Raw genomic sequence first — 263687 nt, 5'->3', positions numbered from 1 at the left:
AAAATTACAATCAACCAAAAAAAAAACCATGCCACTGTATAAACATAGAAAATCTTATTAAAATAAGCATTGGGGAAAAGTTTGGAGTGATAATGAAAAGTGCACTACTCAAAAGAAAATTAGGACTCTTGGATCGAGTGACAGGCAGTCACAACAGAAGTTATGTTGTAAGAAATCAATTTGTCATTTGTAAATTGTAATACATTTCGGTTTATATTTTGTTTTGGTTTTTTGTTGATTGTAATTTTCTTTTTTAAAATCAATAAAGCAAATTAAAAGATTTATTATATTTCTATGCCACTTTTCATTCACATGAACCGCAAAGCGGTTTGCAAACAATGTGACAGTAACAACAGAACAACAGAAATGCAACATAAATCGTATAGAATAACAAATCCTCAGTAAAGCAATTGCAATCTATAAAGCACTACTTGCAGAACTGAAAAGAAAAAGCTAAACAGTACAGTTACAACCAAAGGCATAGGATTCACAAAGTACTACAGCATTCATCTATAAAAACTATATTTAACAACACAGGCGCCAACTCTATGGGGCTGAGGACAGCCAAAATATACTGGGTCAGGGCTGAGGGGCCCAATCCTGAGGAGCCAGGAAGAAGCTGGAAGTAGGCAGTCCTAGCCAGTGAAGCCTGGTGAATCTTTAGTTACCAAAAGGAATCAGTATGTTAACCCCGGGCTATGAACCAGATTAGATGGAGAACTGCTGTATGATACTTAGCATTAACTGAGGCCTGCAGTTGTGAGAGAACTAAACTTGCAGACTCTTGGTGCAGTGCCTTGTCAGTTGTGGTGCTCACGGGACTGTACAGCAAACATCTAAATATTAGAACTTCCCCATGCTTTTTTTCTGAGGGTACTCAAGGGTACACAGTACCGGCACCTTTTCCCCTCAAAGAAAAACACTGGCTAAAAAGTGTGGCATTTACTGTAACAACTTCCTGGTGAGCAGTGGCGCCTTTTTTTCTAGAAGAAAAGCACTGGAACTTCCACAAGCTTATGGTCCAAAAATGGTTACATGAGAATCACCACATGAGGGAAGTGACTGCGACCCAGTCATATAAAATAATGTTGCAGAAGTGTCTGAAAATATAGTCTCATGCGCAGTGCTTTTTTCTGGGGAGATGCAGGGGTACGCATACCCCTAAACATTTTGTGAATCCAAGTTTGGATTGAGGGGAAGTATTTCAATATGAGTAGGAAAATGAGAGTACCCCTAAATTATTAATTTTTTTAGAAAAAAAGCACTGCTTGTGCGTAGTTTACTTGCTCCTAAAAGTAGGAAGCCGTCAACAGTAAAGGAGGTGTGGTATATAAGTTTTGGGGAACAAGTTGTGAGAGGAATAAAGGCCCAGAATTGATGTTTTATGTGCATAAGTAATGACCTGGGTGAAGACTCTTTAGCTTTTAGGTCTCAAACCAGTTTAGACTAAAAGTTACTGTTCTCATTTTAGTTGCAGTTCATTTTAAAAATGAATAAAAGCAGATCTATGAAGAGTATGGATACTAGTGTGTGCTGCTTTTTTATTCTGTTCCTTATTTGCTGATTCCAGGAGCCCTGATATTCAAATATGAGTTTTGCCTTGATGACTTTGGCTAGCATGTATTGACATTACATTACCTGATCATATGCATTGGGGTCCATTGGAACATGTTGCCAGATGAGCGTACATAGGATGGCATCTGTATTCTTCATGGATGTGTTTGATGTTCCTCCCATGACTAGCAGTGATCATACCGCATAGTGGGTAAGTCTGTAAGATCTTGTTGAGAATTTATTTCAACAGGCATGGTCTAACTGGACTCCCTGGCAGGTTTTGAATAAACATCCACAAATGTATTAGTTGAATACATGATAGATAAGGCAAGGATATGTACAATTTTATAACATGCAGAGAACAATATGTGCAAAGAAATCAGAGAGGGGAGCTGAGGGAAGTCCTTGGGGGGGGGAGGAATAATGTAATTGATTACTTGGACTGATAATTTGTTATGTTGAAATTGTTTAATAAAAATATTTTAAAAAACACACACAAAAAACAGGCATGGTCAATGCACTCTGTAATTGCATCAGTTTGACCCCTACTTAGCTTGCCTGCATTGTTTTAAGTCACTTCTGGAATCATACAGATAATTGTGTCAGTCTCAAATGCAAAGTATTAAAAGTGGCAGTAATAATTATTGCTCTTTTAAAAATTCATACGTGCTACTGTCACTTTCTTGCCTGTGTTCTTAATCCCAGCTAAGATGATCATGGTCAAAATTTTGAATATCTCTTCTGCAAATGTTTTTGGGTTACCTCTACCCTAATGTTTCTCATGAATTAGGAAATTGTGTAAATTGAATCATAAGACAAACCTTAAAACATAAAATGATACTCCATTTTGTCTAGGACAGAGTTCCCCTGCTTCTCTTAGTAAGAACCAAAACATTTAATTCTAGTGAGTCTTCTCATGAGCCTAGTAGCATCTGTGCCGTATTGCCATTTGCCTGTTCTGTTGATGACAAAAATATTGCTCAGCAGTGGAGCTAGATAAAGCAACCTACAGTCCACCTTAAAAACTGGGTTTATGAAGGCTTCTATAATACACTATATAGGAAGATGTGCCTCTGGTTCTATTGAATACAGAGCTGGGAGGAATCTGGTGTTTCTATTTGTATAGCCTACTCTGCATGCACCAAGCTATCACTCTCATAACTTGTTTTTAAAAATCCACAAAAAAACAGCAGGCAAGCAATTAGTCTCATGGTATGGAAAATAGATGTATTGTTATAAAATTACTATTTGATTGCTGTGACATTTTCCAGTTTATGTAAAAGAGGAGATTAAAGGGGCAGCAGAATGACCACTTTAACTTTAACTTTTGAATTTTAAACATTAAACTTAAACTTTAAAATCTCTCAACCATCAGTGGCCAAGCATGCCAGACACATCTATTGTTAGGGAAATGATAGGTGAATGGCTCAGAATGGCTAGAAAATAGCATGAGATACCTCTGGAAGGTGAGACTCAGTCCCCATCACCCCACCCTAAAGCAAGGAAACAACCTAGGGAGTGTGTATGTCAGAGAACTATGGGGGAACAAAAAAGAGGTACATACATAGAAAGGCGGGATGTGGGTGGCGCTGTGGGTTAAACCACAGAGCCTAGGACTTGCCGATCAGAAGGTTGGCGGTTCGAATCCCCGCAATGTGGTGAGCTCCCGTTGCTCGGTCCCTGCTCATGCCAACCTAGCAGTTCGGAAGCATGTCAAAGTGCAAGTAGATAAATAGGTACCGCTGTGGCGGGAAGGTAAACGGCGTTTCCGTGCACTGCTCTGGTTCGCCAGAAGCGGCTTAGTCATGCTGGCTACATGACCCGGAAGCTGTATGCCAGCTCCCTCGGCCATTAAAGCGAGATGAGCACCGCAACCACAGTCGGCCACGATTGGACCTGATGGTCAGGGGTCCCTTTACCCTTTACCTTTACACAGAAAGGCAAAAGCACAGAGCTGAGCTGTAAGCTGAAGGCATCTAGGGGTGCCTCTCTGTAGATCTGAAAGTGAGGAAACAGATCTGCTATACTGTCTGCCTTCAACTGTTCTCAATTGTAAATAACCCAAATATTACAAGTACACCATAACTTCCAGACTCTGCTATTGTTTTGCAGCAAAAACAATAGTTTCACAACACCTGAAAGACTAACAGATTTTTATGGTGTTAGCTTTCATGTACTACAGTCCACTTTATCAGAAATTGAGATTGCCCAAAGTCTCCGGTGATCTCTCCTTCCAAAGTAAGCTAAACCCAGCTAGCACTGTTTCATGAATGTCACACCATTCAGGGAAGTGGTGAACCCTGTTCGGTGTTTTGTTTCATTGGTTCCATGGTTATTCTTTTCGGAACATTGCTCTGTTCACCAGTCTCCACCACAGCTGGAACTTCATCTTACCGTCTTCCTCTTTTGAAAGAAGGAACTAATTGTGTGGTGTGGATTTTGGTTGTAAATTTCAAAGCTACATATGCAATGTTTGTTTTAAGGGTGTGGAGAATGAGCTGACAAGCGTCAAAGTGAATTTCCAGTGTGTAAATTTGTCAAAATTCCTAAGTTTAAGCAAAATAGGAAAGGGAGTTGATGAACCTGCATAAAACTTAACTGTCCCTTCTTCAACTGGGCATTGGTCTGGCAAAATTCTGGACCGTCCAAAGATTTTTCAACATATTTTGAGGTTGCCAGTTCTATACAGCATGCCTATCTTGTAAAATCACATCCTATCTTTAAGATAGTTTGGGAAATGCAGACATATTTGTTTTAATGTAGTTAACTCTCTTTCTACCTATTGCTGTGCAGTGGAGTGGACTTCTGCATAAAAATGCAATTATGCTTTATGGCTACTATTTACAGAAATAGCAAGGTGATATATAAATGTAAGATATAATCAGAATAAGAATAATTCAGTTGTATATTTCTTAATAAGTATGTTTACTTATTCAGTCTAAACCACTGAGCCTAGGGCTTGCCGATCAGAAGGTTGGCTGTTCGAATCCCTGCGACGGGGTGAGCTCCCGTTGCTCGGTCCCTGCTCCTGCCAACCTAGCAGTTCGAAAGCACATCAAAGTGCAAGTAGATAAATAGGTACTGCTCCAGCAGGAAGTGCAGTTTAGTAACGCTGGCCACATGACCCGGAAGCTGTCTGCAGACAAATGCCGGCTCCCTCGGCCAGTAAAACGAGATTAGCGCTGCAACCCCGGAGTCGTTTGCAACTGGGCTTAACGGTCAGGGGTCCCTTTACCTTTAATGTTTAGGATTGCAGCCTAAATATAACCCTACCCTCAGATATCTTGCAAAGATGCATGAAGTCCATACTATTAGTAAAGGTAAAATGTAAAGGACCCCCTGGACAGCTAACTCCAGTCAAAGGTGACTATTTTGATGCTGCGCTCATCTTGCTCCAGGCCGGGGGAGCCGGCATTTGTCCACAGACAGCTTTCCGGGTCATGGGGCCAGCATTATTAAACCGCTACTGGCACACGGCGGACCATGGTGAGTGCCAGAGCACATGGAAACACTGTTTATCTTCCTGCCACAGCAGTACATATTTATCTACTTGCACTGATATGCTCTCAAACTGCTAGGTTGCAGAAGCTGGGTCAGAGCAACGTGCACTCACCCCGTTGTGCGGATTCAAACCACCGACCTTCCGATCAGCAAGCCCAAGTGGCTCACTGTGGTAGCTCAAACTGAACAATACATCAGGACTGAGCTATGAATCTCACTTGAATCTCTTCTCTGCCCCGAACGTGCTAGGTGGCTCTTGGTAGCCTCTCATTCCCTCAGCCCCACCCCTTTAGCCTGCAATAAAGAGATAATAATAACTCTTCCTTGCAGAAAGATGCACGTTTTCTAACAATATAATGCATGTGAAATAACTGAACACTTGCAAGCTAAACACTATATAAACACTAGGCATTATTATGGGTTGTTGAAGTGTCTTGCTGATAAGATTGTTGGCTAAAATCATGAGTTTTGTGTGATCGCTGCCAGCTTGATAAAGTTTGGCCTCATCAAGCATAAACAGTGAGTCAATTTGGAATGTGCTCTTAGCTCCTACTGCTTTTGACACAAAGGCAGAGTATTTTGCAGGATTAAATTGTCATGATCCAAAGATCTGCTGAGCCACGCAAACAGAGGATATTGAATGACGTCACCATCCCTAGAAGGCTCCAGCCATGCCCCAGATCCTGTTAACCTTTTATCTACTCTGCACTTAGCACCAGACAATGTGTTTCAACCACCCTTCTTTCTGGTACAAGTTCATATATGTCTTTCAAAATAAATCTTTCCCTACTTAATTTATTGTAGTGCATGTTTGCCAGGTGTTAGAATGGCTAATAAGGTTGCTAGTGTTGTAACTATACTTGTCTTCCCTGCACCCCTGGCAGTTTAATTTATTAACTGTGAGAGACTCTGAAGGCAAGCGGCATCGTCTGCCTCGTGGAATACTTTCTTCATAAACGAAATCAATATGAGCCTTTGCTACTGCTGTTAATTCATAACGTAAGTTTTTCTGCACTGCTTTCTTTTTGGGTTTTTTGAAGCAGCTTATAAAACAATAAGTACTAAAATATGCACATTGACGCAGCAGGTAGGAGGAGTTCAATGGTGGGGAACTGCCAGCCCATGGCCTGAATTAGGCCCGACAGTGGTTCCAGTTTGGCCCTTGAAGCTGGTTCCCACAACCACATCTGTCTTGTATCATATGTGATGTCGGGTGTGGGGCAGGTAAGACTCGTCCAAAAAGGAACAATCAGAAACTTAAAAGTCAAAATAAAAAAATTCCTTCCAGTAGCACCTTAAAGACCAACTAAGTTAGTTCTTGGTATGAGCTTTCGTGTGCATGCACACTTCTTCAGATACACAGTGTATCTGCACTGTGTATATGCACACTTCTTCAGATATACAGTGTATCTGAAGAAGTGTGCATGCACACGAAAGCTCATACCAAGAACTAACTTAGTTGGTCTTTAAGGTGCTACTGGAAGGATTTTTTTTATTTTGACTATGGCAGACCAACACGGCTACCTATCTGCAACTGAAACTTAAAAGTGCGATCCAAATGGCTGAGGGAGGAGAGAAGGGAGGCTCCCTTCCTCTGAGGGAAAAGGACCAGAGGAGGCGTTGCTGAATGAAACTAAAAAGAGAGATAGAAGGTGCTTTTAAAAAAGAAAATGAAATGGATATAATGGAAGGAATGAGTGAAAGTGGTCGTTTGGGCAGAGGGGATAAGATACATTAAGTGTGAAAAGTGGAGGAGAAATCATAGCAGATGACTAAGAACAGTTTGAGAAGCATGGGGGGCATAAAATAAAAAACTCCCCAAGAGCTTCTGGATTAGTTACCCCCTCCCCCCAAAAAGGATTTGAGTCAGAATGCTTCCACAGCCATTGTCTGTATTTAACAGGAATTCTGTAAATCTACAGGCAGCTTCCCACAAGTAAACGGCGAAGAATTTCTGCATGGTGCATCCATAAAATGTACTGTGTTCCCTCACTACACCATACCACCTAAATAACACATCTCTTAGGCATGGTCTTTAACAGCCGCAATTTGGCAGCATTTTGGAGCTTGTGTGAACATGGAAATTCCTTAACGCAGCAAGTTAAATGGGAAGGGTTTTTTGTTAATTGAATTCACTTCTATGGGATGTGCTTTGGCAGAACAACTGAGTTTCACAGAAAGTGACTCATCAGGCATAACCTGTCACTTTTACTGCCTTTCTCAAAAAGGTTTACTTGAAATGCAATGTCAGTTGCGGAAGATCTTCTTGCTAAGATCTGTAACCTTTGCCTCTATTTTAAAAGAATCTCACTCCTTCTGAATAAAACCTACTACAGGTCACCCAGTGCCTGCCACTCCAGTGGGAGAGTTAACATGCTGAAATCTTTTGTCTTGTGATCATCACCATCCAACGTTTCTTTTTTCTTTTTTATGTGCAATGTTGGGTTTTGAAGGAGTGCAGATCATCCTTAAAAATTCCTCCCCCAGTGGTTCTCTCCCACTCCAGCACTTCATGCCTATTCACAACCACAATACACCGTTTTTGTGGTGCCACGTTTAGGACTGCATAATTACAGCCAAGTAAGGTCACATGGTGAATGGTGATATCATAGTATTACATAGTCAGTCAGATTTGGCTGTGTGATGTCACCAAGGAGGGAACTGCCCTTCCATTGCACTTACTTTGAGTGGGGGTGAGTGAGGCGGGTGGAATCTACCTGTGCTACCCTCATAACTGAGCAATGTCACCTGTTGTGCTGTACTTCTCACCAGCACAGCCTGGTAAGATCCCTCCCCACATTTCCATTCTCACAGGGCTCGGAACAATGGCAGACTTTGAGTGCTCAAATCAGTGGTGCCCAGGGCAATGCTAAAATCTGGCACCTTCCACCTCTCGCAGTCTGTTCCCCAGCATTGCAGTGGCGCCCCCTGCAGCTCGGCGCCCAGTGCGGCCAAACCGGTCATGCTACCCTAAAACCGCCTCTGCTCAGAATATTGATGGAAATGCATGTTCATTTAGGCATTCTGCTGGAAAAAAATGCACTCTGGATGGAAACGATTCATATTCAGACATGGATGTCGCCCATTCTCAGTGCACTACTTGCAATGGGTTTCGCATTCAGGTTCACTTTCGGCAGTACATTTACATTGCCCTGAACAGTAGTTCTTTTGGAGGTGCCATGAAATGCATGGCTCTCCCACCACGGTTCAGTGCTATTTAAGTGGTTCCCTTTGGCTGGATCATGCCCTAGCTTTGAAACAAATACAAAACAAGCTCGTGAATGGCATATCCAAATCTTGCTTACTAATTTCACAAGCAAAGCTTTGAAAGCATAATGTAATAATCAGAAAGTCTAAGTTTCCTTAGGCTTAACAAGGAGGAGAAAATTTGCGAAGTTGGAGGGGTTACCTCAGGCTGCAAAGCTGAGTAGTCCCTTATCTTGTGTCCCTTTAGGCTTCATTAACACAGTCCTCCTTGCGCTGTATCTCTTTCCCGCAGGAGTAGGCTCTTGGCATCAAAGTCACAAGTATTTTTCTTGTTTGGAGATAGTTTAACCCCCTTTCTGCCAGCTATGAGATATAGTGACACATTCCCCAACACACCCTTTGACTCTTACTAGATTTTAGAGAGAGAATATATTCGCCTTGAGATTGAAATTCAGTTCTGCCACAGATGCCACCAGTGAACACTGTAAATGGTTTATATAAATTCTACAGGCCAAATCTGTGTCTGTGCTAAGAAGAGCAGAAGCCACATCACAGTTGGGTTTGCCAGCTCAAATTGTCAAGGGTTTAGAGGTGTGTACATATGGTAATTTAAAGTGAATTCCAGGGGTGCCCTGTGAATATTTTCCGTGCTGTCCGCATGACACCTCTGTTACAGAAATGAGTTTAACATGCATTAAATGTAATGTTTGTATGCACTGAAGTTTAAAAACTTGGGTAAAGGTTTGCATTTGCAAAGTAGAGAGGTTTGAAAAGATTAGGCACGAAAGGTAAGGTTTCACTCTGACAAATGCAGAAAAACAGGATGGGTGTTCCATTTCAGGTTAATTGATTAGTCCTGCAATGATGATACAGTGGTGCCCCGCAAGACGAATGCCTCGCAAGACGGAAAACCCGCTAGGCGAAAGGGTTTTCCGTTTTTGAGCTGCTTCGCAAGACGATTTTCTCTATGGGCTTGCTTTGCAAGACGAAAACATCTTGCAAGTGTTCCGATTTTTTTCCGCCCCCCCCCCCTTTTTCTAAGCCGCTAAGCCACTAATAGCCTTTTAGCCACTAATCCGCTAAGCCTTTAATAGCCGCTAAGCCTTTAATAGCCGCTAAACCGCTAATAGCACTAATCCGCTAAGCCACTAATAGGGTTGCTTCGCAAGACGAAAAAACCGCTAGACGAAGAGACTCGCGGAACGGATTAATTTCGTCTTGCGAGGCACCACTGTACAAGCAAATTGCTTAGGATCTCTCTCTGGGACCAGAGAGAGGAATGTTTATTTAACTGTATTAAGGACTAAAAGAATACGGGATCACATTGCTTGCTTGTTTAAGAACAACGTGTTATGTTGTATCTTGCAATGTTTCTTTGTAACTGTTTTAAGTTTGAAACTCATTTTTGTGGTGGAGAGCATTCATATCTTCTCTGCACAAGGTCAAGTTCAGGGATTCTGTTGCAGCAACTCTTGCAACCTCCTCCTCATCCAAGTGGCAGACTCCACTTTGTTCCTCTTTAATTTGGATTTTCCTGATTCATTGAGAATGTGGCAATGGGGCTGGAATCCAACATAAAAGTGCATGCCAGCCAACTGTGGACACACTGAAATGCATTTTGTTTGTGGGTGGGCTTATCTCTCTTTCTTTGGATATGTGGCGACAAAGGTCAGGGGTAATCAGAACTGTAGTGCAGCGACATTTGAAGGGCACCACTCAGCTCCCCCTGTTGTCTATCAAGACTTGGGAAGCACTTCAATAGTTTCTAGCCGTAATCAGTGGCGTAGCGTGGGTTGTCAGCACCCGGGGCAAGGCAAGTAATTTGCGCCCCCTCTGCCCTAGGGGCAGAGAGCTGCGAGTGCGAGCGCGCGCCCCCCAGATGTTGCGCCCGGTGTAGCCGGCCCCCCTCCACCCCCCACGCTACGCCACTGGCCGTAATACCGAGGACATAATAAAATATTCACAAGGACAAGTCCTACTGCGTCACTGAGTAAAAACCTGAGGGTTGCTAACTAGGAATGGGAAAGAGAAATACTTGACTCTTCTATTGTGATTGAAACAGTTGTTGCTATGACTCGTCAGCTGCTTTTCTATTGACTTAGAAGAGCTTCTTGGAGCTGTTAGACTTTCTGTTTTTATGGTTTACAGCTTTCAAAATTGCCTGATCTCCAGGGTGCATATAAAGTTCAATAAATCCTTCTCCTCAGGAGGCAGCGTGGGGAGGCAACTGTGGATATTTGTATTGCTGTTCTGGTAGAAGACATAAGGGCAGAAATGGGTTGTGCCTGTTCTATTGTATAGCAGAACCAACAGTCATCAGCAAAGCTTTCCAGTGAACACTGAACCGGTTATTTGCATTCCTGCTAAAAGCAGATAGACAAGAACAGAAATATTAGATAACGTAGCCAGTTCACACACTGTCAGACTCTTGCATAACCAAAGAACCTTCCCCCTGGAATTGTCAGCTTTTGAAGGCTCACTTCTTTTCTTACATCCCAAATATATACATTTTTTCGTTCAACAATATCATGGTAAACCACCACAACTGCCTGTGGATTATGCTAAGGGAGCAGGGTGGGGAAGGAAAATAAGTGGGGTCTTATGTTAGGTCTGGAGTACAGTCAGCATCCGGTGTGAGTGTCACTAAAGGCGACCCAGATTTCCAGATACGCAGCAGAGGTTATTCCATTAGGGCACTGACTCACCAACCTTAGCCTCCTCTTAGCCAGCCCACACCTGCCTGCCTTCTTACTCAGACCCTCCAAGTGTCCTTATTTTACAGGGACAGTCCCAGATTTACAGAAGCCATCCCGGTTTCTGATTTGATCCTGGAATATCCCACTTTCCCCTATTTTCATCAGAGAAATGTTGGAGGGTATGGAATAGGATGTCCCTATTTCCACTGGAGAAATGTTGGAGGGTATGCTTACTTACAACAACTCAGGGCATGGCTGTGCCAGTCATTGGCTCTGGCTCATGATTGTGATACTGCTGTCTGCCATACTACTCCAAGTGGGCACCAGCCACCACTCCTCTGGCAAGACCCTGCCTCCCAGCCTTACTGATGTGGTCCAAAGGAAATCAGAACAATATGTTTGGCAGCAGGTTGGTTGGAGGAGTGGCTGGAAGGAGTCACACAAAGGCCCCATCCTACCATCTTAGGGACTCCACTTCTCATCTGTGTAGGGTTTACTCCTTGGCCTTTTCTTCTCCTGAAGATAGCCTGCAAGGCAGCGGAGGTTTAGGTTCAGTGTTTTCCATATCCTAGATCATGGGTAGGCAAACTAAGGCCCGGCCCAATCGCCTTCTAAATCCGGCCTGCGGACAGTCCGGGAATCAGTGTGTTTTTACATGAGTAGAACGTGTCATTTTATTTAAAATGCATCTCTGGGTTATTTGTGGGGCATAGGAATTCGTTCATTATTTTTTCTTTTTAAAAATATAGTCCTGCCCCCCACAAGGTCTGAGGGACAGTGGACCGACCCCCTGCTGAAAAAGTTTGCTAATCCTTGTCCTAGATGTCTGCCTTCCCATATTTTTTCCACTTTTATGGAAGAACACCACTATAGGCAGCAAAACAGAGCACTTTTATTTTTAATGAGACTAATTCCATAATTAAAGCACCCCTTCCACCACCAACCCCCTGCAGAAAGAGAAGCTGGCAGCAATTTGGAGAAGCTATTAATCAGATACTTTTTATCAGCCCAGATCAACAGGCGATAATAAAGCAGGCTAAGCCTGCAAAGCAGGAGACTTTCAATTAATGTTAAATGGGACTTTTGTTTGTTAAACAAAACTTGTGTGTGAACATTATAGAATGATTGTGGCCATGGGGAAGGGCATTGCTGGGTAATACTACAGTACATTGCTGTAAGTGCCACGTGGAACCTCTCTCTTAATGCTACTCCCAGCCAAATATGGAAAAGTGATGCCTCTGCACTAAAGGCCACTGCTGTGGAAACACCCCAAGCGATGTAAAGCCAGGATGATAACAAGGGCTGTTTTTCATTTATTCCCACTAAGTTGAAAGCTGCACTGTCTAACACAGCTGAGGGGGCTGAAAGTCACCCATTGCCCCCCAAACAGGGATAACTGGGGGCAGGTTTAGTTCCCAAGACGCAGGTGGCACTGTGGTCTAAACCACTGAGCCACTTGGGCTTGTCGGTCAGAAAGTCCGCGGTTCGAATCTGTGCGATGGAGTGAGCTCCCATTGCTCAGTCCCAGCACCTGCCAACCTAGCGGCTCAAAAGCGCACCAGTGCAAGTAGATAAATAGGTACTGCTATGGCAGGAAGGTAAACGGCGCTTCCATGAGCTCCGGTTTCCGTCACGGTGTTCCATTGCGCCAGAAGTGGTTTAGTCATGCTGGCCACATGATCTGGAAAGCTGTCTGTGGACAAGTGAGATGAGTGCCGTGCCCCGTAGTCACCTTTGACTGGACTTAACCATCCAGGGGGTCCTTTACCTTTTACATTTTAGTTCCCAAGCTAACTATGCACACTTTTACTGGGGGGGGGGGGGAAGCACAGTGCTTCATTGATTTCATTATATTTTCATGCAGACATTTCAGGTGCATTAGATTCATTGGGTATTGATTACATATAGTCTTTTCTGCAATTTCAGCGACATAATCAGATTCCTTACAGTCTTGTGGGATAGTTTGCACTGCTACAGAAACAACAGGGTGACCTTTCAAACTATTTAATTAAGCTGATGATAAACTTCGCTTTCCTTAAAATACATTTCCATGTTGCTTTTCATCAAGAAATAAACTTCACATCCGTGTTGTTGTGGAGAGGAGTAAAAATGCTTTGACAACAAAATGCAAATATCATTTAATTACTGTTGATATGTCAGATTCAATCCCCTGACCAGTTTTTCAGGTCTTCTAAAAGGTACTAGTTAACTGCTCTGCATTCTTGTGTCACTCCAGCCTTTGGCAATTCCCTCAAGGATGATTAGCAAGATTGGGAAGTAGGAACACAGTTACTGCTGTTATAGTCGAACATTCTTCTGTATCAAAAAAATTGTGAGCACTGCATTTTAAAGCCATCAATATAAAAATAGAATATAAGAAACGCAGGGTGCAAGTTGTTTCCCCCATGTAAATTAAATATTCGGAAGAACAAGAGCTGATTAAATCCAGATGTCCTCAAAATTGTTGATCTGGAACAGTCTTTTGTAAAAGTGCACCTTATATATTATGTAAGATGACAGGTACATCTAAGCACCTCCCAAGTCCTGTTGGCTCATTGCTCAGTGCCATGTGTTCCATCAGATGTGTGAAGGAGGAGCAGCTGGAGGACCACATCTGATGGCCATTGCATCTAACAGCATCCCCAATGTCCAAGCATTTGGCTGAGCATGTAAAAGGGCAGAGGTGTGCCTGCACATCCTGCCCCCAGTGTCCCCAGTCTGAAGAAAAGCCCCCACGGCCAGGGGAGTTGGAGGGTGGGATTTGCATGCATGGCCCTGCAGTTTAAGGGACGTGGGTGGTGCTGTGGGTTAAACCACAGAGCCTAGGACTTGCCGATCAGAAGGTTGGCGGTTCGAATCCCCGCGATGGGGTGAGCTCCCGTTGCTCGGTCCCTGCTCCTGCCAACCTAGCAGTTTGAAAGCACGTCAAAATGCAAGTAGATAAATAGGTACTGCTCCAGTCGGAAGGTAAACGGCGTTTCCGTGCGCTGCTCTGGTTCACCAGAAGTGGCTTAGTCATGCTGGCCACATGACCCGGATGTTATACGCCGGCTCCCTTGGCCAATAAAACGAGATGAGCGCCGCAACCCCAGAGTCGGCCACGGCTGGACCTAATGGTCAGGGGTCCCTTTACCTTTTTATCTTGCAGTTTAACCCTTTGTGTGTTCAGGGTAACACCTGTTTCCTCTCCATGCATTGAATGAAAGCGTGGAGGAGATTGTCTGAAGGAAGCTGACCTTTTTAATCCTACATTTCCACACATAATTTTGCAAACACCTCTTGTTGCCTTACCCCTTTACAAGTTTGGTGGTGTATATTTAAACCATTTTAGGCATACACGTAAAAAATAATTATTTGAGATGTGAGATGTGGCTTACAATTCTTCTTTAAATTATGACGGTTTTCTCAGATTCTATGGGCACATGGTACATAACTGTCTGCACCTAGCTGCGAAAAAAATCAGTATGGGGATGGGATCCAAATATGAATTCACGCCTTGATGTTTGCAAAAAGTTGTGATCTGATCCTCAGTATTCTTATAAAATTACCAATTTGCGTCTTGAGAGCTTCTTATTGATTGGTAGGCTTTTTAGCCCGTTGTACTAACACAATAGAAAATACATTGGAGTGTGTGTCACCTGGTTAGATAATATTATTACATTCGATGTAATTTCTGATATTACGGTGGATGCTTTGGTCTGGTGCTGTGAAGATATTTTAATGTACCCAGTGGGGAAAGAAATACAAAAGCCACAGAAAAGAGAAGCGTAGCTCTGATATGTGTGTTAACACATAATAGGGAACTCACAATGGTTACGCACCACTGTGTCCTTTCTGAATTAGAGTGGAGATGAGCATTTTAACAGGAGATAACTAGGAAGGCATCGCTGAAAGATTTATGGATGGCTTTGTTATTATGGGGATAATGGAAGACATTACAATATACCACCGAAAACAGGGTGAAATGGGGGTGACACATGTTGGAAATCAATCATTTTTAGTGTGCTTTGGCTCATGTGAAATGCAATTTTATAGCAACGGGTCATCTGACCTACCCAGTTTCTAGAGCAAGGTTACTGCTAGTAGGACACTTTCTGGTGTGTTGTCAGCTACTTATTTTTTCCCCATTCCAACCAATGGAGCAGATACTCACTTCCCCTGGGAGATTATTCTGCTGCCTAATAGATTTCTCTCAACTCAAACCCACTTGTTGATTCATAATCCTTTTGACGTCAGTGAGAGTATACACATGAGGAGGGCAAGAAGGCTTTGCCGCCTTTTTCCAAAGCAGACTGGTGGCCTGATCCTAACTCTGATGTGCCAGCACGCGTATGCTTCAGAAAAGATACAGACAGCTGTTCCTGCTACCTAGTCCATCGTGGCTTTACATCAAGCTGGTGTGTTGCTGGGATGCTACAGCAGCACTAAAAATGGTGCAATTGTTTTCATTGTTGTGTTTTGAATTGTTGCAACCTGCCCTGAGACATCAGGGTGCAACTAGGGTTGATGTCTGAAATATACTCGGAGTCCTGTAGTGATTTCATGCTCTTTACTACAGCTTGTAAAACAGTGATTGAATCTTCCCCCAAACCTCAGGCTTTTATATACACTATTTACACAATGAGTCCCGTCTGATTGGCTGATTCTGCTTCCCTCCTGGAGCCTGATTGGTCTTTTCCTGCAGGCCAATCAGTTGTTGCATTCTATGACCCTACCAGCCTAATAGGCTGATTAACTTCTTCCTGGAGCCTGATTGGTCTTTTCCTGCAAGCCAATCAGTTGTTTCATTCTAGGATCCTACTTGCCTATTGTTCTAGGATCCAAGCTTAGTACATAACAACATCCATCCGTAGAAAAACGTGATTGCCTTTTTTTTTGGAGAAAAGTGTTCCCTGTCCTGTTTGGGCTTTAAATGGGATGCCTTTTTTCACATATTTATCCTCCTCAAAACTATGCAGGCAGTGGAGACGGCTCAATTGACTAGCAAACTCAGAAGAAACTCAAAGCAAAAATTTGTGGAAAAATGGGATGGTTATAGAAGATATGTTCAAAAATATAATAATAGTTTTGACTCCGTGCTAGCATTCGAGTGATAGAGGAACTAAAAGGAGGTGGATAACAATTAAGGATTTATTATGTTTTCAGAACGTATTGGAAAAATTATATAGAAAGGTTTATTGTTTTGTGTGCATTCGATTGTAAGATAAAATACATGCAAAGGGACTTGACAGGAAGTCAAAGTTGAAGAAAAGATTTTGTAAGATAAAAGGTGAAAAATATTTATTTTCATTATTATTTTGTGTGTGGGTGTGGGTATATGGGTGCCTGCATATATGTGTGTTTTTGTATGGAATGTTTGGGAGGAAATAAGACGGTAAATAACAAATAAACTAAATATTGATGTATGTGATTTTTGTTTCTTAATTATATTTGGTGGTAGTGTGGTTGTGTTGTTTTTTGTGGCATAAAACCATTCAATAAAGATTAATTTTTTAAAAACAACTATGCAGGCAGAGGGTGGGTCAGGTGGGGGGGAAGAGAGCGAGGGTCTGAGCGGGAGTTTGTGCCAGCAAAGGCTGAGTCTATGAGGACGAGAGCAAGAGTTATTATGGGATGCAGGCAGAGGGTACAGTGGGGCCAGGAGGAGTTGTTCTTCGGTCTCTGAGTCCTCTTTGATTCCTCTTTCCATTTCATCCTTCTCTGCTCCGCTTTTATTCACCATTTCATCAATCTCAGCTCTGCTCACTTTTATTTGCTCATCAAACATTTGCTGAGGGATGCTAACAGCCACTGGAATGTCCAACAATGTATTTGCCATACTGTGTGTTCTTGCTATTATTAACAAGTCATTACAACTCCCGTCTCCACCTTAAGATCTTGACAGCATTATCTCTTATCAAAACACATTCCTTTTCCACAGAGAAGGCCTGGAGTGGCAAAATTACTTTTGATTCCAAGGCACAGTTTCGTCATGAAAACAGAGAATTATAAATAATAATTTTAAAAATTCTTAAGCACTCAGAACTCCCTTGATTGTTTAAAGCTTTTTTGGCTCAAACAATTAGAGCATGCTTTTTGGTCTGCCTTCAACCCTTTAATGACCGACTCTTCTTAAAGCCAGAAAGTAGCTCACACACCAGATGTAAATTTCCACCAGCAGAGAAACCTCTCTCAATCATAAAATATAACCATCTCAGACATAGTTAGAGAAAAGGAAGCTTTTGCAAACCCCATTAGGGCTTTTGGGGAGCAAGATATTGATTCCGCTACTCTTAAGTCTCTCACCCCGTCCAGGTTCCCAGGAGTTTACAGCTTCTCAGTCTAATTTTGAAAACTTCACTTGTGGGGGGTGTCAGGGTACAATAAACAAATATCATCCCCTCCACATAATCATATTTGTTTGCATAACAGAAGGGGGGGGGACTGAAGTAGTTGAAATCAATAGTCGTGCTTTGAAGGAACTTGTAAAGATATGTTTAGTGTGGAGTCCTACCAGAATCTTTTTATACACATACAGTATTTTAAAAGAATATGATGTTTAAAAAAGTTTTGCTTTTCAGTATTCCTTGATTACTGCATTACTTACTTTTCTTTCTTTTTTACTATTAGCAGAATATATTTTTCTTGATGATTGGATAAAGCAACATTGTTTTGCTTTCAACTTGCAATATAATGGGGAAAGGTTTTAGTGATCAAAGGACTAATTCATCATCATACCAATAATTTCTGAATTATTAAAGGATATTTTCTCTATGCCATGGAGATGCTACATGCCACAGTGCTCTCTAGGGCACAATCTATCAAATTTGTACCAGAAAGTCCATTTACTGATTCACTAGGCTGTGTTGACGAAGATGACCACAGTTGCCAGAAGGGTGCTGAAAGCTGCCCTCCAATTTCTCAAAAGTTTCTTCTTCTATGTTAGGGTCATGTGATGGGATGATGAGCTGCTTGTGCGTAAAATCCTGGTCCCTCAGAGTTTGGTTAAGTCCGCAAACCTCTGTCTGTAACGGAGCCCCTTAAACATGGCTCCGTCAGTCGCTGGCAGATTCCGACAGTGGTTGCTTTCGGAATCTCTTCCAACATAAAAGCTCCTTAACGGAAACGTGTCTTCTGGACTCCCGGCGTGACAGTTTCCGGCGAGGAGTGGGTGTCCCTATAGGAGGTCCTGAAACCTCCTTACTGTTTTCGCTGGAAGTGTCTCTGAGCCATCCCTCCTGCTCACTTTCCCTCGGAGCTCCTCCTCTCCCCCTGCTGGTTCCTTCTTCAGGTGCTGAGTCTCTCCCAACCTCTGTGAGCCCTTCCACCTCCCGTCCTTCCGATGGCAGTTCCCTGACAGGTCGCCACATTTCAAAAAGTAAAAACCAGGACACCCCAAAAGTTGTTGAGCTTTTTTTCAACAACAAAACGTCACATTTCGGATGTATGGCAGCCCTACCCTATGAAACAAGCTTCCATTTTTTCTGCCTCTTTCTCAAGGCATTCTGAAATTTCTTTAGAACTTTCAGCTTTCTGCTTGAGAGTTGGTCGAGAATGGTGTGTGCTTGTTTTCCTTTTCAGTAAACATTTATCCAGTGCACCGAAGTTTTATCAGCTACCTTTGCTTCCTAATCTGAAAATGTCTCATGGCGTGGGAGGGGTTACCTCCTGGTGTCTTTCCTTGGGCTTTACCTAAAATGTGGGAACCCAGGAATAATAATATTATAATAATTTATTATTTATTCCCCCCCATCTGTCGGGGTTTCCCCAGCCACTCTGGGCGGCTTCCAACAAATATTAAAATACAGTGGTCTGTTAAACATTAAAAGCTTCCATAAACAGGGCTGCCTTCAGATGTCTTCTAAAAGTCTGGTAGTGTGCAAACCATTGGTGTCATAGTTGACATAGTTTACAGAATGAAAAAAAGGGCACTCATTACCACCCCACAACTACCTCAAAAGTAAGCTAAGAGTGACAAAAACCTGTTCCCTACCCATAATAATTCCATGCAATATGTAGCCGGGGGGGGGGGCAGGAAAATGAACTTAAAACTCTTGTTTTAATTTTTAATTCAAGTCCTAAGCATACATTCTAGGAAACATGCTTCATTCAGATCAGTGAGATTGCTCTTGATGGTTGGGTGTATGGTGGATCAGCAGTTATAAATTTGAAGTTGCCTACTCAAGTCTTATTCACTTTATGCTGGTTAGTCTGGAATGAGAAAGGAGGATAAATACTATGTCCTAGCTTTCCTCCCTCTACACACAAGACAAGTTGGTTTTTACAGCTGTGTACTGTAGAAGGACAGATTCATAAATGTTTTCCTGACAGCCATCTTTCTAATTACAGTGGCACCTCGGGTTACAGACACTTCAGGTTACAGATCCTTCAGGTTACAGACTCCGCTAACCCAGAAATAGTACCTCAGGTTAAGAACTTGAAACAGAAATCGCACCATGGTGGCGCGGCAGCAGCAGAAGGCCCCATTAGCTAAAGTGGTACTTCAGGTTAAGAACAGTGTCAGGTTAAGAACGGACCTCCAGAACGAATTAAGTTCTTAACCCGAGGTACCACTGTACAGCATTCCATCTTACTCATACTGTGCTAAGTTACTTCTGTTTCTTCTTGATGTTTGTGACCTCCAAATTATCCGTGCTGTAATAATGGCAATAATTTTGGCATTCGGCTCCAGGCTTTTAATTGCATTAATAACTGTTCTGTGAATTCTCTTTACAACATGCCTACTTTCCTGGAAATTTTCGAGCCGAATAAGCACCACAGCAAGTGCTTGAGATTTTAATGCACTGTATTGCTGCAATGTAGACTAGCTGCCAAAGAACATTTCCTCATGCAACATTTTTATCTCAAAAAGGCCATGGGTACACGACCCCAAAGACAAAATGATGCAATGTGTTTTGTGACGGTTTCCAAGACACTTGCGGCTAATGCTGTAGCATAGCAGTAAACTAAAACTCCTGTTTCTTTTTTATTTGGGAGTAGCTTGCTATTTTGTGATGACCAGGTGAAATTAAACAATTCTCTCCAGCTTATTCCTCCTCTTTGGTGCTCTGGATAAAGAATTGCTTATTGAGAGAGTTTAGGGAGATCCTGAGATGATGATGTTGATGATGGTGATTAATTTCTCTACTGCCCTTCATCAGAGAAATTTTGGAGGGTATGGATGGAGCCTGACCTCACTGTGCCAGTCCATAAGCATAGAACAAGAATAGATAAGGTAAACCATCCTGGTGTAACTGCAAAACAGATAGTTCTGCATTTCTTTAGCAAGGATCATATGGTTGCTAATATTAAATATTAAAATTAAAATAAAGTGAGCTGTTGTAGCCTAGTACAGGTTAATCCAGGCTCTGAACTGTTTATGCTGGTTTTGATGTCAGGGTTTTATTTTATTTTTGCCGTCTTGTTGTTTGTTAGTCATAATTATTTTATATTTTAAAGATTGTTCTGTTTCTAAGTAATCCAGGGAATAGTTATTGATCTATAAATGTCCTCAATAACAATAATATTAAATGTTAACAGTTATACAATGCATCTTCACGGTGTAATGATAACAAAGAGAAATCCCCACATAGCTTTTTGTCCCTTCGAAATATACACATATTAATTTTAAAATACAGTTTCCCCCATCTTGGCTGTCGTCCTAAACACTGTCATCAAAATCATCCATCCGATGGTATCTCAAAAAGGTGTATGGTACAAAATGAGTGCAGTGACAGCCAGTTATTATTTATTGTTGCTATAATCTTATCTTTGTGATTGAAGACTGCTATTATAAAGGTCAAAAGAGTAAGGGGTATTGTTTTAAGTTCATATTTTTGACCAAAGTATTTTAGTTCCAATATACTTGTGCAGTTGCTCAAAGTAAAATGACATTTCAGTTGGGATGCAGTAAAATCAATACATATATACTGTACAGCCTTCATTTTAATTTTCTGGTTGCCCAGGCAACCTCAACAGAAAAGAATTCAGGTTGCCATGTTTATACTTCGAGCTCCCTTTAAAAGCCTAGCTCTTTTTGTGGGTTTCAGAAAATACAGGGTAATTTCCTGTTCTGTCTTTGGGTTCTACTATTCTCCGGTGTAGCAGAGTTGGCTAGTCGTCTTCCTGAAGGGCCCCCAATCCACAAATTCCTAGTTAAGCATGCACAAACAAGCAAGCAAGGTCTTTTTTCATATGCCTAGACGTACTTGTAAGATCTCTTCCATGACCTTAGGCAGGGTAGAATGGATCCATTCCTCTGCCATAATTTGGCTGAGCGTAACTAAGTGATTTCCTAGTCCATGTCCTCTAGAACTTGATAGTGCACAGGACTGAAGGTGGATACAGTGGTACCTCGGGTTAAGAACTTAATTTGTTCCGGAGGTCTGTTCTTAACCTGAAACTGTTCTTAACCTGAGGTACCACTTTAGCTCATGGGGCCTCCCACTGCCGCACGATTTCTGTTCTCATCCTGAAGCAAAGTTCTTAATCCGAGGTACTATTTCTGGGTTAGCGGAGTCTGTAACCTGAAGCATCTGTGACCCGAGGTACCACTGTAATTACATGCAGTTTTGGGTCTTGAAACAGATGCCCTTGGGACATGCAGCCAGCCTTATGTGAGCAGCTTATCAACCAGCAGGTCCTTCAAGCTTGGGGGAAACACAGAAATTTCCTATTGGTGTGGACACTTTCCCATACCACCCAACATTTTGGGAGAAAAAAGTCAAGGTACCACCACCCCACTGCCCCCGTTGCTCGCCCCGTTGCCACCCCCTTCCCTCACCCCCTTGCTTGCTCTCAGCCGCCTCCTCCCTCCTTTCCTCTTTTACCTTCATCTGCAGCCTCTGCCTCCTCCTTCTCCACAGCCTAAGCCTGCACCAGTCAGCGCAGCCTTGGGAGAAGCTGCGCCGGCCAGCCCATTTTTCAGTCCCGTGTTGTAGTGTTAGCCAACTGACTCACTCCACACGGCAGGATGGTAAAACACCTGTCTTGGGGCCCCATGCTCTGGTGTGGCCAGAGCATGGGAGCCAAAATGGGACACCCGGGATTGGGAACAGAAGCCAAGATGACTGTCAAGCCAAGATGGTGTGCGTGCAGGAGCCAGGCCCTGTGACCAATAGGACTCTGCCTTTCTAAGTTTGTTCTGAAGAGGCAAGGCGCGGCCACAAAGGTGAGGTTGATTGGTAACTCACAGCACCTGGTGGCAAGAGCCAGGAAGGGATGTAAGGTCAGCATTTTCCCTTCGGCTCTTTGCCACAGCAACACGTTCCCTGCCTTGCTGTGTTGGTTCCTTGGCTCATTGCTTCTTGATCCTCGGCTTCTTGACTCCCGGCTCTCTGACCCTCAGACTCTTGGCTTCCTGATTCCTGGCTTCTGGACTCCTGTTCCTGCTCCCACCCCACCATCTTGCCCCCAGTCCTGACGTCCCCAGCCGGGACTTTGATCGCCTGTGAATCGGACTGTGACAACGACTTTGTCAATCTGGGATGTCCCACTTAAAACGGGGCAGTTGAGCAGTATGCTTCCTTTCCCACCAGGGAGACTGACGGTGTCAAGTCTATGGCTGAAGACCCTTGCTCTACAGATCTTGTAGTCATGAGGGGCCTGCTCGTGGGCAAGTGGCTCCTCCAAGGTAATTGAGAGCGGGTTTTTTGTGTGGTCCAGGGAGCGCAAGGATACATAAAGGAGAAGAAAATATTCTGCACAGGAAATAAATAAATGTGCATTTCAATCTTCTTTGGGTTAAACGAGGCGAAGAAAGGGCAGCGGCGTAGCGTGGGTTATCAGCACCCGGGGCAAGGCAAGTAATTTGCGCCCCCTAACCCGGGGCAAGGCAATTAATTTGCGCCCCCTAACCCGGGGCAAGGCAAGTACAGTAATTTACTCTCCCAAGCAGCAGCAGCAGCGAGGCTTCTCTTTCCCCCCGCGCTCTCCTGGAGCTGCCTCTTTTCTTTCCTTTCGCTTTCTCTCCTTAATTGATTCCTCCTCCACACCGCAGCGTTTCCTGGCTGCTTCCCCCCCCTTCCCCTCTCTCTCCTCCTCGCTCTGCTTGCCTTGCCCTGCCTGAGGGCGCCCTGAGGAGACTCCGCTCTCCTTTTTGACCAGGCGAGGTGGAAAAGTCTCTTCCCGCCCCCTCGCCAGACTCCCTGCTCGGCTCGGCTCACTAGCCAGGCGGCCAGTGGAGAGAGAGCCACAATTACCATAAAGCTCCTCTCCCTCCGCTTCGCCAAGCTGTCAAAGCCCCGGCAGCAGCAGCAACGGCAGCAGCAGGCGCAGCCAGACCCCCGCCAGCCAGCCAGCCAGCCAGCCCGCCCGTCCGCCCGCCCGCCCGGCTTCCTCTCCTTTTTTTGCCCGGCAGAAGGCTTCGCTCTCCCCCTTCTGCGACCTCCTCGCCAAGCCGAGCGAGCGCAGGCTCCCTAACCCGTGGATTTTAGTAGGGGCAGAGAGCTGCTAGTGCGAGTGCGCCCCCCGTCCATGTTGCGCCCGGTGCGGCCGGCCCCCCTGGCACCCCCCACGCTACGCCACTGAGAAAGGGTGATAGCTGGCTTCTGTTTATTACTATGAAAAATCTTACATATTTGTTTAACCTACTAGACAAGACAGCAGGTGGAGTTGCTAGGAAACAGATAGCAAATCTATGCAGGAATGTGCTGCATGTAAAATCAAAGTAAAGTAAACCAACAGCACCTACGAACCAGTTCCTGACTTTTGGGAAGCACTGACAATGGGTGTGGCTACTCTTTTTAGGCAAAGTTTTAATTTTTTTGTTTTTCAAAGACAGAGCACCTCACACAGTTATTTTTTGTTCCTATCAACAAGCGTTTAATGCCAGATGCAAGTTTTCTGAATATTCAACTTTTTGCACACTAGTTTCTCTGAATAAAGATTTTGCTTCTTTTTTCTTAATTCTTACTTGCAGCCTTATACCTAGCATTGCTAGAGAGGTGTCCAGATGCAGAACAGACAACCTATATAGCCGATTCTGCATGATCAGTAAGACAAGTGTGACTCTGATCTGCTGTGGATTTTTAAGGCATTGATTAAAAATATGATATACAGTAGGTTGATGAATTTTACCAGTTTAAAACATGAGGTCATTCTTTTTCACAGTGTTTCAAACCGCATTTGCACATTAAAGGAATGTGCAGTCATTCATTCTGGGTGTTTCAAGTGGTTTTGCAATGCGCACCTTAATTTTGCAACATAATTTGGCCAAACATCTGGAGAAATAACATTGTTAGCCTTTTGCATCAAAATCAACAGAGTCTTGTGGTACCTTCTACTGCAGATTTATTATACCATAAGCTTTTGCAAGCTAGAGCCCACTAAGCCTTACAAATCTGCAAAGCCATTATTATCGACAGTTTTCATCAGTTTCATTGGCTACATTCATCTGGAAAGAAAAGAGAATAGTTGAGAACAACAAGGGGGGGGGACGATCTAGAGATAAGAAGCTCCCCAGACAGAAACCATCTCCATAGGATGTCAGCCAAAGCAGCCAATACATTGATGTCTATTCCTGTGCAGCCACCATGAGGGAGCTTTCAGCTAGACAGGGTGCTCTGAAATCCCCCATCATTTGGGAGACCGCTGGCAGGGTCATCCTTCAAACGATTTATTTTGTGCTGTGGAATTGGATCTGATAGCAGCTCTTTCACTTGCAAACAGATCAGATATATTTCTGACACCAAGAGCCGAGGTTGTTAACCTTACCTGTCAAGAGCAGCTCCCGAGACATAGCTGCCTCCTTTCCAGATCCATGTTCATTATCTTCCTGATAACAACTCTGATTTTTTAAACTAGCTGTTACTGGAGAATTGTTGCCCACAGCAGCAAAAACAAACACAGGCCAAATTTTAAAGAATTGTCTAAGAACTTGATGTATGCTCATTTTTTATTTTAATCTCACATGTTAGGTGATCAGATCCCAGAATGGACAGACTGAAGGACGAGAATCTGAGGAAGGACCTGGTGGCCTCTTTATTTATAGATTTATATATTGTAATCCATCATATTGCATGTCAGGGCAGTGTTTAATTAATTTTATTAAGGATGTCAGCTAAAGGGGAAGTCTGAATGAGCTCTTAGACTGCTAAAACAAAGAAAGCTTGGAGGAACCAGGAGTGAACTTCATGAAAGGACTGAAAACAATTTCCCAAGCTCCAAATGTGCTCAGGGACACTCAGTTATTCCATTCTAACCAGTATGTCTTTTGTATTTGGCTGTAGCTGGTAGATCATAGGAACATAGGAAGCTGCCTTATACAGAGTCAGACCATTGGCCACCAAGTGTTCTGCTTCCTTAATAAAGACTTTGTTGGATTCAATCTTCTCATGCTTGTTCATATTTTATTAGCAGAACTGCTTTCTCTTCTCACCTGGAACTTATTTGCATGGGGAGGGTGGCAAGGAGTGACACGAGCTCATGTCACACGTGTATGGTTTTTAAAACTTTCAGATTCACACTTTTCAAACTGGACTTAATCCATCAAAATTTAAATTTGAAGAGATTTGCTGCAAGAATTATCTATCTATCTTGTTGAAACCATTAACTGATTCTATTTTGCACTAATTCCACAAGAACATTGGTCCCTGGCACGTCCTTTGAGAATGACAGGCTGGGATTAATTTGTTGTTTGAGTTGTACCTATGGCTGGCTTCCTGTGCAAGAGTCAAGTCATCTTTTCAGAGAAGGGATGGTGTTAAGTAACAGAGTCCTGCTTGCATAAGCTGTAACTTAGAGGTGAAAGATCTTGCATAACCTTTGAAACATAAAACCAGTTATCATTGCATTAGGAAGAATTGGGACAAATGCGAAGACTTGGCTCATTTTCTAGACAGTCCTCCAATAGGAACTTGGCCAGATGATGTCAATGTGACTTTCCTAAATGAAAACTGAAGCTGTGGTTGGCTTGATTTTTATGCTCTCTCAATTCCAATGTCACTGGCAAAATTCGCACTGAAAACACCCTGCTGACAATCCAGCCAGAGTTAAGTGCTTCTAAGTCCCATCCATTTCACTAGAAGAGTTAAGTATGTGCCATGTTACATCTCTCCCAAAGAAATAAAAGGCAATGAAAAGTTATTCTTTTTGGCTGGATTGTCAGAACTTTAGGTTTGTGTTTAAATAGCTTCTAGCAATTAAATTCTAGGTACATAGTGGTTTCTGGTGCAGCAGTGCCTAAGAATTCACAGGCTGTTCTGACGTATACTACTACTACTACTAATAATAATTTATTATTTGTACCCCGCCCATCTGGCTGGGTTTCCCCAGCCACTCTGGGCGGCTTCCATAGAAACCAAAAATACAGTAAAATATCACAGATTAAAAACTTCCCTGAACAGGGCTGCCTTAAGATGTCTTCTAAATGTCAGGTAGTTATTTATCGCTTTGACATCTGATGGGAGGGCGTTCCACAGGGCGGGCGCCACTACCGAGAAGGCCCTCTGCCTGGTTCCCTGTAGCTTTGCTTCTCGCAATGAGGGAACCGCCAGAAGGCCCTCGGCGCTGGACCTCAGCGTCCGGGCAGAACGATGGGGGTGGAGACGCTCCTTCAGGTATACTGGGCCGAGGCCGTTTAGGGCTTTAAAGGTCAACACCAGCACTTTGAATTGTGCTCGGAAACGTACTGGGAGCCAATGTAGGTCTTTCAAGACCAGTGTTATGTAGTCTCGGCGGCCGCCCCCAGTCACCAGTCTAGCTGCCGCATTCTGGATTAGTTGTAGTTTCCGAGTCACCTTCAAAGGTAGCCCCACGTAGAGCGCATTGCAGTAGTCCAAGCGGGAGATAACCAGAGCATGCACCACTCTGGCGAGACAGTCCGCGGGCAGGTAGGGTCTCAGCCTGCGTACCAGGTGGAGTTGGTAGACAGCTGCCCTGGATACAGAATTGACCTGCGCCTCCATGGACAGCTGTGAGTCCAAAATGACTCCCAGGCTACGCACCTGGTCCTTCAGGGGCACAGTTACCCTATTCAGGACCAGGGAGTCCTCCACACCAGCCCGCCCCCTGTCCCCCAAAAACAGTACTTCTGTCTTGTCAGGATTCAACTTCAATCCATTAGCCGCCATCCATCCTCCAACCTGTGGTCTTAAACATCATAATGACCCGGTAGACAGCATAACAATGGCTTTTATGTTCTAGCCTATTCTTATGCCTGGCTCTCTCCTTCACCATAAAAAGTAGGATTCCCTGCTGTGCCAAACTGTGAAGATATTGCAGGTTGCAATCTGGCAACCCAATCCAGTGACACAAAGCAGCCCAACCTCCAGGGAAAGTGGTTGAGTGCCAACCAAAATATTCTTATTCTAACACATTCACATTTTGACCATAATGGGGTGTTCTTTTACCAGCAGTTAGGGTTGCCATATTTCAAACTTCTTGCGCTTTTTTTTTTTAGTTTTGCCCAAAGTTGTTCAGCTTTTTTGGCAAAATCTGATTTATTTATTTTTTGCTGTTTTAGAGCTATTTTTATGGGAAGACGGCACTGTTGACACGTTCCTGCACATTTTTGCCGATTGCCGCCCAGACACTGCTGCCGATATACGGCAACCCTACATATGGCTCCTGCCAACCTAGCAGTACTTTCTACTGAGAAATATAAGCATGGACAACGGTGTTCAGCCATGAAAACGTTACACATTCAAACTTCTTCAAACACACAGATCTACAAAACGTGTGTGCATGTGTTTTAATGGTAAAGGTAAAGGGACCCCTGACCATTAGGTCCAGTTGTGACCGACTCTGGGGTTGCGGCGCTCATCTCGCTCTATAGGCTGAGGGAGCTGGCGTTTGTCCACAGACAGCTTCTGGGTCATGTGGCCAGCATGACTAAGCTGCTTCTGGCGAACCAGAGCAGCAGACGGAAATGCCGTTTACCTTCCCGCCGGAGCGGTTCCTATTTATCTACTTGCACTTTGACGTGCTTTCGAACTGCTAGGTTGGCAGGAGCAGGGACCGAGCAACAGGAGCTCACCCTGTCACAGGGATTCGAACCGCCGACCTTCTGATCAGCAAGTCCTAGGCTCTGTGGTTTAACCCACAGCACCACCTGCGTCCCCCTAATTTTTTAATGGTAACTGGGATCTAATAAGAATTCGGGGGCTGTAACATACTGTCAAGGGCTGTCCAACCTTTATACCTACCACCAGTTGGCGAGTATACAATTGTATACTAATATATAGTGTAGCTGTATAATGCTGTATAATGCATGTGTGTGCATGCATTAAAGGGCATATTAAGAAAAAGCTAGCATTGAAAGTTAAATCCTTTTCTTTACATGCTCATAGGCCTCCATACAATTTATACTGTTAAATATATATGTCCTTTGTGGACTTGCTGGAAAGGTTGTAATAATTTACTTTCATTGATTCAGATTATTTCGTAGGAGAAGTTGCAAACCGTTCCCCCTGACACTCTTTTTAGTGTGATATATTAAACACAGGATGAAAGAGAACTACTAAATGCTTCCATTATAGTTGGAATGTGTATTTTTTGCTAGCAGTTCAGACAGATAAAAAATGCTGAATATATGCTTTCTGGGGATGCTTGATCTTAAACTGAAACAAATGTGGAAGGATCAAGCCTCAAATTATTGAATTATTAGCTTAGATTTATTATTTCTGTTAAGTTGTGGGTGAACATATCAGACGATACAGCGATTCTTCAAACAGCTCTTGTTTATTCAGAGGCCAGAACAGAACTGAGGAGCTCAGTCAGCCTGCTTATATAGAGCTCCAGAACAATTGTAACTGGCAACTTTCTAAAACTATCCAATCAGAGAACGTCACTTTTCAATCCTTCATTTGCATATAAACTATCCAATCACAGAACGTCACTTTCGATCCTTCATTTGCATAACTATCTACAGTATCCCCCTGCTGGCCCAGGGTGAGAACATCAGTACATAACAATGGACTACTCATTTGGCTTTCTGCATGATAATGGCTGCATACACACGAACCCGTATGCAGCACAGAAAAAGTAGTTTTGCTCAATCTGGGATTGTTTATACTCATCCTCAACCTGCTGCTTTCAATTTAGATTGATTCTAGATTCTGATGTGGGTGTAGTTACTTGATACACATTTGGAAAATCCTCCCCTTGTTTTGGTTTTGCTCTCTGCACATTCCCCAAGTGAGCTAATTCACATCTTTCCCCCCTTACCTCTTGGTGAAAGCATTTTCACATGGAGGCGTAATCTGGCAACCAGGAGAAAGATCGTTGAGCTGTCAAAAGCATGAAGCCAGAGGATTTGGCCCAAACCAGATGGTCCTTAGCGCCTATCAGCTTCTCCACCCCTCAAATATTTCAAAAGCAAAATGTTTTGAGCCAGCCATTCTGGCTTGGAAAGCAATCGGACCTCAACTTTCAAAGCTCTGCAGCTTTGTTTCAGTAAGACTTAGAAGGGGTGTCCAAAATTGCCCCTCATTTGCTCTCACAGTCTTTGCACAGCAATGGCATGCTTCACCTTTCAGTGGTTTGTAAAAATTTTAACAAAGAAATTGAAGCGGGGAGGATTCATCTTTCCTGAACCCCCTTCTGAGATGTCCCATCAAGTCACTTAGACACAGTGTGGTCCTCCACCATTTTTTCCCTTTACCACAAGGATGGATATAGCAGGCTGTTGCTGAAAAGCAGAAGAATGATGCCTCAGCAATGCTAAAGACTTCTAGTGTGGACACAGCCTCCGTCTGTCTGCATGGAGGGTGCTTGAAAGGCAATAGGAAGATTGCTGGGAAACAGGGAAGCTACACGGGATTGCGGGCCACTTCATCATCTGGGCCTCAAAGTGTATTTTGCTATAAAAATTGACTTTTTCATTCTCTGTAACAAAGTTTTTGCCATTTAGTAGTAAGGGCTTCACAGTTATGGAATAGAGGAGCCCAGGGATGACTAGGAGATGGCATACAAGAAGAAAAAGAAAGAAAGAAAGAAAGAAAGAAAGAAAGAAAGAAAGAAAGAAAGAAAGAACATTGAAGTTGTTAAGTCGTGGGTTGACATAGCAGCCGGCACAGCAATTTCTTCAAGTAGCTCTTTATTATGGTAAGCTGGAATAGAACTGAACTGCGAACAGCTCAGCCGGCCTGTATTTATAGGCAGCCGGCTGTCAACATTGTAACCACAACAGCCCAGAGTTCCCGCCTAAAATAACTGCCGCGGACCTGAGTGAAAACTATCTACAGACCTGAGTGAAAACTATATACAGTATCCCCCTGTTGGCCCAGGGTGAACTACACTACATAACACCCCTCCCCACCGAGATAAGGCGTTAGTTATAATCGTAATGGTTTCCTTATATACAGCACTACGCGTAATGGTTCCATTAAGCACAAAAGCATATCGGTTACATTTCCCATACTTAGACCAACAGTGATACCTGTCCAACAACATAGTCCTTTAAATAAGTTGGGCGCTTGGAAACTCTGCCAGACCGCCGGGGACTGGTAGCCAAGTCCGGAGGGCCACACAGTTCTCGCTGAGGCTGTGGTGCGACCCTAGGTGGCGTTGGAACCAACTCCCCTGGATCCGCTGCTGTGGGTGGAGCCTCCGCAAGTGGAGTGGTCTGAGTCTGTTCTGAAACGGCTTGGTTCGGCTCCACGCTGGCAGTTTGCGAGGGAGGTGTAGGTGGGGCCTCGCCATCTGTACGTGTCTCTTCTGGAGCCGCAAGCGCAGTTGGGGGCACCTCAGTAGTGTCCAAGTCCCCAACCCTGCGCCTAAGCTGGTCTATGTGCCGTCGCCACAAGCGTCCGTCTTCGAGTGCCACCTGGTACGAGCGAGGTCCAGTGACTCCCACTACTGTGGCTGGCACCCAAGGGATGTCCCCCACATAGTTCCGGGCAAAGACCTGGTTTCCTGGGACAAATGACCGTGGTGCGTTGGCACAGCCTGGGGGTTCAGCCACGGCAAAGTCTGGGTGTAGCCGGTCGAGCGGTGACCTGAGGCGGCGGCCCATAAGCAGTTCAGCAGGACTCCTCCCTGTGGCCGCATGAGGGGTGATGTGTTGCACGAACAAGTATTCGGCGACCCGCTCATGCCAGTCTCCCCGGTCCAGGCGCGCCAGTGCCTCTTTTGTCGAGCGCACCATTCTTTCCGCTTGCCCGTTGCTGGATGGATGAAAGGGTGCCGTTAGGGCATGGCGGATGCCCAGTCCCAAAAGATACCGCTCAAACGTGCCTGACGTGAACTGCGGTCCGTTGTCAGAGACAAGGACATCAGGACACCCATGTGTTGCAAACAGGCCTCGCAGCACCCGGATGACAGCTTCGGTAGTGGTGGAGGGCATCAGGGCGACCTCCAGCCATTTGGAATAGGCGTCCACCACTACCATAAAGGTCCGGCCGTGAAAGGGGCCAGCCAGATCGATGTGCACCCTCGACCAGGGTGTCTTTGGCGTCTCCCAGGTGTGTCCCTTAGCTGCCGGTGGTGCAGGCCTCGACTCCTGGCACGCTTGACAGGCGGACACCCAGGCAGTGATGGCATCGTCCATATTAGGCCACCAGACGTAACACCGAGCCAACGCCTTCATTTTGACAATTCCCGGGTGGCCAACGTGCAGAGCCTCCAGGACGCGCTGACGGAGTCCCTGGGGAATCACAACGCGGTCTCCCCACAGCAGGCAGCCACAATGAGCTGAGAGTTCATGTTGTCTGGTTGCGAAGGGCTGGAACTCCGATGCAAAAGGCCCTTGTGGCCACCCCCTCCACACCCAGTTGAGCACCCGGCTGATGGTGCGATCCTGGGCAGATGCGGAGGCCACAGTGGCAGCCGATACAGGCGCTGCCGGAAGATCCTCAATCAGAAGGAGCGATGAAGCTGGAGCCGGGTCTTCCACAAATGCTGGAAGAGGGCAACGGCTGAGGGCGTCGGCATGGCCCATCGATTTCCCCGGGCGATGGATGAGCTGGTAGTGGTAGGCAGCCAGGAAAACAGTCCATCGCAGCATGCGTGGTGAGAGGACCGGTGGAGTTGGACGATCACCGGCGAGGAGGCCCAGGAGTGGCTTGTGGTCAGTGATGAGGTCAAAAGTCCTGCCATAGAGGTATTCATGGAACCTCTTCACTCCAGCCACAAGTGCCAATGCCTCCTTGTCGAGCTGGCTGTAATTCCGTTCCGTCGGAGATAGTGTCCTGGAAAAGTAGGCGAGCGGTGCTTCTCTTCCATCTGGAAAACGGTGACTAAGGACAGCACCGATGCCAAAAGGTGAGGCGTCGCAGGCAAGGACCAGCGGCCTGGATTCACTGTACTGTACCAGCACACTGTCTGAAGAAAGGAGAGCCTTGACCGCGTTGAAGGCCGCCGTCTCCCGATGACCCCAGGCCCAAGGCGTCTTAGTGCTAAGGAGTCGGTGAAGAGGCTCAGCCACTGTGGCTTTGTGGGGCAGGAACATGTTATAAAAGTTCAGCAGCCCCAGGAATGCCTGCAACTCCGTTTTGTTCTTTGGGGTGGGGGCCTGCTGGATAGCGCGGATCTTGGATGTGGTTGGATGAAGACCGGAGGCATCGATAAGATAGCCCAGGAACTCTACCTGTGGAACGGCGATCTGGCACTTCTCCCTCTTTACCTTGAGCCCGGCCTCCTGGAACCTGGTCAGCACGGTACGGAGGCGCTCGAACAGCTGCTGGTGTGAGTCTGCAGACACCAAGACGTCATCAAAATATGGTACCACGCCCGGAAGCCCTTGCAGGAGACGCTCCATAAGGCTTTGGAAGATGCCAGGAGCCACACTCACCCCGAACTGCAACCGGCGGCAACGGAATGCCCCCCGGTGGGTGACGATCGTCTGGGCTTCAGCAGTGGCATCATCGACTGGCAGTTGTTGATAGGCTTGGGCAAGGTCCAGCTTAGCGAAGACCTTACCCTCACCCAGGGAATGCAGCAGGTGTTGGACAACAGGAACCAGATAAGCGTGCTGCTGAAGTGCCTTGTTGATCGTGCACTTGTAGTCAGCGCAGATTCTCACCGACCCATCTGGCTTGACAGGCGTGACGATGGGGGTTTCCCACTTTGCGTGGTCAACCGGCTCCAAAACTCCTTGGGCGATCAGTTTGTCCAGTTGTTCGTCCACCTTAGCCTTGAGAGCAAAGGGAACCCGGCGTGGCTTTAGCTTGATGGGGGCGACTTGTGGATCCAGGCTAAAGGAGATGGGCGTACCTGTATATTGGCCCAAGGTGCCGTCAAAAACCTCGGCAAAGTCTTTGACCAGACCCTCAGTCTCTGCGTTAGAGATGCAGTTGATGCCGGTGACTTCCAGGCCGAGGGCATCAAACCAGTCTAGCCCTAGGAGGCTTGGCCGCTGACCTTCGACCACCACCAACCGGAGCAGGCCCGAAAAATCCTTGAAAGCGATCCGGAACCGGCCAACGCCTACCACGGGAATGTCGTTTCCCTGGTAGTCTCTCAGGGGTACGCGGTGAGAGTCGAGTTGCCTTTTGGACACTCTGGGTACCAGTCTTTTGATGGTGCTCCATGACACGATGGACAGGGCAGACCCGGTGTCGATCTCCATGTCACATGGAGCTCCTTCAATGAGCACCGTGACGTTCAGCTTGCGTCGCGTAGGCGAGTCGGTTTGGCCAATCGTGGTTCCAGACGGGCAGCGGCAGTTGGTGAGAGCGAAACAACTTTCCTTGGCAGACTGGAGTGAAGACTTGGACTTGCGAGTCGATGAAGGGGGGGTGTCAGACGGAGCCGATCGGCAGACCTTAGCGATGTGGCCCCTTCTGGAACACTTCCTACAGATGGCGTCTCTGAATCGACACTTGGCACGGGAATGGTTGCCTCCGCAGCCAGCACATTCCGGTTGGCCCTTGGACTTCTGTTGGAACTTCCTGCACTCCCGCTTTGTCTGGTGCACGTCATCGTCTTCACTGGAGGATGCCTCATCACGGCTGGCCTCTTCATGATGCACCGGAACTGGCTCCCTAGCAAGACGCGGGCTGCTGGACTTGCGGATCTCCTGGGCGGAGCGTTCAGCAGCTTCTGAGGCCACAGCCTCCTCAATGGCTTTCTGTAGCGTGAGGTCTGGCTTGGCTAGGAGGCGCCGTTGCAGATGGATGTCCCGGACCCCGCAGACGATTCGATCCATCAGGGCATCGTCTAAGTCTCGGAACTCACAGTGCATTGCAGCCTGTTGCAGGGCGGTGGTGTAGTTGTTGATTGACTCCCCCTCTGCCTGGTTCCGGTGGTAGAACGCATGGCGGGCAGCAATCTTGGACGGCTTTGGTGCGTAGTGGTAGCGGAGCTTCTCTTGGATCGTGTCCCATGGTGTTGCCTGGACTGCTTCTGGCGCAACCAACGCTCGGGCCGTCTCAAACACCTCAGGCCCACAGAGGCTGAGGAATAGGCCCCGCTTCCGATCCTTTGATACTGCTGTCAGCTCGTTGGCTGGGAGGTAGCAGTCGAACCGAGCGAGGTAGGAGTCCCATGATTCAGAGGCTGGCGCAAACGGCGGTAGAGGCACAAGTGAAGCCATGATTCCGATGCCGGCGTGAAGGGCGATGGATGGAACACAGTGCTCTAGCCAGAACAGTCAGCTCTGAATTGGTTCTGCCCAGTGATTTCGCTCAGTGATTTCGCTCTGTGATTCAGCTCAGTGATTCAGCTCAGTTCAGAGGCTGGCCGCATCTGGCTGTGCTCTGATGTCCATCCATCCCATCCTCGTCGCCAGTGTTAAGTCGTGGGTTGACATAGCAGCCGGCACAGCAATTTCTTCAAGTAGCTCTTTATTATGGTAAGCTGGAATAGAACTGAACTGCGAACAGCTCAGCCGGCCTGTATTTATAGGCAGCCGGCTGTCAACATTGTAACCACAACAGCCCAGAGTTCCCGCCTAAAATAACTGCCGCGGACCTGAGTGAAAACTATCTACAGACCTGAGTGAAAACTATATACAGTATCCCCCTGTTGGCCCAGGGTGAACTACACTACATAACACACTACATAACAGAAGTGTGACTGGAATATTTATATATCTCTTTTTTAAAGAAGAAGAAGAAGAAGAAGAAGAAGAAGAAGAAGAAGAAGAAGAAGAAGAAATGTGAAAGTGCTGTTTTTAAATACAAATTAGTAGGGTAATGGGGATGCAGGTAAGATAAAACAGCTTCAGGCTGAACGCAGCCTGCAGGCCACCAGCTGCCTTTTATTCCCTCTATTTTTGGTAGCTAGGCACCAATGCTTACATAGCCAAAATGGTGCAACCTGTGTACAAGAGGTACTGTGCACAAGAGGTATCTCTTTCAATCTTTTTCAATCTGCTCTGCATTTTTGCAAGGTGTCAGTCAGTATGGCTGGTGTAATATTAAGTGCCTTTCAATCCAGCTGTGAAGGATGAGTCATAATTAATCAGCACCTGCCAGTGAAATTTCTCAGGGCGAGCTCCTTTCCCCTCGTGACAGCAAGCTAGTCTGAATGCAAAACAATCTCTTTCCTCTCTGGGCTCCAGGGCTTTTAGTCTGGATAAACTTGGCTTTTATTCAGCCAGAATCAATCTATTGATTGATTAACTGAAGTTTGACGTTATTTTTAATACTGTAATTTAAAGAAATTACATAGGTATTCTTTTCTTTTTCTGAGGGGGGCGGGAATCCTCTCCAATGCGTTTTGGGTCACAAGTCAGAGACATACATCTTATATTCTTCTCTTTTTTGAACAATAACAACATTAATACTTAGATGCATTTTAAGGGTTCAGATTCAGGCAGGAACAGACCAGGTATTTTGCCTTTGCCCTGTGCTCCTCCAGGTCAAGGTTCATAGACCTCAATGCAGCCAAATTAGTTGGCACCTGAGGCATAAACTCTCACATGCTCCTCTCACCCTCCCTGGCAGTCAACATATAACAGTGATAAATTAAATAGTGCATGGTGGTTTGAATCCTTCCAAATCCTCCTGTTGCTCTGTCCCAGCTCCTGCCAACCTAGCAGTTCGAAAGCACACTAGTGCAAGTAGATAAATAGATACCACTGTGGTGGGAAGGTAAACGGCGTCTCCATGCACTCTGGTTTCTCTCACAGTGTCCAGTTGTGCCTGAAGCAGTTTAGTCATGCTGGCCACATGACCCAGAAAGCTGTCTGTGGACAAACGGAGGCTCCCTCGGCCTGAAAGCGAGATGAGCGCTGCAACCCCAGAGTCTCCTTTGACTGGACTTAACCATCCAGGGGTCCTTTCCCTTTCCCTTACCTAGTAATCATACCAATCCTTTTTCTTCTCAGGTTCTCTGATTAGATGGGAAGATTTGTTTCGCAGTTTGGCAGGACGGAGAAGGTGATGGCCTTTCTGAGTGCTATTACGTACCGAGCTACCATTTGGTGAATGGCTGTCTCTATTCCCTTCCTATTTAAAAAGAAACGTGCATTTTAGATCCAACGACAGTGATTGGATTAGGTGCTTTTCCATTCACCGCTTCGTGACTGAAGCTGGATTTCCCTCTGCCCCAAATGTCAATTAGTCTGAGTGCATGATAGCACTTGCCAGTGAATGGTCTACGTCTTCTCTCCTCTCTGCTGCCTGCCGTTTGCTTTTGATCTTGAACTGCTGCCATTTTGCAGTAGGCATTTAAAGCATGGACGGGAGGGGGGGGAAGAGTGATGTCATCAAAATAGTGTGTTCTGAATCATTATGTTAGTGCTGCGCTCTCTCAAGAGACGGGGTCACTCTGTGGAGAAAGCGCCTCATTAGCTGGTAACGAGGAAGGGCCTGCAGCAGTCAGGCAGGTTATGCAGACCGCTGACTCCTACCAGCTATTAAAAATCTCGGGTGTTGCGCTATTGCTATTTTAAGAGAGAGGGAGGGTTTTTTTTAGGTCTTAGTCTTTAACCTTATTCAGCTGGAGAATCAGCCTAAAATGCTAGTTACCAAAACATTTGCTTTTCGTTTCATTTAAAAAGGGGGGGGGGGGCTCAACAGAAATGTGGAAGAAATTGGTGTGTGGGTGCACACAGAAAATAATAAATGCATAATATTGAATTAAATGTGTTTCTAAAATGACACTCCAAGCCTATGCTTGGATGACATTTGCTAATCTAGGAGTTCCTTTCTCCAAAGTTATTGCTGCTCTAGGCATTAAAACAAAAGCAAAAAAAATGTTCTGTACTTGGGTCTCTTATTATAGTCTAAATATCCTAACAATGGAACATTAAATGCTAAAGAGAATTTTTTAAAAATGACAACCATTCAATACAGAAGCACAAAAACTGAAAACATGGTACAGTTTTTGTGCTTCTATATTGAATGGTTGTCAATTTTTAAAATTTATCCCCTTTACAATTACTGTATTTTTCGCCCCATAGGACGCACCGGCCCATAGGATGCACCAAGTTTTTTTGGGGGGAAATAAAGAAAAAAAATTTTATTCCCCCCCCCCAGGCGCTTGTGGGGCCGGCAGCAGGGAGAAGTGCTCTTCTCCCCGCCGCCCGCCTTCAGACCAGGTCTGGGAACAGAGGGAAGACGCGCTGCGCCTCCCCGCTGTCCCCGGAGCTTGCGGGGCTGGCAGCGGGGAGAAGCACGCGTCTCACTGCCGTCAGCCTCCAAGCCACATCGGGATACAGCGGGATGGCGGCGTTCCGCCTCCCCGCTGTCCCCCGACCTTGTGGAGCTGGCGCTGGGGCTCTCCTGAAGCCTGGAGAGCGAGAGGGGTCGGTGTGCACCGACCCCTCTCGCTCTCCAGGCTTCAGCGAAAGCTTGCATTCGCCCCATAGGACGCACACACATTTCCCCTTCATTTTGGGAGGGGAAAAAGTGTGTCCTATAGGGCGAAAAATACGGTATGTCTATGCCTGTATATCCAATGGGGATCAAAAGGCTCTCAGCTGCGTCAGTGGTATGGATGCAAGGATTTGTCAGTTCCGCTTCTCTCATATTCCCAATGTTCACATTTCCTCCACATTTCTGCAGCAATTTGCAAATTTTCTTTTTCATATCCCCCATGAAATTTCTCCTGATAAAACACATTTTTGTACGCCATTTTGACACATGTACACATTTTTGCATGCAATTTCTCCAAACGCAAGGCATTTTGGCACATTATTTTTAACTCATATATTCATTGTTTATGTACACCTTTACCTAATATATGTGTTTTTGTAAACATTGTTCGGTTGGGGAACTGTACTGCAAAATTTGATAAGGGCGAATTTTGAAGGACAGATATGTTTTGGCTGTCATTATTTTAGAAAGTGCAAATATGATAGATTTGCCTTTAATGGGAAACGAACTGAATTTCTCCCATGGAGTTGCTACTCTGCCTCTGTGCTTCTCTTCCAAAGTGCAGGTGTGCCTCTCCAGCGCTTTTTTCCTAGAAAAAGAGGTGCTGGAACTTGTTGACCTTTTTTTTTTTTTTTTTTTTGAGAAAAAGCCTGGCTCTCTCTCTCATCCATCTGAGGCGGCTCCCGTTGAAACTTCAACAGAAGAAAGAACTTGATCTTGTGGATGTTTACATATTCACTGTACCTTTAAAGCACATTTTAAGCACCTTCTTTCCCTCAAAGAATTCTGGGCACTGTAGTTTAACCCTCACAGAGTTACAATTCCCAGTATCCCTTAACAAAACTGCAGTGCCCAGAATTCTTTGGAGGGGGAAATCTGCTTCCTATGTGTTATGTACTGAGTTGAATAGGATCCAAAATGCAGCAGTCTGATTGATCCTAGAACAATAGGATTCAGAATGCAGCAGTCTGATTGGTCCTAGAACAATGCAGCAGTATGATTGGTCTGCAGGAGCCACCCAATCCAGCTCTAGATGGAAGTGAATCCACAACCTGATTGGCCTACAGGAGAATTCCGGAATTAGCCAATCACGTGCAGCCCATTGTGTAAATAATGTATATAAAGCAGATACTTTGGGGGGACTTTGATTCCTCCTCACCACTATGAGCTGAATAAAGAGCATGAAATCCACTCTCGACTCCGAGTATATTTCATATGTGCTTCCAAGGTTTGGTGTGTATCATACAGATGATGAATTAATGCAACTGAAGGTCAACTTGAAAGCAGAAAGTTGCAGTTTGTCTTCTGCATCATTGGTGTAAGAGCATTGTTAGGTGTGGTTCTCATGATGATAATAATGACTCACCTTTGCAGATTGAATTGCAGCATTCCAGTTCTACCTGATGCACGTTCATCCAGGGCACAAAGAATACTTGATTCCTGGACAGGGAGCATATATAATTGAACTCCTTACATAATGAAAAGGAGAACGTGTTATCCTGCTAGCAACTCCCAGCATTAGCTATTGTAAGATAACAACCCACTTTCTCTCCTACTAGAGAATCTACACAGACCCACACCATACATTCAGCACACGACATGACTTCCCCCAAAGAACCTTGGGAACTGTAGTTTGTTCAGGATACTGGGGACTGTAGCTCTTGTGAGGAGGAAATGACAGTTTCCAGGATTCTTTGGGGAAAGTAATGTGTTTGAAACATGATTTGGAGGTGCTTTAAATGTATGGGGTAGCTCTGTCCACAACTTACTGACTTGGACACAGATCCAGCGCCGAGGGCCTTCTGGTGGTTCCCTCACTGCGAGAAGGCACGTTATAGGGAACCAGGCAGAGGGCCTTCTCGGTAGTGGCACCCGCCCTGTGGAATGTTCTCCCATCAGATGTCAAGGAAATAAACAACTATCTGACTTTTAGAAGACATATGAAGGCAGCCCTGTTTAGAGAAGTTTTAAATGACTGATGTTTTAATGTATTTTTAATCTTTGTTGGAAGCCACCCAGAGTGGCTGGAGAAACCCAGCCAGATGGGCGGGGTATAAACAAATTATTATTATTATTATTATTATTATTATTATTATTATTATTATTATTACAGTCATACCTCGGGTTATGAACTCTGCGGGTTGTGTGTTTTCGGGTTGCAGACTGCGCCAAACCTGGAAGTACCAGAACAGGTTACTTCCAGGTTTCAGCACTTGCACATGCGCAGAAACACAAAATGACGTCATGTGCAGAAGCACCGAATCACATCACACATGTGCGCAGATGCGATGCTTCAGGCTACGAACACTGCAGGTTGCGAACGTGCCTCCCGCATGGATCACATTCGCAAACGGAGGTATGACTGTATTATTATTACTGGTAGAACAGTTGTGTAGAAGAGGCCATTGTAGCTGATCGTCCATGGAGCTTTCCTTGCAGTGCTGCCAGGGAAGCCCCCAAATGCAGCAAGGCTGGCTGACCACCTTCCATAGAAAGTGAAATAACACATGTTTACTACGTAAAGAGGATGGCATCTCCATTAGACCATAGCTGTCAACTGTCCCTTATTTGAAGGGACAGTCCCTTATTCCAGCGCCATGTCCCGCTGCTGTCCCTTATTGACGGATGTCCCTTAAATGATGTCTCTTAAATTTCAAAGGAAGCAGCTCCTCTCCCTCCCTCCCTCCCTCCCTGCCGGCCAGGGAGGAGGGAGGCTCCAACTGTGTTGCTTGGCTGTGTTGCTCACCCAATAAGGAGTCTAAGAACGACTGGGGGGTGGAGCTTGCATGCCTTGTGTGTGGCTAGTTAATGCAAGCTGAGGGGGTTTTCGAATGCTGGACGCCATTTTGGTGCACGTGCTGCTGCAAACTTTGCAGTGCAAAGCCAGGCCGGGGAGCCATCTTAAGTTGAGGCTGCATAGGCCTTGTGGTGCATGAGATTCAGAGCATATTCAGTTGAACCTCTGGTTACAAAGTTGGTTGGACAGTGTTCTCAAAGCTACCAGCATGAGTTTGACCAGACTGCAGGAGGACAGGAAGACTGGAGTGCCTGGAACAGGTGGGGTTGCAGGTCCCTTATTTTGGCTGTTGTTCCCTTATTTTCAAGGCTGCTGGTCCCTTATGTTCAAATCTGTAAGTTGACAGCTATGCCATTAGACGATTAAGTCCAGAATCTAAAATTACCCATCACTGCCTGCAGCTGCTGCTTCTAAGTAAAAAAACAAGCTCTGAATAAACGATTGCATGGCAAACATATTGTCTGGTCCTGGTCTAAGTTTCTAGTCCTGTAGCAAAGGAAAACCTGAACTGTGGCAATTGAACATGAGTCTTTAACAGGCATGAGATGCAGGAATTAGCAGGTGACGCTTTCGCTGGCATGGAGATAAGCAATTTGTTGCAGATCACATGGCTATTGAAGGCATGGCTAAAAAGCCAATTAAAAAGATGGCAACGGTAGCTAGATACAAGGAAATAATTAAGAGTTGACTCATAGGATTGTGGAGTTGGAAGGGACCCTGAGGGTCATCTAGTCCCTCCTGCAACACAGGAATCTCAACAGGTGGGCCCCCATCCAATTTGAAACTCTTCTAAGCTTTGCAAATGTGCCAGCAGTTTTATTGCTTCGAAAGTAATCTTAAAGTCTACTCAGAAGTAAGTCCCATTGGATTCAGTGGAATTTACTCCCAAGTGATTGGGTACAGGAGTGCAGACTTGATTGATGATTAAGTTCTTGGACAGAGCTGTGTAATTATTCTTTTTGCTGAATTTATGGTAACCATTAACAGAATGAGATTATTTTTGCCGGTATACTTCTAACACCATGCATTTTTTATAATCGACTTGGGGAGTGTGGGGGAACAAGCCCCTCATTTTAAAGATCTAATTAATACTTTCCCACCTGCTAAATAAGATGAGGAAATACTGGGAAAATTTGGGCTTTTGTTTCCAGAAGCAGCTGAAGGCCATTTCCAAGGGTGGCGCTTACAAAAGATCTCATTTTCCCTTCTCTGCTTCCATCTAGCGTTCCAACAGCAAATTACATTAAGCTGTAGCTTTTTACAGCTTTTTGCATGAATCTGGTAAAAAGTGGCATTGCTGCTGTGTTATTTGAATTCTCAAGGCTAACTGCTGCTGTTCAGGCTTCACAAACTACATTCCATTTAATATTGAAGCATTAGCAGATCATGCCATCCAACTGGGGAAAGAAATATGCTAGCAGGATAATTTTGTTTAATGTATGATGGCAAGAAAGCCAAACTGCTCCTTTGCTATGGAAGGCTTAGAGGACATACACAGTCTATTTTGTGATATTTTGGTGGGGCTAAAAATATATTGCGCAGTATTCAACTTTTGCTCAGAGTATTGAAAATAATGAACCTAACTTAGTCACCTTCATTAATTTCAATGGGTGACAGCAATTTTTTAAAAAACAAAAAGTAAAAGAAAGTAATTCCCCTCAAAGTTGCAAGTGTGCCCCCTGAAACTTTCAGCAATGTTCATATCCCCCAATTGCTGAAATACCTTCTCTTCAGATTTCTCATGTCCTGCGTCATGGTGATTTACAGGTGCCAAAACTTTTTGGCACCTGAGACAAACCACAAAATAGCACTCCCCTCCCTGCCAGGGAAGGGGTGAGTGAAGACCTACATCAGGAACAGGGTATGAGTAAAGGGGATAAAGATCTACGTTGGAATCTGCTGCCCCTATGGATCCTATCATCTGAGGCAATCACCTCACCTTGCCTCATGGGTGGTGATTTTTGACTGAGCCATTACAGATCAAAACAAAGGTTGGAAGGCCATCTGTCATGGATGCCTTAGCTGAGATTGCTGAATCACAGGGGATTGGGCTAGATGACCCTTGAGTCCCTTTCATGTCTATAATTCTATGAAGATAACAGACTAGATTTGAGACAAAAGGTGGTGGTTGTTTTAAGTGGGAGAAGAGGACAGGGGGTGGGGGTGGTGAGAGAGGTTAGATGAGCTAAACATAGTAATCAAATAATGAAAAATCCATTTATTAGTCCCACTATCAACATATAAGAGGGACGCAGGTGGCGCTGTGGTCTAAACCACTGAGCCTAGGGCTTGCCAATCAGAAGGTCGGCAGTTCAAATCCCCACGACGGGGTGAGCTCCCATTGCTCGGTCCCTGCTCCTGCCAACCTAGCAGTTCGAAAGCACATCAAAGTGCAAGTCGATAAATAGGTACCGCTCCAGCGGGAAAGGTAAACGGCATTTCCATGCGCTGCTCTGGTTCGCCAGAAGCGGCTTAGTCATGCTGGCCACATGACCCAGAAGCTGTCTGCGGACAAACACCGGCTCCCTCGGCCTATAGAGCGAGATGAGCATGCAACCCCAGAGTCGTCTGTGACTGGACCTAATGGTCAAGGGTACCTTTACCTTTATCTATCAACATATATGTTAATGTGCAAATGGTCCTTATGAATAAACCTCTCAAGATATAACCACAGTACCTTGCAACACTGATACAGTGTCTACGTATACTTGTCTTACTGAATTTATAGGAAGTTGTCAGGGGAAGGACGCAGCTAGCCATCAGGCTCCTGATGCACACAGTTTGTGATGGGCATCAGTCAGCTAGTGGGCTCTTTCTATATGTTTGAGCTACGACCTGTAAAACTATGCAGCTGCGTCCCACTGATCAGCTTTTTGATAGGACAGCAGAATGATGGAAAACCAAGAGTACAATGGTACCTTGGTTCTCAAACGTAACCCATTCCGGAAGTCCATTCAACTTCCAAAATGTTTGACAACCAAGGCACGGCTTCCAATTGGTGCAGGCGCCCCAGCAACAATAGCTGACATCTGCATCAGATGTTCAGCTTCCAAAAAACATTTGAAAACCAGAACACTTACTTCCAGCTTTTTAGCATTCGGGAGCCAAAATGTTTGAGTACCAAGGCGTCCGAGAACCAAGGTTCCACTGTATTTCCAGAAGGGTCCTTATTGTGGGTTCAGTTGCTCCTCATAAAGGTAAAGGTAAATGGACCCCTGACCATTAGGTCCAGTCATGACCGACTCTGGGGTTGCGGTGCTCATCTCACTTTATTGGCCGAGGGAGCCAGCGTACAGCTTCTGGGTCATGTGGCCAGCATGACTAAGCCGCTTCTGGTGAACCAGAGCAGCACATGGAAATGCCGTTTACCTTCCTGCCGGAGCGGTACCTATTTATCTACTTGCACTTTGACATGCTTTTGAATTGCTAGGTTGGCAGGAGCAGGGACCGAGCAACGAGAGCTCACCCCGTCGCGGGGATTCGAACCACCGACCTTCATGATCGGCAAGTCCTAGGCTCTGTGGTTTAACCCACAGTGCCACCCGCATCCCAATAGTTGTTCCTCATACTTATCAGTTTTGCAGTGCTCACACAATATCATTGCCATCAAAATACCAACCTGCATTTTAATCCAGGTTTACACTTTCTGGGGGAAATCTGATAAGCAAAAAACAAAACAAGGGGGAAAAAACTAAGAAAAGCTTAAGAAGATCAGGCCAATGGCCCGTCTAGTCTCACAGTGGCCAACCAGAAGCATATGGGAAACCTGGAAGCAGGACCTGAGCACAACAGAACTCTCCCTTCAACGTCCATTTTGTGTCATGAGCCATGTGGAGGGGCCATGGAACGGGAGGTTGGATCTGGAGAAGGAAAGGAAAGGGAGGAGCTTAGAATTGGAGCTGGGTGATTCAGGAGAAGGTCTTAGTGGGAACAGGGGAAGATGAGCGTGGGACCCTGAGAAGGGTCTGAGTCTGGAGACGGGGACAGTGGTTCAGGAAATCCGACTCCAATGACATAGAAGCATCTGCCAGCACAAACAAAACTTGAAGGTTCAACCCGATTGCTTGCCCAATTCTGGGACTCTCTGGCTGCTTGCCACATGAATGCTGTGCCTGCTCTGTCCTTCCAAAGGAAGGTGAAAGGGGCGTGCCACTTGTTCGAACAACATCTTAGCTTGTGCTTAGCCATGTATTTGTACATCTTTTGCGCCTGTGGTTCTGTGTACACCAATCTGAGCCTACGTACCATTTTTATTTATGTGTTTGGTCTTTGTCCAAAAACAAGTCCATACGTGAATGACACCCTCTTTAGAGATAAGGAGATTCATATGAAGGCCCAAAAAACCTTAAAGGACTACTCTGAAATAAATTTAAGGGCCGAGGTAGAAAAAAGAGTGATCTGGGACGCAAGTAAAGCTGTGATGCGAGGTTTCTTAATTCAACAAAATTCAATAAAGAGGAAGAAACAGAATGAGAAAAAGGAAAAGATTTTGGAAAAGATAAAGGAAGGAGAGAAAAAATTAAGAGCAAAGCCAAAGTCCCAGGAGATTTTGAGAGAGATTAAGTTATACCAAACACAATACATGGAATTGATGAACCAAGAGATTGAATGGAAGATAAAGCAAATGAAACAAAAGACATTTGAATCGGCAGATAAATGTGGTAAACTTCTGGCATGGCAATTGAAGAAAAGACAGAAACTAAATATAGTTACAAGCCTAGAAGTGGATGGAAAAAACATATCTAAACCCAATGAGATTAGAAATTGCTTTTTGAGTTATTTCAAAAAACTTTATACTCAAGGACCGCAAAATGAAGAAGAAATAGACAAATTCCTTGACAAATATGGATTACAAAAAATCTCTCATCAAAGTAAGATGGATCTGAATCAGAGAATAACAGAGCAAGAGATAGAGGCTGCCATTCAGAATATGCAACTGGGCAAATCTCCAGGACCAGATGGACTGACCTCCAGATATTACAAATCTCTGAAGGAGTGGTTGATTCAACCATTAAAAGAAGTCTGTAACGAGATTTTAGAGGGAAAAAAGGCACCTGAATCGTGGAAAGAAGCGTTCATTTCACTCATACCAAAGACAGAGACTGAAAAGACTCAATTGAAGAACTACCGCCCAATATCACTGCTTAATGTGGATTACAAAATTTTTGCAGACATTTTGGCAAAAAGATTTTAAAAAGTGTTGATGGAAAAGATTCATAAGAACCAAGCAGGCTTTCTCCCAAAAAGGCACCTAGCAGACAATGTAAGGAACATAATAGATATTTTGGAAAAGTTAGAGGTGGATATAAACTCTAAAGCAGTATTGATCTTTGTGGACGCGGAGAAAGCCTTTGACAATATTTCTTGGAGTTTTATGAGAAAGAACCTTCATGGGATGGGGGTAGGGCAAGGTTTTGAGAATGGTATGGGTGCAATATACTCTGAGCAAAAAGCTAAGTTGATTGTAAATAATGTAATAACTGAGGAACTCAAGATAGAAAAAGGAACACGACAGGGGTGCCCAATTTCCCCATTGCTTTTCATTTCGGTTCTGGAGGTGTTGCTGAATATGATCAGAAATGACCAGCAGGTTAAAGGTGTACAGGTCGGAGCTAAACATTATAAGTTAAGAGCATTTGCAGATGACCTAGTATTGACTTTGCAAGAGCCAAACACTAGTACGAAAAAGGTTCTAGAAATAATCCAACAGTTTGGCCAGGTAGCCGGATTTAAGTTGAATAAACAAAAAACTAAAGTTTTAGGAAAAAATTTAACAGATATGGAGAAGGAGAAATTCCAAGAGGAGACAGGCTTGACGGTGGTTAAGAAGGTGAAATACCTGGGGGTTTATTTGACATCTAAAAATTTGAATTTGTATAAGGATAACTATGAAAAAAGTTGGTCAGAAATTAAAAAAGATCTAGAAATATGGTCAAATTTGAAACTGTCAATGTTAGGCCGAATTGCAGTGATTAAGATGAATGTATTGCCTAGAATGTTATTTTTGTTTCAAACCTTGCAGATTCTTGATAAGATGGAATGTTTTAAGAGGTGGCAGAAAGATATCTCGAAATTTGTTTGGCAGGGCAAAAAACCCAGAATCAAATTTAAAATATTAACAGATGCTAAAGAAAGAGGGGGTTTTGCCCTGCCGGACTTAAAATTGTACTATGAAGCAGCAGCGTTTTGCTGGCTGAAAGAGTGGATGCTCCTCGAGAACACAGACATTTTGGATTTGGAAGGTTTCAATAATGCATTTGGTTGACACACATATCTATGGTATGATAAAATTAAGCTGCACAGCGCCTTTAAAAATCATATTGTCAGAAAAGCACTGTTTAATGTTTGGATAAGATATAAAGATCTGTTGGAAAACAAAACCCCCAGATGGGTGTCACCAGTGGAGGCTAAGGCAGTGAAGAAACTCAATATGGAGGTCGGATGGCCGAAGTATTGGGAAATTTTGGAACAGGAGGGAGATAAATTGAAATTACAAAGTCATGAGAAAATGAAACATAAAGTACAAAATTGGTTTCAATATCACCAAATAATGGAGTTTTTCAAACAGGATAGGAAAATTGGCTTTCAGGTGGAAAAATCAAAATTAGAGACTGAATTGTTAGAACCCAATACTAAGAATTTATCAAGAATGTATAACTTGCTGCTGAAATGGAATACACAGGACGAAACAGTTAAATCGGCTATGATTAAGTGGGCACAGGACATTGGCCATAACATTATGTCTGCTGACTGGGAATGGTTGTGGAACACCGGTATAAAATTTACGGCATGCAATGCCTTAAAGGAAAACATTATGAAAATGGTTTACAGGTGGTACATGACCCCAGTCAAGCTGGCAAAAATTTATCATTTGCCTGATAATAAGTGTTGGAAATGTAAAGAGACTGAAGGTACCTTCTATCACCTTTGGTGGACATGCCCGAAGATTAAGGCCTTCTGGGAAATGATTTATAATGAAATGAAAAAGGTACTTAAATGTACTTTCCCTAAAAAACCAGAGGCCTTCCTCTTGGGCATCGTCGGTCAATTGGTGTCAAGGAAGGATAGAACTTTCTTTATGTATGCTACAACAGCAGCAAGAATACTCATCGCAAAGTATTGGAAGACACAAGATCTACCCACTCTGGAAGAATGGCAGATGAAGGTGATGGACTATATGACATTGGCTGAGATGACAAGCAGAATCCGTGATCAGGGAAAAGAGACGGCGGAAGAAGAATGGAGAAAATTTAAAAGTTACCTTAAGGACTATTATAAACTTGATGAATGTTAGAATGTTGAGATTTTCAGGAAGAAAGGGATACAGTGTTATGAGACAAGATTATAGAAAAGATTAAGACGACAGAGGTTGGAAAGGAATATTTAGAAGTTGCTAAAAAAAATATTTTGGACATTGGGATGCAGAAGGGGAGTCCCGGAAAAGAAGTTTATGAAAAAATGTTACGAAATTATACGTGTTTGTATGTCTTTTTACGTGTTTGTCTGTCTTTAAAAATTTTGTAAAACCAATAAAAATTTTATATATATATAAAAAAACAAGTCCATACGTAGTTCCAATGATTTGTCCAGCAGTGAGGACATTTTGCCCCTTTTCTCAATCCATTAGGAATTATGTTTTTGCCAAGGAAATTCTCTGACCCAACTAGAAAATTTTCAACACACCTGGTTTGGGATAGAAACACAGGAGTCTGCTTCAGCGTGTTATAGGCGTGAGTTGCAGAAAGGTAATTGCATCTTGAGCTGTGAGGAATTTCAAGTGTTTTGTACAGGGAACAGAATAGGTACACATAATGCAAAGAGAACATGTATCTTTCAAGCAGAGTTGTCCTCCCATAATTGCGTGAGTTCATGTTTGGCTGAATTGTTCCTCTTCTCTACACCTTACTGAACATTATAATTAACGTATCCCTGCTGCTAGTCCTGGCTTTGGTAAGCAGCCTTTGGTAAAACTAATTCTGGCCAAAAAAACACATAATTTAAGCATTTGAAAAGTGCTCATTATTTCTCCAGTAAAGAATGACGACAAAAAAGTGGATTTTCCCCTACGCAACAGGTGATTAGTTTTCTTGAAGGGAATGTAGATTTATGACTGCTTTTTTTATCTTAAGAACAACAAAAATACACTCCAGCTGTCTATTCTTCAAAGGAGAATCCAAGCAAAAACTAACATTGCTGATTTCTAAACCATTGCAGTATGGTGCACTAACCTCCACAGAACAGGAAACATTTCAAGAGGGGCAAGATTAACACATGAAGACAGTAGCTTTGAACACTTGTCTGCTGTTAGTAGTGCTGTATAAAGTGGTGTCTCACTCCAAGACAAAACACCAGTGTGGATAAGGCCCAGCCTATTACATTGGCATCCATCGTTTATTTTGTATGCTGGGAGTAGAAGAGAATGAATTAAATGCTGTGCTTCAGGCTTGACGACGAAATGTTATTGAACCTGTTTTACCCTGCCCTGTATTGGCCGCTCCCTGAGAACCACACACACTGAAAGCAAGTTGCAGATCAAGTAAAACCCAACTTGGTGATTTGTCATGCAACATGTTGTCAGTAACACACCCAAGTCAGTCATGTTATTTAAGTTTCATTACAGTTCACCGGCTGAGATTTTTCTCATCTTCCAATCTAAGCGCTTTCCAGTTAAGATTAAGAACTTTGGGATTTTCTTACTTAAAAAATGAAGGTTAAATATCTTTTCATATGGCCAATACCTCCTCCTTCAGGCTGGACCAAGACAAGAGCTCTCTTTGCAAGTGAGGTTCTGCAGGGAGACTGAATGCACCGTGTCGGAGCTGGAACCCTATTTGTGCAATGCTCCTGTTTGCATGGAAGCCTCATGTGTTCAGCTGAATGTGTGTGGGCTTTCTTTTCAGACGTTTGGAACAACCTGTGGGACTTATTGGGCAGGGACAATGGTGCATGAGCAGAACCATTAGGCCATGTGGCACAGTGCTCTGACACCCACCCCATATCTCGCCTATGCATGGAGGCTAACCTGTGAAGAGGGCTTTGACCTAGGCCCATCTTTGTAGCTTATGTATAAACGTATATATGGAAAGATGCCTACGGAGTGTGGAGAACTCTACAACAACCTGGGATGTTTGCCCAGACTTGTTCACTCCCCATGCGCTCTATGAAGGTTGACAGGTTATAGTCCATTGAGAACGTATATGTGGTTCTGCTCCATTTCAAGGCAATTCCAGGACATTTGCCCAGCATCCTTGAACTGGTGACCTGAAGAAAGTCAGGCAGGAATGCAATCTGTGTGCTGCCACCAAGTAGGCTTGACCAGGGACAGACTTTGGTAATCTTTTGCAATGTGGCACCCTGTGCAAGGCCAAGATTTGGTGCCCTCATATGGATCTTCTCCATATTGGATCTTCTCAATTTTACATCCCCTCGGCTCCATGCCCTGTGCAGGGGAACCACCTGCACCACCCTAAATCTGGTTATTCTTTGACTGAAGAGAACTACAGAGAGGCCAACCAGACTGCAGAGGCCAGTGCAGATGAGGTGGTATTCTCTTACCCATCTAAAAACTTCTGGGTTGCTAACTGACCTGGAACAATTAGACCTAACATATTAATTTTATGCACACTTTCCCCTAATATGTTATTTTGGAGAAAAGCATCACAAAATTCAGATAAGTGCCACATTTCAAAGTATAGCTGTTGTTGGTCTTTTTGGTTCTCATACTGTAGACTTGATAAGATTTGCCTTTAAATACAAACTGAATCAAATTTCTTCCTTATCCCTGCTCTGGATAATCTATCAGTGGTCTTTCAAGTCTCTTTCCTCAAGGAATTAAGCCAACACACAGGCTGGTTGAAGGTTGCAGATCAACGGCTGGCTCTGTAGTATCTGCAGTATCATCCCAGGGAGAGCTATAGCCATGATAAAAAAAGATTCAGTAGAAATAAAATACTTCAGATACTGTGGGCTTCAGCCTGGAAGTAGGTTTTGTTGATCTCAGTAGCACTTAAAGGTAAAGGTAAAGGGACCCCTGACCATTAGGTCCAGTCGTGACTGACTCTGGGGTTGCGGCACTCATCTCGCTTTATTGTCCGACAGCTTCTGGGTCATGTGGCCAGCATGACTAAGCCGCTTCTGGTGAACCAGAGCAGCGCACGGAAATGCCACTTACCTTCCCGCCGGAGCGGTACCTATTTATCTACTTGCACTTTGACGTGCTTTCAAACTGCTAGGTTGGCAGGAGCTGGAACCGAGCAACGGGAGCTCACCCTCTCGTGGGGATTCGAACCGCTGACCTTCTGATCGGCAAGTCCTAGGCTCTGTGGTTTAACTCACAGTGCCACCCGCATAAAATCAACCTAACAGGAATATTTTCACAGACATCATGTCACTTGATAAAATGCTTCCTGGACTGTCCCACTTCAAAATTTTAGGTAAGGAATTGTATTATAGAATGCTATCCCATGTAAAAATCTGCATGACCACAAACAGTTAGACATCATGCTATTTCCAGTCCAGCATGCTGGTCTTCAGTGAAAAGGAACTGAATTTTTGTGTGTGGTGTGAACAATTAATTCATGTGGCTTACCCCATCTGCAGTCTAAACTGGTGTAGAGCGGAAACAGTTGTAACACATGATCTACTGTTTATGTAGACTGGTTGCCTGCTGTCAGGAAACTGCCATCGGAGGCAAGAGTGGAGGTAAGGCTCCCCAATGATGCGGGAGAAGGGACCAGCAGAGGGAGAGAGAACACTTCCTTTGGGGAAGGAAATCAGCGTGACACCGGGGAGGAAGGGGAGCAGGGAAGGACTTCGGAGACAGGGCTCCAGGACTCTTCCACAGAGACCAGCGGGGAGAGTCCAGGACCTCCGCTGGCCACGGCCACTCTGCGCAGGAGACTTCCGCGCAGGGAGTCTAGGCGGAGACTTGGTGTCAAGGAGTTTTTATGTTGGAAGAAGTTCAGGAAACGCCCACTGACGGATTCTGCCAGCGACTGACACAGCCACGGAGAAAGGGCTGTCCAGCCAGGGAAAGGTTTAGCCAGGGAACGTTGCCTAGAGCAGTGTTCCCCAACCTTTTTTGGGCAAAGGCACACTTGTTTCATGAAAAAAATCTCGAGGCACACCACCATTACAGCCCCGTGACGTCAGCGCGCAGCGTCACGCCGGGAGGGATGCACGGAAGTGTAAGTTTCAATTTTTTCCCCTCCCCCTTGCCTTCCTTCTGTGCCAACCACCAAAAAGCCAAGAAAAAAGCCAAGACTTTAGGGCAGCAGGTCGACATGGAAGAAGCTCCTACCTAAGGACAGGTGCGACGGCCGTGTCCTCTTCTGCCACACTTGGCAGCCCTGCCTCACAGTCGTGACTCCCACCCTGATTTCTCCCCGCAGGTCAAGCGGCACAGGCAGCCCAATGTGTCCAGCCCAGACACAAGCCCCGCTTCCCCACTCTAGATCCTGAATGCGACCAAGTGCTCTGGACTCCCGAGCAGGGTGGGAAAGAGGACTCGCATCTGGTAGCCTCCGGGCTCCTCGCCTGCTCGAGGGATGGCATTGCAGGCAAGCTGCTGGCCGTCGCCATCGCCGCCCCCTCATGCGAGTGGACCTGCCCGGAGTGGTGGGCCGGGGGAGGCTCGCTCTCTGTGGGGATGTGGCCTGCACGCGCGGCCCCGCTTCCTCCTGCCCAGGGCTGAGCTCCTTACCCGCGATCTCGGTCTCGCGCACGCGGATCCCACTTATTCCGAAGCCCGCGCCACTAGCCGGGGCTCTCACACCGTACCAGGGCGAGGCGGCGCGGCCCACTGACGTCATCGCGGCTCGCCGCCGCCCTCGACTTCCCTGTTCCCTCCCCTCCCTCGGGTCGCCGTGGTTACCAAGGACTGCAAGCTGCTCGGGCGAGCGTGGGGCATTAAGTGGGAGAAGGAAAATTAAAATTAAAACTCGCCTGAACGCCGCCTCTCCGGATATGAAGCTATCTTTCGAATTTTTTAATTTTTCCCGCGGCACACCAGGCAACATCTCGCGGCACACTAGTGTGCCGCGGAACAGTGGTTGGGAAACACTGGCCTAGAGCATCAGCTACATCTACGCACAAGCAACCCCAATTCCCTTTACACCTGCACATTTTTGTTTGTTTTGTTTTGTAATATATGCTTTTCTACTGGGATGCGCTTGTGTTTGCCTGTGTGATAATAAGCGCCAGTGCAAACTAAGGATATGGGCCAACTTAGTTTAGGAATCCTGATTCAGTCCTGAAGTAAACTCCTCCTTTCAGAAGACATGCTGGTTGTCATTATATGCATTTTGGCAAAAATTGTGCAGTGGTACTTATTAATTAATCCCAGTTACTAATTGTCCATGGCAACACTGTGCACTATAAAATACATAAACATATGTTTGGGAAGTATAGTCACGCTTACTCATTTAACCTTTGTGCTCTGAGTAAAGACATAAATGTCAGCAAATGCATAAATGTGTAGCTGGTTTGTCTTTTTTACTCTTTGGAAAGCAAAGGCGGTGGTATTCTTTAAGGTCAATGTTCCTAGGCACCACCTTTGCTAATGTACCCACGAAGAAAGACCCTAATTCCTATATGGACCCAAAGACTCCTACCATCTCAGCCCCTACTAAGTCCAACAGTGTCTGAAACAAGAGCCACTGCAAAATTGCAGTGAATAGGCTGATGTTCAGGGTGCTGTGAGTATTCATGGCATTTCCAGCCAATCTCATTAATTCTCCTTCTGCCTTTGGCATGTGAACTTTGCTGAGACTTGTGGGAATAAAATGTATCGCCAGGAGCCTTTTCGCTGTCACTGAAGGCTCTCTTGGCATCTGAAGTATGTGTTTGCCAACCTGTGACCACTCTTTCAGTGTTCTCTCTTGTATGGATTAAGGTGTGGCTCAGTTCATGCTGTTGCTGCGTACCTGAAACTTAAAGACGAGCGTATTTCTCCTCAAGATAAGCACAAAGCCTTGGGAACAAGATATACACGTTCTAGGTTCATATAATTCACTCTTGCATTTGCAGTTCTATTAATAGCTTGCAGCCTCCCTTCCAGGAATAGGCTCAGAGAGTGTGTATCAATCACTTTTGTATCCTGCCATTCCTCCAAAGGGCAGCATAGCATAATCCCCCCCCCCCAATTAAACCTGCTTATAACCACCTTGTGAAGCAGGTTATGCTGCCAATGTGGCTTGCCCAGCTTTGAGTTTCATGGGTAAAAACAAATATTTCTCATATTGAAGTCCACTTTGTCCAATGCCCCCTGGTTGGACTTGGATTTGGATCTACTGATTGGTAGATCTCAGACTGATTTGCAGTAGATCGCCTAGAATTTCTGATTCATTTTGCTATATTCAGCACCTCATGCCACAACTTAGTTACAACATATACTAAGGCTACCAAAACAGAGATAAGGTAAAGGTAAAGGGACCCCTGACCATTATGTCCAGTTGTGACCGACTCTGGGGTTGTGGCGCTCATCTCACTTTATTAGCCGAGGGAGCCAGCGTACAGCTTCCGGGTCATGTGGCCAGCATGACTAAGTCGCTTCTGGCGAACCAGAGCAGCGCACGGAAACACTGTTTACCTTCCTGCCGGAGTGGTACCTATTGATCTACTTGCACTTTGACGTGCTTTCGAACTGCTAGGTTGGCAGGAGCAGGAGCAGGGACAGAGCAACGGGAGCTCACCCCGATGCGGGGATTTGAACAGCCAACCTTCTGATCGGCAAGCCCTAGGCTCTGTGGTTTAACCCACAGGGCCACCCGCGTTACCACTATTATTTGTAGATGCCAGAACAGGTCTCCAATGCAGAAGGAGAGTTAGATGCTAAAGCTATTTAACAGTCAAATTCCTTCTTCTTTTTCTTTTTCTTTTTCTCCTTTTTCCTTGCTTCTTTCCTGGGTGAGATATTTCTAACCTTGTGCATATATAGTTTTTGAATTGTTTTGTGTATAAACGCTGTAAATTTTGGGAGTTAGTGAGACATAGCTGGTGGGCTTGGAAGTGAAATTTTCCAGTACCGAGGGAAAGAAATAAGAGTTGGTAGCTCTGACCTTGAAGTTGGTTGAACTGAAGTAATTGTTTTGAGAACAGTCATGGCAGAAAAAAGTAAACAGGGGTTTTTCCTGTTGTTATTCTGTCTCTCACAGCTACAATAAACCTACCATTAAAATTATGGACTGGTCATTTCTTTCTCAGAGGGCAAACGGGAAAATTTAGCAGGGGGTCAAATACTTTCCCCCCTCACTGTAACCCCTTACTTATGTTAGGTTAACGGAAAACAATTAAAAAATCAGGAATTACAGTAACTTTGAGGATTTATTTTAATCAAATGAGATATATGCAACATTAAATACAGTGATCCGTGTGGGATGCACGTTCGCAACCCACAGCGTTCGCAACCCGCAGCAGCACATCTGCACATGCACGGGTTGCGATTCGGCACTTATGCGCAAAATGCGATTTAGCACTTCTGCCCATGCATGACTGCCGAAACCCGGAAGTAACCCGAAGCGCCTGTAACCTGAGGTATGACTGTACCTCACAGCAGGCTCCAGAATGCCTTATTTTGCTATATATTTGTTTGGCTCACCTCTTGGCATGGGTGTTTAATGCTGAATGATAGCGCATAATCTGACATCATATGTTGGTTGCCTCACATCCTCTATGAGGTGTCCACCTTCTTCATCAATTAGAATTACATCCTTGGAGAGCAAGTGCATAAATAAAAGTATCTGTTTCCATACAAACAGCAATTGTAGCCCTTTAATTTGGTTATACTTCAGATTGCTTAATAGCTAAACCTGATTTTCCAGAGCAGAGCAAGTTTTCTTCTGGAGTTCCTACAACGCCAGCTTCTATGAAGGCTTCAGCAAAACGACTGAAATTCTTCAGGCAATAGACATAGGACTGCAGTGTGTAAATTTCTCAGGTTACTGCCCTGAAGATTCCTCACATGCTTGGCAGGGTTTTTTGTTTTTTTTAAAAAAAATATATACATTCAACTTCCAACTAAAGTGATAGGTCTATTGCTCAGTGACAACTGGCTTGTTGTTTTTTATGGGATTAGGCACCTTGTAACAAAAATGTATTGTTATCGTTAGCAACCTGTATGTTTTTTGCTGTCTGTTGTGATCTGTCTCTGCATCACAGGAGAGAATTTAGCAGAGACTAGAGTACAAAAATATGCCAGTGGATTTTAACTGAACTGGTATTTGTGCAAGGTGAACTCCCTCTTCTGCACCTCCTTTCTCCTCCCTGAATGAGTCAGCCTCTGGTAGAGAAGCCTCCAAGCTGTTAAGACTTTCAGATGGAGGACGATCCTGCTCTTCTGTAAACTGAACTGCGTAACAGAGACCACTGGGTGCCGGGTTCTGGACCTTTTCATTCATGGTTTGAAGAGGTAAGCATGGATTTTAATACATACTGGGAATTGCTACAGGCCAAACTCTTCTAGTGAGTTTGGACTTACAGCAGCCAACTTCAGTTTTGAGGACTGGTTTTATTCTTCTTTTACCACATTCCTGCTTCACATACCTCTGTATAATCTGATGGAACCTCTGAAAGGCTACACAAAAGCTGGGGTGTCAAAATCGCTTTAGAGTTTTGAAAACTTGCTTGTTCAAACGATTCTCTAATTTGTAGTTGTTTGCTTAAATGATAACTCTAGTGTACACTCACCCTGGAAGGAAAACAGCTTAATCTTTTTATCTATTTTTACACGTGGAAGATGGTCGAAGGAGTAGAATTTTACGCATGTTAATCTTATGTGCATTGTGGTGGAAATGTACCAGTACATTCCTTTCATAGGAAGGAACATAGAAATCAGACATGTCTTCAAAAACAAAGTATGAAATAAATTGGGTGGATGGCAGGGATTAAAAGTTCTGCTTTATTGCAAGTATGTAGCAGATCTTTGAAGGAAGGTGTTTTGCTTTGTTTTGTTCAAAATAACAAAGAAATAAGTTTCAAGTTGTACAAAATGTTCCACCGTGCAGAAACAATTTACATTTGAAGCACAGGAGTGTTTGAAGGAAAACAAATTCACACAAATCAAAATTTTGTCATCTTTAACTAGCTGATTTCAGGCTATGTACAATTTTAAAGATTAATTTCTTTCAAGGCAGAATCCTCTCCACCCAGATCCTGTAAAACCAGTTCCAGAAGCTTGCTTTGCTATGAATAGACAAGTGATTTCAGCATTACACTTTTGTACTGGGTCGTTAAACCTTCTCTTTTGTATTTGTAATCTCCCATGACTGAGATAATGATGATCATATTTTACTAAATACGTCATTCCTTATGTGCAAAACAGAATACATGTCTGCCTGCAAAAATGCTATTTAGGGTGTGAAACCTGTGAGATGAGATTGAAGCCTGATGATCAGTTTGGTCTCTAAAACATGCATGTAGTTAGCTGCCATTTTGGCCTAATCTAATTAACTGTGTGCCCTGAAGACCTGTTCTCAGAGTCACTACAACCTGTCACTACACATGCCTCTGATTACTGTAGGTGGCCCAGATTCATTTAACCATAGAGTTGGAGGGTTCTTTTGTAGACTGTCTAGTACAACAGTCCGCTTGAGGAAGGAAGTCCAGAGATACAGCAGATGGTTATTTAGTTTCATGACTATTTGCCCACCACCATGATGAGCTGAATTCAGCTTTTAACACACCAATGCAAAGGAGACCCTAACTGTCTTTATGGTTACGCTGAGAAACTTTTGGCTGAGAAGGTTTTGTTTCTGTTCTCTCTACTTAACTGTTCTGCAAAAACAGTGTTTTGACTCCCATAGTATTAACTACTATGCACATTAAGCTACTACAGAACACGGTTGCTGGCAAACCAGAGCTCTTGAAGTGGTGTAAACCTTTCTGTGGTTGATTCTTCTATCTGCTGCATTGCAAGCTGGGGGCATTTACAGTAATGGATAAACCCGATTTAAGTGCTCCCCATAGACTTGGGTGCCACTGCCTAGTTGCTTTTGACCAGATCTTTATTGCTGGTTATCTAAAGATGTGCATACATCAGTGTGTTACATATTGTTTGCTGCATGAGGCATTGACATGGCTTAAATGATTGCCTCAGCAGTTGAAAGTGTGAAGATGCCCTTCTTAAAACACCAGTAGTTAGAATGGCTATTATTATGATTTCCTCTATGTAAAAGGATCAGAATATGCTTGCTTAGGGGATCCTGCTGCCAGTGACTTTCACCTGTTTTAAATCTGTTTTACAAAAGCTTTGACATTCTATATACTTTATAAAGTACTTTACAAAGTACTTTCAGCGTGCTATCCTAAAAACTGCATTAGCAACCCTCCATGTATCCCTGCTTTCCAGGGACAGTCCCAAATTTACAGAAAATGTACCAGTTTCTGATTTGATCCCAGAATGCCGTGCTTTTCCTTAGGACATCCCTATTTTCATTGGAGAAATGTTGGAGGGTATGAAGATATCTGAACCCTGAGTCATTTGAAGGCAGACCTGTCTAAGGAAGTTTAAAATGTTTATTTTTTTAAAAGTTTTGTTATATGTTGGGAGCTGCCCAGAGTGACTGGGGCAACCTAGTCAGATGGACGTGGTATTAATTATTATTATTATTATTATTATTATTATTATTATTATTATTATTATTGGAATAGGACATCCCTACATCCCTATTTTCATTGGAGAAATGTTGGAGGGTAGGCATTAGAGCAGGGGTGAGTAATCTTTTTGAAGTTAATGGATGCATTTCCTTGAGGGTGCAACCCCCCCTCTCTCTCTTCCTCCTCCTCTTCTTCTTCTTCTTCTTCTTCTTCTTCTTCTTCTTCTTCTTCTTCTTAATACATTCATTCTCCTTCTCCCACACAAACGTCTCCCACCCACCCACCCGCCCACATACACTCAACACCAGCATTATTCCCATTCATCCACCCATTGTCTTGTCCTCTCTCATCCATTTACACAAATGTCACACACATGCAGGCATGCAGCCAAGAGCGCACACCATTCACCCACAAGCCATTTGTTCTCTTTCTCACAGAGGGCAGCACATAGAGCATCACTGTGAAGGTTGTTCCAGCTCTGGTGGTCCATAACTGGGCTCTTCTCTTTGTCCTGGCACATGTGAAGCATGTCAGGGACTGGCTTGATGAAGAAGAGTGATGGGAGCCTTCCTCCCAAGAGCCCCCACCAGGGAGGGTCCTGAAGACTTCACCTTAGAGCCCAGAGCCTGGACACTGAGGAGCAGTCAGCAGAAGGGATGAGCTGGGAGCTGATAGAAGCAGGAGAATTGTGCCTGAGTGAACCAAAAGGACAGTATTTTTTCCTTACAACAGATCTGGGCTGAGCTGACTTATTGTGGGACAGTAGCAATTATTATTATTTTTTTGAATACTGAGAACTTAGAATCTCCACAAGTTTCAGCAGGGATAAAAGAAAAGCAGCTCTAATGCTGCTAATTGTCTACTCTATAGTAAACCTCTTTTTTGTTTGTTTTTAAATGTTGCCCCCTTCAATTAACCCCTATTTTTTGTGTGTGGTGATTTTGTCATCCACCACAATTTTGAAAGAAAAGTTCTTTTCTCAGTGCTACAGGAAACTATCCTTAATTTGTTAAGGCGTGGATTCTGGAGCCTGAGGCAAAGCGAGAAATTAAATCTTGTGGAGTCATAGGTAAAATAGAGATGGGAGAATTAGGCCAGGGTGAGATTGTTTGTAGACCTGCGATAAAGAACAAGGAGCACGAAGTTTACAACCCAGCATTAGCAACTGTTCACACGCCTCCCTCTCCCTCCCCAGGAGCCTGGCTATTTAGTTCACATAGACAGCTGAGGTACACTTTGGGAAATCAACTTGGTACAATGTGGTCCATCATGTATGGTAGCTGGACAGCAGCTGGAACTTGAGGATAGTGAAAGCCTTGTTGGCTAAAAGGAGAAGTCCTGTCCGGAGCTGTGAAGGGCCAGAGTAGGGCCCTTGCTCAGTCTAATCACATAGGAACAAGGGCATAAGGACAGGGGTGTGTTGTAGGAGCAGCAGAAACGATCTGAGGCACACTTGAGCTTACCTAGGAACTACAGTACTTATACAGTGTTAATATCTTTTCCACATTTGAGCATTATTTAGCTGTTGATTCATTTCCCCCCATTCAAATTAGACCGGAGTACTCCACCCCTCAATGCATTTGAATTTGTATATGAAGAGCAACTTTGATGTTGTCCGTTAATACGCATAGGAATTCCCTATTGTGATTGTTCCCACCTTCTAATTTGTTGATTATATTATGCTGAGTAAGACCAACAGGGCATGGAATAGACTGAAGCTATCCTGGAGCGGAAGAATGGCTGCAATTAAAATGAATATTTTACCGAGGATGTTGTTTCTCTTTCAAACGATTCCGGTGATTAAAGGACCATCTCAGTTTCAAGATTGGCAAAAAACTTTATCAAGATTTATTTGGCAAGGGAAAAGATCAAGGATCAAATTTAAATTATTAACTGATAGGAAGGAGAGAAGAGGTTTCTCAGTGCCAAATCTGAAATTATAGTATGAGGCACCCTGCTTGTGCTGGATAAAAGAATGGATAATTCTGAAAAACACTGATTTACTCGATCTTGAAGGGTATAATAACAGATACTGTTGGCACCCCTACCTATGGCATAACAAGGCGAAAATACATAAAGGTTTCACTAATTATATATTTAGAGGTCCTTTGTATGCGGTATGGGACAAGAATAGAAATTTATTAGAAAGATCCACACCCTGGTGGTTATCTCCGATAGATGTGATAACAATAAAAAAAATTAAACATGGAAGGTAAGAGATTAACATATGAAGAGTTATTGGTGAAAACTGAGAATGGGTGGAAAATTAAACCATACGAGGACTAATCACACAGGAACAAGGGCATAAGGACAGGGGTGTGTTGTAGGAGCAGCAAAAACGATCTGAGGCACACTTGAGCTTACATAGGAACTACAGTACTTATACAGTATAAATATCTTTTCCACATTTGAGCATTATTTAGCTGTTGATTCATTTCCCCCCATTCAAATTAGATCGGAGTACTCCACCCCTCAATGCATTTGAATTTGTATATGAAGAGCAACTTTGATGTTGTCCGTTAATGCGCATAGGAATTTCCTATTGTGTTTGTTCCCACCTTCTAATTTGTTGATTATATTATGCCGATTAAGACCAACAGGGCATGCATTCGGAAAAATAACCAAAAATTCTCCACCCAGGAAGTGTGAAACAAAATAATACACAGTCTCAGGCAATTGTGAACTCTCAGCACACACCTTTGAAGTTTTCTGGTTTTGTGCAAGGGGTCTCCTAGCAGCTCCCAGCACCCTTAAAGGATTATAGTTTCTTTGGGGAAAAGATATAACCAGCAAACTGGTATAAGACGGCTTAAAATGTACAGTGTGGGCGCAGCTAACACTGAGCTGTGGATGTGACAAGACTATATTTCTTTTAAAAATTACAAGAATTATGTCTGAGTTTGCTAATACGTACAAGCTAGCACATGTAATGTTTATGTGGTCAGTCACTGAGATCAGGATAGTGGACTAGATTGGCCTGATCCAGGAGGTTCTTCTTAAGTTCTTATGCGCAAATGTTATGCAAATCCTCATTTGCCCTCCTTTTTTAGGTGATGCATTTCCCTTTTTTATTATTATGCTTAAATAAAGGTAAAGGTAAAGGTAAAGGGACCCCTGACCATTAGGTCCAATTGCGGACGACTCTGGGGTTGCAGCGCTCATCTCGCTTTATTGGCCGAGGGAGCCGACGTACAGCTTCTGGGTCATGTGGCCAGCATGACTAAGCCACTTCTGGCAAACCAGAGCAGCACATGGAAATGTTGTTTACCTTCCCGCCGGAGCGGTACCTATTTATCTACTTGCACTTTGACGTGCTTTCGAACTGCTAGGTTGGAAGAAGCAGGGACTAAGCAACAAGAGCTCACCCCGTCACGGGGATTCGAACCGCCGACCTTCTGATCGGCAAGTCCTAGGCTCTGTGGTTTAGCCCACAGCGCCACCCGTGTCCCATGCTTAAGTAGTCACCCTATTAAATTTTCCTGTCAGACTACAGATTAGTTATTACAGAGAGGCCATTTCCAGCAGCATCTGCATGGTAAACATAGCTCTGCCAGGGTCCTTATTTCACCTGCGTGCCTTTTCCTTGTGAATCCGTGCCAATTTTGGAGCCAGACTTGCACTCTTCACATGTGAAATACCTTTTGCATCCCTCCTTGACGCCAGCTCATTTCCCTCCCCCCAAAGCCATCATTCCTTTAGTAATCACCACGCCCAATTACCACACTCCCTTGCCCAAACAGGATGGAGTTATCAAAACTAAAAATGTGTGGATTAAAACACACACACCCCATGACAGCAACACAAAAATGCAACTGCCCTTCATCATTTTTTCAGCCGTTGAGGACTGGTATTGTAAGCTTATTCACATCACGATGACTTGGAGATGGGAGTCCACCCAAGATTGTTTGCTATTTTGGGTTCATGTTTGTTTGTCAGCCGGATACAAGGGTGCCTGTCACGGAGCTGTCATATTGTGAGTACCCTGGGGCATGCTGAAACTATGACTCACCAGCGTACAACAAACAAGTGAAGTAGTGGCCAAGTAATTGGTGGTCACTGGTATACATGCCGTAGATCGATCAGACAGCGCATCTGCAGAAGATCTCTCAGCTTGGGATGAAGAGAAAGGGATAAATGAACTTGGGAGCTTAATCTTACAGAGAGCAAGGAGCTAAACCATTGCAGGAGACCATAGCCTCATAAATGACAGTTATCAAATGTGGATAAAACAAATCAAGATCTACTGCAGTGAAATCAAAACCTATCTTTAGCTAGCCAGACAACTCACAGTATTATCAAATACCATATTTTTTGCTCTATAAGACTCACTTTTCCCCTCCTAAAAAGTAAGGGGAAATGTATGTGCGTCTTATGGAGCGAATGCAGGCTGCGCAGCTATCCCAGAAGCCAGAACAGCAAGAGGGATTGCTGCTTTCACTGCGCAGCGATCCCTCTTGCTGTTCTGGCTTCTGGGATACAGAATATTTTTTTTCTTGTTTTCCTCCTCCAAAAACTAGGTGCGTCTTGTGGTCTGGTGCGTCTTATAGAGTGAAAAATACGGTAGATCTGTGCCAGTTTCTTTTGGTCTGTGATAAAGAACGGGTGGGTTTTGCCACCAGGTCAAATTACTTTTCTGACTTCTTGTAGCCAAATGTTTAAATTACGTAGTACATGAGAAAAAGGAGACCCCAGTGGTGGGAAAGTAGGTGGGGCAGGGGAGGCGCTTAACCCCTTCTATTTCAGCCTTTTTGTTTTACACTCCAAAATGTGCTCCAAGCTACTTTTTCCATTGTTTGAAGAAGCATTTGTTGCTTCTAGGGGTCTAAAAATTCAAATCAGCATATAAAATCCAGACCTTCCCATCCATTTACTTTCTTGCCCTCTCAGGGTTGCCAGGTCACAAGGTTGCAGTCACAATTTGTACTGTTCCCCCAGCCTTCCCAGAAGCCCCCCCCCCTTTTGGAAATTGCAATGTAAATTGAACATCCCAAAACATCTGGCAGATATGCATTGTTACATCTCAAATCATCCCACCATGAGCTAGAGCTCAGAGGAATATTAGCCTGAGGGGCTGTAACTACAGCATTTCCAAGCTGCATGCTGAAAAAATATTAGTTGGGTGTCCTTTGGGGAAATTAAAATAAGAGCAAGTGAGAAATAAATGGGTTTTTTGTTTGTTTCAACTTTAGTCACTAAAATTATCAAAGCAATTGGGGGGAGGGTGTCATTATTTTTGTTTCCCTCACCCCTCCCCATTTGTTTTAAAACACCCAGACAAGTCAAGGGGAATTATATACCAAACGCTGGCTTGAAAACTGAAATTGGTAGCATGCATTGTTTAAGATGTCCTGTATACTAGAAAGGTTTGAAAACAGGGCAAAAGTGAGTAAAATGCTTGCACTATGGTCCAGAGCAGTGTTTCCCAACCGGTGTTCCGCGGCACACTAGTGTGCCGTGAGACACCGGCTGGTGTGCCGTGGGAGGGAGGCGGGCGAGTCGGGCGGCGAGAGGCGGGGCGGCGGCGAGGATCCGCGTCGAGCCGGGGGCGGCTCCGCGGTGCTGGTGCCAAGCGGCGGGGCAGCGCGCGCAAAAGGGAGGCGCGCGAGACAGCGGAGGAGGAGGAGGCCGGCATGTCCGGGCAGCAGCAGCAGCAGCAGCAACTCCCGGCGACGGCTCCTCCTCCGCCCGCTATCGCCGCCACCACCACAACAGCCGCTGCCGCCGTCCCTCAATCCCTCGCTCTGCTGCCTCCTCCCACCCCGGCAAGGGGAAGGGAAAAAACTTTAACTTTTGTGCGTCCCTCCCGGCGTGACGCTGCGCGCTGACGTCACGGGGCGGGGCTTTAATGGTGGTGTGCCGCGAGATTTTTTCCCGGTAAACAGGTGTGCCGTTGCCCAAAAACGTTTGGGAAACACTGGTCCAGAGCAAGCAAAGCAATAACTTGGGAGGTAATTTGGGGTTGTGGGAGCTGATCGTTTGCCTCTTCACACACTTGATATAGCTTTGGGAGGTTTATAAAGTTGACAAGAATGTCCTTCCTTCCTTCCTTTAGAAAAGTATTTACATAATGAGACTTCATAAAATATCAGGGTAGTGTACCACAGCAATACCACATTGCAAACATTTAAAAGCAGCACAGAGTGATCATTTTTAAAGGACTGGTTCCCCAGGAAAAAAATATTAAACAACAGCACAGGCATGACAGCATTAACAATTCTGGAAGAGACTCCTAAACACCAAAAGCGAAATGCAAATGCAAAATGAAGTCCAAATTTGCAACATGGAGCCTTTAATTTATATGTTGGCACACCAAAGAGTGTCAACAGTCTGTGAAGGTGGAGTCTTGCAATGAAAGCTTTGCCAGGGTCGAATGCTTATAAAAACAAAATTCCTCTAATTCAGATAGCATGGAAAAAATAAAAAGCAGCCACAATGAGCATTGAGCACCTTTCTTGTTGCTTTTAAATTGATCAAGCACACTTTGGTATAGCCGTTCTTTGGAATGGCAGTAGCTACCGAAACAACATAAACCTGAAGCCAAAAATCAACTATCCCACCCCGTCCCCAACAAAGCTTATCTGATAGTATAAAAAGAGTGGTTACTAGGAAATACTCCGTGTTGGCTTAATGCCCAGTGAGCATTTCAAAACAATTTCTTACAGAAGGCTTGAACATTTTTGTTGTTGTTGGGTGAGAAGAAAAGCTTCCCGTCATATGTTCTGCCTGTTGCACTTTACCAATGAATTTGACATAAATTGAAAGGGCAAGGGTGTTGCTAACATTTTCATGATCAACAAGTAGAATTCTGAAGCTTATGCAGACAGGTGTGAATTAATAGGTGTGGCAGGACCAAGGTTTTTGGCCTCAGTCTGATACTGTTTTCAGAGTCCTTTATGAAATACTTGTTGGAAAGGGCCTGAACAATCTGTGATCCACCAAGCCAGTTGCTACCTACTGACTTGGGTGTGTTGCTGGATGCTCAGAAATAGCCTTGGTGTCACATTCTCCAGCAAGCATTAAAAACAGGAGATGTATTGTTCTCCCATAGGTTGATGATCTGCAGTCAGCTTGACGAGTCACAATTGTTCAGGCCTGTTGTTCAATGCCTAGGTTGTTACAATGCTCGTGATAGCAAACGATTTAAACTTTCTCCTTTCTTTTGAAAAAAAGGATCAACTAGAATCACTTGGAACTGGTGGAAGAGTCTGTCTCTCGTGCCCCTTTATCTTCCTGCAGGACACCCTGGGAATGGAGCGTAAAACATGGTGTTGTGTGGCACCTTCTGATCAGTGCACAGTGGTACCACAGGTTACATACGCTTCAGGTTACATATGCTTCAGGTTACAGACTCCGCTAACCCAGAAATAGTACCTCGGGTTAAGAACTTTGCTTCAGGATGAGAACAGAAATCGTGCTCTGGTGGCCCAGCAGCAGCGGGAGGCCCCATTAGCTAAAGTGGTGCTTCATGTTAAGAACAGTTTCAGGTTAAGTACAGACCTCTGGAACGAATTAGGTACTTAACCCGAGGTACCACTTTACTGGCATTTGCTTTGTTTCCTGTGGAGGACTTGGCACTATGCAACTGTCTTAGGGACTCCACTCCAGATTTGTGTAGGGTTTGCCCCTTAGCTGTTTCTTCTACCGAATATGTCCTGCAAGGCAGTACAGTCGTACCTTGGTTTAAGAACAGCTTAGTTTATGAACAACTTGGATTAAGAATGCTGCAAACTCGGAAGTAGGTGTTTTGGTTTGTGAACTTTGCCTTGGAAGCAGAACATGTTCCGCTTCCTGTTGAGTGTGTTCCATTTGTAAATTGAGTCCCCCGCTGCTATGGGAAAGCACGCCTTGGTTTAAGAACGCTTTGGTTTAAGAACGGACTTCCGGAACGGATTAAGTTCGTAAACCAAGGTACCACTGTAGAGGTTTAGGATCAGAGTTTGCCTTCTCCTAGGAGGGCTACCTGTTATGCACTGAAGTTCTCACCCTGGGCCAGCAGGGGGCTACTGTAGATAGTTTTCACTCAGGTCCTCATATTTAAATAAGGAATTGAAAGTGACATTCAGTGATTGGATAGTTTTACAAAATTGTTACAGTTACATTGTACTGGAGCTCTATATAAGCAGGCTGACTGAACCCTTCAGTTCCGTTCTGTCCTGGCCTGTGAATAAACAAGAGCTGTTTGAAGAATCGCTGTGTCGTCTGATATGTTCACCCACAACTTAACACTACCTTCCCAGGTTGATAAGCCTCATCTGCCCAAGTGGAAAGTAGCACTTGATTTTAAATTTAATAATGTTGCAGTCACAGTGTGAATGATTACGTTGAATATATTCTCTCTTCTCCTGTTTTTGTCCTTGTTCTATGGCACAGTCATTTACTGTATCTAAAAAACTGGTTTTGTTTTGTCATTAGTACCAAAACTTACATGTACCCAGCCAGTTGGAGAGACGTTGAAGCCAACCATTATTTACTTAATTTGATACTTTCGCTCGTTCCCTTCTTTCCCTTTCTAAAAATTGCCACCAGACTTTTAGTTAGCGGTGGTCATGCATAAGGCATAGAAGCTCCCGGGTGCTTGTATAGTTGTGTGGTCAGGAATCAGAAAGCAGAGGGTCTCTGCTGACTAGTGTAAAGCAGAGCAAATAAGGAATACCAGCTTTAAAAGACAACAGAAGCTGCTGAGGAGGGTGGACAGCCGTTCCTGCCTCCTGTCTGAAGAGGAAATGTCAGTAAGCCAATATCGAAACCTCTCTTTCAGCAGCTGACTTCTCTGTATGTTGTCGAAAAGGAGTCTCTCCCATTCCTCCACATCTCAGAGATGCAGTGAGCCCATTCATATTCTTGTATCTGAGGCCTGTGTGAACTGACAGCTTAAGTGAGGACTTGGGTCCTTGCTTGAGATGTATTGGGTTGTGGCTAGTCAAAATGTCTATGTGTAACTCCAGGTTTGAATCAGAGACAATATCCCACTGAATACCAGCTGCTTGGAGCAACAACAGGAAAGGGCTATTGGCCAATTGGCCGTTGTGGGGAACAGGATACTTGGCTAAATAGTCTGACCCATCAGGATTCTTCTTATGTTCAGTTATATGAAAGCTGGCATCTGGAAAGTGAGGCTGAGGAAGAGTTGTGGGCTCATTATTTTAGCCTGCCATTTATTTCTTTTGCCAGATTGGGTCTCCTCCCATCCTCCCACCACCCCATACTTAATCTCTCGTATTTTTACTTTCTTTCAGTGCACCGTAAAGAAAGCACCTCTGAACAAAATGACAACCTTCACTGTAGGAAAATCAGCCCCTAACAAAAGTGGTAATGTGCTAGCACTCTTTCTGTTCTGCTTCTGTTTAGTCAAGGGGTTGGGGGGGAATAACATAGCCCCCTCTTTTTAAAATGTCAAACCAACAGATTGGCAAAACGTCTTCCAGCCCTTTGCATTTTGTGTCAGCTGTACTTCAAATTTAACTACATGCTGATTAGCCCTTGTTGTTTGTCTGTTTTTTGGTTATGCTATGAGGTCCCAGTTTGAGTTTCAAACTGGTCTTGAGATCAGTTGAGATGGCTGCCGCTACTCCTCTACAAGGGATCTAGAAGTCCCACTGCACACATTTTTGAGCAAAAATGCATAAGATTGTGCTGTCAATATCTTCCATTCAGCCAGAAGCACCTCACAAATGCAATATAATCATTTTTAAAAGTTCTATCACGCAAAAGAATCTTTATTTGCCTCAGCCACTAGCCATAGCAATAAAATACAATAAAATGTACTGAATATCGAGCTTTTGCTGACAACAGTACATTTGTGCAGAGCTGCAAACTGGAAGAAAGCAAATGTTTCTACTCAGAGAGGTTTAGCTTTCATTACAGCTTTAATAAAATCTTATGGTGGGGCGGGGGAACTAGCTCAGAGAGGTTTCAAGGAATATGGCAAGTGTGTGAACAGACTTTGAGTAGAGTCCTTTTACACAGTTAACTGGAAATAAGCTCCATTGTACTCAGTGAGATTTACTTTTGAGTAGACCTGTAGTAAATAATAAGATGAATTTGGAGAGTTTTAGATATGTTGGCCTCTTATATTGGATGGGATGTGTTTATAGGGTTGTTTTTTTAAAGTTTTATATTGATTCTTATTTTTGTATTATGTTGTATGGAACTTTGGATGGGATTCGCCTAATGGGCCCCATAAGTGGAAGCCATGTGCAAGTACTTCCACTTGTGCCATGCGGCTTTCTTCTTCCTCTCCCCACACCCCCATGCTCCCCCAGTTGGTCCTAAGGGCGGGCTGGCAGAGCCCCCAGAACAGTGCAAGGGGGAGCAGGAGTAGGAAAAGTGCCACAGTCCCATTAGCCAAGTCAAAATGCTTGCACAGATACAGTATAACGTTTGTCATGGCTTGACATTGAATTCTGCCCTGTTTGGAAGCATTTATGGAGGAAGACAATGAAAAAAATTAGTTTACTGAAAATTTGGTTGTTTTTTTTAATTATGCATTGGAAAGATAACATCACGATGTTGATCAACATGCTAAGCCTATAGGACTTCATCCTTAGGGCGAACCCTGGTATAGTGTGGCAAGAGATTTCACATGCAGCAGGCTCTAATCCCATGCAAACCTGCCTGGTAGAAAATCTCACTGAACTCAATGGAGCTTGTGTCTCAGTAGAAATGTTCAGGGTTGCACTGTAGGTATTTCTAGCAAAATAGTTAATAGTTGTGTGACATGCAGGCAATAGTCTACCACCCTGATTTCAGCTTTGAGGTTTATCTGGGAACTTTCCAAGTCTCACACTCCTTCTCTTAATTACTGTTTTAAGATAGATATTTTATTAGAAACTATAGCACACATCAATGAAATCTGCAAAGTGAACAATGCAAATATTTGATCAAAAATTACATTTGGTATGTAATTTCTAATTTTCTTGCCTGTGCACTAATAGATACGAAGAATGCTTCCATTGCAATGAAGAGTAGACAACAAGTTATTAATGAGGTCAACAAGAAGAGGACTCTGTTACAAGATAACAGCTGGATAAAGAAAAGACCCGAGGAGGAAAAGTAAGGGGGGGGAGACACATTTTGGCTTTTATCTTGTTGTGATCTGCTAATCCAAACATGGCCCAGCAGCTTGGTATTGTGGCCTGCCAAGAGACTTGCCGTGGACAAACTTCATGTTTTGTAGTCCTCGAAAGGCACAGCAACTCTTCTTGGTAGGTCTTGTCACTATGAGGCAGTTGTGGAAACTGAAGGACTCTGCCTTCCCCCAGCTGCCTAAGTCTCCTCCTGTCCAGGGTTTTCCCCAAGCAATTTGAGACTGGCTTCTTCACCAGCCTGACTTCTTCACCAGCCTGACTCATCTCTGCCTCTTGACCTCCCTCCTCTCCTGTTTCTGCTTCTGCACTCCTCTCTGCCACAGATTCTCCCTGCTCACTAAAACCTGTTACCTCTTCGGCTTCCAACATCTCCTTCTCCCAAGCCTCTCTTCTCCCTCTGATCACTCACCATCATCCCACCCCCAATCTGAAGCCTTCTTCCCTTGTGTGCTGGTCCTGAGGGTTAACCATGCGGTGAGGTCCATCTCCAGTCCAAGGTCGAGGAGGCTGTCCATCAAAGCTGAAGCGGGGTCCAAGGCAGGGAGTCAGGTGAGGTCAGGAACTCTGGCAGAAGAGCAGGACAGGGTGCAGGCAGGAACGGGCTACCAACAATGTTGCTCCCGCAACCTGGGACTGGGGCTGGCTGGCTTTTATCTGCCCTAGGGCATAGGGTGGCCCCGGTCCACAGGTGACTCGCCTCTCCTGGCCTGGAGGCGAGCATTCCTCCTGCAGGAACTTAGTTCCCTCTGCCTTTCTTCCCTGAGCTTCTATAGCTCAGGAGAGGCTGAAGGGTTACCGGACCCAGAGGCAACCTCAGCTTCCCCTGACGAGGCTGAGAGTGGAGCACCTGCAGGCAATGAGTCCTCCATCACCTCAGGAGCCAGAGCAGACTCAGCTGGTGCCTGCCCCTGAGGATCCAGCACAGGTGAGGACCCTTCAGGCTCATGCCCCAGCCCCGGCTCAGCTGGTTCTGGAGGCGGGGACTCCTGTGCAGGCTGGGATCCCTCAGGTTCATCATCTGAGTCCGAATCCCAGGCCATCACACCTTGGCTGTTCCCCAGCCAGTGCCTCCCACCATTCCTCTGCTTCCAACCAGTCCATGTCATCCTGCCTCTGAAAAGGAGTTTCTAATGATCAATGATGTTTAATAACCACTACTGGATTGATGCTCCATGAATTTGTCTACCAGCCCACCTTTTCCTCGGTTGTATGGGCTCTTTGAATCTTGGCCCTAGACCAAGAATGGGGAACCTGTGGCCTGCCAGATGTTGTTGGACTGCAGTCCTCACTTTTCCTGAATGTTGGTCACTGGTTGCCCATCCCTGCCCCAAACCAACAAGTTCTTGCTAAATGACACAGAAAGGAGTTGGCTGCTACAGTAGTTGGGCAGCCAGTTTGCTTCTTCTGTGAGGCTTGCCTGTGCTTGCAGCTCTTGATGCAGCCATCAGCTTCAGAGAGAGGAGGGATGGAAGGCAGGCCACTAAGGCGTGTGTGTCTGTGGTTTTATGGGTTATCTTAATAAAACTTCTCCCAGGGCTAGGCGCTGCAGATCAAAGGATAAGATCAAAGTACTGCAGGAGATGTTTAAATTAAACACAGGTAGCACAAGAGATAGAAAGATTAAAAATGCTTTAGAGAAAGCTTGTAGTATGTAGCATATTGCCAAGGCATGCAGATGTCAGAGTTTCACTCCAAGTGGCAGGGCACTTAACACTTAAAACAAAACAGTAAAAGTAGGAGAGGCCTGGGATGCATCTGGAAAGTCTCCTTTGTCCAGTCAACATCTGTTACATCCAATCTATTGCATATCCAATGGTGAGTCTAACTCTGTGCATTTCAACTCTGTGTTCCGGGGAACCCTGGGGTGCTTCATAAATTCTCCAGGCATTCCTTAATGATAAGATCAGTACAGACAAACAAGCTTACCTGAAAGACGGCTGGCTCACAACTACCCATATTCGAAAGCACATTATCTGTAAACATAGTGTAATGGTGAGATCCAAATACAGTGGTGCCTCGCAAGACGAATGCCTCGGAAGACGAAAAACGCGCAAGACGAAAGAGTTTTTCGTTTTTTGAGTTGCTTCTCAAGACGAATTTCCCTATGGGTTTGCTTCGCAAGACGAAAAACGAAAAAAAACGAAAACGTCTTGCAAGTTTGATTCCTTTTTCTTAAAACCGTTAATACCCAGGGTGACTTCAAGGAGCAACTCATAGCGCGCGGTGTGGTAGCCTTTTTTGAGGTTTTTGAAGACTTTGGTGATTTTGAAGACTTTGGGAAACCATGCTTCGCAAGACGAAAAATTCGCAAGACGAAAAAACTCGCAGAACGAATTAATTTCGTCTTGCGAGGCACCACTGTATCCTGGTCAGTACCTTGCATGAACTGACTATGGACAGTATACACTTCCCAGAATTCTCTGCTCTGCACATATAGACTACAGCTACAATATTATAATCAACAACTGCTGAAATTCCTGCTTTGACACAACTGCTAAATTTAGTCAACAGAATCAAAATATTTTTTAAATATCTTGAAATTATCACCTTTGTTGTCTCTCAGATCTGCAACAGAATTTTGTTCCATACTCGTTTTTAAGCAAACTGACCTAATTCACACCTCCCAGGCAAATACATGGATTAGAGTTAATTATCCTTCAGATTTTGCACTTTTCCAAAGTTTCTTAGCTCAAAAAAAATTACCAAAAGGGGGGGGGATTGCACATGTATATGTTTAGTAATGCATTCATTGAAATAATACATATTTAAATGAGTATTTTGTGATAGCACAAATTTGCAAATTAATGTGAAAATGGGATGGAATAGATTTATAAATGACCACTCCTTTGACCAACAGATCTGACTGGAAGGGGTTCCCTCAAGTTTTGAAAGTTCAAAAATTACTGGTTTTGCTTTCATAATGGAAGCATAGGGTTTATGGCCATCTAGTTCAGGCATAGGCAAACTCGGCCCTCCAGATATTTTGGGACTACAACTCCCACCATCCCTAGCTAACAGGACCAGTGATGATGGGAGGTGCAGTCCCAAAACATCTGGAGGGCCGAGTTTTCCTCTGCCTGATCTAGTTTATAATAGCCAGAAGGTGAGAGCTGAAAGGAATCAAACAGTATTTTGCAGAAGAGTTATCTGTAGAGCAAGGGAAAAGTTCAGCAAACAAAGCCTGATGATTAAAGTATGTGAACTTTGTCACACATGTTGGCATTGGGCCCGTCCATATTTAACTCAAGATGAAGGCCTTAACTCCATTATAAGAATCAATCTTTTGTGCTCTGGCAACAGAATTCATTTATTTGTATTACATTAATAACTTGAAACTCAAGAAAGCTCGATAGCTCCATAATTTGTGCATTGTAGCTGCAGAATTATAACTTCCAAGAAGTCATATGGATAGCTATATAAAATCTGAGTGTATGTTCATATGCTGTAGCTTCAGTCTGTGTGTGTGTGTGTGTGTGTGTGTGCGCGCGCGCGCTCTTGGTGAAAGGTTTATAGCAATTTATGGACCAGAAAGGATCCACACTCGTTCATAAATCGTTGTGTAAAAATGAGGAGCTGCATCTGAACAGCTGCCCAGGGCTTTTATCTGATTACATTACCAATATATGCTACATTTAGAAGTAGAATCAGCAGAAAAGTGTACGGCCCTTGAGTATTTTCCCTTTGTCAGCCTCTTCCTACATTGACACACTTCCTTGAACTGGGCCTTCAGACAGCATCATTAGTTTATAGGCACCATATAAATGAAAATAATATGAAATATTTGGTTTATTGCAGCGCTGATGAAAACTATGGCAGAGTGGTCCTTAATCAATACAAATCACAAGATGGTTTACACAGGTACAGTAGCCTGTTAATCTCTATAAGTTTCCTCCACTTTTTCCCAACTATGGAAATATATGCAAGCTATGGTTGTTTGTTCCCATTAATAACCTATAGCAGGGCTGGGGAACTTGAGATCTTCTAGGTGTTGTTGTAACTCACATCAGTCCTGATCATTGGCAATGCTGCTTGGGACTGATAGGAGTTAGAGACTAACATCTGAAGAATTTGCTTTATTGGTTCAGCAAAGTCTATGTCTTTGATTGCAATGCAATATTACCCTTGCAAATTACATACCGGTATATTAGTGATAGAATTCTACATTTCAAGTTAAAAATGTGCTGCATCTACCCATCCACCTCCTCTCATCCACTGCTTTTAAAAATGAGAACAGAAGATGGAAAATGGATTTGTAATATGTGATAGGTATCATAATTAGACAGCTGTGAAAGGATACTGACTATTGAGGATATTGCCATGTATTCACATGATACTAGATTCTGTGGAAGTGTGAAGATAATTTCTCAACTTTTTTTTTGTTCAATTTAGTCAAGAGAATCGAAATATTTATTAAGTATCTTGAAATGATCACCTCAACTGCGATATTGGAATATTTCAATTTATTTCTTATCTTAAAAGATCATTTGTTAAATTGCTATCCCTCAGTTACTATAATTAATTAATCTTTCTTAATGTCAGGAGCACCGATGAAAAGGATGATCAAAAAGCTTTGCTTAGCCGATATAGATCTGATACAACTTTAGACAGGTGAGAGTTTTATATAGATGGCTTTATTGTTTTGTATTATAAAGTTTGGATGCTCTCGGGCTTTTGTACCTGGCTACAAAATCCTGCTACGCTTATAATGTGATTCAGATGTTATTACTGTGTTGTGGGGAGACTGTGGTTTGGTGTAACAAATAGTGTTGTGGATAGATGAGACCTGGGTTCAGACTTCCCCATTCAGCCATGAAACTCATCAAGTTGCCTTTTCAAAGTTGCTGTCACATAGCCTAACCTACCTCACAAGAATAAAATGATATCATTTTATGTATCCAGAGCTCTCTTGAAGAAGGGTGGGGTACACATTTGATAATTAAATTGAATATCTGCCTTAAGACAGTGAAGGGGAACCTGTGGCCTTTCAGATGTTTCTGGCTACAACTCCCATCACCCCTGACTACTGGCCTGGCTAGCTGAGGCTGATGGGAGTTGGAGTTCTGCAGCGTCTGCAGAGCCACAGGTTTCCCATTCTTGTCTCAAGAGATGCTTTGGCTTGGATCCTAACATCTGTTCTCTTCTTGGAATGGGACTTTCCCACCTAGCAATGCTAGTGGAATTCAATCTTTGTGAATTTTTATTCAGCAGAGGTGGCTAACCTGTGGGTTGCATATGGCCCCCTAAGTGAGTTTCCCCAAAGTTGTCATAAATTGACTGTTCTTATGGGTCCCCCACTATGAGTCATAACGCTAAAATGTATTTTTTTGGGGGGCTCCCCCAATTTTATTTGTTAACTAATTTAATTTTAAAACTAATTTGAAAAAATACTGACTGCTCCCATAGGTCTCCTACAAAGCTGTTGCGGCCCTCCGATTAATAAATTGATGATATTAATAATAACAATAAATATACAGTATCGTAAAATACTCCAGACACAGAGCAGTATATAATACAGTCGTACCTTGGACCTCGAATGCCTTGAGAGTCAAACGTTTTGGCTCCTGAACGCCACAAACCTGGAAGTGATTGTTCTGCTTTGTGAACGTTCTTTGGAACCCAAATGTCCGCCAGGGCTTCCGATTGGCTGCAGGAGCTTCCTGCAGCCAATCGGAAGCCGCGCTTTGGTTTCTGAACATTTTGGAAGTTGAACAAATTTCCGGAATGGATTCTGTTCGACTTCTGAGGTACGGCTGTACATATTAGCAGAGAACCTGGCATGGGGCTGCCTTTTTTAGTAATATCTCTATACTTATTGTAACACAGGGCCATTCTGCCTGAGGTGTGTAGCAGGAGCCACCTCCTCTCGTCCACTGTTGCCATTGCACTTCCCCTTCCCCTTCCTGTACTCCCTGCCTCGCTCTGCAAAAGCGCCAAGAGGGTCCTTCCTCCGAGTGAGGCATTCGGCTGGGCGAGAGCCATCTTTTGACTTTAGATTTTCACCTCAGCAGAACTTCTAGCTACCACAGCAAGGCCCAGCATGCCTTGCTCTGAAGATGGACCCCCCTCAAAGCCCGTTCTCAGACTGAGGCAGGTTGGAGGAGATTAGCCTCACATAGTTTTCACAGAGATCCATTTTGCCGTGAGGGAAGGGGGGAGCAGGAAGACACCGTGCTGCTGTTCTCCCATGTCATCGTCTCATTTTGCTTCAGTGGGATGGCCCTGTGGTAACACGGAGCTCAGCCTTTAATAAAAGTCTGTTTGAAAAGAGAAAGTTGAATGAGTTGGATACCCTTGGTTGGTTCGTTATAGACAGTGAAATTTCAGCATATAGTCATAATAAGACATCGAGTGAGTCAATTGATAACCACTAGTTTCTGCAGCGAATTCTACCCTGGATACAGTAAAATCATATTACAAAGACCAGCTCAGATTGCCCTTTAGTTTATTGCTTACACACTGTCTCTGGGCACATCAGATATAACTAGATGATGGGCAAGATGGTAAATTACAGAGCTCTTGTGAATTCCAGAGATCTTTGAGATTCCTGTGTGTCTTGTAACAACCGCCTGGACTTTTCTTAAGGATATTCCTCCTCAAAACCAGCCTGCTGCCTTCACAGCAAGCATTTTCTCACAGGAGAGATGTGGTCATTTGTTGATGATGAAACATCAACTAGGTTTCCTCAGCTAGGTGCAGCAACCTCCTCTACCTTACAAAACTGTAGGAAGAAGTGACATAGAGAAAACCATGGGATATTGCCTACGTATAGAAGTACAAGGAATCATAACTGCCCCCAGTCTACCACATTATTATAACAGCATGCCTCCCTTTCGCTGGAGTTGTATTTCTGAAATTCCTCAAACCCATATGGGGGCATAACAGTCAAATAAAAGGCCTTTTTGAGTAAAATCCTGCTTCCTAGGTCCAACGCTCATAGGATTCAAAATGCTCACTCAGCTTACGCTTTTGTAGCACAACAATTGTTTTGTGAGCCCCAATATGTCCCCAGATCTGTTGCATTGCCTCCATGTTGCTCAGTCTTCAGCATGAGATCATTCAGAAGCACCATTTTGTGGCAGATACAAATGGCATTGCTACCTTAAATGGTTAATTCAGCTCCGACAGCAGGAGCCTTCCATTTAAGTGGAAGTCAGGAAAAGGTTTTCCAGCAGTGACTTTGAAATCCATAAAGGCCAGGAAAGGGCTTGTGCTTTTTCTTTAATGTAAATCTAATGGCTTAATGAAATCAATGGTAAGCACAGCTACCCTGGTTTGATGCAATGGCTGCGCTCCACAAGGAATTATACACAATGGGCAACTTCAAACCATATTGCTCTCCGGAAACACTTGATGGTGGGGGGTGAGCAGCAATATATAGGGAGTGACAAGGAACTGTTTCGACTGAAGATGCATTTTAGTTCTTTATTAAGGGGCTTCTCAAAGGATTTGCTGTTTTTCACTACTCGTTTAAAAAAGAGCGTGTAATAATCTCTGGACATTTAATAATTCATTGGTTTTCTAAGACTTAATTAAAATACTCTTTCAGCAAGCAGAAAAACTTTTTAAAACTAATAAGCACGAACGTTATATTGAGTCAGCTAGTATGCTGGTCTCATTATCACTGTAGACGTGTGTGCAGAAGCTACGGGAAGCTTTTTCTGCCTTGCTAGGAAATATTAGATGTTGACATTTTAATTCAGGCAATCTTTTTCTTTTTTTAAGAAAAGCTAATTTCTACTGTTGGTGAAAGCTCGTTTTGCTATTTTTTTAGGATTCCTGGCAACAGTGATGCTGACAAAGCAAATAAGCTTTCCACCTTGGATGGCAAGCCAAGTAGCAGGTATGTGTAAGCCGTGCTTCATAGTCATCCGTTTAGGGTTCACCTCAGGTTTAGTACAAATCAAGTGGGTGGATCTCTATAGGAATCCTTCCTTCCTGGGAGCCACTGGTGCTGGTGTGGGACCTAGCAGATCATGTACTTTACTGTAGATCTAGGATACAGATCTTCAGAAGTTATTGATATACTATTGGAGCTGGTCACATGGAGGAAGCCTTAAGGGTGAATCACACCTTGTGTAAGAGCAACAACTCTTGATTCTAAGCATCACTTGTCAGTGCTTTGTACACAAACCACAGTGGCCTCATTCAGATCAAATGGTTTATTGTTAGAAGCCCAAGCAAGCAGTCCACCCCCTCTCCTCTTTTAGTGCAGATGTGAGGAGTAAAAAGTGAAAAACAACAACCTTTACAGTACTTCTGTTTTTGATTAAACACAGTTTGTCGTCCCTAACCATTGAAAAAGTAGTTATCCTTATGTATGGTTAACTGAAACGACAAAACTTTAAACTTTGGTTGATATTTTTTCCAGGAAGGAGCTTGATGCATCTATCAACACTGGCAACGCCACATCGCCTGTGAAGAAGAAAAGGTATTCAAGACCTTCGTCATTTTTACTGTAGATATCAACGTTTTCGCAAAAGCTATCCATCTAATATAGAAATTGATTCTAATAGTTACTCCAACTGAGAGTGGAGCCCTCATAATCCCCTGATGTTGATGTCTTGGGGAAGGGTTTAGGATGGTGTACTGCTGCCGGTTTGCCAACCTTCACCAACACAGTAGAAAATCGCTGTGGGAGACCTGTGTTATGGCAGAAGTCCCATGCTTCCACCAGCGGTTCTCCCATTGAGGATAACCAGCAGAAAGGATATTAGGGGCAGCAGCAGGGCACCAGAGGCTTTGGATCAGCTGGATTTGAAGACCCACATATCCCATGAAGGGTCTAGTCCTCAGGCCTTTCAGCTGCACCAGTCTGGAGCTAAAGTAGTAGGAAAAGAAATGGCTTCTCCACCCACCTTTCAGCAGGAACTGGCAGGACTTTGGGTGCTGTGGCAAATCTATGCCTCCCCAACCCCTCATTAGGACTGCTCTGCTCATCCTTCAAAAGAGAAATTTAAGTGAAACATACAAGTAAAAGATGGATTTGAAGAGCACTTACATTGAGGAAACCTCAGTAAGACTAAGTACAGTGGTACCTCGGGTTGCATATGCTTCAGGTTACATACACTTCAGGTTACAGACTCCGCTAACCCAGAAATAGTGCTTCAGGTTAAGAACTTTGCTTCAGGATGAGAACAGAAATTGTGCTCTGGCGGCACGGCGGCAGCAGGGGGCCCCATTAGCTAAAGTGGTGCTTCAGGTTAAGAACAGTTTCAGGTTAAGTACGGACCTCCGGAACGAATTAAGTACTTAACCTGAGGTACCACTGTAGTAGTGACTCAATAGTGTTGCTCCCTATGCTACTCTATACTTGGCAAATGTTTTTACGGATCTTGTAAAACATGGGGGATGGGAGAGAATGGGACCCTCTTACCGCCAAGGATAGTTCCAGGCTGATCTGAGTTAGTAACACAATTTTTTTTTCATATGTCAGGCATAGGGTAGATAGTCTTTTAGGTATTTAATAGTTTGAAAGGTGGTTTTTTTCCCCCCTCCTGGAGGTGAGAATGTGATTAGTAGCTGCTTCCATTTGCAGGAAAATTATAGATACGGTATGTTCTTTCCCACTCTTGCCATCTGAAGTTATCCAGGATTGAACCTAAAATCTTCTGCAAGCAAAGGATGGGAAAGTCATTCTAGGAATCTCTGCATACACAAACAAGCAATAGCTACGGGGTTTCCTCTGTTCTTAAGAGAAGTGGCAGCCTTATTCCTGGGATAGGAAACATTAGACACATCAAAAAATAAATTTATTCCCAGCAATTCTCAGTGGGGAGACAAAAATGCGGAATTATACAGTGACAGCTTTGCAGTTCATATTAAGGAACATCACTATAAGCAAGATCAAGCCACAGTTGAGTGCTTAATTTTAATTAGGATTTAAACAATGGGATTTAAGTTGATAACAGGCAGCATAAACTTCTTAGACTTTGGGTCCAAATACAAAAGGCCTGTAAAATGAACTATATGCTTGTGCATTATTAGGCAGTCATGGATGCCTCCCCCAGTCTCCAGTCAGAAGGTCACCATAGACGATGAACAACACAAAAGGTAAGAATTTGAATTTTATCCAAGTTATGTTCAGCTCTCAAATGTTAGGAAATGCTTCAAAAGAATTTCTCTTTGGTTGTTATGTTGACAGCTTTGATTGAGTTTTTGAGGAATATCTAGCCCACATCATTGTTCTAATTTTAGATACAAACTTGAAGAAATCTGTGACAGTGTAATCCTATACATCTTTGCTCAAAAGAAAGACCCATTATATTCATGGAGGTTTACTTCCTATTAATTCTGTTCAGAATTGCATCCTGAAATATTCTAAGCTTGTCTGCCATGATGAGAGCCTCTGGGTAGCTAAACACTGTGGGATAAAAATGTCAAATTAAATAAAATACATATCTTGAGTAAGATCCAGGCAAAGTAACCCTGGTTGAAGCACGTGAAAGTTAGTGGGTACTTGCTAGGTGCAAATAAGGATCAGGCAGACTCAGCAATGGAGAATAAGAAGGTGAGGTTTATTGCCAGGCAATAAGGACCCAGTTTGGAACCTCTTCCAAAAGGAACTGGGACCCCGATTGACAGAAATCCAGAGGTCTTTATACCTGAGCAAATCACAGCAAATCATAGATCATGAGACAACCATGAGAGATTCACAATATTGTCAGCGAGAATCAGCCAATCAGCAAGCTCTTGTCACGCTACCAGCTCCTGGTCAAGCACTGGTCAAGCACAGGGTTCAAGTTCTGCTTTCCATTGCTTGCAGTGACGCTCAGTCTAACCTCTCCCCTAGTTATGACAGGACAGGGAGTTTGGAGATTTTGTGGTTTTGCTCTTCCTGTTCTGTGGATTAATTTAGCCTGTATCTGAGGGGATTTTGTACCAGAATCTCTGATTCACGCCTTCCCCTTGTCCAGGGTACACGGATGTTTGTAGGGGAAAGGTCGGTTCCTAACTTTGCTGTTCCAAGCAGTTTGCAGTTAGCTAAGGCACAGTTTCCCTTTGATTCAAAATGGATTATAAAATACTGTAAGCCAACCCAGACTGCATGTGCAGCTAAGTCAAACCATAGCTGGGTGCAAACAAGTCAGCTTGCAGATTCCTGGAATGAAGACAATGGCTGCTATGTTCCTCCCCTGGTTGTGCTGCTTGGAGTTAAACTATGGTTTGTTTTAGCATTATGTCCAAACTTGGGCTCATGGTTTATCTCACTCTAAACAAACCACAAGCTGTAACCAAGGTTTGTTTTTACTACTCATGGTTTATTTGGGGATTCTAAACCACAAGTCTGGGTAATATGAAGCCAAACAATGGTTTGGCCAAATTAGCATGTTGGCAGCAAAAGCTATTATCTTTGCTGTGGGAACCCACACATTTGCTAAGCCATGATTTGGCTGACGGTTATGTGTGATTTCAAGAGAGCTCATGTTTTCCTTTCCCATTGAAATCAGTTAGACGTTGGAATTTTAAACCTCTGTGCATTTACTTGGGAGTAACCTTATTGAAAATTTGAGTAGAAATGTTTATGACTGTGGTGTAAAGTGGTTTGGGCTTTGCTTTGGCTGGTTTTGAATGCTATCCTGACGTTGACTCAATGTGTATTACACCCTTATGGACGGATATAAGGAGCTGTGTTACATGGAGTCAGTCCAATGGCTCATCTAGGCAAGCACTTTCTCCTTTGACAGTAAGTTGCTGTGCAGGATTTTAGCTTGCACACAGAGAAACTGAATCACACAACCTTGAAAGTAAAGTCTTCAATGTGAATTGTTGGTGTGTGGACTTGAGGTGTTGTGGTTTGTTCACCACATAGCCATGTCATGGTTTTTCACGTGGGTAAACATTTTCCTGCACATCAGCAGAATAATTCTTGTAAACCTTGGCAGTGCATGGTAAAATATCTCCCTCTATTGAAAAAACTGAGCTCTTCACCATCTGCCCAGGGACAGACCACATTCACTCAACCATTGCTTCTGTCCTCTTTCTCATGGAAGTTTAGTGCTCATTTCCATGTTTTTTCGCTTCCAGAAAAATAAACCAGTTTGTATGATTTGCAAAAGTAGGGACGCGGGTGGCGCTGTGGGTAAAACCTCAGCGCCTAAGACTTGGCGATCGTATGGTCGGCGGTTCGAATCCCCGCGGCGGAGTGAGCTCCCGTCGTTTGGTCCCAGCTCCTGCCCACCTAGCAGTTCGAAAGCACCCTTAAGTGCAAGTAGATAAATAGGTACCGCTTTATAGCAGGAAGGTAAACGGCGTTTCCGTGTGCTGCGCTGGTGCAGGCTCGCCAGAGCAGCTTCGTCACACTGGCCACATTAACCGGAAGTGTCTTCGGACAGCGCTGGCCCCTGGCCTCTTAAGCGAGATGCGTGCGCAACCCCAGAGTCGGTCACGACTGGCCCGTACGGGCAGGGGTACCTTTACCTTTACCTTTATGATTTGCAAAAATCATGGGAGTTTTGCATTTTAATTTCATCGGGGCATACAGATCTTTCCTGTAATTTTAAATGTAGTATGACGCGGGTGGTGCTGTGGGTTAAACCACAGAGCCTAGGGCTTGCTGATCAGAAGGTCGGCGGTTCGAATCCCCACGACAGGGTGAGCTCGGTCCCTGCTCCTGCCAACCTAGCAGTTTGAAAGCACCTCAAAGTGCAAGTAGATAAATAGGTACTGCTCCGGCGGGAAGGTAAACAGTGTTTCCGTGTGCTGCTCTGGTTTTCCAGAAAGTGGCTTAGTCATTCTGCCCACATGACCCGGAAGCTGTACGCCAGCTCCTTTGGCCAGTAAAGCAAGATGAGCGCCGCAACCCCAGAGTCGTAAGCTACTGGACCTAACGGTCAGGGGTCCCTTTACCTTTACCTTTAAAATAGGCCCTTTAAAGTGAATTCCAACGTTTCTCTCTTCCCATGACATAGAAAAAAGACCACAGGTTTGGTAAGTTAAACAGGGTTACAAACTGCCCCAAAATAAGATTCATGTGCTTCAAAAAGCTACACAAGCAGCAGTGCTTTTTTCTGGGGGTACATATTTTAAATACGCATGATCAGTACACAAATTAATTCAGCATTTTTGTTCCACCACACAGGCATTCCTGGGCCTCACAAAATACAACTACAGCTGTAGCCACCAATAACAAACCGTAAGTATACAGTTACAAATAGGTACCCGTGTTGGTCTGCCATAGTCAAAATAAAAAAATTCCTTCCAGTAGCACCTTAAAGACCAACTAAGTTAGTTCTTGGTATGAGCTTTCGTGTGCATGCACACGAAAGCTCATACCAAGAACTAACTTAGTTGGTCTTTAAGGTGCTACTGAACATAAGTATACAGTGCTTATTGGATTATTCTTTTTTTAAAGAACATAATGTGGGACTTCTTCTTATGTTACATTTTCATGTGTCTCATTTTTTAAATGTGTGCATCTAGGTGGCGCTGTGGGTTAAACCACAGAGCCTAGGACTTGCCGATCAGAAGGTCGGTGGTTTAAATCCCCGCGATGGGGTGAGCTCCCGTTGCTCGGTCCCTGCTCCTGCCAACCTAGCAGTTTGAAAGCACGTCAAAGTGCAAGTAGATAAATAGGTACCGCTCCGGCGGGAAGGTAAATAGCGTTTCCGTGCACTGCTCTGGTTCGCCAGAAGTGGCTTAGTCATGCTGGCCACATGACCCGGAAGCTGTACGCCGGCTCCCTCGGCCAATAAAGCGAGATGAGTGCCGCAACCCCAGAGTCGGTCACAACTGGACCTAGTGGTCAAGGGTCCCTTTACCTTTACCTTTATCTAATAATGTAAGGTGTGAATGAGTCTCAGTCAGAGCATGGGACTCTTAATCTCAGAGATGTGGATTAGAGCCCCATGTAGGGCAAAAGATTCCTGCCCTGCAGGGGGTTGGACTAGATGACCCTTGTGGTCCCTTCCGACTCTTCAATTTGAAAATTCCATGAAATGTTCGTTTGCAAACATGTACCGTATTTTTCGTCCCATAGGACGCACCTAGTTTTTTTGGGGGGAAATAAAGGGGAAAAAATTCCCTTTATTTCCCCCCAAAAGCAGGTCGGGGAAACAGAACCAGGTCGAGGAACAGTGGGATGGCGGCGCTGCGCCTCCCTGCTGTCCCCCGAGCTTGTGGGGCTGGCAGATGTCTGCCCCGCGCGAGGGGCGCTCTGCATCAGGGCGCCCCGCCCGCCGGGTGGCAGGCTGCTATCCCCAGCGTGGGGAGCCCTGCGGGGAACTCCTGCAAGGCTCCCCATGCTGCGGTTGTCTGCCTGGCACGGGGGGCGCTCTGCTTCTGGGCGCCCCTCGCGCTGGGCAGCAGGCTGCTATCCGCAGCGTGGGGAGCCTTGCGGGGAACTCCTGCAAGGCTCCCCATGCTGTGGATGTCTGCCTGGCGCGGGGGGTGCTCTGCTTCAGGGCGCCCCTCACGCTGGGCAGCAGGCTGCTATCCGCAGCCTAGACATCCCTGCGGGACCTCCCGTAGGGCTGCCTAGGCTGCGGATGTGTTCCTGAAGCGCCGGGCACTCTGCTTTCAGGGCGCCCGACGCTCCGGGAAGCAGGCTGCTATCCGCAGCCTAGACATCCCTGCGGGACCTCCCGCAGGGCTGCCTAGGCTGCGGATGTGTCTTCCTGAAGCCTGGAGAGCGAGAGGGGTCGGTGCGCACTGACCCCTCTCGCTCTCCAAGCTTCAGCAAAAGCCTGCATTCGCCCCATAGGACGCACCCAGATTTCCCCTTCATTTTTGGAGGGGAAAAAGTGCGTCCTATAGGGCGAAAAATACGGTAGATCATTCAAGCATATTTAGGGAGACTGAGTGGTTTTCATTCCCTCGTTGAGTGCACACTTGGTGGCAAACCTGGCTTTGCTGCCGTGTCATCTATGAAATAGATGGACTTTGAATGACTTTGAGCATTAATGATATGTGCAAATAGAGAAGGCTTGAATGAGAGTGAGTCAAGACTAAGAAAGCTCATCACGTAAGGTCATTCAAAGGAGAGAGGCACAGATCCTCCTTACCTGTAAGCTAGGTGGATGCTGAGGCTCTTTGAGCCTAACACTGTCTACAGAATATAATAATACAATCTATTGCCTTTTAAAATTAGGGGCGCATTGTTTTTGTTTGTTATTATGTTATATGTTTTTTGTGCTTTTATATTGTAAACTGCCCCGTGATCCTTGGGTGAATGGTGGTATAGAAATCTTTGTCTTAGTAAACTGACTACTGTTTTCATACCATCCCATCTCCCCTTGATGCTTTGTAAATGGATGTTATAAATAACCCATAAGACTCCAGCCATCCCTAACTCTGAAAAAGATTTCCCTGAACTTATTCTCCACCAGGCAAAATGGAGAAGAGTAGCGTCTACTTTCTGATACCCTCAAATATAATTTCTTTTACTACTATTTCCATTATCTTCCTTTCTTTCCCGGCTTTCGCCATAAGATTCCAACACTTTAAAAAATAATAATATTAAAATCATTTAAAAACAACCTACAGTGAAGAGAATGTAGTGGATCCTAAAAAAAAACTCTATCTCAGGTGTCAACTGCCTGTGTAAATAGGTGTGTTCTTTTGCTTCCCTCTGTGGGGAGGAAATCTCACAATTTAGGGGGCTAACCCAGAGAATGCCCTGGCTCCCCCACCCAAATTTCTGAGAGCGGTGGAAACTACCAAGACGGCCATGGTATAGGCATGCCTTTTCCTCCCCATAGGAGTGTTCAAAGTGCTCAAAGCTTGGGTTTTATTCCTGAGATTTTCGTTCTGTGTTAAATTTGCTTACATTCTTCCACAGACGATCAGCAGGGGGAACCAGCAGGGATGCAATTAAAAAAACACACTTATTTTCTGAGGGATGTCAGAGATATGACTCATAATTTCTGTGCATTGCAACCATATGGGTATGAGATACTACCCCACATAGGCGCCGACTCCATGGGGCCTGAGGGGGCCCGAGCCCCCTCAAAAATTCGTTTGGGGGGGCTCTGCCCCCCCAATAATCTCGGGCGCCCCTCCAGCAGAGCGCCGCCGCCGCGGTTACTTTAAAAACAAAGCAAAGCAAAGCAGTACCACTCGTAGAAACATGGGCGGTTGATCTAATGCTGCTGAGGAGAGCGGGGGGTGGGGTGGGCCTGAAACTGCTCTCGCTCGCAAGAAGATCCGTTTCATTCCCCACTTGCTTTGTAGGGGGCTCAGGGTCACTCTCTTAGGGAGCAGTGCGCTGCCACTCGAGGACTCCATTTTTGGAGGAATCCTTCCCAGTCTTTGGTGCTCTGGAGTTTGACGACTGAGCCATCCTTCCTCGAAAGCTTGGGGTTGGTCCGGTCGGGCGTGAAGCGGAGCGAAGCACCCACCCCGCGCCCAAACTGGCTCCCTCCGCCGGTTACCCGGGAGGAAGAGGTCCTAGACCACTAGGGAGTTAGTTCGGAGCAGCCAGAGGCCAATGCCTTTCCCCTTCGCCCCTCGCGTCCAGGCCGCGGCTCTTATGGTGCAAGCCTCGACTCTTTCCCTCCATGCCATTCCACAGGATCTTGGGATCTTTTTATTGCAAGAGACCCCCGCCTCCTCCCCACCTGCTCCCTCGCCAGCCAGCCAGCCAGCCAGCCGCGCGCCCTAGCCGGAGAGACCCGGCCGTCCCTGTCGCACAATCGGCTGGATCTCCCTTCAGCAGGCCGTGCTCACAACTCGGCCCAGGGACCCCCCAGCAGCGGATCTCCGGCCCAGCTGAAGAATCCGGCAACAAGCCCCCTCCTCCCCAATCGCTCCGCCGAAATACGCTCCAAAACTCCCCAGATAGGCCGCCGGCCACCAAGTCTCGTGGCGCCCTGAGCGAGGGTCTCTCCCCAACACCGCCACCTCGAACTGCGTTCTCCCGAGCGAACCAGCGGCAGGACCCCGGTATGGCCCCCCCCCAATATTTTTTATAAGTCGGCGCCCCTGCTACCCCATAGTAGAAAAGGTAGGGCTTCCTTGGTATCAGTTTCTGGGTTGCATCTATTGATTGACTGCACCACAAGAAGAAATCAAGATTCCCATTGCTGTTCAGTTCAGTCCTGGAATTACTCCATGTTGTGATGATCCCTGCCTGAAAAGGGAATTTGGAAAGTATCCATTATATAATCATAGAAATCATAACGTATATATGATTTCTAACCAGAGGTTTGTCTGTCTGTCTGTCTGTTTGTTGCTTCAGAGTTTCAACTACTTCAAACAAAGGAGGAGGACCAAAGATGTATGTATTTTCGTTTCTAGTATTTAGACTTTAAACTTGGAAATAGTGTACAGGCCAGCACCTGTTATTTATAGTTTATTTCATAGTTATCCAAAGAAAGAGAAAAGAAAAGAAAGACAGCCATTACTTTGCAAGTGTTTTGAGAAGACTGGTCATCTTTTGGCTTCACTGATCAAATTGCGCATCACAGCAAAAGTAGCAGCAATGTTTGAGTTTGGGACGGCAATTACTGCCATTACCATGTTGACATTTTTGTGTGTGTTCTTCTAAAAGCTTTGGCCTTCCAGATGTTGTTGGATTCCAACTCCTATCAGCCCCAACCAGCCAAGGTTGGTGGGAATTATAGCCCAACAATATCTGGAGGAGCACAGGTTCCTCACACCTTTCAGTGTGGGGTCCTGGGAAAAAATGAATTTTCCTTTTCATTCTGCAGGACTATCTATTCATCAGAACCAATTACATCTCCAAAGTCAAATGCTGCCGTGAGCGATCCAGCCAGAACTAGGTAACATAAAGTGGTGTGATTAATGATTGGTGTTTTATGTGATGACACAGTAACCAATGATGGGTGCTACTGGGTGCAAAGCAAAACACTTATAAGCCCCGCTGATTTCAGTGGAAGAGATGTAAGCAGGAAAGTAGCAGTAACAGCATTGAAAAGTTTTATACATCCCCTGTGACCTGTGTGCCCCCAAAATCCAGGGCAAACTTCATGTAAGAAAATTGCATCAAAACCTTATTCTGCTTCTTCTAGGCCAGGAATGGGCAAACTTGGTCCTCCAGATGTTTTGGGACTACAATTCCCATCATCCCTGACCACTGGTCCTGTTAGCTAGGGGTGATGGGAGTTGTGGTCCCAAAACATCTGGAGGGCCGAGTTTGCCTATGCCTGTTCTAGGCAAAGAAGCTTTTGGAGGGGAGATTTGGCAAAAGAAAACAGTGGGAGGGAGAAAGTGCGTAACCCTTAGCCTGTCCAGTTATAACTCATGTTCTGGGGATACCTTGCAAACATGCAGCTGGAACACCATGTGGGAAGGGGTCGATTGGGGACATTTCCAGTGTGAAAGTGGCAGTGGGGAAAAGGGTGAAGTTCCCCCTTTCTTTCTTTTTTTAAAGAATATTTATTGAGATTATACAAAAGATTACACATAAAGAAAAAACAAACAAAAACTAACAAACACAAGCTAACAAGAAAGTTGACAAAAAGGCAACCTAGAAAGAAGGAAAAAAGGAAAGAGGAACAAGAAGGGAAAAAAATATTTTAAAAAAGGATAAATCCATTTTTCAGCATCTTTGATCTCATTTGCTTATTTCCTTGACCTCCTCACACCTCCCCTTTTGTATTCCCGTTTTCCAAGTCTTTTCAGCAAATACTTACCCTCTTTCATTTGACTTTGCTGTATACTTAACCTATTATAACTATACATTTTCATCCATATAAGAGAAGAAGAAGAGAAGAGTTTGGATTTGATATCCCGCCTTTCACTCCCCTTCAGGAGTCTCAAAGCGGCTAACATTCTCCTTTCCCTTCCTCCCCCACAGCAAACACCCTGTGAGGTGAGTGGGGCTGAGAGACTTCAAAGAAGTGTGACTAGCCCAAGGTCACCCAGCAGCTGCATGTGGAGGAGCGGAGATGCGAACCCGGTTCCCCAGATTACGAGACTACCGCTCTTAACCACTACACCACACTGGCTCTCCAGTTATATAGATAACTATCTATATTTACCTATTCTTATTAACCTTATTACCAAAACCACTTCTTTTCAGTCCAACATCATTTTAACATTCATTAATTTTACAGTATTTCTGCAAATAGTCTTTAAATTTCTTCCATTCTTCCTCCACCATTTCTTCTCCCTGGTCTCGGATTCTGCCAGTCATTTCTGCCAATTCCATATAGTCCATCAGCTTCATCTGCCATTCTTCCAGAGTGGGTAAATCTTGTGTCTTCCAGTACTTTGCAATAAGTATTCTTGCTGCTGTTGTAGCATACATAAAGAAAGTTTCCCCTTTCTCCAGTACTTCACCCGTGAAGGTGGTTTGCTTCTGAAGGTGCTTTCTCTGCAAGGAACCTTTGGGATTTGATTATGCCCCTTTCAGTGTAATTTGTAGTTCAATATTCGGCTTTGATGGTAAAGTTATATTATTCACTTTGGCCCTGGTCCTGCAAAGACAATCCACAGAAGTGCTTGTTCGTCACAGTAGAAAAGCCATCCACTTCATTAGACATATGCATCGATACACAGTTTTGCTGCAATATACATTCATGTGATTTCTTACAAAGCAGCCCAGAGTAGCTACAGCCCAGCCCAGATGGACAAGAACAGATTCCCAGCAGATCTGAGCTCTGCCTTCTTTTTAGAAATTAGCCATGAAATGTAAGGAAGTTGGGGAAAGGGGAGGGATGCCAAGAGAAAGAACTGTAGATACGTATGAAGATTGACATTAAGACTGACATTTTGAAAGAGAAAAAGTCAAAGTTGAGAGAGATGATGTTTAGAGAAAGAATACCATACAAACATATGAAGCAGCTGAAATACAGTAGGCAAATACAGATCCCATAGATCATCATAATGCAACTTAGTTTATTTATACCATCCTTCCACAATCCACTGCTCTCCAGATGTTGTGGGACTCCAACTCCCATGTGCCCAGCCAGCATGGCCACTGGTTAAGGATGATGGGAGTTGTAGTCCAACAATATTGTACAAGATACCAGGTTGGCAGAGGCTGATTTATACTGCAGAAGCGTCTGACCAAAAACAACTGTGTCTGAGGAAAACATTCAACTGACAGCTTATCCCAGCATCAGACTTAAAGTCTGTTTACAGTGGTAATCTCTGGGTTTCAACCTAGCAACTCTAGTCTTAATTTACCTGGGTCACATCTTAAAGATTATTTCTGGCATCGTGTGCATTCCTAGTCTAAAGTGCATAGCCAGACGTCTTTAATAAATCCCACCCCACGTACTGGAATACAATGGGAACTCCCCTCTTGAAAGAGTTTGAGTCATGAAATATTTCCAGGAAGGACACAATATGTTGATTAAAGATTTCTGCTGTCAGATCTGGAGATCTTAGAGAATAAAACATCGGCAAATTAACTAGGAAAAGCTGCTGTCGCTACCCACTTACAAAGGCTTGTTCAAGCCTTTTCCTAATCCCCTTCCTCACTCATTTCATATTCACTCTCCTCCGTGGTTTTTATTAGCATATCAAGCGTTCTGCTCCGGTTTCACCATTGGTAGAGAGCTGCGGTAACAGTATTTGACTGAGCTACAAGTTGCTATAGTAACCGTGCTATATGGCTATTTTGTGTCAGTATCTAAACCATAAGCAGCTTGAGAAGCTTAATTGGGAGACATGATTCTGGTGCAACATCCTTGAATTTGGCCCCCAGGCAGCGGGGGAGGGGAGCAAATCTGACACCTGGCAAGGTGGGGCTCAAAAATCCAGTTGATGACACCGGAAAGATGCATCCATATTAATTGTTGTCAAGAGAAACAACTTCTTCTTTTTGTTTTGCTTTAAACCCACTAAGTTCATTTACTTATTTTAAAGGGTTTTTATTAAAACCCAACTTAGTGTAGTAATATTAGGAGAGAAAGTATTATCCATTTGCACGGGGGAAATGCAAAAACCGAAGTTTTGTCCTTGCTGTGAAATTAGTGCTAACTCTACCTTCCTTTCGCTCACACCAGCACCAATGAACGATTTGCACAACCTGATTGTTAAATGGGTCAGTTGTCCCTCTGATAACCTGCAGTATTTTATGGAAATACTTTGGTTATCAGTCTGAACTTGCTATCAAAGATAGAGTCCATCCCAGCCTACCTATCCTATTCATCCAACAAGATGAACGCTAGGAAAAATTATCAGGGTGGGCAGAGCGGAGTGGGATTCAGTGATGCAAGCTCTTAGGGAAATGGCGCTGTGTGTAATTTGGAGCAGTGGAGGGAAACACGCGGTCCTATTTCAAGCCAGTTAGTGCATTCAGCACTGAGCAAGATGGGCAAATGTTCTGACTCAGTATATGGCAGCTTCCTTTGTTCCTACGATTCCCTCCCTGCCTTTTGATCCTGCAAATAAATGGTTCTTGGCCTGTGGGTTGCATTCTAACGCAAGGGGAAAGAGTTCTTTGAATTAACTTGAAACCAGCACGCCACCTGGTTCACCTTTGCAGCCAAATGTTCCATCTTTAAGGACTTCTCTGTATGAATAATCTAATTGTTTTGCGTTTTATGGAATTGCTGCGGAGTGCTCAGATGTGTGCTTTTTATAGTTGTGAAGTCAATAGAGAGCCTGGTAGGCTGTGTTTATTCTGAAAGCATAACTGAGCAAGTTGGCGTTCCTTTCTCAGTAATTGTTTGCTCATGCTACTTCTCAAAACATCCTGAAAGACAGCTTCTTCCCATCCGTTTAATTCTGAAAATTACTGTACTCAGCAGCTCGGGGTATTTTTGGCAGGCTGTAAATGTGCTCTCATGGTTTGCTACAGTGCTCTTTAGTTTCTTAATTCTTGGCAACTCTTTGTGGTCCAGCCTTCAGTGAGGTGAATTTAAATCAGCCTGGCACTGTCTGGTCAATGTCTTGGCAGAGATGAAAACAGCGTCCTGAATCGGAACAAATGCTATTCCTGTATCAGCCTCATTTGCTGGCTAGCTTACAAATTGCCCTGTGAGTGAGGGCCGTCCTGGACACAAATAGCCCTGGCCTATCAAACCCAGACATTACCGATGCACTCTTGACACCGTGTTCGAAGGCAATCCTCTTTTGCTGAGGCCACAGATTTCTATTATGACAGATTACCCTTTTCATTGCCAACTCCCGCACAGGAATAGATACTTATTGCTGGTTCTTTTATAGCTTAAGCTAATTCCTCCATACAAATTGTCTGGCATTTAGTATGGGCTAACTGCAGCTTCAGGGAAGTTGTGTGGGCATGTTGGAGTAAATTGGAGAGCCTTGTGTGTGCAGACATAAGCTCAGCAGGTGCAAAGGTGTGTGGCCTTGCACAGAAGGGTCAGGTTGAATATTAATTGTGGCCAGTGACCCTAGACCAGGGGTCTGCAACCTTTAAGACAAAAAGAGCCACTTGGACCCGTTTCCGAAGAAGAAAAAACTGGGAGCCGCAAAACCAGTGCGACATTTAAAACAAATATAACACTGCATATATTGTTTCTTACCTTAACGTCCGATCTGACAGCGGGCGGGAAGGTGACATCGGGACGGTGCGTGACTAACGCACGCACCGCCCCCATGCGACGTCACAGCCAGTACAGCGCCAGCCACAGTGGGGAGTGTCGGGGTGCACAATGCGCCTCCTCCGCTCGCTAGTATCCGCCCCGGAGCTGCGGCAAAGGTGTAAAAGAGCCACATGTGGCTCCGGAGCCACGGGTTGCAGACCCCTGGCCTAGACGTTTGGAATTGGGTTGTTGTTATCTATAAAAGGAACATGCAGGAAGAGGAAAGGATTTGCCCAGGTTCTTCATTTCAGGTTCTTCATTTTTTCAAAGCCCTGGCAGTAGTGTTGTGCTGCAAGTTATCACCCTGTCCCCATTGGTGCTTGCTCCATGGTAAATATGTTTTATACTTACCTGCTGGGAGTAAATCCAATTGAACAATGAGAATTCCTTCTGAGGAGATATGTATAGGATGCTCCACTAGGTCTCCTCAATTTATGGGCTGCTATCAAAGCCAGCAGTATTTGAGTACACTGGTGGTTTTGAAAGTAAACATGCCTCTCCCCTAAATCACATTTTGTAACCATGGTTCATGTACTTCCTGCTCCAATGATACTGGTGTCAAAGTCTCAAATGTTCATCTGTCATACCTGTAGATGATGGGGTTTTGTTCCTGAAATTCCAGTGTAATATCATTTTTTGGCATGCAGCTGCAACTGTTCATATCCTATGCACTTACTATTAGTTCTCTTAGCCATTGGACTCCTGTGAGATGTTCCTGTGTCTGAAATCCTATTTAAATATTCTTGGCATCTTGCGTTGCAGTTTCTGGATGGGGATCTGACTTGTAGCCAACTCAATCAGCATTAAGTTTTATCCACGAGGAAAAGAGGGGCAGTGATTTATTAGACAAATCAGAAAAGCCTGGAAAGTGGCAGTGTTTCATCCTGAGTTGGCTGGGTTAGATGTTGAGATGGCTGGAGTGCACATTCACATATATCACTTAGTGATTCATCCTGCAGAAATGGTAAACGGCTTCCATGAAAAATCTGATCTTGCTTGATCTTGCTTGCGGTTTGAGATCTTCACTAGATGTTTCAGTCACTGAGCCGATTGACACATAGTTCTAATGCAAAGGGGACATACATGTTACAAGATGAGAAAGCAAGTCTTGAGCTCTATACTGTCTCTCACCCTTCTAAACTTTTATGGGAACTCAGCCTTTCTGTGCAAATGCTATATACAGTGTGGAGTCTACAGGGGTCAGCAAACGTTTTCAGCAGGAGGCCAGTCCACTGTCCCTCAGACCTTGTGGGGGGCCGGACTATATTTTGAAGAAAAAAATGAACGAATTCCTATGCCCCACAAATACTCCAGAGATGCATTTGAAATAAAAGGACACATTCTACTCATGTAAATACACGCTGATTCCCGGACCATCCACGGGCCGGATTAAGAAGGCGATTGGGCCACATCCAGCCCCCAGGCCTTAGTTTGCCTACCCATGGTCTACACAAACCCTGTTCATGCAACCCACCCAATACTTTTTAATGGTGGGCAGATCACAACACATATTGCACAAATTTATGTACACAGGCCCTTGTTTACATTTAGGGTTCTATAGAAGCCTGGAGGTTTTTTGTGTGTTATTTCCTCACTGTATGAAACTAAACATCTCTACATTTTTGTCTCCCCTGCTTCTGCCTGTTCCTAATGGGTGGGGTTCCGTGTAGCGCTAAGCAGATTCTTCTTGCTTGATGGAATGATCTGCTCTCTTCTCCCCCTGTGTGCTGTTCCGGGGGGGGGCATCTTCTGACACCCCCAGAGCCAGTTTCATGGAGGAGGGAGGGAAGCTTTATTGTGCTTGTGTAGGTTTCTTCTGGCAGGCCTGGGACTACTTACTTGAATGCATCTCATTATATTAAATGTCTCAAAGTGCTTTTCCATGAAGTAGCTTGAGAGTGCAATGTGCATTGCTTATGCAGTCTTTGTCAAAAGAGTTTGGGGAAAATGTTTTCCTTTTATATCTAACATCTCCCTGAACCCACCAAACAAAGCTGGCAATATCTCATTTAGATGTTTGCTACTGACCTGGTGTGATCAGAACTCAGTATAGCCTTATCTTGGAGAGAGCAGCCTGATCTGTCCCTTACAATGCCTTTTCTAAAAATATTCTCTTGAGACACAACAGCCAATGATGTAACCTCCTCTTTCAAAGTATTAGCTTTTGGGTTAACTCTTATAAGCAGTTATATAAATAAAACTGCAAGACAGGCATGGGAGAATGGCAGGGATCACTTGTAGTTTTTTGCATTCCTTTCTGGTCCCTGTTAGGGGTTCTTGTTTTTATTTTGATTATGTATTTTGTTATTTTATATTCTGATTTTATCCTGTGAACCACTCTGAGCCCTGAAGGGTGGTATACAAATTTAATAATAAAAAATAATCATGTGTGCATGTGTGTGTTTAACTTGTGATAAATGCTTCTTAGTATTTCTGTAGAAGCTATGGTGGATTATTATAATAGGTATCTGCAGAAGAAGATGGTATTCAGTTCTCTCTCATAATCACTTCGTTTTGACCTGGTTAAGTCACTACAATACAGTGGTACCTCGGGTTAAGTACTTAATTCGTTCCAGAGGTCCGTTCTTAACCTGAAACTGTTCTTAACCTGAATTACCACTTTAGCTAATGGGGCCTCCTGCTGCTGCTGCGCCACCAGAGCACGATTTCTGTTCTCATCCTGAAGCAAAGTTCTTAACCCGAGGTACTATTTCTGGGTTAGCGGAGTCTGTAACCTGAAGCGTATGTAACCTGAAGTGTATATGTAACCCGATGTACCACTGTAATTTTTTTTAGCTATTCCTTTGATAGCCAACCTTCATTGCACAGTCCAAACTTACTGCAATGCGAGAACCACTAGACAACTAGCAACTCTCAGAGTGACCCATTTGTGCTGCACATATCCAAGCAGTTGCTAGACTTTGTATTGTCAGAGTTTGAACTGTGTCAAGATGAATCTTTCTAACTTCTCTGGAATATCATTTTGGTTTCTCTCCTTAATCTGGGCGAGCTGAATAACTGAACATGCACAACCCAACTTTCAAATTTATTTAGATGAACCTATTTTCTCTGTTTTTTAGGCAGACAGGCCCAGCAAAACCCAGTGAATCAGATGCTAACAAAACCATGACAAAAGAGAGAGCTGGGAGGTAGGCCCTACTGTGTTTGATGTGTCATTTTCAGAATGAGAGCTAACTGTGTGAACTACATCCTAAGCACCTCATGTAGGCTTGTTCTGAGGATAAAGTGGGATAACCATGTTTGCTGTTCTGAGCTTCTTTGAAGGAGGATAGGATGCATTTTATTTACAACTGTCAGTGGCAACTGGGTCAGAACAGGCCTGTACAACGTCTGACCCGTCAAGCTAAATGCAGCTCACTGGCCATGTATAACAGCTCACTAGGGACCACCTGAGAAGTCTTTGTTTATATGTTTGGCAGTCTGTGACTTCAAAAGCCAGCAAGAAGGATGTGTGATGTTAAAGAGTGATGTTTGAAGTTGTGTTCAGCCTAGTTGTTCCACGTTGTGCAGACTGTGGAACGTGAACATGAAGTAGGGAGACGTGAGTTCAAGGAACCAGGGTTCAAATTCCCAGTTGGCTAGGCAGCTCATTGATTGGACTCAGTGAATATCTCACCATAACTAACCTTACAAGACTGTTGTCAAGAAAGGAGCCTGTATATGCTGTCCTGAGCTCTGTGGAGGGAAGCTGGGCTACAGATATAGTAAATATGCTAACATGACATGATGCACAGTGCTTATTTATACAGGACAGCATGAAGCAGAAGGCTTAGCCTCATTTCACGTGGTTTATTTGCTTTGAATGTCAAATTCTAGCTGACTATTGAAATATCTCTGTACTTTCTTCCACTGATTTTGCTTAATCTCTGAAGAGGCCAAGAACTGGATGATCTCATTGATGTCAAAGCCAAAGTCAATAAGAGTAACCAGGGGTAAGTCTTGAAAGACTCTATGGCTTCAATAAAGCGATGGAGTGGGCATGGATTGTGACCATAGCAGGGAAGGCATGGGAATGAGAACAAGAAAGATAAATAATGCATGGATATCATAAGGCCCAGCTCATGTGCTTAGTCTGTGACACTGAAACAATGAAAGACACTAAGTTTGCTTGTTTTCCAGTATAGCTTCAAAGTTCTCTCCTCCAGCAATAAGACCTGGTCCTGCAAAAATGTCCAGAAAGGCTTCCAGATGGCTCCTCTGGTAGTTTATTAGCAAACCATGAGACTCTAGGCAAGGCAGTGTGAATCCTGCAAGGCTTGTGGGCTCAGGACAAAGAGAAAGACCCAATCAGCTGGCCAGCTAAGTGCAAACATGAAAAACCCTGTAGGTACTAATGTGTCACTAGGGTTACCTGGGTTGCTGGCTGACGCAAAGCTGAAGGTCAGGGTTCGGAATGGCAGAAGGCATCTCTTTCATGCAAACCTGAGAAAAATTGGTTTAATCAGGCTACATGAATTTTGGTACACATGGTCAGGGAGGAACTTCCAGCCCATCGGCTGACAGAAGAGCTACCTCCTGAGGTACCTGAGTGGAAAGGATGTCCAAGAGAGCTAATTACCTTGACCATCTGTGAGCACCTACAATGCTCACCTGGGAGTGGGGTATAGTTGTTAAGCTAGCTGCTGGGAATGAGTTGACATGCAATCTCCAACCCTCAATGACCCATAGGTGGCACCTGAGAATTGGACTCCAGCCATCCCTTGACCTAAGATCTCTGCCCACTACACAGTAGATCCATCACCCCATCTTGGATCTCCCTTAGTGAAATGCCATTGCCCTAGTCTTAAAGTTGGATGTCATCAGACCTGTAGAAGTTGAGGACCTTGTTGTCTCAAATTCTGTGGAGGAAGGACGAGATACAAATGTGATAAATAGTCTATTAAGGAACAAGACATAGTATTTATTTATGCAGGACATTATGAAGCAAAAGGTTCCAGTTGAGAGACTTTTTTGTTGTTGTTGCCTAAAATCAAATCTATCTTAATTATAAATTGCCATGGATATACTCCAGCTGTAAGATATTTTGTGTGGTTTATTTAGTTTCAATATCAAAATCATCGTTAAGAAATGAAATATCTCTGAACTTGTTCCCACTGATTTTGTTTAAAGAAGTCAAGAGCTGGACAATCTTATCCAAGTCAAAACTAAAAGCGATAAAGGTGATAAAGGGTAAGTCTTGGAAGTTTCTTTACCACTTAATTTATTTCCGAAGTTTAAGCTGTGGAGAGGGCACGGGATAAATGCCAAGAACGATTTCATAAAGCAATTTAATCAATTAGAAGGAAAACACTGGATTCCAAGCAAAGGAGGAATGATCTAATGCTATGAAATTCTCTTCCAACAATCCTCCCCCTACCCTGCCAATCTGCTCCCAGAATCTGTAACATGCTGAGGTTAGTAACTGCCCAGTCCCATCCAGACGTTGAACCTGAAGTCTCCTCAGAGGAGGTCCAAGAAAAAGCAGGAACCTCTGGCATATATCCCAGACCCTGGAAAGCCATTGGATCAATACTACATTCATATAAATCTCCCTGCCCCTGTCATACAAACTCTTGTTTCAAGTCTGTGGTTCAAAGCAAGTCCATGGTTTGTGGGGCAGTCTAATTCTAAGGGAGGCTTGCACTGCAAGAAGCAAAGTTGAAGATTCTGCAAGGCCAAGTGGGACAGAGCATTTTTTGAGAAATCACTACCGGTCCCCTTCTGTTGCGCTTTCTTACTCATGCAAAGTTGCGTGGTGTCAGGTGGCTGTGGTTGAATCCATGGCATTTAGGTCCTAAAGTTTTGGATGTGATGCAAGGGACTTGTGGTGGTTTCTCCCCTTCCTCCCTGGTCCCTATGCTACCTAAAAGGTCCATTGACCATAACCTTCCTTTGTGTTTCTTTCCTCTTTAAGACACCAAGATCTTGATGATTTCATCAAAGTGAACCGTACATCTAATGGACATGCCAAGGGGTGAGTCTTGTCATCGAGATGCACATCTACATGCATTGAAGGCTTAATCTGGTTTTGGTTTTTGGTTTTAACAGTGTGGCTTCTAATGTTTCCTTACCCCACCCAACTTTGCAAATGTTGGTTTTGTAAGAGACTTAAGGCAATTGATAGCTCCTTAATTGAACTAGAATTTCCATGATTTCTTAGTTGGGAACTGAAACAGTTAAGTGATTGTTTAAATTTGTTGGCGAGACATGCCTGTAGTTAACTCCCCCACCTCCCAGCTCAAGTGCTGTGTAACTGCACAAATTCAAAGGAAGGCAACAGAGTTTTCTCCTTATATCAGCAAGATCTCCTTTTCACAGGTGTAAGGAGTTGACAATAAAAGAGAAAAGGCATCCAAAGATTAGTTTTCCAAGGTAGGATTAGATGGTATGCCTCTTTTAAAAAAAATCCACATGTGAAAATAGCCTGTATGGTCATAAAACCACAGAATAGTAGGAAAACATAAAAAGCCAGTGAATCTAACTCCCTATCAAAAACGTGGGTGGTATCTTCCCACAAAACTATTTGGGCTGGTCTATGTTGCCAGTTTTGACCCTGTAGATAGAGAATTTCTCATATGAACCACAGATACCACCATTGTTTCTCAGGGACAATTCTCACGACCCAGAGAATTAAAGAAATTGAAACAAGAATGGTAGTTGTACTCATGAAAATCCCTGTTTATGCTAGACATTTCCCACATAGATGCATCATTGTGCATCATTTAATCCAGTGTGCATCATTTAATCCAGTGTGCATCATTTAATCCAGATTTAGTCATGCACAGAGTAGATTGAAATCAATAGGACTTGTAGTCATGACTAACTTAAAAGGTGTACCATGGTGTTTCCTCCGTCTGCACTGTTCCCAAAGGTCATTCCTCCTCTGGTCACTGCTGTGGATACACAACCTGACTGATTGTCTCCAAGTGGGAGTAAGCCCCACTGAATTCAGCAGAGCTTACTGAATAAACATGATAAAAAAATTCCTTCCAGTAGCACCTTAAAGACCAACTAAGTTAGTTCTTGGTATGAGCTTTCGTGTGCATGCACACTTCTTCAAATACACTGTGTATCTGAAGAAGTGTGCATGCACACGAAAGCTCATACCAAGAACTAACTTAGTTGGTCTTTAAGGTGCTACTGGAAGGAATTTTTTTTTTTTGACTATGGCAGACCAACACGGCTACCTATCTGTAACTGAATAAACATGGTGAGGGTTGCAACCTTAAGTATGGAACCAACCTACTGTGTGAACCAGTTCTTTATGAGATGGATGGGCAGAAAAGGACACTTCAGGCCTGAGTCAGCGCCAGGCTGTCTCAGCTACCCGCTTACCCCCACCAATGGTAGACTTTGGGCTCTCAAATTTCAGCGGCGCCCTGTGCACCACTAAAAATTTGTGCCCTCCACCTCTCGTGCTCCATTCTGGAACATTGCTGCAGCGCTTCCTGAATAAACATGACCAAACTGGTTGCGCTACCCTAAGATTACCAGACTTTTTTCAAAGAATCTGGGGACACTTTTTTTTTTGAAAAGAGAAAAAAAAGTTATTAAAATTATTTATTTATTTTTTTAAAAAGAAGTAATATCTTCTCTTCTGTGGTCTCCTCTGTTGCGTGGCCTTCCTCTGGGCCCTGGCCTGCTCTCTTGGAGTGTTAGCCACCGTGGAGTAGGCATGGGTTAGGCCTGGGCTCGGCCATGTGCCGTTGCCTTCCTGGTGCTCACCTACCTCTCTTCCTCAGCGGCGGCAGCGGCGTAGCAAGCACGGGCCCCCCTCTTTTGTCTCCTTCCTCTTTCTCTTCCTTCTCTTCCTCCTCTCCTCCTTCTCCCTGCGTTGGCTCCAGGGTTTTTACTGGCCCCAGAGTGCCGCTGGGCAGTCAGCCAGGCGCTCTCACTCCCAGCTCCATTTGGGTCACGGGGGTGTGTGTGTGTGTCAGTGGTTCCCCCTGTTGACGTGCCAGGCGTCCTCGGTTCCCCCTCAGCAGTGGTAGCAGCAGCAGCAGTCTCAGCGGCCCGGAGCCAGCCTGGTAGCGCAGTTGGTTCTGGCTGGCTTCAGGAGCTGCTCACTGCTGTGGCGCTCGCCATTTTGCCTCACCAGAAGTCCCCATATGATGTGTCTTGTGCCGTTGAACCAATCACACAACATTCATTCCCTACTCATAAATCTACAACACTTAAAATATAAATTAAATGAAAATTTATTAAAATAAAATATAAATTAAATGACATTAAATGAAATCCAGGGAAATCCAGAGAAGCGGACACAGAGCAATGGATCCAAACTACAAGAAAGAAGATTCCACCTAAACATTAGGAAGAACTTCCTGACAGTAAGAGCTGTTCGACAGTGGAATTTGCTGCCAAGGAGTGTGGTGGAGTCTCCTACTTTGGAGGTCTTTAAGCAGAGGCTTGACAACCATATGTCAGGAGTGCTCTGATGGTGTTTCCTGCTTGGCAGGGGGTTGGACTCGATGGCCCTTGTGGTCTCTTCCAACTCTATGATTCTATGATTCTATGACATTCCGGGGAAGGATTTTGTCCAGGGACAGATTTGTAAATCCGGGGACTGTCCCCGGGAAACGGGGTAACCATACGCTACCCTAAAACTGCCTCTGTCCCCACCTTCTGGCATGATGACCCTGCCCTGCTGGGCTGGGGGAAAGTTAGAATTGCATTCTTAAAAGACCGGACCAGAGAAGGTGGCATTTAATGGAAAGCTTTTGGAGGTATTAGAAGCAGGGAAAATAACACACGTTACCAAGGAATGGTCAAAACAATGTTTAGGCGAGGACTTAGCAGGATTTTCCAGTTGTAAGACTATATCTGCACGTGTTCCGAATGGCTGTAAACATGTTTGGTACAAAAGGGCTGGGCTCTTATCTGTAGCAACAGAGCCAGCTGTTGTGCTTGGGCTACCCAGAACGTTTGGTGGGTGTGATGGGCTTGGCACTTACTGCAGAAATCCCCAAAGACCGGTGAGAATTCCACCCCTTTCCTCATTTTGTTAGCTACCAGTTTGGCACTCTTTGTACCATGATTTTAGATGTATGTATTCATTTATGTTACATTTTGAGAGCATAGAGATATTAATTTAATAAGCAGTTCCTGGGGTGGGGGTTTCCATGGGAGATCCATTTGGACCTCTCTCTCTTACTGTTTCCCACCAACTGATTAAAATGTTCCTGTTCTATCAACCATTTGACTTACTGATGGCAGGCAGGTTATGTCTGATCCTCATTTTAGGATGTTTCCTGAATTTGTTTAGAATGTTTGCAAATTTTCTGTTTCTGTTTTCATGCTGTTGTCTTTCATTTTTTCCATACGCCAGCTTTTGATGCAAATTCATTTGAAGGGAAGCATATCTATATCGAGATCGAGATAGATATATATATAGATGATATATATAGATATAGATAGATATGTAGATAGATATGATATAGATGATATAGATATAGACATAGACATACTGTGTGTGTGTGTGTATATATATATGTGTGTGTGTGTGTGTGTGTATGTGTGTATATATATATATATATGTGTGTGTGTGTATATATATATATATATATATGCAGGTTTTGGTGTCTTCGGGTGTCTTCCCGTGTAAGAGTTGGGGTGTCTAGGCGACGTTTCGACGAGGTCTCACTCGTCATCTTCAGGCTGGTGCTTTCGGCTTCTTGTTACTGGAACAGAGCAGGATCTCTGTTCCAGTAACAAGAAGCCGAAAGCACCAGCCTGAAGATGACGAGTGAGACCTCGTCGAAACGTCGCCTAGACACCCCAACTCTTACACGGGAAGACACCCGAAGACACCAAAACCTGCATTCCTGTACGCGTGAAAATCTACGAAAGCAAATATATATATATATATATATATATATATATATATATATATATATATATATGTATAAAATAAATAAATCAGAGCTTTTGCCCTCACAGCAACCCCTTGAAAGGTAAAGGCTGCTCAGAAGCGGTACATTATTATTACTAAATTTATTGGTCGCTTTTTCTTGCCAAAGGCAGCTCAAGGCAACTTACATCTAACTGAGCCCAGGCCATTCAGTAAGCTTTGTAGCCAAATAGAGAATTGAGTTCGGAGTCCAGTGCCCTAACCACTAGGCAACCACATTGATTCTGTTGACATTAGAAGTCTAGTTTGGTCTGTTTTTATTAATGAGCAAGTCTTCAGAGATGTTCATCTCCCTAGAATGTCCCAGGGTATGGTCTGAAGTTATAGGAGGCCACCACGTTGGTGAAACTAAGCAGGTATAGGTCTGGTCAATAGTTGGGTAGGAAACTGCTTAGGAACCTCTTATGGTACAAAAAAGGCAGAATGTACCTGTAAGAAAATAGATAAAATAAAACTCCCCCTAAGATATATGACTCATAACTCTGCTCCAGAAAAAAAATAATCCTCTGCTCAAATAGAATTCCCGAACTAATGTTAGATTTATTGCACTGCAGTTTGTTTATGGTTTGGCTATAAGCATAATTCTTGAACAACAGGAAGGTTATGAAATGCTTATATTAATAGCTGTATTAAGAAGACAGCGCATTGGATTTTTATGTCTTGAGACATGGTGCGCTAATGCAAGCTGCTTAGCATCGGAAGTATCTACGCTTATCCTCAAGTCAACGTTCCGGTGGCTGCATAGAGATTCAAAATACTTCGCACCAAAGTGTCAGTTACTTGAGCAAACAGCAAGAGCTCCTGAAGCTACATTTTATGGTAGCATGCTCCAATGGTCAAACCTGAATCGGCTGCAGTCAGGTAGAAGAAAGTAGGTCCGGTGTGGATAAGGAGTCTGATTTTTAAGAGCAAAAGGGTTGTGTGAGTGAGCACAGGATCTTGCCGGCACTTCCCTGCTACTTCCTTCCCTTCACTTTCCCTGCTGACATAATTCGTCCCTCAACTGAGCTCCCAATTCCAATAGTGAGCCCTACCGGGATAAAAGCACCTGTGGGAGAGTAGCTGAGGGGAGATAAATACTGGACAGGAAAGGGCCAACCTGCGTTATGGCATGTGGTTAGCCTGGATAATAATAATAATAATAATAATAATAATAATAATAATAATAATAATAATAATAAAAATAATAATTTTATTTATACCCTGCCCTCCCCAGCCAGGGCGGCTAACAACCAATAATAAAAACAAGTTGATTAAAATACAATTTAAAAGATTAAGATACAACATTAAAACATTAGGATGCAGCCTCTTCACAGGAGGAGAAAGGAAAAAGAAAGAGGGGGCGGGAATCAAACTGATTCTAAGCCAAAGGCCAGGTGGAACAACTCTGTCTTACAGGCCCTGCGGAAAGAAATCAGATGCTGCAGGGCTCTGGTCTCATGAGACAGAGTGTTCCACCAAGCCGGAGCCAGTGTTGAAAAGACCCTGGCTCTGGTTGAGGCTAATCTAACTTATCATGACCCGTGAACAAGGCCAGTTTGTGCAGAGAATTCCAATGAAAACGGGAACAGGAGTAGAAATAGCTTCTTTGTCCTAGGTCTGGAAACAAAATCAATTCAGTGATTGCCATCGATATTCACTGTTGTTGCTGTTTTCCGTCCGCAAATGACATGAAACTTAGTGATGTTTCCCTCCCTCCAATTCAGACTGCATTTCCTTTACATTGACATAAATGGGATTTCGTGCATTATAGCAGGGTAGGTTTATGTGCTGGCATTAGAGTTCTTCAGGAAGCTTAGTTTTGATCATGTCGCTTAATCAGGAAAAGAGAAACAAATCTCAGGATAATTTTAGTATCTTTAAATCTTGGAAGGAAAACATTTTGGTGGAATTATTAGCTGCAATGAATATCCCTATGAGTTGACAATTACCTAATGCATTAAGTTCTTCCCCTCGCTCTTGCCTGAAAGTATTTGTGATCAGCGGTCCGTTTCTTGCAAAAGTAACTAGTCCAATTTTTTTGTTTCTTTGCTTTTCTCACAGAGGAAGAGACCTAGATGACCTCATCGCTGTAAATAACACTGCACAGGAAAACAAAAGGCAATCCTTTTAAATTTTATATCTCCTGCACTTTAGAAAATCTGTTACCTGTGGCTTGAGTTAAAAATGCAGGGAGGGTTTGTAGCCAACTAAGTTCTCCTAGAGTATGAGTGGAATGAACAGACCTAAGTTAGTCGTGGCCATTAATTTCAGTGGGTCTACCCTTGAGTAGAACATTGGCTACATCCCACATATGTGTAGCTGTGAGCACATGGTTTCCATGCCCATGCAGCACTACTTCTGTATCAAATGCATGTCCAGAATTTTCCCTCCCTCCATGAGAGGGAACCTGGAAAAGGATAGCCTAGGAGGGGCAGGAAATGGGGCCTAGAAGATGGCAGTGATTGGAGACCAGGAGGATAGAAGCATGTGGGGTCCTGCAGGTCAGGAAAGAGTTCTGTGTGCATCATTGTGAATACGAAGCTCTGGAGTGGAGCACTCCTTCCTGTGAAGTCTGCAGGATGAGGGCAGTAGGCTGCTATGCTCCAAACGTTTAACTAAGCAAGCCTCTTCAAAAATGAATAAATGACTGATACATGGAATTAGGGCTTGGTGAGCTGTAGGCGTGATTAGTGGGATGGTCGTAAGCACACTTACTTTCTAAGAAGTTACTGCAATAATGTGTAAGGACTTGGGACCAAGTCCTATTAGATACAGTAGGCTTTATGTCTTGATAAATAAACACAGGATCAGGCTATGGGACATGAAGTCAAATGCCTTGATTTGTAATGAAGGGGGCATATTTCTTCATAGCAGATAATGCTTCATACTTTTTGTCTGGTGCTTGAATCTGATATAAAAATTAAAACAGATTCTGCCTCACAGAAATCATTGATGACTTGATAAAGTGACATTCGTGTTTGCATTTTTTTAAAACGTCCAGTAAAACATCCAGTATTTTGTGGTCATCAGGCTCTGCTCTTTATCTTTGACAGCAGCCAAGAACTAGATGATCTCATTGTAGTAAAATCCTCTCCTGAGGATCAAAACAAAAAGAGGTGAGTCTTAAATCTTAGTTCTTATAACCATGGCAGTCCTGTAGAGGTTAATTCATGTCACTTGTTTATTAACTGAGAGGACTTGTTTATTGTGCATTTGTTCTGATTTGTTTGTGGGGAGGTCAGATGAAGCTTCAAGCCAATGTCATCCCACACTTTCCATTTCCTCGCCAGTATGACTTGGTATGAGTATACAATGTTGCCTTTTCCCCTTCCTTTTTCCTTTCTCCATTCACCACTGCAGATGCTTCTCCGGGGTCTGATAAACCCCTTAGGCTGCTGGCTGTTGTTGTTTTTTAATTAAATGAAGCCTTTGGTGGAATGGTGGCAAGGGTGAAACCTCTCTAACTTCAGAGTCAGCTCAAGCAAGAGTAGGACTGCAGCCAAAGATTGTATGTGAAGAATGAGCTCCATTCTCTGCTCTCAGATCAGCCTCATTGCTTTAGATTGGAAGAACAGCGGAGAGGCCCTCTCGCAGGCTACATGTTCTGCATATAAAACAGTGCTTGGCACTGATGGCTATTCATTTAGCAGAGCTTAAGGCTCTGACACAAAAACAACAGGCATTCAAAATAAAGGCAGAGTAGCCAGTGTTTGATGAATGCATTCCCTCTGAGAGTTTTCCCTCTTAAGTTCCCACCCTCCTCTTTCCCCTTTTAATATTTTAAATCCCGCTCCTTTGCTACATGCATAGTAGAAGAATAGAGAAATGGTGGTGAAGATAAATCATGGCTAGACTTCTTTTTCTTACTCCAACCTTGTCCTCCACAGGGCACCAGAGCAGGACCATGAATCTGCCAGTATTCCAGGTGGTCCGTCAGAAATGAACCATTTATACCAGGACACAAGAGGATCCAGGTACAGTATTCTTAAGCCAATAAATGGAGTGTTTTTCCTTTTTCCCCAGCTGCAAAAGGCTATCTCTCCCATAAACCCCTACCAAGGAAAATGTGTTAGAAGAAATTCAGCTTCCCCAGGCCAGCAACTCTTTCTGAGTACAGGTGGGGAAGTTCAATGTGGGTAACACACACACATAGCTTTGCCTGTCTGTAAATCTCAGGGAAGAGAAGCGTTCTTTCTGCATGTACAAACCACCCCATTTATTTAAAAGAACAGCTTGGGCAGGCATCGGAGAACAAACTGCTTCTCTCAGAAGCTCCCTTTTCCATAGTTCTTTCTGGCCACAGTATGAAGTGTTACCGTCCATTCTACCACCTTGGAACTCTGTATTCTTGCTTTGTTCCATTGAGTTTAGGATTGTATTCACCCGTGATCCTACACAGAATTGTGATTAAAAAAAACAACAACAACTTCTCTCCATCAGGTAAAACCTGAAACAGGAACAGCTTTCTAAACAAATATGTGTGCCCTGTGTAAAGTTACCATTTGTTAAACATCTGTCCGTATCAATCCAGTGTTTCAAAAATGTGGTCAAGACCAGGGCCTAAACAGTGAACAATGGAACCTGTAGTATTTTGCAGGTGGCATCATGAAGGTGGCTGGAGGAAAGCTTCCCTTCCTTTCTCTTAATAAACCTGGGGCCATCCACTGAAATGGAATAGCAGGAGATTTGGGCCAGACAAATGGAATTGCAGTTCTTTACACCATGCAGTGTTAATTATGGAATTTGCTACCCAAGCTATGGTGATGTCCAGCAAGTTTAAAGGCTGAGGCAATGGCAAGTAGTCACAGTGGTTATAAGCTACCCCCCAGCAACAGGGGCAGCCTGCCTCCAAACCCCAGTTGCTGAAAATAATACCAGGAGAGAGCTATTGTGTCCCTGTCCAACTAAATCAGGTTGGGCACTCTGAACCAGGGTGCTGGAACAAGGCAGGCCTCTGGCTTGATGCATCAGGGATCTCTTGCTCTGTTCTTATGACATTGCTTTTTCTTACCGCTTTTGTATGTTTATTTTTAGAGAATGAAATTCTCCTCATTTTTTGTATGTGTTTCAGCTGTATTGCCTCAAGCAGTTACTCAAGTCCAAAGGACACAATTGTGTACACAAGGACATATGAGAATAGGTACCTGAAAAATACACGTCGTATTTTTCCAGAAATACTTCCTCGTGTACTAATTCCAAAAATAACAGTTTAAACATGATTTGTTTAAACACAAGCAATGTTATTTCCCCCCACCCCCAGCTATGGCATGGCTAATATTCTGGTTTCTTGAATGCATAGAATGAGTGATAATCTAATACAATATATGGTTTTATGTCATCCCAGAATAAAATGTGAAATTAAATGCAAGTGATAAGGGATTAAAACAAAATGGCTGGAAAGGGCTATTGATATTACCAGACTACAGCCACAGTATAATACACAGCTCAGCTCACTGATTCCAATAGAGGTTTAGCATGCCTGATGCTGGGATCTATGTGGAGATAAAGAGAGAAGGTATACATGCATGTAAACACCAGATAATAGTTAGGATTTATGGAGGAAGACATGCATTGACCTACAAAGATGAATGCAGTCATGTTTGTTGAACCCATCAGGGGTATCATAAATCTCCTGGTTTTGCTGGCCTGGCTGGGACTGCAAACATGTAAACAATGATTGCAGCATTTCTATTCACTCTTTTCTGGCCCTGCAATAAATTTCCGAGAGTCATAAATGAACAGTGTTGCAAAACATAAAATAGCACATTTTTATGTTTTCTTATTTCACCTTGTGCCTTATCTGTCTTCATTCTGCTGAATGGTTTCACATATGACATCTCTGACACTATTGTGTGCTTTTCTGTTATTTTAGAAATCCATTACTTCTAAAATATCAAGTGCTTAAGCATGTTCTTAAGATATAAGCCCCTTGGGGGCAAAATCCTCATTCTGCATGAGCCCTGCTGAATAATGGGAGCCATGCAAAAGCAAGTTTTGTGCCCTTTTCATATAATGCAATACAAGTCTCATCTTGCTCTCCTCCCCCAACTGTTCTTTTAAAACGGTTTCTTGTATATCTGTATATTTTTGAAGTCTGCCCTCAAGTCTCTGTGGATGGCTTTGATGTTGATTGATGATACACTCTCTTTGTCAGAGTGCAAACTTGAAAAGTATTTTTTTTAAAAAAACAACAACCCTATTGTTCATCACTTGGTACATGTTCCTTGTATCACAGCAGATTTCCCCATGATGCTTATGAAGACAACATCCCTGGAAAATCTATCAAAACTGTTTACTCTACTTCCGATAGGTGGGTATATATACTGAACACTGTAGAATGAAGAAATATAGAGGAAGAAAGCAAAGAGAGAAACATCTATCTATCTATCTATCTTTTATCTATCATCTATTATTTGCTTTTCTGCTGCAGTTCTTCATTAGTAGATCCACATTAGTACAACTGTTGTGTTCAAAAAAGAATAAGAAAGAAAACTTCTTTTCATATATGGTACTTCCCTTTCACTCCTTCCCAAGTTTCCTCTCTGTTCCCAAACTATCCACATTGTCTTGTTCTAAATTTTCCTCTCTCCTTCTCTTTATCTCATGTTATAACTTACGCTGCTGAATTATACTCATCCCACTAGGTTCATTATATTACTATAATACTTTTTCATATATTCTATAGATAACATCCAATCCTCTAAGTTCTTTTAAATCTCTGTTTCTTATTCTATTAGTCATATCCGCTAGTTCCACATATTCCAGCAGTTTATGATGCTACTGCTCCTTGGAACTGCGTCTGTTCTCCATTTTTGTGCAAGTAAAATCCACATGGCCGCAGCTGCAATAGACTCACTTGCTTCTTCTTCTTTTGAGACTTCTATCGATATTATACCCAGAAGATAAGCTTCTGGGTTTTTCGTAAAGGATCTTTTAAACATTTTTTCCAGTTCGTTGTGGATTAATTCCCAGTAGTCTTTAATAACCCTACAAGGCCACCACATGTGGTAGAATGTTCCTACTGTCTCTTTACATCAAAGTGAGAAACATCTTGTCCGTTTTGCCCCATACCCAAGTTTTTACACTTATTACTTTAAAATGTTGTCTTATTTTATTGTTGTTAGCCACCCTGAGCCCAGCTTCGGCTGGGGATGGCGGGATATAAATAAAATTTTATTATTATTATTATTATTATTATTATTATTATTATTATTACCTGAAAGCTTTTCCCGTTCACATGCCCACATTCTTCACTCGATTTCTCTACACTGTATGCTAGATTGCTAGCAGTAGAGTGGGTGAATTGATTTCACTGAAAAGGTATGACTACTAAGATGATGTCAGTGAATATGAAAAATTGTCTGTAGTGTTAGATTTGTGTCAGTCCATTTATACATTTAAGTTGCCACTTGATGTTACTGCACCACAGCTACCGTTATCCCTAAACCATGGACCATGCTAGCTGGGGCTGATGGGTCAGATTCCATCAATATCTGGAGGTCCATAGCTTCTCCATACCTGCCTTGGGAGATTCACTGTTTAGCAACAGCTCTTCCAAGTGATCTGTTTATCTGTGCTTTGGCTACCTTCCTGAATGAATGAGAGCTGTGCAAGAGCTTAGCAGTGCAGTTATGCAGCTCCCCTTCACGGGCTTGCCCAGGTGACTTGCGCCTTATGCCTTCAGACAACCCAATCTTGAAACCGGTTCTAGCCTGCTCTTTGCACATCGAGCCACGGTGAGAAGGTCACAACTTCACGCAGGCATGGAAAAGTGAGAATATTTGCACAGTGAAACCTTCCAGTACTGTAGTATTCACTCAATGAATCCTGTTCTTATACAGGGCCGTTATTGAAAAAGAAATGTGCACTTACTGCCGGAAGCCCTTGGGCACAGACACAAAGATGATTCTTGATGCCTTGCAGATTTGCTGTCATGCAACTTGCTTCAAGGTAGGAACATGTCTTTCACCCAACTGTCGTTAAATATGCATGGATTTATAGTATGACGATTGTGAATTTTGATCAAAGCACCGGGTTTTAAATCAAATTAGAGAGCAACCCTAAGGTCCCTGGAAGGGCATCCCAAGGATGATAGGATAGGGCAGATCTCCCTCTTTGTCTCATGGAAAGGGAGGTCCACGGGTGGAAATATTCACTGCTCTTGCTGCTCTGCTATTGGTACTCTTATGGAGATGACAATGGAGTCATCATGGGACAGACTGGAGGAAGCACCCATAACAGCGGAGGGAGTATACTAGCCCTGAAGCTGCTTTACTGATTTTCCTTCTGTAGAACCAAGTTATAAGAAAATGTAGCATTGGTGTGCAGTGAGGAAGGGGAAAAAACATGGGGATATGGCATTTAAACAGATCCTGCATTCTCCACATGACAGCCAAAGAATAAAGAAAACTATATTTGTACAGGGCGAAAACCCTGAGGCTGAATTTCTCTGAGATCTTAAGTTCAGTTGTACTGAAATGTTAGTGAGTCTTCCATGTTTTGCACACCATAACATATATTAAAGATGACTCGCTATCAGGCATTTTCATAACACGGCTGCTGATTAGCTACTGGACTGGATTCAAGGTCTTGGTGTACAAAGCCTTGCAAAGCTTTGGGAACAAGATGCCTAAAAGATTGCATCATTTCCTGCATGCCCAGCTGGTCACTGTGCTCCGCAGGCAAACACATCCTGCAGATGCCACCTTGTCAGGAGGTGTGTCCTGCACAATGCTGAAGCTGGGCAGCACCTGCCCTTTGGAACTCCCTCCCACTTCATATCAGGCAGGCACCTTCTCTGTTGTCTTTTTGGCACCAGCTAAAGGCGCTCACACTTTTTCAACAAGCTTTCTAAAGCTTTTATCCCGGTTGGTATCTGACTCAGAATTGATGAAATAAATTGTTTAACTCTGTGTGTTCCTAGTGCGAAATCTGCAAAGCACCTTTGGAAAACGTGAAGGCGGGAGATAGCATTTGGATTTACAAGAACACGGTGCATTGTGAACCATGCTATTCCAGAGTTAAATGTAAGTTGTAGTGGAGGGCACCTGCTTGAAGGTTTAGTTGTTAACAACAACCAGGGAGGCATGGGGTTCAAAGTACCTCTGAAACACTTCAGTTCAGTTCCTGTTTATGGTGCTGTAGATTGCAGGATTCGGTGAATGCAGAAGTCCAACATACATTTATTGAATGTCCAAATATATGTTTCCCTGCTTGATATTCACAACACCGGTAGGGAGAAAATTCAGTTCAGTTTGCGTGTAAAGAGAAATATATCAAACTCATGCTTTCTGAAACAACACGCAACCCGAGACACAGTTACCCTTCTAAATTCACACTTATCCAAATTTTGTGATACCGTTCTCTAACCAAACAATGTTTACAAAATGCATATATTAGGTAAAAATGCACATTAAAATGAATGCATTAGTTAAGATAATATAGTAGCATGCATTATTTTAGGGGGAATGGCTTGCAAAATTTGGGTACATTAGTCACAACTGTGCAAAAATGTGTGGATTAGGAGAAATTCCCAGTAAAATGCTGGTAGTAAAATGTCATGATAATTTTAAAGTGCAAACTGCTGAACTGAATTTAAGATTGGAAAAATGATAAACTGAGAGATCTGAAACTGAGAGATCCTTCCATCCCTGAACACCAGTGAATGTTAAGAATCACATTTAAAAGACAATCAGTATCTGGAATACCTCAAATAATATGGAACTGAAATAGCTCTGTGTTTAGAGAAACTTAACACATTGGTCTGAAATGGTTGACTTGATAAGGCTGTGCACATTTTCAGTTTCTAATGGGCATTTTCTTTCCCTTACAGCATCATGGGCCTACTAATTTTGACTGAAGACAGTTCAGGTTGATGGATCAGCTGCATGCGTTTATCTTTGAAAATCATATGCTTTTTTAGGATGAGTAAAGAACTCCAAGAATAATAGTAAATGGTAGACATTTGAAGATGTGAAAAATGAAACTATAACACTACTTCTAAAAAGAAGGAAGAATATGTGTGTGTGCATTATCAGTAAGTAAACAACGTCTAAGACTGCAGTCCTCTGTCTGCTTACTTAGGAATGAGTCTCACTGAAAACAGTACAGCTTATTTTTCTGAGTAAACACTCATAGGATTGTAGTGAAAGTGTATCTTGGCTATTCTTGACTGTGGTTCCACTGGTTCCTGTTCATTCTGAAACAATTCACACACCCGTGCTTATAATCCGAATACTTGTGTCTGTAAATGAGTCATTATAGATCTAAGACAACATCTCAGCTCAGTGGGTCCAGTCCAGATAACTTGAGTTGTGTTTTAAGTCCCATGGGAATCAGTGGGTCAGAACCGAAATCATGAGACAGTTACCACATAAGGGCTTCCTCCCTTTCATCATTTTACTGCTATACTGGAAGTAATAGGAGCAGCACTAGGTAAGGCAGAAGGTACAATATTGTTTGGGTATCTGTGTGTGAGTGGCACTCTTTCAATTGTGTCCAAAGCCTGCTGCCAAAACCAACCATCTTATTCGGCCTAATGGCCACATGGACAGGTCTGCATGTTGACCTTCTGCAGTTCCCAGGAAATTAAAAGAAAAGTAAATAAAGCAATGATGGATTGATCATGGGACAGATTGGGCAGAATTCTACCATGCAACCACATCCTCTCCCCAGATACACAGAGGAGGAGACAGTGGTCATGGCAACACAGTCTGCAGCATCACAAGCTAGATCAGGGGTTAGTAAACTATTTTCTTTCCAGGGCCACAATTGCTCAGAGGTAATCTGTCAGGGGGCGGGGGAGGCCACATTACTGCAGGGAGCATGGACAGAACCAACGATGGGCAGAGAGAGACAAAAATGTCCTGGGTTAACTAATCAAGAATAAAGACTGCTCTGCTTCTATGGCTGTCTCAGAATTCCCAATCCTATTCCGCTCTACTAAGAAGTAAGCTCCACTGAGTTTGAGGGGGTTACTTTCAAATGAGTACAGAATTATTATTATTATTATTATTATTCAACACAGTAATTGATACAGCTCCTATTCTGGAAAGCAAGTGAAAGTAATTCCTTTTTGACATGGGTGCCCTATGCAAACCCATGGCAGCAGGGAAGGGGAGGTCTTTTCCTTAAGCCACACAACCAGGACAAACATTTTTTTAAGGCATCAATTTGTTCTTATCAAATTATTTCCCCCTTCCAATTGTACTGAACCTGCAATGAAAGGAAGCAGGAGGAAACACTTTTTTTAAAAAATCAGGGAAACAAACAGGAAGGCGGTCTAATGGGATGGCAGAAAGGGGTCGATTTCAGGAAGTGATGGAGTGCACAAAATGAGGTTGAGGGTTGTAGGTTGCTCACCCGTGGGATAGAGGTCTTCCGGTAATCACTGGGCTGAGTAGGCAATGAATGAGTTATGCTTTAGGCAGGACCTCTGCATGGAGTAGTATGGCAGCTGAAATAAATGCTAATGTGAGCTAAGGTGGTGATTGTGAGAGAAGCAGCAGCAGGGACTGGACACCCTGGTGGATACATACATATATTTGGCTTGGAAAGTTTCAGCCCATCTCCATTAAAATCTACTGCAGGTACAATGATCATGCAAACACTCATCTTCCACATATGAGAGATAAATAGTCTAAGGATTGGGACTCAGCTTGCACTGTGTTTTATTTAAAACTCATGGATTTACAATTGTATAGAATTGTAAACATGAATTCTTTTCTCTCTTTTGTCAGTCTTAGTGCATGCAAACAGCTTAACTTCACTAGTGATAAAGAGTAGAGAAAGTTCGCTGTTATGTAGAACTTATTAAACTAAAGATATAAAAGATTTTTAAAAATAAGATCCTGGTTGAATCCAGACATTCTGAGATAAACCATGGTTGTGATTAGAACAAAGGAGACTGTATGCTCTTGCTTCCATTTTTGATTAAGTGCAGCTTGTTTCATGAGAATCAGACAAATTGCCATGAACCCTAACTATTGTTTGTTTGAAACAAGCCAAATTAATAGCATGGGCTATGGAACTGGCTTTCCTTCACAGGCCATAGTTAAAATTAACCAAAGTTTAGGGTTTGGACAGAATGCTAAACTCTGGTGGTTCCAAAAATGGAAGTAAAGTTTTCCAGTTTCTCCATGATTGTGCTGGGGATGGAAGTGTGTGAGCTTGAGGTTTATTGCGATGCAGCCATTAAAATTACCATTTAGTGCATAGTAAAGCCTATTTGTTCATATACAATCCTAAAAATAATCCACATAGAATAGTGTTTCAGTGACATTGGAAAAAGAAGTGGTTGTACAGTTATTTTATCTGTTACTTGTCTCTCATATCAATGTTGTTTGAAATTGATTTTCCCTCGCCCGAATCTTTCCAATAAAGATTACTAAAGATCAAGTGTGACTAGGGAATAATACATTTTTCAAAGGAAGCGCCGAATTTCAAAGTATGTACATAACAGACTGCTCTGGGGAGATTTATCAGCAGTGGGGAAGGAGGAAAGCCAATTAGAAGCTCTTTTCAAAGTGAAATATAATTCTACAAGGATGGGTAAAAATAGTCAGAATACCGAAAACCACATCAGAAGGTGATATTTTATTATATGTACTTTTCTGAACACAGTCTACCAGGCATGCGTTGTGTTCTGTCAGGCAGAGATACCTTTTCAGAGATTTCCCTGCCTCTCTATTTAAGAAATGTTGTCATTCCTCAGGACCACAGCCATTTCTGGACAACTTAGGCCACAGCAGGGCTGCATTGCTGGGCTGTTCCCAGCACTTCACTGAACTCAAACACTGATGTCCACAGACAATGTATGGAAACCCCATGCATTCAAATCTCAATGCCTGTAGACTTTCCATGCAAGCTGGAAATCTGTGCCACTGGAGTTCTAGTTATTGTGGAAGACTATGCATGCTCCCAGCCCAGTGTGTGGATGTCAGGGAGAGCAGCCCCTTCAATGTGTGTAGCCTCTTACATGCAATTTACACAAGCACCTTTCCTAACTGATTCTACGTTGAACGGCTTCTAAGCATGGCTAATTGGTTACGTCAAAATCACATACTGTGTAGGACCTAACACACTGTAAGCCTTTCTCCCACTAGCAATAAAAATCTCTCTCTAAAGCCTGATCTCAACTGGATGACATTTTATTTTGGCATCCTTGGTGAATGTAGGCTTTGGAGGAGAGCTGCATCCAGTGTTTTCACTAGGCCATTGAGAAAGAACGTGAGCTCTTTTGCCCTTCGAGTGCTTCAAAAATTAAAGATGTTTGGGAGCATCTGTTCTGCAAGGTTTTGATCAAAGACCATCGACACCATAAGCCGGCTATGGCTTGTTTTTCCACAAGAACACAGCAAGAACACATGAACAATAAGGGCTGGTTCACACTTACGAATCCTTGCTAAGCAGCTGTGGTAACTGCACCATGTTGTGTTTTATTGCTCTTATTATAGGTTATCTAATAACTGAGCCATGAAATAAAGGATGCTTTAATGGATTCTGGAATGTATAACATTATAGGATGGGATAGAGATACACAATCTCTTATTTAAAACAAAACAAAAAAAATGGGGGGGGGTATCATTTCAATGCTGATGTAAAAAAAACCCCACAACCCAGGAGTTCTTTTTACATCTGTTTTACATATCACTTGCCTTGAGGCTTTCATTTTTCTTTGGATGTTTTTATGATGGAGTCCTCAAAGGAATGGTTTGCTGGCAGCTGTTTTAACGAATGGTTTTTCTTCAATAACAGATTAAATTAGCCACATTGAAGAATGCTCTCATAAATTATAGGGATATCTGTGACTCATCAAGTCCATTTTCCCATTCACATAATGAAACTACTTCTTTATTTTACTAATCAAGGCACAATTCCTAAAGGAAAGGAATCAATCAGAACAGAAAAAAGGCCATTCATTTTGCCACTCTCTCCCCTGCCTGAGTTTTTCCTGTGTGGAGAAAGGATGGTCCTAACTTTTAAAAAGCAGAGCATGGTTCTACACTACTCAAGCATTCATTTGTGAAGCTGGTGTTGGTGATGAAGTTATTCTATATGCTAGGTTTTATGTGTTGCATGTTTGGCCCATTGTGGCATTTTGTGTTTCATATGGTGTGTCTGTCTTTATTCCATTTGCTTTTTGGAAGAGCTCAGGCTGGTATATGTCAGACTAAACCAAATTCTGTCCTCTCACAAATCCAGTGATGCAGTAGATGCTGAGAAACAGTGACTAGCTAAGGTGACCCAGTGAGCTTCACAACCTGACTGAGGCCAAGAGACCTGAGGCAGAACAAGATGTTGTTTTGCCAAATGCAATAGTTCTTTTGGATTTGGGGCAATAACACACGCCTCTAGCGGAAAGAAGTTCAGTGCTTTTATTAAGTAGCAGGCTTGAATACATAATAAAAAGCAGTGGAGCAGTCGTTAAGCAGAATAACATAGCACAAGCAAGATAGATTACTTCCCCCTCCTGTTATGTCAAAAGGTCAGGCCCCATCAGGGAACTGTGTATACCTTAGACCAAATGCCTCACACCTGTTCCATAAGTTATTGGGAGGGTGTGAAGGGTGTTACATCACCTGCCAGGTGTAATAGGCTAATAGGGGCCAGCATGGTTAATAAATTCTGCAGCTGTGCTACTTCTGACAGGCATATCAGCCTTCAGCCCCCATACTGCCAGCACTTACTCCTGAAGCTCAAACAGCCAATCAAGACAATAAAGCAAACCAACTCACTGAGGAAGCAAACCGTCATTAAAGGGACATTATGGAGTTATATTGTCAAATCCCAAACTACCCATTAAGCAACACATAAGTGTCCATAATGATAGATACATTCGCAATAATTGAATAGCAAGAATGCAAGATTATGCATTATTTAAATATGGCGTAACATACGGGTTGGTTTTATTACGGACATGGTAATAATAAATAAATATTGAAATAATGAGAACATTTGAGTTCTCATTGCCACCACACCTCTCAGGATATGCTGAATAGATTCTTTTGCTCTATGAGAACTGATCCCAGATAGGATAGAAAAGGAAAAGACTAGACGGTGAATGCATACAAAGGTCCAGCTATGGGCAATCTGAACTCACTGGATAACTTTGGCTCATGGGTTGAAGGTTCCCCAACCATGAGGTAGATGTGAAATAGCACAGAAGCCAATATTTGGTCCTTCTGTATTGCATAGCATAAATGCCATGGCGCACAGCTCTTGCATGTCTTCTGGTATTTGCTACCACAAAAGTTGTGTGGGTATTTTCCTTCTGGGTTGAGCCAAAGTTATCCAGCAAGTTAGGATTGCCCATAGCTTCACATTTGTATGCTGCACGGGTGCTTTCTATACTCCCAGTCGCTAACCTAGACAGTCCAGAAAAATACCTTGGCCCATGATATCGAAAACCACTGAGATGCCCAGGGGAATTAGAAAGGTCACCATAGTTCTCCTTTTTCTCCCAGCGCAGGTTGTCCATCAGGACACCCAATGTAGTTTCAGGACTAAACCCAGGCCAGATGCCAGACTGAAATGGATCCACATAATGTGTCCTTCAAGAGTGTTTGGGAACTTTTAACCAAAATGTGCAGAGTTGAGACTAGCCAGCAATTAGAACAATTTTCAGGTTTTCAGAGAATTTCTTGGGGAGTGGTCCAAGCAGCTGGGACCATCTTATCTCTTAAAGAGGCATTAGTAACTTCCAGACCTATATGGACATCTTCCCCCAGCAAAGAATGACTAAACGTGCACTTTATGGACATGATTTGATTGATTGATTGATTTTTCCGCCCTTCACCGTAAGGTCCCAGGTTCTGTTACAGAATTAAAAACAGTATCTTGATCCACTGAACCCAAACAAGATGCCTTCTGAGTAGCAGCCAGCAACTTAGTTGCAACAAAACTGGCTTTCAGACTGAGGTGGAGGCGTGCAATTTTATCTGCAAAGTATTGTACTGTGAAAATAAATTACAACATGCTGTCCACTGAGTCTGGATGACCCTCATAACCCTCAGGACAACTCCAATGAACAGTTCTGAGTAAATTGCAACCGCGGTGCAAAACTATTCATTTATAAGAAAGATGCATTCTGTTGAGTTAGCTCTATAGAAATCAAATCCATTATTTGATTTATTGTACATTTTGTGTATTTTTAAACAAAAAAGCATTTTGTAAATGCAATTTAATTACCATCCTAACCATGTGCATTCTATTCCCAATGTTAGCATTTTGCTCATGAAAACACAGTCTTAGAATATGAAACTCTTATCTTTCCAGTGTTTCTTTGTCTACAGTGCATCTACAATGGAATCATTTCATGTTAATACATATGAATTAAAAGGACCTCTTCCCTCCAAATGATTGGGTATAGAAAGCACACGTGCAGCTTCCCTTTAGGTTATCAGTCATTTAAAACAATCAACCTATATTGGTGATTTGTGTTTCAGCAATGTTATATTTGCATAATTACAACACTGAAATTAGCAGTTTCAGCTTCTAATTATATGGTTTGTTATCTTTTCTCCCCCTTTTTGAAGGAACGTAATTCTGGGAGCTTCCTAATTCAGCAATGGATATAAGCCTAGATTTTTGTGGTGCATTTGGATCAATAGTTTTTAGTACTGTTTCTGAAGGCCATCCAGTCCAGGCATGGGGCACCTTAGGCCTTCATGACGTTGCTGAACAACAACTCCCTTCAGCCCCACCAAGCATGGCCAGGGGTGATGGGTACTGTAGTTTAGCAGCATATTGAGGGCCAAAGCTTCCATACGTCTAAGTCTTGTCCCAGAGACTAAGCAAAGAAAACACAACACCCCAGCTTTCCATAGTTTTATGCAAGTATACCTTGCTACCAAATGATTGTTAGAAACACTTGTGAATGGGATAATTTCTGAACTCTGGTTTTACTGTGGGTTGTATCCAGACTAAAGGCACAATCCTATAATGTCTACTCAGAAGTATGTGCCTTTGAGAGTAAGATGGCGCTTGTTCTCAGGTAAGGTTGTACAGGATTGCAGCCTAAGTAACACTTCATTCCAGCTGAAATCAGTGGGATGAGTTAGTCACAGCTATCATATTTCACCGGAAACGACGTGCACATCCTAGACACGGCTACTCAAAGTCATTGAGCTCAGCTGGGGCTTACTCCCAGGTGGCAAGTGGGCATAAGCTAGCCAAGCAGATTCACTGGAATCAATGAATTTCATTGGGTCCTGCTCTGTAGATAACTAGCACTGGATATCAACCAAAGTTGCAACCTAATCTAAACTTTTGGGTCACTTTGCTTTTGCAGAGACCTTGCTTCTGCACTTTCAGCATACAGACATTAAGCACAGGCTGCTTCCCCCATCACTTGATCTCCATGCTAGGAACCACTTTGCCTGTTCTCAACATCAGAATACCAGGCTGCGGTGAGCAGCACAAAGATTGCTGTTGGCAGCAAGGTGGCAGGGAGAGTTGCCAACCTTCCACATCAAGGGCACTTACTGTGTAGTAGGAAGCTGATCACGATGCACACCGAGCCCAGAGTTGCTGCTCCATCCGGTTGCCAGAGAGCATGGTGCGCTGCTTGGCTAGAGGTGCACAACCGACACCCCGTCCTGCTTTAATGCCATTTCCAAACAGTGGCTCAGCGTATGAGCAGCCTTCTTGCCTCACACGCATTCAGGAGGCTCACAGGTCCACTGAGAAGCAGGGACAATGCCAAGGGCAATGCCAGGGCTTGCAATCCCCACCGCACAAAATTTACTTCCACCCCATTTGTTTCCCTGAGATTTCAGCCACAGCCCATTACCCTCCAGCACAGCATGGGTTAAACAATCACTAATAATAACCAAGTGTTTTTAGATAATCCAGTTTGATTCAGTGTTGATATTTTATGAATGTATTAAAGCTCTTAGATGTTTCAATTATTTTATCGCTTAATGTGTTTGCCACCTTGGGCTCTTTTGGGTGGGGGCAGACTTTGGTAACATGGAACCTTGAGAGAGGACAAAATTTGTCCTCCCCCCTCAATATTATTATTTTTACTATTATTATTATTATTAATTTAATTTATATACTGCCCTATACCCTTGGTTTCACAATGATTCCTTTTGGCATTGCTTTTTTACTGGAACTTCTCAGTATTTATAAAGATAAATATAGGTATTATTATTATGCACCTCTTCAATCCAGCGCCCTCTGTGAGGGAACCACTCGCACTGCCCTAAATCCCGCACTGCTTTGGGTGGGATAGAAATGTAATTTAAAACTAACCGCTATTATATTTCCCCAACAAGCTGGCGCCTTAAAAAAAAAATACCTCAAAATAAATAACGGCTTTTCTTCCCTCAAAGTTTGTCCCTCCCCCACCCCCCTCGTCAGCCCGGCTAGGAAACGTCGCCATTAGCACTAATTCGCCCTCAGCACGTGCCCCTTCCCGCCCTTTCTTTCTTGGCCACGCCAGAACTGGACGTCTGAACGTGCTTCGGCACCCACCCCTCTCAACCGGACTTCCACGACGCCTTTCCTCACCGAGCGAACGTAGACGTGGGGGGAACCATTTCCCTGCACGGGGGGCGGCGTCTGGCCGTCCCCCCGCCCCCCTTCCCAGCTCCTCGCGCGCGCACTCCCCTTCCCTCCGCGCAGGCCCAGAGCCCCGCGCGCCGCTCATTAGCCTCTCCCCGCCCTGCTTTGTTCCCATTGTGCGCCTCGCTCGGCCCGGCGGAGGGCGGGCGGGGAGGCGAGCGAGCGAGCGCCGCTGCGCGCCAGGCGCGTCTCCGGCCAGGCGCGTCTTGGAGGTGGCAGGCGGGCAGGCGCCGCGTCTGCAGCCTCCTCGGCGGAGGGATGGAGGCTGCTGTGCTGAAGCCCCTCGTGGCCGAGGTGAAGCCGGGCGCCGTCAGCGCCGAGCTGGAGGTGAAGAAGCTGCAGGAGCTGGTGCGCAAGCTGGAGAAGCAGAACGAGCAGCTGCGCAGCCGGGCGGCCGCCACCTCGCCCGCCTCGCCGGGAAGCGCCGCCGCCGCCGGCGCGCTCCTGCTGCTCCCCGCCGCGACCCCCAGCACCTCCCCGACGGCCTGCATGCCCAGCCCGGTGCCCGCGCTCCTGTGCCAAGCCGAGCCCTTCGTCTACTTCAAGCCCTCGCCCCCCGGAGGAGGAGAGGGAGGAAGCTGCCGCCCCGGAGGCCACGAAGCCTCTCCCCCGACGGACACCGTCCTGGATGAAGTGGAGGTGCTGGATCTGCAGGGGGTCGAGTGCTGCGATCCGGAGGACGACGGCGACGACGAGACGTGGTGGGTGCCCCGCTTGGGTGCATTTCTAGGCAGGCTCCAGATCCAGTCCTCCCCCCCCCCCCAACCAGAATGGGACAACCCAGTCAGATGGGCGGCATATAAATAATAATATTAATAATAATAATATTACTTGCATCCTCATCGAAGGAAAGGGTTCCCCCGCCCCTGCTCATCGCCTGGGGCCCTTCCAAGGAAAGCCCCCTCCTCTCTCTGCTCTCCCCAGCTGGCGCTTTTCAAGGCTGCCTTATTAGCATTAGCTCCGCAATCCCCCTTGATCCTGTTTCGCAGCGATTTAAATCAGCCTTTTTCACCCCCTTAACGTCTCCTCGGTCATCATTATTAACTCCTTCCCCCGCCAAGGGGGACTCGCTTAGGGGACTCGTATTGTCGCTTCCTGCTTCCCCCAAGCCCAGGATTTGCCTCCTTGATCCTGCTTGTTTAGGAATATCCTGCCCTTGCTGCATGCTTAAATTTATGGGGTCCCGTCCCACCCCGAATCCTTCAGAAACGCTTCGGCCTAATGACTATGGTGTTAAGAATGGAGTTGTCGTCTTATTGCATTGGGCTGATCAAGTAGATCACGCTCAAAGGCAATGGCATGTTCTCATTTAGTGTGATTTCCAGAGGGGTAAGCCATTGGTTGCAGCAAAACCAAACAGAGGTCTTCTGACACCTGAGCAAATTTTAGAATGGTTATAAGCTTTCATTGCACCCACAGAAAATCCTTTCCCACCACTAGCCTTTTTGATGTTCATTTAATATAAAATTCCAGGAATATCGCTGAAAATGGGTGGGGGGCAGCAGCCAAGTAATAGTTTATATTCTGAAAAGGAAGTCAGAATGGAGTTAATGGCTTGAACGGAACATGTTTTTCATTCTTTGCTCCTTTTTTTCTTGGTTGAGCACCTTAACGTTTGTTGAGCAGTGCTGCTGAGATACTACATTTAAACGCCGCTCTGCCAGTTTGGAGGAGGAGGGAAACCTGACATGCAAAAAAATGTGGTTTTGTTCAAAGCTTGCATCCAATTAGTGAACCCCCAAAGGCAATCAGTGGGGCTTATTTGATGCATCTTATGAATTAGCATTTTATGCATGTCATAAATGGCAATGAAGATAATGGGGAATGCCTTGAAAACGACGCCTCGTTAGTACTGATGCCTCTGTGGAAGCTTGAGATCCCATTGCTTTGAAAAAGATCACAAGGGATTTCAGGACTGTGGTCAGCAACCCTTATCCGCCAGGGCTGCTGCTTGCTCCTGAATGGATGCTTTGTGAAGCAAAGCTGCGAGTAGCTCTGGAAGCAGAATGAAAATGGAGGTAGCACCAGTGATTTATACAGCTGCAGCAAACTGTGTAAAGTGTGACAGTCGAAGTAGCCTGCAAACCGCCCCCTCTCATTGTTAAAAAAATACTGCAGAGATGGTAGCAGCAACCTCCAGTCTTTTCAGACCCTTGTTTTAATTCTTGTCTGCAACAGAAATCCACTCTCATTTTATTTCTTGTTGTTGATTCTTCTTTATCTGTGCTTCTCATTTCTCTCTGGGGCAAGCTATATATTAAACAAAAATGTTTGTATATTCAAATCTTGATGGCTGCTTCTTCCAGGGAAGCGTGGGGGGAGGAATGCTTGAGTATTCCTTCCTTCGCCAGTTTCCTACCACCACAATTTCCCCTCACCCCAAGATGCCACCTCCCCAGTGGGTTCTGTAATGCATGCTTGCATCTCAAAAATGCATCTGGAACCCTTGCAGGAGTGGGGTGGGGAGAGCTGCAAACAAAGTGTCAGGTGGAAGAAGGGCTAAGTGTGAACATGCATGCTCAATCACAGGCGCAAAACAGCTTATTCACTCAAAATTGCCTCCTTCCAAATCCTCTTTTCTGCTAGAAGAAGCAGCTGTTAGGGTTTAAATACATTCACGTATAATATAGTCCTTTCTGGTAATCTGTCTTTCTCTTCTACTCTGGTCATTCTGCGCTCTCCCTATCAGTTTCCTGCTCCTTTTCTTAAAAATTAAAAAAACCCCAAAATGTTAGTCACTTTGGTGCAACACACCTTGACTCTAGTTGTGACATAGCTGTACATCACAGTTCAACCCACCAGCTGAAGATTGATGCATTGTAGGATGGAATTGTGTTAATGTTACCTTTTCTTTTAAAAATAAATAAATTCTATACCACTTTTTCAAAGTACGGAGAATAATGCTTCAAATTGTCCCAAGCTTGATGTGCCTCATTTTTTCAAAGTATATAGTATAGAATATATGTCAATGCAAATGATTTCTGTTTGCACACGCACAAAACACACATCTGCTCTTGTGAATGGATGTCAGTCCGCATGAAGCTGAACACATTTAAATCCTACTGATTTTGATAGGAGTGAATGAGGCAGCAGTTGCCTCATTCTCTCTCTGCCCCATTATAATCAGTGGCATTTACATGTATTTAATTCTAACTGGCTCACATCCAGTGTGGTTAATAGATGCATTCATGATTTTTAATTCCAGGGGGCTACATACAATTTTGTAGAGTATGTATCACTGTAACTGGCAAGAGGACTGGTGGAAATCAACTAGGTGCAGTTATATATGAAGACAGAAAGGAGCATTTCCCAAAATTCAATGGTGTAACGTGCCTTGATTTAAGGCTGCATTTCTAAGGTAACTGACCTGCAAATGGACTTGAGTTAGTGGTAACTAAGGAGAGCTCAGATGCACATAAAAATAAAAATCAAGGCTCAGTCATGGAAAATGTGAAGCACATCTGAACATACACAGAGTGTATTTTTCTCACCACCAAGTAATCATAGTTTACTCTTTGTAAATAGGCATGTGGAGCTGTGCCCCTGGTTGCCTGCAGTAAGTAATAATCACCCCTGGCGAGCAGGCAGCAAATATTTTGAAATTTGAAGGTAATTGGTGGTTCTTCCTCACCCCCTGGTGGTTTTCCAGAGATGACTTTCAGGTGGCTGACACATTGCATGCGGAAGGCACCGGGATCAATCATTCCGGTTAACAATTTTCAGATAACAGGACTGGCAAAGACCCTGCAGGACTGCTGCTGGTCAGGAATTAAATGGAGCAATGATCCAAGTTCCAGAGGAGAAAGAACAAAGATAACATTCTTCTTGCTGGTGGGCTTCCCTGGTGTTTTGGTGGCAGGATGGGAAGGGATTGAGCTATCCTGGGATCTGCTGGATCCTGAACTGCCCCCTCTGACATCAGTTGATGACATGGGCTCGATTCCAGTCTGATATGCCAGCTCCAAGTTGCCTTTTCTTTTTTTTATAAAAATTTTATTAAGTTTTCCACAATTATAACAAATATCGCCTAACAAACTAACAAACAAAAACAGAAACAAAAAAACAACAAAATACATCGAAGAAGAAAACAATACACAAATAAAGAATAAGAACAAACTTAGTTCTTTAAAGATCCAACCTTATAAACATATTATTGACTTCCCCTACCTAGTCCCTCCCTTCTGAGTTTCCTTGTATCTGGATGTAACAGCTTTCCAATATCATTATTAAGCAAAAATATTTCCCAAGTTGCCTTTTCTGCTGCCTCTTCACCTTTTGTCCTAGCCAGGATGAGAGAGGGTTGTAACAGCTGAAGTCAAAGGGCATTCCTTATTAATACACATACCCTGGATTGGGCTGTAACTGTGGTTACATAGTCAGTTTTTACTTTTACTTTATGGAGGAAAAGAAGAGTACAGTGACAATTAAAGGTCAGCAGCTGGGGTCCTGCAACAAGATGTTTCCTTGTGGAGTGCTTCTGTTCGGGAACTTTTTCTCGGTTCGCACTCCCTCTCCTAGTTTTTCTTCCATCTTTCTCTCACTCTCCTCCATACCACCATAACATAAGGTTACCAGACGCCCCCGTTTCGTGGGGACAGTCCCCGGATTTACAAATCAGCCCCCATACAAAATCCATTGAAGTTGAAAAGTGTCCCCGGATTCATTGGAAAAAATCTGGTAACCTTACCGTAACAGGCATTCAGTTCTCTCTCTTCCCCCTCTTCTGATCGGACCAGAGCTGGCCTGGGACTTTTTGCTTCCTGTCATCTCTGACCCACTTCCACCAGACAAAGTGCATTGTGTCACAGGCCAGCCGAGTTGTTTTGGCACTGAAGGCAGAAAAATCCTGCAGGTACCCCTTCCCAAGAGTAAAGATGGAATAATAGTTGTTTGCTTAAACAATTAACAGTTTGCTTCCCTTTTGTGGCACTCAAAGCCAGCTAATTGAGATTGCTGACATATCCTGCCTAATATTAAGACCAGCCCCTGGCTCAGTCCTCAGGTGGGCTATTTGTAGATTCACAACTCTGCATTCTGGTTCATGGATGGCAGAGCGGCGAGGTGCTGCACTTGTTCTCTATTAATTTTTTCTTCTGATGTGTACGGACAGCTCTCCCCTCAGCCCCTGGGGACATTGGGGGGAAAACAGCTCCTAAGTATGCACAAGGATGTGATCTATCCAGATCATGAACTGGTTCTTTCTGAACTTGCATATCTATTTTTCTCCGACCTCCTGTTCCTCAGTCCCTTGTTGGCTCCATGCCATTGAGTATTGGTGGAATGTGTTCTTAAGGGGTATTTTAATCCTAAAGTCTGCCTGTATCTCTAATGCATCAGTAAAGTGGTAAGTGCACAGAAAGACTCAAATCAGTATTGGTATATAGATGTCCTTTATTTCTAGCTTAATTAGCAGTGAAGTCTATTAACTTCTATGAGATTCTGGAAATAACTGTGCAAACACCAGCTCATACTTAATAGTAGGCATATTTCAAGGTGATGCGTTATTACAAATAATAACTTGTAACCACCACGCGTTCCCTCTCATGGAGCTGGAGGATGAACAGGTGTTAATTGCAAATTGTTCTAAAGTCGGGAAAGTGTTGAATAAGGAGAAGGATTCTCTGCCACAGCAGAGCTGTCTTTGCTATATTGCTAGGCTAGACCTTGGCTAGGTAATAAGTCCCATTGAACTAAATAAGACTTGCTTCTCAGTAGTCATGCATAGGCTCACACTGTGAAACTCCTGTTTTGATTAAAACTAGTCTCCAAGGGCTGCTATTCTGAATTCTGGTCGGGTTCTGCATTTAGCTCTTGGCATTAAAACTTTGATCTTGAAGACATGTTGGCAGTTGCATATTGCTAACTGTTTGTCCAGAAAACATATCTGTATTTCTTCATTTGAAAACTGAAGCACGGAGATGTCTACAGAGGACTCTAGACTGTACTGGCAACTGGCCTGTAGATTTCAGTGAGGCTTGCAGTAGAATAGATCAGGGTTTTTTCTGAGAATAAATCAAAGGCTGCGTTGTTTAGAGAGCAGTCCTGTAGCAAACTCCGCTGGGGTGAGTGGATTAGGATCCAATGGATCTCCAGCTAAGCCAGGAGGTTCCTGGTACAGCCAGGCCAGCTTAACTCCCACATCCTTGGCTTTGCTGGAGATATGGTCGTCTATCTCTCCCAATCTGGCTCAGCCCAGGACCCACCTTACTGAGCCTGGTGGATGCTAAGTTGGTGCAAGCCATTATTATTATTATTATTATTAGCCGCTCAACTGACTTGGTTGCCCTAGACACTCAGGGCAGCTTCCAGCAAAATATAGAAACACAATAGAACATCAGGCATTCAAACCTATGGACTTCTATCCTGTGGCTGCAGCTGGAGTTTACTATTAATCTCCTAAGGTAGCCTGCCCCTTCCTTTCCCTCCCACATAATGACCTTCTCAATGTGGGGCATTTGTTTGGGGAGAAGGGGACGACAGAGGACGAGATGGTGGGGCAGTGTTCTTGAAGCTACCAGCATGAGTTTGACCAAACTGCGGGAGGCAGTGGAAGACAGGAGTGCCTGGCGTACTCTGGTCCATGGGGTCACGAAGAGTCGGACACGACTAAACAACAACAATTTCTGATTTCTTTGGGCTTTGTGCATTCATCTTAAAAAAGAAAAGCCAAGCTGTGTATGTGGTTGATTTCTTAAAAATGATTTATGTAAAATAGGATAATATGGTTAGTTTTGCATCACTTCTTCTGTTTAACATTTGGCCTTTCAAATTGCTGTGGGGGATGGGCAGTGTCTGTGGGGAGTGGAGGGATAGCCATGGGGGAATGAACCTTGGGGTTAATGGTTGACATCCGTTTGCCTCAGGAGACAGTGGAAGAGTGTGGCTTCAGGGGTGAAGTCAAACCATTGTTGAGTTTCAGCACCAGCTGTGGCTGTAGAGACTGCTACGGGAGAGACATGTTTTGTTGCATCTGGGGCAGATGAAAATGTCTAGTTTTGCTGCTACAGGTGTACCATGACATTCATTCTTGCTGTGCTCCTCCCAACAGTCATTCCTCCTCTGGTCACTGATACATAACCTATTTTTCGCCCTATAGGACACACTTTTCCCCCTCCAAAAATGAAGGGGAAATGTGTGTGCATCCTATGGGGCGAATGCAGGCTTTCGCTAAATCCTGGAGAGCGAGAGGGGTCGGTGCGCACTGACCCCTCTCGCTCTCCAGGCTTCAGGAAGCTATCCGCAAGCCTTGCGAGCCCGGCGGGAGTTCCCGCCGGGCTCTCCAGGCTTGCGGATAGCAGCCTGTTCTGGGGTCAGGGGAAGCTCGGGCTTCCCCCGCCCCAGCCCCACGGCTGGAGGGGGGGGGATATATTTTTTTATTCATCCCCCCCCCAAATGAGGTGCGTCCTATGGGCCGGTGCACCCTAAAGGGCGAAAAATACGGTAACTGATTGTCTCCAGGCACTACAGTAATTGGCAAAGGATTCCCACATATACAGTGGTGCCCCTCAAGACGAATGCCTCACAAGACGAAAAACCCGCTAGACGAAAGGGTTTTCCGTTTTTGCGTTGCTTCGCTAGACGAATTTCCCTATGGGCTTGCTTCGCAAGATGAAAAAGTCTTGCGAGTCTTGCCATTTTTTTCCGCTCCCCCCCTTTTTCTAAGCCGCTAATAGCCTTTTAGCCGCTAAGCCTTTAATAGCCGCTAAACCGCTAATAGCGCTAAGCTGCTAATAGGGTTGCTTTGCAAGACGAAAAAACCGCTAGACGAAGAGACTCGCGGAACGGATTATTTTCGTCTTGCGAGGCACCACTGTAATATTAATGTTGCCAGCCTTCATGTCGTGTTTGCAGACGACTCTGCAACACAGAGTTGGTCTGCCAATGAACCTGGTTCCTGAAGTCAGCTCCCTGTAGAGTACGTCCTTGGGGGTCCAATTGCATTGCAATAGTCCAGTCTGTAGATTATCAGAGCATGGAGAACAGTGACAATCTCTGTAGCTGGCAAACCAGAGATGGAAACAGGTGTGCTTAGCCACTGAGCCTGCCTAGTCTCCAGTAAAAGTGTTGGATCCAGTAGCACCCCAAGCTATGAACCTGCTCCATCCAGGGGAGTGTAACCTGCCCAGGAGAAGACATCTTCCTCCTGGACTCAAGAACTTGGAATGCATAACCCCTCTGCCTCTTCAAGATTCCCCTTCAGTTCATTGGCCTGTACCCGGCCCATTACTGCCTCCAAGGAGCAGTCTAGCACTTCAACCTCCTCTCCTTATTCCAATGGATTGGAGAGACAGCTGGGTGTCATCCACATATTACTGATGCCTCATTCCAAATATCCTTATGACAGCTGCCAGTGGAGTTCCAACGTGCGTTCTAGCCTGGCAAGAACGCTCAAGGAGTGTGCAAAACAGCGCCAGGCAGGAGTTAGGACAGAGATTCCTGGAGGGCCACATTTGACCTTCATTCTTAAAGCGTTTGTGTCGATAGAGTTCACAGTTTTCTTGACTGAAGCCCTTTCCTTCATTTTTTGTAACACCCAGTTGTATGGTTCATGGAAAAGGGGAATCTTCCTCTGAACCCACCCACCTACCCCAAAACCACCCTACAACAAGATGGCAGGATAGAGTTGACTTTAATCTAGGGTGGCAAAATCACAATTCGATTGAGAGATGATGTGATATTTGATGGGCTTTCACATGGATGGAGCAAATTTGTGTGTGTGTGTGTATGTGTGTATATATATATATATATATATATATATATATATATATATATATATGCAGGTTTTGGTGTCCTCGGGTGTCTTCCCGTGTAAAAGTTGGGGTGTCTAGGCGACGTTTCGACGAGGTCTCACTCGTCATCTTCAGGCTGGTGCTTTCGGCTTCTTGTTACTGGAACAGAGCGGGATCTCAGTGTTTGAGTTCCTATAAATACTGTAGAGGGGTGTGGTGTATTGCCTCAAAAGTTCTGGGCAGAGGGGAAGTTCCCAGGCTAGTGTTCTTTTCTTCTTTTGTTCCTTAATTACTTGAGGGATATCTTGAGTGATTTCTTGAGTGATATTCTGAGTACCACTTAGGTGGGTCATTAGGTGTGGATTAGTTGCTAAAGCCTTCGTGTCTTGACCTCTTGAATTTGTGAAGAGTTTTTCTGGGAAGATGGCTGTACTGCACTTAGTTGTGCTTTGGCTTGGCTTCGTGTATAGGGGCGAGCTGTGGTTTTGTGCCCTGTGCCAGCCAGATCTGTGTAGGGATTGCAGGGGGGTGCAGCATCCGGAGTTGCCACTATGGTTTGGTTACTGGATGGTGTCTGTAATTTATCTGTGGAGAGGGTCTGGGTTTGGGTCTGGTGTGGTTGATTGGTGGTGGCGTTCTGTGTGCCTCTGGATCTGGTGTCGGTTTTTGTGGGGAGGGCTAATTTCCAGATGTCTGGCAGGCGGGACGTGTCGTCACGCTTGTTCATGTTGTGAGGGTGTTTCTCTATCTCGATGGCTTCCATGATTATTCTCTTGTGGTGATGTTCCATGTTAAAGAGCAATTTGGAATCTGCAAAATTAATTTCGTGTCCTGTTTCTTTCATGTGTTGGAAAAGAGAGGAAGATTTTTCTTCTTTTTTGACGGCATTCTTGTGTTCTGCGATACGTGCATTTATTCGTCTGTTTGTTTGTCCAATGTACGTGGCTGGGCAGACTTTGCAGGGTATTTCATAGACCCCTTGGTTTTCCAACTGGATTTTATCTTTGGGGTTTCTGAGGATATTGGCTATTTTTTGGTTGGTGCAAAAGGCTGTTTTGATATTGTGTTTATGGAGGATTTTGCTAATTTTATCTGTAGTGCCCTTGATATAAGGAAGGAGGGCCATGCCATTGTTTTCTTCCGTGTCTTGGTTTTTGGGGGGTGTTTCTTTTTGGATTAGCTTCTTAACCCTGTTTTGCTGGTATCCATTGGCGATTAACACATTTGAGAGATTCTGTAACTCAGTTGTCAAGTGGTCTTTGTCAGCCAGGCGTTTGGTTCTGGAGATGAGGGTCTTGGCTACGGAGTTTATTTGTGCAGGGTGGTGGTGTGATTGAGCATGTAAGTAGCGGTTGGTGTGTGTTTTTTTCCGGTAGATAGTGTGTCCTAGGGAGCCATCAGGTTTTTTGTAGATTAGGACGTCAAGGAAGGGAAGCTGGTTGTTGGCTTCTATTTCCATAGTGAATTGTATTTTGGGGTGTAGGCTGTTGAGATGTGTGAGGAAGCTATCTAGTTTTTCTTTCCCGTGTGGCCAAATTACAAAGGTGTCGTCAACATATCTGAGCCAAATATATATATATATATATATATATATATATATATATATATATATATAGCTTCAGAAAGTAGGACCCAAACCAACAGGTCCAGTTTACAAGGAAAGAGGATTTCCACCAAACGTTAGGAGAAACTTCCTGGGGTACAAGTTGTTCAACCATGCAATAGATTGTCTTCAGAAGATGGTAGACTCTTACGCATTAGAGGTTTTTGAAGTAGAGGCCTTGGCCTCTGACAGGGGTGCTGTAGAAGTGGAATTACCTGCATGGGGGTTAAATTAGATGACCTTTCCCTTCTAGCCATGTGATTCTTTAACCTCTCTGAGTTAAAATTGGCTGCAGCTCCCTGTCTAGTATATACTTGGACATGAACCTGGGCTTATGGCCATGTGGTAATCTGTACAAAGACTCTTGATGAGTTTTTAACTTGTTTTTGTCTGAGTTAAGAGTGCTTAACTTTCTCTGGATGGCACCCAAGGTATTAAAAAGCTTCTGTCTGCTTACCTATGCTGAAATCCTTAACAAGCAACTCTTCACTTCGAATAATATGACGAGAGGAGCTATTATTAGATGTTGAATATGCCCCTTCACACTCCAGATGCACTTCTCAGGCTTACTGTTCTTCAGTTAGCGAGACTCGCGATATGCACTCTGAAAAGGGTAGCAGTCGCAGATAGGGGACCAAAAGGTAAGTACAGAATTGTGTTTCCAGTAAATTGCACAAATAGGGAATTAACATCTAGAATGGAGTTCAGTATTCTAGAATTTTCTGAACTCTCAGATTATACCAACATGTTTTATGTGCTTAGCCGAAAACTGGATTTCACTGTGGCTCAACCATCCTTCCCAACCCTGGTGCCCTGTAGATGACATTGTACTCCACTCCCAGACAGCCTCAGACAGCATGGCCAATGGTTGGAGATGATGGGAGTTCTAACAACATCTGGAAGGTACCATGTTGGGGAAGGGTTGTTTAACTTTATGTACGTGACCACTAAATAGGACTGTGGTTTTTTCTGAAAGCTATTTACTTTAGATACAGTTCCGGACCTATTTGAGGTTTGCCTTCAAGGCTGTACACTCCAAACATAGTAATTATAAACCAATTAGAATGAGAGTACATTTTATTATTATTATTTATTATTAATCTCAATTTGAGATATGCCCCCGTCTCTGCTTTTGTAGTGCTGTACATCTTTCATTAGAAGCATCGAATTTATGTGTTGTGCTAAAGCTTTTCTTTGATTCTATTTAGGTTGTATGTTGCACCAACAAAGAGCATCGTACCCCAAGAAAAATCACTGACCCCTTTGCAGTGGTGTCGCCATGTCCTAGATAATCCAAGCCCTGAAATGGAAGCTGCAAAACGCTCTCTCTGCTTCAGGTTGGAACAAGGTAGCTTTGGGTTTTTTATTCATTGTGCTTCCATTGCTTTCTCAGAGAATCTGTTCCTACTGGTTTTAGGCTGGTCCAGTTGAGTTGTCTGTGTGCAAGGTGTTCTGTATTTCTGTGGCCTACACATTGAAAACCGCGGAAGTAGGGATGTTTGAAACCAAGTGCTGTTTTTCTTCAGGGCTTTCTGCCCCATGGTCTCAAATATTTATGGGAGCTCTGCAGTGTCCCAGATTTCCTTGTTTGAGGATTTATGTCCTAAAATCAGATGCACATCTAAATAAGGATGTGCTTCTTTGCTTTCAGTGTGATGTACATTTGCATGTACACCTCTGTTCTTATACCCTCAGTGAGCTTGTACATGAGTGTCTGGATTCAGACACCAGCTGCCCACCACCCAGACACCCCCGCCTTGCTGAAAGTAAATTGTGGAGAATGTGGGTTTATCATAAATGCACTGACAAAGCTACAACATTGTATTGATTTTTTTTACTGCTGACTTTGTATATGTTTTAATCCGATTCCCCTTGTTGAATTGGTATCTGTTTTTTAAAGACAGGGTTTCTTTGGTGGGGATGGCAAATTACCTAAAAAGTAGAATATAGATAATTTTAATAAAAATAAATAGAACATGCTGGACCATCAGAATATCCCTAGTGTCTCTCTCTCTCTCTCTCTCTCTCTCTCTCTCTCTCTGTGTGTGTGTGTGTGTGTGTGTGTGTGTGATCATGTGTCACCATCATGAGGAAATGCTGGTACCGAAAATGTCAGTGGGTTTATTAATAGTTTTGTGGTGGTGGTTTTAAAAATGAAAACTGCTAAACCCTATTCTTTACAGCCTATACATATCTGCTCAGAAGTAAGCCTCACCGAGTTAAGTAAGACTTATTCACAGGTAAGTGTATACAGGATTGCAACTGTAGTCGAGTGCAACACTAAAAGAGCTAAACAAATTTATAGCCATAACTCTTCATAAAACAAGAGTTCATTAAGTAAAACTGGCCAGATTTCCTGACAGAAAGAATCTTTATAATGAATAGGAGATCAGTTCACTTTCAAAATTCCCTGTGAAACTTGTCAATTGATCTCTCGTTTATCATTTCCTTTGTTTTTCTGGAGCATCTGAGAGAGTTGTTCCAAACCTATTACAGTGGTACCCCGCAAGACGAATGCCTCGCTAAACGAAAAACCCGCAAGACGAAAGGGTTTTCCGATTTTTAGAGGCTTCGCAAGACGAATTTCCCTATGGGCTTGCTTCGCAAGACGAAAGCCCATAGGGAAATCTCCTGGGACAGCGGGGAAGCGCAGCGCACCTTCTCCTCTGTTCCCAGACCTGTCCTGAAGGCTTGTGGTGGGAGGTCCGGGAACAGAGGAGAAGGCGCGCAGCGCTTCTCCTCTGTTCCCGGGGCTTGCGGTGGGAGGAGGGTTTTTCCTTCCCACCGCCAACATTCAGAACAGCATTCTGAATGTTGGCGGTGGGGAGGAAAGCCCTCCTCCCACCGCAAGCCTTCAGGACAGGTCCGGGAACAGAGGGGAAGGCGCGCCCCTCGTGCGGGGCAGCAGGCTGCTATCCGCAGCTTGGAGAGCCCTGCGGGGAAGTCCTGCAGGGCTCCCCAAGCTGCGAATGTCTGCCCCACGCGAGGGGCGTTCTGCTTAAGAGCGCCCCTCGGGCGGGGCAGCAGGCTGCTATCCGCAGCTTGGAGAGCCCTGCGGGGAAGTCCTGCAGGGCTCCCCAAGCTGCAGGTGTCTGCCCCGCGCGAGGGGCGCTCTGCTTAAGAGCGCCCCTCGTGCGGGGCAGCAGGCTGCTATTCGCAGCTTGGAGAGCCCTGCGGGGAAGTCCTGCAGGGCACCCCAAGCTGCAGATGTCTGCCTCGCACCGGGCAGCAGGCTGCTATCCGCAGCCAAGGCAGCCCTCCGGGAAGTCTTCTGAAGGCTGGCGGCGGGAGAAGGGCTTTTCTTCCCACTGCCAGCCTTCAGAAGGCTGTTCTGAAGGCTGGCGGTGGGGAGAAAAGTCCTTCTCCCCCCGCCAGCCTTCAGAAGAGGTCTGGGGACAGACTGTCCCTGGACCTGGTCTGAAGGCGGTCTCCATAGGAACGCATTAATTGATTTTCAATGCATTCCTATGGGAAACCGTGCTTCGCAAGACGAAAAACTCGCAAGAAGAAAAAACTTGCGGAACGAATTAATTTCGTCTTGCGAGGCACCACTGTATATGCGTTAATAACACTCAAGAGTTTCTGTTTCCCCATGTCATGTTTATTTCCACAGTCTGTGTTTTACTTTGGCCTCCGGATGCTGAGGTTTCAGAAGCAAATGAGGGATGAACACATGTTAATCTCTGGAGAACTTGTTTTTAAGAAAGGGGGAAATGCTCCATTCAAGTGCTTGCTTTTGTTACTGAAAGTATATTCTGGCATGAAACTTGCCAAATACTTGGCTTTGTGTGTGTGAGCATGATAGTATCTTAATTTTATTCTGCAATGGCCCAATGAACTGAGCACATGGAGGAGTCTGGGCTCCTTCAGGCTGGTGGCTTTTCTTTTTTTTGGCAAATATATTCTGCAGTGTGTCATTCATAAAATAATAGCGCATTCGTAGTGGATTTATACTGCATTCTCTTAGTTGTTCTACAGTGCTTCCCTAATGCACTTTTTTGCTATAATGTGCAATGAAAGGAGAACAATGCATACACCCCAGCCTAACCCTGGACATTAATAATAATAATAATAATAATAATAATAATAATAATAATAATAATAATAATAAATAAAAAAAATAAAATAAAATAAAAATAAATTTTATTTATATCCCCTCTCCCCATCCGAAGCCGGGCTCAGAGCGGCTAACAACAGTAAAATGATAAAACATTCTAAAATCATTTCATTATAAAATTAATTCCAATCAAATTAATGGCAACCATTTGGGATAGAAGTTTTGTGAGGATTGCCGAAGGAGGGAGTCAGGCTGTGCCCTGGCCAAAGGCCTGGTGGAACAGCTCTGTCTTGCAGGCCCTGCGGAAAGATGTCAAGTCCCGCAGGGCCCTAGTCTCTTGTGACAGAGCGTTCCACCAGATCGGAGCTACAGCTGAAAAGGCCCTGGCTCTGGTTGAGGCCAGCCTAACCTCTCTGTGGCCTGGGACCTACAAGATGTTTTTGTTTGAAGACCTCTGTGGGACATACCAGGAGAGGCGGTCCCGTAGGTACGAGGGTCCTAGGCCGTATAGGGCTTTGAAGGTTAAAACCAGCACCTTAAACCTGATCCTATACTCCACCGGGAGCCAGTGCAGCTGGTATAGCACCAGGTGAATGTGATCTCGCAGCAAGGACCCCGTAAGGAGTCTCGCTGCGGCATTCTGCACCTGCTGGAGTTTCTGGGTCAGTCTCAAGGGCAACCCCACATAGAGCAAGTTACAATAATCCAGTCTGGAGGTGACCGTCGCGTGGATCACAGTGGCTAGGTCAGGACGAGAGAGGTAAGGAGCCAACTGCTTAGCTTGGTGGAGATGAAAAAATGCCATCTTTGTTATAGCTGCAATCTGCGCCTCCATGGAAAGGGAAGTGTCGAAGATTACACCCAAACTCTTAACGGATGGTGCTGACACTAATTGTGCCCACATAAGAGATGGGAGTTGCCCCCCCCAAAAAAACCCATATCATTCCAACCCAGCCAAAGGACCTCTGTCTTCAAAGGATTTAACTTCAACCGGCTTCCACGTAACCATCCAGCCACAGCTTCAAAACATCTGATCAGTGGCTGGTCTGAAACAGTACAGAATATTAGCAGGAATCGACAGGATGTGCCCCTATTTGGAAACTAAGCCGTACGTCTGCCCCAAACCTGCAGCAGGCATGGAACAGAATTGAAAGCAGGATTGCACAGAACAGCTCCAACACCATCATGAGCACAAACGATAACGAATAAAAAGGAATGCCTGGTGCTTCTCATTGCACAAACCTAAATTTCTGTTATGTGATTGAATCCCTCTTGCAAAAATACTGACAGTCTGGAGGTGGCTATAAGCAACAAGCATGTACCACTACAGTGTTTGTGAGAGTGCCATTTTCCTTGTGATATCTGTCGCACACGGCAGTTTTTGAGCCATTTCAGGAACTCTTGGGTCACAGCTCCATGTCCTTTGAAAGCGCACCTTGTCCTTTGTGTATCTATCCGTAGCAAGGCAATATCTTGTCTGATACCTGCCAGCCACCCTTTCTTGCTAAGCAGTGACTGAGCTGACAGTATGCGTCTGCTGTGAGGGAAGCTATAGTGTGTAGGTTTAAAACCTCACACGGGGGTCTAGGTTGAATGCTATGTGCAGAAGGGTTTAAGTGGGGAGAAGGTCCCAGAGTTGGAGGTTTCAGGAATAAGGACCTCCAGGGCAGCTGCAGCAGAACAGATTGAGCAGTACTGAGAAATAAGGGCCCGTAGGAAGTAGATAACTGAGAAGCAGAATGGCAAGCTAGTGAGAAGAAACACTATGTACCGTCTGGGGGCGGGGGGAAGATTGAAGAGTCATGCAAGCTCTGGAGGTACGGAATTTCAACATATTGATTTGAGATAATCACCAAGACATTTGGCTGCAGGTCTCTGCTGCATTCGGTTCCTCTGACAAAAATGTTCTTTGGAAAAGGCAGCTATGAGGTTACATAACGCGGGCATTTTCGGCCACACTAAGCAAACGGCAAAAGTTGGTGGAGGAGAGTATCATGAAGGAACTTACCGGGCATATTTGGAAGTCCTCTCGGTCATCGTTAGTTGATGGTTTGCATCAGCCTACCTAGACTCTTCTTTCCGCACCTTCTGTCTGAAACTACAGTTTTTGGAGAACCAAATGCAATGCAGAAATAAATGGAGGTGCTGTAGCTCGGTGGTAGAACACATGCAAGGTCCAAATTCAGCCTCTGGTGTCTCCACGTAATGAGCAGGTAGTAGATGATGGAAGAGACTTCTGGACACCCTGAAGGACTTTTTCCTAGCCAAGTGGACAATAGTGGGTCAAGACAGACAAATAGGCGGACCTGGTGTGAGGCAGTAGTCTAATGTTCTTACAATTTTAAGGACATGTTTCCATCCTATTCTGTGACTTATTTTTACCGATCGATAGTTTATTTCATTATTTCTGCATAGCAGGGGTTGGACTGGGTGACCCTAGGGGGTCCGTTCCAACTTCTCAAATCTGTGATTCACATTCTTACTGTGTTTCACTGAGTTTTTGTGCAGAGGTTTCATAACCATGGCAATGGTTTCATCAGCTGTCTCGCTAGCAACAACAACAACAACAAGCCATCAGCACAAATCCATATTTCAGCTGCTTCACACGCATTTACAGTCTCTTTCTATATATCACTGTCTCTAATTGCTCTCGGGTATGGCTTGTTGTTTCTCCTCTTCTGCTTCCTCATTCAAAAGATGCGCCCAGGAAAGTGCCAGTAAGAAACAGCCCTCGGGACTAACATGCCCTTGACAAGTCAGTGCTAATTTTATCAGGAGGGGGAGGTGGAATAAATTCTGCAAGTCATGTTCCCCAGATTGAGCTTTCCGCACACCTTTTCCATCTGCTGGACTGGCAACCGAAGAAAAGGGTAGTCCTTCTCAGGAGGCCAGATTTCTGGCCCCTAATCATAGTAGAACGATGGGTCTGCCATATGGTAAACTCCAGCTGTTGTGAGGTTGCTTATTTGTGGGAAGTTGTTGCCCTGTCCTTTGTCGTCCCACCCTCTGGACTCTTGTTCAGAGGTGGTCCAGACACAGTTCATCCAAATATCATGATTGACTGCATGGAGAAAGTGGATGGGAGGGGATCTCTCTTGGAACACTAGAGCTTGTGAACATGCAGTGAAGCTGAGTGTTGGAAGATTCAGAACAGGTAAAATAAAACACTATGTTGCACCTAGTTGCACCTAGTTAAACTATGGAACTCACTCCTGCAGGAAGCAGCAACGGCCACCAACTTGGAAGACTTTAAAAGAGGATTCGGTCATGGAGGACGATGCTATCGGTCACTACTTGCCATGAAGGCTACGCTCTTCCTCCACAGTCGGAGGCAGTAATGCTTGTGGTGATGATGATAAGATTTATATACCACTCTTCATCAAAAGATCTCAGGGCATTTCACAAGAAAAAAATATATAATTTAGTTGATCAGTGAAGGGGTATAAAAAAAATAAAATTTGCCCAATTGCCTAACAATTTGAGCAACTTAGAGGAAAATTCTAGGACAAATGGAAAGAAAATAAATTATCCTTATATAGGTTTCCCTTTTCAAACAAGAACCCATAATTCGTTCTTTTTTAAAGGAAAGTATAGCACATACACACATACAAAAAGAGCACACAGTTGTTGGAGACTGTGGGTGCTTTTGTGCTTGCAGGCTTCCCATAGGCCACCATGTTTGGCCACCATGAAAACAGGACGTTGGACTATATGGGCCATTGGCCTGATACAGCAGGCTTTCCTTACGTTCTTATGTGACATGCATACGGGCTTTAGGGAATCATGTGACTTGTGCTTCCTTTGAGAAACGACTCTTCTATAAGAGCTAGATCATACCAGACACGGTAGGAAAGGCTCTTGATCTGTTTTCTCTTGTTTCTGTCGGGCCCAAGTGCCTCTGTAAGTTATATTTTCATTTTTTAAGCCTTCACGCTTGAGCTGCACCATCACTTCTCATCAAATGTTGACTTAGTAGAAGTTGGTGCAGCAAGTTTTTCTGTGCCTCTTGAACAGTGCTTACTCTTGGAGGGGAACGGTTGTTTTTGCATTTGCCCTTTTGCTGTATATGTGTGTGGGGGAGGACACATTGTGGAAATATGGTTTTGCCTTTAACGCTTATGGTTATATTTTGTTCTTGCAAGGAAGAAATTGTTCATATTCTGAAAGGTTTAGATCTTTACCTGGAACAAAGTTAACAGTGCAATGTAGTCCAGAGCACAACCTTTATTACTCAGTGCTTAGTTTCTCTGCACCCCACAAATGGGTCATCTTCATCTCAGCAACCCAGTGTTCTCTCTACCATGGGAAAAAACACTTGTGAATGTCCATCATTTCACCAGTAGCTGTTCTGGGCAACCCATTGATCAATCAGGTATAAAGCACATAGCTTGTTCACCCTGTCTGCCACACCTCTTTAGCCAATCAAGCCCTGCCCAAACGTGTGAAGCTACAATTTGCAGAGTGCTTAAACAGTTAATCCCTCTTCCCCAGGGTACTCTGGGAATTATAGTTCTGTGAGGGGAATAGGGGTCTCTCAAAAAGCTCCCAGCACCCTTAGCAAACTGCAGTGCCCAGGATTCTTAGGTGGTTAAAGTTGGGCTTAAGTGCTGAACTGAGTCTGAGATAGGTGCCTTCACTGACGTATGGGGCAGTGGGCATGTCTTGAGGGGCTGCAAAACACGTGCAGGGTCTGGCTGTAACTAACTTCACCATATAACAATCCCCAAGGAAGTTTCTAAGAACTTGAGTAGCATTGGTGAACAGAGGGATCCTTGTTATCAAAGCAGAGAGGTTGACACCTTTCGGCATGGATATCTAGTACATGGGCCAATCTAATTGTTTGGGGCTGCAAACTCCTTATCATGTAAAACTAGCGATCTGGCATGTGTGTGTCTCTGTGTTTCTGAGCTGACAGTCCGCCAAATCATTCCAGTTGCATTTATAAGGATGAGAATAGGTGAGCACTCTTTCCCCACTTTCTATGCCAAGGAGGGATTGGGTCTTGCCCCTCTCTGAAGAACAGCTGATGGCTCTAGAATATATTTTCACCTCTCATCCATTTCCTTAGTGGCAAACGTGGTGTTCTTGGTGTGGTTCTTAAGAGTCACAGCTGCAAAAACAGTAGCTTTGTTCAGGACAAGTCTTGTCACAGGAGCTATTGTGCAAAATAATGAATGCGGCTTACACTTGCGTTGTTGACTGCATCTGTGGGTGAGAGCATGCAGGCCATTAATTGGCCTTGGCAAATGACCACGCTGTTACAAAACTGTCTTGCATTTAAAAGGAGAATCACAAAGGCCTTTTAACGTCTGCCTCCTTTTGCTGGTTTATAATGAGAAGTACAAAACGTTGCCAGTGGTATTAAAATCACAGGTATACTGTAGCTTTTGCTTCCTTCGGGTTTTCTTCTAAGGTGGCAGCCGCCTGCTTGTTCCTAAAATATATTTTGCATTTGTGGAAAATTCATTTAGTCATTAAAGCTCATGATTTAATAGACCGGGCTTGATTTTGGCAAAGGAGGCCTCTGTAACTTGTGATCAAGTCCTTAAAACAGGAGTCCTGGCTGGGATGCCATTCATTGCTAATGTGCTTTGCTCAGCATGATGGGTCTTGACGTGCGTAGATTGTAGACCCAAGTGGCGCCCAATACTACAGTGATCATGTGTCTCATATACGGGATTGCTGCATCAAAGCTTAAAAAACAAGGAACTCCATAGAGCTGCGTTGTCTGTGGTTCATTGAGTGCAATGTATTGACAGTGGCAATGCCCAGTGTATTCTGGGATGTCTGCTGCCCTGGAATGAGGTGGGACTTAAAGGAAAGCGTGCCCATTTAAAATATTGGTACCCAAATGATATGAGATTGACACTCTTGGACATCACTTAACTTTCAGTGGCAAGTCCTAGGAGTCTTCTAGAGCATGTTAACATTAGATGCGTGGGGTTGACCCTATTGTTTTAATTAATAGGTGGTATTAATAGTACATTCAACTACTTTTAAATCTGAATTTTAAATTTTCAAATTTTGCTTGAAGTGCTATCAGGTTCGCTAATATGGAAGATACATTTTTTTTTAGTTAAAAAAAAGTTGTAAGACTCAGATTCTCACACCTGGGATGTTACATCTCTTTTTGGATTTCATATTAATTTTTTGTTGCTCAACAGCTGTAATGCAGTTAATGGCAGGTTGTGGTAATGCTGTCACAGAGCATGATATGTGAAGGGGTGTGTGATTTGTATGACATTTTGAACTTCTAGAAGTGTCTGGAGGAGTAGAGAATAGGGATGTTGCCCTGCTTTTCTTTCCTTTATTTTGTTACATTTTAATCTCGCTGTTCCTCCCCAGAGTAGTATACCTGGTTCTTGAACCCGTGTCTCCCTGGTCCTAGCCTGACGCTGTAACCATTATACCACACTAGTTAGCTTTCTTAGATACATAGAGAAATTTTATTCTACTTTTAAGAAGCCTATTCTGAATATCATTTTCTGTATATGTAAAAATTCCTTAAGCCTTGCCCTGGATGTGGCTGTGAGATTACTGAGGCTTTCTGATGTTGCATATTTGATAGATATGGGAGAGATGTCTACTTCAGAGTGTGCAGATATGCATTAAATATATTCATGCTTATGTAACTTGGAATTTCATGTTGTTAAAAGGAAGAAATATTTGTGTCTGATGGCTTAAAAGCTTATGAAGGGGATTAAGTTTGTTTTTAGCACTTGATGAGGGAGCCTGTACTTTACTGTGTGCCCTGTAGCTTAACTCTCAGTTCAGTTATGTCCCAATTAACCACACCCAGTAATGTTTTGTACGAATAAATGTCATATGTATTATCTGTTACACCGTATACTTAAAGAAAATCAAGACAATGATCCAGATTTATTAATTCAGTTTATTACTCTCCTTTCAGCCAGGGTGCCAGCGTGGGCTACAACAATTTAAAATGCAATATTAAAGCAATTTATTATTTTATGAAATATTGAGCTAAAATCTGTTCTACAACAATACCTTGTCAAGATACTAGAAACAAATACAGTAAGCTCATCATCTGTTCTGTAGCATTTACTATCTCAGTAAGGGAAAGAGCAGTTCCAATTTGTAATAAACTTAATTAATTGCGTGCCAATTTTGTCCATTTCCGGCTCTACTATGTACAATAACATGATTTTGTCCATTATCAAAATCTTTTCACAATCTCTTACTTTCTTTATGTGCAAACTTGCATTAGCATTTTTTAATGTTTGAAATACTTGAAATCTTGTCTCTTAAGCCTTGAGATAGCTGACATAATCAATAGTGCTGTGTACTGGGAGAGGCGAAAAATTAGAAATCTGTTTCTAATTTACACTCTAAATCTGTTTCTGAAGATTCACATCCTGCCTTTAATAACCTTTATTTATTTTGTCTTTGAACACCTGCTGTTTTTTCTCTCTCGTCTACTGCAGCTGAAACTGCAATCATATCTACACTTACCTGGGGCTAAGTTGTGTTTAATAGGACTTTGCTTCTGAGCAGATGTGTATAGATTTGTGCTGTTAAGCTTTTTATGCCTAACTTCCTAATGGATAAGAGTCTGCTCCAAATCTAACCTCATCTCTTCCTTTACCATGTCTGTTAACAGCTAGTCGATGGCGGAGTCTCTTCTCTACGTCTGTCTCCTTGGCTTTCCCCTATAGCCCTGTTGCAAGGCTCACTCCATATAGCAATGGCTTTAACACTCCTGCCTTCTCTAAAACATTCAATAAAGCAATATTAACACCTGAAAGAACAGGTAATGCTTGCTTTCTTACTAACATAGCACTGTAATAAGGCCTAACTAGTTCCTGTTGACTTTGGTTCAGTGTTGAGATATGTAGCTTTGAGAGGCCAAACTAAGCATGACGGGGGGAGCTATGGAATATACTTTTGCTGTCTTTCTTCTCTGTGCTCCACTGCTTGAAACAGGGCTGCTGGCAATACTAAGAATGGAGAGGCGACTACTGAAGGTTGAGAGCAGGTTTTTCCAAACTTGGGTCTCCAGCTGTTTTTGGACTACAACTCCCATCATCCCCAGCAGTGGTCAGGGATGATGAGGATTGTAGTCACACAACAGCTGGAGACCCAAGTTTGGGAAACACTAGTCAAGAGCCTCTGGAAAAGGCCTCTGAGTCCTTGAGCTGGTCCTCCCTACTTACCCTTATCTTGACTCAGATTCATGGAGCAACAGCAGTAGGTGGGTAGGAAGCTGCTATTTTGACATCCCCGCACTGCTTCACAGTGTCTCTTTGTTGAGGGAACCAAAATGGCAGGTGGCTTGCAAATACCTTGGCTAGCCTATGCCACTGATGGGTTGGGACACCGGATAGTACTCTGGGACCTCTCCACCTACAGCCTGCCTTGATTCGAAGCAGCTTTTTGCCCATCCCAGCTCTGAATGCAGACATTGGGGGACAGGTGGAAATATGGGGGGGGGGGGATGGAGAATATTCAAGTAAGTAAGAAGAGCCTTCGTGCCTGCACTGCTTTTCACATTCAGAAAAAAATTACCCATTCCTTCACGGTGTATGTGAATGAGGGAAACATGGGTATTGTCCCCATTGCATCTAGTTTGGTCCTACAGGACTGGGGCCAATGCCATGACCTAGACTTAAAATTCTGCTTCGTGGATACATTTCCTTTCATCCTCTTACTTTTGTCTTCATGTTGTTTCCCAAGGAACAGGGAAATTCTTACTATTCCTTCCTCCCACCCATCCACACAGGATGCACCCTGGAGAACATGGACAGCTTCTGCTTCCATGTTACATTGAACAATGGGGTCCCCCACTCTGCTGTTATTTAGAGTTAGTGTGATCTGCTCTAGCCCATGGCCTGTGGAAACATCAGGTTGTGACAGTAGGGCCAGCACCTACACTACTAAGCAATGGCAATAATGTGAGTCTGGCCTGTGTATGTTTGGGGCCATCAGAAGGAGAGACGTCAGTAAATTAAGGGTTGCATTTAAGGGATGTACGAAGATACTGATCTGTCTGGAAGAAAAGAAGAAAGGCAGACATTCATAGGTTCTCTTTCTTCAGATGCTGCATTTCAGATTTACCTACATAAGGGCTAAAAGCATTGGGAAAATAATAATCTGGGCCTTCCAGGAATTCCAAATTCACACCAGAATTTGCATTGAGACTTTTGTTTTTGTTTATTAATGTTTGAAATTGTACACTTGAACCCACTAGTCTTCCCTCTACTGTAGATTCATGCTGCAGAATTGCTTCTTTTCCGTACTAACGGGAACAACAAAGTACAGTACCATTTTAAATAGACTTAAAGATCTTCACAATGTAAAAGTAAATAACGGAATGTAGCATCATGCCGGTTGACGAAGCCTGTTCTGTTTATATATGCAGTGCTGAATATATAAACTTGAAACGTTGCTTGAAATGTAGATGCTTTTGCACGTCGCTTGAAGTTAAGGGGTTTGCTGTGTTGTTGTTGTTCTACAGGTTGTGTTTCTAGAAGTTCCCCTCTCAGCCCCCAGTCCTCCATAGACAGTGAACTGAGCACCTCAGAACTAGAAGACGATTCCATCTCCATGGGATATAAACTGCAAGACCTCACAGACGTCCAGATCATGGCTCGACTGCAAGAAGAGAGTAGGCCATTAACTGTCCTTCCGCTCCCTCTGCTCTGCCCCCCCCCCACTGCCACCACTTCTTTTAAAGCTGCATGTTAATGCCTCAGGGAAAATACTTGATTGTAGGCATGTCTAATCTATTGTATGGGATGTTTTTTTAAAACAACAACAACACCATGTTGGTGTTTTAGTTTGGCTTTCAAGTTATTATACTTGAATGTTCCCCCTCCAAAAAAAATCCTAGTATGAATAAGCCTTAAATGTAGTTGAGTAATGTATAATGTTTAGTACTGTGAAGAAAAGGAGCCAATTTTTTAAAAAAAATTATATTTTTTTGAGGGGGAGCTAAGTGGGCTATGGGGTAATTGTGTTCACAAAGAGAAAATGCCATCTTATTTTCTTTGAAAGGCTCTGAAAGCGCTGGTCTGATCTGTGTTAAGGAGTTGTCATTCAGAATCCCATGCCATACGGAGACACATGAAGGGGGTTAATTTGGCACAAGCTGTTAAAGGTCTTAGAATTCAAAGCTTTCCTGTTTCCCCCTCAGAATTCACCAACTTTGCTCAAGGCTGTCTAGGTCTTCTGTGACATTAGGGCATGTAAGGGGGTATGGTTACAGAGGGACCCTTCATACAATCCTATATCTGTAGAGTTGGAAGGGACCTCAGGGGTCTTCTAGCCCAGACCCCTCAATGCAGGAATCACACTTATACCCGTGTCTGTAAAGGCTTGCTGTGACATCACAGCAGATCAGCCAATGGCATTGTAGAGAGGGACCACAAGGGTCATTTAGTTAAACCCCCCTGCAATGCAGGAATCTTTTTGCTCAAACTCACAACCTTGAGATTAAGAGTCTCATGCTCTGTTGACTAACTAAGGTATCCTGCAGGCTTTAGATAGATAGAAGATACAAGGAGAATACCAGATCATCTGGAGAATTTCAAATGATGCTCTTTAGATTTATTTTCTGCAGCTTTGTCACTATGACATAGATTGCACATGGCTTCGAGTGAGCTGTTTGCACAGAATAGATATGTATGCTCTTTGCAACCATCTGCACTAGCCGGCATGGCTAATGGGTAGGGAAGATAGAAGCTATAGTCTAACACTTCGATGTCTGGAGATTCCCTGCTTCTGGAATATAGGATTTTCAGTGCAGGGAGTTCCATAGTCTGGGTGTCACAGCGGGGGAGCCTAGGAATGTCGGGTGTGTGAAGAATGTTTTTGGTCTATCCCTCATATTAATGCATTTCACAGGACTACGTTGAATTACGTTGTATGTTCACACAGATCTAGTTCTTTGCTTAATCAGCCTGCCTGAGGACCGCCTCTCTTCATAATGCTCTTCAAATATAGTTCTTCCTTCATTAAAAACTTCATAGTCATTCCCCTCTTCGGAATAGGATGTGAAAATCAGTCTATGTCTAGCTGGTGTTCCATAGTTTTCCTTCCCACTTGCATGCACTTACCGTATTTTTCGCTCTACAGTGGTACCTCGCAAGACGAATGCCTCGCAAGACGGAAAACTCGCAAAACGAAAGGGTTTTTGGTTTTTTGAGTTGCTTTGCAAGACGATTTTCCCTATGGGCTTGCTTCGCAAGACGGAAACGTCTTGCAAATTTGTTTCCTTTTTCTTAAAACCGTTAATACAGTTGCTACTTGACTTGGTAGCCTTTTTTGAGGTTTTTGAAGACTTTGGTGATTTTTGAAGCTGTTCCAAAACTTTTCCGACACCGTGCTTCGCAAGACGAAAAAAAACGGAAGTTGAAAAAACTCGCGGAACGAATTAATTTCATCTTGCGAGGCACCACTGTATAAGACGCACCAGACCACAAGACGCACCTAGTTTTTGGAGGAGGAAAACAAGAAAAAAAATATTCTGAATCTCAGAAGCCAGAACAGCAAGAGGGATCGCTGCGCAGTGAAAGCAGCAATCCCTCTTGCTGTTCTGGCTTCTGGGATAGCTGCGCAGCCTGCATTCGCTCCATAAGACGCACACACATTTCCCCTTACTTTTTAGGAGGGAAAAAGTGAGTCTTATAGAGCAAAAAATACGGTACATTTTGCCTTATGTTTTCATGCATCTTGTAGACATGGGAGTAAGTTGCAAAACCCATTCCTTCCATACGAATATGGACTCTTGCAGAAGGGCTGATGTTCCTTACAAATGTTGACCATTTGGGGCTCTCACCTCACCTTTTCCTTACACTTACCAGGTCTGAGACAAGATTATGCGTCTACTTCAGCATCTGTATCAAGAAACAGCTCCAGCGTGTCTCTCCATTCGAGCAAGAAAGGGACAAGCAGCGACCAGGAATTTGATCGCTACAGCCTTGAGGACGAAGAGGAAGAATTCGACCACCTGCCCCCTCCGCAGCCTCGGTTGACCCGCTGCTCCCCTTTCCAAAGAGGAATTCCCCATTCACAGACTTTTTCCAGTATACGGGACTGCAGGAGAAGCCCGACTTCCCCATATTTCCCCTCAAACAATTATCCGCAGCAACAGTGTTACTCTCCTCAAGCCCAGAATCCTCTTGAGACACAACCAAACAGGATTAATGGAGGTAAAGTTGGCTGGCTGTGTATTTTCTGATGAATGGATTTATTTTGCCCTTCTGGTGCCAAATCTTTAATTTTGAGGCAGGTTTCTTTTGGCCGAATTCTGTATTCCTGGAGGGCATTCACTTCTCTAGGCAGTGGCTGGAGGCTAGAAATATGAAGACCACAAACTGGTCTCCAATGAGTGGTCCACTATTATGGGACCCATGTCCCGAGTCATTATAACTTAGAGGTGAAATGTTAAAGTGTAGATCCTCAGTGTCCCTGTCTCTGTCTCTCTTGCTGGTCACATCACTCACTGTTTTAAACAGGGGTGGAAAACCTGTGATCTTCCCATTGTTGTGATACTACAGCTCTTATCATCCCAGTTGCTGAGGGGAGTTGGATTTCGTCAGCACCTGAGAGGCCAGAGCTTTCCCATCCCTGTATAATAAATCACTTTCATTTTTCTCACTAGGGAAATAGTCAGCTAAACTTTTACAACACCATTATTAGAAGACAGGAGGATGTAAAGTCAAGATTAAGTTTGCCAGTTGGGCATCTTTGGTTTAGTTTATGAATCCCCTTTTGAAGAAACCAGTACTGAATGCTATTCATAAAGATCTAAAATGTTTATATATATATATATATATATATTTGTTTTCGTAGATTTTCACGGGTACAGGAATGCAGGTTTTGGTGTCCTCGGGTGTCTTCCCGTGTAAAAGTTGGGGTGTCTAGGCGACGTTTCGACGAGGTCTCACTCGTCATCTTCAGGCTGGTGCTTTCGGCTTCTTGTTACTGGAACAGAGCGGGATCTCAGTGTTTGAGTTCCTATAAATACTGTAGAGGGGTGTGGTGTATTGCCTCAAAAGTTCTGGGCAGAGGGGAAGTTCCCAGGCTAGTGTTCTTTTCTTCTTTTGTTCCTTATGTTGGTGAGTGCTTTCTGTTCTTCTTTGTGTAAATTGCTTCTGGGTGGTTTGCTGGAGCAGAGGATGTTGGTGACTTCAAGTCTGATTTTATTGGCTTCATCTGGGTTGATTTTGGTTAGGCTAGCTTCGACTCCGCATATGATGTTTTCCGTGGGGATGCGTCTCGGGGTAACTGCAAAGTTGAAACCTTTGGAGAGTACTTTGGTTTCAGTTGAGGTGAGGATCCTGTCTGATATCCCTCAAGTAATTAAGGAACAAAAGAAGAAAAGAACACTAGCCTGGGAACTTCCCCTCTGCCCAGAACTTTTGAGGCAATACACCACACCCCTCTACAGTATTTATAGGAACTCAAACACTGAGATCCCGCTCTGTTCCAGTAACAAGAAGCCGAAAGCACCAGCCTGAAGATGACGAGTGAGACCTCGTCGAAACGTCGCCTAGACACCCCAACTTTTACACGGGAAGACACCCGAGGACACCAAAACCTGCATATATATATATATATATATATATATCAGAGTCAGTGTGTGGTCTCCAGTATCCATTGCTTTCAATCAACTTAGTTGTATGTCACCCATTAAGCAGTGCACACTGGAAACTGTCTCAGCGCAATCTTGCCTTCCTTAATACTGGTTGCCAAACAAAAGAGAATGCTTTCTGAAGTAAAATAGTTTTTTGTTAGCCAGTTGTTTTTATTGCTTTTCAAAAATTTTAACAAATCAACATCAAATTAATTCAAATTTAATACAAATTTAAAAGTTGACTTCCCACCTTGCTTCCATGACGTCTCTCGTCCCTCCTTTACTTGCTGCTCAATGTAACATACTTTTCCCAATTCCATTTCAGTACTTAAAATATTTTAGCATTTTATCATTCATATTTAATTCCCCCCTTTTCATTTAACAGTTTTTTAACAGCTAGTGAAAATGGGGGCAGTGTAGAGCCCTGATTACATATGGATGCAGTAGTGTAACACTCATCTAGTTGTAATCAAGAACCTGTTGGAAGATTTTGGGTATGATTCCTGAGAAGGGAAGGTTCAGTATCTTATGGACATGCCTTTCATTTGTGGATCTCCCCAAAGATGGCACATGCCAGAATTCTGTTATGTTGAATCTTAATGAGTACAGTAGGCTGGTCAGGATGAACTTTTGAGACTCTTCTGAGTGAGTTTTTAGAGGAAGTGCTGCTGTGCAATCTCTGCCTGTGAACACATATCAGACTTTCATCTGCTTCATCAACACTTACATATGCAGCCCAGAGGCTGAGCATTGAAACAGCACCCCCACCCCCAATATAGTTTTACCTCTGCCGTTAACGGAGTAGGCAGGCTTAAGCTGCTATATCTCCCCTCTGCAATCGGAGAATAATAATAATAATATATGCTTTGTAAGATTTCCTGTGATTATGGATGGAGGACTCTTTTTTTTGAACACCCTAAAGCGCTAAGTAAACGTTAAACATTATTCTTATTTCTCAATCATTTTACATTAATTATACAGGCTGAATATCTAGCTGTAGAAGCAGGTCCCTGAACCTATATTATTAATTAGAAGTTAATAGCTATGTAAAATAAGCATGAATAATAAATACATCATAAGTGATCACAGTGATCGGTGCCCAGAAGCTGTTTAAATATGTTGCAAATGTAGTCCTAAGAAAATAAGTTTTTCTCCCTTTTCTATCTGATCATCTGTCATGGAGTTTTGCTGTTCTTTTTGTCATAATATCCCACATTAATCTAGTATAGTGGCATCATTCTGGAAGCAGTTTTTCCTATCTCCTTACCCTGGTTCTCTCTCTCTCTCTTTTTCTTATCCCACCTGTTTCCTTCCATAAGAACTTATGAAGACATCTGTTAAATTGGACTGTATATTCATTTGGTCCAGCATTCTGCTCTATGTGGTTGGTGTCAGGCCAAAACATTTCACTGCCTGAATTGGCCCCCTCCAGGTGCATCACCAGGTACATGCAGCATCATTCAGATACCAGTCCCTGCCTTCAACAATTTCCTCCCACAACGTTCATGGTGCTGCCTGAAGCAGATGGCTTCACCTGGATTCACCACAGGACCATCCCTGCCATCAGTAGCCAGGCAGGTCCTTCTGGAAATGGACGAACAAGACATGGAGGCAGTTTTTTTGTTCCCCTCCAGCATCTAATACTCTGTGGTATACTGCCTCTAGCATGGACGCTTTACTTAGCTTATCATGGCTTCCCTTTACTTCATCATCTTCCTTCTCACCCTGTTGGTGGTCTTGAATAACGCATGCTAATGCCTTTGCACTCTACTAATTGTTACTACGACTGGTGTCAACTGTAGCAAACATCTCTATGGAAAGTTAACATATTGGGTTGCTTCCAGTGCTGCACAAGCAGTGTTCTCTGCAAGCAGTGAGCCTTCCCTCTCCCTGGGCACCCTCCAAATCTACTCTTGAGGTTCCCCCAGACCGCGGGAAAAGATTCTGAGGGTGTGCAGAAGGCTGAATCGGGGAGAAAAGGAGAAGGAAGTCCCATTATGTAAGTGGAAGTCTTGTCACACAGCAGCATATTGGGTTCAAGCAGCCATGCGTAAACTAGTTACTATTGTTCTCAGTGTGCAGTTTTGCATTCTTGGCAAATAGTTTCTGGCAGGGCCGTAACACAAGCGCATGCTGTTAAATCTAGCTGCAGTATGGCAAATAGAGGTAAGAGGAGGATTGGGCAGGAGATGGGCATTTCATAGAATCCTAGAGTTTGACAGGACCTCTTAGACCGTTAAACTCTGTGCTTGCTTCCCCACTGCCACCACTTTTGTGGCGATCACACAGGGTCCCCAGACGTTTAACGGTCTGTTGATCCCTGTGCCACCACTGTGCTCGCTCCCCCCCTGCCACCAACCCGTTACTCTCGGGTAAAACACTGAGTCCAGGCAGTTGTTAAAAGTGAACCAAATAAACAAGTTTATTTTATAAATATTAACAAGTTTATGGTTTCTCAGATAATCTTCCTGTCAGTGTCTTAACTTTAGTTTTGCTACCGGCCTATACCTTCCTAATACCTTCTGACTGATTATCTCAACTGTTTGGCTGACTCCCCTTAACAAATTCTCTCCCTCTCTCACACCAGACTAGCCCAACCCACAGACTTCTCTTCTCTGTCTCTTCTAACTCCAGACTGTCTTCTCAACCACCCTAACTCTAACTCCTCCCCTTGGGTTCCCATTGGTTAGTCATTTTACAATTAGTTAACCCTTTCCTTATGAACCCAGTATGATGTCACACACCTAGGAGGGCAAACGCCACACTCATGTTCTGTTGGTTGGCTGGGGCTGGAACAACAGAATGATTGTGTAGCCCATGTCCATGAGCATATTCTAAAGGAAAAGCTATCCTTCACCCAAGGGGGTTTCTTGCCTTCCATGTTAGTGCATAGCACTTCTACTGTTGACAGTACTTTGCCCAATAATTTTTATGGTTTTTCATGTAAATGCAAAAACAACATATAACTAGGTACTTCGACTTTTCAATGTTGAAATATTTTTGCCCTAACTTAATTTATTGCAGCTCTTAAGATGGCGGATCTACAGATATCAGATACTGGGAACAAAGAGTTGGAGCAGCTGTTGCCTTTAGTACCTTACATGGCCAGCAAGTTAACTTCTGGGAAGTTCTTCCAACAAAATATTAAAATACAAAATGCTCGGGTTGCAAACGTGATCCATGCGGGATGCATGTTCGCAACCCGCAGTGTCTGCGCACGCATGGGTTGCAATTTGGCGCTTCTGCGCATGTGCGACTGCCAAAACCCGGAAGAAACCCGTTCCAGTACTTCCGGGTTTCGGCGGGTCCATAACCTGAAAAAACGCAACCTCAAGCATCTGTAACCCGAGGTATGACTGTACAGTAGTCCAAACATTAAAAGCTTCCCTAAACACTGGCATCATACCAGGCTGTGGAAGATATTAGGTGGTGGTGGTATCATAGCTCCTCCTGGAGGTGGCACAGACAATGGAGTAGGTGGAATTTTGCCTTGCTGAAATTCAGCCGTTGTTGCCATTGCGGAGGACAGAATGTCACGTTAAGTTCTCCTTGGGCCCAGTCAAGGAGAGTTTCTTTTTATGTTATGAGACATTTGGTGAGAGGTGACTTGACCACAAGCGGTTCCTAATGCTGACAATGATTTTCCTTTGTTGCAGACAAGCTCCGAAGGAGCATGCCAAACTTGGCTCGGATGCCCAGCACCCCAACCCTCAGTACCAATGTTGGCCCTGCCATCACTGTGAGGAACAGCCTAAGCTTTGATTCTAATCTGCATGGAGCTGGTAACGGGATATCAAGAATACAGTCCTGCAGTAAGTGTGAAATCTTTATATTTCATTGTGGGATGGGAAGCTGTCAGGGTACAGCGCTTTACAGTGGTACCCCAGGTTACAGACACTTCAGGTTACAGACTCCACTAACCCAGAAATAGTACCTTCAGGATAAGAAAAGAAATCGCGTGGCAGGAGGCCCCATTAGCTAATGTGGTACCTCAGGTTAAGAACAGTTTCAGATTAAGAACAGACCTCCAGAACAAATTAAGTACTTAACCCGAGGTACCACTATATTTTAAATCACCAGTATTCTGGGATGAATCATGGGCAGTGATCCTTTAATACCAGGCATGTCTGGGTTTTCTTAGCATGCATTTGTGTATGGCTTAGAAAAGCTGTAGCCATTTTAATGGGTTTTTTCCCCTTCCTAAAATTGTTTGTGTGCTTAAAAAAACCATTTTACACATTCAACAGGAACAAGTTACTAAGCTTTATAAAGGATTGGGGGTGGCGAGGTTCAAGTGTGGTTCTGTTTAACATACAAGGAATGTATACATTAGTCCAAACCGATTAGCCTGTTAAAATGTCCTGGCACTGAAAGAGAAAAAAAATCAATATATAGAGAGGGTAAATGTGCTTTGGTGCTATTTTGCCCCTTTCTTGGTTTTTTTAAAGGTACAGTGGTGCCTCGCAAGACGAAAAGAATCCGTTCTGTGATTCTCTTCGTCTAGCGGTTTTTTTCATCTTGCGAAGCAAGCCCATTGAAGGATTAGCGGATTAGCGCTATTAGCGGCTTTTAGAGGCTTTCAGTGGCTTATCTGCTGATCGGATCAGCTGATTAGCGGCTTAGAAAAAGGGGGGGGAGGGAAAAACCCCAGCAGGAACTCGCAAGACATTGTCGTCTTGCGAAGCAAGCCCATAGGAAATTCATTTTGCGAAGCACCTCCAAAACGGAAAACTCTTTCGTCTAGCGAGGTTTCCGTCTTGTGAGGCATCCGTCTTGCGGGGCACCACTGTACCTGAATGCTGTGTAATTTGGGGTTTCACTTTTTTGTCACTCTTCCTCTGCCTTTTGGAAGGTGACTTTCCAACAGCTTCCCCTCAGCCAAACAACCAAACAAGGCAGTTCAAGGTCTTGAAGCTGCCGTATGACTTTCCCATCAAGTTGGTGCAATAAAACAGCAGCTGATTCCACCAGAGAGCAGGGTTGCATAATGTCTTGGGTCCTTTAGCGCTGATTCCTAGTGACAATTCGTACCAAGCCAAATTTAGATTGTGCTGCTAAATCTGTACTGTCACTTTTTAGCTGTGAAACATGAAGCTGAGGGGATGTGGTTTTTTGAAGTAACAGATACTGAGTAGCAGTGTTCTACCTTGACAATATTTTTGAAGGGTGTCAGATATTTACATCAGTCTGGCTTAAAATTCTAGCTGAGTAAGAATTGGACTCGCTGGAACTGGCCAGAATGAATTCAGAATTCTTTAGGGAACCAGTGATAGGATTAAGATAGATGCACAGAACTGATGTGGACCGGTTTTCAACAGTTGCTTCCCCTGGGAATTGCAGCAAAGGCAGTGCACTGCCTTGCGGTACCTTAAAAATCTAACACAATATTTTGCTGCATAATTTTCCATGGACTTGAGTTCACTCTGCGAGATGCATGAAGTGAGTTGTAGTTCTGGAAGGTACACAAGGGATCTGAAGCACTTTCGCCAAGCTACAGTTCCCGGGGTTTTCTAGGGGATAGGCACCCATGGCTCCTACTGAAGTGGAAAGAAATGGTTCTGAATTCATGTACTGTAGTACAATACAGTGGCACCTCGGATTAAGTACTTAATTCGTTCCGGAGGTCCGTTCTTAACCTGAAACTGCTCTTAACCAGAAGCACCACTTTAGCTAATGGGGCCTCCCGCTGCTGCCGCGCCGCCGGAGCACGATTTCTGTTCTCATCCTGAAGCAAAGTTCTTAACCCGAGGTAATATTTCTGGGTTCGCGGAGTCTGTAACCTGAAGCGTATGTAACCCGAGGTACCACTGTACTTTTATTGGTGCACGTTTAAGTCTGCGTGACACAAGTGTTATATAAAATAAAACAAAATGACAGAGAAAACTTGGCATATAACAATATAACCTAGTAATTGGCTATCTGCAATCTCTCGGCCTATCCTGCTCCACTGGAGGTTTGTGAGGGCGAAATGCTGCTCTGAGCAAAACACAGCAAGGAAATATTAACAACATACATGGAACAAAGCCTTGTCTCTTTCTAGGTTACTGCATCCTGAAGCCATCTTTTGGGCTGTCTTTATTGTCTTACGTACTTGACCTATAAATGCATTTGACGAGTCTAGGGTTGCCTTCAGGAGTGTGTGGATCTTTGTGGCACACAGACCGGTAAACCCTTGGGTTTTTTGTGGTTATTTATTTATTTATTTGCACTCCCTTTCTCTAGTTCCTTCTCCAGGGCAACTTCAACACAGAGTTCACAGTGTGGGACACTTTCCAATATCGGTTCGGCAGCCTCTCAAAGCCACAGCCTATGTCAGCCCAACCGTTCAAGGGAGCAGCAGCAGCAGCGGCGGTGGTGGTGTTCCGTTGTCCGGCAACTTACAGCTACACTCCAACACAGGCATCCCGATGCCAAACAAGACTGCAAACGCCAGCATTGCAGCTCGCAGTGGCCTCCCAAGGCCTTCCCTGGCTATAGGGGGGAGCAGCATACCCAGGAGCAAAATTGCACAGCCAATCCGAAGGTAGGAGTTGACTTGCTAAAGGGAAAAATTGGAGTGTTTTTATGCAGCAACTGGAGAACTGGTTGAGCAATCAGCCCTCTCTGGAGAGCTGTAAGGCTGTCAGGAGGGGGCTGGACGTCTCTCGAGTGAGAATTTGCAGCCCTGGAATAGCTCGGATTCTCTGGGAGAGTCATGAGAGCTAAACTGGTATCAAATGGATAAAGGTTGAACAGTGCAGATTTGAATATAATGCCTTAGCTTAACAAGTCTGTTGTAGATCAATACTTTTTCTTGAAGTTATAGTCAGGTGTGGTGTAGTAGTTAAGAGCGGTAGTCTCGTAATCTGGTGAACCGGGTTCGCGTCTACGCTCCTCCACATGCAGCTGCTGGGTGACCTTGGGCTAGTCACACTTCTCTGAAGTCTCTCAGCCCCACTCACCTCACAGAGTGTTTGTTGTGGGGGAGGAAGGGAAAAGGAGAATGTTAGCCGCTTTGAGACTCCTTAGGGTAGTGATAAAGTGGGATGTCAAATCCCAAACTCTCTTACCGGAGACGGAGGGTGATTAAAGAAAAGCAAGTTGCAACTTACTTCTGAGTAATCAAGCATAGGGCTGCCTTTATGGACTACCTAAAAAGGATGCACTTGTCCACCACCTGAGCCCATAATAGAAGCCTCACATGACCACTTTTTCTAGGGCTGAGTATAGACTTTAGTTTAGAGGATTCACTCCCCACAAATTTAGCCGTTGTTGGAAACCTCAGCAAAGGAGAATGCTCTTGTGCTCAGGTCCCACCTGTGCCTTTCCCCACAGGTATTTGGTTGGCCCAGGTGAGAACAGGATGTTGTAGTCTTTAAATAAGCACCTGCCGCGGACAAAAAAGGAGTGAGAAACTGCCTTTAATAATATGCAAGAAGTCCCTTTCATGCAACACTTTCTATATCCTTCAGAAATAAATTACCCTGCGCCATGTGTAATTTATGAGGGAAATAGACTTTTTCCCCTCTTTTTTGCTGCCTGACTGCAGCTGAACCAACTGGAGATAAGATTTTGAGAGTTGCCCAAACAAAGCTGCAGTTGACTTGGAGAGTTGCGTGTTGTGCCAGGCCTACTCTTGTTCTGCTCTTCTGTTCTCCTGCAGGGTTGATCAGACTTTTCCAAGAAGAATCAGGAAAGTGCTTTCCAACTCCCTCCTTTTAAGAATATTTTAAAGTAAAAGGAAGCCAGCGATCGTATAAACTTAGCTTGCGACCCACTAAACAGAATGCTGCCTGCTAAAACGTAAAGGGACCCCTGACCATTAGGTCCAGTCATGACCGACTCTGGGGTTGCGGCGCTCATCTCGCTTTATTGGCAGAGGGAGCTGGCGTACAGCTTCCGGGTCATGTGGCCAGGGTGACTAAGCCGCTTCTGGCGAACCAGAGCAGCACACAGAAACACCGTTTACCTTCCCGCCGGAGTGGTAGCTATTTATCTACTTGCACTTTGACGTGCTTTCGAACTGCTAGCTTGGCAGGAGCAGGGACAGAGCAACAAGAGCTCAATGCTGCCTGCTAGCGAGCAGCAAATAGAGGAGATCACTCAACCCCTAGCAGAGCCCGTCGCATTGGAGAGGAGGCATAGGTCAGCGCTAGGACATGTGCTTAGCATGCAGAAGTCCCCAGGTCCAATTTTGGGCATCTCCAACTGAAAGTAGCATGTGATGGGAAAGACCCTGATGAGACAGATGCTGCTTGGGTAGGTAGACTAATGGTCTGACTCGGTAGAAGAGGGCCTCACCCTGTGTTCCTGTGGCTGATGAACTGTTCCTGGTTTTGTAGGTCGCAAGCTGTGCAGACCAGCTATGTTTTGTTTTTTTTCTAATGGAGCAGCTGGAACACTGTCAGCTACTGCAGTGCGATATTTCCTTGGGGAGAACCCTGATTAAGTTATCCCGTTTCGTTAAGCCAAGAGCCATTTAACAATTCGACATCCACTTTAATTGTGTTGATAGTTTGATAATGAAGTGTTACTAAATGTTAGATATCTGTAATTAAAGGTAGCAACCCAAGGGCTAAGTTCTGGCGCACCGCTGGGCGGCTTAAAAATACCTTTGGCTTCAGTAGGATTTGAGCAACTTAACTGTGTGCATGGATTGCTGCTAAGGTGGTTTAGCACTGGGTCAGGGAGAACTTACCTGCATCGTTCTTGAAATAGTAGCATGTGGGAGATGCAGGGAAGCCTTCTATAATTGGCAGTAAAGTATATTAACCTGTACCTCTTACCTTGGACAGTCTATCCAAAAACACCGTCTGGAAATCTGCAAAATCATTGGCACACAGTTGCTGAATCTCTTTAACTAGATGTGCCAGGGATTGAACCAGCATGGGCTCTACCACAGAACTACCATTTATCCCAAAATTACTGGAAAAAAGGGTGGGGGAGGGGGGGAAGGTGGATTCGAAACTCACTCATATTTTGAAAGGAACTCTGCATGTTTACAGCTGTTGAGAAAATGGTCTCTCTTAGAGTACCTGCCATACGTTTAAAGCACATGACTGCCCCTAAAGAATTGTAGGAGCTATAGTTTAAGGGCGCTGGGAAACTTCAAATGTACATGGTGCATGTTTTTAGCATGTACCACATGGTAAAATGGTTACGTGAGGAAGACTTAATACATAATCTGGTAGATGTATACCTTCATCATGGAGCTTGTGAGTCAGCCAACCTCCCAGCTCTGTTCATACTTTAAAAAAAAAAAAATTAACTGTAGACCAAACTGAGTGTTTTTAGTGCCTCTACACTCCCATTTGTTAACCTTTTGAATCACTTATTTTGCACCGCATATTTCATCACTTGTGATGCACGGTTGACATGTATGGTCAGGATTTTCTGGGCCCACTACACTGTATGTGGATGAAACCCACTGACACAGCTTTGCATAAAATTTACATGTGTCTTGTTGTATTTGAAAAACCTACTTGTCCCATCTTTGAGGGACTATCAGAAGCCTCTTATCTGAGAGTGATGGTTCATTTTTAAAAATGAAAAGAAGGCTAAAGCCTCTTTCCAAACTCTGTAGGGATGACAGACAGATACTGTGTGTTGCCTTCTCTTAAGCTATAATTTAATACCTCTGTTCCTCTGAAGTGGCCCCTGAAATCCACCAGTAGCAGCATAGGCATTTTTTCATGTCGGGGTGGGGGAGCGCTGAGGAGAAATGAGTTTCCACAAGGTGTAGACTACTGGTCCTTCCTCAATTTGCAGTTGACAGTTTAGTCCAGGGGTCAGCAACCTTTTTTACCCGTGGGCCAGTCCACCATCCCTCAGACCTTGTGGGGGGCCGGACTATATTTTGAAAAAAAATAACCAATTCCTATGCCCCACAAATAACCCAGAGATGCATTTGAAATTAAAAGCACACATTCTACTCATGTAAAAACATGCTGATTCCCAGACCATCTGTGGGCTGGATTGAGAAGGCGATTGGGCCGCATCCAGCCCACGGGCCTTAGATTGCCTACCCCTGGTTTAGTCCATGGGGAAAATAGAAGAGAAATTCTGAATTCTTTATTAGTGTTTCTTGAATCTGTCATTTTAGATATTAGGAGTCATAACATCTCCCGGGGGCTTCCTATCTTGATTCTTGATATCCTTCCCTACACAACGTAGATAACTGGGGCTGCCTACATACTTTCCCTCGAAGAATTCTGGGCACTGTAGTTTACTGCTTTCAGAGTTAAAATTGCCAGCAATCCTACAGTGCCCAAACTTCTTTGAGTGGGGAAAATGTGCTTTGAAGCTATAGCCTCAGCTGCTTTCCTCACAGTCACGCAGTCAAAAGGCTCTCTTGACCTCATCCTGTGCATTGTGAAAGGCAAACAGATGCATCGACAAAGTAGTTTCTTCTCTGTAATGTGTGTTGTCACTCTTTTCCCCAGTGCTTACCCTAAACTATGGTTTGTTTCTTGAAACAGTTTTCTCCAGCCGCCAAAACCTCTTTCTTCGCTTAGTACTCTACGGGACGGCAACTGGAGGGATGGCTGCTATTGACAATGGGTCGAGCCGAAATTCAGATTCTCCTACCCAGCTGGCTGGGTAAATATAACTGTGAGAGGCTGGATGAATAACACAGGGCTGTTTCTTACTCTTCTGTCATTGTCGTTGGTCACTAAACATATTACACTTAGTTGTTTGCTCAGAAAAACAAACAAACAGCAGTGTTGTCAAATTAACATTGCAGCATTATGGTTTAGGTTTTTAAAAACACATGCATAAAGTATCCCACTGGGGGGAGCCAAAATGTGACTTCTGGGTGCTTTGCCATAACAGTGTTCAGATCTCTTTGATTTGTGTACTACTTTTTGTTGCTTTAACGAGTTCCTTGCAAATTGACAAAATAGATCCATATCCTTACCTGCTTCTTCTTTTGTAGCCTTTCCAAGGGAGTGTATTTTTGCACACACACCCACACACCCACATTTTGCTTGAATCATAGGGTATCAAAGCATTTTGTGTGTGCCATAAATCTACCCCCCCCCCCACACTTTTTAATAGTAAGGTACTGTTATGTTCAAGATGTTTCTAACCATGCCAATCTCCCCAAATCCATCTACAGCTATCCACGCACAGATGCGGACATCCATACACATATTTCTAACTGCATGGGGGAATATGGATGGTTTTCAGCTGCTTAAGAAGTCACATCCAGTTCCAGTCAGATTCTTGGTGATACTCAGTTCACCTGTCCTTGGGCCTGTGTGTATGTTAGAGAGATGGGGCGAGATGTCTGGTTTTAGACCTTTCCCCACTCTTGGGACTTGAAAAAGAGTATTTTTCCCCCCTTACATCACATGCCAGGTCTATTCTTGAGTACATATATTGTTGGATTGGGGCCATGATGGACAAGATGACAGCTGTGTTGTATGTTTATGTTGTGAGAGCACACACTAAAGTATTTGCTCGAAACTGCCATGACTTCCTGGTCAACACGAACCTGTTCTCTCATTTCCTTGTTCCAATGTTAATTTATTATCACGGGGATGTTGTATTTATAAAGAGGGCGTAAATTGCATTGCACTTGAAAGATGCGATGGTCTCTTAAATGGTTGGGTTTCGATACTTTGTAATAAAGAATAAAATTGCAATGTTTTATTAACACTTGTGTTTGGTGAAAACAAACAGGTTTTCATGGAAGTAAAACTTTTTTGATAGACCTTTTGCAAGAAAAAAAAATTGCACTAATCAATGCTTTCTTACTATGGGGATATGATTTTAATACTTGATTACAACTTGTATTCTGCTGATCTGGAATGTTTCAGAAATAAAGAAATCTATTTCAGCAATCTCATGCCATTCTTGGATGTGCAATAGAAATAGTGAGTCTGTCTCTTATTTCCTAAGTGGAGAGCGTTGGACTTTTGCGCCAACACAAAGTGTGTGCAGTGGCGTAAAAATAAAAGGCTGTCCGCAATATCTTTGCTTAGATTTATTTCAAAAACATAATGCAAACGCTGCAAGCTATCACTCCTCCTCACCAGCAGCATACAAAAATATTAATCAACTTAAATACAGTTTTCAAATAATCAATTATCCTATCACATCCCTTCCTGCATCCGGTGCAGAAAATAATTAGTCAAATAGGCAAGAGGCCACAGATGTGAAGCTAAGTACCGTATTTTTCGCTCTATAAAATGCACCAGACCATAAAACACACCTAGTTTTTGGAGAAGGGAAAAAAATATTCTGAATCTCAGAAGCCAGAACAACAAGAGGGATCACTGTGCAGCGAAAGCAGCAATCCCTCTTGCTGTTCTGGCTTCTGGGATAGCTGCGCAACCTGCATTCACTCCATAAGACGCACACACATTTCCCCTTACTTTTTAGGAGGGAAAAGGTGAGTCTTATAGAGCAAAAAATACAGTAGGTCAAACTGCAAACATACACCTGTGAGCTTCAATTAATCAACCCTGATCCTGCTTAGCATCATTGACCACTTTAAGATAAAGAAAAACCAACAGAGAGAAGGGTAGCCAAAATTACTGAGCTCTAAGCATTCTTGGTGGCCAAAGAATTAGGAACATACATTGTGGGGTGGAGAATAATGGAATGTTCTGACAGTCAACATGGCTAGCTGGAACACTGAAACGTGGGGTTACGGGTCCCACTCCTAGCTCCTTTATTACGTACCTCAGACATATTTTCCAGTGCCGCACACCCTTTGCTCCCCCTCACAGCTCTGCCTGAAAAGCACCTGGTGTTCGGAGGCCAGGTATATTTGGAAAAGGGTGGGTGGGAAACTACCTTGCACAGCTGTCCTCCAGGGTACGCAGAAGTGGACTGAAAAGGGTCACTTGATGAACCCTGTCACCGGAGCCTCCATCAGCACACCATGTATCGATGCCACAGGTCGCTGGTATGACACTCAGCATGTTGCACTATAAGGTGTTCTGGCTTTTTGCCTTGCAGCATACAAATACCTAAGTAAGCAAAAGTGAAAAGACATGGAGCACAACATTCCTCAGTTTACCATCCCGGCCTGAGTTGTTTTGTTCAATTGGTGCATGTCCTTATGGTTGGAAAGGAACATTTTAAAAAGGAGGTTGCTGCCAGTTTCTTGTTTCTGTTCATAGTGGGAGATTGTGGGTTACAGAGCAGCCCTAACCCTGGGTCTGGGATCCCCTAAGGGCAAATCAATGTGGCGGAGAAATAGTTGCCGGCGCTTTGTGCCTTCCTCAGTTCAATTGGCCCTGTTAAAACCAGGGAGTAAAACAGTAAGTGTAATTAAATATCCATGTTCTTTTTGGGTCCTGTAGAAACTCCCCTTTACAATAACCATTCACACTGTGTGAGGGTCACTTTACAGAAACTTGCCTTAATAATAATAATAATAATAAATTTTATTTATATCCCGCCCTCCCCAGCCGAAGCCGGGCTCAGGGCAGCTAACAACAATCAAATAATCAAACAGTCAAATAGTCACACAATCTAAAAATATTTCATTATAAAAATTAATTAAATCAAATTGATGGCAACCAATTAAGCAAAATTCTGTGCAGGTTGCCAGAGGAGGGAGTCAGGCTGCGCCCTGACCAAAGGCCTGGCGGAACAACTCTGTCTTGCAGGCCCTGCGGAAAGATGTCAGGTCCCGCAGGGCCCTAGTCTCTTGTGACAGAGCATTCCACCAGATTGGAGCCGCAGCCGAGAAGGCCCTGGCTCTAGTTGAGGCCAGCCTAACCTCTCTGAGGAAAGCCTTCCCTTTCCACCCACACCAGGACAATCTTGTGTGCTACATCAGATATGAAAGTCATATTAGTGTGGTTTTGGTCACTTTCCCCTTCAAAATGAGCAGGGACCTGACCATTTCACATTTATTTTGCAGAATTATAAATTGGTTCATAACTAAGTGTTACTGGAGCATTGTACAGCGAAAGATTAACTATAAAATTGTTTTGTTTTTATAATTATGCAGTTATTCCATGGAATGGCTGGGTCACACAAAAATTGTCTTTAATAGCTGCTTGCCTGATTTCAAGTGCTCACTCCAGAAGGCTGGAATTGCAACACTAAAAGCCCAGTTTTCTGCTGTATGCTACGCACACCTCGGAGGTATGCAACAGTGCCTCATCAGAGGACCACAGCTGCTGGCTGGGAACAGGGGGCATCTGCTTCTATGCATAACAAAGACACTCTGGCAAAAGTGTGAAGAGTGTGTACATGGCTTATCATTTTATCAACTATAGAAGTATAATTCTAAGGTGGAGGGAATTGTCTAATAAATCTCTTAACAGCAAGGGGGCCTGCTGTTCAACTCATTAAACCCACCTCATTCAGTTCAGGAGCAATATGGATCTCTGAATCGGAGCATTCACATGCAAATTGAATAAGAATTGCACTTCAGTCAAATCTACATCTCCCTCCAGCAGCGATTTCTGCCACAGATGCAAGAAGACATTAAGAGGATATTTATTTAAAATCCATAGGAGTAAAGCATGTGTGTGTGTGAAAATCTCAACTGCTGCATTTTATTTTCTGTACATTGCGTTACAAATTCATGACACCTGTGGCTTTTAAATTATACCAGGGCATAGCCCCGGAATCCGTTTTACATGCCAGACCATGGGATGGTGAAGAAAAGCGCCTTTGAGCATGTGCAGTGTGCTTTTTCCTCGTGACAGTAGTTTGAGTCCATGCACACGGATTAAAAGGGTGGAATGCCATAGCCGATGGCATGCTATTTCAGCAGGCTTGCACCTCAGCACATCTCGGATTCCTTCCCAGTAAGGTTGCAACCCTGTACACCAAGGGGGCAGGCCAGGGGAGACAGTATCTCTCCCCTGAGCCCAGGGCTACGTACTCAGTAGTGGGCTAGGTCAAACACATAGAGTAAAAGCAAGCATATGTGATATAAGTGGGGCATCAGGGTGTTTTTTTAAGGATGGCTTCCCCACCCTGCCCCATTGCACACAAACAAAGCTGCTACCTCAGTTCAGGGAATAAGGGGTCCTTGAAAAAATCTAAAGTTCTCATCTGATTAAGCCTAGGTGCTCTGTGAGCCTCACCAAAAAAACTATCTTCATAATGACGCATAATCTACATGTCCAGTTCAGACAGCAGGTTCAGAAGCATCTGCCATAAACATTACCGAACATGTCCAGCCTTCTCCCAAAGCTACTCATTGCAAGGCACAGTTTGTAATAAGAGAAGGGATTTATTGATTATTATTTTTATGAAAACAGTCCATTTGTGACCCATCAGCAAAGGATTAGTGCAAGGGAGAAGATCCAGTTTGTGTAGCATCTCCACCCAAGTGACTAAGCATGAAGGTAAAAGGAAGGTAAGCAGACAGGTGAGCTAAATGTCAGTGTGAGTAGAAGATGAATGATATTTAATCATTTGAGTTATTCATCATCAGCTGGAGGTGAAAAAAAGGTATAGCAACTGGATCTGCAGGAGTACATCTTAGATGGGTAATCCTTTAGAAATCTGCAGTTCAGCTCCTTAGTTTCCAGAGAGGATCCTGTAAAAACTTGCAGCTCTCCTCTAGCAGAGAAGCCCTGAGTGGCTGCAGTAAACTTCAGCCAGGGACCTAAACTAAACCTAACTTTGGAAAAGGGAGGCAAATAAGTATATAGTTCCACATTAGTTAAGCCCACAGTGCAGAACTAGCTGATGGGGAAGTCTACAGACAAAAAGTGTAAGCTTAGCTTTTAGTTTAAGCTCAGTGGAGTCTAGGGATGCATGAATCTCCTAATTCTGGTTTCTTTCAATTTCTTTTGCCCATTCTTAAGTCAACATCATTTTGTGATTCTTTTCGAATTCAAACTACTAACAGAATCTGAAACTGAATTTAAGCTTTTTCCTGTCACTGTGAATGGTAATTATTTTGCTGTCCACATGAGGGCACTATGCACTCTGAATTTTCCTTGGTCATCCTCTGGGCTCTTTCGTAATCTTGCCAATATCATCTGCTGACACAGCAGGTTGTTTCCTGCCTTGTGTTCAGATACAGAGATTCACAATTTCATCTTGCGGGGAGAGCTACTATGAGTAATGCTTCCTATTTGCTCGTTATTGGCTTCTATCAGAAGTGGTGGCATAAGTAATGTGAAGTTTCGGGCATTCATTAGAAAGTTATCTGCCAATATTTTGGCTTGAAGTAAAACATCCTAGTTTTAAAATATTGTTGTTTGATGCTGTTTAGCATGGAGAGTGTATTCTGTATGTGGGGACTGGTTCGTAAAGGTAAAGGGTAAAGTCACCCCTGACCATTAGGTCCAGTCGTGGCCAACTCTGGGGTTGCGGTGCTCATCTCGCTTTATTGGCCGAGGGAGCTGGCGTACAGCTTCCGGGTCATGTGGCCAGCAGGACTAAGCCGCTTCTGGTGAACCAAAGCAGCACACAGAAACGCCGTTTACTTCCCGCCAGAGTGGTACCTATTTATCTACTTGCACTTTGACGTGCTTTCGAACTGCTAGGTTGGCAGGAGCAGGGACCGAGCATCGGGAGCTCACCCCGTCGCGGGGATTTGAACCGCCGACCTTATGACCATACATATTAATAATGTAATAATTGCAGTGTATGCCAATACGTATAGTGCAGCAGAGTGTTGATCTCTAGGAGTGGAGAGACCTGGGTTCAAATCGCCATACAGACCATAAAAGCTCACTGGCTGAGCCAATCACCTCCCAGGGTGGTTGTGGGGATGAAAAGGGAAGGGAAAAGAGAAACTTGATCAAATATCAAACATTTGCCATAGATACAAGATTCCAGTAAGATTCAGCACAATAAAATAACTCGGAGGAGAAAAAACATATACATTAAACTGACCTCCCTCAATGGAATAAAAATGGCCTGTTATCTGTGAATGAGCAAATGGCATACAGCGGAACAACCGCAGGGCCTATAAAGAGGGCAGTGGCAGCCGATGCTTTGCCTGACAGTTCTCCTGTTAGTGCGAACTGCAGCTTGGCCACCCAGCCCTCCTCTCCCAGGGAGCTGGGGGAGCGCAGGTTGATTCAAGGGTGATGCAAGGGTGACCCCAGAGCCTGTTGGAAACACGCCCGGGAAGGCCGCCAACTTCCCAAGACACCGGGGCATCTCTCTAGTGGTCCTCCCTGGCTGTAAATCTCTCTCAGTCCAGAGAGACCGGTAATAAGCGACCCCTCCCTCCTGAGAGGAGCACTTCTGGCATGTCATAGCAGAAGAAAGAGTCAATCGTAGTTCTAAAACTACTTTATTTACAGTCTATATATGCAGAGATTCCATCAGCACGTCTGTGCTCTTTGAACATCAGTCTAGAACAGCAACACAATCAGAAGTGAAACTAACTTTCAACAGTACAGTGGTACCTCGGGTTAAGTTCTTAATTTGTTCCGGAGGGCTGTACTTAACCTGAAACTGTTCTTAACCTGAAGCACCACTTTAGCTAATGGGGCCTCCTGCTGCTGCCGCCCCGCCGGAGCACGATTTCTGTTCTCATCCTGAAGCAAAGTTCTTAACCTGAAGCACTATTTCTTGGTTAGCGGAGTCTGTAACCTGAAGCGTATGTAACCTGAAGTGTATGTAACCCGAGGTACCACTGTACTGAGACTTCCTGTCTCACGCTCTCTCAGACACTCACATGATATACACAAAACATAGTGCTACTGCTGGAGCAGCAGGGATGGATAAAAATCCTCACAGAGCCCACCTTGTCTGGGAATCCCTCCAAACTGGTCCTAGCCCTGCACAAAAAGTATCTCTTTGGAGTCACTTTGTGATAAGAGATCCTGTAAATGGTCAGGGGCGTAGGAAGGGGGGTGCGGCCCGCCCCAGGTGTCACCCTTGAGGGGACAAAATGGCACACCGCGGGGGGCGGCACTTACCGTGGGGCCTCGCCTACAGCCCACCCAAGCCATGCCTCTCTCCTGGGAGTGACGCAGTTGCTCAGGGCCCTGCGCTGTCTGAAATGGCAGCATGGGGCTTGTGTCCGCCAGGCGGACTCCGTGGGCAGCTCGCCGCAGCACCCCTGTGCACGGATTACCACAGTGCCCCCATGTGACGCCCCACCCCCCTGCACGGATCACCCCACCCCTGTGGCTCCAGGTCCAACAGAAGCACAGTGAGACTCATTTTGGAACAGGTGTTGAGTCATTCGCAACAGTGGGATCCTATTGTGGAGGGATCCTTCACGGTTGCTTGTGAGTTGGGAGGGGAGGGGATGGGAAGGGGGACCAGATATAGGCCGCAACCCTATTACACACCAACCTGGAAGTAAATCGCATTGAATTTGCCATGGGACTGACTTCTAAGTGGGCATGCATACAAGTGAGCCGTCAGTGAAGGCATGTAGTCCCAATTGTAATTTGATTGTTCCTGCTTTCCTACTAGAAAGCTTCCCAGCCTGTTTTCGCTCATTTTTTCTGTTGCTGAGTAGCATGCTTTTAAGACACTAGATGGCTCCCTTTGGACGTTTTCCTTCCAGATTCTAGTGGGGAGAGGGCAATGATTTTGCAAGCAACCAAACTATCCATCTGTACATGTGTTGATAAAGCAGACAAAAATATCACACCACCAGTACCAAAATCTAACGTATCCAGAGCAAAGCAATTTCGTTCCATTCCTATTTTTTGCTGAAATTACGTATCACAAGCTCTCAAGAAAATCTAACAGAGAAATGAATTTCTGAAAGAAAATAAAGCAACATTTTCTACTTGAACTATTATTCTAGAGATACAGGATTAGTGTGCAGTAACTAACTGGATGCAATGCACACAGTATTCCTATGAAGTTTATGGTGCAATCTTTTGCATATTTCTCCTGCACACATTTCTCCCAATATGCTCAATGGTACTTGTGTTCAGGCAAACATGCACAGGACTACAACCTTAGCTGCTTATTATTGCCATGTATATAGGGCACAATCCAGTCAAAATTAAATAGAGTTAAACATATATACAGTTCACTAAGGTCGAAGGGATTTTAAAATGCTTAATTCTCATTGAATTGAGCCCATTTAATGTGTGTGTGTGTGTGTGTGTGTGTGTGTGTGTGTGTGAATAATAGGCACACACAGTGTATAACAGGCACAGTGGCAAGAACAAAACTAACAACAGCAAGTCACTTTCAAAGCTGTAATAAGGCTGGAATTTTTCATTGTCACTTTCCAAAAGCAAATGATCTTTTGGTCACAAAACCTATTAATCATTTCTGCTACTTCATTCCCTGCAATGACTGCTGGTCTGGATAGGGCAATGGGCTCTCAGGTGCACTGTCACCACACCTGTCTTATATTCCCGCAAACCCTGAGCAAAAGTGAAACCTGGGAGCTCTGGGCAAGGACCTATGAGAGGAAGCAGAGAGCACATCCAGTTTACTTGTCCGTCATCAAGAAAATAAAGAGGACATTTTCATTCAAGGTCACATGCACACCATACATTGTGTCATGGGGGAAAACTTCCACTTCCCATGAAAAGCACAGTAGGAGAGTTATTTGGCAAAGGGCAACAGCTGCTGAGGAAGACACCAAGGTGAATTCCAAAAGTGCATAGATTACACAGGGTTATACAGTGGTACCTCGGGTTACATACGCCTCAGGTTACAGACACCGCTAACCCAGAAATAGTACCTTGGGTTAAGAACTTTGCTTCAGGATGAGAACAGAAATCGTGCTCTGGTGGCGCGGCGGCAGCAGGAGGCCCCATTAGCTAAAGTGGTGCTTCAGGTTAAGAACAGTTTCAGGTTAAGAACGGACCTCCAGAACGAATTACGTACTTAACCCGAGGTACCACTGTACAGAGGCATTTCCTCACCTTAGTTTGACGCATGCGTAGAAGTTGAGTCACGTACACAACGAGAACTGAAAAACAGGATGCTTGTCTTACCAAGGTCAGATGCCCGTTTCATCACATCTATGCCCAAGCCTGGGCCTTATCTCTCACCACTTAACCTAACGGGTATGGGGGAAATTCTGCCAGGCTGTGACCAATTCCTCCACAGCTTATGGAACTCTTACACCACTTTAACAGTGATGGTTTTCCCCAAAGAATCCTGGGAACTGTAGTTTGTGAAGGGTGCTGAAAGTTCTTAGGAGAGCCCTCAAAGAACTGCAATTCCCAGCAGCCTGAACAAACCCCACATAAAACTTTTGATAACAGAAGCATCTGGGGGTTTTTTAATAGCAGATATTATACTGGCCTAGAAAAGGGACCCGTGGGAGAGATGGAAGAATTGTAATAAGGTGGATTCATTTATCTTTCTACCAAAGCACAGTGCACAATCTACTACTGTTTTCTGCAAACAGCTGTTTAGCAAGGGAACGCATAAAGTTCTAACTTGCAGCCTGGAATTGTTTAATTGATATAAAGAGGCTTTAGAGGACAGGCCTGAAAACTCAGAACCAACTTAACAAATTAAAGCGGCAAATGGCAACAATATGAATTGTACTGAAGACATGTGGGAAGAATTCAGAAGCATGACTGAAAGAGATTTAGGACAATAAGCTGACCGTGACATCACATGACACTATCAGTGATGAAATGGCACAAAATGCGGGTGCTGCTTTAGGATATTTGAACAGGAACATTATCTTGGATGCAGAAAGTTCCCTTGTTCGAGTGTGCTTCAGCTCGTGCTAAAAGGGTACCTTCAGTTTCCCACTCCACCACCAGATCGCATGCCATTTCAGAGGTTCCCCAACTCTCTGGTGCTGCTTTTTATGGTGTTCAAGGAAAGGAGAAGGTGGGACTCTGCCTAGCCTTGCACAAACAGAGTTCCACACACGTTTTTCTGGACCCAAGCCATTATTTATAAGATCTGTGAAGCTATAGCATCACTGCATACACAACTGGTAATCTCATGCTTGGAGTATGGCCAGGACCACCCTACCATTAGGCAGAATGAGGCAACCACCTCAGGCAACTGCATCTTCTTGCTTCAAAGCCCCCAGCCACTCTTTTCTGCTGCCGCATGGCCTCTCCTGAGCCCTCTAATCTGCACACAGTTGCAGGTGTGATGGAGGATGCTATCACATCACCAATGTTGAAGTAAGATTCAACTGCCCATGCAGCTGGCTTCTGGAAGTGGACTATGGAGGGGTCACCATTATGTCTTCCACCTCAGGCAGTTTTGGGAAGCCCCCTGAGAACAGATGCTGATAGGTTGGCTCATGTTTAGAAAGGGTAATAAAGAATCTAAGAGAATTCATAGATGGAAAGAAGTGACTACGCTTAGCCAGGAAATGAACATGAACCACAAATGCCAAACAATCAGAAAATGTTGGGAAGAAGCACATTTCCGCCTTAGATGCATTGACATATGATGAGCAATGGCTTTGTTTGGTTGAAATGGCAACCTACTGGCTTCAATAGCTACATTCCCATTGATTTGAACACCGTTGGATTGCATTCCTCAAGAGCAATTTGATAATGCAAAAAGCACCAAGAAAAGTTATAATTTTTCGCCCTTAAAGTTTTCATGTAATGGTTGACAGGTAACTTCCAGCATATATAAAACCTAATAAAACATTAAACATTAAAAAAAAAATTCCCATACAGGGAAGACTTTCAGATGTCTTCTAAAGGTTGTATAGGTATTTATCTCCTTGGCTCAGGGGTTGCATAACTCTATACCCTCCAACATTTCTCCTAAGGAAAAGCGGGACATTCCAGAATTAAATCAAAATCTGTGACAGCTTCTGTAAATCTGGTACTGTCCCTGGAAAATAGGGACACTTGGAGGGTCTGTTGTAGATTGCTTCTTTGATTTCTCTCTGTTTCAGCTTGACTGATGATAGTGTGAATATCCATACAAGGAGCGACCGTGTGTGTGTGTGTGTGTGTGTGTGTGTGTGTGTTTTCAACCTGGCATGCCTCTGTGTCAAGAAAAAAGTGTGGTGGATCCTTATCGAAGAGATGTTGCTTGCAGATGACTCAGCCTTGACAGCACAGTCCAAGGAAACTCTACAGAGACTCATCAACCATTCTTCCCAAGTCTGCAGGGAGTTCAGCCTCACCATCAGCCTGATGAAGACCAACATATTAGGTCAGGACATCGCCAGCACTCCATTTATCAGCACATGCTTTGCCATAAAGGCATAGGGGGGTGCAATGCTAATGTCCAATACCAAGATGAAGGTCTATCAGGCTTGTGTGTTGAGCATGCTGCTTTATGGAAGCGAGTCATGGGCAACCTACAACCATCAGGAGTGACGCCTCAACGCCTTCCACATGTGCTGCATCAGGAGATTTGGGGGATCACATGGGAGGACAGGATTCCAAATAAAGATGTCCTCTCTGTCAGGAGTGTGTGCAGGAGCCAGGCCCTGTGACCAGTAGGGCTTCGCAGGACTGGGGCCTTCCTAAGTTTGTTCTGGAGAGGCATGGCGCAGCCACACAGGTGAGGCCGCTTGGTAACTCGCTGCACCTGGTGGCAAGAGCCGGGAAGGAATATAAGGTCAGCATTTCCCTTTGGCTCTTTGCCACAGCAACACGTTTCCTGCCTTGCTGCATTTGGCTTCTTGACTCCTGATCCTCTGACCTTGACTTTGTGACTCCTTGCTTCTCGACCCCCAGACCCTTGACTTTGTGACTCCTTGCTTCTCGACCCCCAGACCCTTGACTTTGTGACTCCTTGCTTCCTGACCCTCGGACCCCTGGCTTCTGGACTCTCGTTCCTGCTCCCACCCCGCCATCTTGCCCCCGGTCCCGACATCCTCAGCTGGGACTTTGATCGCCTGTAGACTGGACCGTGACACACTCTCAAGACCATATTACCAGCATGTTCACACTTCTGTCTCAGCGACATCTACGCTGGTTTTGTCACTTCCACAGAATGGAAGATGGCAGGATACCCAAGGACGTGCTCTGTAGGGAGCTGGCTCCCAGCACCAGGCCAATTGGCAGACCAAATCTGTGTTACAAAGATGTCTGCAAACATGACATGAAGGCTGGCAACATCAACCTTGCCATGTAGGAATCCCTTGCAGACAACCGCAGTGCTTGCAAGACAGGCAGTGAAGTTGTGCATCCAGAGTAGTGACCAGAAGAGAAATGACCACTGGGAGGAGTGCAGATAAAGAAAATGCCATGGTGCATCTGTAGCAGCACAACCCAACACCATCATCTGCAACAAAACATGTCTCTCCAGAATTTCGAAAAGACCCCAGAATTGTTGAAACTCTTAGGAAACCATCAAAATTGTTGAGCTTTTTTGGGGAACCTTTAAAGCTTTTTCCATCGCATTGCCACACATCTGGGTTTTCCTTGACATTTTGCCAATTCACCAAATACACCCCGACGCCATTTTTACACCCAAAAACCAGGACATGTCAGGAATTTTTGTGATGTACAGCAAGCCTATCCCATATCAGTTTCTACAGCCACAGCAGGCATTGCAACCATCCAACAGCTTGACCTCGCGCCCAAAGGCACACTCTTCCAATGGCCATTGGCCACCATGTACAACAAAAGAAAACCATGAACAGCATAACAAAACCCATCATTTTTCTATTTTTTCCTCAATACTTAGGAATTTTTCTTCTTTAAGAGTTCTTTGCTCCAGCATTCAGATAATGCAAACTGCTGTCTCTGCAGATACAACCTGAACATTTACCTTACGTGGCATTTTCAATGGGAGTCATTCATATCTACTTTGACAGGCAATCTCTCTTCATTAAACAAATGAGTGCATGGACAGAGTCACCTGAATAAATTATTTAGTAAATGTTTTTTTATTATTATTAGTATTTTCATAACCTCTCTAACCTGCCACAAGCCTGAATACATTGCCAAAAATTATGCTACATCTTTTCAAGTTGCAGGAAGCGGGCAATGTATTAAACTGCTGTGGTTAACCGGCTATCACAATCACTTCACTCCCATAAATGACTGCACCTTGAAACAGAAGCGCAACAAAACCCCAAACACATTAGCATTGGGACCTACAAGATGGCTGCATCCGCTGGCAACAGGACTGCAGCTCAGTGGAAGAGCATCAGCCTGCCCATGCAGAAAGTTGCAGTTCCCAGCATATCCAAGTGCAACTGAAAGGCAACCCTGTGTGAAATCTTGCAGCATACTGCTGTCCGTCCGTATGGACAATTCTGAGGTAGATGGAACTAATGGTCTGACTTGGGACTCTAAAGAGAAAGGATTTGATGAAAGTGGATCCAAGTTTGAACTAGAGATATTAAATAATGATTCTACAATTTTGTCTAAAATGTATAAATTGCTGCTTGAATGGCATCTGAAGGACGAGGAGGTTAAGTCGGTTATGATTCATTGGGCCAAGGATTTTGGGTATAATATACAGCTGAGTGATTGGGTAAAATTATGGAAAGAAGGTTTAAAATTTACTGCATGCAATGCCTTAAAAGAAAATGTGGTGAAAATGATGTATAGATGGTATATTACACCTGTCCAGATAGCGAAAATGTATAAAGTCAGTAATAAATGTTGGAAATGTAAATAAAAAGAAGGAACATTTTATCACATGTGGTGGGAATGTAAAAAGGTGAAAAGCTTCTGGGAGATGATATATAATGAAATGAAAAAAATGTTGAAATATACATTTATAAAGAAACCAGAAACATTTTTACTAGGCATTGTTGGGAGTGATATAAATAGAAATGAATGCAAGTTCTTTTTATATGCAATAACAGCAGCAAGAATACTATTGGCCCAAAAATAGAATTAAGAAGAATTACCGACGATTGAAGAATGGAGGATGAAATTAATGGACTATGCAGAACTAGATAAACTAACAGGAAGGATTCGAAATCGAAATCGAAAACAGAAATTCACGGAAGACTGGAGTAAATTTACGGACTATTTAAAAAGTATTTGTGAAGATCAGATGATGTTTGTAGGTTTGCAAGAAGTTTTGTGAGGAGTATTACTGGAAGTATTGCAAAAATGGATAAGGGGAAGGATGATTTGTTAAGAGATGTAAAGGCGATATAAAGTTAAGAAATGCATAAGAAGTGGTTAAAACGGTGGCTCATCAGAGGTGCTGATGGACGTCAAAAAAGATTGTATAAGTCATAAGTTTTGTGGTACATTTTATAATTTATATGTTAAAATAAATAAAAATTATATATATATATAAAGGGAACTAATGGTCTGACTCAGTATAAAGTTGCTTCTTGTATACTCTGAGGAAGACGCCACACATATCATTCAATCTGTGGCTGCCTCCTTCTCTGAAATACCTGACTTTACTGTAAATCCCTCTTCTCCCCCTAAGTTAGCTTACTGCCACCATGTGTGGTTAAGACTGAATTGGTAGTTTGGTCAACTTTCATGCTTGAAATGCATGGAGGAACATCGCCATCTTAGGCTTCACCTCAGGCAGCAATAAGTCTTGGGCCAACCTTGCAGAGAAAGTACTTAACACTGACAGATTGAACCACATCAGGGGTTAACCTTTCAGGGACAATGGGCACGTTTGGTATTTTGAGAAAGTACCACAGGCACCAGTCCCAAAATGGCTGCCATCAGGGTACAGCCTAAGACAAAATGGCTGCCATAAGAGCAGAAAAAATAAACAGGGCCAAATGGTTCCCCCATCCTCCACCTCCTTCAGCAGGGAAAACGTGCCTATATATATATATATATATAGGGCTGGGAAATCGACAAAAAATAGGCAAAGAATGATACTCAAACACACACTTCCTGGTTCTGTTTGCAAAAACCCAGACATTTTGCCAATTTCCCAAAATTTCCAGCTGGGTGCTGATTTCGCCATTGGAATCCTGGACATGTCCCGGGGGGAAACAGACATATGGCAACCCTACTAAATTAACCACACTATGCTTGCTCAGAAAGAGAAGCTTTTTATGCCTCTCCTCTTTTCGGAATGGATGCGTCAGTGTCCAATCTCAGCATCTGGTGAAAAAAGGATGATTGTTCAATGTAGAAAAGGCTAAGACAGTTGAAACAGGAAGAGCAGACAATTTCTCATTCGTGGTGGATATTTGAGAAGGTATCTGCGAAGACCTTTCATAGGTGCCATACTGACAGACACCACATTGGCAACCCCTGTACTAGATGGAGTGATGCAACCTCTCTCCAACCCAAAAGTCTCCCATGACAAACATTTAATATATGCACCTACTATATTCCTCACCTGAGCTCTAAGCAACATACAATCCCAAGAGGGACAAGATACACTAAGGTGATGAAAAGAATGAGATTGTGTATAGCTATGAATAAAAACCATGCTGGAAAAAGCTGTTTGATGAAATCACTGTTCTTCATCTGCACAGATATAGGCATTTTTGGCATGGGGTTGGGTTGATAATGCAAAAGAAATCTATCAAATGTTACTAATCCATCAGGGATAAAATTGTCACTTCTAAGGGAGAGAAAACTTAACATTTGGGCAGACTGAAAAGGCGCCTAGTAAGAGACTCTTCATTAATGTGTATTGTGAATTCAGTTCATACCGATGTTTAGAATTAAAGCACAGCTATTTTTAAAACTGATATCTAAGACAAAAATATCTCTCAATTGTCCAGTTCTCTTTATATGGTGCAAATATGATTGGTGCACATAGTTCACAACTATGTAATTTTAGAAACTCTGGGAAATAGGTCTTTATAGGTTTAAAATATGATTGTATAAAAGCCAGAAGTTGATTCTGAAACATATTGTCAGTCTTCTGGCATGCTGCTGGCTTTGCTTCTCAAATGAGCATGACAGCAAGTATCCTCTGCACATGGGTACTTTGGGTTTCCAGGAGTCGTTATTTAATATATTTCTCACAGCGTGTTAGTGTGCTCCAGAACACAGCTTGGAAATTAGGGCTCCGGTTGATAGTCCTCATTCAACCTTCTCCAGCAGGCAGGCTGTTTCTGCCTTGGCCATTAGCAAATTGTGCAAACAAAGAAAGCCCTTCTTTGATGGAGTGAGACAACAGCACAAAACAAATTGAATTTCCCTGACAACATATTGTTAGACAATAAGCCCACATGTCACGGGAGCTTTTAGGATGTGATTGATGACTTAATGGTTGTCTGATGTCATAAGGCAACTGGCCCCCCAAAAGACTGCTCTGAAGCTCTCGCCACCACTCAGGGTAGGGCAATACCATGATGGTGAGATCCTAAGCACTTCCTATTATGCTAATCTTGTTAGAAACTGGAAAGAAGGTATTCCATAAACCCTCTTTGACCAAGACCTTGATTTCTTCTGCAAAATGTTGCTTCACTTTGCAAACAAATTTCAGCAAACTCATAACGTGCCATATGGGTGTGCATGAATATTTATGTGTGGAGATGAGCGCTCTCACTTTTGTTGCTGCCTTATTAGAATTCTGCATAAAAGTTTGACAGCCTAGCTGGCAGCTGAGAGATTAGTCAATCAATTGTATTAATATTAAAGTTTTTATTTGGTGTGGGAGGCAGATTCAGAAACCACATCGTCTCCTCTCCCACATGAAATTCTAGTCACTGGTTTTATTAATGGGAAGATGCATTAGCTTTGACTTGGTTGTTTCGAAAATTTGTTTTCTTCAGCTCTCTATTCTAGACTCTCGTCTCAAATATCAACTTGTTTCTCATCTCCATTCTTAAATTTCTTTTCTAAACCTCATGAACGCTATTCCAGAGAAGAATCAGCAGTGGATGGAAAACTTAGTGAGTCCTACTTAGGTTCCACCCCCACCCCCCCAACCCCGCTGCATGCAAAAATCAACTTCTGTTTCCATTTTTAGCCAGAAGGCACAGAATCCCTAGAATAGGGGTGGCCAATATGGTGCCTTTGATATAATCAACCCTAGCCAGCACGTGAGGGATGATGGAAGTTGCAGTCCACAACAACTGGAGGGCATCAGATTGGCTAACCCATTGGTAGCCAATGTTATGGCTTCTAGACACTGTTGGACTACAACTCCCATCATGCAATGCTAGTTGGAGCTGATGAAAGTTGGAGGGCAACGTGTTGGCTACTCCACAAGTAAGCAATAGACTGGAGGAGCCTGTGGTGTGCATGCATGCACTTCCAAAATGCCTTCATAAGGAATTTGAGGAGCCCATGCAAGGCACCCTCAGGGTGGGGCCAACTTCCTGAAGCCCATTTCTGCCAGCTACTGTGGTTACTTCTCACCGATGTTGCCTGTTTGCTTGACAGCAAGAGAACTGGAGGGTAGAGGAGTGAGTGTGTGATACCAGCTTCTTCTTCTTCTAACCCTGTTGCTCATCCCCTTTGGATAAGAGAGAAAGAACAGGTGGCGACAGGGATAAACTGCAGAAGCAACAGAATAATAGTAACAATAACTTATCATTTACACCCCTTCCATCTGACTGGGTTGCCCCAGCCACTTATGGGGCCAGTAATGATTACTGACTACAACTCTGATAGCCCCAGTCTGGCCAATGGTCAGGGATGGTGGAAGTTGAAGTCCAAAACTAGTAGAGGACACCAGATTGGCAGAGGATGAACTAAACCAGGGGTAGGCAGCCTAAGGCCCGTGGGCCAGATGCGGCCCAATCGCCTTCTCAATCCGGCCCACGGACGGTCCAGGAATCAGAGTGTTTTACATGAGTAGAATGTGTCCTTTTATTTAAAATGCATCTCTGGGTTATTTGTGGGGCATAGGAATTCATTCATATTTTCCCCCCAACATATAGTCCGGCCCACCACATGGTCTGAGGGACGGTGGACCGGCCCATGGCTGAAAAAGGTTGCTGACCCCTGAACTAAACTAAGGCTGAAATCCTGCACCAAGTTCCCAGAGAGTAGGCATTACTGAACACACTGAGATTTGTAAGCATGCATAGGATTGCAAGAATAATGTGCTATTGAAGCATGCTCGAACACATGATTTGGGAAAGGGGTGTCTGAGGTTGCCATGGTGCCCATGGGCATCATTTTTCCTAAGAATTTACTTTTTCAAAGTAGGTACAGTACAACTACAATGTAGTTGGGTCATATATGCAGATTTCCATCTTACGCATCATCTGGGGAGTGTTTACAGTGGGTGACTCCCCTACAGATGAGTTTGAGCTAATTCATTCTCTTAGGCTGCCATGCTCAACCCACTTAACCTGGAATTAAGCCCATTGAATTGGATGGGAGACAGACATGTACAGGACTATGCTGTTAATCACTATGCTGTGCTGCCGCTCTAGACCAGACCTTTAGCTTCCTAAGTTTGTTTTTTGTAAGTTGTAATTTGTCATCAGTGACAAATGTCTCTATCGAAGCGGTCTTGACAGAAGTGCTAAATGGATCCTATTTAATCACTTGATGATACATATAAATCGACATTACTTGCTTCCATTTATCACCAGCTAAAAATATATATGTTTTAATGGTGGCAGCGTCCTTGGGAACAGATGCTTGAAAAGGAACACATCTTGAGATATATATGAAAGCATTGAAGGCTGTTATACCTCATGGTAAACAGCTGTTCCAGCTTATGACAATTCTGGAAGAACGAGCCCACTCCTTGCACCAAACTCACAACAGTATGTTCCAGGCAGCCAGCCCCAGTTAACACTCAGCAGAACGTCTGAACTGACTCTAGTTTCCAAGGATGTTTCAAAGGCAATGAGGGCGTAACCTGAGGTTTCAACTGGGTGTAAATTACTGGGGCCAAACCATTTCTATCCAGAAAAGTGTGTGGCTTAAGGACCATCACAAGCCCAAAAACCAAACTGACCATTCAAGAGCAAACCCATGTTCATACCCAGCCAAGTTTATCCTTGACGAAATCATGGTGCAAATGACTCTCTCAGCTAGTAAGTGTTGCTGTGTGTTTGGCAATTCATTTATTAGCAGGCAGTGTCCTAATCGGATGTTCTTTTTATTTCACTAAAAACTTCTTCCAGTCTGATATGCACTAACCAGAAGAAAGTAAATGGTAGGGTATTCCTTTTGCTACTGCAGAACCAGCAAAATAAATCACTGCTCATTTAAAGCATATTGTCTATTACATTTTCAACAGTGACAAAAATGAGTTTGCTATCTATTGGGTTGGACCAGTGTCGGATTTACATATAAACTAAACAAGCTATAGCTTAGGGCCCCACTCTCTTGCCCCCCCCAAAAAAATTTAAAAGTATTTGACTATTCATATACTACTTCTTAATTGTATTTCAGTTCAACATTTACTTTGATAAAATACATATTTTATTATGTGCAAATGGCTTTAGATACCTATTAGGTCCATGAATTACCATGTAGCATATACTCAACACAAAAAGCAGCGACAATTTGTTGACAAAGGACAGCTGGACATATAAAGGGCCCCATTACCTTCAGTAGCTTAGGGCCTGATCAAACCTAAATCTGGCCCTGGGTTGGACGCAAATCTTTCCCTCCCCCACAATTGTCTCTTAAACTGAAGCTGCGTCTGGTAGGTGGGTGTGTTTTGAAGGAATCACTGAAACAGTCATCAAAAGATCACATAGTGGATTATTATGATGCTCAGAATGAAAAAGGCCCTTGCTTATCTGAACGTGCAATTTGTAAGGCTGGTTTCATAATGCCGGTGAACGAGTTTCTATGACGGCTCGAGGATTCAGCATAACACAGCAGAGCCTTTCATGGCTTTCTTTAGAATATGCTTTCTGGAAATCTGTTTAGCCTTGACCAGTGCTGAATAGCTATGCAGAAGAAATGGAGGCCTCTATGCAAATATGTTCCTTGATTTACTACACCAGGCACATCTGTTCAATTAAAGAGGATTCAGGCTATCATGACGTGGATCTGTACCCAGATATCCATATCTATGCATCGCCAACGTATGTGGAAGGCTGCTCAAGGACACGTAAGGTTGCTTGCACATGCAAATCTCTTGCTGAATTAGGGCAACTTTGTATAGTTTCACATCAGAAATGCCAGAGAAACAGAACCCTTTCTCAGGTGTTCAGTAACTGTGTGCAGCAGGCGGCTGGGGGAGCCAATGTGATGTTCTCCAGAAGTTGTTGGACTCCAACTCCCATCAGCCCCAGCTAGGACAGCCCTTGGCTAAGAATAATGGGAAGTGGAGTATAGAAACATGTGGAAGGTACCATAATGGTATATAGTAAACACAGCATGGGGGAGCAGTGGGCACGAGCATACTAAGTCCACTGCGTACTGTTATTCTCATGACCCTCTAAAAGCAGAGCCTTCTGTACTCGGAAGGGGGTTGTTTCTTCTGGAAGATGTCCGAGGCAGAACATATTATGGCTGTCTCCACAGCTAGGAGGAGTTGGAACATTGCTAAGAGTTTGCTATAACCAGGACATTGTAGACTATGAAATGAGTGGCACCTAAATGGGAGAATTCTATCCAAACGACACCTCTCCACCAATATGAGAAAGAGAAAAGCTATTGTTAAGTATCTCAAGACACCATTTTGGGCTGTCATACCAAAAGGCTGCTCCAAAAAAGTTTGCTGACTGAAACAAATCCCCCCCCCCCAAAGAAATGTATCTTCACCAATAATCTCCTCCAACTGGGCCAACTAGGGTGGCCAAAAGGCAAAAGAAGACAAACACCTAACTTCTTTAATAGTTGTGTAGAATATAGAATTTCAGCAGGTGCATGAACCTGCGTTCTTTTTCAACTGGCCACCCTGGGGCCAACACTAAAAAGGCAGCGGCACCATTCAGAATCAATTCCTGCCTACATTTAGCTCCCCAATCCATATATAATGAATTACATTTATCGCACCTTTTGCATATAACACGCAAAGCAGCTAGCAACAACCCTAAAAATACAACTGAACTTAAAAAAAATAAACTGTAGCAGATTGTTTCATGCGCGCGCACATGCACACACACACACACACCACTCCTTGCATGACAGGGCTAGCCCAGGCAACACTGTCTGCAGCTGTGTTGCCTAGTGACAGAAAGTTCTGTCACATACTGCGACTTAGTAAATTGTGGTCTGGGAGTAGCCATTCTGGGGATCTCATTACACTACAACTCCTATCATTCCTGGTTAAAGGGCTACGCTGCCTGGGGTTGGTGAGAACTGAAGTCCAACAAAATCTGAAGGGCAGCACATTGCCTACCCCTAATCCCTTCAAAAAATAGGCTATTTAAGGTACAGTTTATTAGCTTTCTGCCTGTTTGTTTAGCAAAATGTATACCCCCACCCTTCCAATGTAATAATTAAAAGCAATACAATCAAACAGCAATAGTAAGAGCAACATAAACCAACAAAACAAAGTTAGCAAACCCTCCAAGTGTCCCTATTTTCCAGGGATGTCCCTATTTAGAGAAGCTTTCCTGGTTTCTGATTTGATCCCAGAATGTCCCACTTTTCCTGAGGATGTCCCTATTTTCATTGGAGAAATGTTGGAGGGTTTGGAGTTATCCAACCCCCGAGCTGTCTGAAGGCAATCCTGTATAGGGAAGGCTTTTTTTAAAAAATGTTTAATGTTTAATTATGTTTTTTATGTGTGTTGGAAGCTGGCCAGAGTGGCTGGGGCAACCCAGTAAGATGTGTGGGGTTGTGGGGGAGGAAGGGAAAGGAGAATGTCAGCCGCTTTGAGACTCCTTAAAGGGAGTGAAAGGCGGGATATCAAATCCAAACTCTTCTTCTTCTTCTAAACAGTAAAATCATCATTATGGAATGCGATGTCCCTATCTTCACCGAAGAAGTGTTGGAGGGTGTGAGTCGGGCAAGTTGTAAAATGATCACCACAAAAGCAGGACAGAATAAGAGATTTGTCCATGCAGTGAAAAGCAGTAGGAGGGATGGCAAAATGAATCTTACAGGCAAAGTATTCCATAATCTGGGTGGAGCTGAAGAGAAGATCTTTCTTCACTTCACCCAACAGTGCCTCAGCTATGGATGGGACTGGCAAAAGGCAGGACCAGGCTAGTTTGAGAAGAGAGAGCCCTTAGTTGGAAAGAGTTAAGCATTTATTTAACTCTTCTTTATAAAAATTAACCTTAAAATTGCTTGAATGGACCAGGTCTAAACTTTACTTAAGGTTTAAAGTTTGTGGCAGCGAAACAATGGCGTTGAGTCAATTCTCATGAATGTGGAATTCTGAAGGCCAATTTGCCCAATACCTTAAAATGACTGATTGTGTTGTGTCCTGGTGGGATGAACCAAATTAAAAGCTTCGTACATGATTTGACATTTTGTAGTCTTGTGTGTGTAGAGATAGAGAGAGGAAAGGTTTTCCTCTCCCCTTGGTTTTAGACATGGGGAAACCTATCAATTATCTTTTGGCCTTCTTCCTGATAAATGATAGGTTTCTCCCTTAACTAGATTACTAACTAGATTAGTGGCAAAATTTGCAATGGACAGGGAAGATCCATAGCAAATTTGTCTTAGCTGATGTTACTGATAGTTTTAAAAAAACAAAACATTCAAAATAATTGTACCATAGAAGGCATTTAGTTTTAAAAAAGTATAATACAGAATTATGAAACTACAGATTTCTTAAAATCAATATAAAAAACTTTCTTTTTTAAAAATGCAACTTTATATGACAGGTTTTGATAGGTAGGTGATTGTTGGTTTTGTTTATGTCAGTGATTGCAATGTGATTTTTAGTTCTTATTTTCATTATATTTGGGAGTTAACAGATTGGCCATGTCTAATCATTGGGGATATAATTACACAAATATTATAATGGTCAATTGGCTGGGCAATAAACTTGAACAATGCGAATTACCACTGAAACAAAAGGATATGAAATATGTTCATAAAAATAGTGCGTATGGGAACATAAATGTTGTTTGTGAAAAACTAGCAATGAGTCACTCCCCTTTTAACGAGTATCAGATGCTTTTATTAATAGCTGAACTTGCTGCATTAATATGGACCTCACACATCTTACAGTCTGTCTTGAATTTTAGCAAAATACTTCCCTGCCTCAAGATGAAGCTACAGTGTGAAATTTGTTGGGCTGAAGAAGACGTTTTCAATTGATTGATTGATTTCTCCCAATGATTACTTAATCCACAGGACTCTGGATATTAGTTACAGATGTGTGCAACTCCAGTCCCCCAGCTCCACTGGGGGTGTAATGTATACGCAAAGTTGAAGTTTACAACACAGTTTCAAATCTGCATTGGCAAACATGAAGTGACATGGCAAAGAGCAGACACAAGCGAAAGCCTGTGCTCAAGTTTGATAAGGTAGCATTGTAGGAATATAGGAATCTTATACAGAGTCAGATCATTGGTCTATTTACCTCACTTTTGTCTACACTGAGTGGCAAGATGTTCTGCAACTGAGCATTAGTAGACTTATTGACAACAGCAGGGCCTTTGTTGTCTGTGGACCAGAATTCAATCAAAAGTTTAAAATACGGTCTATAGAAACTAGTTTAGTCTATCTATCTACAGTGGTGCCTCACAAGACGAAATTAATTCGTTCCGTGAATTTTTTCGTCTAGCGAATTTTTCGTCTTGCGAAGCACGGTTTCCCATAGGAATGCATTGAAAATCAATTAATGCGTTCCTATGGTCAAAAAAAGTCCAAACAAAGCCAAATTTGGTACAACAATAGTTTATTAAGTGCTCTTTAAAGTCACACATACTGTAAAGAGCATTTCAAAATTCAAACCCAGAATTTTTTTTAAAAAACCGCAGAGTTGCCCAATGGTCACAGAAAATCATAAAAATGCAGAAAAAAACAACAAGCTTCCAGATTCTTGCAAACCCCTCCCCAACTGTTCCCCAAGCCACCCAGCACACAGAAATTCAAATCCAGATTTTTTTAAAAAAAACAGCAGAGTGGCCCAATGGTCACAGAAAATCATAAAAATGCAGGAAAAAAAACAACAAGCTTCCAGATTCTTGCAAACCCCTCCCCAACACCAAGTCCTTGAATTCCAAACACCCCAACCCAAAATCCAAACCCCCCCCAAAAAAAGTTTTTAAAAGTTTAACTTACCAAATGGCTGCAAAAGAAGTTTTGGAAAAGCTTCAAAAATCACCAAAGTCTTTAAAAACCTCAAAAAAAGGCTACTATGTACACTGCGTTCTATGAGTTGCTCCTCGAAGTCAAGTCGCAACTGTATTAACGGTGTTAAGAAAAAGGAAACAAACTTGCAAGACGTTTTCGTTTTTCGTCTTGCGAAGCAAGCCCATAGGGAAATTCGTCTTGCGAAGCAGCTAAAAAAACAGAAAACCCTTTCGTCTAGTGAGTTTTCCGTCTTGCGAGGCATTCGTCTTGCGGGGCACCACTGTATCTATCTATCTAACTATCTATATCTTAAACACTTCACTGTTCTGCAAGTTAAATGGAAATTATACAACTGTTTTCTTTACTTACTAACTACTAGACAGAAAATGAGCATCTTCATCATGATGTTCATTGCCCTGAACAATGATAGTACTTCATTGTTCTACTTCAGACAGCAGAAAGCAGACTCTCCAACATTTATCAGATGAAAATAGGGACACCTTGCGCCAACCGCAACCTCTCTGCTGAACCTAGCTCACAGGGTTGTTCTAAAGTAAAAAACTGTGCGGGCCTTCAACAGATAAATGGAATGAAATGAGGTTTTAGCTGTAAGATGCCTTGGGTCCCCGTCAGGAGAAAACAACAGAAACTAAGAATGATTAGGAACATACCACAGAGCAAATCCTATTTAACTCGGTGGGACTTGGTGCTGAGTAAAAATGTTTACGATTGCAGTGTAAGGCTGTCTAGTCTTTACCCAGTTACCTGGGAGTCAGCTGCACTGAATACAATGGGACTAACTTCTGACTAGACAGTGGGTGGATCTACACACAGGAGAAAACCCCTGCTATAAATAAGTCAGAAATTAAATCATTATAACAAAAGGGGGGGGGGGGGAATCCTATGTAAAAATGCCATAGAATCTTTTGTGCTCTCTGGCGCCATCTGGTGTTGCATGTTTATAATGCATTCAAATCACTGTATTTTGACTAATGTAACTGAGTCCAGCGTCAGGCTCCATTTACAACAAAGGAATAAACACTCTCCACAATTAAATAATTTAAAGTGGATTGGTAACCTTTTCCTTTAAAAGTATACGGCGGGCTTTGTATGCCAGTTTCACCATTTCCTTCATTTGGTGCAGGTATTCTATTTTCCGTATAAACGGGACCCTAACTCTAGGACTGTCCGTGGAAAATCGGGCACTTTGGGGGTATGTGTTTTTTAGCACCTCAGCAAAGGCTTAAAAATAAGTTTAAAAAAATGCTTCCATCAGTTGAATACTCTTGTGTCAAGTTGTATAAATGCTCCAGTCAGGAGTTTTATCAATAATATGCATTCCATTCATATTATAATTCCAGCTTGTGTACAGAAACCTTAACACAGGAGATTTACTTCCATTGTTGTCATGCATATTTCAGAGCCTACGGATGTTTAGAATACACAAGGTAATTCTCAAAGAGAAATTCCGTGACAGGAAGTCAATAGTTACCTGACCACTTTGCAAAAGGTTATGTGTTCAAGCAGTGCTTTAGGGAATTGTTACAAACTGGGATGACATTATCAATGACTTCTCGCTACAAGGGAGATATTACTTCTGCTTTTCGGTTTGGAAGGAATCTTTCTGGGACTACGAAGTCTCAGAACACTTTCTTGCCCATCACTCATTCGTGGATGAAGCAGCAACTTATGACTTTGCCGCTGATCAAATTCCATATTTCATATATTTAATAATAATTTTAAAACCTGCAGTTCTAAATACATTATAGTGGTTTATAAAACCAAATAAAGCAATAGAACTGTAATATAACTAAAACCCAAATATACCCAGATGCACAGACACAGTCAGCCCAAGACATTTTGCCACCCACCCGAATTCTACATACAGAAATCACCTGGACTTCACCATTCCCCACTGTCTCTGAGGGCATCAGACCAGCTTAAGAGGTGCAGGTCAAACTTCAGGGCACACACAAAATCTCCGTTGTCTAACAGAGAAAAATGGAGGGAGCAGGGAAGGAGCATCTGAGGGGACCGTAACTGCTGCCTTCTACACAAACACATCACCTCCCAAGGCAAATACCTCACTCTGTCTTATGGTAGAGCCACCCCAAGTATTACACAGCAAATTATTATTATTATCATTAGCTGAAGGGCAGGTAAGAACTACTACATATATATGGGGAACGCAACTGCCAGTGTAGCATGTAGTCAGGATCAGAGGAACCCCCTCCCCCGAGATTTTCTCTCCTGAAAACTTCACAGAAAACGAGCTGGACAACTTTGCAAGTCCTCAGTGGCCTTTCAACTCTCCCTGTCAGCAAGGGCGACTGCTGTAGGCACTCTGCCGATGTTCACTATGGTTTCCAACTCTCAAACTTCCCCAGAACAATTTGGAAACGTGAATTAGTTTCTGGACCCAATTCAGAGTGCTGGTTTTGACCTATGGAGCCTAAAATGGTTCAGGACTGCAATACCTCAAGGACTGCCTCTCCCCATATGAACCTACCCAGACCCTGAGATCATCCTCCGAGACCCTTTTTTGAGTGTCTTCTCCATGAGAGTCCCAGAGGGCAGCAAAATGAGAGTGGGCCTTTTCTGCAGTAGTTCCTCTTTGGGGAATGCTCTCCCCAGAGACGCTCGCCTGGCACCTTCCCTATAGACATTCTTTAAAACATTCCTCTTCAGCCAGGCCTTTGGCTGATTCACATCCTATATGCTTTTCATATATAATTGTGAAGTTGGAAGGGACCCAATGGTCATCTAGTCCAACTCCATCCAATGCAGTTTTTACCTAATTGGGGCTTGAACCCACAGCCCTCTGACTAAGAGTCTCATGCTCTACCAACTGAGCTATCCCAGAAACACAAATGTGTTTGTGTAGGGTGGCAATGGTATTGTATTGTATTGTATTGTATTGTTTTTGTTCTTGTGTTTTTGTCATATGCCGTATTTTTCGCCCTATAGGGTGCACCGGCCCATAGGGCACACCTAGTTTTTCTTTTTGGAGGGGGGGACAAAGAAAAAAAATTATTTTCCCTCCCAGGTGCGGGGCTGGGGTGGGGGAAGCCCGAGCTTCCCCTGAACCCAGCCCCCAGAACAGGCTGCTATCCGCAAGCCTAGGGAGCCCAGCGGGAGTTCCCACGGGCTCCCCAGGCTTGCGGATAGCTTCCTGAAGCCTGGATAGCGAGAGGGGTCAGTGCGCACCAACCCCTCTCGCTCTCCAGGCTTCAGCGAAAGCCTGCATTCGCCCCATAGGACATACACACATTTCCCCTTCATTTTTGGAGGGGGGAAAGTGCGTCCTATAGGGCGAAAAATACAGTATTTTAATGTTGTGAACAGCTCTGATATCATATGAAGGGCAGTACAGACAACAGCTGATTAACGTGTGTCCGAATGACATGCATGACACTGAACCCAGAAGGGACCCGAAAACCTCACTAAATGCATCACTAAAAGGGTGGGGGGTGTAACAAAGAAGGGGGCACTTATACGTGCTCTGCCAACACACCCAGGTCCTGGGAACGGGACCCCCATGAGAAATGGCTGTTGAATGTATACAAATTTAATTAATAAATACAAATTAAAAATGAAATAGTGTATTCAGAAAATGTTATAATTCTTGTGTCTGGGATTGTTGCAGTCTCGTTGCAGAGCTCACAAGGGACTCTGAGGTGTACTTACCAGGAGGCGGAGCCAGCATCCAAAGTCAGCTGCAGTCCTAGCGTCAGGCAGACAGCAATCCGTGTGGCCAGACGGTCCAGGGGTCAGGGAATTTGAAGATCTTGGGGTCAAGGGCCCTTGACCCAGACAAGCAGGAAGGCCAGGCCAGGAACTACAAGTGTTGCTGCCAGCATCTAACTGCTGCTGGAAGCTTTGCTTAGGAAGGCTGAAGCCAGCTGGTTCTCATCAGTGCCTTCTCCTCTGTGTAATTGATGGCTGATCAGCTGCAGGTGAGGTCACTCTGCCTTCTCCCCCTTCAGGCTGCTGTTCAGCAGGTGAAGCCCAAGATTTTGCATTCCCAATGCGATTCCTCCACCCCCTTTAATACTGTTTGGAATGCAGGTAACTGAAAAGGCTGTGGGCATATTCAAGTGTGAGGTAACGTAATTGCACTGCAAAGCAGAACTACTTGTGAAAACACATTGGTGTGAAGTTCCTTGTAAAATCACTCATTGAGCAGTATTTGCATTCCCTTTAAGCTTCTCTTGCACCATTTATGTTCATTACTGTTATGTACTAAGCTTGGATCCTAGAACAATAGGCAAGTAGGATCCTAGAATGCAACAACTGATTGGCTTGCAGGAAAAGACCAATCAGGCTCCAAGAGGAAGTTAATCAGCCTATTAGGCTGGTAGGATTGTAGAATGCAACAACTGATTGGCCTGCAGGAAAAGACCAATCAGGCTCCAGGAGGGAAGCAGAATCAGCCAATCAGACGGGACTCATTGTGTAAATAATGTATATAAAAGCCTGAGGTTTGGGGGGAAATTCAATCACTGTTTTACAAGCTGCAATAAAGAGTGTGAAATCACTACAGGACTCTGAGTATATTTCAATGGCAACGAAGGTGGGATTCGAACCCACGCGTGCAGACTCCGAGAATATTTCAATTACTAAGGTGGAGAAGGCGGAGGAAAGGCATTTTGTAATGATAATAAGTATTATGGTCAATGCTGGTTTTGCATCAGCATTATAAAATGAAACAAGAGTGGCTGTGAGGCTCATGGATTTAAACGGCTGGGGGAGGGGGTGACATCATTTAGTATCCTCAGCACCTTTGCCCAATGAGAGCTGTTGTTCTTTTGCTTGTACAACAACAGCCCTAGGTTGGAACAGCAATGCCAGACGAGCCAACCACTGAGTCCGGCAAAGCGAGAGGGAATCAGAACATCAACTGCAAAAAGAGCCTGAAGAATGATGTGATAATTTTTTTACTGGCCAGCCTCTTTGTTAACTTCCACAGTAACTGCATTTGGCTCGGTGAACAATTAATAATCATTTTGTCCGATGAATGACAGCAGCAAAGCAGATAAAGAGCCATGAAAATGCCCTGAAAGTGCACTACTGTGAGTGTTTACTCAGGAGTAAGCCTCAGTGGGCCATAAAGAAGGCTGATCACCGAAGAATTAACGCTTTTGAATTATGGTGCTGGAGGAGACTCTTGAGAGTCCAATGGACTGCAAGAAGATCAAACCTCTCCATTCTGAAGGAAATCAGCCCTGAATGCTCCCTGGAAGGAGAGATCCTGAAGCTGAGGCTCCAAGACTTTGGCCACCTCATGAGAAGACTCCCTGGAAAAGACCCTGATGTTGGGAAAGATGGAGGGCACAAGGAGAAGGGGACAACAGAGGACGAGATGGTTGGATGGTGTTCTCGAAGCTACAAACATGAGTCTGACCAAACTGCAGGAGGCAGTGGAAGACAGGAATGCCTGGCGTGCTCTGGTCCATGGGGTCACGAAGAGTCGGACACGACTAAACAACTAAACAACAACAAAGCCTCACTGTATTAAATAGAGCTTACTCCCAGGTTGGTGAACATAAGATTGCAACTCTAGATTTTTCTTCCTTGTCCTAACATAAAATGTATCATTTCTAGAACAATTCCATCCATTTATTATCCTTCCTCATTTCCGGAAACCTCAGGGTGGGGTACATGGATGCATCATCCACCCACCCATTTTATCTTCACAAGGTAAGGTAAATCAAGCTGAGAAAGGGTGATTGTTCCAGGACCACCTGGTAAGGTGGTTTGAACCCGGGTCTCCCCCAGGGTCCCAGACTGCAACCACCACACCACAAATGGAGGACAAGTTATGTAGAACATCTACAAGGAATTAATTTTGTCTCCCTTTTAATGCTTAAAAGCTAAAGGCGAAAACAAATGGACATAGGAAGATTAGATTGGGTTAGCAAATGAATTTGGTTGCTTTTTTAAACCTACACATAGCAAACAAGGCCTCAAAGGGGAACAGAACTAATGATAACTTGGGCATTATAACTCTGTGTAGGTTTCAGTAGGCATCATAAAGCATGAAAAATAGAAAGCAGTGCTATTGGTCAAATCTATGAGAGTGCTTAATGGGGAGTGGAAAAGAGAGAAAAACAAATCACAATGGCCAGTTATTTAGCGCATATTACATGTTGAGGATTTATTCCACACAGAGAGGATAAAGGCTTCTTTGGCAAGAGTTACAGAAACATAGAGAAAGGTGTGATGTAAATTGGGCATCATAAGGGGAAATGCCGCTATTATAGCGAGTCAAAAGCAATGGATAAAACCTGGCAATATGACCATTTTCTGGGTTCGCTGGAAGCATTTATCATGTGGAATGGTAGGGAAGCTTCCTTTCGCCTAAATGAAAATTAAATCTGCCATTCGCCACAATGTAAATGCTGCTTCAGCAGAGCTCATCGGATTGCCATTAATGTGCTATTCAGAATAGCGACATCATTTATGATCACATTTTCTAAATGAGCCTTGCATTCTGCTTTTGGAGACTGAAAGACTCTCATTTTCTTTTTAAGAGTTTAAACATTTCCTGCCCCCAATTCTAGGCACCCCAAATTGGGAAGGAAGGCCTGCTAAGTTCAACCGGACTGGCTCCAAAGCAATGAGTATAGGATGGGAGTCTCAAGATATGTATACATGCCACAGTGCATTTTTGTTTAATTTCAACTTTTCTTCCTTGTCCTGGTGCATTACGTTGTGTACACATTACTCCAGCTACAGTGTAACCCTGTAGTTTCTTGGGAAATACTGCTGACTGATGTGGTTTCCATCTAATTTGAAAACACAAGCTGCCACTCCAGCCAGAAAAGCATCTCTAGAGGGTTGGATCTGTTGTAATACATAATTACAGACTTACACTTGCATGCACAAAACAGTTAACCCAGGCATGGGCAAACTCGGCCCTCCAGGTGTTTTGGGACTACAACTCCCATCATCCCTAGCTAACAGGACCAGTGGTCAGGGATGATGGGAATTGTAGTCCCAAAACATCTGGAGGGCCGAGTTTGCCCATGCCTGGGTTAACCTGAGCCCAGAGCTCAAGTGGGTGTGGCTTAGCAGGCTCTCAGCAGACTTTGCTCCCTTCCCCTTCTCAGTCTTTTCCCTTCCTGCTGCCTGGAGCAAGCAAGAAGCCATGTGGCCATGGCTCCCTTCAAGTGAACTGAATCTTTCTAAAATGAGATTTTAAAGCCTGCATCTTAACCCAAAGGTTGCATGTTCCTTTTGTAGAGAAACCAAGTAATTTGCCTTTTCAAGCCATTTGGAACTTTTTTCATCTTCATTTTCCTGCCAACAAATGGAGATTGGTTTGCTTTTACTTCTGAAACTCTGAGTAAAAAACTTCACTTATTACTTTTGCAAAGCTAAGTGTCTGTGATTTACTCTAGCCTAAGTATTTTCATAGGGAATACTTGTTTGATAGCGGATGAGGGCGGATTCAGATCTAACCAAATGTTAATATGCTTGGAGCAACCATGGTTAACTCTGCTACTAGAGAGTAAGAGATCTATTTTCTAACCTCTCTCTCTAACAGGAGCCCTTCCTGGGCGATGTAGGATGGGACAGGAAGCTTTCTGGGAGAGGGGAGAATTATTCAAAAGTGAACAGACTGCAGCCCAATTTGGGGTGAGTCTCCCTTTCCCTTGCAGCCACCCGTGCCCCATCTCACGCTGTTAACTTATCTTAGATCCAAGGCAATGTCTGATTATTATTATCTGTGGTCTTTGCATGAATGCCAATATTTTTATGCTAGAAACAGTTCTGTTGAACTGCTAGAATAAACATTAACCATTCCCTGTCACACAGGCACATTTTTCCCCCCTTCAGGGTTTTCATAAAGTACTGCAGACTCGTGTCCGGGAGACATTATTCACACCAGTGTGTCCCACAGAATAATGTCAGACTGATTTTCATAATGGGTGCATGCAATCTACTGTGCAGCCACCCTCCAAATCGTCTGGAACGCTGTGGGAGTTCTTTTGCCCCCGGCACAGAGCTGTGAAATCCAAGTAGGAATAATTGCATTGCCTCCTCATGCCTATAATTTCTAGATGAATTTCTGCTTTTAAAAGGGTTTCATTTCACTAAAATAAATGGCAAAATCTGACATCAAGCAAAATTGCTCTTGAAGACATTAAAAAAAAATATTTTTAGCTTCTCTTGATTTGTGGTTGTGTCTTAGGAAGCATATTACATTTTTTTCAGAAATACATTTGTCTGCTTAGATTCCTTGATTAGAATAAGGACACCTGAGCAGTGTATGCAGCTCAGCAGTTCAACTGTGTGTTTGTAGGAGAACATCCTTTTGCAGATGGGGATGAATATGTTCTGTTAAATAAGAGTTAAGTGTAAAACTCTGCTGAAATTTAAGATAGTCAAAAGAACGCATCCTCCTTTTAGCAATATGAAACGCTGGACAGAGTTTCCGAACCATAATGATGATAACAACAACAACAACAACAACAACAATAATAATAATAGAATCTGCAGTTTCTTCTTATGGCAAAATTTCCTGCTTCAGACACTTGCCTGATCCCAGTTGACACAGCCGCGGTGAAGGAAAGCGTCAAATGTGCAAAGAACTTTCATCAGCCTAGAAATATGAGTATCGCTCATGCTGCCATGTAATTATCTGTGGGCTGTTTTCCCCCCAAGGTTTTTTTTAATGCAAATTATAGCTTTAATGCTTCGTGATGAGATAATAAGAGAATTGCACCTTGATAGTATGAAGGAGTCTGGAGATGTTCTGCAACGCAGATGGAACCTTGAGTTATTAATACATACCAGTGGGTGGAGAGTTGCCACCTCTGAACCTGATCTCCAGGCATCAGCCTTTAAATCTGGGAGAGAGCCCTGCCTGAAACCCCATCAGTATGGACAGAAGTGAGTCAGATGAACCAGTGGGAGTGACTTGCTATAAAGGCAGCTTCCTTGGTTCTTACTTGTTGCCCAAACATGGGTCAGGGCTACTGGCCCTGGGTGGGAACCATTTTTTTGGGGAGGGGTCGTAGCTCAGTGGTAGAGTATCTGTGTGCTGGCCCCGGGGGGCTACAGTGTGGCGTGGTCTGAGTCCAGTCTGAGGTCAAGGGAGTGGTATGGAGGCTGTCCATCAAGGCTGAAGCAGAGTCCAAGGCAAGGAGTCAGGTGAGGTCAGGAACTCTGGCAGAAGAGCAGGACAGGGTGCAGGCAGGAACATGCTACCAACAACGTTGCTCCCGCAACCTGGGACTGGGGCTGGCTGGCTTTTATCTGCCCCGAGGCATAGGGCGGCCCTGGTCCACAGGTGACTCGCCTCTCCTGGCCTGGAGGCGAGCACTCCTCCTGCGGGAACTTAGTTCCCTCCGCCTTTCTGCCCTGAGCCTCTGCAGCTCAGGAGAGGCTGGAGGGTTACTGGTCCCAGAGGCAACCTCAGCTTCCTCTGACGGGGCTGAGAGTGGAGCACCTGCAGGCAATGGGTCCTCCATCACCTCAGGAGCCAGAGCGGATTCAGCTGGTGCCTGCTCCTGAGGATCCGGCACAGATGAGGGCCCTTCAGGCTCATGCTCCAGCCCCGGCTCAGCCGGCCCTGGAGGCGGGGACTCCTGTGTAGGCTGGGATTCCTCAGGTCCAGCCTCTGAATCTGATTCCCCGGCCATCACAATCTGTTTTGCATGCAGAAGGTCCCAAGTTTGATCCCGGGCATCTCTAGGTAGAGCTGGAAGGGTTTCCTATCTGAAATCCTAGAGAGATCTGCCAGTCAGTGGAGTCATTACTGGGCTAGATACACCGGGGACTCTCTCAATATAAGGTGCCTTCCTGTGTTCCTATTGAACACAGGCAGTAGCTCCTGTTTTTCTTCTTAAATTGGCTTGTGATACAGTGACCTGTGGCACTGTGGTCTAAACCACTGAGCCTCTTGGGCCTGCTGATCAGAAGGTCAGTGGTTCAAATCCCTGCAACGGGGTGAGCTCCTGTTGCTCTGTCCCAGCTCCTGCCAACCTAGCAGTTCGAAAGCACGCCAGTGCAAGTAGATAAATAGGTACCACTGCGGTGGGAAGGTAAATGGTGTTTCCATGCACTCTGGTTTCCGTCACGGTGTTCTGTTGCAACAGAAGTGTTTTAGTCATGCTGGCCACGACCCGGAAAGCTGTCTGTGGACAAATGCTGGCTCCCTCAGCCTGAAAGTGAATGAGCGCTGCAACCCCATAGTCACCTTTGACTGGACTTAACCATCCAGGGGTCCTTTACAATTTACCTTTTATAGTGACCTGAGATATTCTTACTGCTGTTACTATAATTGTGATTATGTTGCTTATATTTGAAATGGTTTAATATTGTTTCAGTTGTCATGAACCTTGATGGGAGAATATTGTGTTTTGAAGAGCAGGGAATAATGTCAACTATAAGAACAATGTAACAATGGTTTGAATTCATTAAGTCATTTTCATTTGATTCTAGCACTAACAGATTTATCCAGCTTGCATGGTAGTCAGCTAAAATGCCATGATAACAGGGCGTTCAAATAAACAGAAGGACTATTTACATAAGATTACACTTTGGGCACTAAGCAACACATTTAAATAATTATTGATATTAGATGAGATTTTCACTGTATCTCAGAAAAGCCCAAATTACTGTGTTGTTAAATGCATGAACGAAGAAATTAAATTTTCCATAATTTTGTTAGGCGGTGTGTCAAAATGCTACAGCAAATAACAAGATGAGTTAATCATTTTTACTTAATAGCTATTTTCTATCGTTTTAAAAAGGAAAGATTTGCTATTTTTGCAACAAAAACATGCTTCTTTGGATGTATCTGTTTTTGTAATTTAAAATATAAAGCTGTAAGATCTGCATAATTACCCATTCAACGTGTGCCTTTTAATTCATACCATTTAGCTGAGTAAATTCTTTGCTGAGACCCAGGAGCAATTATGTGAATCAAAGGAACTTTTAAGCTGTGATCCTAAGCATGTCAAGTGGAAGGAAATTTCACTGAAAACTATGGAATGTTTTCTTCAGACAGTCTCCCTAAGAAATTGATGAAATTTACATACAGAAAGAGGTTTATACACCCATACTGGCTAAAGGTAAAGGGACCGCTGACCGTTAGGTCCAGTCGAGGACGACTCTGGGGTTGCGGCACTCATCTCGCTTTACTAGCCGAGGGAGCCGGCGTACAGCTTCCCGCCTACTATAGGTTAAATCAGCCTCATATAACCTGCTTGTTTGAGTCTAATTAATGCATGAAGGGGTTAATGCCATAGAGTAAGCTATCCTGCCAGGCTTAGCCTATGCCACTTCCTCTCACCTTGGGAGGAAATAAGTTTCCTCAATTTACATGGGAACTTTGGTGCGTGAGGAGCTTTGAACTGCTCCCTCCCGACACATGAGTTTAACTAGCCTCTTTTGCTATAGATAAGAATGAAGTCTGAAACTAATGTTTTCCTATACCAATAGTTTAGGAACTTTTACCATTTTGCAACCAAGCTATGCCTCTGCAACTTTTTCTGACTGCTGTATGGAAAGGCACATGACCCTGACCTTCGGAGAGTTTGTAAGTAAACCATTTTATAACTTACCAAGTATGTAACTACCAAACTTTTAGAAGACATCTAAAGGCAGCCCTGTTTAGGGAAGCTTTTAATGTTTAATAGGTTATTGTATTTTAGTGTTTAATAATAATTAATTTGTGGCCTTTTTCTGTGCTAAGAAAAGTGGGAAATTTTTGAAAGTGATGTTAAAGTGGGATACTTTAGAATTCACTGGAGCAGGCATATTTTAAAGGTTTTACAGTTGTTAGGGGAAACAGGCCTCTTGTGGGGGGAGAACCTCAGTTAGCTATGTATTTTTATGTATTTTTATTGATGGGGGGGGCAGCTGCTACAACCAGGGAACAGGAGGCAAACAATGGAGAAAGATGGGGCCCACCAACCGTTTCACTGATAGCTCCTCCTTTGGGCTCCATCTATCCAAGCCATAAAGGTAGTCATTGCAATTGCGCTGACAGTGAGAAAAAGCAACAGCATACCAGGCTTTTAAGATGAGGAGGCAATATTTCGGCAACAATATCGTCTGGAGTTTCCGATCACTGAGTCAATGAATGAATGTCACTTTTGGAAGAGACAGCTTGTGTGGAATCAGCCAGAGATTTCTCTCCTGCTTCTTCTGACCTTGGTGTTCTGTGCAAAAGTGCCTTTGGGACTGGAGCCCCTTTCTTAGACTTGGGATCTTAGCAAATGCCCAACCTCACAACTCACCAGAGCCAGCCCTGCTATCTAATAACCAGTAGATGGAGGAAATGAAAAGTGTTTCGGTGGTGCAGTTGCAGACGTATACCAAAATGCAGTGGGATAGTTTGAGAAGAGGTAGAAACTTCAGCTAAGGAGAAAGTTTTCTTCCCCAGTGTAAGTCAGGCCTGGCCTTCACAACATAAAACTGATTGCAGACTTGCACACATGGTTATTTGTATAAAAAAAAATGCATGTAGGATCATGCCAGCTTCACCACATTTGCACTGATTCTCCCCTTTCTGGATTCAGAAGTGTATGACAGAGTTGACACCAGTTTTTCCAGGCAGCTGTGTGATTTGCCTGCATCTGAGAGCGCTACCAGTCTGTTGCTATTTTGGGGTGGAACTCAATCACATCCTGGCGAATTGTGCAATTAAAGTTTTGTGGGGGGCGGTTTGCAAGCAATTTTCACACAATTTTTTTTTAATTTTTTGCAAGCATGTTCCCATTGTGGAATGCATTTTTCTATGTTGCTTTTCAACTAATATATTCACTTTTATGCAGCTTCCCCTAATAAGATTCCTTATTGTTTGGTCGGATAACTGCATTGCAAAATTCAGAAAAGGATTGCTGTGTTTTGGTTCTGATGCTATTTCAGGCAGTGGTGACTGGGTAGTTTGCCTTCCAACGAGAACTGAATCAAATTCCTCCCTCAACCATAGTGGCAGAGAGATGTGTAGGGTGATGAGAAAATTATGAAGTATCGCAGAAAAATATGAATATGGGCACAGAAAGAGGAAGGGTTGAGCATATTACACTGATCCTGGCCCAACTGCGCTGGCTACCAATTAGTTTCCAGGCCCAATTCAAAGTGCTGGTTTGGACCTAAAAGGTAAAGGTAAAGGTACCCCTGCCCGTACGGGCCAGTCTTGACAGACTCTAGGGTTGTGCGCTCATCTCACTCTAGAGGCCGGGAGCCAGCGCTGTCCGCAGACACTTCCGGGTCACGTGGCCAGCGTGACGAAGCTGCTCTGGCGAACCGGCACCAGCGCAGCACACGGAAACGCTGTTTACCTTCCCACTAGAAAGCGGTACCTATTTATCTACTTGCACTTAAGGGTGCTTTCGAACTGCTAGGTGGGCAGGAGCTGGGACCGAACGACGGGAGCTCACCCCGCCGCGGGGATTCAAACCGCCGACCATGCGATCGGCAAGTCCTAGGCGCTGAGGTTTTACCCACAGCGCCACCCGCGTCCCTTGGTTTGGACCTATAAAGCCTTAAATGGCTCAGGACCGCAATACCTCAAGAACCGCCTCTTTTCATATGAACCTACCCGGACCCTGAGATCATCTTCTGAGGCCCTTCTTCATGTGCCTCCTCCTCGAGAGGTCCGGAGAGTGGCAACACGAGAACGGGGCCTTCTCTGCAGTGGCTCCCCGTCTGTGGAATGCTCTCCCCAGAGAAGTTCGTCTGGCGCCTTCATGATGCACCTTTAGGCTCCAGGCAAAAACATTCCTTTTTAACCGGGCCTTTGGTTGATCCAATTTACATCCTATGCCCTTTTAAAATGTTTTTTTGGGGGAGGGCTATTAGGTTGTTTATTAGGTTGTTGTTTTTATTTTTATTATGTATTTTGTGGTTTTATATGTTGATTTGATTCTGTGAACCGCCCTGAGATCCCTGGGTATAGGGAGGTATATAAACTCAATAATAATAATAATAATAATAATAATAATAATAATAATAATAATAAATTAAATAAAAAATGGGGAATTGAGAATGAGAATGCAAATAAACCTGTAAGTAGGGGAAAAGGAATGGTTAACTGAGAGGAAGGTGAAGAGAGAGACAAATGAGGCTTGACTGTTAGAAACAAAGAAAGGTGGCAGATTTTGATTAACAAAAAAAGATTTTAAGCAAGTTTGAATTTGCTAAAATGATGTTGTGATTTTAAACAGCCCCACTAGGGCTGGCCCAATTCCACCACCGCATTATTCTCTAGGTACTGTTCCTTGCTCATCCAGCCATTTGCATGATGGCTTGCAAGTGTTTGGCTGACTGAACGAAAGCTTGAGCATGACAGAGTCTCTCATAATGAGATTCTGTGAGTTGAAGCCAAATGAATCAAATAATAGTTCTTATAAATAGTGTGCATGTTGGAACTATCGACCCAAACACTTTTGGTCTTTCCCACCCTGAACTAAGTATCACCACGGTTAGAGGCGGAATTCAGAGTCCGTAAGTGCACAGATTCACTTCCAGCAAAAGAATGTCAGACTTGCTCAGGGTTACCTGATGTCATTGTCAGGAAGTAGGGTGTGTGTTGTAGAGTACTTTAGCTAAAATGCTGGAGATGCTTACAGCTACTCAGTCAGTAGATGGATATAAAATATATACTTGAAAAACTCTACCCATTCATTACAGTGACCTCAATCTCTTTGCAAGCGGGCGGAGAGGGAACCCTATTTGGGATGCAAAGGTAGTAAAAACGTGTATCGCTTGTTTCAGTTTTGCATTTAAGATGAAATTTAAACATTCTCCAAGGACTCGTCCACACTTGTCTTATGCCTAGAAATCACAGGTCCAAGCAGTTTTCCATTTGCCCCACCATTTTCCCTGGTAAAGCCCCTCTCTTCAGCACAAACATCAATCTGCTGAAAACCCAGTTGCCATTTGCTCCAATTCAGCAGTAAAGATGAGTTTTCCCTGGGGGGAAGCAGCAGGACAAATGGAAATCCTGAGAGACATCAATGAGTGTTTCCCAACATACTCCTTGAGATACAACATGGACCGGTCTCATTCCATTCAAAATTTAGGTGCCTGGATTGAGAGACCAACAGGGAACCATATCTATATTATATGCTGCTTTGGGCTCCAGTGATGGTACTCGATGATACGGAATACCACCACCTCTTTTTATGCCGCCATTGGTAGCCATTTTGTGCTGGTACCTGCAACACCTTTCTCAAGACAGGAGTACCAGCACCTAATTTATTACCCCTAAAAAAAGCACAGGTTACTGGTATGTTTGTTAGCTGTCTTCCAAGAAGACATTCCAAAAAGGGAAGTATAAATCCTTAAAACAAAAATAATGAAATTGCCAAAAATAGATGCCACAGCCAGCAGGTTCAGTGGTTCAGCTGCCTCAGAGTGCAGAACGAATAAATGCCTTAAGAGCTATTGGCACATCATGGTGCTTTTCCTCCAGGTATGCCTCCCCAGTTCATAAAGTACTCTCCTCCTTTGTTTGTTTTTAAATGTTATTTTGACAGCATTGAGCCTTAATTATTTTCTGCCTGCTCCTCACTTACTAATAATGCTATAAAGTTCTATTGATTTTAATATTTCAACTTCCTTTGTTTTATTGAAAGCCACCCTGAATGTTCTAGAACGTTCTAGACAAAAGAAATAAAAAGCTTTCCTTGTATCATTTCTGAAAGGAGTGCTACCAACGCTTACCTCTCCTCACGTTTCAGGCAGCATGGAATCCACGTTTGGCTTAGTTAGGTGCCAAGAACTTTGCTGCTACTGAACATGCACATGACGTGCTAGACTGAAGCAGATGGCCCTTATTCCTGACATTATCTAGAGAGAGCTTGATATTAGCAAAACCTTTCCCCAACAATCCATTGAACAGATACAGTTTTGAAAGCCAGAAATTGCAACATTATTCTCCCCAGTCGTTGCTTTGCAAGCCGCTGCCAATGGGCCCCCATGTCTATTGGCCACCAGTCGTTCTAGCAATCTTCTTTTCCCCATTCCCTTCCTGACTTTAAACTCTGCGAAGTTTCCTCAGCGCCACTTTTCTGGTTAGTTCCTTGGGAGGGGCCACACCTTAGTGGCAGACACGCTGTGTAGCATGTCAGGTTTAATCCTGAGCATCTCCAGGCATTATGGCTCCTGAGGTAAACCACAAAATGGCGCCCTCCTCCATCAGGGAAGAAGGAGTGAGTGAAGATCTACACTGGGAATGGAGATCTACACTGGGAATGGAGGTGAAGTGGGAAGTCCCTCACAGGGTGCGGAGGGAATGACCCTCACACTGGGTGGGTGCAGAGCCTAGAAGACCCCAGAGGCCAGCCATTTCCTGGGGTGGGAGAAGACCAGCAACACCTCCTATTCCCCGAAAGGCCACTGTAGAGGTGATGGAGATGGAAATCCAGATTCCAACTGTGGCTATCACTACCACTGCATTTCTTGGAGGCTGGCCCTGCTGGCCCTGTGGATCCTGCTGCCTGAGGCGGTTGACTCGCCTTGCCTCATGAGTGGGCCAGCCCTGTTTCCAGGGAGGGCTGGGAAAGACCTTCATGAGGGGTTCGGAAACCCTGAAGTCGATGTGTAAGCATTATTGAGACTGACTGAATCCTATATTCCTACCCTTGGGTCCAACAAACTAGGCAAGGATATTTGTACTGGAATAACTGGTGAGGGATCAGGTGTGTTCCTGTCTGTGGCATTTTGCCTTTTTATTTCTATTTTTTCTTGAAGGACTGTTTGAGTAGGCAGAAAAGCGGAATGGCTGCACTGTTATGGACCTCCTCCTTACCGCAGGAACCAGCTTGCACGGGACAGTACTGTTGCAATGTAAAGCCATTGGCAGCAGGTGGCAGCCATCCTATAAGCTAAGTAACCAACCAGATGACTTTAATTTCTGTCTAACAAAGGGAGGGGTGTGTTAGCTGACTTAAAAGAAGAGAGAGGTGTGAATTTCTATTTTGGAGAACAAACCGTTTCGCATGTAGCTGACCCATACTGCTTTCTTGGAATGAAACCACAATGATCTCAAGTAGACTTACATCTATGGACACATACAGTATAGGATCACACTTAGGCTATGAATGGCGTATACTGAGGAAGGCAGAGCAAAAAGCGTATCTGTAAATAGAGTAGCAGACTTTTGACCAGGCAGCTTATGGATAGTAACAATTCAACCAGTCACAATCAGTGTTCAAAACTCCCATTGTTTTAGGCACATTTTGCGACAGGGAATTTCATTAGCCCGATCAGTTTCTGAGCTCTGGGGGCAGTACTGCGCCTAAGATTTCAGATTAAAATTGCAGAGTGGAAGGAAAGGAGGACCTTTTTCTGCCTCCCCACTTCCAGCTACTCTCTGAAGACTGGAGAAGAGACCTTCTTAAGAATATTAGTGGGGTGGGCAAGGGAAGGACTAGACCATGTGGAAAATGAGCATAATATTTTAGCTGCAGTTCATTCATTTTCAGCTTTGTATTCTTCGTTATTTAAAAAAGCGTGCCTAGACATTCCCTTGTTGCGCCCATAACCTTGGTTTAAGGTGCCATTTAGCTCCTAGCTTTCATATCTCAGTTTCTAACACTGGTCACAATGGAGTTATTGCTGTTACCAATAAAGGGGACTGCTGCAACAGAATGTTGCATTGTGGGTATCCTCCTGTTCAGGGTTCTAGCTGCCTGCCTCCATTCCCCATATCTCCTGGGTTTCCCCCCTCCCCATTACCCTTGCTCAGTTTTCAGTTTGCTGGGTTGGTATTGAGGTCCCCCCTTAGCGTCCTGCCCCCCAAAGTTTGTTGTTGTTGGCAGATGCTGCTGCTGCTGCAAACCTCCGGGTTTTCCCAAGCCCGGTGATGCTGCCCTCTTGGGTGTGGAAGATGCCTTTTTGCTGACACCCAGAAAAAATGTATTTAGGGTTGCTTCCTTTATTCGGCACAATCCCACAGATGGCAGAAGTAAATGTCACTGTTTTGGGGGCATCTTGCTAGCAGTGGTTATGGGACTGCAGCCTACGGCCACCTCAGCATATTTTAAGCCCTATGATACTACTTTAAACAGTCATGACTTCCCCCAAAGAATTTTGGGATCTGTAGTTTGTTAAGGGTGCTGAGAGTTGCGCAAAAACCCATATTTCCTCCCAGAGCTCTAATTCCCAGAGGTCCCTGTGAAGAAAGATTGTTAAACCACCCTGGGAATCATAGGACTGGGAGGGGAATAGGGGTCTGCTAGCAACTCTTAGCATGCTTAACAAACTACAGCTCCTAGGGTTCTTTCAGGGAAGCCATACAGTAAATGTTTAAAGTAGTACATTAGTGCTTGACATGCATGGTGTGAATGTAGCCTAAGTTTCATGAAAGCTCTGGAGGGTGGATCTTAGGTTTAAATGCTCTGCTTACTCCGCAATACAGAGGAATCGGAGAATTGCATAATATTACGGTGAAGAATGTGAATAAGTTTGATTAAAATTGCAGTTCACCAAGATCTGGAGTGCCAAAGGTTTCCCACAGCAGCCATATACCAATTTATTTTTTTACATTTGTAGCATTAAAAAGAATGACATCTGCATTTTAAAATCATACAGAAATGTCAGCATATTATGCTAACACCTTTATTTTTAGGGTATTTAACTGACCTGGATGGTGCCAAAATATATTTTTATCAGGCCATCTTGTGTTATGTTACTTCCCAAGGCTGGTTGCCATGAAACGACAATGATTTCTCTTAAACAAAAATAAACCTACAGTAACAGTGTGTTATTAAGGAGAGAAATATCACCAGATCAGTCACAGGCACCTTCCTGTTGCATCCTGCTCTGCTGTGTCAAACCTCTTCAGCCTAGTTGCAGTGCCCACATATTGCACAATCCCTTCCGTTTATTTCACAATAGTAGCCCCGGGAATCTCTCATCTGTGTTGGTGGGTTTCAGAGGATTCTCAGGGAGAAGGATGGAGCTGTGTAGATCTCCTACAGTAAAAGTTGCTGGCACCAATATTCATGGCATATTTTGTACCTTTGTGTTAGTAAGGAGTTATGGAAATCAGCTATGCCCCTTCACACCTATGTTTCAAGAATTAATCATGGTTCTGTTACAAAACCAGGACTTAACAGACATGGGCAAAGGCTGAGTCATATGATCCTTCAACATTCTTCTGGTAAAATATTGTTGTGAAATCAACATCCATGTGGTAAAGTTGCAAATGCTGTTCTTTTCCAGGATGTGTCTTGCTCAGGGCTTTTTTGTCTCCCCCAGGGGGGACTCACAGGAACTCAGTTCCAGCACCTCTCGGGTAGGCTCCATTGCCGTTCTAATAGAACGAGGGAGGTGTTCATGGTGTGTTCTGGCACCTCTTTTTCTAGAAAAATAGCACTTCTTATAGGTAAAGTAGGGGTTCTAGCTTATTTATCCAGTTTATTTAATTGCTGTGAGCCTAGAATGTTATGTACTGAAGTTTTCACCCTGGGCCAGCAGGGGGATACTGTAGATACTTATGCAAATAAGGGATCGAAAGTGACGTTCAGTGATTGGATAGTTTTAGAAAGTTGTTACAGTTACGCTGTACTGGAGTTCTATATAAGCAGGCTGACTGAACCCTTCAGTTCAGTTCTGTCCTGGCCGGTGAGTAAACAAGAGCTGTTTGAAGAATCGCTGTGTCGTCTGATATGTTCACCCACAGCTTAACATAGAACCCTTGGTTGGTAGTTATTCTAGACTCATTATGCAAAGTACAACATGATGATGCTTTATGCTGTGGGGCCACAGTAAGAACAGGGTGGTCTTCTAATCCATTTCCCAATATTTGTCAGGATGAGAGCACAGGCCTCAGATCAGCACTGCTAAGTTCCAGCAGTTTCGTAGGACTCGAATTTAGCTTACACACAGGCTACTTTGGGCACCTTAATTTCAGGGACACAGAAAATAGGCTCAAATGTACAACCAGAAAAACCATCTAGGATGCTCATTATTTATATTGCATTGCATCAATCTAAATTTCTGCGCCAGCTCCTTCCAGAAAATTTAGCAATTAATAAATAGTTCCTGGTTTACCGCAGGAGCGTCTCGGGTTCAGCTGCTTTTCCAACAGCAACACTCACCTAATTAACTCACACACCCATTTAAAAATGTTGAGAACATCAAAAGCAGTTCTTGTAGACATATTCAGTTGTGTTTATGCTTTAATAACAACCTCCTATCTTTGGGGCTCAAATCAGAGTGTCAGCAGTGGCAAATCTTTAAGGAAAGTGTTTGTGAACATTGTTTATATTCAGCATTATCCAGACCCTCCAAGTGTTCCTATTTTCCTAAATTAGTGTTCCTAAATCAGGGACATCCCTGATTTAGAGAAGCCGTCCCGGTTTCTGATTTGATCCCAGAATGTCCCACTTTTCCTTAGGGTGGCCCTATTTTCATTGGAAAAATTCTGGAGGGCATGGAGTTATCCACCCCCCCCCAAGTGGTCTGAAGGCAATCCTGTATAGGGAAGATTTTTAAAAATGTTTAATGTTTTGTTATGTTTTTATATATGTTGGAAGCCACTCAGAGTGGCTGGGGCAACCCAGTAAGATTTGTGGGGTATAAATAGTAAAATTATCATTATGGAATGGGACGTCCCTATTTTCATAGGAGAAATGTTGGAGGGGATGATATTCAAACTCCTTTGACTTTCAGAATATCTGAATTATGGTTGTAAAACAAATTTTGATGACCAAACTTAACATCCCTCACTGTAATTAATTCTCAGCCCCTCAAATTTGAATGGCCGGATTATGTGTTCATTAATGCTAATAAATTTCAGAGTTTCACTTTCCAAATTTGAGTCTTGTATTTGAAATTCATTTTAAAACCATTGCAGATCTGTCTAACATTTCATTTTTACTAACTGCAGTTGTTGACATTGTAGTTCTAGATATCAGGGTCTCATTCACAAGGGAGTCTAATGTGGATTTGAAGCTACATGTCCCTTGATTGGGGGGGGGGGCATCATCCACATGATATTCACCCCAACCAACTGGCAGCCCACAGTTTTCCCAATGGTAACTTTGGAAGTTCCTGATCAGCAGAGAATCTGAAAAGGGGAAATAAATCCAATATACTTGTTACCCGACTGTGGATGCACTGGAGTCCATTGTTTGAGCAGGTTCTGGTGACGTTTTTGCGATGCAAACTCTGCCAGCCATTAGGAAAGCATGCAGGCTCCTGATATTTTTAGAAAAATATTCTCTTTTACACAGGTACATGAGGTAAGGGAGGGGAAGGGGAGGAAAAGAAGCAGCCTTTCATGCCAGTGACTCCAAATCATTGCCTGATTGGGAGTGACACACTTTTCTTTCTTGTTCTTACTGTAGTTTTTGTGCAAATCTGGAATATTAGAAACCTTTAAAATTTTTCTTTATTTTTGAAGTTATGTGTGCCAGAACAGGTAAAGAAATACTTGTGCACATGTCCACAACAGACTTCAGACTGGCTTGGAGCAATGCACTCGTAATGTATTTATACACATACTATGATGTACTGTTTTACTGCAGTTTTGTGAAAATCTGCAAACGTTGTATTTCAAAAATTAAAAGATGCTTGCCACAGAAACAACTCGCAAGCATGCCTATAATGGTACCCACGATTCCTTGCTTAAGTCTGACTCCATAGGTATTAAGACCAACACACGTCATTCTTTCAGAGTTGCTGTGCCAAAATGCCAAAAGGCAACTTCGTTTATATACACAGTATGTAATTTACATGCCATCCATATCATCTCTATTCAAAATGCTCCTCTGTCTGGATATGTTCTAAATTTTTAATCACAGAATTGTAATATGTAAGAATATCCGCTCAGAGAAATAATACCCATTGATGTACTCTGAGGTAACGTTCAATGGCATGCCACACAATCTAAGTTTTTGTTTGCTTTTATGAACAGAGTTCAGAAATATAATGCCTCCCCCGTCCCCCTCTGCCCAATTAATCTCATCTTGACGCTACTTGATCTAGTGACATGCCAGTGAATTAATTTATTTGATATTACAAAGTAAATACGGGAGAAAGCCTAGAGCATCAGGGAGAATAAGTGTCTGTGAATTTGTCTTTGTGCAAAATATGCACAGGGAAGAGAAAAACAGAAATACGCAGGGAGATTCCAGATGGCCTGTTTATTGAGCATTCTTCTTGATTTGTTTCTGGGGAGATCAGATAATAATGGCTGTTTAATGAACATTTGTCCTGATTTGTTTGTGGGGAGGTTACATGACATTCCGCCAAAGCAAGTGTTATTCCACATTTTCCAATGCCTGTCCCCATCACCTTCCTTACTGCAAGTAGCCCGATCTTCTGGGAAAGTGAAGTAGTTACGGAAGATCTCCTGATCAACCTGAATTTGCTGATATGTGATTGAATCACACCTGAAAATAGCAACAGTATGGAAGCTGCCAGAGACTGTGCTCTTCTTGCATTTCAGAAAACAGGTTCACCTCGGATCAGATGAGTTAAGCAGCTACTTTATTTTTTGAAAAAGACCCCCTTACAATATGGTTACCAAGCACCTTTCCACTGTGTGCAAGAGGTACTGGAGTAAGGAACTCAAACTCTAACTTATGGCAATGCTTGTCCATTTGGTGGGAGAGGACTATAGCATATCATGTATTGAAGTTCTCACCCTGGCCACCAGGAGTATTGTGTATGTAGTTTTCACTCAGGTCCACGTCAGTTATTTTAGGCGGGAAACCCTGGGTTGTTGTTGCTACAATGTTGACAGCCGGCTGCCTATAAAAGCAGGCCGACTGAGCTGTTTGCTGTTCAGTTCTGGCCTCAGAATAAAGAAGAGCTGTTTGAAGAATCGCTGTGTCGTCTGCTATGTCTACCGACTATTCAACACATATGATGGTGTACACAGTCCTTACACATGGTTTGTCCTCCTCCCCTTATTTGTCCACTACCCAAAACCATCCTAATGGTGGATAGATCATGTGAATGAGGCACACAAGTGCAGGTATATACACATCCAATCAGGTGGCTAGGAGAGGAGCCACACCATACCTTTAAAACACTCTTATGCCACTTCAACAGTCATGGCTGCCCCCCAAAGAATTCTGGGAGCTGTGGTTTGCAAAGGATGCTGGGAATAAGCAGCTCTGTGTGAGGTCTCCTAACAACACTCTGCACCCTTAGACTTCTGCGTCCAGGGCAGCTGTCTACCAGCTCCATCTAGTATTCCGGCTGAGACCCTACCTGCCTGCAGACTGTCTCTCCAGAGTGGGGCATGCTCTGGTTATCTATCACTTCGACTACTGCAATGCGCTCTGTGTGGGGCTACCTTTGAAGGTGACTTGGAAGCTACAACTAATCCAGAATGCGGCAGCTAGACTAGTGACTGGGAGTGGCCGCTGGGACCATATAACACCAGTCCTAAAGGATCTTCATTGGTTCCCAGTGCGCTTCCGAGCACAATTCAAAGTGTTGGTGAGGACCTTTAAAGCCCAGTATACCTGAAGGAGCGTCTCCACTCCTATCATTCGGCCTGGACACTAAGGTCCTATGAAGGTCTTCTGTTGGTTCCCTCACTGTGAGAAGCGAGGTTAGAGGGAACCAGGCAGAGGGCCTTCTCGGTAGTGGGGCCTTCCCTGTGGAACACCCTCCTGTCAGATGTCAAGGAGAGAAAGAACTGCGCAACTTTTAGAAGACATCTGAAGGCAGCCCTGTATCAGGAAGCTTTTGATGTTTGATGCTTCATTACGTTTTGATATATGCTGTAAGCCACCCAGAGTGGCTGTAGAAACCCAGCCAGATGGGCAGGGTATAAATAATAAAATTAGTAGTAGTAGTAGTAGTAGTAGTAGTAGCAGCAGCAGCAGCAGTAGAAGTAGACTACAGTTACTAGGCTCCTTTGGGGGCAGCCATAACTGGTATAAGAGGGCTTTAAACAAATGGTATGGCTGTGACCCTCTTCTACTTGTGGGGAGGATAGCATAATGGCTTTTTCAACAATGGCACTCCACCACATGGGATGTCAACAGTATGTGAACCATCCCTCAGCTACAGTAATACTTTTTCATTTCTCATCTATTTGCTCTTTATGAATTTCTCTCTCTTCTCAACATGGGACTCTGGTGCTCCTATAACTAAAAGCAGATGGGGCGTACATACTTTCTCAATTGTCTGCCTCACAAGGAGATATCCTGCAAAATATGGCACAGCTGCCAAGCTTAGGGCTTTCCTGGTGGAGAATATATTTTTTTACAGACTCAAGAACTGGAAAGATAGAAAAAGGCAACATCGGGGTCACTTTCTGTCAGAAGCACGGCTCCCTTGACAAATGATTATGTTCCAAAGAGATTCATAAATGGTGACTCCCCCTCCCCTCGGATGAAATGCCGAAGGCAAAATCTACTTTCATTGCCTAGGGATATGCAGGCAGAGTGACAGAGCACACATCGTTCCCCAAATAGAAGCGAACACTGAAGAACTCGTCTCTCTCTAGTGGAGAATCCCCCTTTTCCCAAGGAAAGGATTATAAAGGTTTCAGCGTTAATGGTTTCTAGCCCTTAAGAAAATATAACCATTTTCAGTCTCTTTGTGTTTAATGGGGCGTAAAGGTAAAGGGACCCTTGACCATTAGGTCCAGTCGTGGCCAACTCTGGAGTTGCAGCGCTCATCTCGCTTTATTGGCCGAGGGAGCCAGCGTACAGCTTCCGGGTCATATGTCCAGCATGACTAGGCCGCTTCTGGTGAACCAGAGCAGTGCAGAGAAACGCCGTTTACCTTCCTGCCAGAGTGGTACCTATTTATCTACTTGCACTTTGATGTGCTTTCAAACTGCTAGGTTGGCAGGAGCAGGGACCGAGCAACGGGATCTCACCCTGTCACAGGGATTCGAACCGCCGACTTTCTGATTGGCAGGTCCTAGGCTCTGTGGTTTAACCCACAGCGCCACCCACGTCCCTTTTAATGGGGCTTACTCCCATGTAAGTGGGTACAGGATTGCAACCTTGGCAGTGGAGGGTTCTTGTGCCTTTTAACAGCTGTCTGGCTGGACAAAACTTAACAGGTTAAGCCTTTTCTAGTATGCAGATACAATTATGGGAAAACCATAATTTTTCACATTCTGTCTGTAAGGTGTTTTATTACGTGTGTGACCACTGATCTATTTTTGGGTCCCCTACACCGCCTGCAATAGTGGGCAGAAATCTGCACACATCACAAACAGATGCAAATCTCTTTCCTCTTTTGTGAGCAGGTTGGAAGTCACAGTGTACTGGGCCCAGAAAGTCCTGTTGGCACCCCTGGGAGCAGCAGATGGTGGAAAAGTTGGCAAGTCCTTCTCTTGTACAACCAGTTGAACAAGCTGTGGTGCCCTCAGAGAGAAGGGAAAGGGCCTCGCCTCAAGTTTTATCAATGATCTGCAGTAGTGAAGACGGGGGTTTGATTTAGGAACATCGTAGAGGTAGCATTTGAGGGCTGTCAGTTTCAAATGCCCTTTCTAGAGCTGGAGTTTTAACTCTGGCAGACACTATACCAAGTGCAGCCTCAGCCAATAGCTAATGTAATTGCTGTGTATTTAAAGATGTCATTTAATTCACTGTTCTCCAGTACAAACACACTTTGGCTCGGTTCTGTCATCTTCATCAGAACTGTCTGTGTATCACTCAGGCAAGGCAAATACTAATAATAATAATGCTATTTAGAAGCAGGGGAAAGCAGAGCAGAAACATCTGCCTTGGTTATGAAAAGAGTTGCCAAGCCCATGTATTCAGCTTTTAATAGCTGGGTGTTTCGGGCCCTTGAGAACAATATCAAGTGTATCATTAGAGCTACAAAGGCTGGTTTTGTTATGAGGGCTTCATCTGAGTTGCCTAAACGGTTAATGAAAGAACAAGAAAATTCCACGCACGTTAAGAAATCTTGGCAGATTAGCAGAGAAGGAAACTGGGCCAAAGGAGCTGGCTTGCAGTGGACCCAAAATGCAGAGTTGTATCTAACGTGGTGCTACGTGAATGTTCTGTTAGCACTAATGTTTCTGCTTGCACATTGAAATGTTCTCCCCCTTGCCTTTCCAGGCACGTCCCCTAAATCTGTGCCAGGGGTTCCCCCAATCCTCTGGTGCAGATTTGGGGTGTCTGTGTGCGGTGCACACAGGAAGAAGATGGGGTGAAAGTGCCATTGTGCAAGCAGAAATCCTCATGCGGATCATAGAGTTGGGAGGGACCCCAGGGTCATCTAGTCCAACCTCTCTTCGCTCAACGCGGGGCTCGAACCCTTGACCCAAAGATTAAGAGTCTCATGCTCTACCGACTGAGCAATCAGTCAAGATGGGATGTGTATGCTGAACACTGCCCCATTTCCATGAATCATGAGGTTCTACAGGTACAGGCAATAGCAGCTGTGTTCATTATATGTTTGAACCATCACAAGGCTCCTTGGCGTTGAAACCCATTTATGGATAAGGTTTGGAGCCCTCACGGCTGTCTCTAAAACCAGAGGCTCCTTGTACCTCTTTGCTGCATTCTTCTGGGCTGGCTGTTTAACCCCACTTGCACTCAGCGCTCATTTCTCCTGGAGCTCAGCACTGGGAAATGCTGACCTTGGATGCTGAGATGGCGCTTGGTGTTTGCCAGATACTGATGAGCTGGTATATTTTAAATTGCGCAGTCTAACTATTTAAACTGTCACCTCCAGTAGTAAAGAACAGCCGGTCGAGCAGGCAGCAATATTAAGGTTCACACATAACACACACATGCAGCTCTGGCTGGAACAAGACAGAGACTTGCTTCTTATCATATCAGGACCAATGTTACCCCTTTTCATTCCTTATTCTTTGGCAATGACTTGGACTCTGGCTTTGCAGGAGGGAGTGACTCTCGGGGGCAGAGGGAAGAGACATGGGGTTTGCTACAGCTTGTGATATTTTTTCACTTGCGGTATTGGCATCAGGGGTGGGGAACTTTTTTCCAGCCTGTGGGTCATATTCCCCTCTGAGGAGGGCAAGCAAAAACAAGCCAGGGCACTGTAGGTTTGCAATGTTTACCTTTGTGAAGTAAGCTACTAGGCTCTGTGGTTCCCTACCCCTGATCTACATGAACATCACTATTTAGAGCTTATCGCTGTCATATATATATTCTATTACATCAGAAAATTTCAGACAAAGTTTCAAGGGTAATTCATCTGAATGGCGTTTATGGCTGCCGAATGCAATGTTGTAACTTTATGTTCATAACTGAGCTAATAAAGATTGGTAGCCTCCCTGTGTTATTACAACTAACCTAATTTTCAGCAATATGTGCATAGATGTGATATTTGTTCTAAAGGTTGTTTGCTGCAACTTAAGGGTCTCAGATTGTATTACCCAATAAACTGATTATATTTTTGAAATCCTCCATCTTTTATGACCCTCATCCGAATACATTCAATTGCCAATAGCTTTTCCACCTCTCCTTTTCTAGCTAAACGAGAAACGTTGGTCCTAGCTGGCAGCTGTGTCTTCTAATGCTATGCATCTTTTGCCACACACAAAAGCTGATCAACTAATCCTATTGCCTCCCCCCCCCCCGTGTTTTAATTTGACAATCGCAAACATCATTTGGCAGCTGCCTCCTGTTCAGGACAGGCAGGGTGTCTTTTCTTACGCAGACGGTTTTGACACCACGTTGTGTTTGACAGCGCTAAGTAGATCATCCGTTCGGAAGGTGTTTTGTTTTCTGCTGCCATCACAAAATCAGAAAAGAAAACAAGACAAGTATCTGATCCAATTTATTGGCTTGTCAGGAAGACCACTGATCTCTCACCCAAAAACCTTAAGATGAAAAAAAATGAACCTGACTTGCTTGCATTCATGTCACACCAACATGTTCTGCCTAAAATTACTTGTTGGGCAGACTGTAGGGGAAACCACTACAAATATTTGGCAATGGCTACTAAACAATTTTTTTAAAAAAAATCCTGTTTGAGCAGACCAAGATCCACCAAACCTGTCATCCTCTTACCAGCAGCGACCTGTAAGATGCCTTTGCAAAGTGAGCATGTGAGAAAGCATGGCAGTGGCTGATCTAGACGCCTTCCTCTCACTGATGTGATGTAACAGCTGCCACATCTAAAAGAGCAGAAAAAGAGATAAAACCATATTCTGGCTTTGTCTGTTTCTCTGACATAGGCGCCAACTCCTAGGGGCCAAGTTCACTTTGACCCCCACATAAAATCTTTGAGGCCCCCCCCCCCCAGTTGCTGGGCATTGCCATTCAAATGGTGTGCATGTGCTACATCATGTGCTACACATGATTATGCGGGGTTGGGGTTTACCTGGGCCCCCCCCCAATATTTTATTCAAGTTGGCACCCCTGTTCTCTGATATGGCAGCTGTTGTGCCACACCCCCACTGCAGCCATTTTGTGTTATGCCACGCCCCATGACTGCCATTTTGTGTTACGCCACATCCTCATGGCAGCTCACAGATTGACTACTTGAATTCTTCAGTGGCTCTTGAAAACAACAACACAAGTTTTTCTTTGAATGAAATCTGCACCATGGCAGTTGCATTTTTTTGCTTCTTCCACAGTTATGCAGGTTCCTTGTGTTGCATAAGAGCAGCCTTTCCCAGACTGGTACCCTACAGGCATTAGGTAAAGGTAAAGGTACCCCTGCCCATACGGGCCAGTCGTGGCCGACTCTAGGGTTGCGCGCTCATTTCGCTCAAGAGGCTGGGAGCCAGTGCTGTCCGGAGACACTTCCGGGTCACATGGCCAGCGTGACGAAGCTGCAGCTGGCGAGCCAGCACCAGTGCAGCACACGGAAACGCCGTATACCTTCCCGCTATAAAGCGGTACCTATTTATCTACTTGCACTTAGGGGTGCTTTCAAACTGCTAGGTGGGCAGGAGCTGGGACCGAACGACGGGAGCTCACCCCGCCGCGCGGATTCGAACCGCCAACCTTGCGATCAGCAAGTCCTAGGCACTGAGGTTTTACCCACAGCGCCACCCGTGTCCCTCCTACAGGCATTACTGGATCCCAATTCCCATAAGCCTCAGGGTTTCGGGGGACTTACCCAGTTTCAGTTCAGCCAGCTTCAGCTGAGCCAAGATGGTGGTTGGACACTGGCATTATCTTGAGTTGAGCTGAGATGGTGGACTTTCAGTCAGCTGAGACCAAGGTCATCTGGAGATCCACCTTTTCCAAAGTCCACTTGTTTCAGGAGATCTTTGGTTTGGATTGCTCCGTCTCCAGATTCACCACCAATATGCAGAAGAGAAGAGCCAACATTTGCCTAATTTCAGTAGCCTAGGTCTGATGTCTGAGAGTATTGGGCAGCAACTAACAGGGGACCCAAGCAATCCCCAGCTCAGTTCTCACCTATCTCAGTCCAATTATTTCCCCTGAAGGCAGGCATCAGAATGAAATTTGGTATGTATGTTGTTTGTTTGTTTTTTAATTTTTTATTAAATTTTCCAACATACATTTATAGTATCCAATCTAAATTTATCACACATTTTCTCTTTTAGACTTCCTTCAACCTCTCTGACAATCATCCATTATTCAAATTTTTAAATACGCATTTCCTAATTTTATATTGCATTTTATAAACCTTCACACACTTAGTTTTCATCAATACAATAGTCCTCTATCATTTACAGAACTTCTTGAAATCCCACTAGCGTTATTTGCTCATCACATACACATTTCAGATAGTCTGAAAATTTTCCCGTCTTCAATGAACTTTTGATCTCGTATATATCTGATCTTTCCTGTTAGTTTGTCCAGTTCAGCATACTCCATCAGTTTCATTCTCCATTCTTCGAGCGTCGGCAGTTGTCCCTGTTTCCATTTTTAAGCCAATAATATTCTCGCTGCTGTTACTGCATATTGGAAAAGTTTACAGTCCATTCTATTTATTTCATTTCCTACTATTCCTAGAAGAAAAGCCTCTGGTTTCTTAACAAACGTATATTTCAACATCTTTTTCATCTCATTATATATCATTTCCCAGAAGCCCTTCACCTTCTTACAGTCCCACCACATATGATAAAATGTTCCTTCTTTTTCTTTACATTTCCAACACTTATTACATGTTTTATACATTTTTGCCAGTTTCACGGGTGTGATGTACCATCTATAAATCATTTTCATAACATTTTCCTTTAACGCAGTTGTCAGGGGTTCAGGAGCAGAGGCAAGGGCAAGGGAGGAAACAGAGAGCGAGGGGGAGGAGGCAGAAGAAAAGATGAGTGATGACGACGACCCGAGATCTCCGAGTCTTTCCAGTGAATCAGAAGATTCACAGAAAGGAGCACCAGTGGCCAGGGCAAGGGGGGAGCCTAGGGGGACACCCCAGGAAGATAGAGCCAGAGGGGACTCAGAGGGGAGCAGTTGGAAATCGGGACCAGCGTCACCGCCAGAGAGCAGGGAAGAGGAAGGGCGCCAGGGATCAAGCGCTGGCAGCTCACAACAGGGGGGAGGGCACGAGTCAGGAGTGGCCACACCTCCATCGGGGAGCGAAGAAACGGTCAGACGGAAAGTGGAAGATTGGGCGCGCACGCCAAGTTCAAATGCACAGGAAAGTGACGCAGTAGGCAGCCCGGAAAGGGAGCCAGGTCCTAAAGCCCGGCGCAAGGAGACAGGAGGGTCCGGGGGGTCGGCGTCAGAAGAATCCCGGAAGGAAGAGACCCCGGGGGGCAGAGGGACCCAGAGGAGAACAGTCAGGCGGAAAAGGTGGAGCAGGGCTAGGATATTAAGTTGGTGTACAAGGGGCGGAGACTCAGACGGAGCTTCGCCGATCTAACGCATAAGACGTAGAGTTGCATGCAGCAGCTTGAGAATGGAAACTGTAACTCAATAAAGACTTTTACTTAATGATCGCTGGCTAGCGTGATCCTCTGTGAGCTAGGATCTGGGAGCAGCTCTGACAGCAGTACATGCCGTAAATTTTATATTTTCATTCCATAGTTTTATCCAATCGTTAAACTGTATATTATAACCCAAATCTCTGGCCCAGTGTATCATAACCGATTTAACTTCCTCATCTTTTGTATACCATTCTAGCAAGATTTTATACATCTTGGACAAAATTTTATTTTCATGAAATTTGGTATGTATGTTTTGGCATGATTTTCCAGCTGAAATTTGAACACATGTTCTAGCCCTATTCTGATTTCCAGGAGGATGCAAAATAATTTGCATTGTGGTATACAGTAGGAGGGATTTCCGCCTCAGTGTGTTACTGCTTATTTATTGCATTTGAATTTGGCTCTCTGCTCAAGTGTTCAAGGACGCGTCCAAGGAGCTGCTCCTTTTCCGCTCCTCCCTTCCTGGTCCTATCATTAGGCAGAGAGACAGGTGACTACCTCAAGCAGCTGCTTAATTTATTGTTCCATTTTTTACTGCCAGGGAAGGGAGAGGTGTTGGATTTTCTGACCCAGGTGCCAACAGGTGACCCTACTGCGCACCTTGACTTGGGTGGGTGGAGGACATCATTTGAGGATATCCCTTAGGCAGCAAAGTCCTCCACGTTGGTTCTGCCCCCTCCCCATCTTGCAAGGTTTTAGTGGCCAGGGCTGGGCAATATCTTATTTCCAACATCATCATATATTACCAGCTAAACATCACGAAATACTGATATATCACGATGTCTGAAATACGTAGGGATGGAACAATGTAGAGGCATTGGCTGGCTTCATGGTTTTCCCCACATTGTGATTTTTGCATCGCACACACACATACACAACATGATTCACAATATATGGCCAGGTCAAAAATTATGAAAATTATCATGATATGGGCTTAAAACCAGTTTTGAACAATAGATCAGCCACACATCATGATTTGTGATACATTGCCAGGTCAATAACTATAAAACTGATAATGGACTTCAAGCTTATTTTGGACAATATATTGATATATTGCCCAGCCCTATTAGTGACTGATCAAAGGTTCCCCAGCAAGCTTGATGACTGAGTGGGGATATGAACCTAGGTCCTTCCAGTCCAATTCTCAATACATGAGGAAGCTCATATTGTTGCTGCCATCAGACTGGAGGCAGTGTAATAAGAGTATTCCAGTGAAACTGTTAGACCCAGAAACTGAGATATGAAAGCTAGGAGCTAACTGGCACCTTAAATCATCGTTATGGATGCAACAACAGAATGTCTAGATGCACATTATTATAACAAGGCTATAAAGCTGGAAATGAATGAACTGCAGCTAAAATATTATGTTCATTTTCCACATGGTCTTGTCCTTCTCCTGCCCACTCCCCTAATATTCTTAAGAGGGTCTCTTCTCCAGTCTTCAGAGAGTAGCTGGAAGTGGGGAGGCAGAAAAAGGTCCTCTTTTTCTTCCACCTTGCAGTTTTAATCTGAAATCTTAGGTGCAGTACTGAGCTCAGAAACTACTCGAGCTAATGAAATTCCCTGTCGCAAAATGCGCCTGGAACAATGGGCGTTTAGAATGCTGGTTAGAGCAGAAGGTAGGGAAACCAGCAGAAGGTGGAGCCAGAACCCACCTTCTAATTCTCACTTCTAATTCTAGTTTTGTCCCCCTCCTCCTTCCTGCTGAGTTCTACCACTATGGTGTAGTGGTTAAGAGCGGTAGACTCGTAATCTGGTGAACTGGGTTCGATTCCCCGCTCCTCCACGTGCAGCTGCTGGGTGGAGTCTCTCAGCCTCACAGAGTGTTTGTTGTGGGGGAGAAGGGGAAAGGAGATTGTCAGCCACTTTGAGACTCCTTTGGGTAGTGATAAAAGTGGGATATCAAATCCAAAGTCTTCTGTGAGAGCAATACTGAGACAGAGGATGCTGCTGTTGAAAAGCAGTGCCACCTCCCTAGACAAGTTGTTAAGAGGTAGGCAGGCAAGTTGGGGGCAGACTTAGTGGTGCAGTGCCCCATTAGTCTCCACTGAGTGCTCCCCATGAATAGTGAAACTGGATCTACTTGGCATAAGCTGGTCTTCACAGGCCATAGCCTGAAAAGATAACCACTGCTATTTAATAGTAATAATAGGTTTCAGTGAATGAAATGATTATCGGGGTGTGACTATTGAAAATCATTTCCTCCCTCCGTTGATATATTTATCTTGCTCTGAATGACAAGGCACATAGGATGCGCAATGTAGAAATCCAATTATGATTATCTAACGTGATTGCTACGGTTCACACCACGGAGTTGGAAAGGCGGTAGCGCCACCGGTGGAAAAGATTTAACTACCTGAGGCTGCAGCCCTGCAAAGGCTAACGCCACAAGCTTTGCTCACCCCAGAATGATTTGCAGCGGCTTATGCATGCCATGTAGAGGGGCATCCTGTTTCTTTTAGAAAGACCATGCAACTAAACTTTCTATTCCCTTTCTCACCAATTGCCAGAAGAGAAGGCTAATAGCCATGTGAATGCAGACCGAGATGAAGAAAGAAGCATTTCAACGTTTGAATGACTTTGTGTCTGTATTTCTAGCTATCAGTTGCTTCATAATATAGATTTGATAAGTCATTGTACAGTGGTGCCCCGCAAGACGAATGTCTCGCAAGACGGGAAACTCGCTAGACGAAAGAGTTTTCCGTTTTGGAGGTGCTTCGCAAAACAAATTTCCTATGGGCTTGCTTCGCAAGACGACAATGTCTTGCGAGTTCCTGCGGGTTTCCCCCCCTCCCCCCTTTTTCTAAGCCGCTAAGCCGCTTATCAGCTGATCCGATCAGCAGATAAGCCGCTAAAAGCCGCTAATAGCGCTAATCCGCTAATCCGTCAATGGGCTTGCTTCACAAGACGAAAAAACCGCTAGACGAAGAGAATCACAGAACGGATTCTTTTCGTCTTGCGAGGCACCACTGTAGTTCAAGGGCACAGTCCAGCCAGGCAAAACCACTCAAGGCAGGAACAAGGGAGTATCAGCTGGTACGGTATCTCCTCCTGTCACTGGCCCTTTCCAATTTTGTTGGCGTCTGTCTGTTTCAAGGGACATTGGAGTGCGCCTCCAGAGGTGATGTCAAACTGCTGGATGCCCTAGGATGCAAGCCTGGGAAGTGTGTATTGAGGTCCTGGGCCTCCCTGATGAGAAGACCCCTCCCCTCTCGGCCTCACTGATGTGGTCCAAAGGAAAACAGAGCAATAAGTTGGGTACCACCATGGCTACAGGAGTTGCTGGAAGGAGGCATACAACATGCCATCCAACCATCTTAGGGACTCCACTATGGATTTGTGTAGGGTCTATGCCTTAGCCTTTTTGCCTCCCAAAAATATCCTGCAAGGTTTAGGATCAGTTTTCCTTCTCCTAGGTGGGCTACCTTCCCAAGGTTGATGAGCCCCTTCTGCCTTTCACTTCCTGCTACATGTGTGGGAAATTGCCTTCTTGAACACGGGAACAACTGTTGGTCTTAGCCGCTCAATCTGCTGGAGCCTGTCATGCAGAGAAAAAGGACCTCCGGTTTTCTGCAATATTTCCCCAGTCTTCAGAACCAAATAGATGAATTCGTTTTCCTTCATTTTGGTATGCTTTCTGAGTTGGAAACTGTGTTGCAAAATTTGAACAAGTGTGGAAGACAAATGAAAACTCTGTTCCAACCCAGGAATTGCAAATCAGGTTCATTTCAATAAAAAAATTTGGACCATCCGAAATCCACAAGCATCCTTCCAAGGTTGTATAGTTTGTTCCAATTACACACTGTGAAGTTTTTTTGGGGGGTGGCATTCAGGAGAAGAGTGGTTAACTGAATTATTCATTAACTGATAATTAATGAGAACTATTAAATATTGGTAAAAATTAGCCATTACAGTGGTACCTTGGGCTACAGACACTTCAGCTTACAGATGCTTTAGGTTACAGACTCCGCTAACCCAGAAATAGTACCTCGGGTTAAGAACTTTGCTTCAGGATGAGAACAGAAATCGTGTGTCGGCAGCAGGAGGCCCCATTAGCTAAAGTTGTGCTTCAGGTTAAGAACAGTTTCAGGTTAAGAACAGACCTCCAAAATGAATTAGGTTCTTAACCCGAGGTACCACTGTACTTAATTAATTGTTAGCGAACATGCTCAGAACATCCAGGATCCTAGTAGTTAGCAAAAAAGACAGATTGCTAATTATTCTTAATTATCAGAATTTAGGCAAAGCTGAAGAAACAAAAAAGGAAGTTTGGGACATTTTTACAAGAGGTCAAGGGGTACAGTGCCATGTAATTAATTAATCCATCTGAAAACATTATTGCAACTAGATAATACAAGACAAAACAAGATGACACTCAAAAAGATGTATCAAATATTACTTCTTCAAGGAAAACAATTTGTCTTTTAGTAGCTTTAAGAGTTAGGTTTTTACAGAAGTACTCTCATTCAAAGGACTTGTCATACAAGTTCAACATTGTTGACAACATACTAATTGCCCTCTGTTTGCAAGGTCCTAAAATATTTTTAAAAATAATTCCCTTGGGTAGCCTCATCAACACTGCCTGTGTTTTTCTGCAGAAGCTACTAAGCGCAGGATCCAAAACGATCTCCTGCCAGCTGAGTCACAGCTTCATAAAAGGACAGAGAGGAAGGGGAGGATGAGGGGCCATGAGGTCAGCACAGTGCAAATGTGCTGGTGGAGCCAATCTGGCTCCACCAATCCTGCTGGCATGTTTGCGGTGCACCAACCTTGTGGCCTCTTTGTCCTTCTTCCTCTGTCCCAGTATTCATTAGGGGCTTAGCTGGTGGGAAGATGGGTGAGTGGTTGAACCCCACCACGTCACCTGCTGTTGGATGGACCACTCTCTTAAAGGAGATACTAAGAAGTGGATGAGAAACCTGGGCTCTCTAGCTCTTGCTGGAGCCTCCTACCATCTCTGACCATGTGAGCTGGAACTGATGGGAACTGGGGTTCAACAGCATCTAAGGTACGACATGTTCCCCAATCATTAATCAGACCAAGAACTGAGAGTAGCTGATAAATGAACCAGAGGACCTCAGTTAATCAGTGTTGTTGTAAGGCTCTTTAAGGTGAGTTGAAAGAAGAATGTCTGGCTAATTTGCCTGGGTTAAAATGAAGCTTTTATTGTTACAACTCACCCTGTTTTGGGTGCAGCGGTTAAAAACTCATCAAGCAATAGGACTGGGTTGTCAAACAGTTTTCTTTGCCTCTTCATGATTTGTGTATGATTTGTTATGGTCAATCTGAACAGAGAACGAGTTTCTTTGATCCAGGTTACATGCCGCCATGGTATCAGATACTGTATTTAAGAAATCTTAATCACATGAATTGGAATTAATCAGTGGATAAATTTGCATAAAATTAAAAGGCATATTATAATTTTTAAAAATGTCTTTAAAAACATTAAATATTTGTTTCCCAGATCCTGTCTTAAAAGAAGCATCTTTCCTGTGTGAGAGAACGGAGGGTACTCTTCTAAATCATGTTGCCTGATTATTTGGGGTCACAATTTCAGTTTTACCAAACTAATTTAAGCACAGATATCCTTTCCATGTAAAGAGACATGCTAGAAACGGACTGTGTTTTGGCTTTGGAACAGAGTTTGCAAGTTAAGACTTTGATTTCTCAGCTGACACCTTACAAGTGCTCCACCTTGACAAAACAGGTTTCAGGGGCATCATTGCTACACAATGTCTTTCTACTTGTGTAACTGGCTAAACAGCACTGGCATAGTCCCGTGTGCCTGTAAAATAACATTAAATATTACTTTTGAGGACGCATATGTTAAAGCTTCCACGAACAAATCTAGACTTGTGGCTGCTGGTAGCTTCTACGGTTGACCTCAATAACCCAAAGCGTGAAAATCAAAGCAGAGCCCAACCCAATGCATCTCAATTACATTTCCAGGAGCCTTGTTTATTCTTCTCCACCTTCCACTCTCCCCCATCCGATTATTATTGGGCAAGGGGAAAGAGTGGGGATGAATCTGCCTGCACATCCCTGTTACTGTTGCTTCTGCACCCACCCATGTGTTGGGTGCTGAATGCCTACAGCAGGGAACCTGCTGGATTCCAGTAGACAGTCTGCACCATTTAGAAGCCCGATTTTCCAGAGTTGTAGATCATGCATGGAAAACGTATGCAAGAGAAAAGGCTTCGTGCTGCAGAAGTTCAACCGCCAACAGGCAGAAGTCTTACAAAATGGTGGGGGATAAGGGGCCAACTCTCCCACTCGCCCAATGGACATTTCGGGGACAGGATAATGAGTACTGTGATCCACAAGGTTGTGACATGTCAACTAAGCCCTCACCCTCTCCCTGCAGCCTCAGTCATCAAAATGCATAATGTCAAGGGATAACCTTAGCAAGGTCAGCCCTACCATTAGGCAATGGGTTCAGGCAGCTGATTTTGGTCATCATGAAAGAGCAGCAAAATCGTTCAATTAATTATTATTCTTATTTCCAGAGGGGAGGAGTGCTTGAGGGGATTTTCTGGCCCAGGTGACGAAATAACTTGAGCTTCTTTGGGTACTTGGGTCCAATATTTTCTTTTTACTTGCAATCTAATTATTTACTTTTGTTTTAGGACTACTTAGGTAGATGGCTTAAAGGAATGGAAAATCTAATAAAAATGCTAGCATAGAAGCAGAATCCTGCACACAATTGTTTGGATCCAAATCAACACATTATTACTGGGTGACCTCCACAAGGCAGATGATGTAGGCTAGCAAGCACAGTATTCAAGGGATCTGTTCAGAACCAAGATAGGGATGAAACGCCATACTGAATAAACAAACTAAATGTTAAAGATGTTATTGTTGTGAAAGCATCAATGCAAAAAAACCAAACCAACCACCAGCCCTTCCAAGACACATCCTCCCTAAAACAGAACTGTCACATCTTGTTTTAGTTTACCTTCTCCTAACTGGAAACAGTCGCCATCCAGGGTTTTGCATTTCCATCTCCAAGATAAAGTCCTTCTCTGACAGTCTCAATGGTAATTTACCTTCAGAGTGAGGCTGTCACCCAACTAAAGAGATAATGAATTAGCTGGTTGTGACTTTTAATCGAATTAAATGTGAACACATTTGCATATGAATAAAACAAGACCTTGAATTGAAGAAAGCATATTTTAGATAACACACATTTGGCAGCAGGCTTAGAAGAAGTATCCACTCCTGAGTGCAAGAAGGTAGAAGCAGTGACGACTGTGCCTGACATTTGAGGTTTTTATTAGAACTGTCCCCAAAATTTCTTTTTTCACTATTTGTTAAGGTGGGTGGATGAACTCCCCCTGCAAAATCATGAGGGGAGGGAAATAAATGTCTTAAACTTTTTCAGGAGGGGTTTTGGCATTCCTGGCTCATTGCTTTTTTCACAGGGTCACCATGCCACATTGCAGAATGCCGCTCTCAATCCATTCCACGTTTGGCAGTAGGAAGTGGCACGCGACTTTCTCTATAGCTTCCTGTTACCCACACTTCACGGTGACAACCAGTAAGATCAGTGGCAACACCCTAAAAAATACAGAAATTTATCCTGTTCCCCAAACAGCAGAAACTTGGCTGCTTTCATAAGAATATATTCAACACCTGGGAAGGGGAGATTTCAACCCAGCCTTCGGTTTCATAAGCGTTTAGAAATTTTGATAAATAGCAGAATATAAATTTAGGGGTATCTGTAAACACACCCCAGCCAACTAAATGCATAAACCATTGTTTAATTTTTATAACTGTAAAGTTTGCAACACTATAAAAACAGATACAAAATAATTAGAAAACAGATCAAAATTCAGTCCTGACAAGAGAAATGGGTTTTCAGTAACAATGATCACTAAGGAATCTTAAAATCATGGAGTTATAAGGGACCTTAGAAGTGATCCAGCCAATTCCCTGCTCAGTGGAGAATGCAACATAATTATTTGAATAGGACCATTGTGATGCCCCAATGCAGCAATCACCATGTGAGTACAATGATGTAAAATACCAAACCAGTAATTCAGCTTAACACATTGCAACTTACTGATTGTGATTGGCACAACTCTATCAGATCAGAAAGGAAGTCCTATAAGCAAGCAATCCATTGAGTTCTCTGTAGATGCCTGTGCAATATTTACAGGTGCATCAATTAGAAGGCAACAAATAGGTCATTCGCTGGATTGGTTGATGCACTATGAAGCTTGAAAGGGGGGTTTAAAATTTTATTTTCTGGAATACATGGGAAAATATTAAAATCAAATGTCAATAATCCCTTGATTTACAAATCAGTAGAAGATCAAACAGCTATAGAGATTTTATTTTGACATTTTTCCTTGAAGAAAACACTTTAACAGTAATATGCGGTTTCATTATGCATTTTTTTTAATTGCTGTAAACTAACGTGTACCATTTAATTTTTTTTGTTGAAAAAGCATTTTTGGAGACTTTATAAAAATGTTAAACCTCGTGGGCAGGGGGAGGATGAGAGGAGACAAGAACTCGTAGTCTGCAGGACCCTATATAGTGACTCTCATTTGCAAAACACACACATATATTGCTAAATGGGTGGAATGCTACCAGAGGCCTCCGAAAGGACTTGGGCCAAAACTGCAGTGGAAATGGGCCTATACTGTAGAATGAATGGGCCAGTTATCAGTAGCAAGACCAGCTGACGGCTGTGTACAATTAGCAGCATTTGTCAATCTCCACAGCCCTAGCCATGGAATACATCGTTCTCACAATGTGTGCCAGCCTCTGGTGTTTGGCACCTGAGTGCCCGCATGGCTTCGAAACAAAAACCACCCAATACTCATTGCTATCTTACACAATGAGGTATTTCATCCATACTGGCATGACTACAATGCAACTGCTAATCAATGTCAGTTGGCTGGAACAATCGTGTTAACATTAGCACTACCACTGTTGAAACTCTACTGTCAGGTCCAAGCTAACTGTACCATTGCGCACTGCAACAGAAGCTCCCCAAAAGGTAACCATCTAGAAATAGTGGATTTGATGTGCATCATTTCTTTTCAAATCAAGGCTTGGCTGATATCAGTATGTGGACTGTTTTATTACCCTTTGTGCACTGCTGATATTTTAGTTCAACCTTTTGTGCTTGGAAATACGATGCCTTACAAAAGCATTACCAAAATGATCTACTTTGAATTCCGCTCACCAAAAATATAGGGCAAATGTGCTCCTTTCTAGGACAGACGAGAGCTAGCTGCATTCTGAACAAGCCGAGTATAGTAAAGAATGTCACTCTTTGATTTGCATTTTTTTATTTCCGCTAGAAAAGAAGGAAGTGAATGGTGCAAAGAACCCCAACAGACGTTTCATTAAATAAATTTATTTGTTAAAATAATTTAACTCCAAATACAACTGCTGAGTTTGCATTGAGTTCTATGTACAATTTGATTTATTTTGAAACATCATGATTTAAACAACTGACACCTTATAAAACTTGCTGCATTTTTTTTTTCAGTTATCAGTTGTAACAGAGCTCAACAATCAACTGTTAAATATCTTTATTCAACTCTAGGAAATCCCAAATTGTCAATGGTTAAGCCTAGTTTTCAAAAACACACTGCAATCATTTCTGGAAACCTCGATCAAGAACTGACAGAGGAATAATGCACATTAGAATTCCTGCAGCTGCCAAATTTGCTTTGTCATGGAGTTTTGTAATTACAGTCCAAGTGGTGCTTCAACTGCACACTGGTGAAAACTCATGCATCCCTCCACCCTAAGATGACAGTAGGCAGCATGTGTTACATAGAAAAGTAAATACCAGTACATTTTCCCACAGACATTAATGGCAATTTTAGAATTAGGAGTGTAGGTAAAAGGACTGTTCCATTGTTGGTCCTATCAGAAGAAAAAGTCCTGAAAAGCTGCTATGAATATTTGCTGGGGGTGGTGGGCGGGGGGGGGGGGGTACCTTACCTAAAGAAAGAAACAAACCACAAAACCTTTAGAACTTATGCTGGTTTGATTAACGTTTGCAGAGGGCAAAGGAGGAATTATTTTCCCCTTCTATTTTCAAAAGAAGTTACAACCATTTATATGACAATATAAACTTAAAAATGCCAGCTGCAGAAAAATACAAAGCTCTATAAGAAAAGCTAAAGAATAGTAGGTCTTTGGATTAAATTATAATATTTTAAGGCATGTTATACCCCCCCCCCCCAATTACTACCATTGGAATCTGATCGGGATACAAAAATAAGCAGTCATCCTTAACGAGCTACTCCCAATAAGTATAATGGCACTGACGCATGCCAGTGTGCCCCTAGTGCGCATTTATACATGAGGGAGTGCCACCACTGCGATATGTTTCAGGAAGTTACAGGGTCTATACTTGACGAGTGTGACTAACCCAGTGGGATGGGTCTAGGAATGCCAAGTGGTCTGGGTCAGAGGGGGGTGGCAATCACCTGACTTAATTCTAAGCACAACTTCAGTGTCAGCCAGCGGTGGGGCAGGGATAAAATCTTGATGCAACGGAGACATGTCCAGGAGAAGCCCCTCACTGGAATAGGCTAGAAAGAGGGGAGGGAGAAATCAACGCAGGAGCAATGGCACCTCTTGAATTGGCACTAGATAACTGGTGACACAAGACACCCATTTGACCTGTGACTCACTCTGCTGGCCTAAACACATGACATGGGGGCGAAACCCCATGTCAATGTAAGTAACTGCAGCTCTCCTGCCAATTTAAAATATTTTAGCCAAGTCCATCCTTTAATGTCCCACTATAGTAGATTTCCCCAGCATGGTGTCCTCCAGAAGTTCTGAACAACAACTCCCATTTTCTCTTACCGCTGGCCATATTGGCTGGGAATCCTGGGCTTTGTAGTCCAAAACATCTGGCGGGCATCAGGGTTGGGCACTATAACCATGTAAGCAGAACCCAAGCAGCACACAGTATGCCTCTTTAGAATTACACATCACATAAAACTGTTACAATTTGTGGGAATACACAATGCTTTGTCTCTAAAATACAGCAATAAGCATTATCAAGGAAGTACTTTTCTGTTCAAATCCACCACATTATGCAATGACTTCCACATTAAAAGCATGCCCATTATTATTTTTTTACCAAAAATGCTATTTATGTCTTTCAGTCACCTTACCTGTGTCACTGTTATGACTGCATAAACTACTTGGCATGCAAGACAGGAACCATGTTTGGAATAAGCAAAAAATGTAATCAATGTTTAGGTTATATCTGTCCATCTCATTTATTTCAATGGTAAAGCTGGTTATTTTCCTAAGAGACAAAGCAATTCCTTCTGAAACCTTTTAGGGACCATGAACTCATGACAGTTCCCCTCTCCGCATGCAAGCTATCAATGCGCTTATGCATTAAGTGCCACAACCCCGTAGGCTGTGCAAGCTGCTTGGGAAGGAGCTACATTTTTCGAGTGGGACCTCATGTTTAGCATTACACTCTTTGCGTTTTTGATTTAAAGAAAAAACCATGCAAGGACTAAGGCAATAGTGGCCTATAATCATCCATCATTTTTCTTAAACTGTTAGAAAGTGAACTAAACTAAACGTGTTCCGCAGTGTCAGAAATAAAGTGGCCCAGTGTTGCCAATATTTCTTTTTAAAGAATGCTTCTGAATTCAGTTTCTTTAGACACACTTTAGATTGCAGGTTGTTTTTCTGCTGATGGAGGCAAACATCTCAGAACTCAAGTTCATTACAGCATTTGTAAAAAGTCACACACTCACCCACCGACACGCACGCAAGACACATACGGGCCTCTCCACTCGTCTACACAAGAAACTACACAGCTACTCCACAAGACTGCAAAACCAAACTGTGGGGTGGTATTTGGACCACAGGCTCAGTGATATTGCATTTTAAAGGCCAAAATCATCCATAAAGGTCCAGCTCAATATGATCACTCCAGCATTTCAAACTTAGACATTCTGATTGGAAACTTCCTTGATTGTAAAACATCAGAATAGATATAACTGGTGCTGTTAAGTCATGCAAATTATAAGTATTCCACTGCTATGAAAATTAAGACCAGAGGCTGAGCACCATTTCAAAACAATGTTTCACTCACTATTTGTCACGGCAATAACCAGGGCAACAGGATCACTGTATGGCAGCACCTGACTTAGCATGTTAGGCAACTGAAGACAAGAACCTTCTCCTTGCTCATCTATGGAATTACAACACTGTGTATTCAACTTCTGAGTCTAAGTAACTTGCACAGTTAATTCAATCAACCAGTTGCCAATAGTAAAGCTATAAAATAGCAAATTTGAATTCCATAGGTATCACATCAAAGACGTAGCCCTTAAAGGCAAGAAATAAACTGGTATCCTTAAACTTAAAAATGCAGGATGCTCAGACAGTCCCCATGAGGTTTCTGCAAAAGGAACATCTGGATACAACATGGCTTCATTTTCCTTACAAGGTGGTACTTGTTAATGTGCTAAAATTTCCTTGTTAGTAAGGCTAAGCAAATTTTTACCCCCATCACAGTTGCTTCTTCCTGTTTCAGTAAAGAGATGAAGACATTTCCCACTTTGTAAACAGAGGGTTGTTTGGTTTCTTGAATGAACAGCATCCAAAGCAATCCACCATTTCTGAATACCAATGCAGAATATTTAACACATTCCAGTGTCCCACTATTCTCTTCACAAGCCGTTGATTTTTCAGAGCTCCTCTCTTTACTCTCAAGTACAGGTGGAATATTTTCCTTTTCGCATGATGGGATAATAGAAAAGAACCAAATTTAAAGGGGGTGGGGGGACCAACTACATCAACTTGCCAATAATCCTACTAACGCTTGTGTCAAAGATGGAATTAGCATATTTGACTGAGTAAACTTGGCCACAAGTGACAAGTCCTGAAATTCAATATGCAGACACATACACTTTGTTAACCTGTATTTATCAGTGGAGAATATGTAGAGTGCAAAGTGTCTTTGCTGGTGCTCTCCCATTCACCATCAACAACAACTTAAAGCAGCAGCTGTTGTCTGACAAAGCCAACATACACTGTTTGTGCTCACCCTGTAAATCTGTTGGCTGTGTCACAGATCTGCAGGTGCAAGTGGTGTGCTGCAGGCAATTGAACTGTAGAAGCTTATCCCAAATTCTTTCACTAAACTGATCAACTTCAATGTTCCGCTTGCAGTTAATGCTGCCACTCCACTTTGGATTTATCCCCCGAGACCCAATTTTAAACCACGAAGCGAAGTAGTCAGTTGTATCATCTTACCAAAAATACAGCAAATCAGGTCCAATTCCATCATTTGGAATGCTATTGTATATTACATGCAGAACAGCATGGATCATCTTTATCTGGCTGAGAGGCATAGTTCATCTGTCTGACAATCTCTGCAAAGAGTTCATCCACCATTGTTTTACTTTTGGCAGAAGTCTCCATAAAAGGACAGCCCCATTCTTCAGCCAGGGCTCTGCCTTCATTTGACGAAACTTCCCTCTCACTCTCCAGGTCCACTTTATTTCCAACCAGGATTACAGGCACCTTCTCATACCTGCAATTGGATACAAAAACAAGGTTGAAGCCCTTTGCAATCTTAAGGAAAACAATGATGCCTAATATACGGATGCAGAATCTTGGATTTGTAAAACGGTACAATGAAGATTTTTAGGGACGTGGCTGGCGCTGTGGGTAAAACCTCAGTGCCCAGGACTTGCCGATCGCATGGTCGGCGGTTCGAATCCCCGCGGCAGGGTGAGCTCCCGTCGTTCGGTCCCTGCTCCTGCCCACCTAGCAGTTCAAAAGCACCCTTAAGTGCAAGTAGATAAATAGGTACAGCGGGAAGGTAAACGGCGTTTCCGTGTGCTGCTCTGGTGCCGGTTCGCCGGAGCAGCGTCGTCAGGCCACGTGACCCGGAAGTGTCTGCGGACAGCGCTGGCTCCCGGCCTCTAGAGTGAGATGAGCGCACAACCCTAAAGTCTGTCAAGACTGGCCCTTACGGGCAGGGGTACCTTTACCTTTACAATGAAGATTTGGCAATGTGGCTCATTCTGGGAATCTTTAGCCCAGTTTTCTAGCTACTTTCAGTGTTGCTTCACATGATGTTTCAAAATGAAGAACAGAATGTTCATCAGTATATAACCATCTACTGAAATGTTAGTACTTTCCCACAACATGTTTGTCTCTAAAAAGCTTCAATAAGGCGGGGGGGGGAGGGAGAGAGAGAGAGAGAGAGAGAGGATAGCTTGGTTCACATGAGCCAAGTGGTTTGGCCATTTATGCCCCCACTTTTCTCTATTCCTCCTTGCACCCACTCTCTTGTCTGTTTTCACACACTAGCAACACATCCTGTCGAATTCTATCTGTTATATTTTAGCTGCCCAATCAGAATGAATTTCACGAACCCCAAAGTTGTATTGAAAAAAATATGACTTTCAAGCCGTCTGGCCTCCAAATGGCAACTAGGCATTCCATGGTTTAAGGAGCCATTTGGCGCCTAGCTTATGTAATGTTGTCACTGCACCAACAAATCACCTGTCAGAAACCAGCAAGATCCAGGGCTGGTTCCCACCCCCAATATGTGCACATATTATTTTAAACTGGAAATCTTTGAAGTGGGTAGAGAAAAGAGGCCATTCATGTGTCTTCCAGAATAAAGATACAGTGTGCTGAAATGTACCAAAGTGCATGGTGTTCTTGCAGCATTTCAGAAAGCAGAAGTGTTGGGAGACATTTTACATCTGTAGTCATCTATGATTCATGCTTCACCAAATATCCTTATTTTAAAGTAATGCTGCAATGCAGAAATCAATAGAGCCATGGCAAAAGAAGCTGTAACACGAACTTCCTTCTAGCAACACAGTTGTATACAAAGGTTACATGTTTCCACCACAAATGTTGGCATTTTTTTCTTAATGCACACAAAACACATGCAATTTGGGGAAATAATAAAACCAGACTTTTTTATGGGCGCCTAAGCCTTGCGTGCTCACACTTGTTTGGGATTTGCAGATGTTCAACATGTAGTGGCAAGTGAGTTGCTCATGGAGGGGAGAGGTTGTGCTGTATTTTAAAGAAAGGCCGGTTAACCCTGAAGTACAACCACTTAAGTGGAACAATGGGTCAGTGTGCTTTGCTGTTAACCAGAAGGTTGGTGGTTAATGCCCACCCAGGGACAGCCGCGGGTGGGATTCTTGCATTGTAGGCAGTTGGACTAGGGTCCCTTTTGTGCAGTTAAAATATCACAGATAGCATTCTAAAGGAAGTGTTGTTAGTGCGTGAAAACAGGCAAAATCCAAGGATTCGCAGGCATGCACCTCCAGATGGTGGAGACATCAGGCGCCATCCTGACACCTGGCAATCTTCACTTGGTTGCAAGTGGCCAATATCCAGGTGCAAAATGGCAAATTTTGAACACTGGTTTGTAACACCCCCTAAAAACCACCCTGTACTGCAATGTGCATAAGGAGGAACAAGCTGCCGTGAACCTTGAGCTTGAGTGCTTCCCATGCAGTCAAATTCAGAAGCTTCCACTTATCACAACTTGCTGTGTCATCTAGACTCAGAAATGCAATTCACATTGACAATGGTTACTTTAAATAAGCCAGTTTCAGTAGCCATGGTTTAAAAGTTGGCTTGTTTGAAACTATTCATAATTAACATTAACCACAATGGCTTGGTCTGCACACAACACTAAACCATGATGTGTTAAACTATGGCTTATTAAACTACAGTTTAGTGTTATGTGTGAACCCAGCACAGCAGTTTAATGATAATTTACCTATGGTTAAAGGTTGCTCATTCATCAAGGTTTATAGTTGGTATATACCTTAGTTAACATTAACCATAGCTTAAGAATTATGTGTGCATCTGGGCCGCCTTCTTAACTATGGTTAAAGAGCAGTCACTGCCCAAAAGCAACAGAGCCACAAGTGAAGAGTATCAAAAATGTCAAACAGCTCGCAAAGCTTGGCTGCTCCCACTAGTGCTTTTAACAATTCTGTAATGCAATAAACAAAGGTTTAAGTGATAACTTGCCAGACACCTCAGTGTTAACCATGATTTGCTACTAAATCTGGTTTAGCACTGTGTGAACCAAGCCGATGCCACTCTGGATGGTAAGATAAAATATGCTTGACTGTACACTACACAACTCTATTTAGAACATCCCCCAAATACGAAGCATTTCTTTAGGATCACCAGCTTTCTTTGAATCTCTACGTTACATTGGATAGTTACAAATAGTAAAGAATGTTCTAACCCTTTTATGCACAGAAGCTTTCACCAGAGAGGAGAACTAACAGATACTGAATTAAAGTCTACCGATTCTAACGCAATCTCTCATCTTCAGTGAAAAGCAGGGTATTATGATCGCCATCCCTCGCCCCAATATTTAAATATTGTGCTGTAGCATGAGGACTGAGCAGAGCATGTTTAAACCACAATATCTGCTGCCTATGCATGCAAACCCAACTTAGTAATGACAATTACAACATTTGAAGACTGCCAATCAGCTATGTACTCTAAGAGAATTACTAAACGTAAAATTCTGACAACAGCACAGATGTTGATTGATAAGACTTTCCTTTAAAAACAACACATTTCATTGAAGAATGATTTGCTGTTAAGTCTTATGTCAAAATCTCAGGGATAGAGAGACATAGCATTTCCTTTAAACCTTGAATTTCCCATGAATATCTGAGCTTCAATAATCCACTATAAAATCTCTTGATGTGTGCACATGGAGGGTGGGACTACTGGATATTCAACTTCCCTCTTGAATATCTGATCTTAAATCATCTTTGAAGTTCTGGAGTGGGACACCTGCCAGAACTCTTAAGACAGCCTGAGAATGTTCCTGAATGAGGCTCTGTGCATGTACATGACCCATGTGTTTGACTGCACAGGTACCAAGAAGAAGAAGCACATTTCCCAAGACGTTTTGGGAGGGGGTTGAAGGCCTGGAGAAGGAATGGAGGTCCTCAGCAATCATAGACCATGTGCAGGATTTCACATGCAGCACTCTGGATTCCACCCTATAGTGGGGACTCAATAAAGAGTTTATCTAGATGGGCAACCCTCCGGCACTCCAACTCAAGAAGTGTGAGAAGCACGGAGCTAGAACCTAAATATCCAGAGCAATGGTTCTTTCTAGAAAAGACATTTCCCCCCAAAATAATTACATCGTCCTCTGGACCGCCCCCCCCCCATACAAAACACCAGCAAACTATCACAAATCAACTGAACAGCGGCTCAAAATCCAGCACACTGCACTAACATCCGTCTCCGAAAATGTCTCTTGCAGAAGACAGGCAGAGGGTTCATTCGATAAAAATCAAATGGCTGAAGGAGAAAAAAACAATTCTGAATTGATGCAAGTTCATTTTTTATTTTTAAATTTCTATGATAGCAGGACCTCAGTAAAAACACCACTGCTGCTGTCTTAAATATTTCTTGGAAAAACAGCATCAAGGGGAAGGAAATCCTTTGGATTCCATCCACGGAATACCATAGCCCACAAGATACATGGGCTTCATGAACAGAAACTCTGGATCACCCTCCTAGGCGGCATAAAAGCTCTGCTCATTTGTAGGTCAGCTTGCTGTGATGATGCCAATTAGTGTGCACTTTTGTTTACAAAATATCCTTTACAAATTGGAAATGTGGTTTAAATTTACCCCCTCCTGCACACCCACCCACCCATTCATACAACAAACCATTTCCCCACCTTTGATCAAGCCAAAAAATTTACTCCTTTTCATAATCCTCCTTATCCTTCTCTGATGTAGCTCACATCTTAGGCTATGGAACAGGAATGTTTTTCTAGTGTACATCCCACATCTTTCTCAATATATGCCTTGGTTCCCTGAGCAGTTTCTGGTACATCAATGACAGAGAGGCCACAACTGGAAAATATTGCTTGGGCATAATAAAGTTTCTAGAATCTTCTGTACAATCAGCACATGGAAGTCTACTTTTAAACAAACACCGAGATTTCCCAAAGAAACATATATTTTATTTCACCTAAGGAAGCCAAGAGGCCCAGATTTTGTATGTGCCAGAAGTAAAAAGCGAAATAGACAGATAATATTGTTATCCAACGATGACATGCATTTTTACAGGTTTAATGTCAGGAAAATGTATTACAGTGAATTACTTTTTCAGACTTTAACCAACTGGTGGCATATTATCCCCATTAAATAAGGATGCAGAATTTTAGAATTTCAATGCTTTAACATAATGGGAGCAGAGCTTCTTGGCTGCCAAAGCAAATTTGGCTACCAGACATGTAATTTGTAGATATTTATTAGTTAAGAGTTCAACTATCACTTCCTGGAGGGATTGGCCCTAGAGTGAACTTTTATTTAAAATATAACACTGCTGGGAAAACATTTCAAATTCCTAGGGCCTAGAAGCCAATATTTAGGAATCCATGATTTTCTCATATATCAGGCAGCTCATATCTGAACCATATTATCTGGTCTCCTCTTCCTCCCTCACCATGCAATTACTCAGAACATCAGAGAAGTGGAATGATCTCAGCAACTTGCCCAACTCAAGTTATTTGGTACCTAAAATTCAAGGCTACCAACTATTTTGATTGTGTGTACAACGAACATTTTCCACATAGCACCTATGCATGCTGAGTGAAAGTGTCTTTCCATTAGGATGAACTGGAACTAAGTTATATTTCAGATATAATTCAAAGTCTACTGCTGAAACTATTTCCCCCTAAAACCAATGCCTGGATTTCTACTGCAGTAATTATTTTTTCCAGAAGTGCAGATGTGTTTGGGTTCCATTAATATAGAAAGAAAATTCCAGTTTTAAATGTTCCTATTTGAAATTATTGTACTAATTCTGACTGTGAATAAAATCCATTGATTCACTCCCTGTACAAAGTCTAGATATGGAGATTTCAGAGTGTGTAGAAGCAAAACATGGCAGTTGTTGCCCCATATATTTCATTTCCAAGAAAACATTATGGCCATACAAAAAGCAACCTTTCAAATGCGATAATCGTAACTGAAGAATAGATCAGACCAAAATCTACATTTTAACTACAATGATTTACAATGTGTATCAGTTAATGCTCCCAACCCTAACTCTTGCAAGGTGCATGGCTGCCACTTCTGCACAAGCAACTTTTAAAGTGATCTTGGGAATACAGTGGTACCTTGGATTACATACGCTTCAGGTTACAGACTCCGCTAACCCAGAAATAGTACCTTGGGTTAAGAACTTTGGTTCAGGATGAGAACAGAAATTGTGCTCCGGTGGCAGCAGGAGGCCCCATTAGCTAAAGTGGTGCTTCAGGTTAAGAACAGTTTCAGGTTAAGAACGGACCTCCGTAACGAATTAAGTACTTAACCCGAGGTACCACTGTAGATACAAGCAGAAGAGTCAGCTGGCTGATCTAGGTATACAAATCTTTTCCAAGGATAAAACAACACGTAGGAATCAATGGAAATCTAGGATGCTCTACAACAGGCATAGCAAACTCAGTCCTCCAGATGTTTTGAGACTACAATTCCCATCATCCCTGCCCACTGGTCCTGTTAGCTAGGGATGATGGGAGTTGTAGTCCCAAAACATCTGGAGGGTCGAGTTTTCCTATGCCTGCTCTACAACCACCATATTATGTGATTAAGTAATGCCACTACAAACTTCTAATGCAGTGGTTCCTACTGTGGATGCACTGTTTTTCCAAAGGCAAGCCATGGACCCTCTATCTTTGAAAATTTAGATATCTCTATGGTAGTTTTGGTTATGTGAATGGTGCCATGGACCGCCTGGGGTCCATGGACCACCAACTGGGAACCATTGTTCTAATGCATAAGCTAGCCTTCCCAAACTTGGCTCTATCTAGATACTTTGGATCGTGCCAGCCCACATAGCACTAAATCAGGCATAAGGAAAGCTGTCATTCAGTTGCAACTTCTTACTATTCACCCAACTGTTCACCATTTTTGTTGCTTCGCATTATACAAATCTATATGGCATAGGTATATAAAATTATTCCTGATGTGGAGAAAGTGTTTAGAGAGATGCTTTTCTACCTCTCAGAAATACTGGAACCTTGGTCTCTCCAACGAAGACAAATGGTGGGAAGTTCCGGACAGGCAAAAAAGGTGCTAGTTCACACAACACATAATTAAAATTTAAGAATCCATTGCCAAATTATGGGGTGGAGTCCATCAACTCAGATATCTCTAAAACGGAATTAAGCAGCCCTGTTCAGGGAAGTTTTTTTAAATAGTTGATTTTTTAAAAAATATTTTGTTGGGAGCAGCCCAGAGTGGCTGGGACAACACAAATGGACAGCACATAAATAATAAAATTATTGTTGTTGTTGTACTATTACTATTATTATTACTGCTATATGTTACCTCCAAGACCAGAAGCAGCACGACTCTAAACACCAGTGCCCATGGAACAACTGCAGGAGCAACCTCTTGCCCTTATATTATATTTGTGGACTTCCTAGTGACATTTGACTGATCCTTGTGAGAAATGAGTGCATTAGTTAAGTCTTGGGTCTGATCCAGAATACATATACTTACACTGAAGTCCCTTTTGTCCCACCCTACCCCATATATAAAATGGAATTACAGAGCGCCTGAGAATTCTGATGACGTCTTTGAAGCTACAACAACATATTTCCTTATTCCCTAGAAAAATATGCAATCTTTCCCAAACACCTCATTGCAAAGAGGATTTTAATCTGCTGTGCCAAAAAGCCATATAGTGTTCGGAACACCTCTCAACGAACCACAAAAATCCTTTCTGGGAAAGTGCAAGCCTTAAGGGGGGGAAATCTTATCCTGATAACTGCGCAAACATTTTAAAACCCAGTTTCACTGCAAACGCTGCTCTAGCATGCAAGTGATGTGTCAAACTCTACCTAGTAATTATAAATGATATCTGCTCCTTCTCCTACAAAACATTTCTTAATCTGTGCTTCTGTAAGCAAACTACTTTTAACTTTTGAAAGCTTACACTGGTATATCCTTTTTAGCCTTTGTTGAATTAGTCACCTGCTCTTTAGGTGAATTAGTCACCTGTACTGGCAAAAAACTGTTGACTCGCCTTTTCATTATGAGTTCCATTTATTTCTCAAGACCGTTTCTATGGCTTGAACCTGTTAGAATCAACAATATCCATGTTGATAAAACTGAGAATTATTATTTCTGTAATGACAGACATTGAAAAATGATTTGAATATAAAAAATGGAATTTTCAGGTACTTAGAATGTACGTTTCTTTTTAAAATCTGTAGTTGTTGGGGAAGAATAAATTATCCATAATGAGAAAATATTTTGCAAAGAATTCAAGGAAAATTTTAACCAAAATTTGGTTAAACCAAGTTTCCTATTTCATTGGAAAAGTTAGTAATGACTTAGGACGGGATCAAAGTTTTAGTGTGCACAATAGGACTGGCAGAAGCTGCTTTCTGTGTCCCTCTCCTTCCCACAGCAGTTGACCCTACAAAATAGTCTCCTGAAAATGAGGGAACCTGCTAAATAGGGTGATCTGTTGTGCAGGAGAAGTCAGTTTCAAAAAGTCCCCGGATGCACTTTGGATCCAGCCTTGTGTTCCTAGTGAAACCCATCAGAACAAAGTTCAACTTCGTCTGGTCCCAACCCAATATCATTATCTCTAACTTCTGAACCTTTCGGCATTTAAAATAAAGATATGATGGAGGTTTCAGACAATAACTGGGCCAAGCATAGGCTGAACATTGAATGTATTCTGGAAGCTACTAGGGCTCTTTCTTAAAAATAAAATAAAATGTTGAAATGACAGTAGGACCACAAATGAATCAGCTTAGGTGCTTTTGCCCCAGCAAGTCTCCAGCTGCAGGGGGGAAATGCATAGTGAAATCTTCAAAACATCACAATTAGCAGCACTTTCTCCAGTCTGTAGAAGGGGAGTACATTACTGTCCTAAACACTTACTGGATCATGCTGCAACATGAAAATACATCACATGTATATTCTTATCTAATATCATAGATTCATAGAATCGTGGAGTTGGAAGGGACCACAAGGGTCACGTAGTGAAATTCCAAGCAATATAGGAATCTTTTTGCCCAACACGGGGCTCAAACACACAACCCTGAGATAAAGAGTCTCATACTCTGAGCTATCCCTAGTCAGCTCAAAAACAATCTTAACAATGCCTGAAACCTTGGCATTCTTATGATCTGAGCTATCCAGGCTAAATTTTCAGCCCTAAATTTGTTGTTGTGCTTTTTGGTATCGAGGGTGATATTTCAAAGACTGACAATCTTTTTGCAAGTTTCGTGAAAGACAAGGCACAAGGTTTTGGAGATTTAGTTGCACAAGAACCAACATTTATGACTCTCTTGAGGTTGCAGGAGATGGACTGAGTGTACATAACTTGAACTTTCGCCTCTAGATATACGGTTACGTAATTTTTCACTGTGTGAAAATTACGTAGTGTTTCCAAAACACTAAGATCATGGTCACTGGGTGGAAACACATGGTAAAATAGTCTCATGATCATTTCATAACATGCCTGGAAACAAAAAAACCCGAACACTTCTCAATCCACATCTTAACACTGAATAATGATTACTTGAATTAGCCTGAAATCAGCACTGAGATTTACAGTAAGGTCCATTCTGTGGTTCATTCTATTACAGTAGTTTGAGTATGATTACTGCTAAAAGATGTGTAGACTGACATGGATGCTGCAGAAGACATTCCACATACGATCTCTGTATCTGCCAAATTGCACGGAAAGTCTCCAAGCCAGCAGGAGGAACACTTCCCCCAAGGAAGCATGCAAACTGGCAGATCCAGATAGGAACCCCATTATTCTTGTTATGACATCTGTGAGGAAGTAATGGAGGGCAGCTAGAGTTGGTGGCAAACAAGGCACTGTGTAACTAGTAGAGCTCACTTTATTGACACACGTTGTTCTGTTGTGATGCAACCTGTGTTTCAAAATTTCAAGTAGTGTAATAAGACAACCCAAAAAGTTCTATACACTTTACCAAGGACCTGGAAACTGTCACAACCTGTTTGTAATTGCCTTGCCTGGTGCACAGGCAGTGGGCTTTTTCAGTTCTACTAACAAGAACCTTTGACTAGTCTCACTGGAGTTCTTAAGTTGATATTGCTTGAAAATATCCACCCTATTTGGGGAATGGGGCATATGAGCGTACATGGGAGCAGCAATAGTAATCAGTCATCTGGATTTTGACACTGCCTCATATACTATGATTGGTTAGTTTTGAGGATGACAGATCCTATCAAGTTTTGAGACTTGATGCTAATTTATATTTTAAAAATAGCATACAATCTAAGTTAAAAAAATAGCCACAGAATTTCCTCAAAAGATTTCAGACAAATTCCACAGATTGATGGCTTTCTGTTCTCTACTGGAACTGTGGAAATGTCAAACACAGATCATGTATCTTTACAACATTTATCAGATATACGTGGACAAAAATACAGAATGAAAAGGAACCAGGTATCACACATGCAGGTGAGAATAGCATTTTAACCAGAAGCATAAATGGCTTAAGCTTCCTTGGTCTGAAACCACTGCTCATCCCAAGGTCAGTAGCATTTTGTAGAAAACAGAAGAAAACACACAAAGAAAAATCAGTAACTCACATGTAAATACAGAAAGCCTATGATTAAATTTATTTGTAAGAACAGTGGTACAGATTAGCTCTGTAATTCCCAAGTGGTTGGCTCATTAGTAGACCACACACAGTTGGGGGTGGATCCTGGTGCCCAGGAAAATGGTGGTGGTGCTTATTCCAGCAGAACCAGGAAGTGAGTTCAGAAGATGGCAAAAGATGTTCTGCATGGTGCACAGCCTGGTAAAGTACAGGCTACATTGGTAGGTATTTGGTCATCATTTCTCTGCACACTTCCCTAACAACAGAGGAATAGAGGGATTATCTTTTCCCCACCATGAACTGCTTTGTTCTTACTTGTTATTGCTTTTATCTAGGCCTCTAAAAATGTTTCTAACCATGGGAAAAACAACAACAACTAACCCAGTTGTATGTCTTCTACTAGTGAATGTTGAAGACAAAGCTTTAAGGAAAGATATATTGCATTTCTGGATCTGGGACAGGGGACAGAAGAGTCATTAATAAAATGTCACCAATTGGTCACATTAACAACATAATGCAATAGCATCTTAATAAACTAAGAGAGCCCATCTATTCTGATTGGAACAGTTTGGCGGTTTGAAAAAAACTATGTCCACTGGTACTGCCACCAATGGAATTTCAATAATAGTTGTTAATTGTGATTTTTCTACTATTGCTTAAAATTCTATTTCCCTCAAGGAATAGATTCCACAACATATCCTGGGAGAGATTAATGAATTCCAGAGATAGCATCACTAGCAGAGTCATGGGACCAAAAAAACCCCACAATTACGTAAAAATAAATACACTTACAGATGTGCCTTAATAATGGTGTGTTAAGATTAGGAAGGAATTTTATACTGTGATATCTGTGTTTTCCTCTCCTGCACTCCCAATCCTAAAGCTGCTATGGGAGACATTATGCTGGACATGACAATCATATGCTTAAAGGCTATGGGTTAAAGTAGATTAGATATTGTGCCTAAAACTACTGTTGTTAATATAATAAATGCTATAACTTCTAGGGAAAAGGATCATGGTTTCCCAGCCCCCTGTACTTGTCTGTTCCTGCCCACTTTCAAATGAGGCAAATAACACTCTTTCTTGTGAGGAGGCTTGGATGGCAGGAAAACCCCCCATGCTTAGGGTTTGGGAATATGCTCCTTTAAACCAGATGCAATTCTTTATATGGGGCAGAGAATACAGGTGCCACCGCCTCCCCACTGTATGGCGCGCTCTTCACTTGAACAAGACAAGCTGTTTCATTCCATTTATTTCTTGCCCCAGAGGCATTTTGTCTGCTCTTCTCCAGAGTTCAAAGTCTATGTGAAATCAGAATTGAGGATGCCCAAAGCAAGACCTTCTCTACAGTTGCACTACAGAATTTGCTCCCCAAGGAGGCCCCCACCAGGTACATAAGCTTGTCAACACCATTTTTAACGGCTGGGCTTTTGGTAAACTGCAAGGCCTGTACCTTTTTATTTTACTGCCAAGGTATGTTTTGCATTTGGTTACCAAGTTTCAAACTTTGAAGTTATTGCAGTATTTTATTGCTTTTTCACAGTTATCTTTCTTGTTCATTTTGAACCGCACTGGGCATAGTACAGTACTGTGAAATAGCAGCAAAGAGGCTTAAGAGGGTAATCTTTCAGTATTTAGACATGAGCAGATTCTATCATAATGCAAAAGGTTGGACCTTCAAAACCTTTTCAGCACTTAACGTTTTAGGGCTGATTTTAAAGCAGATTAAGGCATCCATCTAGACGTGTGGACATTGAAATAAGCTGATGCTGACAGGAACATCAATTATCATTTAAAAATTCTGCAGCCTTAATACTAATAATTATCAGGAATTTTTGAAGAGATGCAGCTTCTGGAAATATGTTTTTCATGCTGATTAGGATGTCAAAGATCTTGCCTGAATGACTTCAGTATGAAGAGTCAAAGCGTAAAGCTTTTCTCTAATGCCATCTTATTAAACCTTGCAAAAAAAAAAGTAAATTAACAACCAGAGAATCAAGGAAACACCCCAATTTGATCCAGCCGGATGGAACACCCCCATCAGGACACTGGCTCCAATATTACAAGGAAAGATAGTGTTTACTATGGGTAAAATTATTTTTAGTGCTTTTAGGCAGAGTTAAGTTGCTTTCAGAAGTAGAAAGTCAGAAATCCCAAACCACTTGTCTGATGTATAGTTGGAGGGATGGGCATCTGTTATGCACATGTGAATAGGCAACAATACAGGCAGAGAGAATGCCTCTATAAAGCAGAAATCTAGGCAACAAGAACAGGATATAAGAGGTGTACTTTATATTCAAGTTGATGTGTAGACACATGTACAAAAACATAGGAAAGAGGAAGGTGTATTAAGGAACATGCAAGGTAACCAGCATGGTTTATGAATGCTGAAAGCCTAGATAAAGAAAGCTGGAGGTGAATATGCCAATGTTGCAGTCAGGACTTGCAGAAGTTGTGCAGGCTGTTGGGAGATGCAACACAGAGCTCCAGAAGTGGGTGGAATGAAGAACTGAAAGCTCTGTGCATGGGAACAGAATTAAAGATAGGCAAGGCAAGGGCACAGAGGACAGATAGATCTGAAGTAAGACGCCATGTGGATAAAAGAATATATATAATGTGGGTGAACAGGAATGACAAGATTTCTCACCAGGTTCCCAAGGAAGGATGCAGTGTAGGATACTAACTAGGCATACAATTACATTCTGGCAGCACACAAAGGGCAGGAAATCGGTTGACATACTGAGCAGGGGATGCAGGTTTGGGTGTTAAGAGGTAGGCAAGTCTCCCTGCAGTATTTAGAGAGCGCTACCTGCAGGCAGGGAGGGGGTGAAGCTGAACCAGTCAGGATGTGTGGGATTGGTCTGAGGGATGGTAGGGTTTTTTTCTGCCAGGGCAGGTAGGTTTTGACACCTTAAGCGAGGGCAGAAGGGCCCATCTGGAGGAATAAGGCAGAAGGAAATGGTGCTGGATGAGGGTCCCCGGTCCTGGAAGGGGATCCCCAAGGATGGTAGAGAGCTCCCTGCAGAGCAGTGAGGAGGAGGAGAACTGCTGGGCAACAGGCAAAGAGGACTAGGTGGGAGCAACGCAGAGGAAACAGGGAAACGCAGAGGAGGCAGGAAAACGGGGATTTGGGTGAGGGTTTTTTTTGGGGGGGGGGAAGCGAGGGGTCTCTCCTAGCCAAGGCGGGGTCTCTCCCCCCCCACCGCCCCCATCCTCACCTCTTGACGCGGATGATCTGGTCTCGCATGGGGCGGATGTCCTGGAAGCTCTGCTGGTTGACGAGGCTGTAGACCAGGATGAAGCCCTGCCCGTTCTTGATGTACAGGTCCCGCATGGAGGCGAACTGCTCGGTGCCGGCCGTGTCCAGGATCTCCAGCACGGAGGGCGAGGCGTCCACCTCGATCTCCTTGCGGTAGAAGTCCTCGATGGTGGGGTCGTACTTCTCGATGAAGGTGCCGGTGACGAACTGCACGGTCAGCGCCGACTTCCCCACCCCGCCCGAGCCCAGAACCACCACCTTGTACTCGCGCATCCTCTTCCCGGGCCAGGCTCCGCCGAACCGCCTCGCCCACCGGCCGCCTCAGACGCCGCCGCCGCCGCCGCCTCTTCCTCGGGCGCTCACTCACCCGCCCGCGGCCGCCACCGCCGCCGCGACCTCCGGCGCCGCCATGGCTGTGAGGGAGCGCGAAGGGAGGAGGCGGGTGGGCCGCTCCCGCAGCCGCAGCTGCCCCTGGGCGGCGCTACCGGTCGCCGCGGCCGCCGCCTTCACGGGCCGCTGCTAATGCGGCGGCGGCGCTCCCGTTGCTGCTGTCGGCTGCCAGCCGCGGCGGACGCCCCGCCCCCTCATTCCTCGTAACCAGGGGAACCACCAACCGGGCAGCGCCGGGGCGCCGCGTCACGTGCACGGCAGCCGCCCGTCTCCGCCAATCGCCGCTTTGAGGGGAAGTTGAATGACACACACGCAGGGAGAAACACAGACACTCTCTCACACACCCTCCCCACCTCGTCCTCCGCCCTCTCCCCACGTGACCAGCTCTCTTCGCCTTCCCGCTGTAGCCTAGGAAACAGGAGGCCCGCCTTGCCCTCGTCGAATTTGGGAGGGCACGTGGCTCCGGACCAACCGGAGCGCGCGGCCCCCGAAAGTCGTGCGCGCGCCGCAGCGGCGGCCCAATCGGCGGCCGGGGTTCTGTCGCTGCTGGGAGACGCGGTGGGAAAGAGGACTCTGAGTGGCTGGCGGGCGGCGGCGGGCGGGCTCCTTCCCCTCCCCCGCCCAACGGTCACTTTTCCCTTAGGCGGCCTCTGGGCCTGGCAGGATCTCGTCGGCCGGCGGAAGGAGAGGGGTTTTCCCTCACGGGGGCTCTCAACCCCTCCCAACGGTGCTGTTTTCAAAAGCCCAGCCCTATGTGCTGCGCCGACGAAAAAGAGAGGCCTTTTTGTTCGTTTATTTCTTACGAAGTTCCTTATAACTTTAGTTGGTTAGCCCTGGTAACACCGAGGTTCAATCCCCGTGCATACGCCTGCTTTCTCGGGGTTAGGCTGGATGACCCCTGTGGGTCCCTTCAAACATGATGATTCTGTGCCAAAGTATTTTAGCATAGGTCTCCAGGAGGGCAGCTCACGATAGGAGAATACAGTGGTGCCCCGCAAGACGAATGCCTCGCAAGACGAAAAAACCGCTAGACTAAGAGAATCACAGAACGGATTATTTTCGTCTTGCGAGGCACCACTGTAATAAAGCGCAGTGAGGTAAAATAAACAGAATTAGCGAAGGCAGCAGCTGTCCCTTCAGCTGCGCCCTTAACCTGGACAGGGATAACCCAGCTACTGTCTATGCTCTGGTAACTTCAAGGTTAAATTACTGCACATAGGGCTGCCTCTGAAGACGGTTCGGAATTCAGCGGCCAGGTTGCTCACTGGAGCAAGGCAGGTTGAGCATATTACACTGATCCTGGTCCGACTGCACTGCCTGCAAATTAGTTTCCTGGCCCAAATCAAAGTGCTGATTTTGACCGATTAAGCCTTAAATGGCACAGGACCGCAATACCTCAAGGACCGCCACTTTCCATATGAACGTACCCAGACCCTGAGATCATCTTCTGAGGCCCTTATTTGTGTTCCTCCTCAAGAGGTTTGGAGGGTGGGCAACATGAGAACGGGGCCTTCTCTGCAGTGGCTCCCCGTTTGTGGAATGCTCTCCCTAGGGAAGTTCGCCTGGCACCTTCATTGATTGACACCCAATGGTCTTTTTAAAATGTGTTGGGGAGGGAGGGGGATTATTGGTTTTTTATTTTTGTGTTTTTATATTTTGGTTTAACTTGAAACTGCCCTAAGACCTATGAGTATAGGGCAGTATACAAATATAATAAATAGTAATTATTATTATACAGGGTGATGTACAGACTGTTACCTGTGTGTGTTTGTATGCAACAGGCTAAGCAACCTGTTTTACTATTGGAGCCAGAACATAAGAACATCAGTGTTTGCTGCATTATTTTTTTTCCTTTTCTGCAGGTTTGGTACCTGCTAGAAGACTGAGAATGGAGCACAGAGACAGAATCTAGAGATATCTCCAAGTTTTGGAATTGACCTCTGTTCAACTCCTTAAGCACTGACATAATACAGTATTGCTCTCATTATTGAGAACCATTTCAGGCCTGGTTTGGGCAGTGAAATGATGTCTTTTATTGGGAAAGGGACAGTGGAAGTATGACCTTGTTAATTTTCCTGGGATCTCTCAGCAATATTTGATACAGCTGACCATGATATTCTCCTGAATTGGCTCTGTGGTCTGGGAGTGAAAGGTACAGTGTTTAGGTGGTTCTGCTTCTCCTTATAGGACTACTTTCAGAGAGTAGTAGTAGTAGTAAGTATGTTGTGGAGGCCCTCAGGGTTTATTCTGCCCCTATACTCTCTATCATGCATATGAAGCTGCTGGAAGCAGTTTGCAGGGAGTTTAGAAGAGTGAGGTGGCATCAGTATGTTGATGACATTCAGCTGCATTTCTCCATATAATTTGAGTCAGGTGAAGCTCTGCAGGTTCTTGTTCAGTTCCTGGGGGTAATACTGGTAGGATGAAAGCCAAAAAGCCGAAGCTGAATCCCAACAAGAAAGAGATTCTGTGGATTGGTGGATCCTAGGTCCGGAAAATAGGAATATGGCCTTTTCTGGAGATACTCCCCCTGAAGTTTAAGGTATGTAGTCTGGGAATACTTCTCAATTCCACTTTGTTTCTGGAGGCCCAAGTGACCTTGGCATTCAGTACCCATTTCTAATTATGGTTATCTTGCCAGTTCCGGCTTTCTTGCAGGAGGACAGCCTGGCCAATGTGAGCCAGTAACATAGTAACCTTCCATTTAAACTGTTGCAATGAATTCTGTGTGGGGCTGCCCTTGAAAATAGTTCATAGATTGCAGCTAGTGTGAATGCAGCTGCTACAGAGTCCTGATGGGTCTGATGTATTTGAAAGAACCATGTGATATACTTGTAAGTTCTGTACTGACTCCTTGTTTTTCTGCTGGGCCCAATTCAAGACAATAGTTTTGACATATAAAGCCTTGAGCAATTTAGGACTCTGAAGGAGTTCCTCTTCCTATTCTCTCCTGCCCATTCTTTGAGATTGCCTGGATAGGCCCTCTTAGTAATACTATCAGGTGTGGAGGTCTATGGGTCAGGGACCCAAGGGAGAGCTTTCTCAGCAGTAGCACTCCAGTTATGAAATCCCCCCCCCCCAAGCTTTGGCTCGCTAGCTACCCTATCTATGTTTCAGTACCAGGTAAAAATATTCCTTTTCAGAACAGTACTGTAGTAGTGGCATATGTAGTGCAGCTTTTCCTGAAGTGGATTCTGTTTTACCTTTGATTACTTTGTGTTTTGTATGTATTATAGTGTTGTAATCTGCTCTGGACTTTGATGAAAGGTGATCTTTATTATTATAAGTTTATTTATATAATTATTATATTTGTGACCGACTCAAATCATAGGGCACCTTTAAAACTAATTTATCATGGTATGAGCTTTTAAATTAGGGACTGGCAGGGTTCCAAAGAGAGTGTGGTAGAGGCAAGGAACCAGAGATTTATGGTGTGTGATGCCACCCACAAGGCAGGAGCCAGGGGAGGAAGGGAAGTCAGGGTAGTCCAAGGCAGAGAATAGTACAAACGATGTGGTGAAAGAAGGGGCGGTTCAGGCGAGGGACCCCACCTTCCCCCGCCCTACTGTCTCATTGAACCAGGAACGACTTGAAAAGGGAAGCCCAGTGAAGTCTCAGGTTGAAGGCATGTAACCCATCAGAGGAGGGTCATGACATTTTATAGGCAAGAGTCTATTTGATGCATGAAGTGGACACAATTGGTATATACATGTTACATAGATTTTACGCTGTAATATTATGTTGCACATTATCTACTTATCAAAGATGGAGGCAAGCAAGTAGTCAAGCCAGTGGCTCGGTAGAAGTTAGGCAGTGTTACTAGTGGTTTCTGAGCAGCTTTGACTACGCTAGCTTGATCTTTCTCAAAATGAGGAGCCTGGTCAGAGTTTGCACTTATGTAGTAATAAAAGGCCAGATGGGAGTCTACTGGTTCTTTGTGTTACCAGTTCCCGGTTGGGCTACTGTATTTTTTGCTCTATAAGACGCACCAGACCACAAGATGCACCTAGTTTTTGGAGGAGGAAAACAAGAAGAAAAAAAATTCTGTATCTCAGAAGCCAGAACAGCAAGAGGGATCGCTGCGCAGTGAAAGCAGCACTCTTGCTGTTCTGGCTTCTGGGATAGCTGCGCAGCCTGCATTCCCTCCATAAGATGCACACACATTTCCGCTTACTTTTTAGGACGGAAAAAGTGAGTCTTATAGAGCAAAAAATATGGTATTTTGTGCCACAGAGCTAAAGCTGGCAAACTAGCCAAGCCCTTTGTAGGCTTCCTAGTGGCATGGAGCTCTGTGGCTGGTCCTCAGTTTGACATTCCCACACAACTTCTCAAAGTCTGATAAAATTCCAGGGTACCAGTTATCTGGGACAGTTTCTGTCATAGCAAGAGCACAGTGGGGAGAATTCCTTCTGTAATGAAGTGTGTATAAACAAAAATACAGGTTGAGAAGATTGCAAGCATGTAGTACTAGCCCTATAGTATCTGTCCCTAAAATCATGCCACACCATTGCAGTTCCCTATGTATTGAAAAATGTGAATAAAATTGCCTACCCCTCGAACAGATACTGTCAGGCAGTTGCTTACCTAGACTGTATATATGCTGTCCTTTATTTATTTAACCTAATTTATATACTGTTTAATCACTAAAATATTATAGGCTTACATCCATATTCATAGAATAATAGAGTTGGAAGGGACCCAAGGATCATCTAGTCCGACCCCCTGCAATGCAGGAATATGACAATATGTCATTTTTGATACAGTCATACCTCGTGTTGCGTTAGCTTCATGATACAGTTTTTCAGGTTACGTCCCACGGCAACCCGGAAGTACCGGAAAGGGTTACTTCCGGGTTTCGCCGCATGCACAAACGCACAAAATGACATCACACACATGCACAGACGTTCTGCTCATGTTGCGAACGGGACTCCGGAACGGATCCCATTCGCAACCAGAGGTACCACTGTATATGGTTTCTAGGCCTTTTAAGCAAGACACATTTTACTTTGGTCAACCAGCCTCACTTTTTCTACAACTTTGAACAGTTAACCCTCCAATTAACTGTATGTATCATTCTCTCTTGTCACATCTCTTTTATACAGTAACACAGGCCCTCTGAGCAATGATCATGTCATGCTTGTGTTTTGTGCAGTGTTAATTGCTGGTTGTAAATCAGTGGTAGATGGTAGTAAAGGGAGGAATCCAAACCCAATAACTGAAATAGGCAAATATCTGCCTGCTGAAGTCTCAGCTCATCCAGAGATACAGTGCTATAAGTTCTCCATTCTGGCTCAGCTGCGGCTCAACCGAAGCCAGAGAGTTTCCTGAAAAAGGGATGAGGCAAGGGGAGACTTACCTCTATTCAAACTCGATTTAGCTGGTTTGCATGACCTAGCAACCCAGTGGAAGCTACGCTGGCAGAAAGGATGGTGGAAGTTGAACTTTACAGTGGTGCCCCGCAGGACGAATGCCTCGCAAGACGAAAAACTCGCTAGACGAAAGGGTTTTGCGGTTTTTGAGCTGCTTCGCAAGATGAATTTCCCTATGGGCTTGCTTCGCAAGACGAAAACGTCTTGCGTTTTTTGCAAGTTTGTTTCCTTTTTCTTAACACCCTTAATACAGTTGCGACTTGACTTCGAGGAGCAACTCATAGAATGCGGTGTGGTAGCCTTTTTTGAGGTTTTTGGTGATTTTTGAAGCTTTTCCAAAACTTTTCCGACACCGTGCTTCGCAAGACGAAAAATTCGCTAGACGAAAAAACTCGCGGAACGAATTAATTTCGTCTTGCGAGGCACCACTGTATTTTAGAGGCTTGTTTTCCCGCTGCCAAGCCTGAGCTGGTAGCCCTGCTTCTGAATGGAGTTTGGAATAGGGGTAAATTACAGAGCATAGATTATCCTACCCGCTTAAAATGGGCATCTTTGGGACTTCCCTCTAGTTTGAATGCATACATAATACAAGTAAAGCAATAGGAAAGTTTGCAGTGCCAGTGGGTAATTTTAGTTGTTTCAGACAACCTGTCAGAACAAGTTCTTTTTTTAAATAGGGTTGGAAGCATCTGCTATCTTCAGATAATTTGCTAATAGCTTTCTGCTCCCTTAAGCAAAATGACACATGTATAGGAAAACTTTGAGTCAGTTTGACTCTACTCATGGTAGTCAGTGAGTCGTCTCATTTATACTGTAATTAAGGAACTGGTTCGTGTCTATCTGAGCATACTTTATATTGCACAACTATTCTGAAATTACTTTGGTGGAGATTTTGTATTTATTAGAATTCCATCTGAAAATATATGTGGTTTTAATTAACTGAGGCTGAAGCCACACCCAAAGCATCTGTTTCTTGGCATTTCCTCCAACACCACCCTTATCTGGTCCCTTTGGTATGTGAAGAATTAGATGGCTTGCCCAAATTATGTAACAAATGACAATACCAGAGCTAGAAAAATACTCAGAAGGAAAAAGGTCTCCTGTGCAAAATGTTAAAGGCAATAAGAAGATATATAGCAGATGGGATGAAATAAGATGGCATGTTACCATACTCAGTTGAAACAACTACATACATGCACATTTGATTTCTCTAAAATAACTTATTTCAAAATAGTTTATGGGAAAGTATGGATCCAGTATATTCCCTTTATCAGATTATTCTCACCTAAGTATCATGAGATACTTACTTTAGCTGAGAGTGGAAAGAGGAAAAGCTAAATTCCACTGAAAACAAATTTGTTTATAACCGAAAGTGTCTAATTTTAAAAGCTTATTACAATACTAGGGGCTGCACCCTTGCTTGCTTTTATTACCCAGTGCCTCTGGGCCACCCCCCACAACCTCCCTGCCACACTAACCTCTTAGACCAGGTAACCTTTTTGGCCACCATGCAGGCCAACTTTGACAGTTGGGTGGGACAACCCACCTGTCAGTCATATGATTTACTTATAATTACATTGATATCCCATCTTTCCTCCAAAGAGCGCATGGTTCTCCCTCTCCCCATTTTATCTTCACAACAACCCTGTGAGGTAGATTAGACCAAGACACAGCAACTGCCCAAGGTCCCCTAGTCAGCATCATGGGGGAGGGGGAATTTGAACCCTGGTCTCCCAGCTCAAAGGCCAACATCCTAACTCAGTGGTCACCAACCATTTGGACCTGTGGGCACCACAACCCTTTATGTTGACTCTGATAGAATGCCTGTCTCAAGCCTAATTTCAGCAGGGAACCCTGTGAGCACCAGAGAAGGTCTGTGTGGGCACATGTGCACCTGAAGCTGCCATATTGGTGACCCATGTTTTAACTACTGCAGTGAAAGTGCCAGGCCTCTGCATCAAAAGCAGGGGGAGGAAGGTGGCGGGAGACCTTTTCTCTAGGCTTCAAGGATGCTTTAAATTTGTTCTCTGGCCCCTTCAATTGCAACTTAATAGATGAGTCGAGAGGGCTTCGCCATGAGACAAGGGGGGAAAACAGAAGTAAAGAGAAATGATTATTCCTTAACAGTATGCCCTTGCTCACCCCAGAGGTCTTCTTGAACCAGAGACAAGCCACCTCCTTACCCAAACAGCTAAATTCTCTGGCCTCACAACCATTCCCGATCATTTCCTCACCTCATCAGAGCCAATCTTATCCATATCCAGGGCACTGGGCCAGTAAAAAAAGGGGATGCTATTCTTCCAGTCCAGGGCATCCTCTTTGCCCTTTCAACGGCACCGCCAAAAATTGAAATGGGTTGCAGGGTCTTCATCACTGCACTAAACTTGGGGCACCTGGGTCCTCCAGGTTTGACAAAAATCTGCCATGAGCAACTTGCACAGAGTGCAGGAAGGAATTAGACCCACTGAGAACGTGGCTGTGAAAGGTGTTCATGCTTGACTCAGAAAGAACAGGAGGCAAATAAAAGATTTTGAGGAGTATCACTGAATTGTATGGCTTATGAGAGAAGCAGTGTTAGAAAGTCAGATATATCAGCTAGGTGCCAAATAACTCCTTAAACCAGGCTTACAGTCGCTAAAACGGCATGCCTAGTTGCCATTTTGGGACCAGAAGGCTCAGAGGTCATATTTTTCAATACAACTCTTTGGTTCCTGAAATTCATTCTGATTGTGCAGATAAAATTTAACAGAAAGTATTGTACAGGATGTGCAGCTAGTTTGTGAAAACAGTCGAGATCCAAGGATCCCAATGCATGCACCACCAGAAGGTGGAGATGGCAGGCACCATCCTGGTGCCAGGGCATCCTCACTTGGTTGATTTGATTGACATCCTATGCCCCTTTAAAATGTTTTGGGAGGGTATTGGGTGGTTGTTTTTACAGTGGTGCCCCGCAAGACGAATGCCTCGCAAGACGGAAAACTCGCTAGACGAAAGAGTTTTCCGTTTTGGAGGTGCTTCGCAAAACGAATCTCCTATGGGCTTGCTTCGCAAGACGACAATGTCTTGCGAGTTCCTGCTGGTTTTTTTCCCTCCCCCCCTTTTTCTAAGCCGCTAAGCCGCTTATCAGCTGATCCGATCAGCAGATAAGCCGCTAAAAGCTGCTAATAGCGCTAATAGCGCTAAGCCACTTATCAGCTGATCCAATCAGCAGATTAGCCTCTAATAGCGCTAATCCGCCAATCCGTCAATGGGCTTGCTTCGCAAGACGAAAAAAACCGCTAGACGAAGAGAACCACAGAACGGATTCTTTTCGTTTTGGGAGGCACCACTGTATTTTGGTTTTGTACTTTATAGTTTTATATTCTGATTTTATCCTGAGACCTACGGGTTTAGGGTGGTATATAAATTCAGTTAATAATAAGAATAAGAAAAAATCACTTGGTCGCAAGTCATCCAACAGGGGATTGTGTCACAATGGGGCACATGCCACTGTTACTTAGCAACCTTGCAGAACAATGTGCATTGTTCCTCTTAATATTAGGGTTTTGTTTTTTACAATATAGCTTTCAGTGAATTAAGCTTTTCTTTATTCATATTTATTTGTTAGAATTCTAGACCACCCTTTACCCAGTGGATCCCATTGCAGTGTTCAATCATTTTCTTTAAAAAAAATGCAATGTAATAATATCCTTCAAACAAAAATAAGACTGAGAGGCAACACAGATACAAAACTATTGAAGTAGAAGAGACTACACAAAATCCCTGGGCAAAAAAGCATTTTGTAATCTTATACACAGATTGTATATCCACCAGAACTGTTAGGTATTCCATATTTGTTTTACTAAATACATGTGTTTCTCCTCCCTGAAGAATTCTGGGAGTTATATTTGTCAGAGTGCTGAGGACACCGCTACATGTTTCCGTTTTCCCTTCACAGAATTGTATTTCCTAGGATGCTCTGATATGAGGAAATCACTCTTAAATCAGTTAAAAATCTGCAGTGATGAGCCCAGGGATCAAAATCTCTGCTCAAATATCCTAATAAAAAAGGTGAGAGTACCCTGAATAATTGCTTCTTCCCATTCAACATACAAATTGTTATTTGGGGCTCCAACTTTCCTTGTTTATTGTATTTTTTCATAAGTAGGTTGGCTTTTTATTTTTATTTTACCAAAAGTAATGTGTGGTGGCTAATATTAGTTATACTCTGAGTGGACTCATTGAAATCAGTGTGGGTCTACTCTGAATATGACTACCACTACGCATCATCTTGTTTTCATTTGCTTAGGGCAAAGCTCCCAGTTTGGTTCTTCTCCTGAGGTATTGCACACTCTGTGGTAAAAAGGAAGTCTATCACCTTGCCTCATTTACTGATTAATGCAAAATATAAAGCAAGCAAGCAACTATTTTTTCTGTATAAGCTAACTCTCCATTTCCACTGCCCTTTCCTAAAAATCTTTTTACTGTGAGAAATGACTGCTAGATTCGTGTGGTTTTAGTACAGACAATTTTCTGTTACAGACATTAAAAACTAGCAATGCAACCATGTGGATGACGCATATTTTGATCCTACCCTCACCTCTCTCCTGCTGCTGAATGGAATTCTGTGTTTTGTCAGTGACAGAATCGATATAGATTCTATAGGCATTCAAATCAGCACGAGGCAGACTTTTAAGTGGATTTTTCAGGGTCAGAATCAAAGTCTCAACGCTGCTATCACAGCAGCAGAAAATGCTCAAATTGACCACATGATGTTCTTTCTTCTTAAGTACTGTAGATTTAAGCACTGCTGCTTACTGTATACTTTCAGTATGTTGAGTGTTTAGTAGTAGCTCCTTAGGATGTCGTGAGTCACCTCCCCTGCTCTTCTTTAGGAACGCACATAGAGATTTTGCTGCTTGACAACAGCATAATTTAAAACATTTGGACTGAGAGAAAATCTACTTTTTTTCGAAAAAAAGCTCTTTAGAAGCATTGCATAACCATTTTTTGAAAACATTTTAGCTCATAAGAGCTTATAGCTCAGTTGTTGCTTAGTTTAATGCAAAGACATCGCTTTGTAACAGACCCTCAACCATAACTACATCTGGTGGGGAATCCATTTTCAATCTTCCACACAAAGACAATGCTGTTCAATTTTTAAAAACATGCACTGTCACTCATTTCCCATTATCCATCAGTAGATTGACTGTAACTGAAAAGCTCTGCTTTTTCAGTGTCTCTATGAAAATGGGTTTAGTTCATTTGGGAGTTGGGGAATCAATTGATTATGGCCTCAGTTTTTTTTTGTCTTGTATTGGAATGTCTGGCAGTGGTACACCGAAATGGATCAAATTATATAGAAATCTTTGGAATCTTTTTACTGCTGCTATTATGAATGTATTGTACTAAGGACTAAGGCCACCACTGTTTCCAACTCTGCTTACCCTCCCCTTGCAAATCACTGCAATCTCTTTACACCTCACCAGCCCCTTCCCTTTACACCCCATCATCACCCCCTTGCTCCTTGCATTCAAGGAGAATGGTTGCAGTATCATGCCCTCCAAGTGTCCCTATTTTCCAGGTACTTCCCTGATTTAGAGAAGCGGTCCCAGTTTCTGATTTGATCCTGGAATGTCCCACTTTTCCTTAGGATGTCCCTATTTTCAATGGAGAAATGTTGGAGGGTATGGAGTTATCCGACCCCCAAGCCATCTGAAGGCAGTCATGTATAGGGAAGGTTGTTTTAATGTTAAATGTTTTATTATCTTTTTATATACATTGGAAGCTGCCTGGAGTGGCTGGAGCAATCCAGTAAGATGTGTGGGGTATAAATAGTAAAATTATTATTATGGAATGGGATGTCCCTATTTTCATCAGAGAAAAGTTGGAAGGTATGCAGTTTGAGGGAGCTGTAAGGGGGGGCATGAGCTTCTAAGAGGGTTTGGCAAGGTTAACGGGAGTCTGGGTTTAGCAGCAGGCTCACCTGGGCCATCCACTATCCGCGCTACTCGGCTGTGCTGCCTGCTCACCAGTCCATTTTGACTGCTTGCCTGGACTGCCTGCATGCCTGCCTGTTTACCTGGGCCACCTTCTTGCCCCTTTCTACATCCCCCCACTCCTCACCATCCAATGTTGCTTTTCTGTTATTCTGTAGTTTGTAGCACCATCCGTTGGCAGCCCTGCAAACTGCAGCCTGACAACATCCCTACAGTTTTATTAAATATTGCTTTCTATTTTATATGGATTAGAATGGTTTTAAATGCTGTAAGACACTGTGGGAAGATAATTGTGCTGCGAATAGATGCTCATACATTTATTAAAGAAATAAAACCATCCATTGTAGCTTTCATTTGATCCATTAAAAGTGGGTGGGGTTTTATGAAAATTTACAGCCTGCCTTCTCACAAGCTCTCAGTAATAAGTTTGTTTTACTTGGAAGGGTTGAGGGAGCAAAATATGTTAAATGAGAATTCTTGGAAACATAGATCATTGGTCCATTTAGATTAGTATTTTTGACAGTGATTGCCATCAGTTCTCCAGAGTTTCAGGCATGGGTCCTTTTCACAGTTTGAACCAGGGACTGTTTGCGTGTAAAACATGTACTGAACTCAAGCATAGAGCTGCTAAAAACATAGCAGCAGTGCTGTTGAGATATTAAGCTTGACTAGGAAATATCCAGCCGTGTAAGAGGCATGGTGCTTCCTGCACTGATGCTGTCCCCAACACCCCTTTTTGTTTCAGCCCTACGTTCTCTGTTCTTAGAATCATAGAATTGTAGAGTTGGAAGGGACCCCAAGAGTCATCTAGTCCAAACCCCTGCAATGCAGGAAATTCAGCTAAAGCATCCATGATAGATGGCCATCCAACCTCTGCTGAAAAATCTCCAAGGAAGGAGAGTCCACAACCTCCCAAGGGAGACTGTTCCACTGTTGAACAGCTCTTACTTTCAGAAAGTTCTTCCTCACATTTAGTCGGAATATCCTTTCTTGGAGCTTGAAGCCATTGGTTCGAGTCCTAACTTGCAGAGCAGGAGAAGACAAGCTTGCTCCATCTTTCATGTGACAGCCCTTAAGATATTTGAAGATGGCTATCCTATCTCTTCTCAGTCTCTTCGAGGCTAAACATATCCAGCTCCTTCAACCGTTCCTCATAAGGCCTTCTTGACCTTCCCATGTTGAGTGCAATTGGAACCCTGATAAAGTAGCATCTCTAGTTGTGCAGAGGTGTTCAAATGTAAATGGACAAAACCCTCCTTCAGACCTTCTTTGATCAGCAAGGCTAAAGACAGGTGTGGGGAGGTGTGGGCATGGGCTTGGTGTATGCAGCCATAGGCCTCCTAGTTATTAGTAGATCTCTGTCCCCACACTATGTCTGAAGAAGACTAGAGCTACCCTGGCATTCTAATACTGGTCTTGCCCCATATTGATTGCAAACAATGCCTTCTGCAATATCTAAGTGAAATTTCAATGGCTTGGCTAAAGGATGAGGGAGTACAGATTGGCTTCTGTTCTTAGAAGCTTTGCAATGTATGTCTCCATCTGTTTTGATAAAAAAGGTAGTAAAATAAGTTCCATCTTGATGCTTTCAGATCTCTCAATTGTGCATAAAGTAATTGATTTTAGAACTTTGGCTCCCTTATGTTTAGTACAAAAAATGAGGCCAATTTTCTAAGACGTCTAGGAGGTGTATGGTATTTAGAAGTAACAGATGAATAGCTCTGCCAGGCTCCTTTATTTAAAGAGCTATAATTATATAGGAGCAGAAATTTTGATTTGAAAGCAGCTCAAAATGATGATTAACCTCAAAAAGCATAGCACAGTTGCTACCTTGGCCAAACCCTGGAGGCTGGTCAAAATGTTATTACTGTTTTCTTCTGTTATTTGGTCTTCTTCCCAGAACTACGTAGGACAGTTTTTATGTTGGCACATTCTGTTTCCGTGTTGTTCCATCATACTTCCCCCCCTATACTTTCTGTGAATTAGTAACTAAATACTATTGATGGTGGGTTGTTTGGAGGTTGTTGGTTTTTTTTGCTCCTGGTGAGTTTGCAAATTATTTTGTGTTCCTTAATCAGTATTAATCTCCAGTTAATCAGAAATGGAGAGTATTGATCATGCTAGCATACCCCAGGAAATCTAACCCATTTTGAAACATAAAGTTAACCACGTCAGCTTTACCGTTGGCATCAGAGTGCCGCAGGAAAGAGCTGGGAACCTGGGCTGCATTGCCAACTGCCAGGGATCAGAAGTGACTGGCACAAATACCAACATAGCCCTCATTTTATGTTGTACATTTGTGTGTAGATTAATTGTAAGTTGCATATTGGGAGCCAACGTCAGCTGAAGTGTGGGGGTGGCATAAATATAAGCCACATCATTTTGAGGGGAGCAGGTTACAGGGAGGCAGGAAAAACAGGCAAGCTGAAGGCCACCTTGTCCATAGGGATTAACCCTTCTGATGGGAAAAGGGGTGCAATTAGGGTGGCTCTCTGTGGACCTCCTCTGCTCATGCTGGGTGCCTTCTGGATCAAGCTGAGGAGGTGTGGCGATATCTGCTCCATGGAGTTCGGTTTGGCGTTTGGCAACGCCACTGCAAGCTCCTCTTCCAAAGCTGCATGCTTCCCAGCTAAGCGATGGGGTAGCGGAGGCATTGATTGTTTCCTCGTAGCCACCTGTAAAGAATCTCTTAAGGGCCCCTCCAGACTCTGTTCTGCAACGTGACATTGATCCAATAATAGTTCCTTAGTGGTGGATTTACATTGCTTTATTCTATTTTTTTTATTACTGCATTTGTATCATACCCTTTTATCCAAGGAGCTCATTTAATTCCCTCTTCCTCATTTAATTCCCACAAAAGCCCTGTGGGGTCATTTCGGATGAAAGGCAGTGGGTGGCCCAATGTCACCCAGTTGCTTTGCAATGCTTACTCAATGTCACCACGTTATTAGTATAGGATATATCTAATCTCATATACAAAAAATACTCTTAACGCATGAAGGGGTTAAGACCATAGAGTAAGCTGTCCTGCCTGGCTTAGCTAGATCATACCCCCTAACCTTGGGAGGAAGAGCTAGCAAACCCTTTGTTCTCCCACTTTCCACTATTCTTTTTCACCATGTGACGCCTACCAGTAAGGCTATTGAAGCTGGATGCTCCAAGCCACCTTTCTGTTTCTATACATATAATTTAGAAGCATTTACCATTTACCAACATTTTGAAACTAAATTGTACTGCTTGTCTTTTCTTTCTGCTGTATGGAAAAGTACATGAATCAACTCTTTGCAGAGTTTGTAAGTAAAACATTTTTAACTTGTCAAACATGTGGTCTCTTTCTATGCTAAGGGAAGTGGGGAGCTTTGGAAGCAACATAGAAGGGAATATTTTAAAGGTCTAACAGCCTATGATTCTACGCTTTATTTTGCTATTTTAAATATCTGCTGGGGATCTCTCACCAAAAAATACCTGCCCCAAATTTGGATCTAGGCACCCAGGACATTCTCCTTTTATTGTATCAAATATTTCCCTTTAACCAAAATATTAAAAACCAACAATTGCCATCTGGAGGGGGGGCACTCTTGTGCTATAGTGCAACAAGCGTGAGACAAAAACAAACGCTTAACACTTGCAAAATATGGGATTTCAGCAGCAAGCTATAGGACACAAAACTCATTGGAAACGAAGCAGTATATCCACCATGAAACTTGCAGGAGCGAAGAGTGTTGAAAGTGGGATCACGTATAACTGCCCCAATACCATCATGAACACAAATCATCATAAATACACAATAAACAGAATGTCTGGAGGGGCCCAAAGTGTTGATAGGAGCAAAGAGGAAGGGTAAAAAAAGGGGGGGCCCTCTTTAGTTTGACTTCTGTCTGTGCCACCACAATTCTCCGCAGATAGGACCTCAGTACTATTCAAAATGTAAGCACATTTCTTCAGGAAAGAACCGCGGCTGTGATCAGGATGCTGCAAACTTCTGCACTGTTCTGAGACCTTGTGAAAACATTTTAGAAGTGTTTCTCTCCTGCCAGTGGCAAAACACGTTTACTGCCTTACATAACCCTTTGACAAAATAGGGGTTTTTTTACTTGTGTGAACCAGACCATCAAATTTGTGATGATGAAGTTCAGAAAGCTAATGAGAAACGAGGCTTAATTGCGATGTGGTGGGTTTGTCATCATCTTATGGCTAAGGGAGTGGGGGCGGAATCTCTTAATTCCTCCTATCATGTTCTGTATATAGGCTGACTATTTTAGAGGGGAATACAGAAATTCCAGAGACCTGCAGCAAAAGAGTTGGCTGATTAGTTTAAATTAATGTATGAAAGCCAACCCACCTTCACTGCTGCTTCTCACTTCTTGACCTCTTAAGCGTTGCCAGGTAACAGAGCTGCAGTGACTGGAAGCCAGAGTTAGCAGGCAAGTACGGCAGCCATGCCAGGGTCTGGAGAAATTCTGTATCGAGCCATCCTAGTTTCATGGTTCATACTGTGCCCCTCCTGATGCTTCATTTAAAGCACTATAGTTCTGTATGTTCCAGGGTGGTCACACTTTTTCTGTCCACACCAGTGACGGGATGCATTCAGATTGCATTGTTTCCTTCCACCAACCAGTAAATGATCATGTTATGAGCATGCACACAGGTCACCAATCACCCTTTTGTGTGTGTGTGTGTTTGGTATATAACTCCTGGTATTCCAAAATTAGGTGGCAGGAACTACTTGAGTTCACGGCGTCGGTGAGCTGTCCACACAGACTGCAGTGACAGGCTTCTGTCAAGAGACGCATAGAAATGCCATGAAACCAAAGTCACTTAACATTCCCCACCCCCACCACACACAAAAGTGGGAAAGTGTGCAAAACTTTGCACACCATGAAAATATTGCAGAACCATATTTCAGAAATGTTGGGATTTGTGTGATAGAAGAAAAAGTGATTTGAAGGCAATATTGCAGAATAGCAATGGAATTATAATAGCTTGTATTGCTAGAAGATGCAGATGATCAACATTGGATTCTCCTACAATAGTACGGGTATATTTCATGTGAGGCAACTAGATATTACAGGTAATACAGGGCCAGACAGGTCACTTGCCTCATACAGAACAATAGTGCAATGTTCTTAAAACTAAATAGAAGACAAAGAGATTTAGCAACTCAACCCATTTCACAGTGTTTTTCTGACACCACAGTAATTTTTAAATAAGTAGCCCTCACCGTAATTAAAATGCCTCTTGCTACAGCTTTCATGGTTGGCACAAGTTTAGATTTAGTCAAATGGATGATTAGAGCTGGGACATTTGATTCATTTTAATGAATTTTTCTACATGAGCTTTTAGTTCTGGAGGGCGAAATATTTATTCATTGAGCACCATCCACAGGCAGACACACACACACACACACACACACACACACACACACACACGAACGACAGGGAAGTGTGCAGTACTTTCCATTGCTTATACTTAAACTTACACCATCGTATCAAAAGTTATCCCCACAGAGTTAAATGGGGCTTACTATTCAATAAGTGGCAGCCTTAGGCTAGGGCACTGGGGCTGGGATTGTGCAAGCAGAATATGGGAAAATAAATTTTGAGGAGATATCTGAAATGAGGGAGGTGACTTTACTTAAAGGTATTCTGCAAGACAGCTCCAGCAGTATGTGACATAAGGAAAGGATGGAATTGTTTGTCTCTCTGGATGGCTGTGTGGAACTGGAAGGTCACAGGCAAGCATGTGCTGGGATAGAAGATCAGGGGCCCACCTGGTCCAGTATAACCTGCTGTCAGTGCCCAATTAGATTCCTACTGGAAGCACACAAGAAGGACATGAGCACTATAGTGAAGGAATGGGTTTCCCAAACCCAAAACTGACTGTGCAGGCATTTTTAAACTGCACCAAAATCCCCATTTCTCCTTAGCTAAAATGCATAAACTTTAGCCGTTGAACAAATGCAAAACAAGAACACAGCTCTCTCCCTTGTCAGTTTGACGGCAAGACTGGCCTTGACTTTACCAGTAGAACAGATACAGACATATCTTATGTTCTGACCACAAATGACGGGGAGACCCAAGTCTGGGACTAACGCCAGAGCATGTTCTCGGTAGTGACCTTTTGCTCCAAGATAGGAGTAGGAACAGGAATATCATTTTATGGTCAGGAGTGCAGGAAGGAAATCCCTTTTATGGTTGAGAGTACCAGAGCAGGAACATATGTGATGTCAACCTGCATACATAGGCTGACGTGGTTGGAAGGAGGGAGAGGGTGCCTGGAGGGTATATATACTGCATGAAACTTGTCATTTCTTTGGACTTGCTGTGGACTAATCACGCAAGTGCCTTCTGCTATCCGGAGAGCAGAATAAACTCTTTCTTTGAACCAACTCGGTGTCATTTTGACTTCCTTCCTCCTGTCCCAGAGCAACGCAGACCCAATCAGTAAACTCCAATAAGGCTACAATAGCGCTGCTTCTGTTAATGGAGGAAATATTACTGGTGCACTCCCCCCCCATCTGTTATGGAACTCCCATAAAACATGTGGTTCTCTACTTTGGCCATATTTAAGCACAAAAAGTAGAAACCTTCCTATCTCCCCAGGCCTTTGGGATGTAAGCACCTTTTTTTTTTTTGGATGCTATAATTTTTGCTCTCTACTACTGCTGCCTTGTACATTTTACTGTGCGGTGCTGCTTACCTGCAATATTGTATTGTTAGCAGCTCCACACTTCCATTCCGAGGAAGAATGGGGTAAAACTGCAAGGAAAGAAATATTTCCTGGAAGACCACACAGGTTTACCACCTTTAGGCTGAAGTTGTTAGGAATGGCTTTAGATCTGCATTCTAGTAACGCAGCAGAGACCTTGTACAGTGGACACTTGGGTTGTGAAGGTGATCTGTGCGGGAGGCACGTTCGCAACCCACAGTGCCACATCTGCACACACGCGGGTCATGATTTGGCACTTCCGCGCGTGTTCCAAAACCCGGAAGTAACCCATTCCGGTACTTCCGGGTTCGACGCTGTGCGCAACCCGAAAATGCACAACCTGAAGCGTCTGTAACCCAAGGTATGACCGTAGGTGTTTGTTTTTAAGGTGCGAGAGAGGGCCTCAAGATGGTCTAATATCAAATTAAAAATTAAATACAGGATCCCAGCTGTGCTGAAAATATGTAATTCCATGAATCATAGAATTGTAGAGTATTACAGAACCGTAGAAGGAGCAGATCACTGTTCAGGGATTGGCGTCTCTGCTTTCCGTTTCAAGCCTAGTTCTCAGCTAGGCTGTTCTCAAGGCACAGCAAGCTAGATGCTGTAGGTACGTTTGTGGGTTCTAGAACTCACCTTTACCAATTGACTACAAGAGCAGTCACTTTTTGTCTGATCATCATTGAGAGGCCTCGGCACTTCCGTGAAGTCACTCTAAGGGGGGAACTCTGGCTTCCCTTATTTCAGGCTCCCTGGTACAGAGAAAATCATCACCTGTAGGGCGTTTTGAGATAGCTCTTTGTCTGTGCCAAATGGAAAAGGGAAGGAAGTTCTGAATTTGTGAAAGGATGATTGTGCCAGCAGTGCAGAGCTACCAGTCTGTTCTGACTAAAAAGCATTGCATGTGGATTGAGAATGCCAGGGGTGCCTGGCATAAACTCCGGTCTGATAAAAGGACCCTAAATTCCAGCATTTCTTCATATATTTATTGCCTATAGCTTTTCTAAACGCAAGGCTCATTGATCCACTTTCCTTTGTTGCAATCGTTTTCTCAGTATGTCACAACAATGAAATAACACTGAAGTACCAGAATCATTTTAAAATGCTTCTTTTTATTTCCATGGTTGCACATTGGGTAATTAAATAATATTTCAACCAACTCATAAATGAGTATTTAAATCAGGCTCCTAAATAATTACAGTACATGGCATAAGAGAAGGGGTTTATTTAACTGTTAGCAAAGGATGCAGTGTAAATGTCACCATTGATCATTTTGTATGGGCAAATTAAGGTATTTTGGTGAAGTGCTCTCATAGAAAATACAGAGACGTCCCAAGACACTTGAAATTATGTCTCGGCTTCAGTACTTGCTGACTATATTGGCCCATTTCATGGTTGCTTCAAAGGAGTATTAAAAACAACAACAACAACAAACCAATGTAAGGTCGATTTACCATCGTTAGACATTCTTTTCCAAAATATAAATGAAGTTTTGGCAAATAATATTTATACAGAAAAATAGGTTTAGATCTTTCCAGATTTAATGTATTCTACAAAACTACTCTAAAATAAATAAAAAATTATGTTCTTGTATACTTTTTTTTTTTTAACGCTAGTTCTTTCTTTACTATGAGTACAGATTAAAAGCAGGAGGCACTGAGACTAAACAAAGTGCAGTTGAGAATGGGCAGAAGGAAACCAGGCTTGGGTATCACGTCACATTAAATCTCAGCTTAAAACAAACTGCAGTTTAATGTGAGATAGTGGGCGCTCCTCTTCCACTCCTACCGCATTGTGGATCAAACAATGAGCCGGCCTTGTTGTGTTGTCTGAACCTGGGCTCATTGTCATTGCTCTCCAAACCAGCCAAGATCTGTTTTTAGCTTACCACTGGTGGTTTGTTGGGGGAGAAATGAACCACAAACCTGGGTTTGAATGACGAGACAAGGCAGATTCTGGCCTATTTTGTCCACAGGGTGGCAGCAGTGGAAAAGCAGCACTGAAAACCTTCTTAGCAGCATGTGCTAGCAAACACACCATAATCTGCTTTAAACTATGGTTTAATGCATGGGTAGGCAAACTAAGGCCTGGGGGCCAGATCCGGCCCAATCGCCTTCTAAATCCGGCTCGCAGACGGTCCGGGAATCAGCGTGTTTTTACATGAGTAGAATGTGTCCTTTTATTTAAAATGCATCTCTGGGTTATTTGTGGGACTTCTGCTCTCCTAGGTAGCCCTTCCTGAAAAGGGCAGGGTTAGACTTCCTTTGCAGGTGAAAATGAGAAGTTCTTGTTGCTAGTTCTGCTGATGGGACGCATTCTGGTAGAAATGGAAAACAGGATTAGGCTTGTGTTGTGGGCTGAAGATGGAAGCCAAAACAGTAAAATGAGGCAAGCAACAAACAGTGGGACAAAGTCCTGTGTTTAGATGCCAAATGGCTGAAAGGAAGCATTAAAATGCGTATCGCTTTAAGGGTTAGAACATCGGGTTGAGGCTGGAATGAACACTATATGAAGACCAGCTGGGTGGCTAGAGCAGAGATAAAGGAGGAATCGGTTCTGGAGTGCAGGGCTGACATGAGGGCCGGTCCAAGACGTTTTGGCAGCTGAGGCCAGCCAGAAAATGGCGCCCTGCCCGCCCATCAGGGAAGAAGGGGTGCATGAAGTTCTACATTGGGAGCAAGGAGAGGAATATTTTGGGAGAGCATGAGACTCTTCACGGTTGTGTGTTTGAGCCCCACGTTGGGCAAAAGATTCCTGAATTGCTCTGAGTTGGACCAGATGACCCACATGATCCCTTCCAACTCTACAATTCTACATTGGGAGTAAGGGGTGAGGGAGTGAATATCTATATTGGGAATGGGGGGGGCAGGGAAGGGGCATGCTGGGAATCACATGGGGTTGGTTCAGAGCCCAAACACCCCAGAAGGCAGCCCCTGCCATTTCATCCCTAGGGATGGGAGACTAGCAGAGCCTTCTACTCGATGACTTCTACAGTGGCACTGGAGGCGGGAGCAGCTCAGGAGGGGTAGATCCTGCCCCCAAAGCATATGTAGCAGCAGAGGCTGGCGACAAATTCCGTGGAGGCTGGATCTTGCCTTGCCTCGCCTCAGGGTTGGGCCAGCCCTGGCTGGCACAGTAGTAGGGAGCAGGATTTTTAAAAGTTGCAAGTGAGAACGTGCCAGGGGCGAGTGGATTAATATATGTTGTTGCTATAATAAAATTATAAATTACTTCAGAGCCAGAGGCTGTTGAAGCTGTGTAGACCAAAGCAAAATGGGGTGATGCAACAGACTCGGAAAACGATGCAGGTAAGATGAAAGCTTAGTCAGGGCTCCTGGAGGACATTTGGGGAGTGGTTTGTGTGGGCCTCATTCTAGCTGCCGCTGGTTTCTCTGCCTGTGCAACCTCTGTGACTCATGCTCTTAAAGCTGTGATTCTCAAACCACTTAGTCCAGCCTAGCCCCATTGAGACAACACAGCTATTTTGGAGCCAGTGGATTGTGGTTTGACATAAATATTTTTAGAAATGTAGAAACAGAACAAACTTATATGTCAATACAGCGGAACTCTCTTTTTTAAAAAATAGGATCTCTCTTTTTCTCTTGGTTCAGGAGGAAATAAAGATAATGACGTTTGATCATTAATGAATAGAACAGAACGTTGCAGTGATTCTAAGAAAATAATTGTTTAAACATAATGTCCGATAAAACGTTCTTTCTAAACAACATACATAAATTGCCATTTAGTATTGTCCAATAAACTATCAAATGTTTAAATGCTTTTTTTTTATAAAAAAAGAACCCGAACTACAGATGTAGGTAAACGGCCATATTCTCAACCTAGGTTAAGCATCTGAGAAAATTTACAAGTAAAGATAAAAGAAATACATATTCCTCACAAATTAAAACTAATGCAAGATTACAAACACTATGTTTACCATCAGATTTTGGGTTCTTTGTCTCCCCCCCCCCCTTCTTTTAGGTGATCGAAGCTATCGTTTGAATATAAACAGATATTAGACATTTGAAAAGCAAGATTAACACTGAAAAATAATTTCATTAACAAAAAAATCAATTAGTGCTTCTGGTCTTTCTGAGTAGGCAGTGCCGCCAGAGCTAAGTAGCTTAGAATCAATCTGAAAAGTCTAAGTTAAAATACTGCAATCATTTATAATGTTCACATGGAAAAAACCAGATGTTTCAAACAATTATACATATTTCCATAGAACAGCTGCTTTTTTGTTTTATAAACAATAATTTAAAAACTATGTACTTGTCTGATATATGTGCAACATATAAAATGTGAAATGTGACATATTTGGTACAACAGTGTAGGAAACAAATCTTAAAAACAAACCTCCTACATTAATCAAATGTATATAATTACCTTGTAAATCAACACAGTTTTTAAAAAAGTAAACATTAAAATCTGTTTTGTCCATATATATGTATGTGTATATATAATATGTATATAGCTGTATTAAAGATATCTTCATAGTTCTGTGACATAAAATAAGCTTTTAAAGAAAAAAAGGTTAAAAGAACTAGTTTCTTTCTCTGTGCTGTAATCCGGTTACAACTTCTTAAACCTGATTTTAAAAATACGGCAACAGTAACAATGGATTAAACTGAAGCTCTCTCTACATTTTGTTCAGTATTCTCCTAGTCATCTAGATTAAAGTCACTTATTAGTTTTTT

At 43.6% G+C, this 263687-nt stretch overlaps 3 protein-coding genes and 2 long non-coding RNA genes across 7 annotated transcripts; 3 read left to right on the top strand and 2 right to left on the bottom strand.

Annotated features, from left to right (window-relative positions):
• The first annotated feature begins 55240 nt into the window (after positions 1-55240).
• LOC310699033 (uncharacterized protein) lies at positions 55241-113860 on the top strand. Its single transcript, XM_083520619.1, has 23 exons — positions 55241-55842; positions 67265-67337; positions 68963-69080; positions 72911-72973; positions 73655-73723; positions 76887-76955; positions 77484-77543; positions 79100-79165; positions 82194-82247; positions 86289-86327; positions 86761-86832; positions 94653-94721; positions 95466-95525; positions 96703-96762; positions 97487-97546; positions 103526-103582; positions 104518-104580; positions 105352-105438; positions 106536-106604; positions 107700-107774; positions 109306-109414; positions 110388-110490; positions 111297-113860. The coding sequence occupies exons 2-23, from the start codon at positions 67295-67297 to the stop codon at positions 111311-111313; spliced, it is 1482 nt and encodes a 493-aa protein (XP_083376745.1). The 5' UTR covers positions 55241-55842; positions 67265-67294; the 3' UTR covers positions 111314-113860.
• Positions 113861-119889: 6029 nt separating this feature from the next.
• LOC310699032 (SLAIN motif-containing protein 1-like) lies at positions 119890-159842 on the top strand. 2 transcript variants are annotated; one of them, XM_083520617.1, is made up of 8 exons: positions 119890-120732; positions 131572-131711; positions 142042-142191; positions 143896-144045; positions 146243-146590; positions 151674-151829; positions 154240-154540; positions 158475-159842. In XM_083520617.1, exons 1-8 carry the CDS (start codon positions 120290-120292, stop codon positions 158548-158550), a joined length of 1764 nt encoding a protein of 587 aa, XP_083376743.1. In that variant the 5' UTR covers positions 119890-120289; the 3' UTR covers positions 158551-159842. The 2 variants fall into 2 exon arrangements, with proteins under 2 accessions (XP_083376743.1, XP_083376744.1); XM_083520618.1 differs by lacking the exon at positions 142042-142191 and having other exon boundaries at positions 120185-120732.
• Positions 159843-217005: 57163 nt separating this feature from the next.
• Positions 217006-221995, bottom strand: LOC310699039. The gene is made up of 3 exons (XR_014521902.1): positions 221699-221995; positions 220592-220695; positions 217006-217174 (listed from the first exon to the last, which is right to left on the bottom strand). It is a non-coding gene; the product is annotated as an uncharacterized lncRNA (long non-coding RNA).
• Positions 221996-222990: 995 nt separating this feature from the next.
• LOC310699036 (ras-related protein Rap-2a) lies at positions 222991-241113 on the bottom strand. 2 transcript variants are annotated; one of them, XM_083520638.1, is made up of 3 exons: positions 241056-241075; positions 240505-240941; positions 222991-227182 (listed from the first exon to the last, which is right to left on the bottom strand). In XM_083520638.1, the coding sequence occupies exons 2-3, from the start codon at positions 240816-240818 to the stop codon at positions 226945-226947; spliced, it is 552 nt and encodes a 183-aa protein (XP_083376764.1). In that variant the 5' UTR covers positions 240819-240941; positions 241056-241075; the 3' UTR covers positions 222991-226944. The 2 variants fall into 2 exon arrangements, with proteins under 2 accessions (XP_083376764.1, XP_083376763.1); XM_083520637.1 differs by having other exon boundaries at positions 240505-241113.
• Positions 241114-243161: 2048 nt separating this feature from the next.
• LOC310699038 lies at positions 243162-251254 on the top strand. The gene is made up of 2 exons (XR_014521901.1): positions 243162-243477; positions 250242-251254. It is a non-coding gene; the product is annotated as an uncharacterized lncRNA (long non-coding RNA).
• The last annotated feature ends 12433 nt before the right edge of the window (positions 251255-263687 follow it).

The sequence above is a fragment of the Podarcis liolepis genome, assembly GCF_965112155.1.
Source record: "Podarcis liolepis genome assembly, contig: HAP1_SCAFFOLD_36, whole genome shotgun sequence".
NCBI lineage: Eukaryota > Metazoa > Chordata > Lepidosauria > Squamata > Lacertidae > Podarcis > Podarcis liolepis.
This window is presented reverse-complemented; position numbering and strand designations above follow the sequence as displayed.

Bases quoted from the DNA above. Each gene is read 5' to 3' on its own strand.
- LOC310699033 (XM_083520619.1), top strand. From the start codon at position 67,295: ATGACAACCTTCACTGTAGGAAAATCAGCCCCTAACAAAAGTG. The intron at 104,581-105,351 runs GTGAGTCTTAAA...TGTCCTCCACAG, and splicing joins GAGGATCAAAACAAAAAGAG to GGCACCAGAGCAGGACCATG. The intron at 105,439-106,535 runs GTACAGTATTCT...TATGTGTTTCAG, and splicing joins CAGGACACAAGAGGATCCAG to CTGTATTGCCTCAAGCAGTT.
- LOC310699032 (XM_083520617.1), top strand. From the start codon at position 120,290: ATGGAGGCTGCTGTGCTGAAGCCCCTCGTGGCCGAGGTGAAGCCGGGC. The intron at 120,733-131,571 runs GTGGGTGCCCCG...GATTCTATTTAG, and splicing joins GACGGCGACGACGAGACGTG to GTTGTATGTTGCACCAACAA. The intron at 131,712-142,041 runs GTAGCTTTGGGT...GTCTGTTAACAG, and splicing joins CTGCTTCAGGTTGGAACAAG to CTAGTCGATGGCGGAGTCTC.
- LOC310699036 (XM_083520637.1), bottom strand. From the start codon at position 240,818: ATGCGCGAGTACAAGGTGGTGGTTCTGGGCTCGGGCGGGGTGGGGAAG. The intron at 227,183-240,504 runs GTGAGGATGGGG...ATCCAATTGCAG, and splicing joins CAGATCATCCGCGTCAAGAG to GTATGAGAAGGTGCCTGTAA.